The sequence below is a fragment of the Stegostoma tigrinum genome, chromosome 7 (genome assembly GCF_030684315.1).
Source record: "Stegostoma tigrinum isolate sSteTig4 chromosome 7, sSteTig4.hap1, whole genome shotgun sequence".
In the NCBI taxonomy this organism is placed as follows: Eukaryota; Metazoa; Chordata; class Chondrichthyes; order Orectolobiformes; family Stegostomatidae; genus Stegostoma; species Stegostoma tigrinum.
In genome coordinates this window covers 50,143,837-50,382,967 of record NC_081360.1, presented here as the reverse complement: position 1 = coordinate 50,382,967, position 239,131 = coordinate 50,143,837, and the positions used below count along the sequence as shown (strand labels likewise).

The window sequence follows — 239,131 nt, the reverse complement described above, 5'->3', positions numbered from 1 at the left end:
TGATCATTCACTCCCTCCACTACAGAGGCACCATCTACAGGATATATTACTTGTTGGAGTTTGACAAGATTTGTGAAATGTCTCCTGTTCATTGGAGCTTGGGATATCCACTCAGGGTTGGAAAGAAACTTTATAGGACGGGGCAGATTCAGTCAACATGGCCCATGTAATTACAATTCAAGAGGCTCTATATAGTCAAAAGGGAGGAGTTTGGCACCCAATTAAATAGTACCTTACCTCTGTTTTATTACCTGAGCCACATGCAAACTGGCCTAGGGCAAAAAATGTGTTATTCAATAAATTGTGCAGTTGTGGAACATTTTTGATTGTGGGGCATTGGCAACATTCCTAGGGAACATTGGATGTACCGTTGGGACAGTCTAACGTGAACTGTGTTGGGGGCCAGTGTTCTAGTAAACTTCAAAACCAAGGAAGAAAACTGACCAAATGTTTGGACTGCAGGCTGACAAATCCCTGATCAACTTCATCCCAGGGTCTTAAAATAAGTGGCTGTTGAGAGAGCTGATGCATTGGTTTTACTTTTTCAAAATTCCCCAGATTTAGGGAGGGTTCCATTAGATTAGAAAATAGTGAAAATACTTTGTTTATTCAAAAAGGGAGACAGTTAGAAACTACAGGCTTGTTAACATCTGTCATTGGGAAGATGTTAGAAACTATCATTAGAGATATTATAGCTGGGCAAATAAAGGAAATCAAACAACATCAAAATGATTTTGTGAAAGCAAGTCACGTTTAACCAATTTATTAGAATTCTTTGAAGTCAATGTTGCTGTACATAAAGGGAAATGGTAGATTACTGTACTGCAAGCTGTACTTGGTGCCACATTAAAAAGATCATTGTGAAAAATAAAAACTCATTGTATAAGGATAATATATTTACATGAATGGAAAATTGGCTGGCTAACAGGAAACAGCAGGCAAAAATGTACCATTTACTGGTTGTGTGGCATAGGGATCAATGTGGAAGCTTCAACTTTTTACGATTTATATGAATATCTTAGATGAAAGGACTGAAATTTTGGTAGCTAATTTGGCTTTTGATATGACGATAAGTAAATTCTGAAGAAGATGTAAGAAGGCTACAAGGGAATATAGCTGTGTTAAGTGACAAGACAAGGCAAGTATAATCTAGGAAAATATGAAATTGCCCATTTTGGTAGAAGAATAAAAAAGCAGTTTTTCTTAAAAAGGTGAGAGATTGTAGAGCTCCAAGTTGCATGGGATCCAGGTGTCCCAGTCCATGAATTTCAAAAAGTTAGTATAGAGCTACAGAAAGATAATAGAATTATTACTGTTCAGTGTGATCGGTATTGAATCCAGACGTAGGGAGGGTAGGCCTCAGTTAAAAGGACAGTGTTGAGAGCAGATGTGGAATACTGTGTACAGTATTGGTTCCTTTATTTGAGGACGGGTGTAAACGGAGTTAAAAGCAGCTCAGAGGTTTGTTACAAATAGGCAGGTTGACTTATGAGGAAAATCTGGATAGGCAGCACATGAATCTGCTGGAGTTTAAAGGAGCAAGAACCAACTTGATTGAAACATGTAGATCCCGAGAGGTTTTGACGGAGTAACTGTGAAAATGATACTCCCTTTGTGTGGGAGAACTTAGAACTAGAGGTTAAAGTTTTTGAGAACATTTGTGGCTCAGGTCGTGAATGAGGTTGTAGACATGCTTGCCGAGCTGGTGGGTTTGGTTGCCAACATTTTGTCACCCTACTAGGTAACATCGTCAGTGCACCTCCAGTGAAGCGTTGGCGTTCTGTCCCACTTGTTATTTATATGCCTTGGTTTGCTGGGGTGGTATTACTCCCGGTTTTGTTTCTCAGTGGTTTGTACACACGGTCTGATTCAAAGTGTTTGTTGATCGAGTTTCGGTTGGAATACGAGGCATCCAACAATTCCCTGGTGTATCTCCCATACTGACCAAATCCTCAATGACACTAGCAGCCACCCCATGGTCACAAATGGAGCTGCATCAGGACACTATTTCAATTGAGCCACAACACATTGCAGCAACCCGGAACTATGCAAAGCAGAACAGGAACGCATGTATTTAGTCTTCGAGAGAACTGGATATCAGAAAAGTACAATCTGCCATTACCTCCAAGACAGACCACAACAAGAAGACACAGCACGACCAAACTCACTAATCACCCTACCATACATCAAGGACATTTCAATGATGACAAGACTACTCAGATCCCTCAGTATCAGAGTAGCCTATAAATCAACTATGACAGCTACTGATGAACATAAAGGATCCCATACTCAAAATAAGCAGAACTTGGGTAATATACAAAATACCAAGCAAGGACCATGAGAAACACTACATAGGCCAAACTGGAAGAAAATCAACAATATGGATACATGAACACTAACTAGCCACAATCAATTCTCACTTGTATCACTATGCACAGACAATGAAGGACACAAATTTGACTGGGACAGTTCAGATAATCGCACAAGCTAAACAGAGACACACAGGAAATTCCTAAAGGCCTGGTATTCCTCCTGGAACTCCATCAGCGAACGTACTGTGTACAAATCACTGGGAAACAAAGCCAGAAGTAATACTAAACACACCAGCAAACCAAGACATATAAATAACAAGCCGGACAGAACACCAACAATTCATCGGATGGTGCACTGACGACGTTATCCAGCAGGGTGACAAAATGTTGGCAACCAAACCCACTGGCTCGGCAACAAAGTGTGGAGCTGGATGAACACGGCAGGCCAAGCAGCATCTCAGGATGTGTTCATCCAGCTCCACGCTTTGTTATCTTGGATTCTACAGCATCTGCAGTTCCCATTACCATTGGCTCGGCAAGTGTGTCTACAACCTAGAACTAGAGTTTCAGATTTTAAAAGTAAAGGGTTGTCCATTTAAGACGTGATTTCTTTTCTCACACTGTGTTGAGTGTCTTTTGAACTCTTCTTCAAAAGGTAGTGGAAGCAGAGTCTTTCAATATTTGTAATACAGAGGAGACAAGATTCTTAATACGCGATGTGGGGTGGAAGGTTTTTGGGGTCCGTTGGGAATTTTGATTGACAAACTGATCACTCAGGATACTGCCTCTACCAATAAGCCACAATAATATTACTGTTACCTGTAGAGTTAGAACTTGGTAGTTTGTGTCAATATCTCAAAACAGATGACCATCATTCTCTTAGTCCAATGACTTGACCAGAGTTAACTTTGTTTAAATTTAACTGTCATTCAACTAACAGGTATATTCTCCACAGCAGTACCTTCACCAGATTTTTCTTGTCAAATCAGCACTCACTTCACACACAGCACAGGAATGGGCCCCTCGGCCCATGACGTTGTGCTGAACGTGACATCAAACAAAACTAATCTCTTCTGCCTGACCTTGGTCCGTATCCCTCCATTTCATGCATTTTCAGGTGCAGTCCCATATAAAGGTTGTTTCTCTTTACATTATTATTTTTTTGCAGTGTCCTGAAAGGTGAAAGTTGAAAACTTTGTCAAAATGTGTAATTTCAGCAATCTTCAAATAACATCACCTTATTGATTTTCATTAATTGGAACTCACAGGTAGGTCTGTATTGCTAGGTAAGTAAAATGTGAGACATCCAAAGATGACATCAAGTAACAAATAAATCTGAGGAGTGAGTCCTGATTGTAAAACATAAAAGAACGAAGGACAGTCATCTTACATATACACTGTAAAGACAGTTTTTCAAAAGACTTGCTTTAGCCAATTCTACAACTATTGTCATGTGATCCTTGTGTCATATGTCACAATGGCAGTAGATGGCAATGCTGTCAGACATAGAATGAGAAATAACCATAAGTAGCATTTCAGCAGGAATGCAAATGACCTGTGTCAGGGTTTTCTTTAATAAATCTAAATTGTCAATGAACTGACACTGACCCATATTAGTGGCAGTAATTAAATTTTATTTAGTGCAAGACTTTAAAACATTAGAATCTGAGCAATAAATGTAATTTCATCACTTCTGTTTCATATTTGATCCCAAGCTAATTGTCCACCCTCATGTTTGCAGCATTACCAAAACCACCAATGTCCTCTTGCAACGTCACTTTTGCTCTGTCTCATTTATATGCTACTGCCACATTTATTCATGCCTTCGTTGTCTCTTAATTCAACTATCCCAGCACACTCCAGGCTGATCTTCTACCTTCTATAAATTTGAGGTTATTCATATCTGTGTTGTTTGTGTTTTAACTCTCAGCATGTACCAGTCACTTATCCCTGTGCTCAATGAACTACATATGCTCTCCATCGAAAAAACAAAAGATATAATCAGATTTTCATTCTTGTTTTCAAATCTCTCCATGGCTGGCCCCTCCCTATCTCCATATTCTCCTCCAGCCCCACAACCCAATCAGATATCTGTGCTCTTTTAGTTGTAACTGATAACATTTTTTGGGATGATAATAACATTCTTAAATGTTTGAAATTAGGGAAACATCAAATGAATCAATATATTTCAGATCCTTTGAGTTAGTTTATGGATGCAAAGTAAAAGAACCACAAACACAGGGATCAGGAAGAAGAAATTATTCTCTAGCACTGTATCCAAATTCTGAAACAGGTTGTCAAAAGCACATGCACATTAAGGTTTCTCAACAGGAAATAAAAAAAGGCAGAAATATAGTGGAATAACATACTTTCAAATCTGGGAATAAGGTACTGGTTGTGTTACCCCTGCAGAGTGAGCCACTCGAGTCTAGATCTAGTCGATCTTGCTTTATGAGAGTAAAATTCTTTTAAAATAGATATTTTATTAGTATGCCAGATAGAAGACAACTCAAGTATATCACTTAAATAATATAAAATGGTATTATGACAGGAAAGATGAGCGAGTATACTCCAGAAACTAAGTAAGTGATCTAAGTAAACCTGAAACTCACAATGAGACAAAGGCCAAAAATATTCAAATCAAACTACAGTAACAAGACTAGCTAGTACAGAGATGCAAAAGAATTTAGAGTATTACACCATCTTTCAGCAGAGTCTCAGGGTGATAAATGTAAACAGATAAAAAAAATGAGTCAGTGTGCAGAATGAATTTCTTTCCATGTACATGATGTGGATGAAGAGTTGTAGTGCAGTGGTAGCATTCCAACCTCTGAGCTGGAAGACCTTGGTTCAAGTCCCACATGCAAGTAGGTAACAACATTTATGAATGTGTTGATTAGAAAATACCTACATGATATGGATGGAGCAAGTACTCCATCCATTAACCAAAATCCTTTTAAACCTAGCCCTAAGAAGTTGCTTCAAGTCTAAGAATACTCACTTTCAAATTGTATTATTGTATAACTGGTCCAAGGTAGTCGCAATAAATATCAATAAGTGAACGTCATATAAGATTCCTGTCCTATCCCACAAACTGAAGTTTGCATTAATAAAATTGGAAGTTCAGAGTTTTCAGCAAGATTGACTTATTAAAAGAATACAGACATCTTCCACCTATAGAGCAAGCAAAGGAATTTCTGCTTCTTTTAATGACACAGCCTAAGTCAATGGAACATCATTTGTAATGATAAATATACCATCTAGCTTTCAAAGGCTGATAAATCAAGTCATGAATGGATTATCAAAACATGTTTCTATTGATAATTTATTGAACCACAATGATACTCGGAAAGACCATGCAAAACACCTCAATTTATGAGGCAGACTACAAAAAGTTTACTTTGAGAATGTCAAATTAACTAGCGAAGTCAATTTGCTAAGGCCAAGGCTTTTTTTTTAAGATATGTCACGAGGCAAGGCTCAACGGTGTTTGGAGAAATTCAAACAATGAAAAACATTCTTGCTTCTAAAACCAATAGGGATATACTGTAGTTCCTTGGAGAATATGGATTTTACAGGAGACTTACTCTAGACTTCAACATAGTAGCCACTCCATTCAAATTTGTTGAAGGAAGTCAAATATGACTGGACAAAATCTTGTCATTCTGCTTGGGAGGCTGGAGGCTCTTCATAAGTCAGTCAGTGATGGCTGCACCAAATGTCAGCTAACTGGTCAAGATAGTAAAAGATTGTCATGATTTAGTTATGGAAGCGAGATCACTTCATTCTTGACTCCACATTTAAAAAAAGGGCGTGTAAAGCTATTTCTCAGCTGTTCAATTTTAAAATTGTGCCAATGTCTGTTGACTGAAGGATTTCTAACAGGGAGTTATATTAATAGTAAAACTGGTGTGCGTGTACGTAGACAGACACAAAGTTGTAGATGCTGCACTCCAGCATTAAAAGAATATTAGAAGATGCCCGTACATAAATTGGAAAGGTCTGAAGAGATATGGCCAAACACAAGCAAATGGGACGTTTAGTTTCGGAAACTTGGTCAGCATGGGCCAGATGGACTGAAGGGTCTGTTTCCATGCTGGTTGACTCTATAAAGAACAAGAAGCTTTTAATGGTTGGATTGTTGGAGGACTTTGGAAGAATAATCTTGTCAAAAGTAAATGGAAAGCCCCAGAAATCCCTTAAACAGTAATCTATAAAGCAGCATTCAAATTAAGTAATTAAATTTCTAACTTTTTGATAACTATCATGCAAACTTATTTTAAGTATGAGTCTAATATTTGTGTAGAAGAAAATTTAATTTAATGAATTGGGTTTAGATTAGAAGAAACAAGTTAATGTACTTAATATCTGTAAGTAACTTTTTTTGTGTTCATGTTCTTTAATTCCCATGAATCTTGTTGCTTTATACTTTTTGTGAATGTATGGATTTTCAGATTTCACAAAAAAGCGCACAAATACGAATGCCTCCACGTATCGCGTAAAAGTATAATTAGACAAAACTAAAAACATTCCCACTTGGCTCCAGTTATTAACACCCTTGCTCAGTTTAGATTACACTTATTCTCAAAATAATCATTTAAAATTTATCCCAAATTCAAACAGCAGTACAACTGTGCACACAAGTTTCATCATTGTTCACTTTTACTTGGGAACCACAGACTGCATCCAACCAGTTCCTTATAAAGGAAAAGACGAATATTTCTTCTTGACTGAAATAAACCCACCAATTTTATTTTCAGTAATAAGGCATTTCCAGAAATATGTGGAGTTTTTAAAGACAGTCCTGATATTGCTGTTCCCAAAGTTGGGAATGCAGTGCCAGAAATATTCCCAATTGGGCAAACCTCACTTGGAAGACAACAGGAGACAGACATTCTTGATGCCCCTCAGAAACAATGCAAAAGCAGTCGGAAGGGTGGTAGCATGCTGAAGTGGGCTGTGAGAAAGGCTGGTTTCAGTGCTCTCGGACTTAAGAATAAATCAAAACTAACTCTCTAGCCCTCACTTGGAGGTAGCAAGAACTGCAGATGCTGGAGCCAGGAGACAACGCACATTCTGGAGCTAGAGGAACACAGAAGGCCAGGCAGCAGAGGAGCAAGAAATTTGACATTTCACATCGGCACCCTTCTGAAGAAACGTCAACTTTCCTGCTTCTCTGATGCTGCCTGGCCTGCTGTGTTCCTCCAGCTCCACACTGTATTGTCTCTATCGCCCTCATGCTCCATTTTTCAAGCATATTCATGTCCACATCTGGCAATATCAAAGGGCACTCGATTCTTCACAGGACACTTGATCTCTTCCAAAGGTGTCCCTCCAACTCACTAAAAGGTTATCCCAACTCTTTAAAATAACTCCCTTAAGTTTAGCTGCTCTCGACAAATGTGTAAAATTATGGTATTTTGGCCACCCCACTTAAAAAAAAACTTGCATCTCTTTGAACGCAGCTGCACTTTTACATGAACATTTGCCGCTGTAAGTCACCTACGTGCAAACTACAAATCACCACCACATTCCACCTTGGCAAAAATAATGGTTACCAGGTTCAGGGACAACACTTCTGGAATTAAGGGTCTGACACTGTTTCGGCTAGGGGAAAGACCATCTCCAACCCTGAAAACAATTCAGAGCTGAAATGCAAGTAATTAGTTTGGACGTAGCTCTCATATCTTTCCCTTTCGAACAATGTCTCAGGAGATAACAAATGGGTTGAATGAGTCAAGGCTATGCCTCTAAATGTCAAAACTTTTATTTCAAATTGTCACATTCTGTATAATTAGACAGTGAAAGATAAAAAAAAAATATCAATCTGTACCAGCTTAAATCATGAGTACAATGCATATTGTAGAATTAAATCATGCAAATCCCTGATCTGTTCTCGGTTACTACATTTCACACCACTGATTTCAGATTTGGGAATGGCTCCAACAGATGCTGGAGGAAGACGAACAGACTCAATGACATATCCCTCCCTGCACACTCCTCCCCTCCCACCTAAATACCAACATTTGTGGAGCCATACCATAATGAATTTGAAGTTTTTTTTTCCCCATGACAGAACAAGAGTATAGTGAGGACAAAGCATAAAAAGTTACTAATTTGGGAAGCAGGTAGAACACAAAATGGAAGTCTGCACTTAAAGCTATGACACAACAAAGTGCCTTTGGATATTTAAAGTACAGAAGTGTAAGTATAACATTGAAGTTTGGAGTCAGACTCAACAACACAGTAAAAATAAGCTAAGACCCTAATTCCAGCAGGCTGTCTCACAACCAAGATTAGGCATCAACTTGAATATATAACTTCATGCATAATTGCAGTATCTGCTGTGCAGTCTTTTTCTTTTCTTCATCAGTTAACATTTTGGTCCAGATTACGAGACTAATGGGAGCAATATCACAGATGAACTACAAATCAATACATGGGTAAATATCACTAATGTTTGCATTTCATAAAAATAGCTGTGAAATATTATAGGATTAGAATGGAGTACTGCTGCTTTAAATAATTATTAAATATACTAATAAATGATTCTCATTTATAAAATGCTGTTTGAAGAATGTAATACTTTTATTGTAAGGTAGAATTTGTTATATGCTTTACAAATAAAATGTGTGCAATATGATTTTATTGCATGATAGAACTTTGTAAAAAAAGAAACACAAGGGCCATACACTAATAACCATACATCTGTTGAAGGAACAACTTTCATAAAGTCACTACAGAATTTAATTGTGGAGAAACAAACCTGCTTCAAAAGTTCAGAAAAAGATTTCGATCTTTATCCTTTCATACCATTAAATTTAAATCAGAAACATTCAGATAATCCTTCAAGGCAGAATCTGAGAAAAGACAATTTTCAAACAATTTCAAGGAAAATAAAATAAAATAAAATGTTAGATGTTGCTTGCCCCAAACCACTAAGACTCCTAAAATAAAATGATGGAATCAAAGACTGGTTGCACAGTTGGTGCATACAACTAGAAACATTTGTTAAGTCATAGACAAAATATTTAATAAAGCTCTGTTAAGAAATTCCATTTTGCCAAAAAGATTAGAAGGGATGAGGACACTGGAACATCTGTTTCTCTAAATTATCAGGGTAAGAGAGTTTGTCCAAATGTACAAGTATAGGACACGTAGCATAGCATTTTACTTCATGAAGCATGTTTGTTTAGGACTGTGGTTGCAATGTACAGAGTATATAAACAAATCACAGCGTGAAACAAATTCCACAGGAGTTATTAGAAATTCTAGATGAAAACTCTGGAACATGCTGCAGTATTTTGGTGGGATACCTTTGTTTATACATCAAGATCCCATTGCTATTCTGCACTGTCACATGAACATGTGTAGCTCTTAGTCCAGCAAAATAATTTTTAAAAAAGGATTTAATATATTTTGTAGTGTCCAAGTTTACGCAAACGCAATTGAACAGAAAACATGAAATCAAACCTTTGAATAAGACATTACATTAAGTGAAAATTTTAAAGAGTGTATTTCAATTCCAAATTGAAAGCGTTTCTGTCTTGTGTACATTTGCAATATCATAGCTAAACAAAAAAAAGCAAATTTAAAAGATTCTGCAATACACTGTACTGAAAAATGAAAATCACATTTATAGAATCATGGAATCCCTACAGTGTGGAAGCAGGCCATTTGATCCAGCAAGTTCACAATGACTCTCCAAAGAGCATCCGACCCAGACTCAGCCCCTACCCTATCCATGTAACCCTGTACTTCCCATGGCTGATCCACCTAGCCTGCACATCCCTGGGTACAACGGGCAATTTAGCATGGCCAATCCATCTAACTTGCATCTCTTTGGACTGAGAGGAAACCCATGCAGATACAAGGGGAATGTGCACATTCCACACAGACAATCACCCGAAGCAGGAATCGAACCCAGGTGCTGTGAAGTAGCAGTGCTAACCACTAAGCTACCATATTGCTAAGTACTATACACAGTCATGCTGAAAATAAAAACATACAACATTAGTGAATTCTTACAATCACCAACGGGAGGAAAGTTCTATACTGTGTCATTTGACATTTTCCGGTAATGTGCACTGTAGGTATATTGCCAGAATATCAGTTTCAACATGCCTCAACATTATATCCTCACCTCCCAATAATGATCATCCCAAATGGTGTCTCTGAGCAACAATCCCATTTTAGCACGATGCTGCACTGTGTCCAAGCTATGCTGTGAATTTACTACATAAAGAACTAGGTCGAATCTGCTTAAACTCATCTCACGCAAGATCTCTGCTACCCACTGCTGTGAAAAAAGTAGCAGGATGGCAATTACCAGAAAGCTTTCAATCCATTCAGATACATTTCTCCCATTCAAACAGGAAATGCTGTTACGGAAAACACTAAAATCAAACTCCAATAAAAAGTTATTTATTGGTCTGTTTCAGAAACATCACAAAATAAAGCTAAAAACCAAAATGCTCCAAAATTAAAACATTAGATGAAATCATCTTTTGCAACACTTTACAAATTTATTAAAAGTCCAGTAGTACAAATAATCCAGGCTGCAGATTGTCAAAAAAAACCAAACCCAACTGAAATTCAGGTTTAAAAGACATGTCCCTAACATACCTCTGAAAAAAAAATCACAGAAACATTTATTGGCAATCGATCACTTGTCCATAAAGCACATTTATTCACTTCTATCTTCATCTGAACTAGGGGATGAATCACAGTTTGAGTGCTGCTCTTTTTCGTGGTTCCGATTTTTTGTTCTGCTGTTTGACTTCTTAATTTTGTCACCATGTTCACATAATCTGTTTCTAGATGCAGACCTTTCTTCAGATATCTTGTTTTTACTACTCCCCCTTTTTCTCTTCATACTTGGACTACTACTTTTTTCCTTTTTATTCCTATCCTCATCCTCTTTCAAACTCTCAGAGCTGCTGCTATGATCCCTTCCCTGATTTTTTGGTTTTTCATCCTCCTTGTTGTGTATTATTTTTCCATTTGAATTTTGATTTTCAGAAGTCTTTAAGTCTCTCTCTTTGTTTGGATTATCTCCTGAAATTTTAGTCTTTTGTTCCTTCTTTGAATTATCATACCTATCTTTTTCAGGGGTTCTTCTGTCTTTGCTGTTTGAATGTCCCCTCTTTTTCTGTTCTCTATCTCTGTTCTTGTTTGCTTCTTTGCTCTGACTTCTATCCCTTTCCTTACTTTTGGATTTTGCTCTTTTTTCTTGATCTTTACTCTTGCCCTGCTCATCATTACTGCTGGATTTAATCCAGTTTTCCTTGTGCTTTTGTTCCCTGCCTCTGCTTCTTGAGTTTGCATGCTTTTCTGTTTCTTTACTTTTGTCTTTTATTCTATCTTTACTCCTTGATTTGTCTCTGTGTTCTCTTTCCTTACTTTTACTTTTATGCCGATCTTTGCTTCTAGATTTGGCCCTTTTCCCTCTGTACTTATCTTTACTCTGTTCTCTATCTCGACTTCTGGATCTTGATTTGGCCCTTTTATCCCGCTCCCTGCTTTTACTTCTTTCTATACTTTTAGATTTTGATTTGGCCCGTTTTGCTCTCTCTCTGCTTTTACTATGTTTATGATCTCTACTTCTGGATTTCGATCTGGCTCGTTTTCTCCTCTCTCTATTTTTACTCCGTTCTCGATCTCTGCTTCGCGATTTGGCTTCTTTACCCCTCCCTTTGCTGTCACTTTGTTCTCGATCTCTACTCCTTGATTTGGTCTCTTCTCCCCTTCCCTTGCTGTTATTCTGCTCCCGATCCCTACTTCTGGACTGTGACTTGGCTCGTTTCTCCCACATTTTGTTGTTACTCTCTCCTGGATCACGTGTGCTGAGTTTTGACTTGGCTTGTTTCTCCCAATCTTTTCCGTTATTTTGCTCCCGTTCCTTACTACTGGATTTTGACTTGTCTTGTTTCTCTAACACTTTACCATTATTCTGTTCTCGGTCCCTACTTCTAGATTTGGACTTGGCTCGTTTCTCCAACTCTTTGCCATTGTTCTGTTCTCCTTCCTTACTTTCAGACTTGGGCCATTTCCTCCTCTCTTTACTGCTACTTTTTTCTCGATCATGAGTTCTGGATTTTGACTTTGCACATTTTCCTCTCTCTTTACTTCTACTCTGTTCTCTGCTTTGAGATTTTTCTGGCTTTCCCTGTTCTTTATTTGATTTAGCAGGTTTATCCCGCTCTTTGCCTTTTGCATGCTCCCTATCTTTGCTTCTTGAATTTGCTCTCTTTTCTTTGTTTGATCTGTGCTCTCTGTCCCTGCTTCTGGTTTTGTCATGTTTTTCCTTATCTTTGCTTCTGCTTTGATTTCTTTCTTTACTCCTTGATTTATTTCTCTTTTTAGGCTTGCTTTTTTCAGATTTGTCATCTCTATTCATTTTCTTCTGTTCCCTTTCTTTACTTTTAGATCGATGACTCCTCCCAGTCTCTCGTTCAGATTTTTTATCCCTTTCTCTGCTCCTTTTCGGACTATCCAATACGTCTGGTTTGTAGTCTGAAGATATTCGCTCTCTCCCTCTGTCTGGGCTTCTATTGTTGTGGTTTTCTTTCTTTTCATTCACTTCACCCCTTTAAACAACAGTTGGGGAAGAAAGGAAGGAAGGAATTAGCAACCACAAAACTTACAGAATTAAAGCAAAATACCACAGAACCTCTGAAATGTAAACAGAAAATGATGGAAATATTCATGTAAAGCAGCATCTGGGCAGTGAAAAACAAGTTAATCTTTCATCAGAACAGTTCTATCAAAAAGTCACTAACCTGACCCGTTAAGTATTTCACTCTGAACAGATGTTGCTAGATCTGAGTATTTCAGGCATTTTCTGTTTTTATTTAAATATACATGAATTTGGAGTTGATACATTTACTGTATATGGAAGTGCTTTTACTTCATTTTACCACCTGAATTGGCAATTAAGAAAAAACACATATGTGTAATAACATCATGGGTGAACCTCAGCCAGGAACAAAATAATGGCTTTGGTAGCACGTTACAACTAGCCTGAATGGATGCTGCTAATACATAGACCTACAAAATGTAGTTTCAAAAGGAACAAATAGCATTTAAATTTCCTATCACTTATGGCTAAGTACTATCAACTACTCAAATTGTTTCACTGAAACTGAAGATTTAGCAAATGCAAGCAATTCCTGAGATTTCAGGAGATAGAAAATAAATTGAAGACACAGAGTGGACCAAGTTACAACAAGGTCAGGAATCACACAACACCAACATTTGAGCGAGGAGTAAGACTCTGAAAGCTTGTGTTATCAAATAAACTGTTAGACTATAACCTGGTGTTGCGTGATTTCTGAGCTTGCCCACCCCAGTTCAACACCGGGACCTCCACAACAAGTTGCAGCCAGCTTACAAACTCAGTAGTACCACTTATATGAAAAAAAAATCAAAGTAAATTAATGCATGTCGAGAGGATAAAACAGACATAACAATATTGTCATACAACAAAATAAAGTTAATTATTTCTTCTTACAAGTTGAGTAATATAATCCTCATATAATACTCATCATTAAGCACTACAATTTATTTAGTAACCTCATTTAGATAGTTTCAAATAAAACTGTATAAAAATTTAGTTAAGTGAAAATCCATCAATACATCCAAGAAGGCTAAATCTAAGTTTGCTTTCAACCTAGTGCTTCAAATCCAGTTTAAAACATTGTAAAGATTTGCAACAGATCTGTATTTACTGGAATAATACAATAATAAACAACTTTAAAATGCCTTCAATAGTCCTTTTAAGTATTTCCTAATCAGCATAAAACTACACCAGATTAGCAGCAGTAAATTTCATTCCTCAAAAAAGCCTGGGGAATTAAAGACAACATAACTTAAGGGGAAAAATCTTGCCTGTCTAATTTCCTGTTTTACTTTATGAAGGACTGACAATTCAATTGGCTGTAGAAATCCTGCACAACTTTGTATCTCACCTTCCAAACCTAACTAGGTTTATTGTCCCTGGCAACACCTCCAGTAATGACAGTCAACTTGCCAACCATCAGTACTATTTGTTCTTTGACAGTATAAAATGTTATTTTTATTTTTGTGAATGCCTGGCAAGAGCAAGACATAAAGCTTCAACAAAATGTAACTTTTCTCAGCAATACTAAAATTGTGTACTACCAAATAACTCAATACTTAAGTGTTAAGAAAGTGTGTGGATTTGTGGGGCTGTTCAAAATGAATTAAGACAGACTGAATTGATTCCATTATCTATAATGATCTTGTGCAACATTAAATATTTCATAGAATAGTGAAGAATATACACGTTAGCTATCCTTTATCCGCATATGCAAAAACTGAAAAGTCCTAAAAGCTGAAGGTCTTTTCAAATGGATCCAAACTTAGCATGCCTACAGCTCTGTTTGAGCCAGTTCAAAAAAAAACTTCACTTTTAAGTCCAGTCCGGCCAAGTGTAGTTTTCTTTCAAACAGACCTAAATAGTAAGTGTAGCAACACGGCAGACAAAGATTAAGTGCAGAGATAATGAAAAAATAAGTTTACAGATTCCACCAGGTTTTTCGATAAAGATTTTCCAACAGACTAGGGTACAAGTTTAAGAGTTAAATTAAGATTTTGCTTTTGGTTGTGAGATGATTAGCAAAAGGTCTTGGAGGGTAAGGTAAGTGCATCCAAAACCTGAAGATACCCTTTATCAGAGAAGCAGCAGAACCCAAGGCTTTTGGACAATGGATTCTGGATCGGTGATTTGTTTTCATCTAAAAGTATTCAAAATCAAAAGCAATCAAGAATAAAAGTTAACAAAAAACAACGATATTCTGGGCAAGTAAATTCCAAAAATGTTCACTGGGAATATTCCTACATGCTCTAATTGGTGCCTCCCATTTGACAGTGACACATTTAAAACCCTATTTTAGTGTTACTCTTTATCTAATCTGATGGATCAAATACTTATTTTTGAACTGTTACACCAAAATGTGTGTTGTAAAGACAGGGCATCTTATTGAAGTTTTGATTCTAAAACAGTTACGGCGTATCCTGAAGATCAGGAGGAAGCAGAGCCTATTGCAGCAACACAGCAGTCGAAAGAAGGCTGGCTGAATACAACTGGTTGTTACAGATCATTTGCCTAGTACAAAGTAAAGTTTTCAAAAAGAAAAAAAAAACCACGGATGAGTCTTTGATACCCTTCTACATACGAAGAACCAAGCCTTCCATTAGTTGTATTTGAAGGAATGCTGAATTCAAACTAAATTCAGGTGAAGTGGAAATCAAATTCCTTCCAAAAATGGCTTGATAAGGAAATTAATATCACATTGTAAAGTCATAATAAACTGCCACTGCAAACGTGCCCAAGCCAGAAATTCAACAAACACTCCAAAGACATTCACCATCGAACTGTCTGAAGCAACTCTCAATAACAGCAAGCAGTTCAGGAAAAATATCACTGATCTGAAACTAAGGGAGGCTCGAATTGATTGTGGTGGCCGTGAGAAAGATCAAATTGCTATCTGGTAACAAGGAGTGGATTTTTGAAATTGTGGGAAGGAAAACAGCTCAATACAAGATATCTGGGTTTGGTGGAAAACTGGCTTATTGTAACGTGTACATTATGGTATAATTGGTAGAAGGGTTGTTTACAATGTGGATATGATTCCATTATGCAAACAGAGTATGGACAATGTGTTTAGATTAAATCATTGGGACATCTTATTTAAAGATGTGCATGACGCAAATGGAGTTTAATGCGGAAAAACTGAGATGATTCACTTTGGAAGGAGTAACAGGAATACACAGTACTGGGCTAATGGTAAGATTCTTGGTAGTGTGGATGAGCAGAGAGATCTGTGTCCATGTGCATAGATCCCTACAAGTTGCCACCCAGGTTGACAGGGTTGTAAAGAAGGCGCACAGTGTGTTAGATTTTATTGACAGAGGGATTGACCTTCGGAGCTATGGGGTCATGCTGCAGCTGTACAAAACTCTGGTGTGGGTGCACTTGGAGTATCGCGTACAGTTCTGGTCGTCGCATTACAGGAAAGATGTGGAAGCACTGGAAAGGGTGCAGAGGAGATTTTACCAGGTTGTTGCCTGGTATGGAGGGAAGGTCTTATGAGGAAAGGCTGAGGGACTTGAGGCTGTTTTCGTTAGAGAGAAGGTTAAGAGGTGATTTGACAGAGACATACAAGGTGATCAGAGGATTAGATAGGGTGGACAGTGAGAGCCTTTTTCCTTAGATGGTGATGGGTAGAACAAGGGGACATACCTTTAAATTGAGGGGTGATAGATAAAGGACAGATGTCAGAGGTAGGTTCTTTACTCAGGAGAGTAATAAGGGCATGGAATGCTTTGCCTACAACAGTAGTAGACTTGCAAACTTTAAGGGCATTTAAATGGTCACTGGATAAACATATGGATGAGAATGGAATAGTGTAGGTTAGATGGGCTTCAGATTGGTTTCACAGGTCGGTGCAACATCGAGGGCCAAAGAGTCTGTACTGTGTTGTAACATTCTATGTAACAGATCAGTAAGTGAATGGTGTAGAACAAATAAATAAAGCTAGAATGTCATCCATTCACAAAAGAATTCTATAAAGCAACCTGATTAATGTAAATAACCTCTTAATGTGCCTCCCAGCACAGTAATTTGGGATGGGAGGCAGGCAGGCAGAGACAAAAATGAGAAATAGGGATCTCCAGCCTTTGTACTACTAAAACAGCTATCAATGTACCGGAATAAAAAAAGCTTATGATCATTTAGGAAAGCAAATGCATTATAATCAATTCCACCATGCAAGAAGATGACAGTTCAAAAGCATAACTTAAAGGTATTTGATCAAGTTCATTTGTTTTTGAAACCTGCCTTACATATCAAAGTTTTCCCTCCCAAACAGCCATCTGGATTCTGTTACTTTCCATGCAACAAAAATGGAAAAACATAAACATGAATTTCTGATGCAATTAACATGAAAATAGATGCAGGGAACTCCCTCTAGAAAACTATTTATATCATCTAATTCCCAGAGAATTATAGGTATCCTTATATTTGAGCATATCTCCTTTTGCCACCAAGTTAATGGACCACATAACATCTACTCAGTCACCTTCTTAAATTCACAAAACTTTGGCATATCTAAACTTTTACATAAAAAGATACAAATGAATTTTGCAGCTAATAAGTACTCAGCAAACAACAAATACATATAAAAATTTCAAGAGATATTGAGCCTAAACTTAAGAGGTATTTAAAATACTCTTATCGGAGACGATAGAGTACACTTTGAGGAGTTTTGTAACACTTACTTGTCTCCTTTGATCCATCGTTCTCCACTTGAAACCCTCATTCTTTGTGCTCGTTGCATCTCCTGCCTCCAGTGTGGGGGAGTTTCACTACGCCTAAATCGATCTCTTGACCGAGACCTTGATCTTGAAGGTGTTCGATAGCGCTGTGCAAGATCATATTTAGAATACCAAATGTGAATTAAATATGAATACCAATTAACTTGTGTTTATGTAACGTAATTCACAATCTCAGCGCTCAAGTTACTCGACAACCAATGAATTAGTTTTCACATTAATTAAACACTTCAGTGATATAAGAAAACATGCCAGCAATTTGCATATCACAAGATCCCACAATTATTTGTTCAATTGGTCAATTTGTTTTAGTAGTTATGGCAGTTAAGTGTTAACCAGGACACCAATTGAACTCTGCTCTTTAAACATCACCATGGGAGCTTTCATATCCATTTCACCAAAGATTCAATTTAATGGTTGCTCCCAAGGAACTTCATTCTCTTTTGGGCTGTCAGTCCAGCTCTGAAGTATCAAACAGAACTTGATTAAAGAGTTGAGAATTTACTCACTTAGACAATCCTGCCACTTAAACTGAATCAAAATTCTAATTTGTTCCCATTAACAGCCTTAAGGGAAACAAACATTAGTTCTATAAAACATTTACTTACCCGGGGTCCTCTTCCTTTAATTTTTCGGCCTGACCTAGTTACTAGGAGTCTTCTTTGATATGTAGAAATTTGGGAATTTGACACATTGCTGTTCAAGATAAAAACCATTATTCTACAACAATATTTACTCACAAATTTAAAAAAAATGTTTGACTGAAAAAGAGTCTCTTTTAACATTTCTGTTGATGTAATGCTAGAGGGATTGTCGAGGTAGGGACCATTGACGCAGTGGAGTTAATTAAACACAAAAATTAGAATTATAAATTTGAAGGACTAGAAGCTAATATAGGTCAGCAAGGGTAATGATAAAGGGCAAGAAGAATTTTGTGCCAAAGTAAATAAAGTTATGGATGAGCTCAAGGTCACAGAAGGTGAAGAATATATAATCAGCCAGGAGAACAATGGAACTATGACCTGTTTAAAATGTTAAGTAGATACAATGCATTAACATTGCAATTTCAGTGATATTATCTACTTCTTGGGAAAACAAACACTTAGGTATTGAAACAGTATTGTCAATTTTTCTCACATAACCAAACGTTATCTTGGTCCTTTTTGCAAGATGGCTCTGTGGACCTCGATTGGAAAAGAACACAGATCGAAATAGCCAATGCTCCTCTCTTTGGGCACAATTGTTTCCTTTTAGAGCTTCTTAATTAGAAAATGCTTTGAGGTTCTCCAGAACATAAAATTGCTCTCCAGATACAAACCACACTGGGAACAATTTGATGAGGTGCTGATCAAATGGAAATTTCTGGGAAAACTCAGCAGGTCTGAAGAATGGTTACTGGACCCAAATGTTAACTCCGCCTTCTTTCCACGGATGCTGCCAGACCTGCTGAATGTTCCCAGAAATTTCTGTTTGTGTTTCTGATTTCCAGCATCTACAGTTTTTTAAAAAATTTATTTGTTGATCAAATGGTCAGCTTTGTAAGTTTCTGGAAGAACACTCATACAGGTAAGTGAAGAATTTAACGATCGACTCCCATCTTGCGCCTTGTAGATGATGGACAGATTCTGGGCAGGCGCATAGTTCCTTGCTTCTGATCTACTCTAGTCCAGCAGTAGCTCAGATCCACAGCAAGTGTTTAGAACCTAGCATACACTCTCTGAGGGTGTGGCAGAGGCAGACACAATCACTTTTCAAACTGGCATAAGATACGCACTTGGAGAGAAAAAAAATGCTGGATTACCGGGTAAGGGAAAAAGGGACGGATGAGCTGAGCTGTTCTTGCAGAGACCTGGCACCACTACAATGAGCCAAATAGCCTCCTTCTGTACTGTGAAAATTTTATTCAAGTATTGCTGAGAAAACACACATTGTGTCATAGCTTTTCATCTTGCACTCGGGACAAGTTGAAATAAATAACTATGTAACCATTTACACTGTCTAAGAGAAATGTATTGATTAGTTGGCAAATAGACAAGTGCCAAGCTTTGTTTCTGTCTGGTTTAACATTTATACAAAGTCTGCAGCTAACTGGTGCATTTTCAATGCCTCTATCCCTTGGCAACTATTCAGCACTCTCCTCTCATATGGTATAAATATTGATTTTCCCCTTAATTTGGTATTCTTGTAAACTGTTCTGAGCACAAGATGAAAAACTCAAACAAAAAATGTGTTTTCTTCAAGTTCTGTACTGCCAAAATGACTATATTGAAAAGTGTTCTGGGGCAATAAATGTACTAACCTCTCTTTCTTTTTCTCTTTCTCTTTTTCTTTTTCATCTGCTTTGTGAGGGCTCTTTCGCATTAAGAATCTGTTCTCTGGCACAGGGGGAATTTCCTCAGCACGAACAGTGGCAACTGTCTGGAGTGTACTACTTTCTGCACTTTCATCTGATGAACTTGGAAACAAAGTTAAGAAAATGAAACACTAATTACTAAAGACAACATATACATATCACTTATATGTATAAATAGCTCATTTTTATGGTGGTACAAAGTTGGACTTCCAACAAGGAGGCTGAGAAATAACAGATTAAAAATAGGGAAAGTTAAGAAATATCTCAAGAAAAGGACTGGACGACAATGGGATATACAAATCAATGCTGAGGAAGGGAAATTCAGATCACCAATGTTGATGAGACAATGAGGCATTAAACAGGTAACAGCTATTGAAGACAAAAAAAATAGACAAGTCAGTGGAGGCTGGAGCATATGCACATTCCAGATAGAAAATACAACTGTGTTTATGTGAGCTTTAATGTAAAAGTGGAATTTAGCCAAGGTGAAGTACTTATCAGGGTAAATAATGAGCAGGGAGGGCAAGGAATTGGTTGATTAGGGTTGAAATCTTGTTCAGTGAATGAAAGGGATGATTTTTGTGGGCTGGAGACTTGTTCACTATGATCAATGGTAGGCTGAAGAGTTGCTCTTGATACCCAATTTTCAAATTCCCAGTGAAATACACACACACCTGATAAAATGTGGCTGATGACCCAGCTAAGACTGTTATTTTAGCCTTGGGTATATTTTCATTTTCTCATCAACAGAATAACTAGAAGCATGAGGAATTATAAACCAGTTTAAAGTTGAGCCTGAGATCAAATTCCACAATAAGACTGTATTTTCAAGTAATTATTTGTTCTGCAGGCCTGTCCCACACGCTCTGAAAGGCACATCGTTAACATGTTGTAGCCTGAAAGTCACATTCACAGAAGCTCTTTATGAAAAAAATGTCCAAAAGCACTGACGATTTGACAAAATGCAATAACTTTTTCTGTAAGTCCAATCTTGTAGAAACATTCTGGAAGCTAAGAAATAACTAAAATTCCACCTCTCTTCTATTAGGCACCAGCTCAGGCTTTATTTTTTAAAAATTCATTTGTGGCTTCACTGGCATTTATTGCCTAGTTGCCTTTAGGTGGTGCTGGTGTGTGCTGCCTTTTTGAACTGCTGCAGGCAATATGTACTATGAGATGCACTGCAGAAATTCACCAAAGATCCTTATACAGCACCTTCCAAACCCACGACCATTTCCAGCTAGAAGGACAAAGATAGCAGATACATGGGAACACGGCCATGTGCAAGTTCCTTTCCAAACCACTGACCCTCCTGACTTAGAAATACATCACCATTTCTTCAGTTCGCTGGGACAAAATCCTGCAACTCCGGCCATAATGGCATTGTGGGTCTACCTACAGCACATGAATTTCAGCGGTTCAAAGCAGCTGCTCACTGTCACCTTCTCAAGGGCAACTAGGAATGGAGAACATGTGCTAGCCAGCCAGCAACGAAATCCGACGAGTGAATGTTTAAAAAAAAAGAAAGGCAACACATGGAATAAAAAGGGAGGCAGAGGAGGAGTATGAAGAAAGGAGGCAATGGAATTCTCTTCGCCTTGGGGTTGGAGATGGGAAGGATGAAATGATTGTGATATTGGGTTACAGGTTTTCAGGAAAACATCACTGAATTTCATAGAGCTAGTCTGTTAGGGTCTGGGAGAAAGAGTGTAAATCAAGGATGGAAGACTCAGTGGCTCACTTGAAGCGTTTATAGACACTTCAGCACAATTTATTATGTCCAAACAATGACAGTCAATAAATTGATTATAATTACCAAGTGTTTGGGATGTTCTCAGCACAAGAAAGCCAGACAAATATGAGCTCTTGAATACAGCTCACTTGGTATTAAGCAAACATGAGTGAAGCAGATGTTTAATTGCTTTCTTATGGCATATACCCGTTACACTACGTGTGATGGACTGTGAAGAAGCATTAGGATAATTATTGCATTAATGGTGAATTTTCCATTCCATCACTTACTTAGTCAAAAGAAACAAGAAAACAATTACATCACATCATAGACAATGTTATGCTTGTTATACTTTGTTAACCAATCTCTTTCATATTACAAAGTTTAACCAATATTAGTAAATACTCCATAGATTACTATTATTTCAATCTTGAGCCTAACATACATTTTGAAGCATTGGGAGAAAGATGCATGTGCCTGCAATTTGGCTTTCAAAATGCCAGACAAGTATGATTTGTGCTAAACATTTGGGGCCAACTAAGTGCAGAATTTAGGATTTGGGTCAGTCTTCTAAAACAAATGTTTAAATTTATCTTTTCACAATGTTTTTCTTACAAATGTACTGAACATTGCTTCAGTTTTAAATACTCCATAATTTCAAACTTTTACCAGAAGATATTTAAACACAAGTAATTTATTAGTTAAACTTTATCCAGTCATATTTTATATAGAAATATGAATTTAAATAAATATACTTAATGTTCACAGAAGTCTTCTTTATTAACAGCTGGATCATAGGTACTTTCATTGTTATATCCGTAATAAATCTTTGGCAATAAAATGCATTTTGGGTTTAGAGCAAGCCAGTGGGATTCCCATCCCATGACTAGACGAAGGTTTAGCCAACACAAGGTTTCCCAATATTTTGGTTTAAAATATGGGTCAAACTTAGAATAGGGACAACTCTTTAATAATTAATGCACATACAACAGCCAACATGACATCGTATCCAATGAATTACCAGAAAGAAAATATGCCAAAGAGAAGCTGAAAATCTTTAGGCAGATCAATGATGTTACCATAAAAGCATCCATTTTAATCATACGGTGATTGTTGTGTCAATGATTTGTGAGGGACCTAAAGATGACAGATGTCAGAGATAATGGGAACTGCAGATGCTGAAGAGTCCGAGATAACAAAGTGTGGAGCTGGATGAACTCAGCAGGCTAAACAGCATCTTAGTACCACAAAAGCTGACATTTTGGGCCTAGACCCTTCATCAGAAAAGGGGGTGGGGAAGAGGGTTCTTAAATAAATAGGGAGGCGGGGGCGGAAGGTGGATCAAAGGTGGATAGAGGAGACGAGACAGACAATTTAAACAGGCAGGGATGGAGCCAGTAGAGGTGAGTGTAGGTGGAGAGGTAGGGAGGTGATAGGTCAGTCCGGGGAGGACGGACAGGTCAAGGGGGCAGGATGAGGTTAGTAGGTAGGAAATGGGGGTGCAGCTTGAGGTGGGAGGAGGTGATAGGTGAGAGGAAGAACAGGTTAGGGAGGCGGGGACGAGCTGGGCTGGTTTTGGGATGCAGTAGCCGGAGGAGAGATTTTGAAGCTTGTGAAATCCACATTGATACCATTGGGCTGCAAAGTTCCCAAGCAGATGATGAGTTGCTGTTCCTGCAACCTTCGGGTGGCATTGTTGTGGCACTGCAGGAGGCCGAGGATGGACATGTCGTCTAAGGAATGGGAAGGGGAGTTGAAATGGTTCGCGACTGGGAGGTGCAGTTGTTTATTGCGAACCAAGTGTAGGTGTTAAATCAAGTTAGCAAAGAAAGTCTGAAATGCTCACAACACACTTCTTAACAAGGTTCTATTCAGCTGCTTCAGTCGACAAAGAGTCAAACGTATACTTTGATCGATTCAGATTATTCAAGCTCAGGCTAAGGTGTTTATTGAGCAAATGAATGAAAATACCAGGATTAAGGACAGTTTGAATCAACATGCAAAATGTATGAGGCGGCGGGCAAATTCAACCAAAAAGTTCGCAAAATGCCAAATAAAACTCAATAACGAGGGAAAGACCAACAACAGATAAGTTTCTGCATGCGAAAAATGAACAGAATCTTGGAGAAACAACAAGGCAAGAGACCAGGGGAGGCTGTAAAGTGGAGAGCCTGTACGGGCTGTAAAGTAGTCTGTGCAGTTCTAAACTTTTTAAACCCGTAAATATTGGAATACTCAGCAAGCGGGGAAATAGGAAGGCTTGAAATCACAGAGGTAATCAGAGCAGGAACATGTGGTGTTGAGGATAATATCTCATAATATAGTGATACATATGGGACTGTACTTTCAACATGGTCAGAAATTGTCAATCCTAGGTGTGCACAGTAGAGGAGACAATGAGCTGAGGATACTCACTCCTTCAGAAAGTGTCAGTGCTGACAGGGTGGGGAGTGAATAGCAAGTTACTGTGGACAAATGCCTCCTAGCAGCCAGTTTCAGAATAACAACGCAAACACGTTTCCATCATAGGTCTCGATGAACACAGCAGGCCAAGCAGCATCCGAGGAGCAGGAAAGCTGACGTTTCGGGCCTAGACCCTTCTTCAGCCTTCCTGCTTGGCCTGCTGTGTTCATCCAACTTTACACCTTGTTATCTCAGATTCTCCAGCATCTGCAGTTCCTACTATCTCTCTCCATCACAGGCCCTTTGTTTGGCCAAATGTGTGATTTGAGACTGAAGTGTGAAAAGGGAGAATATGATGGCAGAACTACCTTGCCAAGAAATAAATCAAAATTTGAGATAGGTGAAATATTTTGTTGGCACACTGGTTGATGCATAGAAGATGTCATCTTAAAATCACTAAAAATGAATCTTAAGCTTATATTCAGACTTGGTGCTGGCATAATGCCAAGTCCAGGACAATTTAAAGGACAGTTAACATTCTTTCCTATAACATCACCACCAACCTTTTCTTTTCTGATTTCTTTCTTCGTTTCCTGTCTTTCTTTCGTTTTTTGGACTCCTTCTTCCGTTGTTTCTTTTTCCTTTTCTTAGCATCTTCATCTGTTTCACTTTCTGATTCCGAGGAAGAGCTTGAGTCAGAAGAACTCCCAGATTCGCTCGAAGAGGATGAAGATTTCTTTCTTTTCTTCTCTTCTTTTTTTGCTTTAGTAAAATACATCTATTTATTAAAACGTATGCCACCTTGAAACATCACCTAAACCTATGATTTACAGACAAAGATTTCCCTCCTGAACAGCAATGAGTCTGCCTTCACCAAATAGACTGCAAAGATACAAGAAGGCAGTTCACCAACAATTTCTCAAGGGCAACTTGCAATTATCTAATTTATTTCACAGTTTCCAAGACCCTGGTGAACTGAAAAACTCTATTGCAATCAATGCCATTCCTTCAGCAGAGGCGAAGGAAACAAACCAATGCATTTTATTTGAAAAAAATTTCAGAAATTTTATTTGAAGGTTCAACAAAAGCAATTTATTGGCAACTTCCACTCTGTTCTAAAAGCATTTGAACTAATTTGGCATTATAAGCCAGAGTTACACTTGGCTATTACTTGAATGGGACACCATTTGTGAACATCAGCTGATCTTCCAGCTTACTGCATGGAGTCATTTTTATTGTAAAAATATGATTGACACATATCCATTTATAAAATTAATCATATAAATGTCCTATAGTGTCAATAAGAACTCTCAGCCAAATACAAGTTAAACATTAAAATGCTCTAAAACACCGAAACAGAAGATTCTTCCCCTTCACCGAAAACAAAGAAATGCTGTACATCACAGTGGGTCAAGCAGCATCCTTGGAGAGAGAGCAAGCTATCAGAGTTTGGATGAAGAGTCATCTAGACTGGAAATGTTAGCTTGGTCTCTCTCCACAGGTGCTGCCTGACCCGCTGTGATTTCCAGTATTTGTTTTCAGTACAGATTCCAGCATCTGCAATAATTTACTCCTAAATTCTTCCTCATTCTTTAGATACACACACATACCTTTGGATTTTGGAATTAATTCTCCACAGTTTAGGATGCGTACTTCTGCATATGGTTTGCTATTTGCATCAGTCTTCTGGTTTTCCACATCCCTTATTAATTCCTGTCCTGAAATAACTTGACCAAAGACCACATGTACACTGGCGAAATGAAAAAGGTGACTTTCAGTTACAGTTTCTGTGAAGTTATAAGCAACATTTAGATAATTATAGTATTTTATATATTATATATATATAAATATATACATTTATACATATATAAAAGAGAGTGTACTTACCTATCTAAATGAGGGGCAGGCTTAGTAGTTCTTTACGTTTTAATATTCATAAAATGAATATTTATAACATGAAATTAGAAAAACAAAGTTAGACAACTTATTAAAGCTACAATACAGCACTGAAATTCAAAAATTCAGCCATGAAATAACATGCATGCGTTGAAAGCAAATATAACCACAAGGCAATTACAGAGATAGGCATGAATCAAATGCTAAAAAAAATTTAGACACTTTTGATACTAATCTCTCATCATTTCACATATCTTAGGGTAAGTAGTGCAATAAATGCAGTTTGATAAAATATTCTGAAAGTCTAAATTAGCAGTGTTTTAATATTCAGAAAATGTTGTAATAGAAATGGGACTCCAGTTACATGTACACAAGTCATATGATAAAAAAAAACAGAACAAATGATTAAGGAGAAAGAAAGCACAAGTATTTTTATTAATTATTGATAGATCCTTGTCTGCCCGCTATTAGCAGTATGAGACCACAGCATAAGCATAAATAACTAGGTGAAAATGTAAACTTTTTTTAAAAAAGTGTCCAAATCAGGTATTTTCTACAGGATAACAAAAAATCTTACATGAAGAACTGTGAACCATTAGTATCCTTTCCTCTGTTAGCCATAGACAACAGGAACTCTTTGTTGTGTTTGACTGCAAAACTTTCATCTATTTCCAATAAAGAAATGAAACAATTTGAGAGAACTGAATAAAGCTTCAAGAATTTTTCACAATTTCTACGCCACTATGGGTGGATTTATCCAATAAAGTGTAGTGTAATCAGGAGTAAACACTGTAATCACAAAGCTAAGCACACTACTTTATTGTACAGGAACAGTGAAAATACAGGAACGAATAAACAAAAATCACTGTAGGTCATCCAGCCAATTGTGGCAAAAACAAGCACTCTACGAGACTCAGAGGTCAAGAGTAAAATTGTATCCTAAACAAAAAAGCTACATAGTTTGCAGTTATAATTTACTGGGGTACTTTGGACTAGAAGTCAGAAAACTATGCAATGTAGGAATGGACAGTTAAAAAAAAATCAATGATTCCCATTCACCAAACCCTTCCCAATCCTAATTCACCTCAGCCATTTCCTAAAACTACAGAAGACTCTTTAAAATTTAATTTAGTTTCAGGCATACACCAATACCCTTTTTTAAAGTTGCTACCTTTTCCATCACTGTTCATACAATGTATTGCACATCATAACAATTGTAACATAAAAAACATCTTATTTTCTCTCTGGTTCTTTTGCTATTAATATGAAATCAATGTTTTTGGTTACTTATTCATTGATTAGTGGGAATAGTTTAGTCTTAATTACTCCATTAACGATCCTTGTAAATGTTATCAAATAGCTCCTTCATCCTCTCTGCTTCAAGGAAAACAATTCTAGCTTCTCTAGTTTCTCCACATAATTAAGTGACTCAGCACTATTTACAAGTGACTTCAAGATGTATGCATGTTCGTTACAGTTCTCTGCCGTAGCAGCTTTCTTATCGAGCAGAATTCATCTACGGAAGTTGCACAAAAATCTACCTTTAGAATTTTGCAACATTCTCTCAACAGCAAGACTTTCAATCTTAAAAGTTGAAAAAACACATTAAATTGTAAATTAGATCCATGATACTGAAATGAATACTTTTGTTATTTGGGTACTCTCACAAATTTAGCAAAACTAAATACATCAAGTTATCATAAGTAGCACAAATACCAAACTTGTGACGTACTGCTCACTAGCACCATGCAATACTTAATTTGCACTTATCGGATATGGGATAGTACAAAAAGAGTTGGGATAACTCAATCATGGTCTTCTTATTCAATGGCAGTGCAAGCTTGAAGGGTTAAATGGCCTTCTCCTTTCCTTCTCAGGTCTTAACAGAGAAAAAAATTACCTTCAAAAAACCCTCCATAGATAGATTCACCTCCTCGGCCATTTCCTACAAGTACAGAAGATTCTTAATGAAGATACAACAAGCCCTTTTAGCATATGCATTATTTCAATTGCAAAAAGGTAATCACATTATGAAAAGCACACTCTTGTTGATGTAACATGAAAGAATGACGGAAAAAAAATGTAATCCTTCTTTATAACTTCTTCTTTATTTCAAAAGAAGCATTGCTGCATGCCATTGCAGGACCATCACAATTTCAAAGAAACAAAACTTCCTGTGAAGATATATTTCAGAAGCAGGGTGCAACAGAAAACTCATCGAGAGACTTATTTTCAGATGTGGGAAAAGCATAAAAGACAGTAATACATACTGGCATAGAAAACATGTTATAGACTAAGACAGTGGCCACATTTTTGAATGGGTCCTGGTTCTGACAACAGTTTGGTCACAAAAAAAAGTGGTTTTTAAAAAAGTGTCAGACAGAGAAGTTAATGAGCACTCATTTTATTACTAAATAGAATAGAGTTCAAACATATGGTTTATTTCCATTACTACCACTTTCATCTCCTCCCCAAGCATTTACAGAAGAATGAAATTTGAAAAGAAACAAATCCTGTTAAGTCAAGTAGTTAAGCTAATTTAAGTAAGAAATTACAAATTTAGACCTCATGGCTCATTAATATCAATTTGCATCCGCTTTTGCGTTAGCAACAAAGGAGGAAAAAAAGGTGAGTTAAGTCACAAGTTAACAGAATGTACAGAGAAGCATTTTGCCCCTTTGGTCAATGCCAGAGATTACACTCCATACAAGCCTCCACCCACGATGATGAAAAACCATACACAGCTATACAAAATCAGGCTGGAAAATTATATAACAAATAGCTGTGAGGAAGAGGCAGATTTGGAAGAAAATAATCAAGGACTTCAAATTTTAGGATGTGGACTACTAACTGCTGATTTCATACCTTCACTGAAGTCACCTCCTTGAATCATAAAATCCTTTACAACTCTGTGAAATAGGCAACCTTTATAATGTAAAGGTTTTTGAGTACTCTTTCCAACGCCCTTTTCACCTGTAATGAGATCAACAAAGTAGCAACACTGATAACGTGGGTACAAACTACCAATAATAGTTAAAATGCACCAAATGGTGGAGCGCTCTCCTGATGATGTACTTCTGTACGCATTAAGACAGACATCCTGCCAATATTGATCAGCAGACTGTTTCTACAAATTGTGCAAGATAGAGACAGAAAATAAATTAACATTAATCCATAGCATGACAAATGGGGATAAAATAAAGAACATGTATTCGCATCAGAACCTTAGGATATCCTAAAGTGATTTACACCAAATTCAGTATTTGAAAAACATCACGTTTAGAGCTCTCTTCCACAAACAGATGTTGGATCAGTTGTTAATTTTAACTTTGAGATAGATAATATCTTTGCACAACAAAAAGTTAAGGGATATGGGCCAAAGGCAGATACATGGAGTCAGACCACAGATCAACGATGTCATTGAATGGTGGAAGGAGGACTGAGGGGCTTAATGGCCTATACCTGTTCCTATGTTCCGATTTTCAAACACCCTTTCTTTTACAACATCCCTGAAAGCTTTGGCATGTTCCAAATGTGTAATCAGCTTGCCTGTAACTCCATGTTTTAACTTCCTATCATGTTTACATCCTCATCAATGCAATAGCCTATAACAAAAGTAATATCCAGTATGACTGTGATCATGGTAAATCAATTGTTCTAAATTCTTACTTTCCAGATGTAGATTTTGACAGTACACCACACCATCCTTTTTCAAATCCTGTTCTCCATTATCTGGTTGGTTATCCTTCAACTGTTCTATGTGATCTATCCAGTCATATGGGAATATGCCTGGAATGGCTTTTTTCCCTGTTCCACTCCACTACTATTGGATACTCCCAAGATCTACTCTGGGTCTATTGCTATTTCTCATTCATAAGCTTTGCCTTAATTACTATGCTAATGATAAACCTCTTGGCTTCACCGCTTATCATGACCACATCACAATATCTGACCTGTCATGTTACTTAGCTGATAGTTAATACAGGTTGATTAGAAACTTCCTCTCAATAATGAGTGTGAAAAGTGAAACCAATATCTTCAAGAACTCGCAAAACATCTGTTTCTTAACCACCAGGACCATCGATCTCCTGAGCCACAGACTGAGCTGAACCATACCATTTAAACAATGACATCCCATTTGACCCCATACTGAGCTTTCAAATCTAATATTATCTCCATCACTAAGATTATTTGTGTTCACCTCTAAGACTGCTTACATCTGCTGATGTCTTAAAGAAATTGCAAAAAAAATCTCTAGACTTATCTTTGTAACAATACTCTCCGGTTGGCCTCCCATCCTGTTCCTTCAATAAATTTAACCTCTTTGAAACTATGTTCACCATATTCTCTAACTCACTCCAAGGCCCATTTACTCATCACCCTTGCGCTTGCTGACTCCTATGTCGATTCTGAATCCAGTAACTCCATTAAAAAATTCCTACTGTTTTCAAATCTCACAATGTCGCACGTCTCCATTTCTCACCTGGTCAAGTGCTAAAGCCCTGAGATATGTGTACTCATTCAATTTTGGTCTCATACATCTGATTTTCACTCCCCATTGGCAGCATGCATTCTGTTAAAGGTCTGAAGTGCTGGAATTCCTCCCTCAAGCTTTCTCATCTCTTTTAAAGAATTCCTTAAATTCAACAAATTTTGGTGACTGTTTCTATGATCTCCTTTTGTGACTCAGTGTCAAATTTTGTTTGAGAATGCTTCTGTAAAAGGCATTGAGACGTTTTACTACATTAAAGGTACACTATAAATTAATGGTGTTGCTGGTGTAGGTTGAGGAGTAAACATTTTCAAGACTCTAGAAAGAACTCCCCGTTTTTGTTAAAAACACAACAGTAAGTTATTTTGTATCTGCTTGAAAGAAAGGTCAATATCCTATCCAAAAGATGAAACCCTTTCCAACAATGCTGAAAACACTTACTTGAATGTTACCCTGTCTTTTGTGCTCACTACCTTCTGACACAAGGACAGATTGCTAAAAAAAAACTGCAGCTTTCAGATGGTGAAGTTTCTCTGAAATACAGAGAAATAATAATGTTGAACTGGGAGAGATGCAACAGAAGTTGAAACCAAATAACCACTGGTATGAGGATATAATTATAGGATGACAAATTTACATGTCACTTTCCATAATAAATGTGGACATAGCAATATATATTGGTGAAAAAAGACAAAAGAATGGAAATTTGTGATATCATGAGATAGGCTTTTCCCAGTAGGAAATAAACATAGATAGATGATCCATATAGATATACCTTATTTCTAGTTGTTTAATGCTCTAATGCTTTAATTGTCACCCTGTAGTTGAACTAGAATGAAAGACTCTCCAATAAAATGTAGCAATTTTAAATTGCTGTTTTTCAAAAGTAAGAACATGCCATTCATGTTGCTTTAACGTGTTTAATATAATCAAAACAATGCCAAATATGTGAAAAAAAAGTCACAAGTAAAGAATCGCCCTTATCCTCCAAAAGGAAGATGGTTTTTGCTGACATACAGAAAGGCGTTCCATGTCAGGACAATGAAGAAGTGCTAACACAGGACAGTGTGAAATGTCTTCTGAATCACTCTAAATAGGACCCACCTGAGAGTTTTAATTGGAGGGTTAACTCTTGTCTTTACTTGGCTAATAGTTAGGCAGGAAAAGTTAGATGGATTAAAAGAACGACTAAATATAAAACCATCTCTTAACACACCACTAAACTAAGCTCTAAACACATACACTGGCATCGATTCAATCCATGCACAAACCCGATTCCCCAAACCTCCATATAAACCCAATGCATCACAGATCCAATATACTGTGAACTCTGTCCACTTCACTCCCAAATCCATCCCATTCATAGTCACCTCTGACATCTACCCCCACTACCTTCCTGAAATCATTTACCCACCCCCTTGCCACATGACTCTTACAGATGCCTGCTGAATGCCATGGCTCTCCTTGACCTCACCTAACTCCCATATCACTGAGCTGAACATCACTGATCTGCCAACTCCAACATGCCAAATTTCTCCTCTCTCCAACTCCTCCAGATGTTCCCCAATTCCCTTTGATACTCATGGTCACCCCTAAACATCACCCCCCACCCCCCACCAACTCCCACAGTTCCCCTAAACTCTCACCAACTTCCACAGCCGCCATGAACTGTCCCTACTGCCACAGTAGCCCTCAACTTCCAGACAAACTGAGCACCCCGATTCCCGTAACCACCCAACCATCTCTCAGCTCCCACAATTTTCACAACCTGTCCTGAAACAGAAAGGTGACACCTCCCAGCTTTAGTGTCCATCTGCCAACAATCTTGACCAACTCTCACATCCACTCCGGATCGTCACATATTGCCTCCCATACAGGACTCATTCCTCTCATCCCAGCCTCTCTTGAATCCCACAACCAGAACCCCATCGACACCCACACACTCCTCAAAAGGTTCCTGCACCCTTTCCCACCAGCACGGACTCTGTGCCTCACCCCAATCACCGACTCCCGCATGCTTTGGCCCCTGCCACCAACTTCCTTACGTTCCATACACTCTTTGCTCCCAGATATGCACACATGCAGACCCTCAATTTCCAAGCATTCCCCTAGCCTCCACAAAACAAACTCCATGTACCATCCCACTCTGTCATTCCTTAACACCCCAGCCACACCTCTTACCTCCTCCAAACCTCAGCAACCATCCCCAAGATTCCAAACAACACCCTAAAGTCTATACCCACAGACTTACCTTAAGCCTTTACCCAGTCACTTACGGTCACCTTCGCCAACTCCACCAGACATTCATTCCATAAGACCATAAGACATAGGAGTGGAAGTAAGGCCATTCGGCCCATCAAGTCCACTCCGCCATTTAAATCATGGCTGATGTGCATTTCAACAACACGTCCCTGCACTCTCCCCGTAGCCCTTGATTCCTTCTCAGATCAAGAATTTGTCGATCTCTGCCTTGAAGGCATCTGACGTCCCGGCCTCCACTGCACTCTGCGGCAACGAATTCCACAAGCCCACCACTCTCTGACTGAAGAAATGTCATCTCATTTCAGTTTTAAATTTACCCCCTCTAATTTTAAGGCTGTGCCCACGGGTCCTAGTCTCCCCGCCTAAAGAAACAACTTCCTAGCGTCCACCCCTTCTAAACCATACATTATCTTGTAAGTTTCTATTAGATCTCCCCTCAACCTTCTAAACTCTAATGAGTACAATCCCAGGATCCTTAGCCGTTCATCATACATTAAACCTACCATTCCAGGGATCAAGAGTGTGAATCTCCGCTGGACACGCTCCAGGGCTAGTATGTCCTTCCTGAGGTGTGGGGCCCAAAATTGGACACAGTATTCTAAATGGGACCTAACTAGAGCCTTATAAAGCCTCAGAAGCACATCGCTGCTTTTATATTCCAACCCTCTTGAGATAAACAACAACATTACATTCGCTTTCTTAATTACAGACTCTACCTGCAAGTTAACCTTTACAGAATCCTGGACCAACACTTCCAGATCCATTTGCACTTCTGATTTGCGAATTTTCTCACCGTTTAGAAAATAGTGCATGCCTGTATTCTTTTTTCCAAAGTGCAAAACCTCACATTTACGTTCCAATTACCTTTACCTTATTTCCCTCCTGCAGCCAACTTCCCCCTTCCAATTAGCCACTCTGTCCCCTCACTTACTTTTTCATAGCTGCTGTCAGAATAAGCTTAGGACTTCAAAACCTTGGAGTGGAGTAGATACAGCAGAAAAAGGAATTTTGTTTTAGCACCGATGCACTTCACTGCTACTTGCATGGATTCCCAGACTGGACTACGTTGCTTTGACAGGGAAGGCTCTTGCCTTAGATGTTCACCTGAAAACTCCTCCAAATGTAAGTGGTTACTTTTCATCCGAGTTGGGTCAGAAAGTAGGGATTCTACCCAGATTGGAAGATTCAATCCAATATCTAACAAAACCAAAACATCTTTCTTAGGTCTAGATCAAAGAACTCAGTACTATCCTGCAACTAACCTGTACAGAGGCAGCGAAAGTTCTCGCAAGTCTTTGGACACACATCTGAAAACAATTCAAAGACAACTCTCCCTACTGTAAAAAAAAACACAAAATGAATCAATTATATCTTAAAGTCTTAAAAAAGTATAATTAAAATTCTATTGCTACATACTTCATACTACATTCATTTAGTTACTAACTTTATCAACAATTTGCAAAACTATATCAAAACACTCGCAACTCTAAGTGACAACTTCATTCAAGGAAGGCAATTTGACAGAAGTGGAAATTTCATATTGAAGCAGGAAGAAAGATCTTTTACAGCTTCAGTTAATGCATCATGCTCATAATGTGTAAAGTGTGTTTTTGTTTGCATCTAACCTGTGCCGTACATAACACGAGATTGACTGATGCGGATTCAAAACACTATTCTTTTTTAAAATCAATCACATACCTCTGGAGCAGGTTGGATTCGATCCCAGGCCTGCTGGCTCAGAGTTAGGGACACTAACACTGCACCACAAGAACCCTTACAGTACATTTTGGACCAAAATTTTTTGTCCTATGTTTCTTGAAGAAGAGCATCCTCAACTTTAAACATTATAATTTATTCATTTATGTTTGTAACATTCTAAAAATGCCAACGCATTCTACTCTCATTCCCAATAAATGTACGTATTCCTTCAGCCGCAGAACTTGAAATGGCAACAAAGTTCCAAACCAATTGCAGATTCTTAAAGAACAACGTCAGTAAAATGTTTGCGATTATAATACAACAAAATGAATTCAAAAAGTTAAACCTGAGCCATGGTCATTTCAGTATATTGAAAGTTTGTGTTCATGCAAGTTACATAATTGCTTTAGTACATTTCCCTCACCAAGCAGATTATTGACAGTTATGTCAAAAAAACATCGAGGACGCTGTGTTTTCACCCCCATGCTTTGCACGAGCTGTAGTTACTGCAAAAGAAACAGATGCCATAATAAGTCAATAATTCAGCATAAGGGGTTTACTCACATTGCAATCTTATGAACAAAGTCACTCTTCTTTGCATGTTCACCCTTAGATCTCACTAAATGTGATCTAATTATTTTCGAAGCTTAAAGCTGGGCAGTCTACAATTTCTGTTTGCAGGCAAGCAAAATTTAATTTTGTAGCCACAGACAGCAGTTATACGAGGCAGAGAAAAGGCCTACGTACAAGCTGAATAACAAGCTGCTCCGCTAACAACAAATGATGAACATAAACCCCTTAGAGAATGAGGCTGGGGAAATAATAGTGGGGGAACTAGGAAATGGCAAAGGATTTGAATAAATACTTTACCTTAGTCTTCATTAGTGGTGTGCCACAGGGGTCAGTACTGGGGCTACAATTATTTATAACGTGTTATTGATTCGGGATGATGGAAGTGAATGTACCAGAGCCAAGTTTATGGATGACAAAAGTAGGTGGGAAGGCAAGTAATGAGTATCCCTGAAGAGGGATAGAGACAGCTTAAGTGAGTGAGCAAAAATATGAGGTTATGCTTTTTAGCAGGAAGAACAGAGGAGTTATATGTTACTTAAAAGGGAGAAAATCAGCAGAAAGCTACAGAACAAGAGAAATTGGGAATCCCCACCAAGAATCAAAGATAGCCAGCAAAAAGTCCAGTGGGTATTAGAAAAGGCAAATGCAATGTTGACCATTATTTCAAAGTGAATGTAATGCAGAAGTAAGGAGATCTTGCTAACATTTTACAGGCAGATCTTTGCTACAAAACTGTGAATAGTTTTGGGCCCCTTACCTAGAGGAAGATACGCTGGCATTGGAGGCAGTCCAAGGCTGATACCAGGTACTGAGGGACTGTCACACAAGGACAGATTTAAAAGATTGAGCCTGTGCTAGTTTGCATATCGAAGAATGAGAAGTGACCTTACTAGAGCATAAGAGCTAGGAGCAGGGGTAGACAATTCAGCCTCCTGAGCATGGTCTGCAATTTGATACCATCATGGCTTATCTTATCTCAGCCTCAACTCCACTTTTCTGCCTGCTTTCCATAACTCTTCAACCCCTTACTAGTTAAAAATCTAGCTCCTCCTCAAATTTAATTCAGTGCCCCAACATCCACCAGACTCTGGGGTACGAACTCCACAGATTCACAATCCTTTGAGAGAAGTAACATCTCATCTCCGATTTAAATCTGCCACTCCTTGTCCTGAAATTATGACCATTCTTTCCAAATTGCCCATGTGAGGAAAAATCGTTTATATGTCTAATTTTTCAGTCCCTTATGGCAAATTATGTACACAATTTGATCTACACCACTCTTCTAAACCCCAAAGAATATAGGCTTGAACTGCTCAATCTCTCTTCATAAGATAAACCCCACCCCAACCCCCCTCCGATGGAACATACCTAATGAACCTCTTCTGAACCGTCTCTGATGCAACCAAATCTCTCATCTAAGTAAAGGGATCAAAATTATGTGCAATACTCCAGGTGCTGTCTCACTAATGTTTTGTATACTTTATCAATTTAGCAATAAATGCCAAAATTCCATTTCCCTTTCTATTATCTGCTGTACCTGCATATTAGTTTACTGCAATTTATGCACAAGGATACCCATATCCCAGTGTACTGAAGCACTCTGAATTTCTCCCCATTTAGATAATAAATTGCTTGTTTATCTGACCAAAAGGGAGAACCTCGAACTTGTTCACATTAAATTTCATCTGCCAAGTTTTTGCCCATTCACTTAATATATCCATATTCATTTGTAAATTTCTCTCATTGTAATTTATTTATTGAAAACTTAAGGTTCTTAGAGGACAGGATAGATGTGGAAAGGTTGTTTCCTTTGTGGAGAGGTTAGGATGAGAGGGAATGATCTCAGAATTAGGATTACATATTAAAGACAGAGAGATGCGGAGGAGTCTCTTTGCTCTGATGGTTGTGAATTCTCAAAAAATCAATACTACACAGGGCGTCGGAGGGTGGGTTGAACATGGTCAAGATTGAGACAGATTTTTAATCAGCAGGGTAATCAAGGGGAAAGGGCAGTGAAGTGGATATGAGGATTATCAGATCAGCCACAATCTCGTTGAATGTTAGATCAGACTCAACGGGTGAATGGTCTATTTCTGCTCCTATGCTTACAATCTGACAGTCTAAATATCCACTCTCAAATCCTTGTATGACACAAAATACATTTTTGTGGGTAAAATATTTTGAAAATCAGTGTTGATACTAAAATGATAAAATTGGAAATTAACATGGCAACTAAGGTGAGGCAAACCATAATTTCCAGGTAATGACTAATATAATATTTTTGGCACCTTATGTTCTTTTAAAATCCAAAATACTGAAGTGTGCTTCTTCATAACTGCTAACTAGCCTGCTGTTTCCAGCTTTTGTTTCACATTTGTAGCAAGTGTAAATTTTGTATTCACTACTTAATTCATAAGTAGGCCACTAGCTCATTTGTTTGAACTCCTTCGACCATTTAGTGACATCATGGTTGACCTTGAAGTAAATAACCATTGTCCTGCACCGTCTTTGTATCGTTAGGTGTTTTTAATCTGTAGAAATCTATCAATGCCTTTCTTGAACGTAATCAAAAACTTAGCCTCCACAGGTCTTGAAGGCCAAGAATTCCAAAGTATCATCACCCTCCAAGTGAAGAACTACTCTTTATCCCATCCTACATGGCCTACCCCTTGTTTAGAAACTGTGTTGCCTGGTTCTAAATTTCCATCGAGCCCCCCCACCTCTCACCAGAGAAAACATGTTTCCTGCATCTACTCTGATAATTCCTAGAATAGATTTTTATGTTTGAACGAGCTCGCCTACAGTCGCTGGTCTTAGAATAAAAGATGGTCTGTTGAATCTTTTCTCATTTGGTTTTGTGAAACTTCTGCTGCACTCTCTCTTTCCACAGTTAAGGTGGCCAAAACTGCATTTAATCCTCCAAGTGCAATCTTACTATGCAGAGACAGCAGAGGATCAGGAAAGTTTACGTTTTGGGTTGGGACCTTCAGAAATTTGTGAAGAAGGGTCCCGAACCAAAACGTGACCTTTGCTGCTCTTCTGATGCTGTCTGGCCTGCTGCGTTCCTCCAGCTCCACGCTGCGTTGTTTCTTACACCAGCATGTGCAGTTCTCACTATCTCTGATGTAACTTAGTGAGGCACCTTTACTCTTATATTCAATTCTGCTTGTAATCATTAAGGTGCTTGCAATATTTGTATACAAAAACTTTCACTGACTCAAGAACAAGGACACTAAGTTACTGAAGTTCAACACGTCTCCCACCATTTCGTTTTTCCTACCAAAGTGGACATTTAGACATTTATCAGTTATATTACTTCTGCAAATTTTTTTGCCTACTATTAGTCTCTCCAAAACGTTGAGTGTCTTTGCATCATCCTCACAAAACAAGTTCAACTTGTTTTATATATTCTCCAAATGTGGAAAAATACATTTCATCCCCACATCCAAATTATTGATAATAGATTATGGAATATAATTTGCAATAAAATAGATGAATTTGTTGTAATTGCAACTGCGGTTGCAAATAGTTGTACCTAGGTATGTTATGATAGCTATTACAGAGATATGGCTGTGGGGTCACCAAGCCTAGGAAGTAAATATCCAAGGAGCTGCAATCTTTAGGAAAAAATGGCATAACAGTAAAGAAAATGGGTGGTGTTAATAAAAGATGAGATCAGTGCAACAATACAAAAGGATACTGGTGCAGAAAATCTAGATGCGGAGTCAGTCTGGGTGGAGCTAAGAAACACCAAGGAGCAGAAAATATTAGTGCAAGTTCTTGACAGGCCTCCAAACAGTATGTGAGGTAGGGGACAGCATTAAACAGGAAATTTGAGATCCATGCAACAAGGCACTACATTAATTATGAATTATTGTAATCTACATATAGATTGGGCAAAACCATAGTAGATGAATTCTAGTACACAAGATGAATGTTGAATATGATGTATGTTGAGAAACTAACTCAATGTGGGGATGTAATCCTGAATTTGGTTATATGCAGTAAGAACAGGCTAATTAATAATTTTGCAGTGAGAGGCCCTTTAGGAAAAATTACCAAAACGCGATTTCTTCATTGAGAATAAAATTGAAGTACTGCAATCCAAAGCTAGGGTCCTAAATCTTAAAAAAAAACTGCAAAAATTGTGAGGGGTATGTTGTGTTAGAGGGAGCAACTTCACAAAAGGCACGACAATGGACCCGCAATGGTCAAGATTTAAGAAATGAACGCGTGCTTCATAGCTTAGGGTAATTTTTACCAAAAGAACATAGGCACTCTGAAAAGCCTTAAGATGAAATACCCCGAGGCCTTGTTCATTGTAGCCGGTGACTTCAACCAGGGCAATTCAAGAGTATGCTACCAAGATACCATCAATATGTCTCCTGTCCTACCAGAGGCCCAAACACCCTTGACCCTTACTACATAACCAAAATTGCCTTCTGCTCCATCCCCCGCCTGCATTTTGGTAAATCAGACCACAAGGCTTGGCACCTTCTCCTAGTTTACAAGCAGAAACTGAAGCATGAAGATCCAGTACAGAAAGTCTTTCAGTGCTGATCTGAGATGACAGATTAGCTCTAATGTAACTGCTCAGAGTTGATGGACAGGCACATATTCAATAACTCAGCAGTCAACCTCAATGAGTATGTCACTACTGTCACAGACATCATCAGTAAGTGTGTAGAGGACTGCATGGCAAAGAAGTTAAACTGACTGTTTCCCTGTTTTGGTTTCCTCACTGTCAAATCTCTGTCATGAGGTGTTTCCTAAACTCTAAATCATGACCCCAATGCTTTGCCAGACAGAATTCTAGCTCAGGACAGCAATGGCTGCCAACAACCTCCAAATGATTGCTGACAGATGCATGGGTCCTTTAAATCATTGGAGCTTCCTTTGCTAAAATTGGGCAGAGCTGATTCAAATAGTTTAAGGTCCAATTATTGCTTTACAAAACTCACTCCCCAACCCTCCCACACCACCCACAAATCCCTCATTGCATCACCGATTCAAAATTAGTTTCGGAAGCGCACGTGCAATGATTATTTCGTACTGTAGAAATTCACCAAAGCTCCTTAGACAGCACCTTCAAAACCCTCAACAACTTCCACCTCAAAGAACATGGGCAGCAGACAGATGGGAACACCACTGCCAGCAAGTTCCCCTCCAACCCGGTCACCATCCTGACTTGGAAATACACTGCCTGTTTCTCAGCGCTATTGGGTCAAAATCCTGGAGCTCCTCCACCTCCCCCAACATCACTGTGGGTCAACCTACAGCATATGGACTGCAGCAGTTTAAGCAGACAGTTCACTACCACCTTAACAGCAATTAGGGGCAGGCAAACATGTTGGTCCAGGCACCGTTGCCCACATATCATGAGTGAATTAAAGAAAGTAATACATATGAATTTCTAGTTGTGCTGCCAATTCATCTGTACTATTAAAAATGCTACAGGCTTTCATGTACAGGCCCTCTAACTCCAAGTTTTAAAACTGTGTGTGAGCATAGACTTTTCTGTTGGCATAGTCTTAAATCTGTCATCACTGTCTCTTCCTGTCATATTATCATTACTTTTATTACTAAATTGATCTATTGCCTGGTCATTCCCTTTTAATTTATTCAATCTTTCCTTCTCCCTCCTATAGGTAGTGAGCAGGTCTGTGAAAAAGCTGGAAATTGATTTAATTTTGAAAAGATCTTTCAGAAAACACTTTTTAAAAATATGCATGTTCAGAACATGAATTCAATAAAAATTCTTTGCCCAGCACTGCTCTATGGTAAAAAGGGGTTGAAGATTGCCCCAGAAACCTTAAATAAGGTTGAAAGTTATTAATTGCCTTACTCTGCCTAAATCAATTCAGGTTGTTAGCAAGTGCTTAAAAGAGCATATACATAAAGCTGCTTCAAAGCTATTCTATTATCACTAAAAATCAATTATTGCTACACTTGCTGTTACCTATCAATTAATGTATCACTACATCAATCATACTCATGTTTTGGTAAACATCTTACTTGTACATTTACAAAAGTAGAAAAGATAATGTGCTAGAAAAGAATAATTGTTCCATCCAACCCGCTCACATTGTTATGATATGCATCACAGTACAAGCTTCCTCAACCAGAGTCACCTGTAGAAAGGGGCAAAATACCAGGAATACTGGTCAATTAAGTGGAGAAAGTCAAGAAAAATTCCCATTTGATTCCTTACAGCTACCAAAACTAGCTGAGAACAAAACTGCAAACGTTACAACAGAATGCCAACTTCTTGTACAAACCGATTGCCAGTCCATGTAGAAACAGATCTAGCTCTCTCTTAAAGGAATACATCAAATTAACCATGCAATGATTACTTGAATCAGCGATCTGTTCCATGATCTGCTTCTCTCTGGAGAAAGAACTTCCGAACATACAACATAATTCTGCCCTTCCCTATGTGTGGTTCTCCAAATTTATATGTTAAACTATTTGGCTCACAAAATTATATTTTGGTTTATTTCCTCTGAGTCTCTAGAATTTGAAGGGATGCTTTTCTAAAACATATTTAGCATTTTGTATCTACCAAACTAGGAATTTAAGCCTGTCCACCTGTCCATCTTTTCTACAGTTTCAATATCCTCCAAGATGAGAAAAACCAAAACAAAAAAAAAGTGCAGTTTCCTAACTGGCCTTTTGGACATCATGGGAAACAAGGAATATGGGAATAGAGATGGAAACTGGAGGTGACATAGACAGATCACGTTCATACTGAGTGCAGAGCTGGCTTTGGAGCAATGATCTTGCTTCTATTTTTTAGGTGCTTAATTGAGGCTTAATCAATGTCTTGTTCAAGGGTGATATGGTATACTTCACTTTACAGGGAATTGTCCTGTGAACACAATGAAGAACATGTTATTTTAGGTACAGTCTAACAGGATTTATCACAAATATTTCCAGAAGTTGTTCATTCTAACAGCGAAAATCCTTTACCACTTGCTTCAATTCCATTCCCTGCAGGATGTATATATGCATGAGGAATACACGGTGAGTTCTGGACTTGGGTTGGAAGGCTTGGGTCGTGGGTAATTCAGGTCAAGCTCATTTTTTTAAAGCCAAAGAAGGCTGTGTGATTACTTATCTGTAAAGTGAGGTTCTAAACATTCTGAGCATGTTAAATCTGATTAAAACATAACCCGAGCTTATCTATATGAAACATTATGAGGAATGTGACAAGCTTTTTTTCAGGGGTGTTGGATCAAGGATGATTTAGAGTGCAGGATATGTTGGCACACGAATCAGGTAGCTTGTCTAGAGTCACACTGTATCAATGTAGTGCCTAGCAAATTGTCCTAGTGAATTCTTCTACAAGTTGATGCAAGCAGTGTCCAACTTGCAAACAAATCCAGGTTTTAGATAGTTGTATTTGACATACTTTATCTGAATATGCAGCAATAGACCTGTGTGTGATAGAGATAAGAATTTTTTTCTGATTGCTAGACAACAGTGTTTTCCTTACTCAATGGAGGAGAGTACCACTTTTGTAGTGAATTTCAAGAAATTTAGAAAACTTTCCAGCTATGTGATGACCACAGAAAAAATTCAATCTAGCTAATTACTGATCTAACAGTTTACTTTTGATTATCAGCAAAGGTGATCTAAGAGGTAGTCAACATTGCTCAGCAAGTACCACTTGTTGGTCACAAACTGCTCAGTCACACTCAACTGGGGTTTGATCAGGGTCACCTCATTACAGCCTCAGTCTAAACATAAACAAAACAGTTGAATTCCACAGCTGGCCAGAGAATGCCCACCCTTGATGTTAATGGATTATAATGACAAAGTATAGCTTCAAGGAATCCTAACAAAACTGGAAATCAATGTGAACTGGAGGAAAGCTCTCCGCTTGTTAGAGATACACTTAATTGGAATTCAACAATCTCAGGCCCAGGCATCACGACAGGAGATACTTGGCGTTGTGAAGAAAGTCCAACCATCTGCAGCTGTTTCACCAACAACCATCCCTCCATCATAACATCAGATGACGGGATGATTGCTGATTACTGCAGAATGTTTTATACCATTCACCTTCTTCACATTCTTAAGCAATCCATGTTCACATGCAGCAAAACTTGGTAAACATTCAGACCTGAGACAATGAGTGGCAAATCACCTTTGTGTCAAACAAGTACCAGTAAATGACCATCTTCAACAAGAGAGAATCAACCATGACCTTGACATGCATGAATCCTCCGATGCCAACATCCTGGAGGTTACAGTGTGCCAGAAACTGAACTGGACTAACCATTTAAAATACTGTGCTACAAGACCAACTCAAAAGGTTGCAATTCTGTGATAAGTAAATCAATTCCAGTTTTCTAAATGCCAGTCCAACCATCTACAAAGCCCAAGTCAGGAGTCTGATGAAGTACTGTCCATTTGCCTGGATGGATGCAACTTCAATATTCAAGAAGCTCAACAGCATCCAGGACAAAACAATCCCTTGATTGGCACCCCACGCACCACCTTAAATATTCAGGTGCTCCAACACCAATGCACAGCTGCAGCAATAGATATCATCTACAAGACACACTGCAGCAACTTACCAAGACTCCTCGGACAGTACCTTTGAAACCCATGACCCTGTGACCTTGAAGGACATGGGCAGCAGAGGCACATGAGCATCATCATTTCTCAGGTTTCGGAGTAGATTTGTAGCTCGGGTTGTGGGTATCGTGGTTGGTTGGCTCACTTAGCTGGTTTGTTGTTCCACAGACATTTCATTACCCTGCTGGATAACGTCATCAGTGCAGCCTCCAATGAAGCGTCATGGTGTTTTCCTGCCTGGTTTTTAAACTCTGGCGTCAATTGAGCTGGATTACCTCACTTCTGGTTTTCCTTCATAGTGGAGTGTATATGCGGTTGTGTTTGATGTGTTTGTTGATGGCTTTCTTTGTGGAGGACCAGGTTTCTAGGAATTCCCGTGCCTGTCCCTGCTTTGCTTGTCCCAAGATCTTGGTGTTGTCCCAGTCGAAGTGATGGTTCTCCTGATCCATGTGGATAGAGATGAGTGAGCATTGGTCATTTTTTTTGTAGCTGCTGTTTTGCAGGCTTGTTGGAATATAGAAATTATAACATTATATATTTGACATGCTAGGTGATATTTTGGATATCATTGTGTGTGTACATATGTATCTGTATTAAGTTGTGTTTGTCTGCAAATAATTCTGTCACATTGGTGTCTGATTGGCTCACAATTTCAATATTTATAAAACAGCAACAAATCAAAACTTGGAACAGATGGGGGGGGAAATAAGCAAGAATGGAAACATGGGTTGCTGATGAGTGGTTTGTATCTCACACTGCATGATGATACCTAGTTCCTGAGGCATCCATGTAGGAAGTAGAGTTGTTCGCGGGTTGCGCTCTCTCGTTTGGTGAGGTTCTTCCATTTGGCTGCCAAAAGACATGACTAATACTTACTCATCTCAATCCACATAAATAAGGAGAATCACCACTTCAACTGGGACAAGCAAAGCAGAGACAGACACGGGAATTTCTATAAGTCTGGTACTCCACACAGAAAGCCATCAACAAACATCGAACTCGAATCCATAAAACTCCACTACGAAGGAAAACCACAAGCGAGGTAATCTAGCTCAAAGGACTCCACAGTTTAAAAACCAGGCGAGAAAACAACAGCGCTTCATCGGAGGCTGCATTGATGATCGTACCCAGAAGGGTAATGAAACGTCTGCGGAACAACGAACAGCTTGGCAAGCCAACCAACCACAAGTTTCTGCATTTGAAGGACAATGTTTTAAGAACCGGCAATGTGCTGTCAGATGAGATTTCGTAAAAGATTCCATCAGAATAAATTGTCACATACAATTTCTACAATGTAGAAAGTACTCTTGAGTAAACAGGAATAACTACTTTCCTCTGTTAACCCACCATTGTTATTTTTCCACCCTACCACCTACTAGGAGAGTCCACACCTTGTGCAGAATCTAAAACAGTTGAAAGGGTTTTCAAAAGAAGTGGATCAATTTGATGAGTTTGTTGTTTCTTTTCAGTATTCTGACATATTTTGTTAATTGTCCATCCTTGAAATTCAAGTTTAATGTTTCCATTCTTGCTTATTTCCCCCCCCATCTGTTCCAAGTTTTGATTTGTTGCTGTTTTATAAATATTGAAATTGTGAGCCAATCAGACACCAATGTGACAGAATTATTTGCAGACAAGCACAACTTAATACAGATCCATATGTACAAACACAATGATATCCAAAATATCACCTAGCATGTCAAATATATAATGTTATAATTTCTATATTCCAGAAAAATGTACATTATACTGCAAAATCGAGGAAAAGAACATTGTGTCTGTGCATGAAAACAACACTGAAATAAAATCAACCTATTTCTGACGATAACCTTCCAAAGTTACATGGGAAACAATATGCCAGGGGACTTGAGAGTGACAAACATACTCTTATTTTTGAGGAAAAACAAATAATCAACATGTAAAAGGTAGAGTAGTCATCAATTGTTAGCAAACTATTGAAATCCATAATATTAGTTGGAATGATTAAATGCTTGGGACAAAGTAATGAATCATGAATCAGGGTCAGTGAATCTGGTTTGCAGAGGACAACTAGGCTTGACCTACATGGTATTTGAAGAAACAACTGAATATGCAGCAGCTAAGACTTTTCATAAAGCACTTGATATGGTCTAACACAAGAGGCCGATGGCAAAGATAACGGTGACTGAAATCAGGATAATGTAGTCACATATGTAGAGAAATGGATGGAACAGAGGCAAAGAATAAGGACAGAAAACAAAGGATAAGGGAAAAATGAAGTATGCTTGATTAGACATCTGGGATGAGCGGCATTCCATTTGATATTTACTACATATGCAAACTTCCTGTTTTTGGTTAGAGAAGGAACAATAATTAAAGTTGCTGCTGGCTCCAAATTTGGTCATTTGGAACACAAGGACTGTGAATTTTGTAGGAGGATATAGACTTGACTAGCAGAATGGGCAGTTGTGATTTGCTGTAGAAAGCATTTTTTTTAAAGAATTGAAAAACAAAATAAATCTTAAAAGTTAAAATCTTAAACGGACTGACTCAGCAGAGGGACCTTAATGTGCATAACGTGGAGAGGACAGACACAGTCATAATATAGGCTAAAAAAACAGGATTTACATTCGTTTTTAATTACAAATGTAAGGTTTATAAAAAAACGGGCTTGCACAAAATGTTGTTTAGAACATAGTTATCTTATTGTTGTGGTTTAGGCACCCATTATATGGGGAATATAAAAGCAAAGGATGGTGCACTACTAAAATTTACTCGATGATTTGAATGAGGGGTTACAATTATGAAGTTTGATTTGGATTTGCATTCTTTTCAAGTAGAGCTGTAAAACAATAAGGAGTCAACTCGTAGAGGTCTTCAAGGTTAAGACAGATTATGATATGCAGACAGCAATAGCTGCAAAACTTACTCTACTGATTGACAGTGTGGACAGAAAGTTTAAAGAAAACATGTCAATTGAAATAAAAGTTAGAAAAGGTTTATTCAAAATAGTGATTGAAATGTGGAACTTAGTCCATTGATTCCATTAAGTGAATTGCGAGGAGAATGGTAAAACAATGAAATTGAACAAGATAATTCAACAAAAACCAAAGTCATTGCATACTGTTTACGTTAGAACATTTAAACTATTCTTAGAATAACGATGGCAAGTATTCACTTTTGATACCTATGCACCTCAAAAGTTTGGAATGTCTAAATATCGATAAATTCAAACCTTTAAGTGGCTTGTTTAAATTATATTGTCTCAACAATTTTATGTAATTTTAAGAATATTTATTGCTGAACTTAATTGACAACAATAAACAATATGGTCATAACAAATGCATCATCTCTCGACTCTTCCACTGTAATGTCAATACTGCTAGTGTAAAATCCAGTACTGGATAAACAAGTTTGTATCTGCTCCCTGGACACCAACTCCAGCCCTTTCCCTAACCACTGTCTACAACTGATCCACATTGCGCAAACACACAGCACTGTAAATGACCCAGAAATCAGCTTCCAATTGCCTAAACTGACATTTTCCCAGCCACTATCAGTTCTAAGGAAAGGTCACCAGATCCGAAATGTTAACTCTGCTTTCTCCTCCACAGATGCTGCCAGACTTGCTCAGCTTCTCCAGCAACTTTGTTTCTGATTTTGTTGCTTATGTTTGACATGATAGCTAAATGCCTTTTGTGCTGTAACTGTTTTATGGTTCTGCTCCTGCCCTCACCTAGTGCTGAAACCCATCACTTGGTTATCTTTAGACTTGAATATTTCAATGTTCCTGCGACTAGTTTTCCCCCTTTTACGTGCTATAAGTAAGATAATTCAAAGCTTTTCTGCCTTATTCTAACTCCCACTAAGTCTTGCTCACCAACATATTTGTTGACCTATATGAATGCAAGGACCAAAACTGACTCATTTAAAAATGTCATAGTAGGAACTGCAGATGCTGGAGAATCTGAGGTAACAAGGCATAGAGCTAGATGAACACAGCAGGCCAAGCAGCAGAGGAGCAGGAAAGCTGACGTTTTGGGCCTCGAAGGGTCTAGGCCCAAAATGTCTGTTCTCCCTGCTCCTCTGAAGCTGCTTCGCCTGCTGTGTTCATCCAGCTCTACATCTTGTTATCTCATTTAAAAATGTCATCCTGGTTTTTATATTCCTTCACAAATAGACCTTTCCTATAACTGAAACCTTCTACAGTCCTGCAACAAGGTCCCTTAATTTTCATCATTCCACAACCATGACCCATTAGTTCTGAAAGTCCATCCAAAAATATCTCCTCAACACCCTAGACCACAAGACTGAAATACAGGAGCAGAATCAGGCCATTCAGCCTATCAAGTCTGCTCCATCTCTCAATCAAGGTTGATATGTTTTGCAACCCCATCCTTCTGGCTTTGCCCCAACCCTCAATCCCCTTATTCAAGAGCCTATCTCTGTCTTAAATACATTCAAAGACTTGGTCTCCACAGCCTTCAAGGCCAATGTGTTCCACAGATTCACCAATCTCTTTAACCAAGTTTTTGGTCTTAACATCACATTATGTGACTTACATCAAAGTTCAGTTGTCTATGCTGAAGCATGACAAAAATGCAAGTCTGCTCTTAAAACAATTAAGAATACAACTCTCTCGTTTAAAATAATGAGAGAAGTTAATTCTTATTTGCTGGATTTGCATTGAAGAAAACACTTACGTAATTATTAAAGGTCAAACTTTTATAGAAGGAATTTTTAAAAAAGGATAAAAAAAATACTTTTGGAGTTTCAACATCGTTTAGGCCCCAAGGAGGCGTTTACCAACAAAACAGAATGCATCCAATGATACTCATTGGTAGGAATTATTTCAATCTTCAAGTTTTACCTAAATTTGAGTAAGAAGACGATTCGATTACAAAATACAACTACATGAGGAAACGGTATGGATTTTTTGTTTGTAAAACCAGGTCTTTGGATGGCTATCAACAACAACTTCTCCGCAATCCGCAAGCACACCTTCACCCTCAGGCCACCAAAAAAAACTCCACTGATTTCCAAGAAGCAGCTACCTTACGGTTTTTTACATTTTTACAAATGCCTGTAATAGACTCTGGGTGTTATCTCTTGGCCCAGTCTACATCAAAATTTAAGTACCATTTGGTATACCACTACTGGAATATTTTAGTTTGGTTGCCCGATCAATTTAAGTCGTTCATCATCCGAAGTTCAGAAATGGAAACGAAAGCAAACACACTGATGGAACAAGACGTTTTATTCGGGACCGCTCGAGATTTTTGCCGTCATCCGCACCCTATAAATTGAAGACGTTTCCCCATGAATTTTGAAAGATATTTTAAGCAAATGCAGACGCTGTACTAAAATACCAAACAAGACCGTTGCTAAACCAGCAAAAAAAAACTCACTTCGCCCAACAACGTCCACCCCACAGCTCCCTAAACCGGAGTAGGCTCCCGAAGGACGCAGTGGGCCGTTGTACCGGGTACCGATTCCGGGATTTTAACCCGATCACAATCGCACTCCAGGCCCAACAACGTTAAGCCTCATTCAGCAGGCTCCGAGCAGCGACAACCAAACATGCTTCACTCAGTCCCGCGCCCGCCACCCCCATTGGCCTATTCACATCACTCCGCAGCTTCGAACTGACCTAGGCCATCACTACTCGTCGATACGAACGTCAATCATGCATAGGTCCCACCCCATCCACTCGCCGTTAACAGGCTAGGTTGCGCGGCAGCCGCACTCTGACGGCTTTATGTTGGTGCGCACGCGTTATGCGGTGTTGGGCTGGTGGGATCCACCATCTAATCGAGTTCCCGGATTGTGGCCCAGACAATGGTGGCCGAGGTTTCAGGTAAAAATCAGCACAAAGATTGGGAGAGGAGTAATTGAGATTGAAGTCCCTAGAACTCAAAGGGGACGGAATGACTAACCGCTAGGCGGGGTATGGTGCCTGCTGGCGGGAGTTATAGCTGAAATAGTTCGCGGATCTTTCTCGGCCTCTTTAAAAAAAATGGCGCTCCCAGCACGTCAGTACCTTTGAGAAATCGGTGCGTTCTGGCGGCTCGAACTGGAGGCTGCGGTCACTGGACAGAGCATTCGCCTGTTGGGGGCAGAGCATCCCCCAGCACTGCACGCCGTAGCAACAAGCCACGCAGTCGGTGTCCCAGGTTAAATAAAGGTCCCGCTGTCTCCGTGTTCGTGCCCCCACTCCCCAACTCTTTCCATCTCGTTGCAGCCGAGCTGATGCCGGTGTGAAAGGACAGCTGCTAGTCCTGCCCTTGTAGTAGAAGCATTCGAAGTTTTGAAGATGAGTGCGGCTGGCTCCACGATTAAAATGTGTGATAACTGTGGTTACAGAGGGCCCGCAGCGAAAAGGGAACAGAAAACACAGCCACTTATTCGGGAGCGCCCGAGAGCCGACATCCCAGCCATTGAGATACATTTTGTTTCTGTTACCCGTTGAGTTGCCTATTTGTGCGAAGTGATGGGTAAACTCAATTAGTTTTTGCTTTGAAGGCCTATACTTCGGAATTAACATCGTGCGAGTATGACCCACTGAAAGGATGCAGAAGGAAAGGAAGCCACTTGGCCCATCGTGTCACTTGTTTTACGACTCTCCTGCCTTTTCCCCATAACCCTACCAATCTTCCATTTTCTGATCGCTTTATGCTATTACTGAATCTCCCACCACTGTATTACCATAGAAAATTTGGATAATAATACAACAGTAATTCAATTTGCATATAGGCTGGGTGACCCTGACTAGTACTAAAATTATGGAGGGATCATTCTTTGGAATGTATGCAAGACTTTTTTGTGTAGCAGTGTTTAGCAATCATTGTAAATGAACCTCTGTGAAACAAGCCATACAATTGTAGACTTTGAGGTTGTAGACATGCATGCCAAGCTGCTGGGTTTGATTGCAAACACGTTGTCACTCTACTCAGTAACATCATCAGTGCACTTCTGGTGATGTAGATTTTTATGTCAAGTTCGAACGTGATGTATTCAATCAGTTATTGAGAGCTTGCGGAGACAAGGGCTGAGTGGTTTGATCATTGAATTAGTAACCCAGAGACACACATAATGTTTTTGGGACCCAGGTTTGAATCTACCTAGGCAAATCAATGTTAATTCGGTTTTCAGAATCTGGATTTAGAGGCCATTGTCATAAAACCCATTTGGTTCACTTTAGGGAAAGAAAACTACCATCCTCCTTTAATCGGCTTACACATGACTCCAGACCCACAGCAATGTAGTTGACCTTTACCTGCCTTCGGAAATGGTTTAGCAAGCTTGAAAAAAAGAAGTAAAGTCCTCCTGACCAATGCATGAAATCACATCTTGTAAGCAATATTTCAAACTGCAACATCAGCAAATCAACAGGAAAGACTCAACAGAAGTAGTAGCACACCGGTACACAGTCAGAAGGAACTTATGCCGGGAGTCTTCAACAGTGACTCTACACTCCATGAGGTGTCATGGCTTCAGGTCAAATGTAGGCAATCCTGCTGATTTACTAGGAGCAGCATCAGGCAAACCTAAAACTGAAGTGCCCACCTGCTGAAGGCACAAAGTAGGACAACATGCATGGGAAATTCCATAAACAGGAAGTGATAAGCAGAGCTAAGCAGTTCCATAACCAGTGAATCAGATCTAACCACTGCAGTCCCGCAGCACCTGTTTGTGAATGGTGGTAGACAATTAAACAACTCACTGGAGGAAGTGCCTGCACAAACATCCTATTACCATCCACAATGATAGGGAAGCATTGCACATCAGTGCAAAAGATAAGCTGCAACATTTGCAACAATTTTCGGCCAGAAATGCCAAGTGGCTGAATCATCCTCGCCTCCTTCAGAGTTCCCTGACATCACAGATGCCAGTCTTCAGCCAATTTGATTCACTTCATTGATATCAGGAAACAGTTAGAGGCACAGGATACTCCCAAAAAACTGGACCTTGTCAACATTCTGGCAATAGAACTGAAGACTTGTGCTCTTGAGCTTGCTGCAATCATAGCCAAGCTGTTCTTGGTATAGCTACATCTACCCAGCAATGTGCAAAATTGTCCAGATATGTCCAGTGCACAAAAAGCATGATAAATCCAACCTGCCGAATACTACCTCGTCAGGAAAGTGATAGAATGTGCAATCACAAGTGCTATCAAGCAGTACGCCCTTAGTAAAAGCCTTTTCATTGACATTCAGTTTAGGTTCCAGCAGCCCCATTTAGCTCTTGACCTCTTTACAGCCTTGGTCCAAACATAGAGAAAGGAGCTGAATTCCAGAGGTGAAATGAGAGTGGTTGCATATGACCAAGTGTGGCATCAAATAGCCCTAGCAAAACGAGTCTGAGGGAATTTGGGGAAGGCTCTTTGGTTGGAGTCATACCTGGCACAAAGAAAGATGATTGTGGTAGTTCAAAATCCATCATTTCAGTTCCAGGACATCCTTTCAGGAGTTCCTTAATGTAGTGTCCTTGACTCAACCATCTTCAGTTGATTCATCAACGACCTTCCCTCCATCATCAGGTGAGAAGCAGGGGTGTTTGCTGATGACTGCACAATATATGGCACCATTTGCAATTTCTCTGAAATTGAAGCAGTTTGTGTCCAAATGCAGCAAGACTTGGACAATATCCAGGTTTGGGCTGATAAGTGGCAAGTAACATTTTGGGCTATGAAAAGCCAGGCAATGACCATCTCCAGCAAAAGAGAATCTACCCATTGCCACATGACTTGTAATGACATTGCCATCACTAAATTGACCATGGCTCCTTAGCGCCTTTGAAACCCATGACTAAGTCCACTCAAGTCCATGAGTGGCAAATGCATGGGAACACCACCACGTGCAAGTCCGTCCAAGCCACTTACCATTCTGACTTGGAAACATATTGCTGTTCCTTCACTTTGGATAGTCAAAATCCTGGAATTCCCTCCTTAAGGGCATTGTGGATCAACCGTCACATGGACTGCAGCAGCTCAGGAAGGCAGCTCACGGTCACCTTCTGGAGGGCACCTAGGGATGAGCAGTAAATGGTGGCCAGCCATCAATGCCCACATCCATGTGTGAATTTAAAAAAAATAAAAGCCCCTGCTATCAACAACCTGGGAATTGCCTTTGACCAGAACTGAACTAGCCATATAAGCACTGTGGCTACAAGCACAAGTCAGAGGCTATGAATCTTGCAGCATCTAACTCACCTGACTGTCAAAGCTGGTTCCCTGTCTGTAAAGCACAAGTCAGGAGTATGATGGAATACCCTACATTTGCCTGGATGTGTGCAGCTCCAAAAACACTTGAAGATTGATCTCAGTAAGGACAAAGCAGCCCACTTGTTCGCTAACAATCCACAAACATTCTCTCCCTTCACTAGCAAAGCTCAGTTGCGGTAGTGTTTGCCATCTACCTGGTGCACTGGCAAAAATTCTCCATTTGGATGGCACCTTCCAAATCCATTAGCCTATCGTCTAGAAGGTCAACAGCAGTGGATAATTAGAAACTCCAGCATGTAAGTTTCCTTGCAACCGACTCCCCACCCAGATTTGGAAATGTTTCACAGTTCCTTCAGCACTGCTGTATCAAAATCCTGGAACTGCTGCAGTTCAAGGAGGCAGCTCACCATCGCCTTCTCATGGGAAACTAGGGATGGTAATAAATGTTGGCCAAGCCAGTGATGTCCACATCTCGTGAATGAATTTAAAAAAAACTATATGAAACTATGAGGAGTAGGTTAGGAACTATGAGGAGTAGGTTAAAAGGAATAGCTAACACTTTTTTTTAAAGTGATACATAAATCACAACAAAAATGCACAAAAACCCAACAAATGAAGCCTTCCAAAATACACATAAATGGAAACTGCTGGAGAAACTCAATAGGTATAGCGACATCTATTTTGACTCAAAATATTGACTGTTTTCTCTGTACAAATTCTGCCAGATTTGCAGAGTTTCCAGCAATTTCCATTTTTGTTTGTTTCAGATCTCCAGCATCTATGGTTTTCTGTTTTTAATTTGAAGCAAAGTCTTCCAACTTCTGGCCATTAGATTCTATGACAGAGATGTGTAAAGTTGCCAAATATGGGGAGTGAGAGGATTTGTTGTATTTTGGAAGCCTACAATAGACAAGTAAGAATATGTTGAAAGAAAGATAAAATTGAATGAGGAAACTAATTAGAAACATGAAAAAGAACTAAAATTTTCTGCGAACATTTAAAAAGGAAAAGCTAAGAAAGGTAGACTGCAAGAATGTCAGGAGACTTTATAATGGATCAGAAAATGGCAGAGAAACTGAACAACTGTCTGTTGTCATAGAGAAAAATATGAAAGACCTCCCAGAAGTAGCAGAGGATCTATGGAGCCGTATAAATGAGAAACTTCAAGGTATTGATGTTAGTGTTGAAGAGAAAGTACTGGATAAATTAATTGGATTTAAATAGCTTTGTCCCCTAGAATCTGCATCCCAGAGTGTTATGACATGTGGCTGGAGCAGTAGTGGATGTGTGGTGGTCTTACGATATTTTACGGACTCTGAAATGATTTGAAAAGATTTGAAGGCGGCCCATTATTTAAGAGAGAAGGCAGATAGTAAAAACTGAGAAGCAAAGAACTGTTTGCCTAACATCAGTCAGAGGAAAAATTCTGGAATTCATATACAGGCTGTGTTAACAGGGCACTTAGAAAATAAAGGGATAACAAGTTGTAGAGTTGGATGAATACAGCAGGCCATGCAGCATCAGAGGAGCAGGAAAGCTGACGTTTCGAGTCGGACCTTAGGGTCCAGACCTGAAACGTCAGCTTTCCTGCTCCTCTGATGCTGCTTGGCCTGTTGTGTTCATCCACCTCTACACCTTGTTATCTCAGATTCTCCAATAGCATTGGCAGTTCCTGTTATCACTTAGAAAATAAAGTTAGGATTGGACAGAGTCAACGTTGTGACATGTTATATTTATATTTTCGGAAAGCTTTTAATATTGTCTAATATAAGAGGTGAAACAAAATTTGACCATTCGGGATAGTGGGAAATATGTCACTGTAGTTTGGGAACAGGTTAATGGATAGAAACCAGAGAGTAGGAATGGATTGGTTATTTTCAGCTTAGCCGTCTGATACTAGTGGGACACCACAAATATCACTGTGTGGCTTCAGCTATTTAAAATTTATAGCAATGAATTGTATGTCAGAAATATATTTCCAAGTTTGCACATGATGCAAAACTACATGGTATGGAGAGTTATGGCAAAGACAGAAAGATGTTTCGAGGGGATTTGGAGAGGCTCACAGATTGTAATCCATCTGCCACATTTTTCTTCATTGTGGAGAAATATGAAACATTATTGGACTTGTGTGGCTGGAAAATGTCAAGGCTATAAAATTATTTGAATTATAGGAGTAAAATTTTAAAATGAAGACTTTGCTGAAGGAAAAAAGATGAAGAAAATTGGCCTGAATCAGTGTACAGACAGCAGAACTTTAACAGGGCTGGTATTTGAGATACCTTCGTACTCTCCTCTTAGACAATTGTGTAGACTGTTTGAAGGATTTTGCAGTTGACTGTTGAGCCATGTGAATAGTCCTTCATGACTGACAAAATGTGGACTGGGTCTTGAACCTTGGGCTTTTAGGTTCAGAAGCATAAGCAGTATCAACTGAACCATTCAGGCTCCTTTTACTCAGTTTTAAATAAAAAAAGGATTGAAACATTTGGTCAGCTTCGAGTGTTGATAATTGGACTCTTGTGGCAGAATAAGATTGGAAGATTTTCATTAATATACTTATTCATGGTATTGGAGTGTCACTGGTTAAATCAGCATATTATTGTCCATTTTTGAGGGCTTTAAGACTCAGCCACATTTACTGTCGGTCTGGAGTCACACGTAGTCCAGACCAGGGGTGAGGATGGCTGTTCCCTCCCTCAAGGGGATTATAGAACAGATGTGATTTTGTGACAACTGCAATGGATTCACGGTCTTCATTAGACTCTTCATTCCAGATTGTTATTGAATTCAAATTCCCCTATCTGCCATGGTGGGATTCGATCCCAGGTCACCAGAACATCACTGTTTTAATAGTTTGGCAATAAAACCACAAATTTAGGAACAGAATTCCATTACCACTTCTCCAGCCTCATTTTCCATTTGGCCCATCAAGTCTGCTCGTAAATCAGTCGTGGCTCTTAATGTTTCTCAGTCATTCTCTTGCTTTCTCCACATAACCTTTGATCCCCTTACTAGTCAAGAAACTATCTATCTCTGTCTTAAAGACACTCAGTGACTTGGCCTTAATACGTTTCTGCAGAAATGAGTTCCATAGATTCACCATCCTCTGGCTGGAAAAATTTCTCCTCATCTCACTTCTAAAGGGCAGCTTCATTTTGAGACTGTCCTGTTGGGTCCTAGTCTCTCCTACTGGTAGAAATGTCTTCTTCATATCCATTCTGTGGGCCTCTCAGTGTTCTGTAAGCCTCAATGCACTCCCCCTTCATCCTTCTGAACTCCATTGAATGCAGGTCTAGAGTGCTGAACTCCTCATATGACAGGCCTTTTGTCTTTGGGATCATTCTTGTGAACTTCCTCTGGATCCCTTCCAAGGCCAACACATCTTTCCTTAGATATAGAACCCAACATTCTATATGCAGTCTGACCAGATCCTTATACAGCCACATCAGTATATCTCAACTCTTGTATTCTAGCCCTCTCAAAGTGAATGCTAACATTGCCATGACCTACCTAACTGCTAACCCCTGTGGAACTAGTCACTGGCTGCCATACTGACCCCTTTATCCTCACTCTTTGCCCTATGCCAGTTAGTGAATCCTCTGACCATGCCAGTATCATCCTCCTAACACCATGGGCTCTTATTCTATTTAGCATCCTCCTGTGCACCTCTTTGTTCACGGCCTTTTAGAAATCCAAATAGATCAAGTCCACAGGCTCTACTTTGTCTAACTTGCTTGTTATCTCCTCAAAGAATTCTAACAGTTTGTTAGCGGCGACCTTACCTTGATGAAGGTGTGCTTCCTCAGTCCTATTTTACCGTGCACTTACTTAATAATTGACTCTACAACTTAACAATGACTGCAATCAGACTAATTGGCCTATCACTTCCTGTCTTCTGCCTCCATTTCTTCTTAAACAGGAGTGTTGCATGAGCCATTTTCTAGTCCTTTGGGGTTCTCCTGAACGCCAGTGATTCCTGAAAGATCACCACCAATGCCATCATAATCTCCTCAGCCATCTCCGTTAAAACGCTTGTGCACAGTCCATCTGGTCTGGGTCATTTATGCACTTTCAGGACTTTCAGCTTACCCAGCTTCTGAAGAAGGGTCTAGCCGGAAACATCAGCCTTCCTGCTCCTCTGATGCTGCTTGGCCTGCTGTGTTCATCCAGATGTATGCCTTGTTATCTCAGGCTCTCCAGCATCTGCAATTCCTACTATCTCTGAAACAACCTCTCCCTTAGTGATGGCCACTGCATTCACCTCTGCCCCATAACACTCTGAAGTTCTGGTTTGCTATTGAAGTCATTTGCAATAAAAACTGATGCAAAGTACCCATTCAGTTCCTCTGCTATTTCTTTGTATCCCAGTATTACTTCTCTGACCTCATTTTCCAATGGTCTAATGTCCATCCTTTACTCTCTCTTACCTTTTAGATATCTCACAAAAACTCTTAAAATATCCTTTTATGTTACTAACTAGCTTACCCTTGTGTTTCATCTTCTTCCCTTTATTGATTTCTTTTTAGTTGTCCTCTGCTAGTCTTTGAAGGCCTTCTAATGGTCATCCTTGTGAACCTCCTTTGTACCCCCTCCAAGGCCAGCACATCCATCCTTGGTTACAGGATCCAATATTCCTGACTTCCTTTGTGAGCCATAGTTACCTTGTCCTCTCTCTAGTATGTTTCTTCCTCCTTAGCATGAATTTTTGCTGTGCCTCCTGAATTATTCCCAGAAGTTCCTGTCATTGCTGCTCCACTATCTTCTTGCTAGGTTACCCTTCCAATTAACTTTTGTCCACACATTGCTCACGTATTTGTCGTTACCTTTATTCAATTGTAATACCATTACATCCTCTCAAACTGCAGGGTGAATTTTATCGTATTATAGTTACTACCCCCTAGGGGTTATTTCACCTTGAGTCCCCTAATCAAGACTGCCTGCGTACACATTACCAAACCCAAAATTACCTTTTCCGAGTAGGCTGTATCTCAAGCTGCTCCAAAAGAGATCATCTCCATGATTTCATTTACTTGGGCTCCTCGAGCAACCAAATTTTCCCAATCTACTTGCGTATTGGAGTCACCACGACTACTATAATAGTACCTTTCTTACATGCTTTTCTGTCTGCTGATTTATTTTCTGCCCCACATACTGACTGCTGCTAGGAGGCCTGTCTGTTATTCCCATCAGGGTTTTGTTTTCTTTTTCATTTCCTCAACTCTACCTACACAGATTCTATGCATTCCGACCCTGTATGGCTTGCTATTGATTTTAATTTACTTTCTTTCTAATAAGGAAACCCTTCCCTGTTGCCCAGCTCCCTGTCCTCTCGACAGGAAGCATATCCTTGGATATTTAGTTCCCAGCCAAGAGACCATGGTAGTGCCCTTACTGCTGGGAGACACGACCCTGGTACAAAGTGTTAGGGGTTGTTGCAGAGGTTTGTAATAACTTCTCTAAACAAATTTTAAAAGTGTCTAAAACTATGTAATATTGATAGTGACTTCAATAGTATGTTAAATGTTATTTGTCCAAAATCACAAATATTTGTTTAATGTCATGTAATTGGGTTTCTTCTATTTTTACAGATAATTAATACATCCTAAATGTCCTCTGGAATTGTCTTTTCTTGGAGAAAACAGATGTGTCTTTTTGATACACGACAGAAACATTTTGTGGTTATTTTTGACATTGATGACAAGATCTGAAAATATACTTTAAGCTTTGAAAAAAAACATGCTCCTAATAAAAATGCTTCATTTGAAGCGAACATGCTGCCCTTTGATGAACTTCTGTCGCCCACGGGCAATGGGCTGTGATTCCTTACTGGATCAGTTAGGCAACTGCGCCAATGAGGACCAAATATTTGATGTTGTAGCGAAGAATAAAGCCAAGCTTTCAGTGGAACATGTCAAGCATGCAATACATCTGCTCTGGCAATTTCAAAAAGAAAGGCCACAAATGCTGAGGACAATAGATATCATTAGAAAACATCCACAGTTCATGGTTCTTCATGCAGTAGCTGAAAACAAGATCGACCTGATGGATGATGATACATTGGTGGACATGTTATACAATGCACTGAGGTAACTAAAGGTACTGAAACCAGTTAAATTCTTGAAAGAGGATAAAGTGCAATTATTTTACACCATTGTTAACCCCTCATAGCATTGTTTTAGTTAATTCAGAGGATGATGGTTTTGCTGGCTCAGCTAGCATTTATTGCCCTAGTTGTCCTTGAGAAGTGTGAATGTGTAAAAGAATCTAAGTGTCTTTGTACATCAGTCAATGAAAATAGATTGGCAGGTGCAGCAAGCAGTCAGGAAGGCAAGTGGAATATTGACTTCATTACAAGAGGAGTTGAGTTCAGAATTAGGGATGTCTTACTGCAGTTATATTGGGCCTTTGTGAGACAAACCCTGAAGTACTGCAGGCAGTTTTGGTCTCCTTGCATACAAAGTGACATAACGGGAGTGCAGTGGAGGTTCATGAAGCTGATATTTTGGATGGCCGGACTGCCCTGTGAAGAGACATAGGTTTGATTGAGTCTGCATTTAGTACAGTTTAGAAGAATAAGACAGGATCCAATTGGAACATGTAAAAATCTATCAAGATAGACAGGCTAAATACAAAAAGGATATTTTCCCTGGTTGGACAGTCTAGAACCAGGCAGAGGTCTCTGTATCAGGGTAGATCATTTATGACTGAGATGAGGAAAAATTGTTCTTAATAGGTAGCAAATCTGGAATTCTCTATCACAGGAAACAGCAAGTACCACTGGAATGACTGGGAGTCAGTGAACAGCACCAGCATGGAATGTCTATCTAAAAACCTACGTAACTTCGGAAAACCATTAGAATCTATAATCTAGCCCTAAACTACCCCTAAGCCATGTCAACTTTTTGTGAAATTAGATGTTTAAAAACATCAAAATATTTTAGAAAGTGGATAACGCATCCATTAAAAGGTCTTGCACACAAGTTGATCATTCCAGACCTGATTCTTAATTTTAGAGACAGCCTTAATACATACAAACCTGATCTATTCATGTTCACTATCATAGCTTTGAACATAATTTAACAGTACAATTTGTCATTTCACTTGAAGGTTGAATGTTGAACCTCATGATTCAATGATACAACAATTTATGGTTGAGGCATCAAGACGGATTGAAAGGTAAACGTAGCTGCTTTTATTCTCTTCATTTATATGTTTAATAATTTTGACAACTGATACCTTTGTTTTTAACTCTTTTTATTCTATTACATTGTGAAATGCTACAGTATTAACAGACCAGATACACTGGGAAGTAATGGCTTAAAATGCAAGTGTGCAACAAAGTACTTCTTAAATGCCTAAAACTTCATCTTTTACTTTAATTAGATGTGACTAAAAATAGAAAGTATTGTGCAGTTTTCTCTTGTTTGATACAGTGTTTACTTTCAGATAATACTTTGTATATTAGTACACCATGTGCCGAATAAGTTAACTGAATACCACCGACAAAGCTTTTGAATTATCCTATTTAAGTGGCATGCCTATTGTAGTAGTGACCATAAACTCCTCACTTTAGTCCCCTGTATAATGTTTCACTTTAAAGTAAATTATTATTTAAAGTCTCTTTCTGCAATTTAAGTCACAGTTCCTGTTTATACACTTTGTCCATTGTCATCACTGTTGGTGGTGACACTGTGGTGTCGGGAGGTTTTCTATAAACCTCAGGACTTGGTTTGAGAGATCGGTTGATTAACTGTGCTCACTACGTCACTCTTACCCTACCTTTGTTGTTGCTGTTCGTTGGCTTGTTTAAGTGCTTATTGCCTCACTCAAATGGCCAAAAGTACTGTTGACATCTACGACTTGAAGGGCAAGAGCAGCAGATACATGAGTACCACTTCCTGCCGGTTCTTTCACTATCATTAGGTCATTCCAGGATTTTGATCCAATAGCCCTGTGAATGTACTTATTCCCCAGGGTTTGTTCTGAAAGCAAGTTTGACACTGCCTTCTTTAGGGAAATTAGGAATGTAGAATTAATGCTGGGCTTGCCTGTGATATCCACATCACAATTTAAAGTATGGTATGTGATATAATTGTAAAGGAGAATATTGATATCATTTCTGTGCCGTGTTCAACAACTCCTCCAAGGCATTTCCCCCCAATAGCATCATCAAAAGGAAGAATAATGTGTAAAATACTGGAGAGAGTGAGGAAAGGAGTTTGATAATAAAGGTAAAGAAAATTTTTTAATTTTCTTTCAATAAGGAAGGTTGATGATAAGCTTCCCCATATTCATCAGGAATGCATCGTTTTACAGTTTAGTAGTATTTTATTAGTGAGTCTAGACCTGCCACAGACCTGATAAAATGTACTTTTTTATTTCTAAGAAAATAAGATTATCATTAAGGCAACATTAAAATCCACCTTAAGGTATCAATGTCGGTCTGTGTTTTCAAGAGATGTGGATAAGCATGTGAAAAATGAAATTTTAGAGTGTTTAAAAAAGTTCAAGGCATTAGATGCCAGTGGATGGCACTTTCAAATGCGATGGGCTTAACTGTTTCTACACTTTGAAATCTGAGGATATTTTCTATCTTTCCTTCAGGATTCAGGAATCTTTATATGTGCTTGGGAGAATGGAAAGTAACCAGTGTTAAAGTCAGCAAATGCCATTTAGAAATCATCAAAATTTCACATGTCAAGAAAGGAAAGGCTATGTTAATGCTGATTGAGAGGGTAGGTGACATGAAGGAGGTCATTCCACACAGCCTGTCCTCTGTAAATAAGGAAATTTGCCCAGTGTGTTGGATTATTCTCAATGAAACCTATATTTTAAGGCTAAGTTAAAAAAGCTAACCAAATCTGATTAGAAAACAAGGGCTGAATCTTATTTTCGGCGATCAGTTCTGTAAGGTTTCATGAAGGGCTGCTAGGCCTGTTGAAATTGCTCATTGAACCTTAAAAAATACGCACCTGATTAATTTTCTACTCATGCCTTTGGTGCCTCACTTGTCTGATTTCTAAGCTAGAGAGGCTTGCAGGAATAAGCAAGCTGACCATGGTATTGTACTGCTTGCCATTTCTGGAAGAACATTCCACTTAATGGATAACCACTGTCAGACTGGCATCCCTGACATCTCCACCACCTTTAAAAAAATCACTTTGCACTCGAACAAGCGCCAGCATTCTGAAGCTGCACTGTTTGTTGAAGGACAGTCTTTCTGAAAGTGTCTGCAGTTCTCTGACAGAGGCCTCCAGGAGGCGCACTCACACTTCAGATTAGGCAGATCAAACTTGGTCTATAATCAAGGGCAAGCGGGTATGACTGTAAGAGAAGAAGGTGTGGGGGCTCAAGGGGCACCTCCTGAGGAGCTTCTGTCCCTGCAATTGTCCAACAATTATGAGATTCTGCAGGCTGTATGGATGAGAGAGGCTTCCAGGAATGATAAGGAGGCTGACCATGGCATTGTACTATTTGATGCCATTCAAGTAGGAGAGGAAATAGTAGTTATAGGGGATAGTATAATTATGCAGCTGGATACTGCTCTCTGCAGTCGTGAGCATGACCCCTGACGGCTGTGTTACCTGCCTGCTGTCAGGTTTAAGGACATTTCCTTGGGGCTGGAGAGAAATTTGGAGTGGGAGAGGAATGATTTAGTTGTCACCACCCATGTCAGTGCGTGCAACATTGGTAGGAGTGGAACGGTGCCTCTGCTAAAAGATTTTGAATAAATCTGAGCTAAACTAAAAAGCAGAACTTCGAAGGTAATAATCTCAGGATTACTACCTAAATCATGAGTAAACTGGCATAGGGTAAATAAATTCAAGGAGTTAATCAGTGCTGTAGTGGGAATGAGTTTCAGTTCATCGGGCATTAGTACCAGTACTAGGATAGAAAGGAGCATTTCCAGTGGGATAGGCTTCACTTGAACTGTGATGAGGTCAATGTCCTAGTAAATCGAATAACTAGGGCTATAGCAAGGGGATAAACTAAAGAGATGGGAGGAGAGGGTTCAGGAAGGGAAATAAGCAGGCATAAAAATCAGAGGATATGCTAGTATTGCTGCACAGGTATTTTGATATTGATATCCACAGTGTACTAGATTAGATTCCCAACAGTGTGGAAACTGGCTCTTCGGCCCAACAAGTCCACACCGCCTCTTGAAACGTCCCACTCCCCTATAACCCACACACCCCTGAACACTACGGGCAATTTAGCATGGTTGATCCACCTAGCCTGCACACCTTTGGATTGTGGGAGGAAACCGGAGCACCCGGAGAAAACCCACGTGGACACGGGGAGAATGTGCAAACTCCATACAGACAGTCGCCCAAGGCTGGAATTGAACCTGGGTCCCTGGTGCTGTGAGGCTGCAGTGCTAACCACTGAGCCACTGTGCCGCCCAGTATTAAAGGAAAAGTAGCAATTAAGGTCATAAGGGAAACCATGATAAAAAGACAAAATTAATCACATTTTACTTAAATGCAAGCAGTATTCAGATCAAAGTAGGTGAATTAATAGCATGAGAAAAGGTTAATGTATATACTCTTTTAGCCAGTATGAAGACATGGTTTCTAGGACATCAAAACAAGGAGCTAAATATTTTGAGGTATGTGACTTCCAAAAGGACAGATGAGAAGGGTAGGATAGCTTTCTTTGTACAAGATGGAATAAATACTGTAGCAAGAAATGATCTAGGATAATCTGATGCTAGAATTCAAATAGGTGGAGGGAAGAAATATCAAGGGAAGAAGACTCTGGTAAGAGTAGTCTGTAGGCCTCCCTAACAGTAGCAGTTTTATGGGTTAAAGAATAAATCAAGAGATTATGAGGACATATAACAAAGACAGTACATCAATCATGAGTGACTTTAATTTTGTAGATTTTCGCAATTTGATTTTCACAGATAACCATGAGGAAGAACTTGGTATATTTGGGACATTTCCCAGAACAAAATGTTGTGGATCCAACCGGAGATTTAGCTGTGGTAATGCATAATGAAGCAAGTTTAATAAACTATGTCACAGTAGAATTTATGCTAGAAAACAGCAACGATAACATGGTAGAATTTAGCATTCAATTTGAGAGAGAGAAATTTGGGACAGAAATAACTATAGTAAACCTAAATGATGTTAATTACATAAGGAGGAGGGCAGAGTTGACTAGAGTGAACGTGGAAAGAGATTTAGCAGAAAACACAGTTGAAATACAATGTTTAAGAAAATAGATAATGACTCACAGCAAAGATATATCCAAGTAAGGAAGAAGAATTCTTGCAAGAGGTTAAACCAATCATAGTTAATTAAGGAAATTAAGAAGAGTGTCAAATTGAAAGGGAGCAAATATAATGCCTCAAATATTAGAATAAATCAGAGGATTGCAAAGTTTTGAAAGCCAATAAAAGATGACCAAAATAATAGAGAGGGAGAAAATGACTGATGAGGGCAAATTAACAAGGAACGTAACAACAGCTTGTAAGAGCTTCTTAAAGTATATTAAAAGGAGAAGATGGGCCAAAGTGAACATAGACCCTTGAAAAATAAACCTGGGGAAATAATAATGGGGAACCAGAAAATGGCAGAAGAGTTGATTAAATTTGAATATTTTGTAATACTTCTTAAAAATTGAATACCTTGCATCAGTCTTTACAGTAGAAAACAATAATAACATTCCATAATACTAAAGGGTCAAGGGGTGAAAGGAAATACATGTAATAACTAATGCTAGAAACAAAATACCAGGACTTTAAATGTGCCGAAGGCTGAAAAACCTCCAGGATCTGATAGTTTGCAGTCTAGGATTTGAAAAGAAGTAGGTGTGGATAAACTAGCAGTAATTTTCTGGAAGAGTTTGAGGATTGGAAAACTGCCAACATTACACACGTATCCAAAAAGGAAGCGAGACAAAAATCTGTTAACTGTACACATGTTGGCTTAACACCTGTCATTTTGGCAAAATGTTAGAGTATTATAAAGGATGTAAATGCAGAGAATTTAGAAATAGATAATATCGTCAAGCAGAGTCAACTTGGTTTCTTGAACGGGATATTGTGCTTAACACATTTATTAGCGTTCTTTCAGCAGGTAACAAACTGGATCGAAAATGAAACTAGAATACATTTGGATGTCTAAAAATCATGTAGAGATAGTGCACATAAGGCCATTTAATCAGAGCCCACTGAGTTAGGGGTGGTAAATTAGCATGTGTGGAGGATCGGCTACCTAACTGAAGACTGGGTTGGGTTAAAAGGCATTTTCAGGATGGCAACCTGTAACTAGTGGCATGCCACAAGGATCCCTACTAGTAATCATTTGATGCGGAAATGAACCTACAATAGACAAGTTTGCAGATGACAAACAAACAAAGGTGGGAAGACAAGTAGTAAGGATGACAGAGTCTACAAAGGGGTATAGACAAGTTGAGTAAATGGGTGACAGCTAGACAGATGGATTATAAAGTGGGAAAATGTGAGGTTATGCACTTTGCAGAAAGAACACAATAGATAATAGTGAGTATTATTTAAGAGGAGAATGATTGCAGAAAGTTGCAGCACTGAAGGATTTGGGGAGTTCATCTATGAATCTTGAAAAGCTAGCATACAAATTCAGGTAAATAGGGAAGGCGACTGGACTGTTGGCCTTTACTTCAAAGTTAATGGTGTATGAAAATAAGAAAGTCTTGCTGAAACTGTACAAGGCTCTAGTCAGACCAGAGCTGGAATATTTTGTCCCTTTTCTTTAGATTAAGTACCCTGGACTTGGACTACCCAACTCATAGAAATAGTTTTTCTACTTGTTACTTATAATACTTAGAGAACTTTGATCAAATCACCCATTAATCTTCTAACTTGCATGGAATACGACCAATCTGTCCTCCGTTAACCAGGTGGCATTACCAGGTGTTATTTATTAAATTTGTTACACTGCACTCCCACCATGACCAGTAAATCCTTCCCAAGATGTGATGTCCAGAACTGAATGCTGCATAGTAGGTACGGTGTAACCAGAGCTCTTTAGTTTCTGTGTCATAACTTCTAATTCCTTGCACGCTGGTCATCCAATATAAAGGTCAGCATTCCCTTACCTTCACAATTATTTAAAAAAAACTATTACTGATACTATTTAACATTCTTGCCTTGCTTGTTCATAAAGCTGTCTTCCCCCCAAAAAAGATAATTTAAATATGTAGAGTTCTGCTGAATAAAATATTTACGTTGTTCCAGTATTATTTTCTAAGCTGTAAATGTTGAAATTGTTTTTATTTTGATAGGTTTAATATGGCTATATTATCCAAGTTTGCTGTGTGTCTGACTGATCAACATATGTACCACAGTCCACTGATGGGAGAAATCACTGATATTGTTCACAGGAAGTTGGAATATATACAAGATGCAAGGTAATGTTACTAGGCAAGTGCTCTCTGATGAAGGGTCTAGGTCCGAAACGTCAGCTTTTGTGCTCCTGAGATGCTGCTGGGCCTGCTGTGTTCATCCAGCCTCACATTTTATTATCTGGGACTATTTTGTTGACTTCTGGCTGCAGTATTTTGTGTCACTAATTTTGCATTGGTTTCAGGTTTGCTTACCTGAGTTTCAAAATGATTAATCATATGCGAAGTGCATTCAAATGGCTTTGATAAACTTCACATGCTGTATAAATGCAGATTTTATTTTGAGGTGCAATGTAAAGAAACTAGAATTTTGGGGGTTGCTTTTCTTCAATTTGATCAAAAGAACTTTTCTTGAATTTGATCAGTTGGTATTCTTTTGCACAAGTATTATTGTCAGCAGTAGTTTTTTTTAAAACTTCCAATTAATACTTTTTTAGATATAGAATCATACAGTTTTTATCACATGGAGAGAAGGCCTTTGACATCATGTCTCATCAGTCATCAAGCTTCCATCTATTTTAATCAATTTTCCAGTCTTGTATGTTATAGTGTTTCAAACGTTCATCTAAATAATTCAGAAATGCTTTAAGGCTTCCCATGCTTAGCACCTTTTAGGCAGTGAGTTTCAGATACCCATAATCCTCTAGGCTATCTTTTTGATTCTACATTCCCCTTTAAAACTCATGCTTCCAACCTTTAAAAGGGTGCCCCCCCCTCCCCAATTGTTATTGACCCATCTACCAAAGGTGGGAAGTTCCTCCCTGTCTTCTCTGTCTATGCCGCTCAGAACTTAAACCTCAAGCAGATTTCCCCCTCAGCCTTCTCTGCTTTTAAGGAAAACAACCCAAGCCTCTCTAGTCTCTCTTCATAACCGAATCATTGCAGCCCAGGCAATATCCTGATGAACCTCTCCTGCACCCTGTCTGGTACATAGAACACCACAGTGCAGTACAGGGCCCTTCGGCCCTTGATATTACGCCGACCTGTGAAACCAAACTGAAAAGCCCATCTAACCTACACTATTCCATTATTCTCCATATGTTATTCCAATGACCATTTAAATGCCCTTAAACTTGGGGAGTCTACTACTGTTGCAGGCAGGGCATTCCACGCCCTTACTACTCTCTGAGTAAAGAACCTACCTCTGACATCTGTCCTATATCTATCACCCCTCAATTTAAAGCTATGTCCCCTCATGCTAGCCATCTCCATCTGAGGAAAAAGGCTCTCACTGTCCACCCTGTCTAATTCTCTGATCATCTTATATGTCTCTATTAGGTCACCTCTTGACCACCTTCTCTCTACAATCATATCATTCCTATGTGCTGGTGACTAAACTGCACACAGTATTCCAGCTGTGGCCTAACTAATGTTTTATCCAGCTCTATCATAACCTCATTTCTCTTTTATTGAATGCCTCAACTAATAAAGATAAGTATCTCAAATGCATTGTGAACCACTTTATCTATCTGTCCTCTTGCCTTGAAGAAAGTTTGGACGTGCGCACCAAGGGCCGTCTGTTCCTCTGTACCTCCTAGAATCGTACTCTTCAACATGTACTCCCTTGCCTTGTTGCTTCTGATTATTGTCCTTTTGAATTGATAAATGTATCATGACTAAACAGCAAAACAAAAAGATCTTTTAAAAATATTACTGTTGCGCAGCACTACTCATACTAATATTTATCAGTACTGATCTCTCATTGCTATCTATTCAGTTGGGGTGGCTCAGTGGTTAGCACTGCAGCCTCACAGCGCCAGGAATCCGGGTTCGATTCCAGCCACGGGTAACTGTCTGCGCGGAGTTTGCACATTCTCCCTGTGTCTGCATGGGTTTTCTCCGAGTACTGTGGTTTCCTCCAACAGTCCAAAGATGTGCAGGTTAGGTGGATTGGCCATGCTAAATTGCCCATAGTGTTCAGGGGTGCGTGGGTTATAGGGGGATGGGTCTGGGTGAGATGCTTCAAGGGGCGGTGTGGACTTGCTGGGCCAAAGGGCCTGTTTCCACACTGTATTGAATCTAATCTAATATAATCTGAAATCAACTGTAAATTAAGTGCTATGGCATAGGGAAAATAGTTGTAGCCTTTATTGCAGTATAGAACATAGCGTCATGCAAAGCAATGAATGATTGATTTTGAAAATATTAATTGTCATTGTTAATTATTTCCGTCTGTTGAACAGGATACTTTCATCTTTAATGTTGAGCATTTCTGGAATGATCTCCACAAATCTTCGGAATTGTCTAATAGAAAAGGCAGAATTTCTGTTGGATACCAGGGATCCTTCGCAATTGAACAATTCACGCCGAATAGTACAATTTCTGCGCAACATCAAGTTCAGTTATCGTCCTCTGTTGGAAAAATGCAACAAGATTTTTCTCCAGAACATAAAAAATCTAGATGCTGATAACATAAGTATAATCCTTGGGGTGTACCAGTCTTTACATTTTAACAATTGTGACTTTCGATTAGCAGCTAAGTGGAGACTTACTGAACTTGTGAATGCCCACAGTGACCCTGCCAGTTTTCTCAGGCTATTTGCAGCATTAGGACCTTTATCTGGACCAGTGGTTAGAGAAAGGTATGTTCCTAACTTAGAGAGCCACGGCATCTAAAAATAACTTCTGAACACATTCTTCACTCATTGCATAAGAAAAACGTAGAGCATTGTTTTGTTTGTTGGAGTTCTATTGTTGCATGGTATAAAAATTGTTCTTACAAAATATATCAATGTCATTTATTTGAGATTTTAATTTAATGATCTTCTTCCATTTGAGATAACTAAAACTCCTGTAAAAATTATCAGAAGTAACGTTTAGTATTTAATATTGTTAAATCAAACATGTTTTTAAAACCATCTCATTTAAACTAATTGTAATTTTATAAACTGAATTTCAGTCAGTAGTGTATTTGTGGGTGTTTTGTAAGTCAAAATTCATTAGAATATAATTAACAAAATAATTTGCAACAAACATTCCTTCCTGCCTCATTATCACTCCGCCCTGTCAAATAGGCTTGAATCTGCCACCTTGTTAATGGTTGATGATTTCAGCCCTTTGCAAACATTAGCAGTTATAGAGACCATGGAAGAGATGGAATCCAGGAATCCACAACTAATTCAAAAGTAAGTATACATACTATTGCTCACAAGTTTAAGTATTATATTGATTGCATTTGTTTTGTGTTATGACATCATTTTGAGGGAGAGGCATGTAGGAAGTGATAGTGTCATTGCGCTACAAATCTAGAGGCCCGAACTGATACTCTGGTGATACAATTTTGATTCCTAACCCAGTAGTTGGTAAAATGATTTTTTAGTTGATAAAATATACAATTGAAAGCTACACTCATTGTCAAAAACCAGAGTTATTGCAGAACTGAGGCTTATGTTAGGTTTAAAAAATAGTGGAGCAACTGATTGTAACATAATATTTCAACAATAGGTATTTATCGTTCTGAACTTTTAATATCCTTTTGGATCATGAAGAAAGTGTCCATGGAGTCATCATCTGTTAATGAGCCACAGTTCCATGAATTTCCTGATGTCCTGTAGCAGAGGAAATCTGCCATTCTTATCCAGCCTGACCTACTAGTAACTCCAGATCCATGGCAAAGCAGTTAGCCCAAACTGCCCCTCTAAATTGGCTGAGTAAACTATTTAGATCAAGGGCAATTAGAGATGTGGAACAAATGGCCATGCTAGCAATGTCTACACCCCATAAGGGGATAATGAAAACATTTCTCATTGATATTTGACCAGAAAATGCTTATTTTATCATTCTCCCTGCTTAGAGTTGTAACAATTTTGTACACACAACTGGATCAATACAAGCCAGTGGATGTTGCAAGAATAACAAAGGCACTGCTGTCACTGCGTTGTCAAAATCCAGAGTTATATGCAAAATTGAGGCAAATGTTAATAAGGTAAAATGAACTGAATTTACCATAATAATTGTGTCAAAATTTTTTTTGTTCTGAACTTTAACATGGATGCACTAGTAGTGTTCAAGTCCCAACTGCTTTAGAGATATGTCATAACATGCCTGAATAGGTTGATTAGAAAATACCAGAATGTAGACGCGGGAGGGTTCTTGTGGTGCAGTGGATGTTTGGATAACTAAACAATTCGAATAGTAATTTTAAATTCTTGCTTAATTTTTCTTTTGGAATGCATGCAAAGTTAAATTTCTGTAAATTTGCTAATATTACCGTAATATAGAAATTAAGTTTATTGAAATTCAGAACACTGCAGCTTATGAATAAACTTGAAATGTTACTAGAATGTTCAACTATTGAGGGGTGTTGCCTCTTTACTATTATGCATTAATCAACAATAGTATGGAATTGTTAATGTCACGTTCTGCTAAAACAGCATGCAGCTTTGGAAACTAAGATTTTATACAGTGGGCAGCAGCGAATGTTGAATTTGTTTTCAAAGTGCCCCATGCAAATTATGTCGCAGTCAGGAAAAACAAAATTGGGTCCCTTAAAAAGAATTGCCTAACAAGGATGTTGTTGATAAGTTTAGTCTAAACTGCTGTTTCATCTTAACCCGTCTTTACATTGTTAGGATATATGCTCAGAAGCTGATTATTGAAGCTGGTTAGGACTGATAGTTTTTTAAATAGTGAGTGAGTTGAATAGGTTTCTGAATAGATTAGTGAAAACTCAGGAGGGTTCTTGTGACGCATTGGTACTGTTCCTACTTCTGGGCCAGAAAGTCTGGGCTCAAGTTTCACCTGCTCCAGAAATGTGTCATAACATGCCTGAACAGATTGATTAGAAAATATCATAAATTAGATTCAGGAGGTAGTGGCTCAGTGGTAGTGCCCCTGCCTCTGAGCCAGGAGACCCAGGTTCAGGTCGCACTGGCTCCCAAGAAGATATAGCACCTCTTTTACATTCACAGTTACATTGAGTTGGGTGGAGCACAAGCACCAGCAGAGGCTGATTGAGCCAAATAGTCTTTTTGTGCTTGAAGATGAATCTTGATGAATATTTTATGTTGAAAGATAAGTAAAACTAAAGCAAGACATCTCCAGTGCAAATTCAAATATACCGCTATACACCTAATGTTTTCTTCACTTCGGAATTACAAGGATTAAGTTTCATTGCTTAATTATCGAATAAGTCACCAGGAAATACGGTAATTATAGGTTGATGATCACTTCACTTCATATGCATCATATTAGGTATTTTGTATGTTACTTGCGCAGTGGTCCTTATATACCAAGCACACTGTCCTGCTTCTCATTTTATTATAAATGCTTTGTGGAGTCCTCTGTAAACATGTGTTAACTATTTTGAACTTGCATACCTGAGTTACAACTTTCAGATCCAATTAAGGGGAGATCTAAATCTTATTTCTGTCAGATGTAAATACGTTTGGAAAGTTCCCAGCAAATATGGCCCTTCAGATTACTCATTTTGGATTTTTTCTCTCTCTTCCCTTATTTACAACCGCTTCATTACCCTCCCCCTATTTCAGTTATCTTCATCGCAGTGTCATCCCTTATGAAGTGTCCATGTTAACTCGAGTTCTGTCCCTCCTTCCCTCTCCGCGAATTGATAACCTGATCTCTGCACGTATCAATGCTGTCTTGCCACAGTGTAATTTAAGTGACTTGAATGCATTCGCCATTGCTATCACCAAGTGGGTACGGAATGGCTCCTTATACCAACCTGGCATAGCAGCAGTGTACGTGAAGCTACTACAGAAGCTGAATAAATGTGGTTTGGAACGATTGCGGAAGGCAGACTGTATGGATCTACTGATGGAAGAGCTAAAATTCATCTCTGGAGAATGGTTTGAAGAAGTCCTTGCTGAAGAAACTATGACAACCTTCGAACGATTGATTGATCAGGTGACTGAGTCCAATGTTGCAGAATTCGCCCTGTTTCTAACTAAAACAAATTGTCTACATACTGATCTGCTGGACCAAATAGCATCTGTCACGCTTAAACATATCAACAAGGTATGTAACAATAGTATATTACATAACAAAAAACACTGCTGTTTTCTTCCTTTTGACTACCTTTTAACTTAACTTGTAACCTATAATGCTACCGTAGAGGAAACTTCCAACTTGTCTAAGGGCTTAATACAGATAGTGGTGAATCAGCACTTGTTTTATAACTTGTCTGTTTTTTGGCTCCACTGGTTTAAGTTGAAAACAGAATTACAGTTGGACTGCATCAACAGTTGGCCTGTGTATGCTTCTGTGAAATTGCAAATTCTGCCAGAGTTTTTCTAATATTGCTGTGTGTTCTATCTCATTTCTGTTCCACTTCTATCCTCAAATTCCATGTGTGGTGTCTTCCTGGCTATTTCTTGCTATTCTGGCTCAGCTGTCAGATTTCATTAGAGAGTTCCATAATTTTCTACTTTAATCACCAATCTTAATGTCCAATTTGTTTCATGTATAATTTACTATGTGTTTTGGTTGAAATTCTCTGAACCTTTATCACCAATTGCTTTGCAACTCCAGGTTTTTTTTTGTTCTTTATTACTACATATTGTTTTGTCTTTTAACCAATTTGCCTTACTTGTTATCTAATTGCATGTGATTTATTGCTCTCTGAAGCTTCCAATTATTTTTCTTGCCATTTTAGTTTAAATTTGGGTATCCCAAACCCTTCTGTTGTGGCCTTTTTTGAATTGTAATTTTATGTTGATATTTTATATTTAAAAAATCAGTGAGTTGCTGTGATCTATGAATATGTCTTTCAAAGCAAAGTTGTATATAGATGTGGAAATATTGCACGGGCCTAAAGCACAATTGGTCAAATGTTCCCTTTGTGTGTAATCTATGGAACACTTTGTGTACGCAGATAGCATAGTTCACTGTCTGACAACAATTAGTATACATCATAGAATCGTAGAATCCCTACAGCGTGGAAACAGGCGTTCCAGCCCACCAAGTCCACATTGACTCTCAGAGCATCTCACCCAGACCCGTCCACCTAATCTACACATCACTGAACATTACTGGCAATTTAGCGTGCCACTCCACCGAGTCTGTACATCTTTGGACTGTGGGAGGAAACCGGAGCACCCAGAGGAAACCCATGCAGACACTGGGAGCATGTGTAATCTCCACACAGACAGTTGCCCGAGGGTAGAATCAAACCCTGGCACTGTGAAGCAGCTGAGCTAACCATTGAGCCACCATGCCACCAGTATGCATCAGGTACTATGCTACATAGAAGTCCTAATTGCAGTATAAGCCCAACCTTGTGTCTTCACTTCAAATGACCCTGCAGTACTAAATCCATACTTGCCCAAAGCCTTATCGAGAGCAGACATCTTATTTCATTTTGATGAGTGTTTAAGAGAACTACATTGAAGTACTGCAGAAAATACAAAGAAGAATCATTTGTTTGCTTTTGCCTTCGGTTCAGAATGAATCCGTAGCTCATCTGTAAATAGTTTCTAATCAACCTGTTCAGAGATGTTGGTTCACATCTCTGAAGCAAGTGGGACTTGATCCCAGATCTCTTGACTCAGAGGTAAGGACAGTGCCACTGCACTAAAGAGCCCTGTATCCCAGTTAGACAAATTGATCCTTGCGTGCTGGAAAGAATTAAATTGCAGAAGAGGGGATTTAAATTTCTTTTTGACACTTCAGGGCCACCGCAAGTAGCAAATGAGGAGGCATCAATGTTATATAGTTTAAGGTGATTGGATAATAATTTAAAATAAATATCATGAAATAAAGAATGGGAATCAAAGTGGTTGACAAGAACTGAGGATGATGGTTAAAAAAGCCTTTTCCTATGCTGTAGTTTCTCAGATGTTATTCTGTACTTCTAAACTTTTATGATTGTGGTGCAGTATTCCTGAATTTTTGTTCATTTTACACACACATTATTTAAATACTTCACGAAGCAAATAGTTTCTAGATCTGTGTATGAAGAATAGCTAAAGGACATCACTCGTAATCTGCAGCCATTAAATAAGAAATGTCACACCCAAAAATGATAGAAAAGGAAAGTGGATCAAATACTCCTAAAATTTGATTTTGACTTCATCTGTATTTTTATTTTGATGATTTCTTAGACAATGGAATGCTGCAGAATATGTTATTTAAAAGGGCATGGATTGCTTTTTGTAAAAGAGTATGAAATAAGATATGGAAAGGGGGAAGGAAGATGAGAAGCAAATTATCAACAAGTTTTGGATTATTTGCTGCTGTTGAAATATTCTATGAACTATTAGGAATCTGAATTTCTTAGTCCTCCATGGACAGATCCAGATCACTTCTTGTTGAATAATGATTCCTAAGAAATTTATGAACTGTTAACGAACTTTTGACATGACAATATGATGGCAATTTTATCTTTGTTCAATAATTCAGATCCATTATTCAGCCATATATGCCACTCTGCTTCCATTCACCATCCTGAATTATGATCCTCCACAAGCTGAAGAATTTTTTGAATCCAGTATACAGCATATTAGGCCTCATTTGAGTGAGTATTGCACCATGCATCATGATAATGCAGAATATTAATTTTTGCAAGTCAATAAATAATGTCAACAGACATTCACTCAGTAAGACCATGTGTTGCTTGATTTCTTATTTTCAACCGATAAATGATTTAAATGGATCGCAAGATTAGAAAACTGTTTAAAACACTGGTTCTAAGAAAGGGTCACTGGACCCAAGACGTTAGCTCTGATTTCTTTCCACAGATGTGCCAGACCTGCTGAGCTTTTCCAGAAATTTCTGTTGTTTGTTTAAACATTGAGCTTACCTATATTAAACTAGTTAAACAGAACGCTGCTGTATTGATTGCATGCCTTAATATTGGATTTCTGGATTACAATATTTAATTGAAAGCCAAGCCTCTTCCCTGCACTGTTTCTTTTCTTGTCCAAGGTCTTAAATAATGCACGGGAAATTGGTGATTTAAGCACTCTGCCATTTCATAAATTGGTAGTAAATTTCTGAGCACCTTTAAGCCACTTTACCATGTGCTGTAATTGAAGATGATGCAAACTTTGGTCTGGATTGGGAAAGCTGGATAGAAGCTTATTGGGGCAATAAATCAGTAGGTGAATTTTGAAACTGAGTTGGTATCTTTTTGAACGTAGAGATTGGTAACACAAAACTACATGGGTTTGAGCAACCAAACATAAACTTTACTTTCCAGCAAGGTAAAATAACTTAAAATATTGATCTTGTATGCAAATTTCCAAAATCAGTATGAAGCAAACTGTTGTCAAATAGAATATCCTGCACATTAAATGACTAATGCAACCTCAACCAATCCCGAGCATTTATTTACAACCAATCCCAGTTGCTAGAAATCACTGAATCACAACAATCCCATTAGCACATAATCTTCCTTCAAAGGGGTTTCCACTTTTCAATCTCAAAAGATATGCTTCTGACCTCCCTCCAGTACAGTTGCAACTTGGACTACCTTAATATCTGTTTATTTTCCAGAGATTTAATCTTGTTTTCCAAGACTGCATTGCACTCTAATTCACGATTGACCCACTGGCTCCCTGAGATTTCTGTTAGCACTACATACATACAGCCAGCACAGAACGTTACTTTGCTACCTGAAGCCTCTTCCTATACTCTTCTGGTGGTCTTCTCCCTGTTCTTCTGGGTCACTATGCTCTTCTTATGGGTTCCTGGTTTTCTTTCTTCCTTGGGACTCCTGAATGCTATCTTGTGTCTTTGCCTACTGTCCTTTTAATGGACCCTTTGGGTCCTTTGACTGCTGGTTTCTAATAAGAAAGAGATAAGAATAGAGATTGGATATAGAGTTTGAGTTTTTAACTTAATTATGCTGGTGTGGATTGTTTAGTCAAATTTCAGCCACCACTTTAAAGGATGAGGGATTTTGTAGAATTATTCTTGCATTACAATCTCTAGGTAGTATTGGTATCACCTTGTGAATGTCCACCCTATACGCAGGAAGATGAGGGAATCTGGGACAAAATTAGATTTTTCATAATCTTTTAAACAAAAAGGCATGCCAGAATTTTCAATTTCTATCTGCTTTACTACTACGTTACAACAATGAGTGTGTTTCAAAAGTTCAAATGTCCTGAACTCATGAAGGGAAGTACATCAACATAAACCCTTCAGTTTGTTTCTTTCCATTGTCCAGAAATACATAACATGTTAAATGAGAAGGTAAATTACAGATGCTTCTGGATCACTAATATTTTCAAAGACAAGGGCTGAGTTCATATTTACAATATAAATTACATTTCATTTTAACTAAATCAATGACAAATGACAACTTACTTTTGAAGTCGATATAGTTGGTTCTAGTTCACCCCTTCTCATTGAATAACTTTGAAATTTACTGCCACAGGTGCCAGTAGGTAGGTGAATGTTACTTTTTGGGGAATGAGCTAAGGTATAATATTATTTCTTCCATAAATTCATGATAATAATTTGAAATTTTTTTTATCCAATCCTCTAGAAGTACTGTGACTACATTTCAATTGCATTATGCTGTTTATTGTATTTGTATACTGTACCTTTATCATATGAATGAGTATTGTAAGACAAAAATATCCATATTTCTCAAGGATTAAAATATTAATCTTTGATATTGACAGTATTAATAGGACTAAGGTTAAAAATGCAAAATCAATTCTCTAAAATGAATTTTGCAAGCTTGGCAAGTTTCTGACCATTATTGTGCTGCTTAGATTGTTTAATGATACATTATGACAGTGATTACACTTTGTAAGTATTGAATTACTGTAAAGCTGTATGGGATACTGAGATCTTGAAAAATGCCACATAAATGCAAGTTTGTTCTTTTTTTCCGTAGATTTATGTGACCCTCATCTGCTAGTCCTATTTGGTTACTCACTAGCCCTAGCAGGCTACTTTCCTGACGATCTAATTAAGACTATTTTTAGTGTGGATTTTCTAGCGAAGTTGGACTCTCAACTGGATAGTAAGTTTCATTTGTTATTTAAACGTGAGTACTTCTAAATTATTAGAGGCATCATACGACCTTAAAACAATTCTGAAATCTCAGATACATTAGGCTTGCACTTTTTTGATGAACCCGCCCTCCACAATATAATTCCAAAAAAAAAGCATAACTACCTTTGAACAAAGCATGTTGACATTTTGGTTAGTATTTTCCAGATGTGATCTAAAGCATTAATTACCACCTTGGAACTTCCCTTATTTCTGGATGCCAAATTCCACAGCTTTTTAGACATGTAAGGTGTTCAGACCTGAGACTGGATAAGTTACTGTTGGTGAAGAGTGAAATTTTAATATTTCAAAATTCAAATGTTTTGAGAGACAATTTTTGGATAGATTATCACTTTATAATTTAGGAATGACTGAAGACAACAAAACCAACTTTGCAGAATGAAACCTCATCTTTAATCAGTCTGCCCTGTAGTCGACTTAAGCAAAATATGATTCTTAATTGCTTTTGAGCAAAACACTAGGCTGTATGTGAAGGTTTACCAGCACTCCCTTGGGATAATTAGGCATGGGTGATAAATGCTGACTGTTCCTAGACTATCTACATACTGGAAATGAGCAGAAAAATGTCAGACGCATCTGAATATCAGAATATCGAGAAAGTAGAACCAATCTGTAATGAGGGATTAAGAGTGCTAAAAGGGATCATGAAGTATCTTTATCAAACAGAGTTAAGGAAAATCCCAAAGCCTTTTATTGGTACATAGGAGCAAGAGGATAACTAGAGAAAAGATTGGTCCACTCAAGGACAAAGGAGGGAAGTTATGCGAGGAGTCAGAGAAAATATGTGAGATTCTTGATAAGTATTTTGCGTCGGTATTCACCAAGGAGAGGGACATGACGGATGTTGAGGTTAGGGATAGAGATTTGATTACTCTGGGTCAAATCGGCATAAAGAGGGGGGAAGTGTTGAGTATTCTAAAAGGCATTAGGGTGGACAAGTGTCCCAGGTCCGGATGGGATCTATCCCAGGTTACTGAGGGAAGGAAGAGAGGAAGTAGCTGGGGCCTTAACAGATATCTTTGCAGCATCCTTGAGCACGGTTGAGGTCCCGGAGGACTGGAGAATTGCTAATGTTGTCCCCTTGTTTAAGAAGAGTAGCAAGGATAATCCAGGTAGTTATAGACCGGTGATCCTGACAGCAGTGGCGGGGAGGCTGCTGGAGCAGATACTGAGGGATAGTATCTGTTTACATTTGGAAGAAAGTGGGCTTATTAGTGATAAGCAGCATGGTTTTGTGCAGGGAAGGCCATATCTTACCAACTTGATATAATTCTTTGAGGAAGTGACAAAGTTGATAGATGAGGGAAAGGCTGTGGATGTCATATACATGGACTTCAGTAAGGCGTTTGATAAGGTTCCCCATGGTAGGCTGATGGAGAAAGTGAAGTGGCATGGGGTCCAGAGTGTACTAACTAGGTGGATAGAGAACTAGCTAGGCAACAGGAGACAGAGAGTTGTAGTGGAAGGGAGTTTCTCAAAATGGAGAACTGTGACCAGTGGTGTTCCACAGGGATCTGTGTTGGGACCACTGTTGTTTGTGATTTACATAAATGATCTGGAGGAAGGTATAGATGGTCTGATTAGCAAGTTTGCAGATGACACTAAGATTGATGGAGTAGCAGATAATGAAGGGGACTGTTGAAGAATGCAGCAGAAGATAGATAGATTGAAGAGTTGGGCAGAGAAATGGTAGATGGAGTTCAATTCAGGCAAATGTGAGGTGATGCATTTTGGAAGATACAATTCAAGAGGGAGCTATACAGTAAATGGAAAAGCCCTGGGGAAAATTGATGAACAAAGCGACCTGGGTGTCAGAGATAATGGGAACTGCAGATGCTGGAGATTCCAAGATAATAAAATGTGAGGCTGGACGAACACAGCAGGCCAAGCAGCATCTCAGGAGCACAAAAGCTGACGTTTCGGGCCTAGACCCTTCATCAGAGAGGGGGATGGGGGGAGGGAACTGGAATAAATAGGGAGAGAGGGGGAGGCGGACCGAAGATGGAGAGTAAAGAAGATAGGTGGAGAGAGTGTAGGTGGGGAGGTAGGGAGGGGATAGGTCAGTCCAGGGAAGACGGACAGGTCAAGGAGGTGGGATGAGGTTAGTAGGTAGCGGGGAGTGCGGCTTGGGGTGGGAGGAAGGGATGGGTGAGAGGAAGAACCGGTTAGGGAGGCAGAGACAGGTTGGACTGGTTTTGGGATGCAGTGGGTGGGGGGGAAGAGCTGGGCTGGTTGTGTGGTGCAGTGGGGGGAGGGGACCTGGGTGTCAGGTCTGTTGTACTGTGAAGTGGCAACGCTGGTCAATAGAGTGGTCAGGAAGGCATATAGCATGCTTTCTTTCGTTGTATGGGGTATTGAGTACAAGAGTTGGCAGGTCATGTCGCAGTTGTATAAGACTTTGGTTCGATCACATTTGGAATACTGCATACAGTTCTGGTCGCCACATTACCAAAAGGATGTGGATGCTTTGGAGATGGTGCAGAGGAGGTTCACCAGGATGTTGCTTGGTATGGAGGGTGCTAGCTATGAAGAGAGGTTGAGTGAATTAGGATTATTTACATTAGAAAGATGGAGGTTGAGGGGGGACTTGGTTGAGGTTTACAAAATCATGAGAGGTATAGACAGGGTGGATAGCAAGAAGCTTTTGCCCAGTATTGGGGACTCAATTACTAGGGGTCACGATTTCAAGGTAAGAGGGGAGAAGTTTAAGGGAGATATGCGTGGAAGTTCTTTACGCAGAGGGTGGTGGGTGCCTGGAACGTGTTGCCAGCGGAGGTGGTAGAGGCGGGCACGATAGCATCATGTTAAGATGTATCTAGACAGATACATGAATGGGCAGGGAAGAGGGATACGGATCCTTGGAAAATAGGTGACAGGTTTAGATAGAGGATCTGGATTGGCGCAGGCTTGGAGGGCCGAAGGGCCTGTTCCTGTTCTGCAATTTTCTTTGTTCTCTGTTTGTTCTTTGAATTACTCGTTGAGTTAAATTTAATTTTTACCTGGCAGCAAAAACTCTTTGGCTTATCATTTTGTTTGTGAGTCAATTGGACTGCTCATTTTAAAAATATCCAGCGTTGGGAAGTGATTAGTTTTCATTCCCTCAGATGCATATTGTGTACGTCCGTATGCTTGCATTTAAATCTTCAAGTTACTGTTTTACAGGTAACTTACAAAATTATGTAGCTCATGGTGTGCTTCTGGATCAACTAATTAATCCACTTAACAGCTGATGAAGGTTGCCCGTGATACTGTTGTCTGATCTGGATTATAATGATACAACATTGCCTTGATGCTTCCAAGAAAGAGAGCCAAAAAATCCCTGCACCTATTGTGATCAGTCATCTGCATCCGAGCCTGCATGTGACTGTTTGGTTGAAGACAGGGTCAAAATTATCATTTAAATAAAATGCCAAGCGGCCTTTTACAAAGAGGAAACTTGGTGAAAATTAAAAAAATACAGAAATTTATTGTAATAATTTGGTTTCTAATGCTAGCATTGCCTGATGTTCTGAACATGCGAATCCGGTTACGTTTAATGGAGTTGAACAGAGCTGTCTGTTTAGAGTGCCCGGAATTCCAGACGCCTTGGTTTCATGACCGTTATTGCCAGCAATTACTAAATAAAGGTCAGTGATTGCATCAATAAATTGAAATATATTTTTGATCCCCTTTTGCTGAGTTTTTTCCCCTGTATTTCTCATTTAATACTTATTCAATTCAGATTTTTGTTGGAAGGAATAGAAGAACATAAGAAATAGGAGTAGGAGTAATTATTCAGCCCCTCGTTCCTGATCCACCATTCAATAAATTGTAGCTGATCTCAACTCCTGTTGCATGCCAATTCACTGGGAAATTGAGAGCTATGATTCAAAAATCTATCTACTTTCTAACATGACTAGGCAGAGTAAAGAGCAGGAAGGATGCTCCCAACGATCAGGTGGGGACTTTTGATCTTACATGTTCAATGTGTGTTGAAACTCATTTAGTATGTTAAAACTTATGTAATTAATACTTAGCATTCAAGTATGTCAATTTCTGACTGCAAACATGCTATTTTGTAATTTTAATTTGTTTTATTTTATAGGTAATCCTTCTGTCAGTTCTACCCAGCAGCAGATTCAAGAAATATTGGAGCACGTTTTGGGAGGAAGTATCTATTCCAAAACCTCTGTGTTTACCCCATATTATTATTTAATAGGTACGTTATTTGATCTTCTACAGCTTCCTCCGGACATAGTCTTCTGCGTTTTGGAGGAAGGGTAATTTTAATTTTTTTTGTATTATTTTCTGTTCTTCATGACTCCAGAGATCTGTCACTGATTCTGAAATCCAAATGTTCTTTAATTTTGATGTGAGAATTCATTGCTTTTTGAGTACATTGTCTTTAAAAACCTTTAAGACTGCAACTGGTCTTTTTTAATAACATTGCACATACTTCCTTTTCATTTCACAAATAAGGCTTTAAAAAGCAAACAGACTTAAAAAAGGACATACATTATTTAATTAATTTATTTATTACAGTCTTCCCAATTCTTTGAAATAAGTCACCTTCCATGTTTAAAATTGTCACCTAGTTAGTTCTAGGACAGTTTAGTGAAATAATGTAAGAAGATAAGATTATGAGTAAGCTATTCAGCCTAGAATCCGTTAAATCATTTTATTCAATCATCGTTGATCTGTACCTTGACTGTATTTACTCACATTAACTCTTTGCGGCTGAAAATAATCAATCTTAAATTTCAGTTGACCTGGTATCTACAACCTTTTGAGGCATGTTTCCAAATTTCAACTGTCCATTTTATTAGGAATAATGATCTCACTTCTAAATAATCTAGTTCTAATTTCTTTTTTATCCCTCTTGTCTGGATTCTCCCACAAGAAAAAATAATTTCTTGGAATATAACCAATCAAATCCCTTAATTGTTATCCCTAAATTGAATCATGTCTCACCCTTCTAAATTCAGGTTATATAAACTTGACTTGTATTCTGTTGTTGTCAGCCTTTAATCCTTTCAGTTATTCGGTATCCTTGGTCGGTCTTCACTGTATCCTGAACATACAAACACTGAAAACTGAATTCACTGCTCCAAATGGTGCCTTGCCAAGGCTTTGTACATTGAAGCATCATTTCCTTTCTTCTGAATTCCATCTCCTTTGAGATAAATATCAACATTTAATTTGTTGTTCAAGGTGTTGATTGTTTCATTTGGATGACCATTGCAAATCTGTGTTTTGGCGTCTTTACCCACTCAAGATAAAAACTGTTGTCAGTGGTGATTTTCCCTCATTAAATATTTTGAGATTGAAATTGATTACTCATTTCTTACAGACTTTGAATGTGTCCTTGACAAACATCAAAAGCCTCTCCCTTATGTGGATCAGAGTATTAAGCTACTTTCTGAGAAAGGAAAACTAAGTTGGGAGCCAGACAACAAACAGCTAGTACCTGGAGCACAAAGGTTCGTGCACAGCTGATTTGCGTTTTCTCTTAAATGTTATCATGGAGGATGTACGAATTCTGAAGCAGTACTTTTTGAAAAATCTTCAGAAACAGGTCACTCTTCCAAGATAAAACCTGTATTTTTTGATGTAGCTCATAACTAGTTTTTAACTGCTTAATAATTTAGATTTTTGAATGTTATTCACTTTCTTTGTGCTCCAATAAAACCAACCAAACTAGTACTTTAGTCACAATTGTGTGGCATTATGTATGGTTATTTCTTTATAAGATACCTGCAATACTACTTTACATCGGATGTAGTAAGGTTAGTTCTCTAGGGAATTGACAGTGTTGGGTTTTTTACATTCTTTGCTTTGAAAAATTATATGTAGCAGAGATCTGATGGGAGATCTCATCTACAATTTGCCATACCTGAACCAGCAAGAAAGGTTCAAATTTCTAGTGTCAGAAATATTCAATTTATTTCATCATCTTTGCTTTAGAGATGATTCAAACTTCATAGAGTACATCGTATATGTTGATGTAGTTTAGCACTTTTAATGTGAATTTAAACATTGGACTTATTGCATTTTTTTAATAAACTTGTAGTTAACTAACTAAAACACTATTGGAGTAAAGTAGTTCTGTGTGGTTTAACTAGAGTGGTATAGAACATAGAACAATACAGCGCAGAACAGGCCCTTCAGCCCTCGATGTTGTGCCGACCTGTGAACTAATCTAAGCCGCTCCCCCTACACTATCCCATCATTATCCATATGCTTATCCAAGGACTGTTTAAATGCCCCTAATGGCTGAGTTAACTACATTGGCAGAAAGGGCGTTCCATGCCCTTACCACTCTGTGAGTAAAGAACCTGCTTCTGACATCTGTCTTAAATCTATCACCCCCAATTTGTAGCTATGCCCCCTTGTACAATCTGAAGTTATCATCCTCTGAAAAAGACTCTCACTGTCCACCCTATCTAATCCTCTGATCATCTTGTGTGTCTCTATTAAATCCCCTCTTAGCCTCCTTCTCTCCAATGAGAACAGACCCAAATCCCTCAGCCTTTCTTCATAGGGGCAGTGCTCCAGACCAGGCAACATCCTGGTAAATCTCCTCTGCACCTTTTCAATGCTTCCACATCCTTCCTGTAATGGAGCGACCAGAACTGCCCGCGATATTCCAAATGAGGCCGCACTAGCGTTTTGTACCATTGCAACATGACATCATGGCTCCAGAACTCAATCCCTCTACCAATAAAACCTAACACACCGTAAGCCGCCTTAACAGCACTATCAACCTGGGTGGCAACTTTCAGGGATCTATGTACGTGGACACCAAGATCCCTCTGCACATCCACACTACCAAGAATCTTTCCATTGACCCGGTATTCTGTCTTCCTATTATTCCTCCCAAAGTGAATCACCTCACATTTATCTGTACTAAACTCCATTTGGCCCAATTCTGCAGTTTATCCAAGTCTCCCTGTAACATTCTTCCGCACTGTCCACCACTCCACCGACTTTAGTGTCATCTGCAAACTTACCCATCCACCTATGCCTGTGTCCAAGTTATTTATAAAAGTGACAAATAGCAGTGGTCCCAAAACAAATCCTTGAGGCACACCACTAGTGACCTGACTCCAGGCTGAATACTTTTCATCAACCACCACTCGTTACCTTCTTACGGAAAGCCTGTTTCTGATCCAAACTGCTAAATCTCCTTCTATCCTGTGCCTCTGTATTTTCGCTAATAGCCTACCATGTGGAAATACTGTGTTATTGACATTTTTTCAAGTATGAATTATCATTAATAACAGTAAATAAGGTTGTCAACAGTTTTTCATTTTGTAGTGACTTACTCACAAACTGCTGGTATTTTATAGCATTAACCTTGGTAACCAAGCTACACAAAGTACGGGTGTTGCAGCAGCCTGGGTCCTGCCACATATTTATTTCATGAGCTTTTTACTCCAGATTAGCACTAGCCCTACACTTCTTGCTGGTTGACTGTTTCAAAGTTTGAAGTCCAAGTTATCAGTTACCTTGGACATACCTTTCATAGACAATCTTGTCATTTTTTGTACCATCTGTCACATTAGACCAAATCTACCCAGAGCTGATTTCCTTGCCTTTGGCATGCATCATTTTAGATTTAAGTGTTAGGGTTGATGTCTGCCTTCTTTCTTACTCCCTCATTTCAGTCCTTTTAGCAGTGTGCCTTCATTTTATCTTATATGGTCCATGCATGTATTCTCACAAATATGCTTTATGCTTTATGCTTTATGCTGCCTCCATCATGGCTGTTCCAGGACTTTCTTGGATGGCCTTGTGTCCACCTTAAGCCTTTCATGCATTTACTCATTTAAAACCTCATCTCCCTGTATTGCCACTCAGACTGTTGTATTTGCCATTATTCCTGTGTTTCGGACCTACATGGTTCCGAGTTTAATTAAAGCTTGATTTTTAAACTTTTCATGTTCGCACGTATCTATGACTTTGGAATTGTCTTCCTCCTGTTCTAACTTCTTTCGTGCAGCTATCTCTTCGACTTTCTAGACCTTTCACTCTAGAACTTCTTCCTTCAATTTATCCATCTCTCTGTCTCTCTTCCTTTTAAGGTGCGCTTTAAAGCTTACTGTACTGACCAAGTTTTTGGCCAGCTGTCCTAGTGTTGCAATATTTTCGAATGTATATATTTTTGGCTAATTACAGTCCGTGAATTGCGTTGGGATGCTTTACTGCGTTTAATACTGATGTAAAGAAGCACATTGTTACACCTCCTATACACATTAACCTGGTTCCTTATCTTGCTTTCATGTAAAAACTGAATGTCAAGTTGCCACAATTTTTTTAAAAACTGTCTCTACCTGAATATTTATGTAGTATGTATAATAATACAGAAAAGAGGTTCCAGAATGTGTTCTCTGTTGACATGCCTTTTTTCAAAAATCTTATTTCGTATTTTTAAAAGAACAAGAAATAGAAATCCACTGATTACTGTGTGTGCCCTTGAGACACTTGTTAAAAGTTCAATGAATACAGATGATCTTTTTAGGAAGTTTAAGTCATTTGATGTTTATGTTTGAGTTCTCAAAGTTTGTGCAGCAAGCAATTAAGAAGGCAAATGGTATGTTGACCTTTATCACAAAGATTTTCATACAGGAGTGAAGATATCTTCCTTCAGTTCCAGAGATAACTTAAAGGCAAAAACTAAGGCATGCTATGTTCAGTTTTGAGCACCTTATTTAAGGAAGAATGTGAAAGCCCTGGAGAAACTTCAAAGGGGTAGTGTTAGAATGATACCAAGAATGAAGGATTTTAGACACAAAGAAAGATTAAAGAGTTTGGGTTTATTCTTCTTGGAGCAGAGAAAATTTAAGAGGTGATGTTATTGAGTTGTTCAAAGTTATAAACAATTTTGACAGGGTAAAAAAGGATATTCAGTTTTCACTTGTTGGTACGTCGGTAACTACAGTTCACAATTTCAAGATTGTCAGCATGAAAGCTGGGAGTGAAATGAAAAGAAATTTCCTCAGTCCAGAGAGTTATTAGGATTTGGAATGTGTTAGCTGGGAGAGTGGTGGAGGTGGATTCCATGGGAGGTTTCTAAAGAGAGTTGTGTATATATGTTTGAAAATGAAGTTAAAGGGCTATGGAGATAGGTTGGAGAGTGGGACAAGCTGGGTAGCTCTACCAGGAGCCAACATGATGGTTTGAATGGCCTCCTCCTCCTGTACTGTAAAATTTTATGATTCTGTGATATTGCAAAAATACGTGACAAGCTGGAAGATTAGGAAACTTAAAATCAACAAAGGCTTGTTTAAAAAGTAATTTTAAGAAAGGTAAATCATGAAAGAAAACAAGCGCATGATATAAAAATGGATAGAAAAAGCTGCTTTACGTATATAAAGGGAAAGAGAGTATCTAAAGTAAATCTTGGTCCCTTGGAGGATGAGAAGGGCGAGTTAATAGTGGAGATCACAGAAATGACAGAGATACTAAATAAATATTTTGCCTCTTTTCACAGTGGTCAAAACTAGTACCATCTTGATAGTAGCAGGTAATGCAGAGGTAATATGAAAGGAAGGAATTAAAACAATTGGCACTGGAAGAAATAGGGAGAGAGGGGGAGGCGGACCGAAGATGGAGAGTAAAGAAGATAGGTGGAGAGAGTATAGGTGGGGAGGTAGGGAGGGGATAGGTCAGTCCAGGGAAGACGGACAGGTCAAGGAGGTGGGATGAGGTTAGTAGGTAGATGGGAGTGCGGCTTGGGGTGGGAGGAAGGGATGGGTGAGAGGAAGAACCGGTTAGGGAGGCAGAGACAGGTTGGACTGGTTTTGGGATGCAGTGGGTGGGGGGGGAAGAGCTGGGCTGGTTGTGTGGTGCAGTGGGGGGAGGGGACGAACTGGGCTGGTTTAGGGATGCAGTAGGGGAAGGGGAGATTTTGAAACTGGTGAAGTCCACATTGATACCATATGGCTGCAGGGTTCCCAGGCGGAATATGAGTTGCTGTTCCTGCAACCTTCGGGTGGCATCATTGTGGCAGTGCAGGAGGCCCATGATGGACATGTCATCTAGAGAATGGGAGGGGGAGTGGAAATGGTTTGCGACTGGGAGGTGCAGTTGTTTGTTGCGAACTGAGCGGAGGTGTTCTGCAAGGCGGTCCCCAAGCCTCCGCTTGGTTTCCCCAATGTAGAGGAAGCCGCACCGGGTACAGTGGATGCAGTATACCACATTGGCAGATGTGCAGGTGAACCTCTGCTTAGTGTGGAATGTCATCTTGGGGCCTGGGATAGGGGTGAGGGAGGAGGTGTGGGGACAAGTGTAGCATTTCCTGCGGTTGCAGGGGAAGGTGCCGGGTGTGGTGGGGTTGGAGGGCAGTGTGGAGCGAACAAGGGAGTCACGGAGAGAGTGGTCTCTCCGGAAAGCAGACAGGGGTGGGGATGGAAAAATGTCTTGGGTGGTGGGGTCGGATTGTAAATGGCGGAAGTGTCGGAGGATGATGTGTTGTATCCGGAGGTTGGTAGGGTGGTGTGTGAGAACGAGGGGGATCCTCTTAGGGCGGTTGTGGCGGGGGCGGGGTGTGAGGGATGTGTTGCGGGAAATGCGGGAGACGCGGTCAAGGGCGTTCTCGATCACTGTGGGGGGAAAGTTGCGGTCCTTAAAGAACTTGGACATCTGGGATGTGCAGGAGTGGAATGTCTGATCGTGGGAGCAGATGCGGCAGAGGCGGAGGAATTGGGAATAGGGGATGGAATTTTTGCAGGAGGGTGGGTGGGAGGAGGTGTATTCTAGGTAGCTGTGGGAGTCGGTGGGCTTGAAATGGATGTCAGTTACAAGCTGGTTGCCTGAGATGGAGACTGAGAGGTCCAGGAAGGTGAGGGATGTGCTGGAGATGGTCCAGGTGAACTGAAGGTTGGGGTGGAAGGTGTTGGTGAAGTGGATGAACTGTTCGAGCTCCTCTGGGGAGCAAGAGGCGGCGCCGATACAGTCATCAATGTACCGGAGGAAGAGGTGGGGTTTGGGGCCTGTGTAGGTGCGGAAGAGGGACTGTTCCACGTAACCTACAAAGAGGCAGGCATAGCTGGGGCCCATGCGGGTGCCCATGGCCATCCCCTTAGTCTATAGGAAGTGGGAGGAGTCAAAAGAGAAGTTGTTGAGTGTGAGGACGAGTTCAGCTAGGCGGATGAGAGTGTCGGTGGAGGGGGACTGGTCGGGCCTGCGGGACAGGAAGAAGCGGAGGGCCTTGAGGCCATCTCCATGCGGAATGCAGGTGTACAGGGACTGACGTCCATGGTGAATATGAGGTGTTGGGGGCCAGGGAATTGGAAGTCCTGGAGGAGGTGGAGGGCGTGGGTGGTGTTCACCATGGACGTCCAGTCCCTGTACACCTGCATTCCGCATGGAGATGGCCTCAAGGCCCTCCGCTTCGTACTGTCCCGCAGGCCCGACCAGTCCCCCTCCACCGACACTCTCATCTGCCTAGCTGAACTCGTCCTCACACTCAACAACTTCTCTTTTGACTCCTCCCACTTCCTACAGACTAAGGGGGTGGCCATGGGCACCCGCATGGGCCCCAGCTATGCCTGCCTCTTTGTAGGTTACGTGGAACAGTCCCTCTTCCGCACCTACACAGGCCCCAAACCCCACCTCTTCCTCCGGTACATTGATGACTGTATCGGCGCCGCCTCTTGCTCCCCAGAGGAGCTCGAACAGTTCATCCACTTCACCAACACCTTCCACCCCAACCTTCAGTTCACCTGGGCCATCTCCAGCACATCCCTCACCTTCCTGGACCTCTCAGTCTCCATCTCAGGCAACCAGCTTGTAACTGATGTCCATTTCAAGCCCACCGACTCCCACAGCTACCTAGAATACACCTCCTCCCACCCACCCTCCTGCAAAAATTCCATCCCCTATTCCCAATTCCTCCGCCTCCGCCGCATCTGCTCCCACGATCAGACATTCCACTCCCGCACATCCCAGATGTCCAAGTTCTTTAAGGACTGCAACTTTCCCCCCACAGTGATCGAGAACGCCCTTGACCGCGTCTCCCGTATTTCCCGCAACACATCCCTCACACCCCGCCCCCGCCACAACCGCCCTAAGAGGATCCCCCTCGTTCTCACACACCACCCTACCAACCTCCGGATACAACACATCATCCTCCGACACTTCCGCCATTTACAATCCGACCCCACCACCCAAGACATTTTTCCATCCCCACCCCTGTCTGCTTTCCGGAGAGACCACTCTCTCCGTGACTCCCTTGTTCGCTCCACACTGCCCTCCAACCCCACCACACCCGGCACCTTCCCCTGCAACCGCAGGAAATGCTACACTTGTCCCCACACCTCCTCCCTCACCCCTATCCCAGGCCCCAAGATGACATTCCACATTAAGCAGAGGTTCACCTGCACATCTGCCAATGTGGTATACTGCATCCACTGTACCCGGTGCGGCTTCCTCTACATTGGGGAAACCAAGCGGAGGCTTGGGGACCGCTTTGCAGAACACCTCCGCTCAGTTCGCAACAAACAATTGCACCTCCCAGTCGCAAACCATTTCCACTACCCCTCCCATTCTCCAGATGACATGTCCATCATGGGCCTCCTGCACTGCCACAATGATGCCACCCGAAGGTTGCAGGAACAGCAACTCATATTCCGCCTGGGAACCCTGCAGCCATATGGTATCAATGTGGACTTCACCAGTTTCAAAATCTCCCCTTCCCCTACTGCATCCCTAAACCAGCCCAGTTCGTCCCCTCCCCCCACTGTACCACACAACCAGCCCAGCTCTTGCCCCCCCCCACCCACTGCATCCCAAAACCAGTCCAACCTGTCTCTGCCTCCCTAACCGGTTCTTCCTCTCACCCATCCCTTCCTCCCACCCCAAGCCGCACCCCCATCTACCTACTAACCTCATCCCACCTCCTTGACCTGTCCGTCTTCCCTGGACTGACCTATCCCCTCCCTACCTCCCCACCTATACTCTCTCCACCTATCTTCTTTACTCTCCATCTTCGGTCCGCCTCCCCCTCTCTCCCTATTTCTTCCAGTTCCCTCTCCCCATCCCCCTCTCTGATGAAGGGTCTAGGCCCGAAACATCAGCTTTTGTGCTCCTGAGATGCTGCTTGGCCTGCTGTGTGCATCCAGCCTCACATTTTATTATCTTGGAATTCTCCAGCATCTGCAGTTCCCATTATCTCTGAATTAAAACAATTGTTGGATTTGAAGGCAGTTAGGTCCCATGGGCATAATGGCCTACACCCTAGGATGTTAAAGGAAGTGGCAGCAGAGATAGTGGATCCATATTTCAAAATTTCCAGAATGCAGGAAAAGTTCCAGTGGATTGGAAGAATGCTAACATAATACCCTTATTCACAAAAGGGAGGGAGGCAGAGAGTAGGAAATTATAGACCTGTTAGTTTAACATTTGTCGTAGGCTCACATAACATGAAAACTGATCCTTCAATACAACCATTCCATGCCAAACATAATCCCAAACTAAACTAGTCCCATCTGCCTGCTTTTGGCCTATATCCTTTAAAACGTTTCCTATTTCATGTCCTTATCCGAAGGTCTTTTAAAAATTGTCATTATCCACATCCACCACTTTGTCAGGAAGTTCATACCACATGCCAACCAGCCTCTTTGTAAAAAAAAAATGCTCATCATATTTTTTAAATCTCTCTCCTCTCATCTTAAACATCTGCCCCCTTGTCTTGAAATTCCCCATTCTGAAAAAGAGAATTACTGTTAACTCTATCCATACCCCTCATTAATTTATCGACTTCTTTGAGGGTGCATCTCAACTTCCTACACTCTAGTGAAAAATGACCCAACCTACCCAGCCTTTCTTTGTAACTCAAACGTTCCATAGCCAGCAACATCCCAAAATCTCTTACGAACCTTCTCCACCTAAATAATATAACTGGGTGATCAAAACTGGACACAGTATTCCAGAAGAGGCCTTACCAATGTCCTGTGCAACCTCAACATGATTCCCAACTCCTATCCAAATGCCTTTTTAACCACCCTGTCTATATGTGACACACACTTCCTCTGTTCTACAACACTACCCAAGGCCTACCATTAATTATATAAGCCCTACCCTTTTTGGTGTACCAAAGTGTAATACCTTGCATTTATCTAGATTGATCTCCATCTGCTATTTTTCAACCCATTGACCTTTTTAATCAAGATCCCTTTATAATTTTGGAAAACCTTCTTCACTGTTTACTATGCCACCAATTTTGGCCTTGTCCACAAACTAACTAACCATGCCTTCTGTGCTCTCACCCAATTATTTATATTAGTGACAAACAAAAGGGGACCCAGAACCGATTCTTGTGGAACACTGCTGGTGACAGCCCTTCAGTCCAAAAAGCAACCCTCCACCATTATTCTCTGTCTCTTGCCATTAAGCCAATTATGTATCCAATTGACAATCTCACCCTGAATCCCACACAACCTCACTTTACTAATTAATTTACCATACAGAACCTTGTTGAAGGCTTTACAGATGTCCATGTAAAAATGTCTACTGCTCTGCCCTCATCAATCTTTTTGATAACTTCTTCAAAAAAATCAATCAAGTTTGTGAAACACAATTTTTCTAGCACAAAACCATGCTGCCTGTTTAAATGCCCATGGAAAATAGTTAGAATTCATTATTAAGGAAGTAATCACAAAATATTTGGAAAGACAAAACGCAATCTGTCAGTCAGCATGGTTATTTGAAGCATAACTCTTCAAAGATGTAATTAGCAAAGTGGATAATGGGGATCCTATAGATGTAATATATATAGATTTTTGAGAAGGCATTTGATAAGGTGTGACACAAAAGATTAATACACCAAGTAAGATTACATGGAGTTAGGTGGCACTTAGCTTGGACAGAGGATTGGCTAACTGAGATTCAAGATAAATGGGCCTTTTTCTGGTTGGCAAGATGTACCTAGTTAGGTGCCACAGTGCTGATTACAGTCTATATTAATGTCTATGCCGGGATAGAAGATTTTTTAGCCAAATTTGCAGATGACACTAAAATATGTGGGAAAGTAAGCTGTAATGCACAAATAAAAAATTTATAGATGGATATATAATGTTAATGTCCCCTAGTCACTGGGTCCAATTCCCACACCGACTGAGGCTTCCATGAGGGACTCTCCTCCTCAATCTCTCCCACCATGTAAGGCGTGGTGCCTCTCAGGTAATGAGGGAGTAGGTGTTTGATCTGATTGCATTAAGCATAGCTTAGATGAATTGGCCACAATTTGGCTGATGGAGTTTAATGTAGGTAAGTGTGATGTTATCTGTTTTATCAGAAGAACACAAAGGTAACATTATCTAAATGAAGAGAAACTTCAGGGTGTTTTAAGTGCAGAAGAATCTGGGATTCCTTGTGTGTGTATCACAAAACTGGTATGCAAGTACAGCAGGTAATAGGGAAGCCAAATGAAATTTTGGCATTTGTTGCTTAAGAAATGAATAAAAGCAACAGTACAAGGTGTTGTGACACCATACATGGTGTATTGCATACAGTTTCATTCCCCTTTCTTAAGAAAGGATGTAGTTACAATGGACGCAGTTCTGAGGAGCTTCAATAGATTGATTCCAGAGTTGAGGGGTTTGTCTTATGAAGAAAAATTGAGCAGTTTACGCTGCTACTTTCCAGGGTTAACAGAATGAGAACAGGTCTAATTGAGGTATATTAGATACTAAAGGGGATTGACAAAGTTGCAGAGCAAATGTTTCCCGTTGTGGAGCAGCCTAGAGGTCAGTGGTTTTAGGATAAGGGTTTGAGTGAAGGTTTGTAGCTCGGGTGCTGGTTGTAGATGTTGGTGAGTTCGCCAACCTGGGAGGTTGATACCGGACATTTCATCCCCTTACCATGTGACATCCTCAGTGCTGTGGAGCCTCCTGTGAAGCATTGTTGTCTTGTGCTGATTGAATTGATATGGTCTGGTTTTTGCTGCTTCCAGTAGGTGCCATTTTCCGTCTGTGCATTGTAATGGTCGGTTTTTCTGGTCTAATTCAATGTGTTTGTTGATGGAGTCCGCGGATAAATTCCAAGCCTCCTAAAATTCCCTGGCAGTCCTCTGTTTGGCTTGTCCAATGACAGTAGTGTTGTCCCAATTGAAAGTATGGTTTTTCTTGTCTGTATATTGAAACCAAGGACATCTGGTCATGTCCGTAACCACGTCTACTGGAAGCAGCAAAAACTAAACCATATAAATTCAAACTGGCACAAGACAACAGCGCTTCACAGGAGGCTCCGCAGCGCCAAGGATATCACCTAGCATGGGGACGAAACGTCTGCTATCAAACCTCCCAGCTTGGTGAACACACCAACATGTACAGTTTTAGGACAAGGAGTAGCAGGTTTAAAATAGAGATGATGAGAAATTACTTCTCTGAAAAGGTAATGAATCCGTAGAAGTCGCTACCCCAGAGTGTGGTGGATGCAGAGATATTTATTACATTTAAGGAGGAGATGGACAGATTTTAACTAGTAATGGGCTGAAGTGTTACGGAGAGCAGGCAGGAAAGTGGAGTTGAGGTAAAGATGGGATCAGCCTTGACCATATTGAAAGGTGGAGCAGGCTTAAGGGGGTGAATTGCCTGCACGTCCTAGTTCTTACCAGACTTGATGAAACAACACCTAGAATGTAGCGTGCATTTGTGATCCTCACCTGAGGAAGGATGTACTTTCCACATTTAGATTATGCAGAGATTCACTAGATTAATTCCTTGGATTATGGAAATTCCAAATGAGGAGATTTTGAGGAAACTGGGCCTTTAGTGTCTACAGTTCAGATGAAAGTCAAGTGATCTCACTGAAACTGTTTTCAAGTGCTGATGCAGAATGAATGTTTTCCTTTCACTGTGGTGTCTAGAACCAGAGGATGCCATCTCAAAACAAAGGCAAGTAATTTAGGACTGAGATGAAGAGAAATTTCTTCTCTCTCCATAGCGAATCTTTAGTATTGTCTACCTTGTAGGGCTGTGAAAGTTCAGTCACCGACTGTGTTCAAGAACGAATTTGATATCTTTTTGCGTATTCGTGATGCGGGATATGATGATAGTACTGGAAAATGGTGTTAAGGTAGATGATCAGTTATAATCTCAAATGGCAGAGCAGGAACAGGTGCAAGGAGCTAAATGGCCTTCTACCCCTATGTTCCTACAAACCTGTGCTGCCATCCCATTCCAAATTCCATATTACATCAAATAAAAACAAAATATTGCAGTTGCTGCAAATCTCAACTAAAACCAAAAAATACTGGACAAACTCAGGTCTGGCAGCGTCAGTGGAGAGAGAAACAGATGTAATATTTTGACTCCCATCTGATTGTGTGTTCTTCAAACTGAAGAAGAACTGCTATGGCGGTACATTATGAATTAAAATAATCAAAAATGTTGTCTTTCCTACAGGGTTGCTATAGATTTTCTTGACTCCAAAGCCTTCTGCAAGAACTCTCCTCACATGAAAGGAGAAACTATTATGAAAAGGAGACACTTGGAGATTTTGGGATACCATGTAGTACAGGTACATTGTTATTTCTGATTGCTATCAAAATATATACATCTCTCTTGACTCAATAGAATAGCATTTAATATTGCAATTTAATGGCTTAGATTAGCCATGCATTTTCAAACAGTTTGGAATGAATAGAAACTTGAAATGGGGCAGGGATCTGCTCAATTTTCTCTCAGGTTTTATCCACTTTTTCCCTAATTTCATATGAGAATGACTGGATTTGAAATATACCTTTCTAAGTGAGATTGATGAAGATAAATTATACATGGTATGGTTTTGTTTATCTGTAATACACGAAATGGTTGGCAGCAATGTGCTGCATGTGTTTACTAAAGTGATGAAGTGGTCCTTAAATTTTAAAATATGACCATGGATGCTACATGCGAGTGACTGCATCATGCATATTTACATGTAAGTGGAGAAGTAAACTTCATTTCTTTAGCTAACATTGCTGGCATTGGCACTCTGGCAAGATCAGAGTCTACCAAAAACAAAGTAGCAGTTATGGTGCTCAGACACAGGTGTATATCCATCAGCTGTAATGTCAGGATTTCTGCTAGATTGGGAAAAATCCAGACCATTGTGCATTAACCATTTTGTTTCCCATTCGCTTTTTTTAATTAGCCATGTGAGATCCTGTGCTATGACCAGTTATGTTTCTAAGGACTTTAAAATTTTCTTCTACTGTAATGAAGTTATCATAACTCTCAAATATTTAATTTTCATTTACTAAATGTAATAAATGCTATCACTCATGTTATGCATTGATAACTGGCGACGCAGTAATATCACTCATTGCTTTTTGTTTTGAAATGTATTGCTTTTTATTTAAAATCTGAAACAAAGCTTCACCAATAAATGATAAAAACAAAGTTGTCCTCTAACTTCTCAATTTCAAATGATCCTTTTTTTTTAAATATTGCTGTAGTTTGTACTTTTATTTCTTGCAGTGCAACCTCACAAATTTTGCCTTTTTTGAATCTCTTTATAGATCCCCCATTTTCAATGGAATTCCATGGAATTATCCACAAAGGATGCATGGGTAGAATATCTCAAACAAAAGATATTTACAAAAGAATCTTGAAGTCATGAACTAAATTTTAACAAAAATGGTTATTGAAAGATCAGCTGTGGAAATGTATTGAATATTGTAATAAAGCAGATTTGTTCTTGTGTTGTTAATTTTTACTATTTCTAAATCCCAATTCAACTGTCAAAAAATTAGAAATTCAAAACCAGTATTTTAAAAAAGTACCACAAGTAAGGATAATATTTAAGGAATGTATCCTACATTAGTGCAAAGCACCAAGATTAGAGGTTTACCATACTGAATATGAAATATCTCATGTGAAATTTCTGTAAAGTGTTAGAATAATGTACTGGAGGGTAATTATTTTTTTAAAGAACATAGACTTTAATCAAGGGAATTCTCAAATAATAGGAGAAAATGTAGTAATTTTTTTTTAAGAGAAACCTTTTGAATCTCTGAATTTTATATTTTAAGCAATGTCAAGGCTGATGAAACTAATAAGCAAAATGAGAGAATGGGTTGAATTTTCTATTTTTAAGTTAATACTAATAGTTAATTACTCAGCTCATTGTATTGCATTGCAAAAAATCTTAGCATTTTATGTGCTTTCAGCTTCTACAGCATGCATATGTTCTGTACCTCTTCAGTGTATATCTGATATCATCTTGACCACCGAGTACAAAGCAGTATTGTATAAACTCATTATAATGAACTCTGACTGACTCATTTAATAGTAATAATTCCAGTTGGTACCACATACCAGTTATATTTGTCTTTTGTTTAGCAGCAATATTAATTACGCTAGAACTAATTACAATTTGGTAAGCCTGAACATGTTGAGGGTTACAGCAAGACATGTGGCTCCTGTTGCATAATTAATTTCCTTCACCAGACCACTCCATTCCTTTTTGTCATCTTCATATCTAAAGGAAAAGTACGAAATGTATCTTAGTACTTCCAAAAACTTAGTTTTTGCATAATGTTAATGTAAAATTTAGGTAAGTATTTAGCTAAGTGTACAAGATCTATAAATATGCAAATATTTAGTTCGTTTTGACTGAAAAACAACAAAGGCTGGTGATCACAGCCGGTCAGACAACATCCATGGAGATGGAGTAAGCTAATATTTTGAGTCTGGATGACTCTTCTTAAGAGCTGAAGTGAAATGTGGGGTGCTTTAACTCAATGGGCAGTAATAATAGGAATGGATTAATGAATTACATTTGGCATGTAATTTGAACAGATAATTGTGGAGATTTGTAAACTATCATTCCTGAACAGTTTTTCCCAGTAATTGCAATTATTTTCCAAAGTTAACAGGTACTCCGAGCATTCAGACTTACTTCCACACATCAGCAAATTCTGAGGGAGCAAATTCTTTGTTTTCTAACTGAATCATAGCAAAACCTCCAATGGCGTAAAGTGATCCAGCCATATTGATGACGTTTATGGAGCTTCTCTCTTGTGGGAATTCAGGCATTACTTCCCATCTGTGACAGTCAAACAAGAATAGCATAATACATTTCAACAGTAAATAAACATATATTCATTTTCCACAAATGACTTTTAGCTAGTCTATGAATACAAGTTGTGAAGTTTTTTTAGGTACATATGAAAATTGCATTAATTTGTGAAGACTATTTATATTTTGCTATTTATTCAAATAATCTACCAATAGAAGTGCACAGGTTGTAAAGTTGCACCACTGCATTGTTTTGTAAACAAACATTATTTGTGATGAAATATCAAACTTCCTGTGTTTAGTATGTAAGAATTATTCTGCATTCAGATTGTTACACAGTTTTATCAACATTTTATTAGCAATTTTGGTACAAGTCAGGAGTGTGATGAATAATTCTCAGTTACCTGAATGGGTATAATCTGACAAGATTCTCTCCAACACTGATGCTGGGTAGCAGCAGTGTATACCATCTACAAGATGGGCTGCTGAAATTCAGCACCTTCCAAACCCATGCCTACCACCATCCAGTAGACAACCGCAGCAGATACATGGGAACACCCACTGTCTGCAAGTTGTCCTCCAAGCCACTCACCATCTTGACTTGGAATATTTGCCATTTCTTCACTGTTGCTGAATTAAATGCTGGAACTCCCTCCCTAAAGGCATTTTGGGTCTACCAACATCAGGTGGACTGTAGTAGTTCAAGAAGGCAGCTCATTACCACCACCTCAAGAGCAATAGAGATTAAGCAATAATTGCTATGAATGTTTTTTTTAAACACACTTACTTAGGTTTCTGAAATAATACATGCAGACGTATATTTCTCTGAACCTTTGCCTATGGAGATGGCAGCAACAGTAATGCCAATAACAATTTTCATTGATAACACATTAGAAAGGTTAATGATAGATTTGAAATGGAGCCTTATGAATAGGTATCCTGATAGGTGACCAAAAGCTTGATCGTATAGATAGCTTTTAAGGAGGAGAAAGACAGTGAGGTTCAGGATGAGCATCCCAGAGCTTAGCAGCAGGACAAGTGATGACACTAAATAACAGGAGTAATTTAAAAGATGGAATATGCAAGAGATCAGAATTGAAAGATTGCAAAAGGTTTTAGAGCTAGAGGTGGTCCGGGATTGGGAGAGGTGAGAATATGGAGAGATTCTAAATAAGTGGCAATTTGTTTTAAAGTAGAGGCATTATCCAACTGAGTGCCAGTGCTGATTAGTGCGCACAGGAGTGATGCCAACAGGATTTGGTGGAATCAGGACAAGCACAGCATTGAATGTTGTTGGCATAAATGTGGTATCTAACAAAGGCCCAAAAGTTGTGATCAAAGGTGTAAAGATGGTGCTCACCATTGGCATTGAAGAATGCTGCCCACTGAAAGACAGCACTCTTTGGCATAGATTTTACTACTGCTGACATTAATTTGATTCTGACACAAACTAGTTTTTGTTGTAATACAAGTATCCATGTTGATGTTGACACACAATTAAGTGAGTTCTGAGGCAAGTGTAAAGAGACTGCTGAGGGCTTATAGACATGAGTGATGGACAAGAACCTGGTAGATTGAATACACTGTGGTGAAGTGTGAAATCAAATATTTTTGGTAAGAAAATGTTTTGAATGGATAAGTTAAGAAGGCATATGGGCCACTTGCCTTTGTTAGTCATGGCATAGACTATAAGAGCAGGGAAGTTATGTTTGATTTTGTTTTATTTTTATCACATGCATTTTGTTACAAAATAGTGAAAAATGTTGTATGGTGTCACCACTCTCTGGTGCCATCTCAAAACACCAGAAGAAAACAAAACATAGAATATAAAGGCAGAGTAATTAAGAAATAAAGAAAAAGTCTTCACCACTGGAATGAAAGTCACCACTCTTCAGTGCTGTCTCACCTCCACCCCCAATGTCCTAACCATTATGAGGCCTCGATGAACCATGTCAATGTGACTGCACTAGAGAGATGCAGAGCAGATCCACTAAAATGTTGCCTGGGATGGAACAGTTTGGCTCTGAAGAAAAGCTGGATAAGTTTGGGTTGTTGTCTTTAGAGCAGAGTAGGCTGAGAGAGAACTAGTGTGAAGTGTATGAGGGGTATGGACAGGGGGGACAGAAAACAGCTGTTCTCCTTGGTTGAAGGGCAAATAACAAGGGAGGTTAATTTTTATGTTGAAAGATGGGAGATTTGGAGGGTTTTGCAAAAATCCATTTTCATTCAGAGGGTGGTTAGAATCAAATGCTCTGCCTGGGAGGGGAGTTGAGACAGAAAACCTCATTAAACTTTAAAGAAGTACTTGGATGCGCACTTGGAATATCATTCAAGACTATGGGCCAAGCATTGGAATGGAAGACTAATGTGAATTTAAAGTAGTTTTGACACTACAAATTTGTTGGGCCAAAGTGTCTCTTCTTTTACTCTATGATTCAACGAGACTTGGATGCTCTTCTACATAAATCACAAAGTTAACACTCAGGTACAACAAGCTATAAGGAAGGCAAATGTAATGTTGGTTTTATTACAAAGGAATTGGAGTCTCAGGATAGGGATACATATCACTAGTCAAACCACACCAGGAGTACTGTATATGGAGTTTTAGTTTCCAAATCCAAGTAAAAGCGTACTTATTGTAGAAGAAATGCAACACAGATTTGCTGGCATGATTTCTGGGATGAGTGAATAATACGATGAATAGAGATTGAGTAAACTAGGCCTTATATTCTCTTGAATTTAGAAAGAGAGGTAGTCTATCTGGAACATGTAGAATTCTAAAGCGTCTTAACAGGGTGGATACTTTGAAAATGTTTTCCTAAATGAGTAATCTAGAACACAGTTTCTGTATCAGAATGATTTGGCCATTTAGGATTGAGATGGGAATTTTCTTACTTGTAGGGTTGTGAATCTTTGGAATTCTGTATCCTGGAGTGTTTTGAGTGCTTAGTCATTGAGTATATTCAGTATGGTGTTAGCTGGACTTTTGGGTCATATGGAAATTAAGAGACAAGGAAATAGTGAGGGAATGTCAAATTGGGGTAGAGGATCAGCAAAGATTTTATTGAATGGCACAACAGATGCAAAGGGCCAATGGCCAATTCCAGCTCCTTTTCTAGAGAAACCTACCATTCCACAAATACAAAATGTATAAAATTTTGCAAGGCCGGAGGTTTATGAATTATGACTTTTAGCCTATTGTCAAATACTCAGTTCCACCTGATTTAACAAAGCCCACCTCCTTCAAGGGTCTTTATCGCAAGTAACAAAAATAAATGCAAGTTCATGAATTCGAGTGATTCTGAAAGATTGCCATCTTTCAGGTCCTCCCTGTAGAGGAGTGGGAAATCCTTCTACTGCAATTTCTGGATTTTTATTGATGAAATGTTGCTCCTCATGGCTAAGATGCCTTTAAGTGATTTTAATTTATTTGCTCTTGAGTTGTGGCAATGCCAGCATTTATTGCCCATCCTTGATTGCCCTTTAAAGATACTATGGAACCATCTTTTGAACAGCATCTGTCCATATGGTGTAGCTACCTCCACAGTGCTGTTATAAAGGGAATTTCAGGTTTTTGACCCAGCAACAATGAAGGAATGGCATTTTAGTCCCAAGTCTGGATAGTTTGAAGCTTAAAGGGGGACACTTGGATGTTCCCCTGCATATGCGGCCCTTGAATTTCTAGGTAGTAGAGGTCACAAAGGTGTTGTCATTGAAGTCTTGGTGAGGTGGTGCAGTGTAGATGCTGCACCTTGTAGATGGTACATACTGCTGCTGCTGTGCAGTGGTGATGGAAGTAGGGAATGCTTAAAATGGTAAATTGAGTGCCAATCCCCTGGACTGGTTTGTCTTCAATGTCATAAGTTTCGTGAATGTTGTTGGAGTTATACTCATCCCAGCAAGTGGAAAGCATTCCATCACATATTCTGTAACACATCTGATTTGTGCTTTACACATGATGAACAGACATTAGGAAGTAAGGAGGTGAGTTACCTGCCACAAAATTCACAGACTCTGATCTGCCTTTTTGATCCCAGTATTTATATCACTGGTTTGCTGAAGATTTTAGTCAATGCTTATCTGGATGTTGAAAGTGGGCGGTTTAACAATGGCATGTCATTAAACATAAAAGGTGAAAAAAATTAAAGTCCCTCTTGTTGGAGACATTCATTGCTTGGCATTTGTGTGACACCAATATTAATTGCCAACTATCAGCCCCTACCACTCTGTTATCGAGGTCTTCATATTTTAATTATTGTATCCAAGACTGTAATGTCAGTTGTGAAGGATTCTTGTGACATTACATGGCAAGATCAAGACAAATTTAAGTGTATATGATCCTATTTATGCCTTTCTGTTCCTCTATTTGCTAAGCTTAGTATTTCAATCTCATCTATTTGACCTCAACAAATGGAAAATCTTTCTCAGTGCTATGTCATAATCCTAGTCTCTGGTACAAAAATTCATAATGAAGTTAACAACCTCTGTGGAATGATCCTACAGTCCCACCATTGCAGCATCCAAATATTTCTGAAAATATTGTACAATTACTTTGCCTCCACTACTCTTCCTGGGAATCAACTGATGTATTGATCACTCTATGTGAAGAAATATATGGACATCAACAATTTTTTTTTTATCAATTTAATACTGTGCTTCTCGTCTTTCACTCATAATTGCAGATTCCAGCAACTTAACTTTCTTAAATGTTAACAAAATCACATTTCCAGTATGTTTGATATTCTGTTTGATTATACTCACTTATTATTCATTATGTCATATGCTTCAACTGCAGCTGCCAGGCCGTCATCAGTGACTCCTCCAACAACCCAGATTCTGTTTTGATGGAGAGCAGCTCCAAACATGGCACGTGCTGTCTTCATAGCTCGCAGTTCCCTCCACTCAGATTTTTTGGGATTGTAGACAAACAATTTGTTGATGCATTTGCTGTGGTTAAATTAAAAATGATTGAGTAAATCAGTCATGACAGTCTAGAACTAATGCATAATATAGGAAATGTATGAATTACTTACGCGTCATCAGTCTTCCCGCCAATAACATAGATTAATCCATTATGTGAAACCACAGAGTGGCCATAAATCTTAAACGGGAATGCTTTGGATTCATTCCATTTTAGTTTGCTGAAAAAAAATGCATTTTTTTAAATTGTATTCATCATTCTTCAATGTTTACCTGTTTTAAAAATTACGTTTTTGTTCATGAATATGCTGAAAATTGCAGAAGGTGATTGCCTCAAATAATAGTGGAACGACACCTTTAAGTTTTAAAATAGCCTAAACAAGCCATTTCACAGTGCCATAAATACAAGGGCCGTACAAGTGTCATTTATCACTGACAATAATATTGCTGTCAATTGAAAAGACATTCTGCATACAATTGAGCAACGTGTATACATAAAATCAGATTTTTTTTTGGAAATGCACAGCAGGTTCTTGCAGCATTTGTGGAGAGGAAGCATTCATACAATTGTCCTGAGTGGTGGAAAATGAAAACTTGGAGCAACTTGTCTCTGGCTTTCCCAATATTGGAATTGAAATTAAATAACGTGAAATCTTTCGACACTACATTCGTTGAAAACTCACCTGAACTCAAAGCTAAACTCTAATGTGCAAGTCTAATAAAACAATGAACATTGGACACAGGGGATCTAAGTGTCTTGTTCAAAAACTGAACAACAGAGATGATATTGGGTCATCATTATCTGACGAATTTTCCTATTCTGATTCTAATCATGCTTTGTGAATGTCACATGACATACAAGTTACAATACTGAGATAACACGGTGTAGAGCTGGATGAACGCAGCAGGCCAAGCAGCATCAGAGGAGCAGGAAAGCGGAGACCTTAGGGTCTCGACCCGAAACGTTAGCTTTCCTGCTGCGATGCTGCTTGGCCTGCTGTGTTCATCCAGCTCTACATCTTGTTATCTCAGATTCTCCAGCATCGGCAGTTCCTACTATCCTTGCAACAAGTTACCATTGCAGTCTGTTCCCAGAACTGACTCAACCAATATGACGGTAGGTCTATTTAAATGAGCTAATGGAGGGTAAACTATTTTAGACGGGACCTATAATCTCATTGACAGTCCTTGTATTCTGACTGAATTTGATATGCTCACTGTTGGTATTAAATTATAACTGTAATGGCACTGAGTGGTATACTGTACAATATTTCTGTGAAAGCATGGTTCTGATTAACTATACTGGTTTGGAGCAGCATTTTGTTAGAAGTTGCTACAAAATAATTTAAAAATAACATTTTGTTAACATGCAAATAATCTGGATTTACTTACTTCATATCGTAGCAAAATACTGAATCCAATGACTGCTCGTTTGGAAGATCCTTGCCACCAATCACATAAAGAAAGTTTTCTGTTTCTCCCAGACCGAAGAGGCATCTAGCTGAAGGCAGCGGTGGCAAGCCATTCCATTCACTAGCGATACTGTCAAACTAAAGCGTCGGAAAAGCCAGTTTAATTGTGACCGATTCTCGATATATTTATATCAAACGTATTCAGAAATCCGATGAGATTTGATAGGAATTTGAGGTGGAGCACGCAATTCATAAAATTATCATATTTTGCACAATATCTATTTTTAAACAGCAGGGAAGAGACTACATTGAAATGGAAGTAGTTGCTTACATTTTTTAAATAAGTAAACTTGGAATGATTTTGAAAATTGGTGAACTAAATTAACAATTACAATCACGTTTTCTGAAACAAAGCTGAACATATTATATGATTTCACAGTTCGATAGATCTACGAGTACCTGATAGAAATAGCAGTGGTAGGGCTGTTCTTTAACTTCTTCATCCACGTACAACCCACCGACAACAAAAATTTGGTTTCCCTTTGTAACCAAACTAACATGGTTTTTGGGGATCTGATCACCCACTGCAACCAGAAAGCATTGATTTAGGTTTGGATCATATGCCACCGCCACTGTGTCATTAATTAACATGATCATTTCCTTGACGAACATGCCATGCCTGGGAATGTCATTCAGAAAACCAGGGAGCAGATCTTCGTCTCCTACATCGCCGTTAGCTAGATCTTCACCGCCTTCTCCTTTCTTTGCGCTCTTGTTACTACCTGCCTCAGGCTTGGGAAGTTTTCCTCCAAAAGCATCTTTAATCACCTGCACCTTCTTCAATAGATCTGGATTAGACTTAATAATGTCATTTTTTTCGACCTGGTCTTTGATATATTTCTCAGTCATGAGACGAAAACGAATGCAATCAAAGATTTCTCCTAAACTTTTGACCCTGGTCTCTTTGTCCTTCCGGACCCATCTTACTACAGCTTCAAATACAGTTTCTTCTTTCACCACGTTTAAAGCGTCATTCGCAATGATGCTGATAAGCTCATGAGAAGCCAGTTGCATAAAATCTTCATCATTACAGATTTGTTCAAAACGAGCGGACGCATATTCACGGGCAGCAACAGCAAGCCGGGGACAGTCCAGAAGGAGTCCTAGCCTGAATATCGCCAAACAGTTGCTAGTAGATAACTTTTCTTGAAGATAGGTGACACAGAGTGTGAAAACAGAGGGGATCTGAAAGCGGCTGGACGCAGCAAAAATATTTTGCACGTTCTCATCGGTCAGTTCTATCTCAGAGGAATACAGATACTTCAAGATCATATCCACGACACTTTCATCGACATCTTCCAAAACCACCTCACGTTTCTTTTCCTCACTTACATCTGAAAAGAAATACTCACGGAAGTAAGGGCTGCAAGCTGCCAGGATTAGTCGGTGGCAGGGAAATAATTTATTTCCCACCTTCAGGGAACAATCCACAAATTTGTTTTCATCCAGTAAATTTTTCAGTCCGTCCTGCAGCAGCGTGGTTTGGTACAGCCGAGATTCTTCCCTTGATTCTTTCCGAGGGTCCATGGTGAGGAAACTGCGAAGGCAGAGGGAGCGGGTAGCGTTCACTTTACTCGGGTTCGCCTGAAAAGGCAGAACGCAGTGGCTTGCCGCACTTGAAGAGTTTGTAATTTAACTCCACAGGCTAAATATAGAGACACCGTACATGCTGGAATCCAGGTTAACCAGTGTGGAATGTGGACCGCAATTTGGCAGCTGCTGCAGACGGAAAGAAACAACTGTGAAGGAAAAAAAAATTAACGTTTTGGGTCGGGTGACCCTTCCTCAGAACGGCAACTTAGTTTTTGTTCCTGATTTACAGCATCCACAGTTCTTTCGGATTTTATTTTTATGAAACAACCGTGACCAGCTTAGGAGTTAAACGGGATAGGCAATCACTATCGGGAGCGATTACTAAGGAAATTACATTTAGTTATTTTTATCATATTGAGACAGCGTCATGGCTAGTGTGTCTCACAGCTATGAATATCACAAATTACGGAATCAACCCTTCCACTAAATTCTCAAAGAGATTCTTCAAATCGCAACTCACTCATTCAGCTTCCACCATTTAATCACGTGTTTTTTTTGGGTTCTGATTCTATTTTTAAGAATTCCAAGGATCGATGTCAAAATTTTCAAAATAAATTTAATGGCACAATGTTATAGTCAAATTATGACTGCATTACAAGTTAGTACAACAGTATATAATCTCTCATACTGCCATTTTAAATCACACGTCTTCATATTATTTGCACATTTGAAGGGTATGATTTCGTTTTTATTATGGGTAGAATGGATTTCTTTGTCAAATATATCTATACTTCACAAATATTTCTTAAAAACAAAAGGTAATTGACGAATTTACATGAAATGGAAACAAAATCATTTCCCACAACCTATTTTGGAACTAAGAACTCACCTTGGGAATATTTTAAACTTTTATAAATCCCAAACCCACCTAAGAGACGTGATTAATTGCTCGAAAACTGTGCTTATGATTACCCTGTTTTTCCTCAAGTAACTTTCACAGTGGAGTCTTTTACAAACAAGGTCAACTGCTGAACAGGTGGTCATCATTTTGGCTCACGGCCGTTTTTAGATTTAACATTTGATCAACCTTATTCATAAACTGAACATTTGTCTCAATGTGACTCATTTCCCCCGCATACCATTATCTTAGTATCCTTAAAATTTAGCAACTGTATGATATAACTGTTATGAGAGTAAATATTTTATAATTTGGTGGTCAAGGGTATAGTTAGAAGATTGTTAATAATGGAAATGAATAATTTATTAAGTGCTATTAACTCAGTAGTTCAAATGGAATATGTCGTCTTTGGATCTTCCATATCATAGGAAAATACTGCAGATGCTGGAGAAACTCAGCAGGTCTGGTAGCATCTGTGAAAAGTGAATCAGACTTAACGTTTCAGGTCCGATGACTTCTTCGGAATCGAGTTCGGAATTGGTCTCTAAACCGTTCCTCTCTCCACGGATGCCGCCAGACATGCGGCTGTACTCTGTACTGAACAATGAGCTTCAAAGATTAATTTTCTTTTCCAAGTCATTGACCATCAATGATTCCCCTTCCATTAATGGTTCAGCCTAGTCTTGTTCTTCTGTACACTCTTCCAACCGACTCTTCATCTAATGTATCAGATCTGTCATGTTGTCAAGACAGCTTTTGCTACTCTCGTTTATTGCGTGACAGGAGTTTGGGTTATAGTCAGCAAAATGCAGAAATTTTTCACGTAACATTATCGTTGTATTCTTGAAACGTGCAATTTTTACATGAAACTAATACAAGTGAATCAGACTTTCTCGTTAAAGCCAAAGTAAAAGTTGCAGCTAATTTCTTAGGACCTTCACAATCATTAAAAAAAATTATACCCCTTTTGTTAAAATATTTTTCATTACTACGATCCTGCGTTGGTAAAAGAAATGTGGCACATTCTATTTACTTCCAGCTCATCACCAGTCTTGCTTCATGAACCTCAGACTTGCTAAACATCCCACTCACGTTCTGCTGCTCCCTTAGCCGGCCCTCTCACTCCAACCCACCAGACTGTTGGCCTCTGCCACTCTCTGATCCGCCTCACTTCCTCTTTGATCTTTATCATGGAAAATCCTATTCACCCGTTCTTTTTCGTGGATCCTTGCTACGAACGAGCGCTCTGGACGTGACCAGCGAGTGAGAGGAACAGCAGCTTCAACTGCATAAGTACCTTGGATATCTGCATTCCTCTGATTTTGACTCTACACTTAGCAATTTTCTTTGCTCCACTATTTACCGTACCTGCAATTGCATCGTCGGCATGCTTTTGAGATTCCACCTCCGCCAATTTTAAACCTCTTTATTCCCTCAAGGCGTTTATCACCTACCTCTTTTATCTATCCTAATATCTCTTAAGGTGCCCCAGTGACCTCAAACAACAAATTCTGTTTGAAAATCGAACTCTAAGGTGTCTTAGGGCGTCTTGCTACTAAGGAATTGAACTAAAAAATACTGTTTTTTCTCACTATTATTGAACGATGCTACATTTGATAATTGAACACCTAAAGATAACCTGGTTGTGATAAATCACATCATAGTCATATTAAAAAAATGCCTGACGTATGTCTCAGCAGATATGAAATTAATAAATACAAAAAGTGTGCAGATACATAAGATGTAAATAAACCAGTGGCATTTATTAGGATAGGGTGGATTTAGAAATCTTAAGTGCGCAGGAGGTAATTCATGGAGGAAGACTGACACTTACAAATACCACCTATAATCTGAAATTTTAATTTATATGTTGTTTTTTGCTTCTCAACAGAGGGTACATCAGTGCTCAGGAAAATAAAGTATTTCCAACTTTTCATATCAATAGCAACATTCCATATCCCTAATCAGGATTAACACGAGAAGCTTCATATTGAACATCTCTCTATTCCATTCCAATTCTGTGCCAGGAAAAGCATTTTTGGTTATGATATTTTGTCTAATTTCCACACTAGTTATTCCTCTTGCCTCAGAACATTTCCACTTGAAAATCTTTCAGGATTCAAATTCTTAACAAAAGGTCCACAATGCAAATGATCTTAATATAATATTGTGGGGGGGAGGGGTGACAGCCTCACGATATTATCGTGAGATTATTAATCCAGAAACTCAGCTAATGTTCTGGAGACCCAGGTTCAAATCCTCTCATGGCAGATGGTGGAATCTGGATTCAAAATAAAAAATGTGCAATTAAGAATCAACTGATGACCATGAAATCATTGTCAATTGTCGGAAAAACCCACATGATTCACTAATGTCCTTCAGGGAAGGAAATCTGCCATCCTCAACCAGCCTGGACTTCATAGGACTCCAAATCCACAACAATGTGGTTGACTTTCAACCACCCTCTGAAATGGCCTCGCAAGCCACTCCTTTCAAGAGCAGCAAGGGCCGGGCAATAAATGCTGGCCAATCAGCAACATTCACATCCCACGAGTGAATTAAAAACAAACTTCCCTTGCAGTTTCATCTCAAAAGGCCACACAAAAATTGTATTATCAAATCATTAGGCCTGAAATTATTCATTTATTTAAAAATGGGGAAAAATACGCTTTGTTATCTACTAATTCCAGAGAATCACGTGGCTTTGATGTGCCTATTTTAAGAATGCAATTTAATTGCCATGTTGTTAATATTGAAAAGAAAATCCTGATGCCATATCACTGGAACAGTGCAAAGGTGCATGAACCTTTTCAAAGGACAATCCTGCCAAAATATATTTGAGACATTAACACATGCTTTTTATACAAGGAACTTTTTTTTAGCAACAATGACATACTGATAGATGCAATATTGGCGTGGATACGTAAACAGTTTTTATGAACTTAGCATTCTCATAAAAGCCCAGTCACATCTCATCCAACAATATTTAATGTTTCTAAGATTTTATTTTACAGAATATGGAAGGTTTCTTCAATTAATTGATTGCTTAGGGTATGCACTCTTAAGTGGAGAGGGGATAGAGTATGGTGGTAAACAGCACATGCTCTGGAAAAATACAGAGCAACTTCTGAATTTCTCCATTATTCTGCGCATTTGCAGGCTCCCAAAGTTGCGGTACGTTTCACAGGAGTAATGATGGCAAATGCATGCAATTTAACCATGACCGCCACTACAAAATTCAAACTGATAAAAGGACTGTGCGGCAAGTTAGTGTCCCTTGGTTGAGGTTACTGAACTATCATTTAGTAAGAGAGCGAAATGTCATTATAGCTCTATTGCAGTGTATTTGTTTTTAAATTCAAATTTCATGTTAATGTTCAGAATGCAAATCTATAATTCAAATGATCAGATTTTTAAAAAAAAGTCTTGCATTGGTCCGTCCAATTATTGCCTGAATCAGATAAGGATTTCCTTCTATTAGTACTCCATTTCCAGTAAAATCTTTGGGCAGAGCACTTTTAGTATTAATCAGGGTTCTTTCGCATTAGCTAAAATCTAAATGAGTTTAAGCTTTAAAAGACAGCAGATATTGTGGTGTTGGCCTTAAAATATGGCATCTCCAAACTGGGTTGTTAAAGGTTGACTGTTAAGGGTTATTTGGACATGGCAATGAGCAATTGAAGAGTGGAATGTTACATGGAAAGCAAACCTAATGCAAAAACAGCCTGACCTAGACTGGGGCTTGGCCAACGCTCTTTTGTGTAGTTAACGCAGACACATTGAAATTGTTTCTCTACAGCAGAAAGCCTGGAAAGAATTAAGAAATGGCAATACAGCACATTACATTAGATTCAGAAAGGCATTAATATCGGAGCTTCAGCCACTCATTGGACTTTCACTAACTGACTGGGGTTCATGAGACCAGAACTATGGACCTTCACCGTTGGACTGTGGTTCATCAGCCCAGTGCCATGGAAACTGAGGTAGAGCTCCCAGTGCTACTGTTGCCTGTCCCTGATAAGCCAAAAGGCAGTGAATCTCATTAATCTGCAAATATACAAAGCAGTTTAAGCTAATACATTCACCTAGTAATTTGTACATAAAGGAGGTTAAGCTAATTGATTTGCTTATTAGTTTATATACATCTTAAGTAGATTAAACAAATAAATGTGCAATGTATTAAAGTGCATGTGTCTTCTTGTATTTATTTTGATCAGACCTTAAAGAACTCATTACGGCACTTTCAACCTAACAATGCAGGCACCAATAACTTTCAAATAAGGTAACATGGGGAAAAACATTTAGCTTCATGTGTAATAATTATGAAATTAAGATTCGAAGACATTTTTAAAATTGTTTGGTTTTATTTTTAAACAGCAATGATTACTGGAAATTGCATCTCATAGTCACCGTATAATAACTTAAGACGAACTAGCACTAAAGTAAACGTGAAGTTCAACTCATCACTTCCCAAAGTCCTTGAAGAGTGAAGCCCTCTTTCAATTTTTCAATTGCAATCCCCAGTTCCTCTGAAAAAACTGGCTCACGGTCCTGTTGCTAAAGAAAAATTAAATTTAGTTCCACAAAATGTAACAGAAGCCATAGGCAAAGATGTAATCAGAATTTGCAACTGGCTGATCAGAAGTTAAACATACCTTATTAGTATCTGCGAAGTAAGCCTGGAAAGGAGCATCAAAAATAAATTCACACCAGAAAAGCTTATCTTCTTAAAATGAAAAATAACCTGCAATTGTGACGTTGTATTCTGAAAAACAGTCTGAAACAACAACCCTTGCTCTGTTTTGCTTTGTACAGATGTTGCAAGATCAGCTGAGTACTTCTATTTTTCTAAGATAATAAAATGTGAGGCTGGATGAACACAGCAGGCCCAGCAGCATCTCAGGAGCATAAAAGCTGACGTTTCGGGCTAGACCCTTCATCAGAGAGGGGGATGGGGTGAGGGTTCTGGAATAAATAGGGAGAGAGGGGGAGGCGGACCGAAGATGGAGAGAAAAGAAGATAGGTGGAGAGGAGAGTATAGGTGGGGAGGTAGGGAGGGGATAGGTCAGTCCAGGGAAGATGGGCAGGTCAAGGAGGTGGGATGAGGTTAGTAGGTAGGAGATGGAGGTGCGGCTTGGGGTGGGAGGAAGGGATGGGTGAGAGGAAGAACAGGTTAGGGAGGCAGAGACAGGCTGGGCTGGTTTTGGGATGCAGTGGGTGGAGGGGAAGAGCTGGGCTGGTTGTGTGGTGCAGTGGGGGGAGGGGACGAACTGGGCTGGTTTTGGGATGCGGTGGGAGAAGGGGAGATTGTGAAGCTGGTGAAGTCCACATTGATACCATTGGGCTGCAGGGTTCCCAAGCGGAATATGAGTTGCTGCTCCTGCAACCTTCGGGTGGCATCATTGTGGCACTGCAGGAGGCCCATGATGGACATGTCATCTAAAGAATGGGAGGGTGAGTGGAAATGGTTTGCGACTGGGAGGTGCAGTTGTTTATTGCGAACCGAGCGGAGGTGTTCTGGAAAGCTGTCCCCAAGCCTCCGCTTGGTTTCCCCAATGTAGAGGAGGCCACACTGGGTACAGTGGATGCAGTAAACCATAGTGGCAGATGTGCAGGTGAACCTCTGCTTAATGTGGAAAGTCATCTTGGGGCCTGGGATAGGGGTGAGGGAGGAGGTGTGGGGGCAAGTGTAGCATTTCCTGCGGTTGCAGGAAGGTGCCGGGTGTGGTGGGGTTGGAGGGCAGTGTGGAGCGAACAAGGGAGTCACGGAGAGAGTGGTCTCTTGGGAAAGCAGACAAGGGTGGGGATGGAAAAATGTCTTGGGTGGTGGGGTCGGATTGTAGATGGCGGAAGTGTCGGAGGATGATGCGTTGTATCCGGAGGTTGGTGGGGTGGTGTGTGAGAACGAGGGGGATCCTCTTTGGGCGGTTGTGGCGGGGGTGGGGTGTGAGGGATGTGTTGCGGGAAATGCGGGAGACACGGTCAAGGGTGTTCTCGACCACTGTGGGGCCAAAGTTGCGGTGCGGGAAATGCGAGAGGCACGGTCAAGGTGCAGGAAATACTTCTATTTTTCTGCCTTCTTACAGGATGACACCAGAATATTTTCATAAAAGAAAGACAAGGTGAAGAAATATAATAGAACATTGGACATTTCAAACTAAAGTAAACCTATTTTAGAATTTTTTGTTGAAATTGGTATTTGTGTACACACAAGTGACTGAATTACCTGCTGCTTTGTACCTGCTGCTTTGTATGTATATATACAACTCTGATTATGAAACAAATTACGGCTATAAATTAGTAAAGAACACAAGACTGTAGATCACCGGGAACATCCACTATTTTAAATATAAAATGAAGGAAACCATTCTGATGGAAAATAAATACTTATAGTTTTGTGAGCCTGCTTTGACTCATTTGCAGGTGATCTTAATACAGCTATCACGTCACACATTTTATGGGATTACAAACTGAAATACACTTTACTGTAGTAGAAGAGATTCTTTAAAACAAAATCAATAGTATCTAATGTAATTTCCACTCAATACTTTTTCCTTCCATGAAAACAGAACTTTTATTTCAAAAGCAGACATTTTAAATTGAATAATAACTTTTCACATACTCTCTGGACTTGTTTGTGTATTAATATCTACATTTGTTTTTTAATAAACGCTTACCACAAAAGCATCAGTCTGTTCCTCTGGTTCAATTTCAACATCATCTTGAACTTGCTCAACTGTTAGGTCCTCAAGTGGCTGAGGCTATAACAAAATCATTGATACAGTACATTCAGATCCATGATTGTACCTGCACCACTTAGGCCTCGAGATATTTACAAATGAATTAGTTAAGTTTTGATTAGCTTTATTTGTAATAAATAGATGAAACTAAACCCAACGTTCATAGAAGTAACAATAAGCAATACTATGGCAAACACAGCATTTTTAAAAATGTTATTATTACAAGTTTACTAAGCAGCAGATTAAATCCACCTTAAGCTATTTTGTCACAGTCCGTATGTGGAATGGCCAACAATATGATCTCTGACATCTGTATCTTTACTGCATATTGGGTGTTGGCTCCCTACTTTATAATGAACTTAGATCCTACAACAAGTCAGCTGCAGAGCACAACACAATGCAGTGCAGAAGCACTTGCTCTTACAGTCTGAACACTTAATTAGTGCTCCATTTATGTAAATTAGATTTAAGCATAGAAATATTGGTGCATCAAGAGAGTGTTCCAAAAAGCCAAGCACTTTTGTAGAACAGACACTGGATGGTTGCTTCTCTGTTCAGCTATCTGTACGTGTTTTACAGATTTCCTTTTGGTTGTCTGGCATCTATTATCCTGTGCCATATCAATGATGTGAGAAAAAGGGAAAAGGAAAGTTACTGGAACTTAACCGTCAGCTTTTGAAACTGCAACACAACTGTTCTGTGTGTTTATTTCTCCAGGGACTGGTTATTGTGCCATGTTTTGCAAGAAACAATGGGTATTTTCTAAGAGTTCCTAGAAATGGCCACGGGTTTGCAAACAGCTTTGAGATAAGCAGTAATCAAGAAATTCATCCCAAATGCAATCGCTCAGGTAGATGTTTCTTCTTAAAAATCACAACTTATTAATTCAAAATGATACCATTATACGGTTATAATGGGCAAGTCAATGGCCTAGTGGTTTAATGCTGGACTGTTAATCCAGAGGCCCAGGTAATGTTCTGGGGACAAAATTCTGAATCTTGCACAGCAGATAGTGAAATCTGAATTCAATTAAAAGCTGAAATTAAGATTCTGATAAAAGCCATGAATCCATTGTCCATTGTCAAGAAAAACCCATCTGGGTCAATATTGTCCTTCAATGAGGGAAATCTGTCATCCTTACCATCCGGCATATATGTGACTCCAGACTCACAGCGATGCAGGTGACGCTTACCCATTGTCCAAGCAATTAGGGATGGGAAACAAATGCTGGCCTAGCCAGTGACACCGTCATCCCATCAATGAATGAAATAAACAAAAAAGAATTGTTTTGTTAGTATGTAACAAATAATCACCTTTTCCTCCATTTCGTATTGAACTCCAAAGATTGGGCAGGCAGAGTAAACTTTATGCAAAGAATTTATCTCCTTTACTGCCTCTTGAAGTTTCTCCACAGGATCAATTTTAAAACCAAGAACATACCCTCCACTCTAAACATAATGAAAAGGACATCACATCAACAATTTTGGTTGTCTACATAACTATATCTAAGCATAACTTTCTTGAAATCTATTATCAAAAATAAATTTACAGTCACATAGGTGAGGCTGTATTAGCAGTTTGTATATTGTTAAAGCACAATGACAAAATAAATATTTTAAAAGGTTTACCTGTTGTGAACTTTCAATTACCAGTGCAAGCCCAAATTTTGAGTCCCTGATTTTTATTGATCGCTGGAATGAAAGCAAATCAACTTTGTTAGGCATACTCCAGGAGATAAAATCAGTTAAGAACCCTGCAGACTTTGAACATATTGATCTAATGTTCCACTGATTATCCAAAGAAATGGTGGTATAAATATTACTTAGGATATGGAATACTCTCCACCTAATGCAGAAAACAATATATCTTGACAGGTTTGTTATAATTATTAACCATTTGCATAAATATCAAATAGAGTTTAAAATGTAGAACACATTGATAATCAAGATATCATGGAATTAGTTTGACAGCATGGAAAGAAGCCCTTCAGCCCATCGAGTCTGCATTGGTCATCAAGCACCTATCCACTCAAGTCGTGTTACAAAGCCGAAGCCTTGTAAACTTTGGCTCTTCAAGTGATCATCTACATACTTCTTAAAAATCGCAATGGTTCTTCCTTCATCACTCTTTTAGGCAGTGAGTTCCTGAACCGCTTGGTGAAGTTTACTTCTCTAAAATTCCTGTAAGCTTACTTGACCTTAAATCTATGCCTCCTAGTTACTAATCTCTTCTCTAAGGGGGGAAAAAATTCCTTATTGACTGTCTATGTCCCTCAGAACTTTGAAACAGATTCCCCCTCAGTCTTCTGTGCTTTAAAGAAACCAACCCAGCCCATCTGATCTCTCTTCGAAGATGAAACACTCCAGCCCAGGAAACATCTCCTCTGTATCTTCTCGACAGCAATCACATCCTCTCTATGGTGTGGAAACCAGAACTGCATGCAATGAATTGGGTAAATCGGTTAAAAAGAAATAAAGTAGAGAAGCAGTCTCAGATATTTTGGGAGAAACTTCATGAACATGACTCAAGAAATATATATTCCGTTCAGGAATAAAGACTATCAGATGTATGTTTTGACTAAGGAACTTAAGGAAAGCATCAAATTGAAAGAAAAAGCACAAAATGTTGTCAAGATTGGCGATAGGCTAGAAGATTAGGAACATTTTAGAACAATAAAGGATAACTTAAGGAAAGTGTGGAGGATTAAGATAACGAGAGAAATATAGCAAATTATATAAAAACAGACAGGAAAAGCATAAATATGTAAACAGGAAAAGAATGACTAAAGTAAACAACAATCCCTTAGAGATGGGGAGCAATGAAATAACCATTTTGAATAATTACAACATATTTTATATCCGATTTTACAGTACAAAACATAAAAATATCGTGAGAATAGTTGAAAAATCAAAAGTGCAAAAGGGAGAACAAGTCTACTAACAGTTATTAAAAGAGTGACAGAAGGAAGAACCATCGCGACTATTTATCAGACATTTTGAGAAAGCTTAGACTGCATACAATTATTAGAAAGGAAATCAAAAACTTACAATTTGTAAGTAAGGAATGCTAACATTGAAACTATCATTCATATTGGCATGCCATACTATTCGAACGTTCGTGATGAAAAATGTTCCCAAATTGCCCTAAAGAAGAAGAACAAATTGGATTATTATTCAGGCAATAAGGCAACAAAGAACCAAATGCAAAACATGCAGATATAAACTACCTATATCCAATGTAGGCACTCTTTACTTTACAAAAGTGAAAAAATATAACATACAGTACCTGATCACTTGAAAGATTCCAGACACCATTAATTTTATCATACACCTGTTCCTGGGGGAGGAGTCGTAACTGCTTGTTTTGAATGAGAGCCCCTCTTAATTTAAGATCTCTGTAAATTTTTGATGTTTCATATGCCCTACAAAAAATTGAAGTTGTTGAAAATTCTTAGAAAGAAGGTTTTTAGTGAAGCCGACATTGATTTCTCACTTGTAAGAACTCTCCCAATGTAAACACATTCCTATTTGCCTCTAAGAACTATAATTCTCACACCATTTTTTGTAATTAATTGCTAAGGCTTTCAGCAGCCATTATCATTAAACTCCTTCACAGACACAGACAAAAACCCACATGCAACTAGTTCAATATCCAATCTCTGTAATAAAATTAGTATAAATAACGCATCTTACATTCTAATATTCATAGATAAACAAGATAAACACATGAAAAATTGAATGTAAACTGGATTCAGAAGTTATGTACTGAAATATTCTACTTAATTCCATCAAAATTTCATAACTGGTACTGCGATTCTACCTGTGCACTGCAATAACTGTGGTGAATAGCCGAGGGCTTCCTGGAACCACACTGGTAAAGATGAACTCAAATCGTGTGTTGTTGCATTTTGTCAGAATGTAAAGAGCTTCAGTTTGGCCCCTAAGTTTCTGTAAAGTTAAATTTTAAAAGTTAGCGTACTTAAAAATGTTTTCTGATTGCTTATTGAGCAATTGTATTGTCTGGTGTGGTACTGTGTCAGCAAGACCTAGGATGTCTGAAATCGAAACCAAGATCTGTGATGAGTTCATTGATCTTAGATTCAAACAGGAACTACACTCTGGCCAAGTCTCAAATGTCCTTACCTGATATTTACACACTATTACTTTCTAAATGTCATTGAACACTGATCAGGAGGAGTAGCCACTTTGTATTGCTGATTTCTCGGGCAAAGATCATTGTGACTAAATGCAAGGTGTACATCGCCATTCTAGTTGAGAAGATTTCACTCAGTACCATACAAAGCAAAGTCAAACTATTTTGTAAACCTGCCATGATTAAGTAGTTAATCACAATTTATTGTGCAAAATAAGCATGTACAGCATTTATTTAAAAACATGTTGCAACCTGACTAATGCATTTAATTTTCCAAATCAAATAAGTAGATCAAGTGATTCATGACATTTATGCATGCTTAACATGAGCCACCAACAATAATCTGAGTTATTTTTCAGCACAGATGCTGAAAGCTTCAAAAAATGAGTAAATGACTTAATGAGTTCAAATCTAAGCTTAGCGTAACATGAACTCTGAACAAATTACAGTCAAATCAACTTCATGAATTCAAACACTGAACAATGATTTCTAAATGAACTGAAGACAAAGGGATCTCCAGCAATATTCACTGTTCAAGGAGAATCAATGATCTAACTTTCTATTTGTTCATAGGATGTGGGCATTAATGCTAGGCCAGCATTTATTGCTCATCCCTAATTTGTCTGGTGTAGGTTGGAGTCAGTTGCCTTTGTGAAGCATTGCAGAACTTCAGGAACTTCACAGTACTGAAATCATCAAAAGTTACTTTGCCAAGAAATAAAAACAGCCAGAGCTGGAGAAAGAGTTAATGGTTCAGGTTGATGATTCTCATGAGGAGTTTTTCATCTGAAATGTAGGCTTGGTTTCTCTCCACATGCACGGACTGATCGGATGAGCATTTCAAACATTTTGTGCTGAAATTTTAGGGTTCCAACATCTGCTGCAATAGTTTGCTTTGTAACTTTAAAAAGCGATCATGCAGACTGGTAAGCAAGATAGGCACTTCACCATAAAACTCTTCACCTTGATCTTACTGAGTTTTATCCAACTGTCAGAGGAGGTATGGGTTTGCAACTTAATCAGACAAAATCAGAAGTGACGATCAAGGGTCTTGGGAAGCCAGAACAATCATGGCCATACAGACAATGAATTGGTGAACGGGAGAAATGAGGATGTGAGAAGTAACAGACTGGAACTCATGTTTGGGCAAGACACATCTCCGACATAGTGACATCACAAAATATTTTAAACACTGGCTGGTGTTCCACTCCAGTGATATGTAGAGGGTACACTTTTCAGAAAAGATTATATTTTTCCCTTTATGTAACTTAAACTTTACTTGCTTAAAGAAGCAAATTTTTAAACTTTACCGAATTGGCAGTTCGAGTTGTAATGTTTATAATGCAGTTGTAGCCAACAGCTAAAAGAGAAAAGGGCAAAATTAGTAATTTGGATATTTTACACAGGAATCTACAAAACTTGCACAGTATGATGAATAACAGATTCTGACACTTAGAGCTTTAACACATTTCTAAGCCATAATTCTAAGCCCAACAAGTAACAAACTGTAGACAAACCAAGGAAAGGACTTTTAATAATAGTTTGAATCTCTCTAGTATGTATTTTCCATTTGATTCCTCCAACAAGTCTAAATTCTCCACCTTCTGTAATTCTCGAGTCCCATACATCACAAGATTCAAATATCTTATCTGTTCTTGATTTTCCTGAAAGTTAAAGAAGATTCCAGGTTGATATAAAATAATACATTTTTCAGGTTACAGATCACCAAATAAATCTTAAGGAAAATAAAACAGCATACCTGTACAAATTATCCACTGAAGGCGACTGCCAACATTTTAAATATGTTCTGTTACTGTTATATTTCCTTGCTCATCAGTTTTTTTTTAAATTTTACTTTCCCTACTTTTGGTCTTATCCCAATAAAGTTACATTTTTTTCAGTTTATGCAGTTTAATCTTTATCATAAGCCTTAAAATGTTGTCATTGCTATGGATGTGTGTTTTAGTTCACAGGAGATTTGGTCTTCTTATGGAATTCATTTCTAGAAACAGAAAGGTAACAAAAACGTTCAACAGAAGTCTGAACCAAAACCATTCCTATGACTGTTGCAGCTCAGTACTGTGAAAAATTTCTATTATGAACTCATAACACAAACAAAAAATGAAAGTTCCAGTATTATCTGTGAAAATGGAGTATTAAACGTGTGACTCAATTTTAATATGATCTGTCATGTAATTAGGATGCACAATTTGTTTGGAGTTATGAAATCTTCACCTATTAATCTTCATAGCATCACAGAATTCCAAATTTCTGGATTCAGTGATTAGTAATTCTGATTTCTTCCAACTATTATTCCTTCTTTCATTCCAATTTCTTTGATATTATAAAGTTTGTTCGATTCCATATGTTTCTGACCTCATTTTTGAAATATTAGTAATTTGTAAAACAGTATTGAGGTCAATGCTCTTCATTTTCGTAAATCCTATCTCACTAATTCTGCATTATTAATTCAGCTTTTTGAAATTTCATTCATGTGAGAAAGGTGTCATCGGTCAGGCCAGCATTTATAATTCATCCCTAATGCTCTTGAAAAAGGAGTGGTGAGCTGTCTTCTTGAGCTGCTGCAGTTCATTTAGTGCAAATAATCCCATCCTACTGGTAAGGAGGGAGTTTCAGGATTTTGACCTAGTGACAGTGAAAAGAACAGTGGTAAAGTTCCAGATCAGGAAGGCTTTTCGAAGGCTTTGAGGAGGAGTTTACGGGCCACAGTATGCGCTGTCCTTGACCTTCTACTTGGTCGTGCTAGTGCATTTGGAAAGCTTGGGCTAAGGAGACTTGATTAGTTGTTGCAGAGCATTGTGAAAATGATACACATTGCTGCCACTGTGAGTCAGTGGTGGAGTGAGGGAATTTTGAAATTGTTAAATGGGCTGTCAATCAAGCAGGCTGATTCTTCTGGTTGGTCTCTAGCTTCTTGAGTGTTGTTAGAGCTGAACTCATCCAAGCAAGTATTCTATCCACTCTATACTTGAGTCTTGTAGATGATGAACAAGCTTAGGAGGAGACACGAGCTGGGATACCCAAAATTCTACAAAATTCCCAGCTTCCAATATGCTTAGTCAAATTCTGTTTCTGGTGAAAGCTAACATTAAATGTGTTGATAGTGGTGGATTCAGTGATGGTAATGCCACTGAACGTCATGAGGCAATGACTGGATTCTCCCTTGTTATAGATAATCAGTGCCTAACACTTGTGTGGCATGATCATTACTTGTCACTTAACAACCCAAGTCTGAATATTGTCTAGGTCTTGCTACCTTTGGACTTGGACTGCTTCAGTATCTAATCATAAATGATGCTGAACATTGCGCAGTTATTAGCGAACGTTCCCAGCTCTGACATTATGATGGCAGGATGATCATTGCTGAAGCAGCTGAAGATGTTTGGGCTTAGGACACCACCTTGAGGAACTCCTGTAGTGATGTCCTGTGATTGACCTCCAATAACAATATTTTGGCATTCGTAGATTGATTTTAACACAAGCATGAGAAATAGAAACATTAAGAAATTTTGTCTGGTTAAGTAATCGACTGATACTCTCACAGATAAATCAACATTTAAGAAAACAGCAATGCAGACAGTAAGAAAATTTTAACAAAGAATATTGACATCAATTCCTAATTTGTGGCATGAGAAAATATTTGCTTCCTGATAAAAAGTTTACTTAAATAATAAAGAGCAAATTCTTGTTCAGTGTAGTGGGAAAACTGCATATATCATTACAGTGAAACAATACGAAATTCCTTGATGATGTACAAGGAAGACAGTGGAATTGGTATAATCCAATTACAGTGAACTTTCACTGTTCAAGAATACCGTCACAATTCACAGGAGAATTTTTAAAAAATGACAGAATGGAAGACTTTAAAAACAAATTTGAACTGGATAATTGTATTTCCTTGCACTTTAAATTATTGCAAGTCATGCAACTAATTCTACGACTTAAATGCTTCACCAGTGTTTGAAAACTCAAATTATTTGAGGAGTCACAGAGAAATGTTTGTACCCTTTGAGACAGCTGTGGGTTAATCCAGATTAATTCCACAACACTTTTAATACTTAAATCCATTAATATAACTTTACTTACATAAATTAACCCGCGGAAGAGCCAGTGAATGCCAGATAATTCGCAAATTAGTCACAAGCAATCTACCTAGAAAATAAACAGAATTATGAAAACAAACTTTGTTTAAAAAAACCAAAACTATAATAAAACACTCACACTAATTGCATCTTGCGAATTTTCAATTGTTGGAATATCATCAGTTATTTTGTCAAAAACAATGAGTTATTCCCATTAATAGCAATTAATACATTCAGTAGTTAACGTCTAAAAATAGCATTCTGATTAAATGGCTGGGTGTCTTGACGTAACAGGATAATTTAATGAAAGCTTGCGCCTGATGTCATTATCAGTTTGCACTGTAACTGTTCTTTTGTCCTCTGAGGGATAAAATAAACTCATTTCTAGAAGATAGGACGTCTCTAGAGAAAAATTCTTGTACTGACACAGCATCTTTCATATTTCCAGGTTATGCTAATTTGCATCATCGCCAATAAATTATTTTTAGGTATTTCTTAAAACAAGTACAGCAACCAATTTGCACATGAACAGCAATGAGATGATTCAACAGTTTATCTTTCAATTGGCATCAATGACTTATACATCAACCTTAGAGTGACAGATGTACAGCATAGAAACAGGCCCTTCAGTCCAATTTGTCCAAGCTGACCAGATGTCCTAAATCAATCTAGTCCTGATTGCCACCATTTGGCCCATATCTCTCAATTGTTCCTATCCATCCTGGTGTCTTTTAAATGTTGTAATTGTACCAGCCTCTACCACTTCTTCTGGCAGCTTGTTCCTTACATGCACCACAATTCAAGTTTCATACAGGAGCAAGTGTCACTGTCCTATCAGATCAAATACCATCGCTGAAGGATCAGATGTTACAGATCTGTTCTTACAACTACGGCAGCGTTACTGCTATCCTTAGATCTCTTCCTATATCATACATACATGTCCCCAGTGACATCATTCATAAACATAATGTTACTTTACACATGTGATGATGTGATCCAGTTATGCCTCAAATCCACATTTCTGTCGAGCCCTCCATTGTCTCTAAATGATCAGACTGGTTATCTGACATCCAGTAGCAAATAAAGAAAATTTCTTCTGATTAAAGACTGAGAAGGCAGTCTCTGTTGTCAATCCCCTCTCTCTGGTAGCTATCTGAAGCTGAACCAGGCTGCTTGCAACCTGGATGTTGTATTTGATTGAGATGAGTCTTCAACCACATATCTCATTTTAATTCATTATGAGCCCAAACTTCACAATTCCTCCTAGTCATCTTTTGAGGTGATTACAACCAGCTGGGATGTTTGCTGGGTTCCAGTGCTACATGGTTTACTGCAAAGGCTGAGCAGGGCTGAAGACGCTACTGAAGATCGAACTGGGCACTGCACACAATTGAAATTTTGGTCATGATTCTGGATTTTCAGGCTCAGGATTTTCTTTCCATCTGATATATGCTTGCTTTGAAGGTGGCTTCACCATTTCTTATTTGATTACAATATGTACATCAATTCTGGTTGATATTCTCCCAGAACTTGAAGTCAATGCCAAAGCTCCTAAATGAATCCTTTAGAATGTTCTTGTAGCATTTCCTTTGACCAGAATGACAGTGTAACCCACACTCAATCTCTCCATAGAAGATTCGCTTTGGTAAGTGAATGTAAGGTATTATGGTTTCTTGGGCAGCCCAATTCAAATGTGGTTGTCGCAATATGGTATGAATACTTGGCTTGCCAGGTCAGGGGAGCAACTCAGTATCTGGCATTTTGTCCTGCCATCTGATCTCCAGAAGCTTCCAAAGGCAGCTCAAGTGAAATTAATTGATCTTCTTGGTATGAAACGGGTACACAATCCAAATCTCTCATTCATACAGCAGGTCTAAAGCTCCATACACCGGACCAGTCTCCAAGATTTTGACACTGGTTTTGACACTTAATTGAAGGGCCTCAACATCAGCGGAAACCAGTCCCAAAACTGGTTCAGAAATAATAGTCAATGATTGGGTGTTGAGATCACAAAAGCTCGAGGAGTGATGTGCTTGACAGTATGTATTAAATTTGATGCTAACGAGGAAATCATTTGCTGATCAAAGCAAAACCACAGGACACGAGTTAGGAAAGGCCTATGCCTGTGACTGGGGCCAACTAAATAAAATTTACTTTCATCTAATCTTTATATTTAATAAAATCTGCCACTTCAACTGAAACAAAACAATGAAGATAACTTTGAAATATATATAGCCCTTGATTTCATAAATCTGCCAGACTTGCTGAGATTTTCCAGCAATTTCTGTTTTTGTTTTTGTTTCTGATTTCCAGCATCTGCAGTTCTTTCTGTGTTTTCCCTCTTTATTTCATGTTTGCTTTAATTTAACATGGAAAATGCTAAGACGTCTGTCTAAACATTGAATTAGAAATGTCTTAAGAGTCCAAATAAAGGCACATTTTCATTTCCCACTAAGTTATATTTAACGCAATTTTGTGGTAAGTGGGGAAACTTTGGGTCGTCATTTTTGCATACTGCACAGTAACACAAGCAAGCCTGTTAAAAGATGGCCATCATTTTCCACAGGGTAATCCAAGATGGAGGATGGGATAAATTGTGGTCATAGGAACTGCTCCTTTTTTGAGGTATTTTCAGTGTTGGAGCTGATTTCCTTGAATTCTAGAAGCAGTAATTACTGTTTTATAAGCTGTTGTATTGTTTTGGAACTTCAGGAAAAAAAGATCAAAACAATGGCACTTTAAAAAAGAGGAAGACAGACAAAGGTAGTAGTAGTGACCATATGGGAAGTGATTCAAAGGGAGAAAGAAACCTACACTGCTGTGTGATCCAGCACTGAATCCACACAGTTACTGCCTCTTCTGTTTGATTTCAAGTATCTCTGGGCATCAGCTGATGTCAGAGAAACCTATGCGGGAAAGCTCACAGCCGAGGAGAAGCTAAGTAGCTTTTTAAAATGTAACCTTGCTGTTTATTTAATAAAGCGACAACAGTAGATAGAGGGGGTTCTCTTTTAATTATGTTTTAATGAGATCTGTCTCTTGATTAAATTTAAAAATATAAAACATAGGTACTAAATTAGCCTGGAGCAGTGTTTTTAGAGTGGTAAGACTGCTATTTTTGAGTCTATAGATAGTTAAGATGCAAAAATAGCCTTTAGTAGAGTGATATGCTCTTCCTGTCGAATGCAGAAGATTAGGGAGAGTTTCCACGAGGTTGTTGACTTGCTCGTCGAGCTGGTAAGTTTGTTTGCAAACGTTTCATCATCATACTAGATAACATCATCAGTGCGTCCAGGAAGGGAAGTCTGTTGTTCTTCTCTTCCCTGGTGAATTTTATACTGGTGAAGATGTTGTTTATGATTAGATGGGTTTCCTCCAGTTTAGAGCATTTGACAATCACAAAGATGTCATCCACATTGCAGATCCATTGTTTTGGTTGGACGGTGGGAAGGACTGTCTGTTCCATTACAGCTGTTCCATAGCATAACAGCTTCCACTATTAATCCTGATATTGGTGATCCCACATGTGTTCTATTGATTTGTCTATATACCTTGCCGTTGAAGATGAAGTGGATTGTAAGGCACAGATCCAGTAGTTTGAGGATGCCGTCTTTGCTGATGGTGTTGGTGTTGTCGGGTGTCCATACGGATCAGGTACACAAATATAATGCCAATCATCTCAATACCCACAAACGGAGCTGCAACAAAACACTATTCGAGCTAGCTGCAACTTACTGCAGTATCCCGGAGCTACACAAAGCCAAGGAAGAACACCTATGATTGGAAACAACGGTTGCCCAATAAAACGTAATCCACCGACTCCCACACAACAGACCACAACAGGAAGACACAACACATCCAAAGACACTAGTCACCCTACCATATACTAAGGACATAAGTGAAATGACAACCAAATTACTCTGCATCCCACCTTCAGGAATTATAGTAGCCCGCAAATTAACAGCTTCACAACAACAGCCCCTGATAAGAATAAAGGATCCACATCTAACAGAACCAACATTATTTACAAGGCACCATGCAATGACTGCCAAAAACATTACATAGGGCAAACCGGAAGGAAACTAGCCATCAGGATTCAACACACATGGACAAAAAGGAACACCAATCCAACTGGGTCAACATAGCCATCCTAGGTCCAGCAAAGCAAAGACACGCACGAGAATTCCTGGAGGCCTGGCACTCAAACCAGAACTCCATTAACAAACATGTAGAACTGGTCCCCGTATACCAACCATTAAGAAACAAATCCAGAAGTGATGCCACCCATCCCAGCAAACCAAGACACATAAATAGCAAGTGGGACAGAACACCAATACTTCACCAAAGGTGCCCTGATGATGTTACCTAGTACAGACATGAAACATTTGCGTACAGACTTAACAGCTTGGTGAGCAAGTCAATAAATGCATCAACAACCCGAGCTACAAATCTTCCCAAAAACCTTGAGAGTTTCCATATTGTTGATGACTGTGTCAACAGGAAGTGTGCTTGGTTGAGAATCCTTTCGGATTGCATGGATCAGTCGGAGGGATAGTTAGAGGCAATGAGGAATTTACAGAAGCTAGGGGATTTGACGGATGGAAGCTATAGGAAGGGAGAAAAACCACAGATACAGCCAGGTAGATAGGGTACCGTCAGGGGGAAGCTGGTAGTACAGGAGTCTTCTGTGGCTATCCCCATGACAAACAAATATGCTATTTTGGAAAATGTAGTGGGTGATGGACTTTCAGGGAAATGTAGCATGGATAGCCAGGTTTCTGGTACTAAGACTAGCTCTAATGTAATGAGGGATATGCCAGGTTCCATGCAATTAATTGTGATGGGGTCTCACTCATCAGGGGCACAGACAGATGCTTCTGCAGCTGACAGCCAGACATCAGAATGGTGTGTTGCCTCCCTGAAGCCAGGATCAAAAATAAATATTTTGGAGAGGGTGCAGTCCATTCTCAAGGGAAGAGGGACCAGCAAGTGGTTGTTGTACACATTGGAACTAACGACAGGATGAGAAAAGGATGACATTCTGAGGAAAGAAAATAGGAAGTTAGGCAGGATTTTGAAAAAGAGGTCCTTGAGGGTAGTAATGTCAGGATTATTCCCCGGTGCCACGAGCTAGTGAGGGTAGGAATAGGAAGATGGAGCAGACGAATGCATGGCTGAGGATCTGGTGCACAGAAGAAGGATTCATATTTTTGAATCACTGGAATATATTCTGAGGTACAAGTGGCATTATAAGAAGGATGGATTGCATCTGAATTGGAAGGGGACTAATATGACAGGGAGATTTGTTAGAAGTGCTCAGGAATTTAAACTAGTAAGGGGGACCCAAGGAGATAGTGTGGAAAGAGATCAGTCTGAGACTGGTACAGTTGGGAAAGGGAGTAAATCAAATAGTCAGTGCAAGCAGGAACAAAACAGAGAACAAGGTGGGATTGACAAATTAAACTGCATGTATTTCAATTCAAGAGGCCTAATAGGCAAGGCACTTGAATTCAGATCATGGTTGGGAACATGGGACTGAGATATTATAGCAATTCCAGTGTCTCAAGGATGGATAGGACCGGCAGCTTAATGTTCCAGGGTATAGATGCTACAGGAAGGATAGAAAAGGGGGCAACAAAGGAGTGAGAGTGGCATTTTTTGATTAGGGATAACATTACAGCAGTGCTCAGGAAGGATATTCCTGGGCATACATTCAGAAAAGTTATTTGGGTGGAACTGAGAAATAAGAAAGGGATGATCGCCTTACTGGCATTGTACTATAGACACCCCCAACAGTCAGCAGGAAATTGAGAAACAAATTTGTAAGCAGATCGCAGTTATCTGTAAGAATAATAGGGTGGTTGTAGTAGGGGATTTTAACTTTTCAAATAAGACTAGGACTGCCATAGTGTTAAAGACTTGGATGGAGAGGAATTTGTTAAGTGTGTACAAGAAAATGTTCTGACTCAGTATGTGGATGTACCTACGAGAGAAGGTACAAAACTTGACCTACTCCTTGGAAATAAGGCAGGACAGGTGACCGAGGTGTCATTGGGGGAGCACTTTGGGGCCACTGACCATTATTCTATTAGTTTCAAAATAGTGATGGAAAAAAATAGACTGGATTTAAAAGTTAAAGTTCTAAATTGGAAGAAGGGTAATTTTGACGGTATTAGGCAAAAGCTTTCAAAAGTTGATTGGGGCAGAAACTTACAGGTAAATGGGCAGTTGGAAAAGGGAAAGCCTTCAAAATGAGTTATCAGAGTCCAGGGACAGCATGAGATAACAAAGTATGGAGCTGGATGAACACAGCAGGCCAAGCAGCATCTTAGGAGCACAAAAGCTGACGTTTCGGGCCTAGACCCTTCATCAGAGGTGCTGCTTGGCCTGCTGTGTTCATCCAGCTCCTTTGTTATCTCGGATTTTCCAGCATCTACAGTTCTAATTATCCCAGGGGCTGTATGTTCCTGTTAGGGTGAAGGGTAAGGGTAGTAGGTGCAAGGAATGCTGGATGACTACAGAAATTGAGGTTCTGGTCAAGAAAAAGAAGGAAACATATGTCAGGTATAGATGGCAGATATGGAGTGAATCCTTAGAAGACCACAAAGTCAGTAGGAGTACACTTAAAAGGGAAATCAGGAGGGCAAAAAAGGGGCATGAGATAGTCTTAGCAAATAGGGTTAAGGAGAATCCAAAGGATTTTTATAAACACATTAAGAACAAAAGGGTAACTAGTGACAGGATAGTGCTCCTTAAACATCAGCAGGGTCACATGTGTGGAACTGCAGGAGATGGAGGAGATGGAGGAGATACTGAACAAATATTTTGCATCAGTGTACTGCTGCGGAGAAGGATATGGAAGATAGAGACTGTGGAGAAATAGATAGCTATATCTTGAAAAATGTCCATAATACACAGGAGATGGTGCTGGACATTTTAAAACACTTAAAGATGGAAAGATCCCCAGGACCTGATCAAGTGTACCCTAGAACTCTGTGGGAAGCAAGGGATTCTGAGCCCCTTGCGGAAATATTTGTATCATCGATAGCCACAGGTGAGGTGCCAGAAGATGGGAGGTTGGCTAACGTGGTGCTACTATTTAAGAAAGGTGGTAAGGAAAAGCCAGAGAACTAGTGAGCCTGATATCAGTGGTGGGCCAGTTGTTGGAGGGAATCCAGACAGATAAGATTTACATGTATTTGGAAAGTGAGCATGGCTTTGTACATGGGAAATCATGTCTCACTGAATTGATGAGTTTTTTGAAGAAGTGGCAAAGCGGATTGATGAGGACAGAGCAGTGGACATGATCTAAATGAACATTAGTCAAGGTGATCAACAAGGTTTTTCATGGTAGACTAGTTAGCAAGGTTAGATCGCATGGGATACAGGAGAACTGGCCATTTGGATCCAGAACTGATTTGAAGGTATCAGACACAGGGTGGTGATGGAGGGTTGCTTTTCACACTGGTGGCCTGTGACCAATAGTGTGCCACAAGGATCAGCGCAGGGTCCACTGCTTTCCGTCATAGTTATAAATGATTTGGATGTGAACATATGGTTAGTAAGTTTGCAGATGACACCAAAATTGGAGGTGTAGTGGACAGTGAGCAAGGTTACCTCAGAGTAAAATGGGACCTTGATCAGATGGGCCATTGGGCTGAGGATTTGCAGACAGAGTTTGATTTAGATAAGCGTGAGGTTCTGCATTTTGGAAAAGCAAATCAGGGCAGGTCTTGTACACTTCACGGTAAGGTCCTAGGCAGTGTTGCTGAACAAAGAGACTTCGGAGCACAGGCTCTTGTTCCTTCAAAGTAGAGTAGCAGGTAGATAGAACAATGAAGAAGGCATTTGGTACGTTTGGCTATAATGGATAGTGCATTGAGTATAGGAATTGGAAGGTCACGTTGCAGCTGTACAGGGCATTGGTTAGGCTACTTTTGGGACACTGAGTACAATTATGGTCACCCTGCCATAGCAACAATGATGTAAAACTTGAAAGGTTCAGAAAAGATTTACAAGAACATTGCCAGGGTTGGAGGGTTTGACCTATAGGGACAGGCTGAATAGGCTAGGGCTATTTTCCCTGGAGTGTCAAAGGCTGAGGGGTGACCTTATAGAGGTTTACAAAATCATGAGGGACATGGACAGGATAAATAGACCAGATCTTTTCCCAGGACAGGGGAGTCCAATACTACAGGGCATAGGTTCAAGATGAATCAGGAAAGATTTTAAAGGAACCTAAGGGCAACTTTTTCATGCAGAGGGTTGAGCGTGTATGAAATAAGTTGCCAGAGGAGTTGGAGGAGGCTGGTACAATTACAACATTTCAAAGGAATCTGGATGGGTATATGAATAGGAAGGGTATAAAGGGATATGGGCAAAATACTGGCAAATGGGACTAGATTGATCTAGGATATCTGGTCGGCATGGACAAGTTGGATGAAAGGGTCTGTTTCCATGCTGTACATCTTAAATGACTTCTCAACTGGGAGCATATTAAAGCTGTTTTTGCAAAAAGACTATTTTAATGACATTTCATATGGTTATGCTCTTAACCAAAGAATTTTTAAAGTATTTTATGACGATTATGTAGTCACAACTACAGGACCAAAATTCCAAGTAGATGGGCAAATATTTTTTGCTTCATTAGCTAGGAAGACATAGGTCCAGTGCGCCAAAAGATTTCCTTCTCCTGTTTTATACTTTAAATGATCTTAAAGTCAATATCTCCTACCAACGACAGAATTGTGGTAATTTGCACAATGTAATTCAGTACCGGACTAGTTTCTACCTTTATCCCCGTTATTCCCTTTAGTATCTTCGATGGAGTCCAAGCAGTCAATTAGGACCTCTCCAGGTCTCATTTTCATTTGTCTAAAAACAAACACAACATCACCACCCAATACATGCAATTCAGCCAATCTACAGACACATTACCTTTCCAAAATGACAGTCCCGATTTACCGCAAACGGCAAAGGGTAAACAATTTGGTTCTCTGGTAAATTCTTCGAGCTGAAATTTTCATTTGTCTTCTTTCTCTCCACTGATAATGCCAGAGGTGTTGAGAATTTCTCAGTGTTTATTATTATCTGAAACATACTCAGAAAAAAAAAATGTTGGGAGAAATTCAGCAAATCTGGCAGCATCTGTGCAGGGAAACCAGAGTTAAAGTTTCCAGTCCAATAAACGGTCTTCAGAATTTGATCACCGGACGGTTGAGTTTGGGTTGGCTGAGATTGATCTCCTCGATTTTATTGTGGGTGCCGCATTTGATGTGACTTTCTGCAGTCAGTGTTAGTTTCATCGACATTTAACATAGCGCCGGGGTTTAGACACCAGGGAATGTGAACAGAGCGGCCTCCATTTTATGTCTCACTCTCATACCGGTCAACACCAAGGAACGCTAAAGATACTCACTGAGGCGAAATGTCAAACCTAACATCCCTATCCTCCCAAAGCGCGTCCAAAACGGGAACCATCACTTCAGCGACCCGCGGCCCAGATCGACCTCGCTCGCCAGGTACTGCCTCAGACCTCACTCAGCCCGGGTCAGTCACCTCGGCAACCGGGCAACAATGTCAACTCCGCCAGCAGCGCCGCCACTGATCGAAAGCGGGACTGCAGCATAGCGCCGCCACTGACCGAAGGCGGGACTGCAGGGCAGCGTAAAAACTGGAGCAACGCCTCGACTTCCCAGAATCTGAGATACCAAGGTTAAGAGCTGGATCAACTCAGCAGACCATGCAGCATCAGAGGAGCAGGAAAGCGAACGTTCCGGGCCTAGACCCTTCTTGCTCACAATGTGGTCCCTACATTGGGGAAACGCAGAGTAGACTGGGTGACCACTTCGCAGAACATCTACGTTCTGGTCACAAAAAAGACCCTGAACTACCTGTTGCCTGCCACTTTAACGCACCAGCTTGTTCCCCAGCCAGCATCTCTGTCCCTGGTTTGCCGCTGTGTCCCAGGGAATCTCAATGCAAGATGGAAGAAAAATACCTCATTTTCCACTTGGGGACCTGGCAACCCTCCGGGCTCAATATCGAGGTTTAGGGCCTAAACTCTCCCACGTGCCAGCCCCGTACTCCACAAAATCAGGTCTTGTTATCATATAGCCTGCCATTACACACAATCAATTGTTAGTCACTAACCGTCCCCATTGACGACCATTCCTAGCCAGATTGTTATCAACTCCTTTGTCTATCCAACTGCTTTTCTCTCTTTTTGGGCTCTAGCTTTAATTAGTGCCTACCCCATCCCTCCCTTCTGCAGGTAAAGCAATGTTTTCCCAGCTACAAGATATTAAGAACTGCAGATACTGGAGTCAGAGATAACAGTGTGGAGCTGGGGGAACACAGCAGGCCAAGCAGCATCAGAGGAGCAGGAAAGTTGACCTGAAATATCACCTGACCCGAAATGTTAACTGATTTTTTTCTTCACAGATGCTGTCAGACCAGCTGAGCTTCCAACAACTTCTGTTTTGTTACTATAGCACAACAATTGTTTATCCCAGCACTGTACTCAATTTAGAGGTGGTAGTAAGAGGAGGTGGCATAGAGGAAGACTGAATCCATCAACGGGTCTTTTGGACTGAAAATATTAACTCTTTCTCTCTTTCCCCAGATGCTGACAGGCCAGCATTTTCTGTTGGTTTCAGATTTCTAACATTCAGGATACTTTGCTTTTCTTACACCTATCAATTCTGGCGGTGTTCACAGCATAACCAGCCAACTTTAATCCAATTTTCCTGATCACTCTACATGATTTTAATTTGTATTAAATTTTCCCTTAAGAGTTTTGATGTCAAATGTTGCTAATGTTTCACCTGATGAAGGAGCAGTGTTTTGAAAACTTGTGATTTAAAAAAAACCTGTTGGATTATAACCTAGTGTCATGTGACTTCAGATCCAGTCTCACACTGGCATCTCCACATCATGGCTAATGCTTCTGATCAACTTCTGCTTTCCATTAAGCAGCTTTACGGGCCTTATTTGCATGTGTTACCCCTTTGTTCTGGTATTACTAAAAGCAGACACAGATTTTTAAGGAGTGAAGTATCTCTGGCAGCAGGAAAAAAAAACTTGGAAATGACTGGTACTAGTCCAAACTAGAGTTCCATTTATCACAATAATAAAAGCATAAATGCTGGAGAAATCTAACAGTCTGGTAGCATGGGGAGAGAGAAACTGTTAATGTTTCAAGCCCAATGACTTCCATGGAACTGAAGAGAGCTGGAAAATGGTAGTTTTCATTGCTATTGGCGAAGGTGAGATGGATCGGGGAGGAGAACAGTGAGTGGAACATTTGGTGAAGGCTCCCAGAGTAAAAACAAAGGGAGTTCAAAGTGCGGCGAAGGAGAGAGAGATGTTAAATAGGTCTTAATGAGAAATTTAAATAGGAGAAAATAGGTTTGCAATGTGGTGGGGGGGGGGGGATGTGGTGTGAAAATTGAAATGGAGGACAGTGTTCATGCTTGAATTTGTTGAATGCAATGTTGGATCATGAATGCTGTAAAGTGTTTGGATGAAAATGTGGTGCTGAGGTGAGTTCCAAGGATGAGTCTTGGGACTCAAAGTATTGACACTTTCTCTTTCCGTAGCTACTGTCAGATATTCTGAGGTGAACCAATTTTTTTTGTTCCAGCATCTGCAGTATTTTGTTTTTATTTGCAGTTTCTTCAGCTTGTGTTGAGCTTTGGTGGAACATCATAGCAGGCCTAGGATGGAAGTTATTTTCCCATCCGAGGATGGGAAGATGTTTTTTTAAAATGGCAAGCAACTGGAAGATCAGAATCATTGTTATGGATAGAGTGGAGGTGTTCTGCAAAGAGGTCACTGAGCCTGTATTTGATCTCCCCAACATAAAGGAGTCAGCATTGTGGTAGCAAAAAAAGCCATGCATGTAGATATTGGTCAGTGAATTGAGTACAAGAATCAGGATGTCATGTTGTAGCTTCATAAGACTTTGGTCAGGTCACACATAGAGTATTGTATTCAATTCTGGCTGCCACATTTCAGGAAGAATATGGAGGCTTTGAACAGGGTGCAGAAGAGGTTTACCAGGATGCTGCCTGGATTAGAGCGTATGAGCTATAAGGAGAGGCTAGAACAACTCAGGTTGTTTTCTCTGGAGTGGCAGAGGCCAAAGGGAAACCTGATAGAAACTTATAAAATTATGAGATGCACAGATAGAGGCAAGTTTTTTACACAGAGAGTGGTAGGAGTCTGGAACTGGAAGCCCAGGGTGATGTTGAAGGAGGCAGATACGATAGGGGCATTTAAGGGATTTTTAGATAAGCACATGAATATGCAAGGAATGGAGGGACATTGAGCAAGGGCAGGCAGAAGGGATTAGTTTAATTTGGCATCATGTTCAACACAACATTGTGAACTGAAGGGCCCATTCCTATGCTATACTGTTCTATGTTCTATGATTGAAAAAAAAATACAAGTAAACTGTTTACTCTGCAAGGTAATTTAAGATCTTGGACTGTAAGGAGGTAGGAAATAAAAGGGCAAGTATTACAGCTGCTACCAGGTAATGTGGGATAGGAAAGGGGTAGTGAGGTAATGGTGGAGTATATGTGTTCAGTCCAACAAAATAAAAAAGAGCTGGTTCTTGGAAATGAGGTTGACCAAGTGGGTAAAGTGTCGGAGGGGGATCATTTAGGAGAAAGTGAGAATTGTATCGTAAGGCTCAGGATGATGGAGAAGAATGACAAACTTCAATCCAAAGTGAAAAAAGAATTTAATTGAAAGAGAGCAGTATTTAATGGGACAAAGATGGAGCAAGTCAGGTTCAACTGGATTGGGAGGTTGGTGGGCAAACTGTAACTGAATAGTGGAGAGGAAATGGTTTGGGCACAGTGGAGGTATGTTTCTTCAAATGGGAATGGTGGGGCAAACAAATCCAGAGGTCCATGGATTTCTAAGGGTGTAGAAATTAAGGCAAGGAAGAAAATGTTTCCATAACAGGAGTCAGGTAGAAAATACAAATGAGAATCAAGAGGAAAATAGAAGGCTGAGGATAAGTGAAAAGGCAAACAAGAGAAGGTTAGGAACTATGAGAAAAAAATTGGCACCCTGTATAAAAGGGGTGTCCCAAAGTCTCCTATTGACATAACTAGTAAAATAGTGGTATAAAAGGACTTGACCAATTAGAGATCAGATAGGGGATTGACCTATAGAGACAGTGAGCAATACGGAGATTTAAAATGAATACTTTGTATCTGCCTTAACCAGAGAGGGAGATGTTACCTAGATTATGATAACTGAGGAGGAGGTTCGGTTCACTAGAAGGATTCAAAATTAACCAGAAAAAGATATTGGTGGTATTAAAATGATGACAAGGCAATGGAATCTGATGAGATGCATCAAAGGATGTTGAAGGAAGAGAGAGTGGAGGTTGCAGAGGCACTGGCCATAACCTTTCAATCTTCCCCAGATGTGTGAGAGGTGCCAGAAAACAGGAAAGTTACAAAAATTATGGCCTTGTTCAAGAAAAGTTGTAAGGATGAGCTCACCAATTACCAACCAGTCACATTAACTTCAGTAGTGGGAAGCTTCTGGAAACAATTATTTGGGTTGGAATTGGTAGTAACTGAATAAAAGAGTGGGCTGATTCGGAAAAGCCAGCATGGATTTCTAAAGGGAAAATCATATTTAACTAATCTGTTTTTTTTTGAAGAGATAACTGAAATAATCAATGAGATTAACACAATCAATGTGGTATACATGAACTTCCAGAAACCATTTGATACAGCACTGCACAACAGATTTGTGAGGAAAGTTATAGGTCATAGAATGAACAGGTCAGTTGTAACATGAATATAAACTTGGCTGAGTGATAAGAAACTGTCAATGGATATTTTTCAGGGTGGAAGAGTGGTTGTAATGGAATATCGCTGGGGTCGCTATTAGATCCATGTTTTTCCTGACTTATGTTAATGCTCTGGATCTTGGAATGCAGGAGAAAATTTCAAGGTTTTGAGATGACATGAAACTCAGAAAAATTATAAACCGAGAACGACAGTGTAGAACCTCAAAAGGACGTTGACATGTTGGTGAAGTGGATGGATAGATGGCAGGTGGGGTTCAATACGGAGAAGTGAGAGATTATGTATTTTGGTAGAATAAACATTGAAAGACAATGTAAATGAAGGGTTACAATTCTAAAGGGGGCACAGGAGCAGAGGGAATACAATGTGGAAGTGGAGGAACACCGCAGGCCAGGCAGCATCTGAGGATCAGGAAAATTGATGTTTTGGGTTGGGACCCTTCTTCAGAAGGCAGGATGAAAGGGACCTCGGTGCATATATGAACAGATCAATGAATGTGGCAAGTCAGGTGGAGAAAGCTGCTAATAAAGCATACAGTTTCCTCAGCTTTATTAACAGCAGCATAGAGCAAAAGAGCAAGGAGATGAGGTTGAACTTATTAGGCACTTGCTGGACTTCGGCTGGAGTATTGTGTACAGTTGTGAGTGGCACATTATAGGAAAAATATGAATGCATTGAAAAGTGTTCAGAAGCAACTTACAAGAATGGTTTCAGGAATGAGAAATCTCAATAATGAGGACGGATTGAAGAATTTGGGACTGTTCTCATTGGACAGAAGCAAAGAGCAGTTCAGACAAAAGTTTTCAAAATGATGTGTGAGCTAGATAGAGTTGATACGGAAAACTACTGCTGCTTCTAAAGGGATCAAGAATCAGAGGGCACAGACCTCAAGTGATTTGCAAAAGGATCAAATGTGATGTGGAGAAAATAAACCTTTTCACTCAGCAAGTAGTTTGGGTATGGAATGTCTACAAGTATGGTGGAGGTAGTTCAATTGAGACATTCAAAAGGATATTGGATGATAATTCAGATAGACATAATGTGCAATGGCATAAGGAAAGAGCAGAAGATTGGCAGCAGAAAATGATACTCATTTCAAGAGCTGGATGGCGCAGCTACAATGTGATGAAAGGCCTCCCTCACTATAGTGCTTCAGTGATTCTGTGGTGGTCATTAATTGACCACTTAGAAACATTAATTCGGGACAGGTTGGCAAGAAGAAACTCTGTTTCTCTCTCTACAGATGCTGCCAGAGTTTTGTTTAGAATTCCTACAGTGTGGAAACAGGCCCTTTGGCCCAACAAATCCACACCGACTCTTGGAGCATCCCACCCAGACCTATCCCCCAATAAACCACCTAAACCACACATCCCTGATCACTACGGGCAATTTAGCATTGCCAATCCACCTGAGTTGCTGAGTTTTTAGCAATTTCTGTTTTTATGTCAAATTTCAAGTATCGCTATGTCTGTTTTAAACTTCTGATCCTCTATCTCAACTCATCATATTCTCCTGAGTTCACTTCAGAATCTCTAATTGCATGCAAACACCTCAATCCATATCCATGGTCATCTACTTGATCTTGCCATCTCACTTGGTCTTGCCACTCCCATCCTAACAATCATAGATAAAGCTAACTCTCACTACTCCCTTGTATCACAATTTGCATTATTTTTCCATGCCCCAACTCTGATTTTTAAAAAAAATCCAAATTCAATTATAACTGCACTTTCAAAATTCCAGGTGTTGAGTCTTCGGCCTTTCAGTTGCCGTAAAGTTCCACACCTGCTGCCAACTGCACCCTCACTTTCATCTTTGATGCCCTCGTTTCCACAAAATCATTAATGCCTTTCATCATCGACATTCTCCTGGTATGTCTGCCATCCTCATGCCCTTAACTTCAAAGAGTCACATCATTGAAGAGATTTAGTGGACAAATGGTTTAGCCATTCACTGCCATATCTGGGTGAACCACATAAAACACACCAGGTCCTGCTCTCATTTGCTAAAGCTGATTCCATGATTGTCCAGTAGCAGATGATTAAAAAGTGGGAGAAAATTGATTACATAAATAAACTGGCAAAAAATATGAAAACAAGCAGCAACATGGGTAAACGAAAAGAGAGCGGCTAAAGTCGGCTTGGAACACTTGGAGAATGCAACTGGGAACAGTAAAGAGAATTTGAGGCCTGGAGCAAATCATCCATGATCTTATTGAATGATGGGGCAGACTTGTGAGGCTAATGGTCTATTTCTGCTCTTATTTCTTATGTTCTTAGGTAATCAGCTAAGTAGTCAGCAGATAGCACTTGTCGTCATGCAGTTACCATCTGCTGGTTTTCCACAGCAGATCAGATACAGCTACGTAGCAATCATCCACGGAATTAAGGCAATGTAAATGCTACCAGGATGTCAGGGTTTGACCTGCATGGCACTCCAGCTATTGTCACAAATAGACACTGAAAATGCAGAATCCCTTTTGATTGTGGTACGCAGCAAGGTTGAAAATATGATACCTTAAAATAAGTCAATGCATCTGTACCATAGGAACACTGCAATTCTAGTAAAGCCACGTGTTCACTTTGCCTTCTTCTCTCTAGTAAAAGAGAATAAAACTTAGTTATGTCTGAATGAATCGAGAGATCAGTGATCTGCCTCACACAATGGCAGATGTCACATTACTCGAAGTTGGAAGGAACCAGACTCAAACATTCAACACCACAGCCGCTGTCACCTTCACAGTCACTGACATGGCTATCCTTGCCCTCCTCTGAGGTTCCAGTTGTGGCTGCACATTTGCTGGATTTGAGGATGTCCAGACAGTGAGGGGTTCTTTCTGCGGCTGAACGTATGTTAAGCAGTATGCAATCATGAGAAACCATTGTTTAGAGCAGTGAACTCCAAAATCACTCAGCAGGTACCAGATAAGCATTGCATGTTAATTCCAATGCAAGGTAATGTCTTTACCAACATGTGCAATTTGCTGAAAAATCATGCACACACCACTGCAGATGCCGTTTTGAATGCCAAAGCTCATTCATAGCACCTGCAGACACTGCTCTAAATTTTGCGCTAGCAATATATTATAATTCCTTGTTTAATAGTTGTAGTGCTTTTCGTCTTACCATAATCCCAGATAAGAGTCCAAAGACTTTTTTGGAAACAAAAACAGATTGAGTGAAATATACCATATGTCAAGAATCTGTTTTGTTGTTTTTAGTGACAATCCTTTGACAGAGGTACATCATTCTGTCCCATGCACTGGCCAATGAAATTCACCCTTTTTTTAATGTGATCTAAACAAGACAAAGATGATGGCATACTGATAATGTCGCTGAACTAGTTTACTAGAGACCCACGCAAAATGCTGTGGGGACACAGGTTCACATCCCACCGGCTGGAATTTCAATTAATAAAAATGGAATTTAAACCTACATGAAGCTATCATTAATTATTGTCAAGATCTTTAGTGATGGAAATCTACTGTCCTTACCTGGTGTGATCTACATGTGAATCCACAGCAATGTCTTGGCTCGTATCTGCCCTCTGAAATGACCTAACAGATTTCTCTGTTCAAGCACAATTAGGGACAATCAAATACCAGCCAGGGTCATGGGGAGCAAGATGTTCTACTGCAAGGTGCAGTGACAGATGTTAGCATCATTGCCTGCAGCAAGTCATGTGAACAACATTTATCACACATTGTATGTACTCCATTGTATCCTTCCATTCCAGATGATTCCTGGAAAGATTATGTTCCTTTTTCATATATGTTCCAGTCACATATCATATTCATGCAGCTTGGATAGCAGAATGGAAGACCATAAGTATAATGGTCAGCTCTGAAATTTAACAGGATCCAGCTCAGAGTTTGCTGGACTAACACAATGAAAAAAAATCAAAAAAAACTTCTCCGAAAATGTGCAGGCCAGTACAAGTCTCACATTTACCGGTGTTTCTTCAGTCAGAAACAGTTCTCCCATATAACAAAATTGTTGCTGGAGTACATTAGAATATGTCAATCATCAAAGAGAACTAATGGAACTAGAGAAATACAAAAGCAGCATGGAGTTCATCCTTGGATGTTCACTCAGCAGAAATACCAGTATGTACTGCATAGCAAGTTGCTCATTGGGTGGGAAGGCAATGACATAAACACCAATATTCAAAGTTTCACACTTTCTATTCCGAAGTGTAAATAATTTGCTGAAACCAAAATAAAAAGAAATTATTTCAAACCTTTGTCCAGCATTATTCCCAGCATCAGCAGCCATATAGCAACATATTTCAATGTATCAGCGCAGTCCTCTAATGAGCACTATGCAATTGAGATGGATTGTCACTTGATAAAATCTATACGTACAATACATTTTTGAAGTATCCCTTAATGATAAAAAATGTAACTGTAACTTGGCTCATGCACGTGTAGGACCACAAGACATATTCATACCTTTCTTTTAACAAATTATAATACAATATTATTGGATAAATTTTCATTAATCCCAATATCTTTTGCAAAATATGAACTGTGTCAGCTCCCATTTATCTGTATGTTTTTATTGCTTTTAGTTACGTTGACCAGCTTTTGTTATTAATCTTCAACTATTGTACTTGCAGCCATCCTAACAAAGCTCTAACACATGAAATGGACTGATTTCATTAACTGTGTAATTTACTGTGGTGCATTTGAAAGAAAAGTAATCCAGTTTTTCTATCAGACAACAGCCCAAAAAGTAACAATTCCTAGTTTAAACTTCATCGTCCACACCTCTTTATATAAAGTTCTGAAGAGAAATGAATCTGAAATGATAAGGCACAATAATTCAAGCACAAAACTTCATCTTCTCAGCTGTAACTACTTAAGTTTTCATTCTTTGCAAGTTGTCAAATTAATGTTCTCAGCATTATACAGATCAAAAAATGAAATGAAAACAAAACACTTTTCCTCATCTTTTCTATCATTTTGATCTATAATTATTGCAAAGACGGTCTTCTGAACATATTGTAACATATTTCTATTTTTCATTTTCAGCCCTGAGAATTGCATTTATACAGAAAAAATAACAAAAAAGTAGCATTTGTATTAACATCTTTATATAATTTGAATCTAATGCATAACTACCAAAATATAATATTGTTCATAATGTATCAAATGCACAATGGTCATTTTCTGTCTTCTTCCTCTGCCTCATTAAGTCTTGCTGAATTACAATTTTTCTGGTACTCACATCAGGATTCTGTTATTAAAAGAAAAAGGACAGACTTGCATTATACAGCATTTCTCGTGGTCATTGGATGTCTCAAAACATTTTAATAATGTTAAATAATTTTCGACGTGTAGTCACATCATAATATAAAGATGAAGCAGGCAATGTGTTCAGCAAGCTTTCACAAACAGTTGTGATAATGACTGGATAATCTGTTTCTGTGATGTTGACTGAAACATTAATCCTGGCCAGGACACCATGGGCAACGCCGCTTAGCTTTATGTGGCCATGGGATCTTTGACACCCTTCTAAGCATTGAGCTTGAACCTGCATTTAATTGTTTCATCCAAAAAGTAGCACCTCTAAAAATGCTCCCTCAGTACTACACTGGAGCGTCAGCCTTGAATTTCGTGCTCAACTCCTAACCGAACTTGAGCTCAAAACTTTGTGAATCGGACCCTAACATGCCACCAAATGAAATATGGCTGTTCCTCCAAAGGGAAGCAAAGTATTAAAGTGCAAGGCTATTTAATATATGGTACTGTTACCATTAGGTCAAAATATTAGTACTTCTTTCTGGCATCAAATCAGGCCATAATCCTTGTTGATCATTGAACTAGAAAGAGGATGCCAATACTCTCACTAAGCTGAGCACATGTGGAGCTACACAGCAACCTGGAAGTACCATGCAAGACTTGTTCAAAGTGTAACACCATGCATCTACAAGTAGATGCACAAAAAGATGCAAGGTCAAATAATATTCAAAACATGGTTTGGCACAACAGCAACATTAAAGAGAAGCAATAGAGGTTACCCACTAACAAGTCTTATCTACAATCTTTCTAAACAACATTTACATAAGAAAGCTTGAAAAGAGGCAAATCCATTTGGTCTAATCAAGTCTATTCCTTTCAAGGATTATGTACACATGTATTGGAGTTGAATCATTGGTATAATGCCTTGCAGAAAACATTGTTGTGTCCCATTGCGTCCAAGTCCATTTTGAGTTTGATCTGTATGTGGACATTATATTTATGAGGAGGACCGATACTAAGCCATGCATCAACTTTAAGATGCATCACCCTAGAAGTTGTCAATGGCTCAAACTGATCTGGATGTAGATTGAGAGATCATGTATGGACTTAATTCATTTGTCTGATTTATGCAAATCAAAAATGGCTATTCGAGCAATGTAGAAAGTATCTGCCGTCTATTCAGAAGAGCCATGTTGGCATTATTCCTCTCAAATGTCAATGTAAAGAATTTTAAACCCATGAAAGGCAATGAGCTTGTTGTGTGTGGACTTCACCACATTGTGACATTTGCATGCATAATCTCATTGAGGATGTTAATGAGGTAGTTTAGTGGTTAGACATGCATTGACTTTGGCATGAAGTTTGTGTTGGTCATTCTTCTTGGGATGCATAAACTAGATCATAATATATGCTTCAGTTCTTCAGTGGTATGTGAAATTGACCACATGTACAGTTAGTTAGGATCCCTAAGCTGGCTACACACAATTATTTCCTGAACTTCATCCACATGATTGTACTTTAAGGGTGCTACCTTGGCAAAATACTTCATATTGACTTTGGCTGAACCCTCTTCATGTGTGTTGAGCTTTTTGCTACATCTTGTTCTGCTCCCAATAATTAGACTCCCTGCACATTTTTATTCAGTGCTTCCTTGCGAGCTACAGCTTGCATGTTTCATAGAATGCTGGACACTGTTTTAGTAAATGGGATAAACCATAGCTCGTTTATGATTTGGGTTGTATATTGATTTTGTCTACCATTGCTATTGTTGTGCAGTCAAGGGCCTGATGGCTTTGCAGTCCTGTAACAATAACTCAAAGTAAGTTAATACTAGACAATCAAAATGGCTTTGACAAGGAGGTCATGTCTGACAAATTTAATGAGGATGATAATCCACAGGCAGTGGAATACGATTGTTCTGTGGATGTTGTACATTTGGACTTTCAGAAAGCATTGGATACAGTGCCAAATGGCAGGTCGATTAGCAAATAAGAAATGTTTGGGATTGATGGGTCCTTGACAACATTGATTAGAAGTTGGTTAAAAGATAGGAAACATAGGCAGGTGTAGATGGGCATTTCTCAGAGTGGAGAGGAGTTGATTGTAGTGTTCCCCAGGGATCAGTATTGGGGCCCTTGCTTTTTAAGATTTATTTAAACTACTTGGATGGATGTTGAGGGCAAAAGATCTATGATTGTACAAAGCTAGGGTGAATAATGAAGCATGAGGATGATGCTGAGCAACTTCAGAGGGACATTGATAATTTGTCCAAAAAGGCAGACGCCTGGCAGGTGAACTTCAATGTCAAGGAAATGTGAGGTAATGCATTTTGACGGAAATATGGAGAGACAATACAGGGTCAATGAGGGACCTCAGGGTTCATATGTGTAATTCTGAAATGGCCAGGCAAGTTGAAACAATTCTTAAGATGGCTTATAAAATACTCAGGATTATACATTGAGGCATAGAGTATAAAAGCAAAGAAATGATGCTACACCTCGAAGAATCATTGGTCAGACCACGCGAGTATTGTGTTCATTTCTGGGCACTTATTTAAAGAAGGATGTTAACACCCTGGACACAGTGCAAAGGACGTTTACTGAAATGATACCAGGAATGAAGGATTTTAGACAAGATTAAAAGGTAACCTTATTGAAATGTTCAGAATTATGACTTTTAACATGGTTAAAAAGAATATTCTGTTTCTACTAGTTGATATGTCAGTGATTAAGGGCTACACTTTCAAGATTGTGCGCAAGATAGCTTAGAGTGAGACGAGAAGAAACTCCTTACCCTGAAAGTTGTTAGGGCTTGGAATGCACTGTCTGGGAGAGTGGTGGAGGTATATTCAAATGATGTTTCAAAAGATAGCTGGATATATATTTTAAAGTGATGTATTTAGCCAGCTACAGAGATAGGACTAGAGATTGGGACCAGCTTGGTGGCTCCCTCAGGATCCGGTAGAGAGACACACAGAATCATAGAATCCTTACAAAGTGAAACAGACCATTTGGTTCATTGAGTCTATACCAACCCTCTAAAGAACATCCCACCCAGACATGCTCCACCACCCTATCGCTGTCACCTTGCATTTCCCACAGCTAACCCACTTAGCCTGCACATCCCTGGATACTATGGGCAGTTTAGTATGGCCAATCCATCTAGCCTGTACGTCTTTGGACTATGGGGAGAAATCAGAGCACCCAAAGGAAACCCACACAAACACTGGAGAATGTACAAATTCCACACAAGGATGGGTTCAAACCCTTGTTGCCGTGAGACCACTGAGACACTGTGCCAAATTGTGCTATGAAGTATTCCATAAGTCGAATAACCTTCTTCTGTACTGTACAATTCTATGACTCTATGAATGGAATACATTCACAGATCATTCTACTGATAAGTTGTTGTGGTGCAAATGAGTGCAAGCACTTTAAATTAATTACTGCTTGCTTGTATACTTCTGTCCTGGACTCAACAATGTAGCGGTGTTTAGTAAAAAGCCCACTTTCTCACGTTTCAGAGAAGGATTCAACAGTGATGTGGAGCTTCTGAGTGAGTATACACACACGCTTCTTTTCTTCCTATTTCTTTACAATTTCTATCACAATCCTCCTCACAGAACACAATGTTCCCAAGTTTGAGTCGTCTGCAAATTTTGGAATTGTGCGCTTTGTACCCAAGTCTAAATCGAGCATGTAAGTAAAGAAATGTCATGGCCTTAGTATTGGTCCCTATAGTACACCCCTGTATACCTTCTACCAGTCCAAGAAAAAACTGTTTGCCACTACTCCTCATTCCCTGTCATTTAGCCAACTTCAAACCTTTTATGTGACACCTTTCAAACCATTTTTGGAAGCCCATATACCACCGCATCAAACATATCACCCACATAAGACTTCCCGTTACTTTATCAAACATGTAGTCACTATAATTGTACACAATCTGCTTCTAATAAATCTATGTTGTTTTTCCTTAATGGATTGACATTTGTCCAAGTCAAATTAATTTTGTCTTGGATTAACACTTGCTAAAGCTTTCTCACCAAAGTTAAACCAACCGACAATTGCTGGGTTATTTTTACACCAGCTTTTGAACAAAGAACACCTTTGTTCTCTGGTTCTCTGGCATGAATCACTTATCTGAAAAACATTGCAAAATTATGGCCAGAGCCTTTGCAATTACCACTCTTAGTTTCCTCTGCATGTTTAAATACATCCTATCTGGTCCTGTTGATCTTTATTAAATTTTTAAACCAATTTTATCCCTGCCTTCATTACAATTTCGGTAGCACTGTTTTCATCAGTCTTTAGCAAGAAAAAGGTATTTATTTAGTATCTCAGTCATGCCCTCTGCCTCCAAGTGCATAATCCCTTTCTGGGACCTGGGTTCAATTCTAGCCTTGGGTGACTGTCTATGTGGAGTTTGCATATTCTCCTACCAAAGTCCAAAGACATGTAGGTTAGTTGGATTGACTGTGCTAAATTGTCCACAGTGTCTCGGGTGGCAAATGCAGGGATAGAGTAAGGCGTGGGTCTGGATGGGATGCTCATCGGAGGGTCGATGTGGACTCAATGGGCCAAATGACCTGCTTCCACACTGTAGGGTTGCTATGATTCGATGATTCTGTGCTCCCTGATTCGCCCCAAACTTCCTCAGACTACTTTTTTACAATTTATATACATACGTAGGATTTTTGGATTCCCTATTACGTTAGTTGTCAGTTTCTTCTCATACATCCTTTTGCCTCTCTTATTTCCTCTCCCACTTACTCTCCGAATTTTCTTTAGGCACCATGGTTCTCACTTGTACTATCAACCTGACATCTGCATATATGTCCTTTTCCTGTTTCTTTCTATTTTCTATTTATTCATCATTCAGGGAGCTCAGGCTTGTCTAAACTTTCCTCCTTGTAGGAATGTATTTAGACTGTGCTTGAAGCTACTCCTCTTTCAAAGCAGCCCTAGGTTCTGTTACAGTCTTGCCTGTCAACCTTACGTTTCATAGGTCCTCCACCTACATGAATTGGTTCTCCTCAAACTATGTATTTTTACTGTAGACTATTCCCATTTTATTTGTAGCTAATCTAAGTCTAATGATACAATAATGATGAAGTGAATTGTTCTTTTATCTTGTTGTAATATTTTCATCATCCTATACCCTATAAACGTCATACCTGCACTGGAAACTACACAGGTCTTCCTGCATTTGTCTTCAGTATCAAAACGATTAGCATTTCCATTGCAGCCACCGTACCAAAACTGTGCACAAGCATTGGCCTGTTTGTCATAATACCATTTAATTACATAGTCACGACATGTTCCTTGGTCCAAGTGGAGTTGACAGAGAGGGTCTAGAAAAAGAAGTAATTAGCATATTGGAACTCAAACTGCAACTGTTAGTCCAGCTACTAAAGCAATTAAGGCATGTTTGAAAAACAATTGTTTATCAATGCAAGTTTATTATAGATTTTATACTTGGAATCATAATGTTTTGTAAAATTCAAATAGAATTCATACCAGCAAGTGCAGTATATAACTTTCCCATGTAATGTCAAAGAAGTATCTATACATTAAAGGCCTTCTCACAACTTTTGGAAATATATGAAATGCAGAGACTTTTCTCGATACACATTTGGCAAGCATTTTGTTAACATCCCCAAAAAAAACAATGAGGTGAACCTGCTTTTTTGTTGCTTTGAGTTAAAGATAAATATTACCCAGGATTTTATATATTTCAAACAAGTATTTTCTATACTGGAAAACTTCTTTGGGCTAATAATGCCAAATGTCAAATAGATCATAATGCAACACTCAATTCAACTCTCTTTGTACAATTTAAGCTTGCTAAGCCAAGCTTTCAGTTTAGTGCTGAACAACTGCATTTATTTCACTGCCTTCCTTTGAGATTATTCCAAATCAACGAAAGCAGTATCCTTCCATTATCCTAGCCACCAATGCTAAAATTCAAACCCGTCTCAGATAAATGTACTACATTTTAATCTACCATGGCACTTAATCAGTCCAGTCATCAGGCTTTGATCATAACTTATGCCGCAGATATAAAATCACAATTTTACCTGAAACTGTTATTTTTACTGTTGGGGATATTGACAATGTGGATTCTTTCACTGGTTTAACCAGTTGAGAGTGTAGACCTGGAACTTGTTGACTGGTTGAGATGTAGCTACCACCCTTTGAAGTAGTTGACAGAACCCGAAACTTGTAGTCCTCTTTCTCCTTATCATGTGCTTCTGGATTTTGATTCAGCTATATGATATAAGACATCAATCACTCCTTGTGTGTGCGAAGAAGATATTTTAATTGCAATCAAAATTATCGTCCGCAATAGTTGTGTTATTTAGTTTGGACTTTTGAAAATGTTTCATTCTGTATCTCTGTTGCTTTACTGAAGTTTTCACATGTGGCTTGATACATCAAAAATATTTGCCAACAGTTCCACGTTATGAAGAAGCATCTTGGTGAATACATTTTTTGTTAAATTGTAAAACATTAATGCAGAATAGATAAGATGAATTGATACCTGTTTAGAGACCTTTGAAGACTTTCCTATTGAGATGGATCCAGATAGAGATGGCTTGACTTGCACAGTTATTTTCATCTTCCCAGATGCAATTGTTTGTGTAGGTTTTGGAGAACTTAACTCAAATTCATTTCTGCTATGTGTAGGACTAGGAACGTAATATAATGGACTTCTGTTTGTTATTACTCCATTTCTGACACGATTGTAAATCAATGCACCATTTTCATCTTCACAGAACTGTCTGACCAATTTTGATTCCAGAGCTAAAAATGGGAGAAAGGATAAATATTTTTTATTCTTGCAATTCCCATCACAGACTTGGTAAAATCCTTTCTTCATGAATACCACCCAAGTCTTTAAGATCCCCTTTCAGCCAGCACAGCCCACTGATATAAACACAGCAATAGTCACACTACAATATGACTGGACAATTGGAAGATACACGATTAGTTGGAAAAATATTTCTTTGAAGAAGCATTATATTGGAGTCAAATTATTAACTGTGTTCTTCCCTCTCCACAAATGCTGCCAGTCCTGCTGAGTTTCTCCAGAATTTGCGTTTTTGTTGCAGATTTCAAACATCCACAGTTCTTCCTTTTATAGTATTCTTATTGTTGAAAGTCAAGCTCATGAATTTTTTTGACCTTACTGCAGGTGCGACTCCATGGGCGACCACTGGGAAATGTGTTTCAATGAGCTAAGATGGTCTCTACTAAATTTTGCAAATGCATATTCCTGCTTTGTTAAAGATGAAACAATAATGTCTTATAATAACTGCAATACAACCAAGATTAAGTTTCAAGCTTAATCTATAGTTTGGACAACTGTAATACGATCACTGCTGATTTCTTAGCAAAACAGTAATTGTTCCATTTACCACCTTAAGTGTGAACATGGGAAAATATTATTGGAAAAAATATCAAGTTTTGATATGGCAAAACAATGGCACAAACCTGCAAGGGTATTGAAATCATCAATGAGGTACATATGCTCAGTATCAGGATCTGAAGCAATCAGGTTCAGCTCACGTAAGAATTCAGCTTGAGTTGGGTCTGTGGTATTTACAATACCAATTGCAAACATCTCTATGTTTGCAGCATGAGCCTCACGTACAGCAACATCCAGTTTAACAGTCTCCCTTCTGTCTGCCTGTCCATCTGTTAATACTATAGCAACTTTCTTCACACCAGGCCGAGCTCCATAGAATCCCTCCTGTGTTGCTTTGCGAATGGCAGTTCCAGTATGTGTGCCTTCTCCCATGTATAGCATTTTCCTGATTGCCTGTTTGACATCTTGCTGTGTAAGGTGTCGACTTAGACCAAATTCTAATCGTACTTCCAAGCTGTAGAGCACAAGACCAATTCGGGTGGCATTTCTACCAACCGTGACTTTGTCAACGAGTGCAGTGACGAAATCTTTTACGATTTCAAAATTATCTGGACCCACACTCTCTGAACTATCAATCACAAAGACAAGTTCCATTGGTCTTTCTTTACATTTAATTCCACAACCTGTTAAGTAAAATAATTGAAATAATGCATTCATTACAAGTAGATACTATTTAAGAAGTGTCAGCATATTAAAGTTATCTTTAAAACAGATAAATAAGCTTAAATTATTAATAACTAATGTAGTACTGTTAGAAATAACAGATTAATGCTTTGGTGAACAGGTCCCATATAAACTTCCTGTCATTGCTAAAAAGCCAGGCGACAATTTGGATAGTAATATAGATAGAACTACAATACATTGAGTACATTTGGCGATAGAACAATTCAGAAATGTTGACAGGCATACAAATATATGAAACATGAGCAGATGTATGCCTTTTGGCCCCTTGAGCTCGGTCTCCCATTCAACAGATCCTGATTAATCTGTTTTGAATTCCACATTTCCATCTTCCCCTGATGACTCTCAATTCTGCCTAACAAAAAACTATCCACCCCCATGTCAAAAGTACTTCATGACCCCAGCCTCCACCATCTTCTGAGACAGAGTTCCAAAGTTGCGCAATTCTCAGAGAGAAAATAAACTCATTTCTGTCCGTAAGGACAACTCCTAATTATTAAACAGCACCCTTTAGTCTTGAACTGATCCACAAGCAAAAACATCATTTAAGTATCACCATGTCAAAACCAACTAGGATCTTCCACACTTCAATCAAGTCTCCCCTCACTCTTCCAAATTGCAATGGAAATAGGTCCACCCTGTTCAACCAATCTTTATAAAAGAACCCACTCATTCCAGGCATCAATCTAGTAAACCTTCTTTGAACTGCCTCTATGCATTTACCTCCTTCCTTAAAATGCAACAAAACAGAATACAGTGTTCAAGCTGCGCTCTCACTGTATAACTGAAACAAAACACCCTTACTTTTATGATCAATCCCTTTCATAATAAAAAAAGCATTATGTTAGTCTTCTTCATTATGTGATATACCTGCATAAATACTTTGTGTGATTCATTCAGTTGAATGCCAGAATTCCTCTGCACTTGCGAATTTTACAGTTAATCTCCATCGAAGTAATAATCTGCTTTTCATTCTTACTGCGAAGTGAACGAATTCATATCTTCCCATGTTTACTCTATCTGCTAGACTTTTGCCTACTCACTTGACCGAGCTAGATGTGTTTGTAAACTCCTTATATCCACTACACAACATGCTTTCCTGCCTATCTTTGTATTGTCGGTGAAGTTAGCGATCATGTCTTTGCTGCCTCATCCTTATAAGCGATGTAAATTGCAAAATGTGTGGATCCAGTGCAGATGACTGTAGAACTCTACTTGTCACACCCAGCCAGTCAGACAAAGATCAATTTATGCGTTCTGTTTATTTTCTGTGTGTCAGCTAGCCAGTCTTCTATCGATGTTAATATGTTATCCTCAATACTATGAGATTTTATTTTCAGCAATAACTACATCAAAGGTGACTTCTTAAAAAATGCTTTCTGGAAATCCAAGTACTGTACATCTGCAGGCTCCCCTTTATCCATTATGCATGTTAGTCCTTCAAAGAACTCCAATGAATTGGTTGCACGTAATTTTCCTTTCATTCCCAGGCACAAAAAATGATTTAAAAAATGATTCTACCCATGAGTTTGAATAATATCTAGAAGAAAATCTTATTTTTTTCTTTTCTAAAGTGATAATCACCATCATTGGTCTTACCAATTATAACTGCTCAGAATAGATGGTACCATGAAAACATAAAAAGAAATAGACCAAAAGATGACAGATAACTTACCACAGATTTCCTTTATCATTCTGATGATGTCCTCTCTCTAATTATATTTTTTAGAAATCAAATATGAAAATAATTAATTAATTGTTACAATAAAACCTCTGTACCAATAAGAAACAAGACACAAAAATACTCATAAGCCTGTACTGGAATAATTTATTTTAAGAAGTGCAGTTTGTGAATTTGTTCATGAATTGTGATCATGAAAATGGAGAAAGAAAATGCTGGGAACTGAATATTTTCCATATGTCTACACATTTGTAATGTTACATATAGAGGTGGGATACAGGAGGGATTGATATTTTATGCAATACATGTCATTGTTTAGCTAGAAAATGGAGGCAGAGCAGAGTGTATTTTGATCAGCTGGTTAATGCTGGACCTCACTTGCGAATACATAATGCTCATTACAATTATGGGAAGCAGAAAGTGATTTAACTTGTCATTCCAGCATTTCTCCATTTGATAGGCAAGTCATCTAAAATAGATGAAAACATGAATATGTGATGTCATTGTCATGTTCAATGATTTTCTTTTGATCATTTTGGCAGGGACCCCTGAAGGGTCTAGGCCCGAAACGTCAGCTTTTGTGCTCCTGAGATGCTGCTTGGCCTGCTGTGTTCATCCAGCCTCACATTTTGTTATCTTGGAATTCTCCAGCATCTGCAGTTCCCATTATCTCTGTCTCAGACACAGTAAAGGTGACAAAGGCAGTCATGTCAAACAAAGACTGTAACAAAGATGGATTGCAGCGGTCTAGGTAAAAATGAACTTGAAGTCAAACACATCCTGCGATAGGGGAAAGAGTGCAATTGTTATTTTTGTTATTATGTAAATGCAATTATGCTACGAACTGATGATGAACCAAGTTAATCTTAATTGAATCTGAATTGTGTTTTATGTTCATTTGCTGTGAAATAAAGCAGCTCAACTAATTTATATCTGGACTTATCTTACCAATTGTTTACTCAGTTTGCTGCCGGGGAGATTGAGAAAAAATATGAATGCAAATGACACACATATTGACCATATATAAATACTAAAACTGCTCAGAAAGTGTAAAATGAAGTCTGACCAAGGCAATAATGAAAATCATGCATTCTCAATTTAAACTAATTTGTTTTCAAATATCATTTCTTGTGCACTGTTCTGGGGGTAAAAGTAGCAAAAGAAGCATTATTAATTGTCCTTCAATGTATTCAATATGAATCATATCATAGTCACTTAAAGGTGGTAGGTTACCTTCGGTGAGGTACATTAACAAAGTGTCAGAATTTACAAACAATTCAGTATTTCTAATATTACCCCACAAATAAATAATTTCATAACTTGCTGTGATTAGATTTGAATTTGAAACCTGTGGGTTAGTGGTCCAGCTGCTTAACAGTAGACCAGAACATTCAGAACAGATATTCAGTTGACTGAATATGCAGAATCCAAGTACAGCACTAGTTCTGAACAAATAATTTTACCCAGCATACTGTTATATAGCAAAACTACTATGAGGAAAAAGGAATTTCCTTTGAGATTCTGCTGTCATTTAAAATAGTGCCTTGTGCCACCTATTAGAAAATGGCAATGATTTGGTTAGAGTTAATAGGAACTGCAGGTGTTGGATAATCTGAGATAACAAGGTGTAGATCTGGATGAACACAGCAGGTCAAGCAGCATCAGAGGAGCAGGAAAGCTGACGTTTCGGGCCTAGACCCTTCTTCAGAAATTTCTGAAGAGCGCTGCTGAAGAAGGGTCTAGGCCCGAAACGTCAGCCTTCCTGCTTCAACGATCTGGTTACACCATTCGTAGAGTTTTCCAACCAGCCCTATTATAAGGTAAACAGCCTAAACTCCTGAAATATTGTATTAAAAACATTTGGTTTTGGACTCCTTATATTGACTTGGAGTAGCCCCTGCCAGCCTCAAAAGGGAGCTGTTTTCAGGATTTTCTGAATGCATGGGTCATCTGGATCCTTTTTGTGGCCATAGGAAGTAGGAGCCCTACTACTAACTGCTGAAATGTCAGTGAATACAGTGAAGGAGAATACCACTGGATGCGGTCCCTGATAGCTGCTTGGATTGTTGTCTGCAGATTTTTGGGGCTCACAGCTTCCTCACAAGTTACAAATGTATTTGTAATTCACTATTCCTGGAAATGGCGATTAATTTACATCAATAGATGTAGCACTTTGTCACAGAAAAATACAAAATAGCTATATGCCCACCAGGATTGGTCAGTCTCTGGTTGGACCTTCCAAATTGTCCAACTGACAACCACCTGTACCATAGCTCTGCAATATTTTCTCTTCCAGTAATAATCTGATTTACTATGAGGATATTACTGGATCGCTTTTGTGTTCCTGGTCATAAGAACTCACAGTGTAAAAGAATATGTTCTCAAGCACCGCTCCCCCCAACTTTCTGTCAGTCATTTTCAATCTGTTGACGAACTCTTCCACCATTGGAAGTAACTTTTTTCATATTTATTCTAACAAAATCATTCAAGATTTTAAACATTTCCATCAAATCTCCTCTTAACCTTCTCTGCTATAAGGGAAGTAGGATCTCCATGTTCTCGTAAATCTCTTCTGCACTCTAAGCCATGACAATCTACCTTTCGATTGAAAGCAATGCTTTAGCTGAGCATATTTTCCTTGCTTTTTTTTTTAAAACGCAAAGCTGCCACTAATAAGGCCTAGAATCGCATACACTTTTTAACAGACCTCTCCGTTTTTAGTGTGACCTTCAAAAGATTTGCATGCATGCATTCACTTTAAAATTGTATCATTTTGTTAATATTACCTCTCCTCATTCTTCCTTTCAAAATTCATCTCTTCATTCTCCCATTTCACATATCCATTTGGGTCCACTTGAAGTCTCTTATTATCATCCACACTTAACTATATTTCAGAATTTTGTGTTGTCCTTAACCTTTGAAACTGTATTCCGAAGTCCAAGTCCAGGCCATTAAGCCATTAATATACATCTAAACATGTGGTGGAACGAACTCAAACCCATGAAAAACACACCTTCCTTCAATTATGAGAAATATATTTTCATTAAAAATCTCTGATTTCTGCGCCTTAATCAATTTTGTATTCACAGTGGCATTGTCTCTTTTAGCATATAATACATGACACATTGTAGAATGCCTTTGATAGATGCATTATTAAGTGTAAATTGTTACTCACTGTTAATCCAGGATCACCCTTTGCTCCAGGTCTACCCTAAGCAATCAGAAATCATTGTAAAAGTAATTAGAATAAAAAGAAATAATTCTAGAAAAAAAGTACTTTTAATACATTACCCATCAATACATTTGTAACTAAATACTGGCAAATCATTGAAGATAATTTTAATTCAGAGAATGGTCATTGCATGAAGTGAGTTAATGGATCTGGAATAAAGAAATCAGAGTGAGATGATTTGCCTCACCACTCTGTAACAGTGCAGACTTTTGCAGGTATGACAAAGCGATTGGTGGACAGGAGCAGGATTTCACATGGCTAGAGAACATCAGTGGGAACTGGAGGGAATGGTCTCTAGCACAAGGGAACAGATGAGGGGTTCAGGGGCCAAAGTTTATCATAATCAAGGGAGGGAAAAGCAGATCGATGGTTTCCGTTTGAGGCTTGGAGGAATATTCCGACATCTCCCAACCAAATGAAGACACCAGTGGGCCTCACCTGCACGTTCACATGTTCATAAGTGGTTTCAGCTTGGTATCACTGTTGTAGTTAGCAGTTAAAATTATATTGGTGTCTAAATTGCATCGTCTGACCTCATCTTGTAAAAAGATGATAACACCTCTGCCATCTGTCAGGTGAGCCCTTCTGCTGCCATTAGCCTGACTATCTAAATGTCGCTAGGCAGGAATACTGTAGCAAGCACACTCAGAAGATTTTAACCCCCGCACATTCTGTTTCTGTTTGGCTGGGTGGTGTAAAATTGCGTGGATTCTGTGGATCTTCAAAGAAAGGCTTTTGTATGCATATATATCAAAGCACTTCACAATGTTTAACAGAAGTAATGACCAAATCACAAGAAGACTTGAACATATAATAACATCTCAAAAATCAGAACAGAATAACCAGTTAACCTTGATTTGATTGAGTGAAAAATGTTTGCAAGGCACAGAAAGTTTTTTCTCATTAATGCTATACGATCTTTAATCTTTGCTTCAACTAGTAGAAGAATCAATTTTGACATCTTACTCGTAAACATTCCCTCAACACTGACGAATTAGATTACATCAGTGTAGTGCTGGCACTCCATAATTCTTCATGGTTATTGCCATGTGTATACCAAAGTCTAAAATATTTTCATTTTCACTGGATGTGCGGTAATCTGTGAGACATAATCCAGACTTTATTGCCCAGAAACCAGAATGAAAATCAGATAGATTTTTGAAGAAGCAGATGCCATTTTGTTGGTTTGCTATTAATGTGGTGAAGATGAAAATTTACCTCATTGTGTCTTGTCCACATATCTCCCATGGGACTTTGCAGCTTGCATCTAGATGCTTTCCTGTTTCCTGATTTCCCGATTTCCCATGAAAGTTGCAATAGGAAAACCAAATTGTCATGTACACACTTTCCTTAGTGGCTCTTGATCTACTGACATTCTGCAAATGTGTCATTTGCAGCCTGATATCAAATTACTGACATCAAAATTACTTAACTACTTCTGTGATATTTAAAAATAAACCTTATGAAGCAAATGAAAATTGTCTCCCAAAAATGTTTGTCCCAAAAAGACATTAAACAAAGCAACATGTTATACTTAAAGTATGGCAACAAAAGAATTCTACAGAGCCTGATGCTATTTAAGAACTTTACTGCACCTGATGCTTCCTTTTATTCCACTTCAGGTGAGGGAAAAGAAATGCTCAAATATGTCACACCAGGCAGGAAATTCTGCCCAAAAATATATGCCAGAATTTTTTAATTCCCTTTTTTGAGTGAGGCTTCAACCATGTGCTCTGAAACCACTCTGTGACTACTAGGTCCAAACAGGAGAGGAAATGGAACAAGTTAGTCACTGTTAGCAGTTAGAGATGGAAAGGAACTATCAGTTAATATCTACTTAATTTGAAGCAGTTCATTTGCAGAGAATGTGACGCTATGATTTTTCAATAGAATGTTACAATTAAATAACAAGATGACACATTAACACAGGAACAATTATACACTTACAGGCAAACCAGGAGAGCCAGAATCACCCACATCTCCTTTCCCTCCCTTTTGTCCTCTTTCTCCCAAAAGACCACGGTCACCCTGCAAGATAAACAAATGACAAAGTTGACTTCAAGATCTTCTGCCTTTGATTCTGCACAATGTTCAGCAACTTTTGCGATGCCTCAGACATTGAAGTAGCATAAGTCCATATGCAGCAAAACCTTGACAATATCAAGGATTGGGCTGATAAATAGCACGTAATATCTATGCCACACAAGTGCCAAACAATGGCTATCATAAACATGAATCTAGTCATCTGTCCTTGAGGTTCAATGGAAATTCTATTATTATCACTGAATCCCCCACTGTCAACATTCTAGGAGTTACCACTGACCAGAACTTGAACTGGACTAGCCACAGAAATACTGTGGCTCAACAATAGATCAGAGGCTTGGAATTCCATGTCAAGTAACTCACCGCCTGTCTCCTCAGATGCTTGTCCACTATCTACAATGAACAAGTCAGGAGCTTGATGAAATACTCATCACTTTCTTGGATGAGTGATGAGTGAGTAAAGCTGTCGCAACACTGAAGCTCACTACAGTCCAGGATAAAACCACTCACTTGACTGGATCCCATCCACTAACTTGAAAATTCATTCTTTTACCACTAATGCTCAGTAGCTTAGTCTGTGCTATCCACCAGATGCAAAAACTCACCCAAGCTCATTTGACAACACTTTCCAACAGCACCACGAACATTGGCAGCTGATACGTGGGAACACCACCACCTGTAGGTTCTGGTCTAAGACACACCATCTTGACTTTTAAATATAATCACTAGTTCTTCATTGTTGCTGGGTCACATCCTGGAACTCCCTTCCTAAAGGCACTGTGGATGTATACTCCACGGACTGCAGTAGTTTGAGAAAGCAGCTTGTCATTACCTTCTTTGGGGCATTTAAGAATGGGCAATAAACATTGGCTGAGCCAGTGACACTCAATCTCATGAATGAAGAAAAAAAGGTCAGTATCCAGGTAGGAAGTTGTCATAAGAGAGTGAGAAGTGGGAAGGGTGAAGGCCCTCACCTATATCTTTGCTGGAGGGGGTGGGGGTTGTGCAGAGAAGTATTAAATTCTACCTACATTGTCATCTTTCCTGTTTAATCATCTATTGTTTGTCCACTTTAAGAAAAACGTTTTGTCTTCTAACTTCTCTGAAAAAAGAATCCATCAATCCATCCAAGCATCTCTCTGACCTAATTTCCCTTGCTCAACAAGGGTTTGATTCAGTTCCTTTTTAAAACTGCCCATTGGCCTTGAATCAATTTGCTTCACTTTGTTATACATACCTGCTACCTACAGCAAAACCTTTCAAAATTAATTTTGTAATGTTTATCGTCACGTCTATCATTGCCAAATTTTTGCCCAGTCGGGATGATTGGAGAGACCTCTATAAATGGTGGCTGGGCCTAGATGCATAATTCCTGGTAGATCCATTTTTGCTGCAGGAGAAGGGGCAGCTGTGAATCATATACGAGAAACTTGAACTCTGCAAGGCCATTTGGTTAGACTGCTGAGTACATCCAGCTTTCACATCCAGTTGTTCAACCAGCAATGTGGAACTTGTGATTTTATAGAGGAGGCATAAATGCTTGTGATGGTTAGATGTAAGGTGGGTTTAAGTAACGTAACGTAATTTAAATCCCCAACCTCTTAAAATTAAATAAAAGGTCTGCAGCTTACACTATAAGTAAAATAGAACAGACACTTGTTGTTGGAATGCATTAGTTGACAGATCATCTGGGTGTAAATTAGAAAAAAAAAGCTACTAGTTTATCTAATTTCAGATGACTCCAATCTTCAGATTTACCGAATTTGCTATTATTGTTAAGACAATTAAGAATACTTGTACAAATTTAAAATGGTCCATAAACACTTATTCAGCAAAAGTCTGTTTGATTAACAGATGCAAGAGGTTATTAAAAGTATTAAATGTCTTTTATTTATTTAGTAAAATAAGTGTTCATTTGTTTTTAAACCAAGTGACCACTTGAGCAGATTCACATTTTTGAATGGGGGTCACAAATGAACATTTTTCAATATATTTGTGTTAGCACACTATTGGATTGTCACAGGGTTTTTTCTCATCTCCACATAGCTCTCACGGTTTTCTCATAACCAATTTTGGGTAAGTAGCCAAATGTTGGGGAGGGAATGGTATAGGTATGGAGGATATGACTGAGCATAGGGAATAGGAGGGTGAATGGAGGAGACATGGCGGAACAATGATGGGATGTGGATAATGCGGCAGTATGAGGGGGGCATAGATGTAGTAAGATAATATTGAGACATGCAGCAATCATGGATGTGGAGTGGCTTGGGGGAGTATAATGAGGATAACAGACTAAATATGAAGTGGACTTGGGGATATAAGTAGACATGGGCAGTTGATGGGTCAGTGAGGAAGGCATAAGAAGCTGTGAGGGGTGAGAGCTAGACTGCCTAATAACCTTTAATACAACAGGGCTAACAGACTAAATAATAAATTTTAACCAGCCTGTGTTGGTACTTATTGTTGTTGACAAGAAGTTAAATGATATTCAACAAAGTCCAGGTACAAACATTATAGTTAGAGTTTCAATTCAGCCAATCACAAACCATAAAACTCAACCACCTGTGCTTTCTATATGTTTGAATACAATTAACTAATTAGTTCTCAACACCGGTTTGCTTCTTACTTTTAACTCCTAGATATTTAACAACCTATTTACTGAATTAGATACTATTGCTCCCATACCTCCATTTTCACCTCAGGTCTGCCTCCAGAGACAATGGTGCTGAATCCATCTCATCCTCCTTCCATAGATCAAAAATATGGACAGGCACGGCCCTTGTAAAGCTTTACAACTCAGCTTCCTGCATCCTCCATGAAACTCCAGCCCCGCACCTTATTTCTACATCTTGCTGTTTTAAAGATCCATATGATCTTCACCCTCAGTTCTGAGGTATTGGCCATGTCCAAGCTGATGCCAAATGCAATTGGATTGAGGAAACATCTCAAAAATACCCAGGCAATCTACATGATTTATAACACTGCCGTAAGAAAGGGAGGTCACATCAGATTTTATCACTCTAACATTACCAGTCTTTCCTCTGTTTTTTGTATCATGTTCCAGTGGTTGATAACCATGACCTAGCTTTGCTTTAATGTTAACCTGCTCGGTGTGGAGTAAGATCCCACACCAGACCCTACAGCACCTTACTGCCAGAGGGTGAGCATATTTAAATTTCATTTGATTGCATCTGAAAAGACCAACAGCATTTTCTCTTTCTGGCACAATTGCAGGGACAGGGGCAGAATCCTATGGCTTTCTTGAAGATTCTCCACCGCCTGGAACGTTACAAGATGCAGATGGTGTCTGTACATCTTACATTTTGCCTGGTATATGTCCCACAGATACTTCATTTACCATTCACTCATAAATTTGCTCTGGGAGAGATTGGACTCTATTGTCGTGGGGTAGATTTGCATCATCTCGTAATTAACAGCAACAGTATCTCTAACTGGCACTGAAGTGGTGGAAAGAAACAGCTTTGCCTGTCAATATTGAGGTGTCAATTTGGATGTTGGTCAATAAAGATTTAACATAAACCCACAAATTGGCTACTTACCTTAGGTCCCATGAACCCTTCACCTGGTGGTCCACGAGGCCCTGGCAAACCTTGAACACCAATGTCCCCCTGGTAGACAAGGATCATGTTAATGGTAATAATAGTTTCAATTCTATGTTCGACAATGATAAATGTAAGAAACCACTCTAAAAGATAAATGACAATCTCTACTGTGATCATAGATTCTACAAAATATTTAATTTTGTTTACTGCATTTATTATAGATACCTTAGGTCCCTGAATGCCTTCACCTGGAGGCCCTTGAGGACCAGGTGGTCCTGGTCTCCCGGATATTCCCTACATCATAACAGAAGAGACCAATTAATATTTTTCAAGCGAGAAAAACAAAGTATGTGTAAAATTAATTCATACGCATTTAATTGTAATCGTACTTGTGTGCAGGTAATCTTAGAGATGCGAACAGGTTCCGTTTTTGAATTCACTTCCAAGCTCATTTGTATGCATGTCAGAATAGAAGGCAGAAAAATATAAACACGGGAACTGTTTTTATGCCAGATATTTAAAATTATACCTCTGTATGGGATCATGTTCATAAGTATGAGCATTTATAATTCAGACATTTCTAAATTTCTCCTGTAATGTGTTTATTTTCTTGATACTTTAACCTCCTCTAAATGCCGTGTTTTCCAAATTGAGTTTGTTGGATGAGCTTTGTAGTGCAACACAGTGAGGCTATGTTGCAAATTGGAGAAGAGGGTGAAATGAGGGGAAGAGCAAAACAAATGGGGAGACCACAAACTTGACGCATAAAACCTTAGGTTCTCTTCTTATTCTGCATTAAGTGTAACTACTTAAATCATCAGGCTTTGAGACCACTAAAAAGTTCATCGGCATGTTGCAGTAATATCCTAGAAAGCGGGCCTGATAATGTAAGAAATTTTAGTGATGAAAGAAAGCATAAAATGTAATCACAACTGATGGTACCTTTTGACCTTGAATCCCTTCTCCTGGTGGTCCAGGTAGACCACTTGGGCCTCTTGCTCCTGGATCACCCTAAAACATAAGATATATCATCAAGAATTATTATTATGTTTTTCAACAAAAATACAGCAGAAGGAATATCACATATACTTGGTGGTTATTACAAAGAAATGTGAACAAAGATAAAAATTTGTAAATGTAGTTAGTTTGTGCATCAGAAGTATAAGAAATGAACTAAACAAGGCAGAAATAGGACACCTTCTGGTGAGATCATATCATATGACCCTGCCAATCCATTTAGTGAAGAAGTGTCACTCGACATCAAATGTTAACTGGGCTTCCTCTCCATAGACACTGTTAGACCTGTTGGGTTTTCCAGCAACGTCTGCTTTTGTTTCCCTTTAGTTTAATATTGGCATCTGGTGGCAGAAATGCCAGCTAGAGAAAATCTGCAATAGACCAGTCTTGGATAATGAGCCAGTGACTTTCCTTGAAGCGCCCAGTAAAGTGCCACCGAGTGCTATAACAGAAAATTTACCATTTACCTGAAACAGTTGTGAGTGGTATCCATTGGAGAGGGATTCATTGACTGCAGATTTTTTTATTTATTTGTGGGATGTGGGCATCGCTAGCTACCCAACATTTATTGCTTATCCCTAGCTGCCTTTGAGAAGGATTTGATTAGAATGAGCCAGATTGTTAATGGATAGCTCAAATTCTGAAGATCTTTAATCTCAGGGTTTATACTGGTCAATTGACTTGCTGAGGTGGAACTCACTAGCTTTCTAGTCCAGTGTATTAATGGTCATTTGCTTCTGTTGGGTTGAACTGCCTGTTTTTTTGTTCTGCATATTATCCAAATCCTATGAAAATACGTGTATATTTCATTTGTGCAATTCTGTTAAGTATGTGCACATTGTATGGAATTACAAATATATTGTATGGATTTGTACACATATTATACAGAATTGTATGTGCATTAGATATTGTATAAAATTGCATGTATATTGCATGGAATTCTAACACAATTTGAATGCAGTTCTGTGCACTGGCCTAACCAGATGCTGGGGAGGGAAGTGTAGTATCTCCACAAGTGAACCAGTGAGTGATGTCAGTTTAGGCTCTGTCTGCACCTTATTGCCTTCACTTGTGGCTAGCTTGCTTGCATCTGGGTTATAATGCAATCAAGGTCTCAATGTTGGAATTGGAAGCTGATCCTGAAGTTTCCATGTGCCTCTGGTGCCAGTTTCAGATAACTGGTGGCCAGTGGAATTCCAGCAGAACTGGGACAGTAAGGTGATTTAAAGCTACCACTTTGACCTCTTGCTGCCAGGTGAGATGGATTAAAATCAGCTGATGAAGTTTTCTCATTATTGCTTTAACATGGCACAAAATTTACGACATTTGATCAGATTCATGAAATAAAAACATGTTGGTTTTTTTTGGAAATAAAATCAAAGAACTGTGGATGCTGGAAATCAGAAGCGAAAATCAGAAATTGTTGGAAAATCTGGAAAAAGATTTTCCAGTAATTTTGATTTTGTTTCCACTCTCCTTAACATCAACTGCAGGGAGGCAAGAGGCATATCACACAAAATACTGGAAACATGTTAATGAAAGTCCCATAGTGATATTCAATTAAAATGCTTTTTGTGTTGAAACTACTTACTCTGGTTAGTCATGCTTGAACTAGGACACTTGAACTTGAACTTTAATGGCAAATAAAAGTAAATATTTTTAATTACATGTAAACTTTTGATTCTGTAAATAGATGTAGCTGCTTAGACTTACATTTCATCTCTGTAAAATGCTGAAAAAAAAATTTCAATATAACTTATCAAGTACATTTGCATACCTTAGTCCCTGGGAATCCAATTCCGATAGGCCCCTGTTCACCTGCAGGCCCTGGGAGGCCTGGCAACCCCTTTTAATTAGAACATAAATTATCTTCAGGTTTTCTCCACCAATAGCCATTGCGTTTTCATGAAGGGCTTTTATTAAGGACATACAACACTGTATATACCCAGAAAAATGATTGTATACAAAGTACATTGTAAAATAAGAACTAGAAGTAGGAGTTGATCACATTGCCCCCGATCCTGTCTACAATCTTTGCTGATCTTCTGCATTAACTCTACTGTTTCGCCCAATCCCATATCCCTTGATTGCCCAAAAGATCAAAGCTCTGGGCTGAATTTATTTGGCTAATGGTTATGGCTAGTTGAGTCGAGGTTTCTGAGAGAGAATTTTGCTGCAAGACCTGGCATGCTTTGACACAGTGTCTAACAAAACTCACTACTAACTACCTGCACTACTCAAAATGGTGTCCCTTTCATCCAGTTCTATCCGTATCTTAACATTTGCGGTTGCCAGAACAACTAGCCACAGCAGGGTTATCCAGGAGTGGACCAGTACCCCCTAGTGCTGGCGCCATCTTTAAAACACTGTTGTGCACCAGGCAAATACTTTCAGTTGAGAACTGCCCTACACGTTTATTTGCCCTGGATGATGGCAGATGGGGGGAAATTGGTACCCCACTGTGTGGATAGGGACCTGGAGTTGGGATACTGCACACATATGAAGTCTCCTTCTCCCAAGATAGCAGAAGAGGCCACATCAGCAGACCATGCCAGCTGGTCCAAGGTTGCCTGCTGGGTCATTCTAGTCTCAGCCTTCTGGAGAAAGACCCAGCACTGCAGGAAGAGTATCAACGGTGCTCTCCATTGCACCAGCATAAGTGCTAACTATCTTCTCTCCAACATCTCACATTCACTCTATCTCTTCTACTGCACCCACCTCCTGCCAAGGCTCATGCTCTGCCACTCTCACGACTATCTGCAACACCTTCCCTCACTTGCTCCAATCCTCAATGCCACTAACCCTGCACACATTCTGAGCTGCCAACTCACTTGCTCGGGACACCTTCCCAACTGCACCAAAAGTTACAGCTGTGCCACCCACTTTCATCTCCCTTAATAGTTGCCTCTGTCTCATTCCAGGACAAAAGCAGTCTTGTTTGAATGGTAAGAGTGAAGAAGTGTGAAGGAAAGCCCAGCATTCAGTTTCTCATTCCTTATGCGGGAAGTACCCTGACTCTGACTGCCTGAGTGGCCGACTGTACTCCCTTTGCAGAACGTCATCTCTCGCCCTGCCTCTGCTCTTAGTAGCAAGATGGACCACAACCTCTGGCTGTTCCTTGACCTGGCCCTAGGGAGCCAACACACCGTCCTGGAGTCTCACTTGTGGCCACAGAAATGCCTCTCTGCACTCCTGACTATAGAGTCCCTTGTCATTACCACTTGCCTACACTTTGCCCCTCTCTGCTGCACAATAGAGCCAATCTTGGTATCATTGATTTGACTGCCCTAGTTGCTTTCACTTGAGATGCCATTTCCTCCAAATAGTATCCAAAATGGTATCTCTGTTTGAAGGGGGAATGGCCACTGGAGACTCCCGCACGGCCTGCCCATATTTACTAGTCTGCCTAGTGGTCACCCAATGCTTTTCTGTCTGCGTAGTCCTTACTTGTCGTAAGGATGCCATTCTGACATAATTTATGTTTAAATTATGGCATTGTATAAACCATGGCATCGGTTCACATGCAACAAAACTTTGGTTTGCAATGTTAGGTTTACAAATACTTACAGGTGCTCCTGGGTATCCATCTCCTTTTTGTCCAAATGGCCCTGGTGGTCCTGGGAGGCCACGATCACCCTAACATTGAACGTCAATAACTAAGTGAAATTACTTCACATATTGCATGGCAATAGGTTGCACAGAATTTTTTTGTAAAATTGACAAATCTTCCAAACTGGTGATCTTCCATGATCCAAGCATAATTAGAAAATTTTTTATAGGTGTTTCTGTAGGTCAGATTCAGTTTGTCCCTGCATGGATTCTATTCAGTCTCCTGAGGATGGTCACCAACCTTACATAAACATTTTACAGAGGTAAAACTCAGAGAAATATGATCTTCAAACAGACTGTCTTTACAAATCTAACAGACAAAGTTTTACTGGTCTCTACCAGTAGGTTTGCAAACAATGAGGCTCGTCAAATTAGCTGGGTAGCCTTGCTGTTTCCTGCCAAATCCACTATTTTACAGAGGGATCGCAAAGCTTGAAGCAACTTTCCTGTCCTTGCCCCAGCTGAAGTCCTTTAAGCAGCCAATGAAATCCCCTCAACCCCCTTTGTGAAAATTACCCTCGCTTCCCTATCACTGCATCCCTCCATAGCACTGCCATCCAACTCCCAGGATCTATTGCTGTTAGTGACATGGTGGACCAAATTGAAATTCACTTTGCCAATGAGCTACGTGGAGACATTTTCAAGTTGTTTGCAGCTCATGATTCTCCTGGAAAGAAGTGAGGGTATCTAGCATCAGCTGGAATCCCATTCCAGACAATTGCTAGGCTTGTGTCTCACATAGATTTTAGGTTGTAATCTTGATTTCGAAAAAAAAATTCTCAAACTAAATATTTATCCTAGCTTCTTTTTCAGGACACAAACTTAGTTAAGCACTTTTGTCCGAGAGTGAAATCCATGTACATAGTATTGTACAGTGACTTTCTCCAATCTAAAGTTTATCCTGAGATTTGTTTATTTTGCACTTGTGCAACATTTTGTTCTCAGTTTAAGTTAAATATATCTGATGTTTACGATATATGCTTTGCAGCTCTGAGACCTGGAATATGGCCCCCTCAAAAGACTTTGAACCATACGGCTTTAGAATCATTCTTGCAAATAATCCAACAGAAATCACACTAGATTAACAAGAACATGAATTGGAAAGGTTTACAGGGACATAGGCTGAGTGCAGGCAAATGGGATCAGTTTAGTTTGGGAAACTTGGTTGGCATGGACAATTTGGACTGAAGGGTCTGCTTCTGTGCTGTAAACTCTATGACTTTATGATTTTTCTTCAACTTCTTCCTCAGCGTAGTGTCCTAGGCCCCACCTTCTTCAGTTGCTTCATCAATGACACTCCTTTCATCATGAGGTCAGAAATGGGGATGTTCTCCGATGATTGCACAATGTTCAGCACCATTCACAACTCCAACTACTGAAGCAGTCCACGTTCAAATGCAACAAGATCTGAATAATATCCAGGCTTGGACTGATAAGCGACATGTAACATCCGTGTCACACGTGAGAGAATCTAACTATCGTTCCTTGACACTCAATGATCCTACCATCACTGAATCCCTCACTATCAACATCCTGGGGATTGCCATTGACCAGAAGCTTAACTGGATTCACCACATAAACAGAGAGGCTACAAGGTTAGAGACTAGGAATACCACAGCAAGTAGCTCACCTCCTGATTCCCTGAAGCCTATCCATGATTTACAAGGCACAAGTCAGGACTGTGATGGAAAACTCTCTACTTGCCTGGATGGGTGCAGCTCCAAAAAATGGCTTAATTGGCACCAAATCCACAAGCATCCACTCCCTCCACCACTGATGCTCAGTCATAGCTCAGTGTGCACTACCTACAAGGTGGACTGCAGAAATTCACCAATGATCCTTAGACACCACCATCCAAATCCAGAACCACTTCCATATATAAGGACAAGCGTAACAGATACATGAGAACACCATCAGCAGCAAGTTCCCCTCCAAGCCACTCGCCATTCTGACTTGGAAATATATTGCCTTTTGTTCAATGTCACTGGGTCAAATTCCTGATATTCCCTCCCTAATGGCATTGTGGGTCAACCCACATCAGGTGACTGCAGCACTTCAAGGTAGCAGTTCACCACCACCTTCTCAAGGGTAACAAGGAATGGGAAACAAATGCTGGCCAGCCAGCGATGCCGACATCCTACGAGTGAACAAAAACTAAGGTAGATTTTTAATACGTGTGACAAAGTTAAATCAGTGATAGTAAGTCAATGGAATGAAAAATTGACAGTTTTGTGTTGTCTGACAAACATCCATTTTACACTACCACAAAGTCAAAATCCTTTTATTCCTGTGTATTAAAGGAATGTACATTGTTCTGGACACCATTATTTGTCAAACACATGGAACATGGTGTTATAGCGCTGCAGAGAAATAGCACATTCTTAACTTTTAAAAGATCCAATGTGGACTCATTGAAACTGACTTTTCCTTTACAAAGTAGGCAATATGCAGCAAAGGTGGCTTCTGAAGGTCAGATGATTGAACTTGTGTATTTATAAAGAGACAGAATAGCAAATGCCAGACAAAACTATGTTTATATACATATCCTGAGACCATTTCAAGACATGTGTCTTTTTGAGAGGACTGAGCATATTGTCTTAATCCCATCGAGACAAATGTCTTCAAATAATACACCAGGACATGGCTAATAAACCCAAGACAACCACTGTATTTGCAAAGGAACTACACATGTCAGATGTCACATTGTGAGGCAGCCATGTTTGTCCCTTTCTAATCTTATAATAGTCACTGCAGAAAGTTAGGCGGCTGCAGAAAAATCAATAAAATCTATGCCATAAAAAGAACACCAAGCTAATAGAAATATTATATGTCTGTACAATGGCAAGATCACCAAGCTTGTTCCCTTTTGGGTTCACTAATATTATAAAGTGATAGCCCTCTATGGTAAGGAATTTCATAGATTTACTACTCCCAGAGAAAAATAGTTCTCTTCATCTGTCTTAAATAGAGGTCCCATTACTCTGAGATTATGCCCTGTGGTCCTAAAGTCTCCCACAAGGGAAAACTATCTCTCCACATCTACATTGATTTCTTTTCAATTCATTTGTGAGATGTCAACGTCACAGGTTGGGCCAGCATTTATTGCCCATCCCAAGTGCCCTTTAGAAAGTGGTGCTAAGCTGTCTTCTGGAACTGCTGCAGTCCATGTTCTTTAGTCTCTGAGAAACTTTTATGCTTTAATAAAGTCTTCTCTCATTCTTCTAAACTCCAATGAGTACCAGCCCGATCTGCTCAATCCCTCCAAACCTGGAATCAGCCTGGTGAACTATTTCTGGACTGACTCCAATGCCAATGTATTTCTCCTTGTACAGGTTTAGCAAGATCTTTCTTTTTTTTGTACTTCATTCCTGTGGAACAAAGGATAACAGTCCATTTGCTGTTCTCATCACCTGCTGAACTTGAACACAAGTTTTTAATGACTCATGCGCAAGGACCCTCAAATCCCTTTCTTCAGTCTTTCTTCATTTAAATAATATTCAGCTCCTCTATTCTTTCTGCCATGCTTCCAGTGCCTTAGTCATTCGTCCAATATCTGTCAGCACCTAGTACAGACTATTCCATCCAAGATAAAATGATACAGCCTACTATTTGCCATTCTTGGCGCAGTGTTGTTTGATATTATCTTTTAAAGCAGTTTCCCCCATTGAAAGTTAGCATCCTTCTAGCAGCTTTGTTGCAGCCACTGGAGTAGCTTTGACTAGGAGGCTGAAGAGAGACAAAGGTAAATAAAAGCCAAGCTCTAAAGGGAATGTACAAGAATGGTAAATTAATCTTTATGTGTATCATGTAATCATTCCTTTATAAAATTTCATTTGGAATAAACATTTTCCATTGGCATTTACTTTTGCGTTATGGCTAGTAGGTGTTGTGATGATGAGTGAGAGGGAAGGTAAAGTGTGGGACAGTTGGTAAATGAGGAATTGGGATTGCAGTTGTTTACATTATTCCAGTTTGAGTTCTTCATGGGCAGTCTGGTTAGAAACGGTGGCTTAGGTAGCTCCTCATTTCCTTTTGTGCTCTTCTTCCTTATCCTTCTTCCATTCTCCAGTTTTCAAAGCCCTGGACAGCTGGTGGCAAGGGCCGGCCTTTATAATTCAAGCACGAAACTGACCTCCAAAAAATTACTGATTGCTGCTGTGACAAACACAGCAGGGCTCCTCCAGAGTGGTCCACACAGCAGAAGCATTGCTTTAACATGCCAATGGTTTATGTTTCAAGTGATGTGTGTTTAATAGCTGCCATGGACTGCACATAAAGGCAATTAGAACAGAGGCAGAGGTCTCATGATTACAACAATGCAGCTAGTATATTAACTACTTTCCATTTCCTTAAACATCATTTCTACATAAAGGAAGTAAAAAACAATTGCATATGCCATCATTTGCAGGCAGAAGTTACCAAAAGTACCTGGTCAAAAGACAGCAATATTCTTTAACAAAAAGTGGGTTGACTCCAGTCAGTTCTGCTTGTGAAAGGCTTTACACATACATCATACATACATTAGATTCGTAGCCTTGACTGCGCACGTGTACCATTAGGAAACCTGTACAATTGTTTACTGCCTATTCCTCTGGTAACTGCTCATTCATAATCTTATCTGGGATGTGTCATTCCTATGGTGAGTGCTGTTATCTTGGTTAACATTGTTGCTGATCTATTTCTGTTGCTGAGAAACAGTGGACCTCTGGGACTGAGGTTATTCTGTACTCTATGGAGGTGGTGTGATTACATTTCATGTCCAGCTGTCTGCAGCAAAACCACAGCTTGCCTAATTGTACATTGATGTCTGAGGTTGTAGATACATCTGGCTATTCACATTCACCACTTATTAGCAAGGTATCAACCGTTCAGCCCAAGTTGCCGTATGGGCTTGCTCTTGTTGACAGCATTTAACATTAGCACTTTGCTAAAAATGTCAAGTCACTGCAAGAGCTGAGTATTGAAGTTATAATTAAAGTGAAATTTGACTTTCTATTGTTCCTCTTGATTTTGTCATTCATGCCGATTGTTACTTCTGGCTTCAGTAGCTTTTCTACTTCTGGTAGATTGGTTGCAGTGTGACATCCGTCTTTGGACTAGATTGCTTTCCATGTCTTTGGTAGGTATTTTTCTGCACTCAGCGGATTGTTTGTATAAAATCTGTGCTAGATTTATTTAGGATTATTTAGCAAATTTTCACTGCTGCCTCAGTCTTTCCCTATGACTTGGGACATTGTGGAGATGGTGTCTGGTGTTGAATTTTCCAATCCATTATGCAGTGCTGAATTCTTCACTTGTGAATTGAGAATTATTCATTCATCACTACTACCTGCAGCACTTGGAAATTTACATTTGTTCAGTACTTTGTTTGATTTGAGCAAGATACCTGCCTTTCAGATTCTGCACTGGGTTGATGAATTCCAGAATATGTTGATGTGTTGCTTCTCATTGAATATGGAAGATTTCACAAACTGTCTTAGGATCCTTAGCTTTCTTCAGTAGGAGTGCTGCCCATGATAGCATCAAAAATGTACATCTGTTTCCCTTGCCTGTTTGTCACACCCAGATGATATCTCAACAAGTAAAGTAAAATTCCTCACAGACACTTTACAGCAGATAGAGGCAGTTTGAGGAAGATATTTTGAAGTGGCTTGTGTTTGGGCTCCACTGTCACTTAGTCTCTTCCAACCAGGTGCTGATTAAAATGCTTACAACAAAGACAACAGCCACACATGGATAACAAAGTGTGAAGGTGGATGAACACAGCAGGCCAAGCAGCATCTCAGGAGGTTTTGTGCTCTTGAGATGCTGCTTGGCCTGCTGTGTTCATCCAGCTTCACACTTTGTTATCTTGGATTCTCCAGCATCTGCAGTTCCCATTGTCTCCGATCACAACAGCCACACACTCTCCCTCAAATCTGAGCGTAGTGTCATTTAGTTCACATTAACACCATGGATATAAATGTAACTGATTATCCTTGCCGTATGAAAAATTTGTCCAAGTCCTGTATTTCTTGCATTATACAGCAAGATCTTTTCACCATCAACATCACAGTACTTCAGCACTGGAGCTGTCATCACTAGTTTTTCAATTCTAGAGAAAGCTGCTTTTTGTTGGTCCCACTTCCACTGCACATCCTTTGCAATGATCTTACATAGAGGTTCACACACTGGTAACAAATTATGCATGAACTTTGCTAGATAGTTCTTAAATCCAACAAAGTTGCTTTCCCATCTGTTGATAATTGCACTTCTGCTACAACTTTCAACTTGTCAACATCCAGGTGAAATTTTTCTGCTGTCAATACATGACCTATGTACTGCAACTGCATCTTTTCTTGCTTAGCTTCAGGTTCATCTGGCAAGCTGTCTCTAGGAGTTGCACTCGATTCTGATTGTGGTCTGCAGTAGTTTCTTCCATTATGTCTCCATTGACACGGACAAGCAGATCATCCACAATATCTTCCACTTCAGGAAGATCATTGTTTGTCTTGTACTGTTTCCATTGATACACTTCTGAAGCAGTGAAAATGCTAAAAAGCATTAAGATGCTGTATCTATATCTCCTAAATGTCATCAAAAGTGTATTTAGAAAACTGCTGCTTTCATTCGTTAGAGGTTTAACATAATTTATTCAGTGATCAGTGGGGTAGTGAGATCTCTTTAAAGCTTGAGATCATTTGCATCTATCCACTCTTTCAGTTTTCCAGGTTCTTTCACTGCTATTATACTACTGATCCAGTCTATAGAAGTCATCACTTTTTTGATTACTCCCTTCTTCTCTGACCATGTCTTGTCTTTCAGGGTGGACGTAAGGGTCTCTGGAGCACTCTTCAGCAGATGCTGGGTTGCTCTCACACTCTCATCCACTTAGAGGTGGTATCTTTGTAATTCTTTGGGTTCTGTTCAACTTGCAATGGCTTATTGACTTGAGAAATGCTGCAAATATCTCCTGACCTGCTCAGGGTTACTAGTCCAAGCTCTAGATGTTCTTCAGTCAGAATGAATTGATTTTGCTTAATGCCTACTATCTGAAACTCCAGATCTTCTTTCTTTCCAAAGCAAAGCTGTTCGTGAGTAAATTGATTCAGCTTCTTCAAATTAAAGGAGTGCATTCCCTACATTGGGAAAGCTTTGTTTCTTTTTGCATGGTGTCTCCACCATATTTATACCTTGCCCATTTGTCTAGACCTTCTGTTTACTTTTCTGCAAATATTTTTTCCTTTTTTCCAACATGTTGTTAATGTTAAGCCTGGACTGTCTCACAGTATGATGCAAAGCCTCATCTGTTCTCCTATTAATAGACTCTAGCCAATGATTATGTCCATAGCTTTCTTCAGAACACATTTCTTGTCTCTCAGCAGATTTCTTAAGTCGAAGTCAATCCCATCTCTAAAGAGGAACAAAAACAAAGTTGCTGGAAAAGCTCAGCAGGTCTGGCAGCATCTGTGGAGGAGAAAACAGAGTTAACGTTTCGGGTCCGGTGACCCTTCCTCAGAACTTCCCCATCTCATGTGAGATCATTTTCCAGTTGTCCAAAGTGTCGGCATTGAGCTAGAAGTATCAGTGTTACACTATATGATCAATAGTTTTCCTCTGTCTCCAAGTTCTGATGTCAAGCACATACCATTTATAAATAGCATTAATTCAGGTGTCTTCAACACCTTCAAAATTTCTGCAGCCTGACTTTTCTCATCTCAGTGACATCTAAACTGTGACACAGCTTGGAGTACTTTTCACCCCAGCTCTAATTGCATGATTGATGCTCTTATTTGTGGAAAGTTTTGAAAACCAATGCTGTCACAATGTCATTTTTTGACACTGAGCGTGCAAAACACTCACAATTTGTCTCAGAGTCAACTGAAGAAGGGTCTAGGCCCGAAACGTCGACTTTCCTGCTCCTCTGATGCTGCTTGGCCTGCTGTATTCATCCAGCTCTACAATTTGTCTCACTTCTCCTCTCATTTCCACAGCAGAAGGGAATGGAAAAACCTATAGCTGCTTTGACTCAACCAGAAATTCCAGGTTGCCATAGTATTAAAAAAATACTGTGGATGATGCTGATCTAAATTAAAAACAGAAATTGCTGGAGAAACTCAACAGGTCTGGAAGCAGCTGTGGACAGAGAAACCATTAAATGCTTCAAGTCCGATATGATTCTTGTTTGGAATTGTGTTTCTGCCCAATGCAGTGCTGGACCATTGACTTAATATAAAAAGGCCATGAAGAGGATTGTTCAATGGAACCATTACCTCTGGTGTGCAAAACCTGTGGATTTTCATTGCCTGCCTCTATCCAAAGGAGTACAATACATTCAGCCCCAATAGCCTGTTCTTCCAATGAGTTGGCTTGTCTCTGATCTATGCTCTAACTCCATATACTCACTCTTGCCTTTGGAACTTTTGTAAATTGGCAGGTGGCTCAGTGGTTAGCACTGCTGCCTCACAGCACCAGGAACTCGGGTTTGATTCCACCCTCGGGTGACTGTCTCTGTGCAGTTTGCGTATTGTCCCCACGTCCGTGTGGGTTTCCTCCTGGTGTTCTGCTTTTCTCCCACAATCCCAAGATATGAAGGATAGGTGGACTGGCCATGCTAAATTGCCTGCAGTATTCAGGGACGTGTGGATTAGGTGGGTTACAGGGGGATGGGTCTGGGTAGGATGCTCTGAGGTCTGGTGTGGACTTGTTAGGCTGAAGGCCCTGTTTCCACACTGTAGGGATTCAATGAATTTCAATGAAAAATCCACCCATATCAGTATAAAATTAACTAATGTTCTTGAACAAACAATTCCAAGTGAAAACGTAAAGATCCATCATGTTATTTAATCATGTGTACATTCCTAGTTTCAGTGAAAATGACCATACATGAATTGATAGTTCACTGAAGTAATGTCACTTTTCCACTGACACCAAAAAACCATGAGAATTTTTTTCTCATTTTTGAAAAAATATAAAGTAACTCTCACCTTTGGGCCAAGAATTCCAACTCCAGTTTCACCCACAGGGCCAACAGGGCCAGGGGGACCTGGATCACCCTATAAAAAATAGATTTAAGAACAATCTATTAATTTAATATAAAGTGCACATTCTGCTGTATTTTGTGTCAAGCTAATGGAAATATGATAAACTGTTTCCAGGACTTTTTTTGCAAGACCAATTGATCCATTTAGATAAGAACAGGAGGCATCCATGTGATTTGGCACCTTAATGTGTACTTTGGACAAAAAATAACTGATAAAGTAACTCTCGTCTAAATGTTACAAAATGCCCAATTTCAGTTTGTAGACCCATTATGTTATACTTCACGCAAAATCTGATCAACTGATGATAAAACTAATTAATTTGTTTTTGTTTTGATTTTATGCTCATACTATTTTAAATATTTGCAATAGTTTAAATATTTTGTTTGTTGCTTGGAATTCAATTTAGTGAGTTGTTAAAATAGAATTCTTAATTTTTACATTCAAACAAATGCCTTCTTCTAATGCAGATCCTCAAGACCAAGGGTGACTTTCATCCAATCCAGAGTTGTAGGTGACTAAACAGTCCACAGCTGGAATTGCACAAACTGCCACAGACCGGGTAGGCAATGTTTGAAAACGCAGATGGATGGGATGCTCTGGTTTTAATACACCTTTTTCACAGTTTGTGTCTGACTTCCATTTGAGTTTGTCAAAGATGCCCAAGAAGGTTGGCACTTTCACAAATGCGTCTTCTCCAGTTTGGTAGTCTTGGGCAAGAGATTCCCATGAGTAGGTGGGGATGTAGTATTTTTTCAAGGAGGAACTCAGTTTAAAATGTTAACTGAAATGGACATCTCAATTTGTGTATTCAAATAAATGTAAATAATGTTGAATAGATGAAACCACATTATTAAACAATTCAAAATTGCTATAATGTTCAATTTGCAGAATACAGCTTTTTCTGCTATAATGCGTGTTTTGTTAACGAAAATTGGCTGTAACACAATTGATGAATAGTGGATGCTGTATGGATAATGTGAACTTCCTACTATACAGTGTAACAATTTTCTATAGTGTTTTCCCTCCCAGGCAATTTTTTATAGCAATTTTCTGTAGTGAAAGATCATACAGGAATGCAACTATTGTGTTATAGGAGAAATATCTGTATTTGTGAATCATTAATCACACTGATGTCAGAAATTACATAAGTTAATGTTAAAACTATTTTGTCTGTTCCCTGTTGTGGCATTTAGTTCAGAATTTTACCTCATGATAACGGTGTATAAAGATCATTCCGGCAGTCGCACTGATATCTGCGTGCTGTAGTCTGGAATTTGGAATCGTGACGGTAAAAATTCCAATTTCTTTTTCTCACATGGTTGACCAGGAATCTCTCCCGCTCTTACCACCTGCCATTGATATATGTTACAAAAATTTCCACACTGATACCCAACTTGTTTGGCTACATTATGAATGCACCATCCTTTGCCATTAAGCTCACGGAGAGAACTCAAATCCTGAGCTCCCGATGCTGAGTCAAAGGCATCCCCCACTGTGCCACAAGACCAATTCTTCCATGTATGATACACAGAACTTTAAAGCCGACTAATGTAGTGTTAGAAAACAACTGATTTTTTTTGCGGGAGGGGGATACACTGAGGTCATATTTTGTATTGTTCAACTCTTATTTTGCAATGAAGAATTTTAAGACTACCAGAATCATGTTACATGTTTATTTCTACCTTAAGTCCCATAATGCCACGTCCTGGAAGGCCTGGCATTCCTGGGCGCCCCAGAACACCAGGTTCACCCTGCAATGTGAATTAAAACAAAACAGATTATTAACAATCTGATGGAAAATGTGAGTAAAATTCTGAATCAGTAATCATTGCAGTGTGTTGGCGATTGACAATCATGACATTCTCCACCACAGGAATGTGATTGCTAATGACAATTATGTTTACTTCTACACTCTTCCCTAACATGCTCCATAATATTTTCTAACCCCTTACTCCATTGTGCACATACTATTTCTGACAAAAGACTGTCGTGTCTCACCCAGTCTTATCACAATATAAATAGCAATGTTCTTATTGTCTTTCTCTACTTTGACACATCCTTCCCAAACACTTCCACATCTCCATTTCTTTTTCAAATTGTCTTTTCAATCAAGCCATCTATTACCTATGCTAAGTTCTCTCTTCTCATATCAGTTAGTATTTGGCTTTATATTTGTTTCCAGCTTGTGAAGCACGTGGAACATTGGTTACAGTAACAGCCATTGATTGTATGAATGAAATTCAACACTGTTGTTTTATCCCAGAATGAAAGGTTTGAAGATGGTAAACAAAAACATGAAATTACCAGACGGCAGAACTTGATGAAATTTACCAGTGCTGCGAAGCATTATGATTTAGTAAAGAGTTTACCTTTGGTCCCATTGGTCCTGCTACTCCAGGTGGACCAACCAAACCTTGTAGTCCCCTCTGACCTATATCACCCTACAGAAAATGAAGGGACACATTTTTGAGAAAGAGCAGTTTCCTTTTTGTACTACTGAACCACAAAGAAATGTTTATCTTCAACTTCTTGGTATAATCTAATGCAGTTGATCTCCAGTTTTTAGGAGTTCTAAAACTGATGGACTGGGGTAGTGCCATTTTGCTGCATCATTGTATAAGTGGCAACTTATAATAACTTAGGCCATATCTCAGTACAAATGCGGTGTCCTGTTTGTTTCAGATTTAAGGGATTTTACCTTCTCTCCTTGAATTCCAATGCCCGCAGCACCTTCAGCCCCTCGTGGACCTGGCGCTCCTGGTTCACCCTAGGATGCAACAAAAGGAAAGTCTGAATGTTTAGCGCTTCCTGTAATAATTTTTAAATCACTTGCTATACAGAGAGCGCAGCTGCTTGTTTAGGATTCTGTAGGATTTTCTGTAAGCAGAAAATGCAAAAATTAACTAAGTTGGCCTGATCATACAAATGACAACCAAAACATCAGTGTTTACATGTAAAGCTGGAGATGCTATAATAAGAATGTTAGTATAGGAAATGAAAGTATTATTTTTATCTGCACGTATCTGTTTCTCAGGCTCATTGAACTGGACAATACAAAGCACATGCCTGATCCATGGGTCAAGCATCATCCCGATGATTGGCCTTGTGACAATCATTTAATGCTGGAAGTTAAGTTAATTGCTTTAAAGTGAGACTTCTGCCCCTTTCTCAGGGGTATGTCCTGCCCTAGTAATAATGTACCAGTGAATAAAACACATGGCTCAGTGGTTAGCACTGCTGCCTTACTGTCAGGACCCTGGTTTGATTCCAACCTTGGGCAGCTGTCTGTATGGAGTTTGCACATTCTCGCTGTGTCTGTGTGGGTTTCCTCTGGGTGCTCCGGTTTGCTCCCACAGTCCAAAGATGTACAGGTTAGGTGGATTGGCCATGCTAAATTGCGCATAGTGTTCAAGGATGTGGAAGTTCGGTAGGTTATCGGAAAGGGTAGGGGATGGATTGGGGTGGGATGTTTTGAGAGTCGGTGTGGACTTGTTGGGCCAAAGGGCCCGTTTCCACACTGTAGGGAGTCTATCATTTTAAAACACATTTGAGAGTTAAAATATTGAGTTGACTACTCACGTAACAAAAGTATGTCACAGCTGGAAAAGGCTCATCTTAGACATGGACAAGTACGAAAATAAGACTTTGGGAGTCATTAAATAAACCTGGGGTTGTCTTAAACTATCAGATTGACTAAGATGTTGCAATAAATGGTATTTCAACTTGATGATCGAGGATTGCTTTCCTAGTTAAGGCATTGTTTGATAAGAATATCTGGAGGCAAGCAAATGGAATTTCAAACCACCTCCCCCCCCCCCACCCCCCCGCCCCCGCGACAAGCCTACCTCTCCAAGTAGCCAAGCTGACTGGTTAAACATTATCACCTTGAATAATCTAGTTCTGCTTGATCGAATGTCAAATTATTAACTGTTTATTAACAGAGGAGATGCCCTGTAGTCTTCCTGTCACTGCCCAATAATACTGGATAATAGCATTCCAAGAAGCCAAAGGACAGTATATAGCTGAAAAGGTGAAAAAAATGGGATGGCCCCATAAAATATGGGAGAGTTGGTCACCCACATTTTGTCCCACAGTAATCCTCTTCTTGTGACCAGGAATTGTGGAAGGTAAGGAAAGAGTGCAAGTATTTGCTTATTCCCATTTTCACCTGTAACAGTTTTCATACTAAGTTTTAAACTTACATTTTCTACATTCAGTTACTGTTTTCATTTTTATTTTACGTTGCCATTATTCTGACCACCATTGCTGGCACCATCTGAAGCTATCACAAGCAAAGTAAGTGTAATCTTAGGATTACCTTTTGTCCTGGAGCACCATCTTCTCCTGGAAGACCGGGGAGACCCGCCAATCCAGAGAAGCCAGGTTCACCCTAACAAACACAAAAGATCAAAACCTTAGCAGAGAAACATCAGAATATGCTGGGTGATGATTCTATCATTTCACTTATTAACTGCTTATTAACAGAGGAGATGCCCAGTAGTCTTCCTGTCACTGCCCAATAAGCCCCGGAAAATAGCATTCCAAGAATCCAAAGAACAGTATACAGCTGAAAAAGTGAATAAAAATGGCATGGCCCATAAAATATGGGAGAGTTTCGTTTCAAGCAAAAATCATTCACCACAGTGGACAAATGAGGTCAGCCAATTGATAACTTATGGCAGCTCTGGATATCTCTCAGCACTGAAGACTTGGCGACTCAGCACCCATGTGAAAATCAAGGCCATGTCACTGCGCTGTGTACTAGGTACTTTTCCAGTGGCTAGGGAATGGTACACCAACAGAGGAAGGGTCACTCGACCTGAAACATTAACTCTGACTTCTCTCCACAGATGCTGTTAGATCTGCTGAGTTTTTCCAGCAATTTCTGTTATTGTTTCTGATTTACAGCATCCGCAGTTCTGTCAGTTTTTATAGGAGAGTGAATGGTACCAGTGTGCATGGACAAAAGACAATCAAGATCTTGTGTGAGATAGTAAGAATTCTGATGCTGGAGTCTGAGGTATCATCAAAGCATAGATGAGTTGAGGGCAGGAGGGTTTTTGCAGAAGAAAGGAGAGCAGGAGATTGGAAATCAGTGGTGAGTGGAGTTCCACAGGGCTCTGTCCTTGGGCCTCTACTGTTTGTAATTTTTATTAATGACTTGGACGAGGGAATTGAAGGATGGGTCAGCAAGTTTGCAGACGACACAAAGGTCGGAGGTGTCGTTGACAGTGTAGAGGGCTGTTGTAGGCTGCAGCGGGACATTGACAGGATGCAGAGATGGGCTGAGAGGTGGCAGATGGAGTTCAACCTGGATAAATGCGAGGTGATGCATTTTGGAAGGTCGAATTTGAAAGCTGAGTACAGGATTAAGGATAGGATTCTTGGCAGCGTGGAGGAACAGAGGGATCTTGGTGTGCAGATACATAGATCCCTTAAAATGGCCACCCAAGTGGACAGGGTTGTTAAGAAAGCATATGGTGTTTTGGCTTTCATTAACAGGGGGATTGAGTTTAAGAGTCGTGAGATCTTGTTGCAGCTCTATAAAACTTTGGTTAGACCGCACTTGGAATACTGCGTCCAGTTCTGGGCGCCCTATTATAGGAAAGATGTGGATGCTTTGGAGAGGGTTCAGAGGAGGTTTACCAGGATGCTGCCTGGACTGGAGGGCTTATCTTATGAAGAGAGGTTGACTGAGCTCGGTCTCTTTTCATTGGAGAAAAGGAGGAGGAGAGGGGACCTAATTGAGGTATACAAGATAATGAGAGGCATAGATAGAGTTGATAGCCAGAGACTATTTCCCAGGGCAGAAATGGCTAGCACGAGGGGTCATAGTTTTAAGCTGGTTGGTGGAAAGTATAGAGGGGATGTCAGAGGCAGGTTCTTTACACAGAGAGTTGTGAGAGCATGGAATGCGTTGCCAGCAGCAGTTGTGGAAGCAAGGTCATTGGGGTCATTTAAGAGACTGCTGGACATGTATATGGTCACAGAAATTTGAGGGTGCATACATGAGGATCAATGGTCGGCACAACATTGTGGGCTGAAGGGCCTGTTCTGTGCTGTACTGTTCTATGTTCTATGTTCTAAATGGCTTTGAGAGCTTCTCCCCACTTTCCCAAGGCTGGGTCTCTTGATGAGCACCCCGGGAGGTTGACAACAGGGTTTGCTGGGTGACCTTTACGAGGCAGGGGAGAGGCACGTGGCTCCTTGTTGATTATCAGCCAGCTCTAAATTGCAGTTTCAGGGACAAGTGGCATGAAATGGCTCGGTAATGAGCCTAATCGACATCTCAACAGTGACAGGCAGGATTCCAGCTTCGGGCTGTCCCACCCACAATCTAATCAGGAGTAGTTTTTCTGATGCTAGGAATCTGAGACGAGTAGCTCCACCCAATTCTCCTGCCTCCAGCCATCATTCCAGTTCAAGCATGCTGAACTAAATTTCACCCTATGTAAGGGAGGAAAAGAGAAAATTCTTAAACTGTGCATTATTTATCAGGAGAAGAAATTAACTTCTTTTGTTTTACATCCAGAAGTTCTATCATGCACAAGCAAATCATGTGATTTTTCTTTTGTATTTAACTATTAACCACCACGACTAAATCACTTGTGTATCTGATTGGATGTTGTCGTGCAAAGCCCATTGTTGGCAATGTGAATCATCAAAAGTGAGGAAGGGATAGGGAGAGATGGAAGGGGCTAAATCAAAATGGAGTTTGAGAGGGAGATAAAGCACTGTATACCCTGTGGTGCCCACCTCTCTCTAAAAGAATCAAAGGCATTGATGGACACCATGTGCTTCCTCTCCAAGGACAGCCGGGCATAAATGTAGCCATAGGACTGGGATAGACAGTCAGCAGAGATGAGCCCCTCGACATCCAGTTCCTGGATATGTTTATAGACAGCCTGGCCAAGCCCAGGAGCTTAATGGCTGATGTGCAACCAAAAACACAAGAGTTTTCAATTTACCAAAAAGGGGGTGCAATCACCCACAACCAATATATACATGATCCGCGGACTTCATGGTGGTGCAAAATAAACAGTTGGGCTGGGAGTCTATGAAACACCACAATCTATGGTTATGCGGGACTGCTGCATTCTACACTGTCCGCTCAGATCCCCGAAGGAAAACAGGCATTCTCCCATACAGACAGCTGGGGATCCCCACTGCCCGGTGGCAAATGAATACGCCAAGGCGTGTGGTGGTGATGGATGAAAGTGTTAAAGTAGATGGTGTGCCGCAGTGGCCTATACAAAAAATGCTTCTTTATGAGGTGAAGGCAGGGACAGCAGGGTCGATGCGAAATTTTGTCCGAGCAGGGGTATGCACAGATGGGATTCCACCACACAGCTGAGTGTCCTCCAACATCAACTTTGTAGTCTCCTTTGACTATTACACTGTGAATCCGACAAATTTACAGGTGGTCTTTTTTTCAGGTGGTACATTAATGCAAATATACATCTGTTAAAATGCCCTGAAGTCTTTCAGTTTTCAATGGATTATTGCTAGCCCTTGCAACCATACTTTTAGAATGTAGTTTTCACATTATTTTCAAAATCATTTACTCAAGACGTAACTAAAACACATTTTAAATGTGAAAGTGTGATGCAGAAATATTTGTTGCTCTCAATTAGGATTCAGAAAAAAGTCAGAGGTGAAGTTCCTATAAATGGCCAATAGATGGAACAATGTGTAAACAGAATTCAAGGGCTGGTTTTAATACTTCTGTATGAGCAGTTAGAAGGTGTCTAAGTTGGCCTTATCAAGCTGGCCCTCTCACCCTTGCAACCCTTTCTCCATCTTGTCGCTAACCTTGGTGAACAGTACACTGAAACATCAGTTTAATACATATTATCGCAGCATGTGCCAGCTGTCTTCATGGCAAACTGCACATGTATTCAACCAAATGGTTATGTTAGAAACTGGAAGGGGACTAGTCCTTGGTCCAGTCAAGGAATGAATGCTGTCAGTCAGGAGCACAGTCCACACCCTGTACAGGGGTTTGGCCACAGATAGTCAGTCATTAGCTTGGAGCCCTTGTATCGGGGAATTTGTCCATCTGCATCCAGCGAGTGGGCAGCGGTCAGTCCTGTAGGGCATGAAGCAGCAGTTAAGGGAATTGCATGTTATCAGTCAGGGAGCTACAATGACCAGGGTCAGGGCCTGGTCAGTTGTGTCCAGGGACTGGTTGTCAAAGTCACATGTCTGGGGTGAATACTGTCTTTGGATAGCATCTGCCAATGGTTAAGGAGGGTGCAAGGAAGACCTCTAGAGCCAGCAAAGGCTATATTGCTAAAAGGGAATTAGAGATGGGGCAAGAGCAGAGATACCTGTGGAGGTGAGAACAAGGACAGTGATGAGGATGGGGGGAGGCGTGGGTCCTCAAAGTTTATAAGGGTATGTGAACAGCATTGGAGGGTATGATAGGCTGCAGGAATAGGGTTCATTGACAGTGATCACTGTCATGTCCTTCACAGGGAATGTAAAGGAACACTGTGGGCATCATGAAGATAAGGATTCAGGGTCAGGGAGGACAGTTAGAGATAGATAGTGGTGGGTCTCCACATTGGGGGAAATACGTGGAGATGGGCCATCAGGGTAGTGTGAGGTAAATGGGAATGTGGAGGCTCTGATAATGTACCTGCTGACCAGGTACAGCCCAGTGCTGACAATATCCATGGGAGCTTCATTCCCTGCTGTCATTTGCCATTCTCTACTGGGTGGAGACAGATTGAGCTTGGTAGAATAAAAACACAGGATCCAGGTCAGTTGGACATTAGGACAGTGAAGGAGCAAATACATGAAACATGTGGTTACAAACTCCAACGAAATTTCATTTGCAAATATTTCCTCACACATGTGCAATTCGTGCAGACTGGATGTGTTGATGCATCAAATGTTGGCCAAAGGCAGATTGCACTGATGTTATTGGTGCTTCCAAATCTAACATTGAAATCTCAGTGTTGCAGGACTTAGCTGCAAGAACTTCAAAGGAGACAACTGATGGCTAAAAGCAATGTGGAATTTCCAAAGGTATTGTGGGATGAAGGGAACACTGCTGGATCATATCACTAATCAGTATGACAATTGAGCTAATGGATGTAATAGAAGATGGAATGTTTGGCGTGGGTCTGCGATATCAAGGGGGTTGCAGCACACAGTGTTACAGTGTGTTGATCAGTCAGTTAATGTATACCTTCACCAAGCTGGTGCACAAGCTGCAACCAAGGCCAAGGCTGGGTAGCTGATAGGTCTTCTGAAGGTCTGGTTTCTCAGCTTTCAGAGCGATCTGAGGAGGACCTCCAAAATATGCCATACAGAGAGTGTGCTGCACCATCCTCGCATGCTGGGTTCTGTGCAACTGCAGCAGGACATTGGGGTGGAGGATAGAGCTCAGCTACATTGGGCTGAACATAGGCTGACAGGGCCTGACTAACATCTGGGTCCAGTGGATGCAAGCTGGGTGCAGAGAACACTGGTGGACTGTCGAGGGCAAGATGCCAGCATTTGTTCACATTGTGGAGCAAATTGGAGCCTGTACTCATTTCTTTTGTGCTTGCCTTTGCTGGTGGTTAGTAAAATCTCACGTTTGAACTTGTCTGATGGTTTCTTGAATTTGATATTCTCCTACTGGCCAACAACTAGATGCAGGTGGCCACTGGGGGTTGAGAAAAGAATAGTGGAGACTCAGAGTAGGTCTTCAGATAGGTTGTGTATAAAAACAGATAAACTGTGTGCCGTGGTGTTTAGATAGCGATTAGGGTTAGAGAATGGAGTTTTGTGGGGTGGAGTGTTATCCGTGAGCATGTGACATGTACAGTGTGGCTTTGTGGTTGATGTATCATTGAGGGGCAATGACAGATTGGAGTTTGCACATCCTCCCTGTACCTGCATGGGTTTCCTCCCACAGTCCGAGGATGTGCAAGTTAGGCGGACTGGTTATGCTAAATTGCCCATAGTGTTCAGGGATGTATAGATTAGGTGGGTTATAGGGGGATGGATCTGGGTGGGATGCTCTGAGGGTCAGTGTGGACTTGTTGGGCTGAAGGGCCTGTTTTCACACTGTAAGATACCAGTCCAGATGAAGAGAATCCTCTCAAAGATTGCACTGACACGCATATTATCTTGCAGCAGATATCCACTGAGTGGTCAGTTGTTCTGAGGATGGTGTGTGGTGAGATTGGGGTAGAATTGGGTGTGAGGGATGTGTTAGGAGTGGGGTAAGTAGTTAGTGAGGCATGTTCGGTAAGAGATGGTGAGAAATCTCACTGACCCTTGCAGTAAGAATCCCTCAAGAAAAAAATTCCATGCAACTTGCACTTAGGCAAAGAAATGTAAGATTCAGCCCCTTGTGTCTGTAATGACTGAGGAGGACATGAAAAATGATCCAAAAGCAGATATCTAAGGGACTAGCAAAGATGTGGAATTGAAGGAAATTAGTATTAGTAAGAAATTAATGTGACTGAAGGTTGAGAAAACTGTGACTGCATCCCTTATTCTGCATTTCTGACTAGTGAAAGCTATGAAACTATGGTGATCATCTTCCAAAATTCTGTAGATTCTGCAATGGCTCCTGAAGCTTTCTAGCAAATGCTACCCAATTGTTTAAGAAGAGAGCAAGACAGCATGGGAAATCACTGACTGATTAGCCTAACATCAGTGGTAGTGAAAATGCTAGTATCTACTACCAATGTGTGATAAATGAGCATTTGGAAAATAATGAAGTGAATAGGCAGAATCAGCGTAGATTTAGAAATGGGAAACAATGTTTGGTTAACCTGTTGTAGACTTTGAAGATGTTACTAGCATAATTGATAAGGGGAAGCTGCTGAACATGGTTTATTTGGCTTCTCAGAAGGCTTTTGATCAAACCCACAAAATTAGCAAAATTAAAACACATGGGATAGGGTTAGGGTTAACCCTAATCTAGTGTCATGGATTAAGAATTGGCTAACAGGCAGAAAACAGAGTTGGAATACGACACATCATTCTTGTGTTGGCAGGCTTTGACTAATAGCGTACCACAAGGATCAGTACTTGGACCACAACTTTCCATAACATATATCAATGATTTAGATGTGGAGGCCAAATGTAATATTTCAAACTCATAGTATCCACCAAAGCAGGGTGGAAATGTCTATTGTGGTGAAGATACAAAAGTGGATTCAAAACAATTTGGAGAGACTTGGTGAGTGGCCAAGAACATGGCAGATGAAATATAAATATGGAAAAATAATAAGTAAAAAAATGGTTGTCAATTTGGCTGGAGAAACAGTTATGCAGAAATTTCTTTAATGGAAAGAAATTAGAATGCGTAAATGTACAAAGGGACCCGGGTGTCCTTGTCAATGAGTCACTGAGGGTAACATTCAAAAACAGCAACAATTCAGAAAGGTAATGGAATGTTGGCCTTTTTTTGCAAGAGGATTTGAGTATGTGAGGAGTGAAGCTTTGCTTCAATTGTATCCTTGGTGAGACCACAGCTGGAGTACTGTGCACAGTTTTGGTCCCCTTCTATTAGGAAGGATATTACTACCATAGATGGAGCACAAAGGTTCACTAGGCTTGTTACTGGGATGGCAAGACAGTTCTATGATGGCAGATTGAGCGAATTAGGTCTGTATTCTCTAGAGTTTGAAGAATGAGAAGTGATCTAATTGAAACGAAAGAAAAACTTAAATGGAATAGCAAGGGTAGAGAGGGGTAAGATGTTTATCCTGCCGGGGCACAAACTAAAAATGAGGAAAATACCTTTTACAGTGAGATGAGGAGAATATTTTTTAAAACACCAAATCTGTGAATCTTTGGAATTATCTACATCACAGCTCAGACATTGAGTATGTTTAAAGTAGAGACTGACAGATTTCTAAATACCAGTGATGCAAAGGGATATGGGATACTGTAGGGAAACTCGATGGTCAGCCATGATCATGCTGACTGGTGGAGCATGCTTCATTGTCTGAATGGCCTAATCTGGCTCCTATGTTCCTATGTGACTCCAACCATATTTCTTACAGGTATTACAAATTTCCCATTAATCAGACATTTAATATCCACTGATGTCTCCATTATTATTTCTTACATACTTTTGGTCCTGGTTCTCCAATTCCCCTTTCTCCTGGAGCTCCAACTTCTCCTGGCAAACCTTGGTCCCCCTGCAGAGGTCAACTCAAATGAATATCCATGTTTTTTTCAAATAAACTAAACACAAAGTGATGCAAGATAGATATGCACTAAATGCAATTCAAAACGCAATTCACTCAATTTTCCAAAACAAGGGGTTTGGATTTCTTGATGTCAGCTTGCATTGATTTCAATTGCTCGACACTGGGGTTGTGGGGTGGTGATGGAAACTGGAAGCTGCCATAGACTTAAATGCTGCAAATATCATCATTGGCTAGGAAGTCAATGCAGCCAGAAGAGCTGTAGGAAAGACAGCATCTTAATTAATTATATTAGGATCAGGTATATAGGATAACTTACATCAATCAAGTTGAGCATCCTTATCTCGTGCAGCAGAACTGAGATGCTAACCTCATGGAAACTATATACCTGAGAGCACTGACACGCTACTCCAAGAGATAGAAGTCCACGTTTAGATTAGGTTGCAAGCATTAGCCAACAACCTGAGCATTTTTTAATGGGCCCACAACAGTGATGATTAATCTTTGTGACAACGATTGCCTATCCAGTTTCAGGACCACCTTAGGTCCACAACGAGGCCTACAGACAGTGTCAACATCCGAAGCTCACATTGGGCTTGCCAGGCACTTTTGATGAATTTGTGATGAAGATAGGAGTGCAACTGGAACTGCTCAAATCTATAGGTGTTATATACAGGAACAAGAGCAAAGAAGAATGTGTCCTTTTGGAATATAATTTCCCTCCCATTTATCCTTGGGCACAAACCTGGTGTATCTGGGTTCCACAGAAATTACAGCTCCTTTGTGTCTTAAGGAACAATGATATTTTCACGAGCTGATCTAATATTAGATCAGCCACAGCACACTTACAGATTAACTTTACATCATGTGAAATAATTGCACTTCCAATTAGACTAACAGACTCAAGGTCAAGCTTAACTAGAAACTTGGTAAGCTGAACAAACATTGACATCACTCAGAATTCAATAAATGTACATACTCCCCAAATTCAATTAAAGGTGATCTGCTTTTCTACTGTGAAGAAATTCAACAGGACTGCCTCTTAAGGGACAGTGCTCACATATGTTCAGAGAATTCCGCCATTGAAAATAGTTGATACACTGAAAATTTTGACTATATATTAATAAGTAGCAGTAAAGTTTCAGAATTTTATTAGAACACTAAAAGTCTTGGGAGCCTGGACCAACAGCACAAGTGCAGTAAAATAGAAACCCTACAGATCCTAGTCCTGAGTGAGAAACAGAGTTCACAATCCCTGGGGCCAGACTATTTAAGTGATCAGTGTGGCACAGTGCATTTACAACTGCTTTTCAGTAGTGACCTCCCCAGTCCTCTGGATAGCAGGTGGAGTGGCTCAGACTGATTCTGCTGGAGACAAACCTGAGGTCAATCCTTGGGTCAAAACAAAAATGAAAAGAATGTCTTCAATTTTGAGATCAAAATGAATATGTTTGCTGTTGATCACCATTTTCTTGGCTGTTTAGGTGCTAACATTAGGCCCTCAGTGATATTCTCACCATCAATAATCTGGATTCGGTTCCACTGATGTGTACAATGATGTTGAATTCAAGTTCTGCTTCAAATACCTGATTTTCCCAGATTCTTGAGAGACCAGAAAGCTTAATTCTTCTCTGGGATAAAGTGTTAAAAGTGCTTAGAAGCAGTGAAATATTAACATCTATTGGTTGCAAAAGAAATATTTATATATTAAAAATAAAGAAAGTGGATTAAAATTTTAAAAATTGATTGGAAAAAGATTGGCTTATCAGATAAAAACCTATGCTTTAGAAATAATGTGAATCACAGAATGGTTACAGCTCAGGAGGAGGCTAGTCATCATGTTATAGGGGTAACATAATGGCTCAGTGGTTAGCACTAGTGCCTCACAGTGCTAGGGACCCCAGGTTTGATACCCCCTTGCATGACTGTCTATGTGGAGTTTGCTCATTCTCTCCTTGGGTTTCCTCTGGGTATTACCTTTTCCTCCCAGAGTCCAAAGATGTACAGGTTAGGTGGATTGGCAATGTTAAATTGCCCATAATGCCCAGGTGTGTGCAGGCTAGATGGATTAGCCATGGGAAATGCAGGGTTACAGGGCTAGGGCAGGGAGGGTGGGTCTGGTTAGATGGTCTTCTGAGGGTCCGTGTGGACTTCTTGGGCCAAACAACCCGCTTCCACACCGTACGCATTCTATGTTATGCCTTTTGGCTTTCTAGAAAAGGAACTCAGCTCGTCCCACACCCTAGCCTTTTCCTGGAGTCTTGCCATGACTGGATTTTCCTTCGCCACATTCTCAGACAGTGCATTCGAGATCCTAGCCACTCACTGTATGAAAAAGGGTTCCCTTCATGCCATCTTTGGTTCTTTTTCTACTCACTTTAATTCAGTATCGGCTGGTCTCAATCCTTACTGTAACAGGAGGAATTTCTCTCTCAGTCTGTTCAGATCGCTCAAGACTTTAAACACTCCAATAACAAATTTACATTTAAATCATGGCATCAGATTTGATATTTTGATGTGAATAGAGAACTGGTTGTCAGGCAGGAAGCAGAGTGTTGGAATAAATGGGTCCTTTTCAGAGTAGCACGCAATGACAAGTGGGCTGCCAAAGGGTTCAGTGCTGGGGACCTCAGACATTCACAATATACATCAACAATTTGGAAGAAGAAATTGAATGCCATATCTCCAAATTTGCAGATGACACTAAGCTGGGTGGCTGTGTGTGCTGTGAGGAGGATGCTAAGAGGCTGCAGGATGACTTAGGACTGGCTGGGTGGGTAAATACTTGGCGAATGCAATATAATGTGGATAAATGTGAGGTTATCCACTTTGGTCACAAAAACACGAAGACAGATTATTATCTGAATGATGGCAGTTAAGGAAAGAGTGAGATGCAACGAGACCTGGGTGTCATGGTAGAGCGGTTGCTGAAGGTTGGCATGCAGATGCAGCTGGCAGTGAGGAAAGCTAATGGCATGCCCTTTTTCATAGCAAGAGGATTTTGTTATGGAGTAAGGGTGTCTTGTAGAAGTTATACAGGGCCTTGGTGAGATCACAGCTTAATTATTTTGTGGGGGATAATTATTAAGGGGGGGATCTCATCAAAACAGATAACATCCTGATGAGGCCTGACAAGCTAGATGCAGGAAGCATGATCCCAATTTTGGGGAAGTCTAGAACAAGGGGTCACAGTCTAAGAATAAGGGGTAAGCCATCCAGGACTGAAATGAGGAAGAATTTCTTCACAGAGAAAGTTCTGAACCTATGGAATTCTGTCCCACAGGAAGTTGTTAGAGCTAGTTCATTCGAAATATTCAAGAGGGAGCTGGATGTGGCCCTTTTGGCTATAGGGATCAAGGGGTATGGCAAGAGGGTTGGAATGGGGTACTGAGATTGTATGATTAGCCATGGTCATAATGCACGGTGGTGCAGGCTTGAAGGGCCAAACGGATTACTGCTGCATCTATTTTCTACATTTCTATCTCTCTTCTGTCAGGAAAACAGCCCCAGTGTCTCCAACCTATCCACAGAACTGAAGTTTACCCTCCCTGGAACTATTCCAATAAATGTTTTTATACACTTTGTGATGTTTTCACATCTTTCCTAAAGTTACGTGGTCAGAATTGGATAACCCTCCAGCTGAGGTCAACCTAATATTTTATGCAGATTTATCATGACTTCCTTGCATTTGGAGCTCTGTGGTTATTCTTAAAAAGCCCAGGATCCTCAATGCTTTATTAGATGTTATAACAACCTGCTCTGCCAATTCCAACAATCTGTGCACATAAATCTTTGGGTAACTGCTGTTTAACTGATGTTAGAACTGAGAATTTATTTTATCGGTCCTCATTTTTCTATCCAAAACATACCACTTCATTCTCCTCTACATTAACTTTCATCTGCTACATATCTGTTACATATCTGTTCATTCACTTAGCTTCTTGAAGTCTATCAGGTTCCTCACAGTTCACAAAATTTCCAAGCTGTGTATTGCATGCAGATTTTCAGTACCAGACACTAGGTTATGAATATGAAGAAAGGAAATGGCAGGGCATCCCACTATACATATTTTTCATGACCAAAATACATGTGCTCACAACCACTTAGCTGTTTGAGATGTTGGGATGGCAATGTCATCGCAAGGAAGGCAGCATCCTGAAATCCGATGAAGTGAAATTTTTGGACTTTCATGTTAGTATTACTGGCAACAGTGAGAAATTCTTATTCAGGAGAGCAAGTGGATGAAGCAAGTTGCATTGGCCTGATTTTAGCCAATTCAAACCGCACCCTCTTGCACAGAGTAATGAACTTGCTTGTTGAAGGACATGATAGACTGTCAATTTAATTAGACTTTTGTCACTTTTTTGTTTTCTTGGGCTATAGTGGCTTTTTGCATTGCCGGATAAGATGAAGACGCATTGAATTGTTCTCCAAATACCGGCTAAAATGAACATAGAACATAGAACATTACAGCACAGTACAGGTCCTTTGGCTCTCGATGTTGTGCTGACCTGTCATACCGATCTCAAGCCCATCTAACCTACACTATTCCATATACGTCCATATGCTTATCCAATGACGACCTAAATGTACCTAAAGGTGGCGAATCTACTACCGTTGCAGGCAAAGCGTTCCATTCCCTTACTACTCTGAGTAAAGAAACTACCTCTGACATCTGTCCTATATCTTTCACCCCTCAATTTAAAGCTATGCCCCCTCATGCTCGCCGTCACCATCGGAAAAAGGGTCTCCCTATCCACCCTATCTAACCCTCTGATTATTTTATATGTTTCAATTAAGTCACCTCTCAACCTTCTTCTCTCTAATGAAAACAGCCTCAAGTCCCTCAGCCTTTCCGCATAAGACCTTCCCTCCATACCAGGCAACATCCTAGTAAATCTCCTCTGAACCCTTTCCAAAGCTTCCACATCCTTCTTATAATGCGGTGACCAGAACTGTACACAATACTCCAAGTGCGGCCGCACCAGAGTTTTGTACAGCTTCACCATAACCTCTTGGTTCCGGAACTCGATCCCTCTATTAATAAAAGCTAAAACACTGTATGCCTTCTTAGCAGCCCTGTCAACCTGGGTGGCAACTTTCAAGGATCTGTCTACATGGACACCGAGATCTCTCTGCTCATCTACACTACTAAGAATCTTACCATTAGCCCTGTACTTTGCCGTCTGGTTACTCCTACCAAAGTGCATCACCTCACACTTGTCTGCATTTACAGTTGAACTAAAATCTTGTTTGTAGGTTTTTAGAAACAAAAAACTTTCCTTAACATATTTTGGATTTTCTTACCTTTGATCCAGGCAGTCCTTCACCTGGAGGTCCTTTAGGGCCTGGTGGACCTCGTGGACCCTGTTCTCCCTGTGGATTTATGAAAACAAAATGCCATCATTCAAAGCAGTTCCACTTGTGCAGTTCTATAATGGGGTAATGTAGATCTGAGGCTTGACAGGGTGAAATAGGTGGACAAGCCAAGGCTTTAAAAACTTTAGGAAATCAAACTTTGAATTGATGAGAAATAACTTTGTCAATTCAAACTGAGTTGAGCTGTTAGTGGGTGAACAAATCTACTTGAATCAGTGGAAATTATTCCAAAAGCTTTTGACGCAACACATAATTAGTGCAGAAGACATACAAGTGAGTAAATTTAAAAATTTCATTTCAGGTTTCTCTGTCAATCAGGAGGAGACAGGGCTTTCAGCCTCTCTTAGCCTGTCTCCCCTTGCCTACTTAATCACTTCAGAATCCATCTTGTCAACTGACTGCTTTGGACAGTTTCTACGAGCTTCCATATGCAGCTGCTGGCACCGAATTTTTACACTGACTTGTAGTAGTAGCTTTGTTTGCGGAAGATGCGGGAAAGTCTATGGAATGAGGAGCAGCTATTAAAATTGAAAGAGCTTGCAGAACTCAGTAAATCCACCCTCACCCTCCCTACCAAAAATCACCACAACCAACACCACAAAGATTGCCATTGCTTCAGGGCTTACATGGGCCTTATTGCTTAACGCCCACCCTTAAAATTGGGGCCAAAGAACTAGCTTGTTGGTGGGAATGTTAAGAATACTGCACAATCTTAAAATTAGAGTCAAGGCCCGTCTGGAGTGAAATTAGGAAACACTTTTTCACACAGAACAGTGAACATCCAGAACTTTTTTATTCATTAATAGGATGAAGGCATTTTTTTTGCCATCCCTAACTGCCCAGAGGGCAGCTAAGAGTCATGTCTGCTGTGGGTCTGGAGTCACATGTAGGCCAGACCAGGTTGGGATGGCAATTTCCTTCCCTAAAGGACATTAGTGAACCAGATGGGTTTTTCCCCCGACAATGGATTCATGGTCATCATTAGACTCTTAATTCCAGATATTTATTGGATTCAAATTCCACATCTGCTGCGGCAGGGTTTGAACCCAGGTCCCCAGAATGTTAACTGAGTCTCTGGATTAACAATCCAGCAATAATATCATTTTGGCCCTCGCCCTCCTCTCTTTTAAAAGGCTGTGATTGTTGGGTCAATACAAATATCTAAGAATGAGATTAACATATTATTATTAGATTAGGTATCAAGAGACAAGGATTGAAGATACACAAGTAGAGTTGAGCTTCAGTCAGCAATGATCAATTAACAGTAGAACAAATTTATGGAGCCGAATGGCTTAATCATATTCTGGTGTTTCTAAAATACATGTACACTTAAATCATGATAAAGAGTTGGGGCAGAATTTTATGATTTCCTACTGGCAGGTATGCATGAAGTGGGGCATCCATAAAATTCCTGAGACAGTCTTCCCATTGACTCAGTTTCCCCACAATTCAGGATGTGACTCATCCTCTCTTTCACCAGTTGAGATCCTTAAGTGGTCAATTAATAAACCCTTGAGAGTTATTTCTTTCCCAGTGCAATTTTCAAGCTGGTGAGAGACAAGCCCAGAAAGCAACCCTGCTCAGATGTAGGCAGTAAATGGGGGGAAGGGGGCACCTTTATAAGTCGTTTCGTTTAGACTTAAGGCCACTGACCTCAAGGTCTGCCTCAAGTGGCTACTCCCTGCTCTTTACAGTCTCCATCAACTCTGCAATCTCCCATCTGCCAACACCCCTGGGGCTCACCTCCTACAACTACAACGCTCACATCTACCAATCCTGATTTTCTGCTACTAGGATTCTGAAGATCACCTGTGGTCCCACCACAGTTTTTGGTGCTTATAGGACTAGAGCGACGTTGGCCAAACAGATTTGGCAGGAAGCTTGCTGAGGTGTGATTTTCTTCTGAGTGAGAGGCAGAAGTCTCATGTCAAAGAGTGTTAAATGGCTGTGGTTCAGCCAGATATATTCCCTGCAGTCTCTTCAGGTAGTGCGGTGAGAAATCCTGGCCATCAGCATCTTTGAAATAAAAATGAATCCTGCATAATGTCAGTGCATGCATGCACTGATAGGAGAGGATAATTTAAGTTCAAACAGTTTGGTCAGTAAAAGAAAATCGGACAGTGTTTGGAAGTCACAAGAAGTTAATTTTCACCTAAATTGAAGCCCAGCAGGAATTAATAGGTTTAAACCAGCTTTTACCTTTTCACCTTGGAATCCAATTCCGGATGGTCCAATAGGCCCAGGTAATCCAGGAAAACCAATTTCACCCTAATGAAGTACAAGACACAATAAAACTAAAAAAAACACATTAACACAATATAATAAAAGGTACAGATTCTAAATAAGTGAAATTAGTTTTGCATGACAAATAAATTTCATGTTCTATTTCTGTCTTTGGCTTTTCATTTTTATTCTTGTATAACTTTAAACTATCCTAAAGCCTTAATGATGCTTCTGCACACAGACATGTCATATATAGTAATTGCTGTTCCTTTGACTGGTTGAATATTATTAGGTGATAATATCTGGATCTGCAATCTTATTCTCAGATTCATGTTGAAAATTATTTAGATAGTTTTATTGATGTCATGTTTGTAATTAACTGGCAAGACTTAATTAGCCTTTTACAAAAAATAAAATGCACTCTCAGATTGTTCAGGTGTATGAGCAGCCAAGGCTATTAACTTTGCTGAAATCTTGAAGCTTGAACTTTCGAAGCTTGAACTTTCCCCGCTCAAGCCCATTTGGATTGCCCATCACTCCCGAAAGCTAGAAAATGAACACACCATCAGGCCAATGCACACATGCCAAGATTCCTGAATTTTACTCAGGTTAAATAATATGCAGAAGTGAAAAGAGAGCATGAAGTACAATACCTAAGAACAGTAAAGCTAGAATAAATCCACAAGGCATTAATAAGCCTTTTAAAATCGTGCTTATTATGAAGTTTGATTAAATGTAGAATGTTTGAAATGAGTATGATATGCATTGCACTGATCTTCAAGAACTTATGCTATTTCAAATGGTTAGTTATTGTTCATAAAAGCTGGGTTGATAGACTGGATTGAAACCTAATGCAAGCAGGGTTTTAATTTCTATGCTAGGATTTATTATCTATAGCGCTGGAATAAAGGAAGAATCTGAGAGGCTAACAGTTTTGCATCTTGTATGGTGATGTGTTAGTATCTGAAACCTACCTTTAATTTCAAATTTCAAATGGCTTGGCATGCAGAAAATAATTTACAAGACTGAATATTTCAATATATTAACAGGTAAAACAAATTCTTCTTGACCACAAAGTAATTTTTAACTTTAATTGAACCAAGTTATTTATTGTTTTTATAGAGGTAGCATCTGCATTCCACTTTGTTGAATTTTGAGAGAAACTTCGATCTCAGCACTTTGATGAATGAATCTAAACCTGTGTACATTCTAAATCAGATCATCAGCATAGTGCTAATGTGCCCCAGTTCAGGAATAACCATGATGAAAATATGCACAAAGCTGAAGGAGGAAGATAGATCTCTGTTTTTCTGTATGGCCCTTTCGACTAATAATTGATTGAGATTTAAAATGGATAATTTTAATTCTTTAAACATAGAACAAAGTGTTTCTTTTCAGGTCACGCTAAGCCAAGACGAAACACTGAAGCACTTTATATTCAAATACTGAGGTGGGCACATCAGCAATGATGTAGATGGCACTGGGATCCATCCTAAATTCCCAGGGAATCAATGCTGACATGATGAATTTCTGCTGGGAACCTGCCACCTACCACATATCCAATGGCATGGAGGTTCAAAAACAAAGGAAATGTCCCTTTGTGTCTTCAGTGTTTCTGGATCCTTGAAACCATTAACAAAGTTCAGCTGACCGCAGCCAAGTTTGCCTCTGTGGGATTTTATCACAGGGGTGATCTCAGGAGTTTTGACAGTCACTTAGTGATTGTAGATTCGCAGCACAATCAATAAAACTCAATATTCCTTAGGTATGCACCTTTTAAATAATTATTCTGGCCAAACCTTATCACATTTTAAATTTCTTCCTAAATCAAAGCACGAGCATTCTGCATCCTACAGAGAATTATTTCACAGATACACAAGCTCCATTATATCAACTTGGAAGATATAAACTACCAAGTCTAACTGTAGTCAAAGTTTTTTGGTTTTTACAAGCTGAGCATAAGTTCATTGAATCAACTGCTGCAGTCTCAAATAAAGTTGCATTATGAATCTGACAAACTGAAGCCTTACCTTATCACCTTTAACACCAATACCTGGAGCTCCACGAGGTCCTTTTGGCCCTTCATATCCACGATCACCCTAAGCACAATTTAAAACATGGAGGTGTTTGTGCTATTTTCCAATGTCAAAAAGAAATTCAATAAAACTTGTTTTGAGAAATATGAGGTCACCTTTTGAAGGTTAAAGGAGTTGTAAGCACAGGAAGGTCATCCAGATAGTGGAAGGAAATCAGAAAAATCAGATTAGAAATTATATTATTTCTTGTGTTGCTGTAGAAACATTTCAATTGTGCAGCTGCACAGTGCCTGAGGCTTGCAAGATTCCATGCAGTGCAAATTGAGTATTGTTTCAGTTTTGTTCAAGGCTGAAGACAGAGATTGGCTTGTTGTCAGAAAGTTTTGCATAAAGACCTGGGGCAGCTACTGTAAATTTAGTGCTTATCAGATTGTATTCAAAGAAGTGCTATTTCTTTGGGGAAATTTTGTATCCGTAGGACACTGTTATTGACAAGTATATTTATTACGCAGCTAATGTAGCACTGTCAGTATTTACGAGACACAAACTATACTTCCAGACCAGTCACAGCTTTTCAACTGTTTGCAGAAAAAGAAGTGGAAGTTGCTCAGTGGTTACCACTGCTGCCTCATAATGCCTGGGACACAGGTTCGATTTCACCATTGGGCGACTGTCTGTGTGGAGCTTGCATGTTCTCCCCACGCCTGCCTGGGTTTCCTCCTGGTATTCTGGATTCCACCCCCCCGCAGTTCAAAGATGTGCAGGTCAGGTGAATGGCCGTGCTCAATTGCCCACAGTGTCCAGGGATGTGCAGGCTAAGTGAATTAGCCATGGGAAATGCAGGGTTACAGGGTAGGGGGTAGAGTCTGGGTGGGATGCTCTTCAGAGGGTCAGTGTGGATTTGATGGGCTGAATAGTCTACTCCTACAATGTACGGATTCCATGAGAAATAGCAGATCACCAACGCGGATTTGGGCAACTTGAGGCATAGCATTCATAAACAAGTACTTTCTGACACATCTAGTATGTTGCTTAAATCTAAACCTTTCTGATGAAACAGAATTCAACTGGGAAATATTTTGCCATGCTAACAGATGTCTATTTCTATACTTTGACTGAACTAACAATATTTCTCCACAAATGCTTTTCTGAGCCACGTAACTTCCTTGACTGGCACCTTGTCTCTAAATTTTTGTTACTGCCCCTTCAAATGGTAAAAAGACTTGGAATGATGCAGCACAGAAGATAACATACGTTTGAAGGCAGATCTGCCACTGAGACATCAAAAGATGACAGCTAGTGACTGATGACCCCTTTGAATCATTCCTCCTTTCTCACATGGTTTTTTTTTCTTGTTTTCGAACAATTACTCAACTGTCAGTACAAGTTCCCTGAGGTTGGTGTACTTCCCCATTGTGCTGTACAGTCAATAGATAGGCAGAGTTCAGTTTGGTTGTTTGCTATAATCAGGACAGCGCAGCGATTGAGAATGACAATGCCTACCCTGTGTCATATTGCATCACAATTGGCAGCAGCCTGGTATAATAATTTTGCATTCCTCTGACAAAGTTATTGGAATACATTCAAATTAATTTCTTAATAGATTTATCATTTATTAGCACTAATTTTTGCTTCATACTACAGAATGGAATAGATGACTGAAACTGAAATTAAAACAGACTCTGAAGGTCAAATTGGGGATTGAATGAAATGCCACTTTTTTGGCTATATTTCTGATTTCTCCCTAAATCACTGAGTCAGGAGTATTTGCATAATGCATCTGCCACTGAAACCATACAAATTACTGGCTGCAGATTTTAAAAGATTATTCAGCTGTTGCAGCTCACGTTGTCTGAAAGCAGTTTCCACACATTCAACCTCCTTTGGGAATTGAAATGTACACAAAGTGGCAGATCTACTTTCAGGTTTTTGTCAACACTGAATGTCCCTCATGTCCAGCATTACTGGTGCAAAAATGGTAGAACTGAGTTAGTTCATACATTTCTCTCTTCTATCAGAAATGGGGAGGTGTATTAAATGCCTGCCCCCATGATCATATGAACAAGGAACAAGAGTAGGCCATGTGGCTCTTTAAGCCTGCTTCTGCCATTCGACAAGAACAGGCTCGATTTTAACTTCAACTCTGCATTCCTGCATATCACTGAAAATCTTCCATCCATTCCAAATTATAGTTATTCTATTATAGCCCATTCCAAGTTCTAGGCAAAAAGAAAGGGGACAGTGTAGGACATAGAGGCAGAAAAGAAGATGAATTAATTTTAACTGAAAGAACTGTGGACACTGAAAATCTGGAACAAAAACAGAAGTTGCTGGGAAAGCTCAGCAGATCTGGCAGCATCTGAAAAATCAGGCTTAATGTTTCAAGGCCAGTGACCCTCCCTCAGAATCCCAGAAGAGGCAAAACTGGCTGTCAATTCTCTCAGCTTTAGGACTAATGACCAGTGCCACAACAAGTTCAATATTCGGACCAATAGAGCATCGGGTAGGGGGCATTCATTAATGACTCGTTCTTTTCTTCTTTAGAAAATAGCATATTCCTCTTCTTCTTCCGAAAGCCACAGCTGTAGAACTAACCCTTTACAATATACTCTAAAATGTGGGATATACTGACAGAGAGACTTATGTCTCCACTAAAAGGCATTACTTGCCAGTACAAGCTTAATATCAGTTTCTCCACTTTAACAGGCTGAAATCGCCACATCTTTTATTTAACTTCTTGCAAGTTCCTGTAACAATCTCTTCAATACTAGTGTTTATTCTATGTATTCTATTGTGCTACGGGAAAAAATGACGCACAATGCCTTTGAGGGGTGTACCAAAGGAGGTACGTATCCAAGCTGTCCCATGCCCTGTGAGGAGCAGGTCCTGGAGTTAATGGGATGTTTTTAGCTGTTTGTATTAGAGATGTCATGGTTCAAGTATAAACCCAGCATCAGGCGATAGCAAGAACTACAGATGCTGGAGTCAGAGTTAATACAGTGTGGAACTGGAGGAACACAGCAGGTCAGACAGCATCAGAGGAATAGGAAAGGCAATATTTTGGGTTTACACCTTCATCAGGACTTCATCAGACCCAGCATCAGGTCAGTGACTGAATGCTTGCAGTGTCATTGTGGTATCCCTGGAAGATTGAAACAGTCAAACTTCCACTCCTCATTTCTGAATCTTTATCCACAGTAACTGGTAGTGGAGCAGGGAATGCAAGAGGATGCTGATGAGAAGGAAAAGGATCAGAAGCACAATTTTCTCATTTTGACTTAATACATGAGGTATTGAGGATGATGACCTTGAAGAAGTCAGACTCTCAGCTTCCCCTCTACTTCATTTACCTCTGTCCCAATTTACTTGAACCCACCCCTTGAATTATTTGCTTCTTTACTTTCACATACCAGCTTAGACATTTCACCTGATTTTGGGATCAGACAGTATTGGTGAGGATGTTTTGGTGGAGCCTGGAGGAGCATGTTTATGCTTACACACCACACAAAAATACTGCAAACCACTAGTGGTTTGGACTTGCCACCGACTCCATGAGCTTCACCTTCACCATCTTCCACAGGACAAATGTGCGGCACCCCTACTAATCAATATTCTGGAGTGCCAACACCAATGAGTTGCCTTGTAAAGCCTATTTAGCACCCAGTGTTCTCTGGGCTGATTCAAATGAAGTCTTGGCCTCAAAACTGTGAGGGCTCTGTGGCAGGTACAGGAAAGGATATGTGGTTAATGGACTCCTTCAATCAGCCAACGTCAAAATCACACCCAGTATATCTCCTGCACATCATTCAATCCATGCCCTGAGCATTTGGAAATTACGGAACTGAGTCAATACTGCAAAATAGGGCAAGGTCAGCAGTTCCAGTTGCTGAAGGTCATCCATGCCAATGCAGAAACACATAATCTCCTACTGGAGTGTGATGATGCAATCAATTTCACTAAGAGTACCGAAGTGAACAAGGGAAAAGTTAAGAGCAAACAACACAGGAGAAATTCTCAGTATGTCAGTTTAAGACAATAGGTCAATGTGAATTGTTTGGCTATTCATTAGTAATAGAGTCCAACAGCACAGAAACAGGCCTTTCAGTCAAACTCGTTCATGCCAACGAGGTATCCTAAACTGAACTAGTCACATTTGCCTGAATTTGGTCCATATCCCTCCTAACCTTTCCCCATCCAAGTGGCTTTTAAATAGTGTAATTGTCCCCCCCTCTATCATTTCCTATGACAGCTCATTCCATACATGCTACACCTTCTGTGTGAAAATGTTGCCTCTTAGATCCCTTTTAAATCTTTCCCCTCTCACCTTTAACTAAATTTAAAGATAATCCCAAGAGGCTTTATAGCTATATTAAGAGTAAAAGGGTGGCTGAGGAGAGAATACATCCCCTTAAAGATCAGCATGGCTGTTTATGTGTGAAGGCACAGGAGATGGGGGAGATTTTTAATGAATATTTTTCCTCACTGTTTACTGAGGAGAGAATCATAGATGCTAAGAAAATAAAGGAAACAAAGGAAACAAGTGGGAATGTTTAAGGCTGCATACACACGAACAAAGGGTGTGTGTTTTCAGCCTTAAAGTGCATTAAGGTGGATAAATCCCCTGGGCATGATCAAGTCCATCCTCGGACATTGTGGGAGGCTAGGAGAGGAATTGCAGAGGCCCTTGCAGTGATTTTAGTTTCATTTTTAGCCACTGAGACTAGAAGGAGGCTAATGTTGTTCCATTGTTTAAGAAAGGTAGCAAAGACAAGTTAGGGAACTACACACCAGTCGGCCTGACGTCACTGGTAGACATATTGTTGGACAGCATACGGAAGGGCAGGATCAACCAACATTTGGATAGTCAAAGTCTGATTAGGGGTAGTCAGCATGGTTTTGTACATGGGAATTCATGTCTGACAAATCTTTTAGACTTTTTCAAAGAAGTCACCAAGAGAATGGGTGGGGGGAGGGCAGTGGATGTTGTCTATATGGATTTTATTAAGGCCTTTGACAAGGTCCCACGCAGCAGGCTAGTCATGGCAGTTAGGTCGCATGGGATCCGGGGAGACCTAGCTAATTGGATTCAAAACTAGCTCCTTGGTAGGATGCAGAGGGTAACGGTTGAGGTTGTTTTTCGGACTGGAGGCCTGTGACCAGTGGTGCTGGGCCCTTTGTTATTTGTTAATTACATAAATGATTTGTATGTGAATGTACAAGTCATAATGAATAAGTTTGCAGATGACACAAAATTAGGAGGTATCATTGATAGTAAAGGAGGTTATCAAAAATTACAGAGGGATCTAGATCAGATGGGGAAATGGGCTGATGATTGGCGAATGCAATTCAATACAGGTAAGTATGAGGTGTTGCAATTTGGAAAGTCAAACCAAGATAGGCCTGATACAGTAAATGGTAAGATCCTGAGGAGTGTTGTGGAACAGAGGGACCTAGGGTTACAAGCACATAGCTCATTGAAAGCAGCGTCACAGGTGGGCAGGATGGTGAAGAAGCCTTTAGCATGCTGGCTTTCATCGGATGAGGCATTGAGTATAGGAGTTGGGACATTATGTTACAGTTGTATAAGTCATTGGTGAGGCTGCACTTGGAGTGTTGTGTGCAGTTTCACTTACCCTGTTATAGGAAAAACATAGTCAGACTGGAATGTGTGCAAAGAAGATTTAAGAGGCTGATGCCAGGACTAGTAGGTCTGAGTTATAGGGAGAGGTTGGCCAGGGTAGGACTTTATTCCTTGAAATGTATGTGAATGAGGGAAGACCTTATTGAGGTGTATTAAATCATGAGGGGCATAGATGGGATGAATGCACATAGTCTTTTTCCCAGGATGGGGAATTGAACACTAGAGGGCACAGGTTTAAGGTGAGAGGGGATAGATTTAAGAAGGCCCTGAGGGACAACTTCTTCATGCTGACAGTGATGCGTGTATGGAATGGGCTGCCAGACAAAGTGGTTGAGACAGATACAATAGCAGCATTTAAAAAATATTTGGATAGGTGCATAGATGGGAAGGGTTTAGAGGGATATGGACAAAATGCAGGCAATCAGAACTAGCTGAGTGGGTACAATGGCCAGCATGGACCAGTTTAGGCCAAAGGGCCTGTTTCCATGCTGTATTATCTATGACTCTATGACTAATACCCCATAGTTTTGGACTCCTGCACCCTTGGGAAAAAGACCTTCGCTATTCATCATACCTATGCCCCTCACGATTTTTTGAATCTCTGAGGTCATCCTCAACCTCCTACGCTCCAGGGAGCAAAGTCCCAGCCTATCCAATCTCTTCCCAGTAACATTCTTGTTGATTTTTTTGTGCACCCTTTCTAGTTTAACAATATCCTACCTATAACAGGGGGACAAGAATTGTACTCAATATTCCCAAAGTAGCCTCACTAATGTCTTGTACAAACACAACATGACATCTCAACTCCTACACTCAATACTCTGACCAACGAAGGCAAGTATGTTTCTCCAATTATTTTAAGATGTATAGGTTGTCATTTCACAGTAGTGAATGATCTATTGGTACATTAGAATTGACCAAATTTTCATGTTGTCACTCTTCAGAATATATACCTTTACTTATACAAAATATCTATTTTAAACTTACCAGAAATAGGAAGACTGAGTGCATTGTGCACGGTGGATCTAATTGAATACTATGTGTTTGACTGCGTGTAATTTAACAGATTCTTAACATTGTAGCTCGTATCAAGCCACATTGTAATAAAGTATATTTTCTTAGCTGCATTTGATTTTTCTTAAAAGCATTGCACAAAGTATGTTTAATGCTTTGTTCAACAACTCTTGCATTAATGTTACACTGGCAACATGCCCTGAACAAAAACATATCATGTTTGGTGTACCCTGCTGATGGGGAATTCCTTTCCTACATGTTGAAACAATGTTCAAACAATCTTGGGTGAATCTGTTACAGGGAAAGACAGATACTGTGTCTAAAATGTATTTAGAATTATGCATACCTTCACTCCTGGCCAACCTTCTCCAGGTAAACCTCTATCTCCTTGAAGACCTTGAGGCCCTGGAGGACCCTGTACAAAAGAACATAACATTAATATTATTAGCTATGTCATAATAAAGCAATAACAATCTTTACTTGCTGCTGAATGGTAATGGAACATGTATTAAACTTGAATTAAACTTGCAAACAACCAAACTGCCTAACACTTGTGACACACAAAATTTGTTTTTCTGAGAATAAAAGTGACCCACATATTCTCCCATTATCTCCACGGAAAATTTGTTCTGGAAAATCAAAAGATCCTCAAAAAAAATGCATTTGACTTTCTTTCCTGCTCATAACCCCGAGATGGGGAGAACAGCCGCTGACAATCCATCTTCCCCAATTCAGCAGGTGACCAAAAATAAGATTTAAACAGGAGAACGTCCTGTCATCCTGAATATTCCTGTAAGGTCAGCTGGAGAGCTTGCCACAGGCAGATCTTAATACTTTCACCAGGATCAAAGGATGCTCAGGATCTTTGATTTTAGTAAATGTGGAAAACACATTAACAGAGGCTGCGCTAAACTTGAAGATTACAAAATGCACTGCCATGGTCATTAAGTGTGTTAAATGATAGTAGTCTTTCACAAAACCATTAGTGGGTTACATTTACAATCTACAGTCTTGCTAATTGCAAATAAAATGTGCAGAAAAGATGGACTTTTCAGTGCCAGTGAAGCTTTAATTTCTGCTATATGGAATGAAGCCGCAATATAAAAATATGAAGGATAACTATTTCATTTATTCAACTTGGGTGATTTCTGTTAATCTCTCAATATTGCACTGGAACATCAGTTTCGATTTTTGTACTCAAGTTCTGGAATGAGACATGAACTCATAATCTTATGTCTCAAATGAGCCACAACTGACACGCTGTAGGGTACTGTAATGTTTTAGATGCTGCAGTGAATTAAAGGGTGCACAAGCAATGATAGCGAGATGGCTGTGTGAGAGGGCTAGGTAGAGGAAGGGCTCCCAGGTTTATCAATGCTTCAGTAGATAGTTGGCGTTGATGGAAAAAAAACCCAGTGGCGTGTAAAGCAGGCTGTTGATCTGTTAGTCTGCATTCTCTCTTTGTAAAAATTTGTCAGTGAAATAAACCTCCTCAAGTCTTCATATGTTGATGCCGACTATATCTATCCTTTTCTTTCAAGCATTAACAAAAGGTCACACATTAGGTTTTTTAAAGTTTGTCAGTCATGCCTTCTGCAGACAGCAATGCTTGACATTTACCACTCAGCACATTTAACAGGAACAAAGCACATACACTGACATCAGCAATACTAACATAACCTGTCTGTACAGTCGGAAAGGAATCTGCTTTGAGGACGCTGCACCCAAAAATAGGTGAGAACAAGGGGAAAACACCAAATGACTTCCAACTTATTTTCATCCCAATTTAATCAGCTGAAAGAAAAACATGTACATAAAACATTATACAGTCAGGTGGTACAGGAAAGATGATTACCCTACTTTTGTTCATATCTAGTATCTTTGCAGTTTGGACCAGTTGAGAATATTTTTATCTTTTTTATTCCAATGTCTAATTTGATTCTTGGCACTGGATTCAAGTACAATTTGACACAACTTACTGGTAGTCCAGGTTCACCAATCCCAGGTGGGCCAATAGGCCCTGGTCTTCCTACAAAACCAATATTACCCTAAAGAAAGAAAAATGAATTAGGTAGAGTAAAATAGTGTATTGCATTTAAGTTTTGACAAAACCCTTGCACCATTCTTAAAAGTAGAATTGCCTCTTATTGAAGTGACTGAATAGAGAATTGATCTATTTTTATTTGTAATAAATAATGCAAAAAGAAATTCAGTATTTTAAATTAATACTTTATAAAGCTTTCATTACCATGCATCCTCCAAAGAACAAGCTGTCAGTACAAGTTTAAAAAAGTTCTGTTCTAATAATGTGAATAAAACTCAGTATCTATCTCTGTCTTCATGAATGGTACAGAACAACAATGCACACCTGTTTGGCAATATGGATGTGTGGATATTGAATTGTATCAAATGATTAAGGGAGACAATACGTCTGGCATGTAACCAAATGTTTTAACCTTAGGAATGCCTACAGGTAGATTTTACACTTCCAATAGAGAATAACTCCAGCTGCAGCACTTGAAATGACTGTTCAAACTCTCAGTAAGATTTGAGTCATCTGGAAAAAGTCAAATTTGAATTGTTCGCTCTTAAAATGAATATTAATTGTGTTAAAAGAGCTTGAAACAATGGCCATCTTTATTGTAGGTTTTACATGTTTTTGTATTTAAGCTTTGGTTAGCCTCCTTTCCAGTGTCTGTGTTTTCAATCTACAGCAAAATAAAGGAAAATTGAGAAGCTTCTCTATTAGACAACCAGCAACTCTAAGGGAATCCTTTACTTCTCAGACAAAGAAATATTACAACTGTTTCATTTCACATATCATGAGTTTAAATAGTCACATAACATTGCACTGCAGGGTTACTCAAATGTTAAGTGTAGCTTTGTTATTGTAACTGAAGTAGAGTTGTCTATTAAGGTAATACTAAAACAATGAATGAATACCAAAGGAGACGTTTTACAAATGTGTGCCTCTGGTGGTGTTCTATGAATTCAAAGATCACAGGAAATCAGGTGCACCAGCTTCAAAGTCTCCCCTTCCCCCACTGCATCCCAAAACCAGCCCAGTTCGTCCCCTCCCCCCACTGGACCACACAACCAGCCCAGCTCTTCCCCTCCACCCACTGCATCCCAAAACCAGTCCAACCTCTCTCTGCCTCCCTAACCGGTTCTTCCTCTCACCCATCCCTTCCTCCCACCCCAAGCCGCACCTCCATCTCCTACCTACTAACCTTATCCCACCTCCTTGACCTGTCCGTCTTCCCTGGACTGACCTATCCCCTCCCTACCTCCCCACCTATACTCTCCTCTCCACCTATCTTCTTTTCTCTCCATCTTCGGTCCGCCTCCCCCTCTCTTCCTATTTATTCCAGAACCCTCACCCCATCCCCCTCTCTGATGGAGGGTCTAGGCCCGAAACATCAGCTTTTGTGCTCCTGAGATGCTGCTGGCCTGCTGTGTTCATCCAGCCTCACATTTTATTATCTAGGTGTACAGGTCAATGGCTTTGATGTATTTTGCACCATTCATTTTAATTAATGGAAAATCCTTTGGGTCCACTAAACTCTTCACTAAATTCCCAATATTTACTTTTCAGGCACTAAACACAAAACTCTTTACTGGAAACTGATGTTCGGAAAACCTACTTGCAAAGCATTCACAACTTTTAAAAAACTACTACCTACCATAGATATTGCCTTCCTTATTCTCTGAATGCAGTTCAGTATTCACTTTGGCAAATGGAATAAACACTATCAATTGCGGTTGGGGGCATGCAATCTCCTTCCATGGGCTGAAACAGGATTATGTGGGCCTGCTGTCCCTGCACCTCTCACAGAATTGAGGTCAGGGCGGAAAGTGGCCCTATGGGTCGCAACCAGAACCAGGGATATGCCCTTGGCCACGCTCGCTCTCATAACAACTGCAGATTGATTGTTTGGAGGGCAACAGAAAGGCTACCGCCAGGATCATACCGTCCCTCCTACCTGCAAAACTATTGATTGGGGCCTGCATATACCTCTGCTTACTTTAAAGAAGTTGATATAACCGTGATTAGATGCACATGGTGTAAATATTGATGGAAACTGAAATCAATGAAGGATGAGTTACAAGAGGCTGCTGGTTGATCAACATCATTTCTTCCGACTGGTAGAAAAGGTAAAATTTAGGATAATTTTTTCAAAAGCGTAGTTCTCTTGAGACTTACCATCTAAAGGCCACTCAGCCTGTCGTCTATACTGGTTCCCTGAAACATGCCTTTACCACCATCTCAGCAATTCATTTTCTCTTCAGGAGCTTATATAATTCCACTTTGAAAGCCACAATGAAATATGCCCCCATCACACATTCTGCTTGTTCATTCTACTTTCAAGATTTTACCACAAAGAAAAATCATCTTAAATCGGTCCTTGACCCTTTGAGCAATGGGGCCAATCAGCTTATGTGCTTTGTTTTTCCATATCTTCTTTGCCTAGATCCCTCACTGTTTTGATCATCTCCAATAAATCTCATTTCTTATATTTTAAACCGTGCTTGTAAACGTATGTGCATTCCTCCCTCTCCCTTCGCACAATGCAGTATATGGACTGACACTGGATATTCCAGTTAAGACTGAGCTAGTTAACCTTTATTATCACAAAAGTTCATCATGTATTTTGTACTCCATGAAGTGTGGAGGTATAAACATTTCTCCAGACTTAAAAAAATGCTAAGTGTAAAAAAAGTTGATATTTCTCTCTTTTTATAAATGATCATTTCCAATGGGTGCATAATGTTTGTTTCCGTGGCTTGTAAAAGGTATTTTAAAAACATATTTCTTCACCTTTGGGCCAGGAAAGCCTATTCCAGTTTCACCAGTTAGTCCAGGTGGTCCAGGAAGTCCACGTTCACCCTAACAAAACAGAATACTTGAATCATTCTCTTAAGCAAAGAAATCATGATTTATATTTATTAAGGTGGTAAAGTAGCATGGAAAGAGTATTGGCTAGCCATATAAAACAGAGTTGGGAATAAGGGGGGCATTTTCAGCATGCCTAAACGGGTGCTACACAGATCAGTGCTGGGGCAGAAATTATTTACTGTAAATTAATGAATTGATGAAGAAACTGAATATGCCATAGCCAAGTTTGCAGATGACACAACAATAAATGGGAAGGCAAATGGTAAGGTTGATTCAAAGAGTCTGCAGACAGACATAGGCGAGATGAGCGGGCAAAAACCTGGTAGATGTATTAGAAGGTCATGTCAGTAGAATGCAAACTACAACCTCTCCAAACACAATTTAATGGAAGGAAATTTTTACTTGCAGATGCAGATTCAAATATAGCAAACACACCATCTACATAACAGGGTGCAATTTATCTGCAATCAAATTCACATTTGAAATGGAACAGTCAAATTAGCTCTCTTTCTTCGATGCCTCTATTGAGAAATCAGCCAGTAGTTTCTCTATTACTGTTTATCCAAAGCCTAGCTTCAGGAGTCAGTGTGCAAGTTGGGATTCTTGCAGTTCTGTGTAACATAAGATTAGCCTTATTTGTAAAGATTCTAGTGATTTAATTGTTACTTTAAAAAAAAAGACCCAACGTGCCAGGTCCTACAATCTTCATAGTGTAAATAACTGAATAAGTGATAATGCAATACCGCAATGCCATGCAACAGGGCTATCCCACAAGAGCTTGATAGGCAGTCATTTTTCTGAAAATGACATGTGGAACTGATTCATGGATACATTCTGAGGTGTGCAGGTGAATGGGGGTGGGGGGGATGTGGCAGTTGTTGCTTGGCGTTGCCAATTGGGATTAGCAATACCAACATTAAAAAAAAGTCACTCTGCATCTGAATGAAAAATTCTATCATATTATGGTCACTCTTCCCCAAGGGGTCTCACACAGCTAGAATGCCAATTATTCCTTTCTCATCACAATATACCCAATCTAAAATAACTTGTTTTTTAGTTGTTTCCTCAATGTATTGATCTGCAAAAATCATCCCAAATGCACTCCAGAAATTCCACCTCTGTGGCATGGTTAATGATTTAATTTGACCAATGTATAGATTCATAGAAAAGTACAGCACAGTACAGGCCCTTTGGCCCATGATGTTGTGCCGTGGAATAATCCTAATCCAAAAATAAAATAACCTAAACCTACACTCCCCTCAATTCACTGCTGTCCGTGTGCATGTCCAGCAGTCGCTTAAATGTCACTAATGACTCTGCTTCCACGACTACCACTGGCAAAGCATTCCATGCGCTCACAACTCTCTGGGTGAAGAACCTCCCTCTGACGTCTCCTCTATACCTTCCTCCTAACACCTTAAAACTATGACCCCTCGTGGCAGTCAATCCTGCCCTGGGGAAAAGTCTCCGGCTATCGACTCTATCCATGCCTCACTCGTGGTGTGCCTCAAGGATCTGTTTTGAGACCACTGCTGTTTGTCATTTGTATAAATGACTTGGACGCAGGCATTGGTGGATGGGTCAGTAAGTTTGCAGATGACACTAAAGTCGGTGGAGTGGTGGACAGTGTGGAAGAATGTTGCAGGTTGCAGGGAGACTTGGATAAACTGCAGAATTGGTCCGAAAGATGGCAAATGGAGATTAATACAGAAAGGCTGAGGGACTTGGGTCTGTTCTCATTGGAGAGAAGGAGGCTAAGAAGGGATTTAATAGAGACATACAAAGGTTATTCGAGGATTAGATCGGGTGGACAGTGAGAGTCTTTTTCCGACGATGATGACTCCAGCTTGTACAAGGGGGTGCAGCTACACATTGAGGGGTGTTGGATTTAAGACAAATGTCAGAGGCAGGTTCTTTACTCAGAGTGGTAACGGCCTGGATTGCTCTGCCTGCCAATGTAGTTAACTCGGCCACATGAGGGGCATTTAAACAGCCCTTGGATAAGCATATGGTTGATGATGGGATAGTGTAGGGGAATGGGCTTAGATTAGTTCACAGGTCGGCGCAACATGGAGGGCCGAAGGGCCTGTTCTGCGCTGTGTTGTTCTATGTTCTATGTTCTATTACCTGGTACACCTCGATCAGGTCACCTCTCTTCCTCCTTCTCTCCAGAGAGAAAAGTCTGAGCTCAGTCAACCTCTCCTTGTAAGACAAGCCCTCCAGTCCAGCAGCATCCTGGTAAACCTCCTTTGCACCCTCCCAAAGCCTCCACATCTTGGGTAGGATGTGCAGATTAAAGTCACACATAATTATATTTGTATTGTTGCTTGTCCTAAACCATGGCACTGAGGACAATTATAGTCGTGCTTTCAATAATCCAGGCAACATCAACTATGAGTAGACCTGCAAATTAATTTGGGTTGTTTATAATCTGTGAGTTTATGAATTGAGCCCTGGGGAGTGTGCTGGGATCTTTACATTCAGATAGTGGCTCAGTTTCTACATCATTGGTGAAACTGTATAATATAAAAAATGTTACATTTTCCTTCAATTCCGGGAATCTCATAGGTGGATGTGATTTGATTAATATTGATATTTTAATTGATAGTTTTGTCATGCTCAGAAATTTCCTTAGTGATTCTACTCAACATTGATGAATCTGCATCGAATGAGGTGAGGGTAAAGTGTTAAAAATTGTGTTAGCAGAGTTAAGGAATTCCAAAAACTTTCTCCTGATAAATTTCAATGTCCATTCCAGCGTCTATTACCAGCAACATGCAAAAGCCAAGCAGAGTCTGAGAAAACAGAACCAGATAACTGAACATAATCATACTGAAAGAATTGCCAGATTCTGTGGTGCACTAAAGTATTTGGAAGTTTGCAAGGTCCCACTGTTGGATTCCAATGCATACATTCTGGACAAAGATTGCAAACAATACACAGAAAAATATTAACACAATTATGAATTATTCTTTGGTATCACAGGATATGGATTTGAATGGCAAATATAAACTTCTAAAAACTATGCAAACACTTGCTCAAGTTTTGGAATTTTTGATCAAATTTTCCTGTCACCAATAACTAAACAGTGAACAAATAATACAGCTACAGTCCTGATTTGATTCTTCCTTAAAATTGTAAAACAACAATAATAAACAGGATATTCCAAAGACAATAATGAAATTATTTATCTTACTATAAATTCAGACATTGGCAGACATAGGATGCAGCATTTTGCTGGTAACATGAATTGATTTTTACTTCTATACCTGCTTTAAAGTAACAAAATCCAAGAACAAAATTAATTACCTTCCTTCCTTGGAAGCCTGCTGGTCCTTGGTCCCCAGGGGATCCAGGGTAACCCTAAAATGTAGCAAAATTGAAATACAGGCCTCAATCTCAACAAAAATCAGCCAAGTGTCAGTGGCATGCAATGAATGTTAGTGCAACATATTGCAAAGCTTAGTAAGCAAGCATTTTTAACTTAGAAAATAGAACACTATGTAATAAACCATGTAAAGCAAACTGATTTTTCCATTAAAATAGATGAGGAAATGTCTTTATGAAAATGTCTTGATTGCCTGTAGATTATAACGAGCCATAAAATTACGCACTTCGAAAGAGGCCCTTCGGCCAATCGAATCTGCACCAACAAAATAAAACCATAATCTTTCCGTAACAATCCCGCTTTCCAGCACTTGGCCCACAGTCTTGAATTTTTTATATTTCAAATGGTCATCCAGGTATTTTTTAAAAGTAATGTGGCTTCCTGCCTCTACTACGCTAGGTAGAGCATCTCTGAGAATATCGCAGAATAATCAGGATTTGTTGTATTCATACTGCTCAGGTGGGGATTTCATTCATTCAATCTTGTAACTGTTTTCATCCAGTACTATAACGTTACTGCAAGCTCTGACTGATTATGAAAAATTTATGAGGCAAATTTTGATTTTGGCATCTAACAGTTGGGGGAATTGGGCCAGCTGTCTGATCACTGGAGCATAAAGTCTGAACAGTTTAAAAATAAAGAACACTCCATTTCTGGCAAGGATAAGGAAAAATATTCTCTCTCAGAGGGGTGAAAATCTATGGAATTTTTCCCCAGAGAACTGTGGAGGCAAGTTCATTGAATATTTCTAAGGCTGAGTTAAATTGATTTTTGATTGACAGGGGAATCAAAGTGTAGGGGGTAAAAAGGAACCTGGAACTGAGACCACAATCAGACCCAGCCATTAGCTTATCATCTGGCAGAGCAGGCTTGAGGGCAGAATGGCCTCCTCCTAGCTTTACCTTGAATGTTCATATGAACAATTTTGATGACTGAACCTAATTTGCATCTTGTTGGTAGATTCCTCACATGTTTGCAGCTGTGATGGACAGTGCCCCAGACTGGGAGCCGAGATTACTTTGTGCCAGAACCAAAGGTAAAGAATTTACATATATCTTAAACGAAGATGTCATTTCATCCATTTCAAGTAGCAGCTGGTTCAAGGGTTTACAGCTATATTTGTGAGAGAATGGAGGAAGAATAGGAGGCCACATGTTGCATGGGTGACAAGAGTCTGATGGGAAAGAGTATATAAGGGATCTTGGTGTACAGATACATGAAATCAATGCAAGCAGCAGTGCAGGTAAAAAGGTCACAAATGAAAAAGCAGATGTGCTGGTTCCAGTGTATCATGCCTGTTTTACATGCAGAAGGTGCTGGGTTCAAGCCCCAACGGAACCACTAATCTTCTGTGCAAATTCACTTAAATGAGTTGAGAAATTGTGATTACTTGCATGTTGCAGTCTCAAGAATCCAACTTCCTGTGTTGAAAGAAAAATTTACTTTGGAGTGTAATATCTTCCAGAGTGTGGTTTTCTCTTCAGATTTTTGGGTGTCATGGTGGCTCAGTGATTGGCACTGCTGCCTCGCAGAGCCAGGGATGAGAGATCAAATCCACTCTCAGGTGACTGCGTGGAGTTGCACATTCTCCCTGTGACTGCATGGGTTTCATTTGGGTGCTCCGGCTTCCTCCCACATTCCAAAGATCTACAGGTTAGGTGGATTAGCCATGCTAAATTGCTCATAGTGTCCAGAGATGTGTAGACTAGGTGGATTAGCCATGGGAAATGCAGGGTTGTAGGGGTGTGGGTCTGGAAGGGATGCCCTTTGGAGGGGTCTTTATGAACTTGACAGGCCGAATGGCCTGCTCCCACACTACAGGGATTCAATAAAAGCACTGGGGCTCTTCTCAAGGAGGATAATTAAGATTAAAGGGAAGTCATGTCAAGTTTATGTAAAACCTTGGTTGGAGCAGACTAGGTTTCCTGCCATTATTAATATTACTATTAAATAAAAGAAAGCACAAAAAAATCGTCCAAGTGGCAAATGCTAGTATTCATACTCTACACAAACTGCCTCGAGCTCTATTTTACCTAATCCAATTAACATAATTTCTGTATTTTCTTGCTCATTTTATATTAAAAAATCAGCTTCCTTTAAAGATAGCTATGCTATTTTTCTCAATTCTTTATCGTGGTCACAAATTCTGAATTTTAACCACTGCCTACTAAAGTGGTCTTTCCTGAATTTCTTAATATGGACATGCTTAAGAATGCCTCCCTTCTAGTAGTGCAAAAGATGACATTTTGAGGGGCCACAGGCAGAGGATTGAGCCATGCAGAATGATGCCTTCGGCCACTTCTGGTCCTCTCTAAGCACTACAGCCTTCGGCAGCCATGTTACTGGGGTTTTCATTGTGAGCATGTAAATATTTAGAATAGAACCTATGATATATTAACTTCTGTTTACCTGTACGCCTCTCAGTCCCCTTGGACCCACTGGGCCTTCTGGTCCCTGTGAAAATAGGATGAATATTGTGATTGTAGCACAGGCAGAATACCAAAATATACTCCACAGTTATTTACAAGGGAATCATGTGTTTTTTTAGGTGATAAAATGACATTAGAATTATCAAATAATATTCAAGCTTTTTCCAGAGCATTTATGTTGTGTTGTAATCGCTTTTAAGAAACAAACTTTAAACAGAAGGTTAAAAGCCGATACATACCCTGTCACCTTTTGTCCCTGGAAGCCCACATTCACCTCTTTCACCCTTACAATAAAAAAGGTTAGAATTTTAAATATTTGTTACTTTAGGCAATATAGGATAATTTAACTATCTAGACCTTGCTGAATTTTTCTTTACAAATTGTTGGGCTGTCTTCTAATCAATATGAAATCACAAATAGCCAGAGATTCAGAAAGCTATCAATTCTATTTCAATTCATTTATCCAAAAAGATTCTAAAATTCTTCACATCATGCCATCTAGTTGTTTCTAAAAATGATTCCAAGGTCTTTGCCTCCACTAGTCCACCTAGAAGCCCATTTGGAGCACTGATTCTTTGGCAAAGAAGAATTTCCCAATATTAGTGGTAAGGATACTTTTTGTGAAGTTGAATTCATGTCCAATTATTCTAATTGGCACACTATGGAGTGTAAAGTAGTTTTCTGAATTTGCTATTACCTTTCCAATATCTATCCTATTTGCCATTTTCAAGACTGAAGCTCCCAGTATTATAGAATCCCTATAGCATGGAAGCAGGTCATTCAGCCCATTGAGACCACACCTACCCTCCAAAAAGATTGCCACCCAGACACATCCCATCACCCTATATTCCCATGGCTTATCTACCTAACCTGCATATCCCTGGACACTACGGTAATTTAGCATGGCCAATCCACCTAGCCTGCACATCTTTGGACTATGGGAGGAAATCAGAGCACCTGGAGGAAACCCACACAGACATGGGGAGAATGTGCAAACTCCACTCAGACAGTCACCCAAGGATGGAATCGAACCTGGATCCCTAGTGCAAACCACTGAGCCACATGCCTTCTTGATTCTCAGTTCTTTGATAGCCCTGTGCCCATTCTCTGGATGGCCTCCAGAATGTTGTTTTTGGTTACCAAGTTTAGTAACCAAGGAATGGTTTAATCAGACAATTTCCTCTGATCACTACAGGAAGGATGTTTTCGATGAGTGGGGAGTCCAGAACTAAGGGTCACAGTCTAAGGATATAGGGAAGACAATTTAGGACTGAAATAAGGAGAAATTTCTTCACCCAGAGTGGTGAGCCTGTGGAATTCTCTGCCACAGAAAGTGGCTGCTGCCAAAACATTGAATATGTTCAAGAACAAGTTATAGTTCTTAGGGTGAAAAGGGGTCAAAGGTTGTGGGGAGAAAACAGCAGCAAGGTACTGAGTTAGATAATGATCCATGACATATTGAGTCTGGAGGAGGCTCAAAGGGCCAAATGGCTAACTGTGCTCCTATTTTCTGTACTTTTATGTTTTTTATGACTATTCAACCTGATGCCCCCCCATACTGCTTAAACTATGTCCCAACTGACCCACCACCCTCCACCACTCCCCAGAATACTGCCCCGCTGGCAGGTCTCAAGGAAGCCCTCAATCACCTCACTAACCCTGACCCAAGTGCTCACCGATCAACATCACCTACTTGTCTCCCACGGTCACCCAAACTCCCACCCGCTCATTCACCAAAATTCAAAGACAGGACATTTAAACTTACCGCGCAATAGCTTTTGCTGTGAATGGGGGCGTGCCCTGCCTTCTCAAACACTGCTCTGCTTCAACTGAGTTCTGCAATTGACACTGTTCTCCACATTTCAAGGAAATCTAGGCTCAGAAGAAATGTGCAGCATGCCTAAGTCTGGAGAAGTTTTGCAGTGACAATCCAACGATGATTGCTGCTCGTAGGAAGATTTGGGCCAAAGTGGGTAACCACTACAATACTGTCTGCTTAATTCATGTCTGATTTCATCTCCAAATTGTTGAGAGTGAAAACATTTGTCACTTAAAATCACTATAATACGTATAATCCCTCTAATCAAGAAGTGAGGGGGCAGAAAACAGGTAATTGTAGGCCCATTAGCTTGTTGTCTGTCATGGGACAAGTCCTACAACTGATCACCGTGAAAAACTCTACATAATTGGAATAGCCAGCATAATTTTGCCAAAGAGAAATCACGTTTAACTAATTTATTGGAGCTTTTTGTACGAGTAACAAGCACCATGCATAAAAAGGAGCCGTTAGACCTGCTACACTTGGATTTCCAGAAGATAAAGGATAAGGAGTTACTTCTAAAGATCAGTGCTGAAGATAAAAGCTCATGGTGTAGGAATGTCATATTAGCAATGCTGGTTGGCAGAAAGCAAAACAGTATGCATAAATGGACCTTTGATTAGCAGGATGTAACATATGGAGACTGGCAGGCATTTACCTCAATTTTTCACAATTTACATCAATGATTTGGGTGAATGAAAGCATGGTAGTTAAATTCACAGATGACGCAAAGATGGGTAGGAAAGTATGTTGTGAAGACGAGATAACACAATTGCTGATGCATACAGATAGTTTGAGTCAGTGGTCAAAAATCCCACAGATGAAATATAATGTGGGAAAATCTGAAGTTGTTCACTTTGACAGGAAGAATGAAAGAATATTACTTAAAAGGAGAACTATTGTGGAACTCTGAGGTTGGTTTCTGCTACTATTTTGCATCTTCATATATTACGGTTTATTTTACGATGATTCATTGAATCTTCAGACTTCTGAAGCTCAATTTTGTTGTGACTAAACTGCTGTTATCTTGATTAGGATGTACTTTGATCTCTTGTGCTTTTAAAATCTATTAATATTCTCAAGGAAAGGTCATTCAATCATACAACATACCTGTTCACCTTTGTATCCAGCTCTTCCCTATAATTGAAAATAAGGTAAAAGCATCTGCAATCTAGAAGTTTACCAGTGAAAACATTGTTATTTTAAAAGTTAAATAAATAGCAATGATATTGAACAAAATACATAAATTCAACATTTGGGGCAGATTTGTGTCCACCCTTGACACAGGTTTGGTGGTGAGTCATTTCATTGGGTAGGAGGGTGTAGGTGGGAACCCCCAGCCTTCCAGTCTCCAACCCAATGTGGGTCTGTGGTGGGAAACCTGGTGGACGGCCTTCCCACCCCATCACCAACTGGTGCCCTTAGGGATAGTTAGTGCCCACTTATGAGTCTCATCTTGCCATCAGTTGTATTCAACAAGAAGCGGGCAGGGGACTTAACATCTGTGAAAGTCCAAAATAGCCCTGTGGGCTCTGGAGGGATTTTTTTTTGTTCAAAGACACTATGCCTGTTCAAGGTGCCCAGAATCAGGAAGGGGGCAGCCTACTGCTCTTGCTGCTGACTCTCTCTCCTGCAATCTCCCAACCCATGAGTCGTCTCCTTCCATCACTTGTCTGTGAGCTTTCGTATTTCTGGGCCTTGAATGGATGTATATAGGCACTTTGTCCATGATGCTGGCAAGATCTGCTAACCTCTGCTTGGCCAGGAGCTCTCAGTGAGCAAGACCCTCACTTGGGGTCCTTGATCCTCAGGAAGGTCTGCTGCTGCCCAGTTAATAATTTACATTGAATGTGTGGCCCTTCCTAAAAAGAGACAATACAGGACTTTTGACAGCTATTGACACCCTGAGACCATTGTCACTTACCTTCAATTCCATTTTGTTTTCCAGAATACTTCACTGTATCAGAATGTTTGAATTTGCCAGTATGAAGTACAAACAATGACAATTTTAACAAAAATCATAAATTTGGTGCAATTCAAACTCAAAATTGAAAAATCTGTTTCTTTGGTACTGTAAATCCAGGTAAATATAATCCCTAATTAATGCCATTCAACTACAACTTTTCATAGTTATTTACGAGCATGTCTTAGAAGAGAGGATCCAATACAATATGATTTTGAACAAAGTGAGGTGTGTTATGTCTCTGATGTGTTCACTTAGATTTCAACTTTAAACAGGAAAGAAAGGAACTGACATAAAATGCAACCGGTATTTCAAGACTGAGATAAGGAGATTTTTGTTAGGAAAGGTTTGAAGGAATACGTACCATAAATAAAGATCTTGTGTCACTAATAGGCTAACAATTACAGCTGATGTGCAAATCAACCATGAACAAAAATGAATGGTCAAGAATGATGGTGTTGCAATGAGCAGACAAAAAAAAAATCTCAGGCCATTTTCTCTTAAAATGGATGAAAAGATATAGCTAACAAGGGTAAGCAAGTGTTTGGTATTGGGTTGTCTTATGTTGATAGTTCTGGACATATTGTAATAAAGTCCAGCAATGTCACACTTCAACATGCACTTATTAGGCATGGGATTTAGAAAAATTCAAAATTTAGAAAGATAGATAATGCAACCTGCGGCTGAAAGCATGAGTCTAAAGACTCAGTCGTCTGCCTGGTGCCAGAGTTAAGGACAATTTCTCAGGGCTGGATTGTATGTAATGTTATGGTGTCTAACAGCATGTTTAAACGGTCAGTAGGGAACCCACAGGAAGAACAGCTAGCACTGAGTAGGCTGGAGGCAGGATCTTCGTTCCTCAGGACCAGGAATCAATAATAGAATAAAAAGGAAACAATGGATGCATTGAACAGATATTTCACTTTGACATGTGAAAACCATTGTAGAAAATACAAATAACATTCCAGGTATCATCTGCCAAGAGGTGAAATGGACCAAGAAACTTAAAACAATTAAAATCACCAGACAGATCTTTGAGAAAATCTGCCGCATCCCCAGAACCTGACAACTTTTGCTCAGATTTCAAAAGTAGTGGCTGCTAAAAAATGTCAGTCAGAAGCCCTGAGAGAATATTTCATTTCAGCCTTTCCCTGAGATTCCTAGATCACAGATGCCAGTCTTTAGCCAATTTATTTGGAAGTACAAGATAAAAGAACAGCTGAAGACTGTGATGCTGCAAAGGCTATGGGGCATGACAATATTCTGGCAATTGTACTTAACACTTATGCTCCTGAACATGCCACACTCTCTAGCCAAGCTGATCCAGTATAGTCACAACACTGGCACCTACCCAATAATGCATGAAATCGCACAGGTATGTCCTGCCCACAAAAGGAATGACGAATTCAACCTGGCAATTACTAGCCTATAAGTCCACTGTAAATCATCAATGTAATGGAAAGTTTGTCAATGGTGCTGTTAATCATCGACTGAAAAGGAGTAGGTTGCTCACTAACACTCAGTTTTGCTTCTACAGGGAGACCTGGATGCTGACCTCAGTATAAAATTAATTCAAAGCCTGGAGCAAAGCAATGGACTTCTTAGGTTTGGTGACAAAGACTGCCCTTGACATCAAGGCAGCATTTGACTAACTGTAGAATCAAAGAGTTCAGCAAAACTGAAGTCAATAGTAATTGGGGGAAAGCTCTCCACTGTTTAGAGTCATAGCTGGCTGATGATTATAGATCAATCATCTCAGCCCTAGGAAATCATGGCAGGAGTTTTTCAGAAGTGGGAATTTTCACTGGTGTTTTGACAATGTTCAGCACTGTTTGCAACTCCTCAGAAATTAGTTAGGGGACACCCATTTGAGGGTAAATCCACATCTGACATGTGGCAATCTTTCAAAAACAAAAACTTAGCAATATGGTTTAGGAAACTGAAATCAAAGCATTTGAGAAATCTAAACGAAGCAGAAGAGAAGTTAAACAAGAAATTAGGGGGCTAGAAGCAGCCATGACAAATCTTGGCCAAGTAGGATTAAGGAGAATCCCAATGCATTTTATATGGATTTTAGAGGCAAGAGGGCAGCTGGGGACAGGGTTGGTCTACACAAGGACACAGGAGCGAACTTATGTATAGAGCCAGAGAAAATGGGTGAGGTCTTTAATGAATACTTTGCATCAGTATTCACAAAGGAGAATGACATGGATGATGGTAAGCTTAGAGAGGGGTATGATGAAATTCTGGGGCATGTCCGGTGGAACGGTGGCTCAGTGGTTAGCACTGCTGCGTCACAGTGCCTGGAACCATGATTCAATTCCAGTCTGTGTGGAATTTGCATATTCTCTCCATGTCTGCATGGGTTTCTTTTGGGTGCTCCAGTTTCCTCCCACGGTCCAAAGATGTACAGGTTAGGTGTTTGGCCATGCTAAATTGCCCATAGTGTCCAGGGATGTGTAGGCTAGGTGGATTAGCCATGGGGAATGCAGGGTACAAGGACAGGGGAGGGGATGGATCTAGGTGAGATGTTCTTCAGAGAATCAGAATTGATTTGACCAGCTGAGTGGCCTGCTTCCACACTATAGGGATTCTGTGATATTAAGAAGGTGGCGGTGTTGGGTGACTTGAAAAACATTTAGATATTTAAGTCCCCAGGATACAATGGGATCTATTCCAGAATATTGAAGGAAGAAGGAAGGAGATTACTGGGCTTGACAGAAATGTTTCCATCTTCTTTAGTCATGGTGGGGTCACAGAAGATTGGAGAACAGCCAATGTTTAAGACTTTGTTTAAGAAGGGCAACAGGGATAATCCAGGAAACGACAGACTGGTGAGCCTTATATTAGTGAGTCAGTAATTGTTAGAGAATATTCTTAGGGACAGCATTTGTTCAAATTTAAAAAACACAGTGATCTTATTAGGAATAGTCAGCATGGCTTTTTGGAAGGGAGTTATTGATTCACAAACTTAATTGAGTTTTTTGAGGAAATGATGAAGATGCTTGTTGAGGAAGGGCAGTGAATGTTGTTTATATGGACTTTACTAAGCATTGATAAGGTCCGTCATGGTAGGCTGGTTTGGAAGGTTAAGTCACATCGCATCCAAGAAGAGTTGGCAAGTTGCGTACAAAATTGGCTTGGTCATGGAAGACATTGGGTAGTTGTAAAAGGGTGTTTTCCTGACTGAAGGAACGTGACCACTGGTGATCCATGAAGGAGCATGGAGTGCTGGGAGACAAAGGTGCTGATGGTTCAGATTAAGTGAACGGAATGTGAGAAAAGCAGAAAAATGGTACTAAGTGCCAGACTAGGAAGAACAGATAGTCTCACGGGGGTGGGGAGGGAGAGAAGATATGGTGACAGAGAATATAACAGGCAAAGCTAGAAGAACGGGAAGGAATGGTAGTGGGTTCACAATTTGAAGGTGTTTACTATGATATTGCCTGAATTAGAATATATTAGCTATTAGGAGAGTCTGGACAAATTTGAATTGTTTTTGCTAAAGCATTGGAGGCTGATAGGCAACCTGATAGTAGTAGATAAAATTGAGAGGCGTGGACAAGGCGGATAACTGGAGCCTTTTTCTCAGAGTGGAAGTGTCAAATACTAGGGGCTGTAGGTTTAAGGTGAGAAGGGAAATGTTTAAAAGAGATTTATGGAGAAAGTCTTTTTTTAAACTGCAGGAATAGGTGACTGGAATGAGATATTAGGGGAGGTGGTAGAAACAGACATTATAGCCATGTTTAAGAGGCATTTAGACAGACATGTGAACAGGCAGAGAATAGAGGGATACAGGCCACATGCAGACGCATGGGATTAGTTTACAATGGCATCATGGCTGACACCAACATGGTGGGCTGACGGGCCCATTCCAGTGAAGTAATTTCTCTGTTCTATGTTGTATGAAGCAGATTATATCCAGTGCCTGGTGAGTGGCAAGTGACATTCATGATACACATGCCAGACACTGACCCTCTCAAACAATGTTCAATGACATGGCCATTGTTGAATTCCTCACAGCCTGGAGTTACCATTGAATATAAACTGAATTGGACCACCATTTAATACTATGGCTATAGTACCACTTACCTGGATGTGTGCAGCTCCCACAACACACAAGAACCTGACACCATGAAGTCCTCTTAATTGGCACCTAATCACAACCTTCAACATGTATTCTCTTCATCATTGATCCACAGTGACAACAGCATGTTCCATCTGCAAGATGCGCTGCAGTAACGCAGCAAGCCACTTTCAAACTACCTTCCAAACACCTGATCTCTACCATATAGAGGACAAGGAAATCAAACACATGGGAGTACCTCTACCTCCAAATTCCCACCCAGATCACACCATCCAGTCTTGGAACTGATTTCTTCATCGGCTCAATATCCCTGGAATTTCTTTCCAAACAGCACTGAGTGCTGCTACAGCTTGCACATTGCAGTAAATCAGAAAAGCAGCTTACCACCACCTTGTCCAGGCCAATTAGTGATGGGAATGAATGTTGGTCTAACCAGTGATGTTGACATTTGTCAATGAATAAAAGCACAAAACTTCCTCAATTCTGGAAAGATTCAATCAAATTGGAAAACAGTGAATGTGACTCCACTACTTAAGAAAGGAGGGAGATGGAAAGCAGGAAACTACAGGCCAGTTAGCTTAATATCTGTAATAGGGAAAATGCTGGAATCTATTATTAAGAAAGCTATAGCAGAGCATTTAGGAAATTTGGATGCAAATCAGGATGTGAAATAAAATTCATTGTTCAAAGAAGAGCCCATTAGACTCAAAATATTATTCCTCTCTATTTCTCTTAGATGCTGCCAGATCTGCGGGGTTTCTCTAACCCTCTGTTTTTATTTTAGATCTCAATATTTTGTTTTATTGTTGTGATAGCATTCTATATGACAAGATTATGATTTTGCAAAATTTGCCTCGTAATTAACAATTGTACTTTATTCCACATGTACTTCCAAACTTTCTCCAAGTAATAAATATACTGAGATTCTGGATGTCAGATTGCTCGCTGAGCTGGAAAGTTAGTTTTCAGACGTTTCGTCACCATTCTAGGTAACATCATCAGTGAGCCTCCAACGAAGCGCTGGTGTTATGTCCCGCTTTCTATTTATCTGTTTAGGTTTCCTTGGGTTGGTGATGTCATTTCCTGTGTTGGTGATGTCATTTCCTGTTCTTTTTCTCAGGGGATGGTAGATTGGCTCCAAATCAATGTGTTTGTTGATGGAAGTCCGGTTGAAATGCCATGCTTCTAGGAATTCTCGTGGATTCTCCAGGGATATTGAATACGCTGTATAGGTGATTTTCTTCTGCTCTTCGTAGTTCCTCACCACACATTGCAGCACAGAGGAGCTATGAAGAGCAGAAGAAAATCACCTATACAGCGTATTCAAAAGAATGGGTACGCTATGAACACAGTCCGCCGATTCCTCAGCAACAAACCCAAACAAACAGACAAAACGGGCTCAGAAACCATAACCACTCTCCCGTACATCAAAGACATTTCCGAAATGACTGCCAGACTACTCGGACCTCTTGGCATCAGGGTAGCCCACAAACCCACCAACACACTAAAACAGCAGCTAATGAACTTAAAAGGCCCTATACAGACAACAAACAAAACAAATGTCATCTACAAAACACCTTGCAAGAACTGTGACAAACACTACATTGGACAAACAGGCAGAAAGCTAGCCACCAGGATACATGAACATCAACTAGCCACAAAATGACATGACCCACTATCACTCGTATCCTTACATACAGATGAGGATGGACACCACTTTGATTGGGACAACACATCCATCCCAGGACAAGCCAAACAGAAACATGCACGAGAATTCCTAGAAGCATGGCATTCCAACCGGAACTCCATCAACAAACACATTGGCTCCAAATCAATCTACCATCCCCTGAGAAAAAGAACAGGAAATGACATCACCAACGCAAGGAAATCTAACCAGATAAATAGAAAGCGGGACATAACACCAGCGCTTCGTCGGAGGCTCACTGATGATGTTCCCTAGAATGGTGACGAAACGTCTGAAAACTAACCTTCCAGCTCAGCGAGCAATCTCACATCCAGAACCTCAATCTGAGCTACAAATCTTCTCAAAACTCGATAATACTGAGATTGAAATAAGATAAAACCACTCTACCCTGCTGGTTGACAGCTTTACTGTGACAGTATCTTTCTCTCTCATTTTCTTCATTCAAGAAGGTTGTACAATTTCTGAAGCATCTTTTGCAGCATTTGGAAAAGAAGCTAATTACAGATGAAAGGGTTCTGAGGAAGGGTCACCGGATCTGAAACATTAACCCTGATTTTTTCTTCACAAATCCTGCAGACCTGCTGAGCTTTTCCAGCAACTTCTGTTTTTGTTCTTGAAGCTAATTACGGAGTTGTTTATGTTCATTTTCACAAGCTTGACAGAATGTGACACAGTGACAAGATTACATTTTTGAACATCATAACTTATACCTCCACTCCGTCCCTTCCTGGGATTCCACTCAGACCTGCTTCCCCCTGTTAAATGCAATTTAAAGACATCTGTTAAAAGGTTACTACAATCATGCTATAAAGATGCAGGACAAAATGCAGGATACCAACTTAATTCATTAGATGTAATCTACCTTTTGTCCTTTTAGTCCTGGAGCACCATCATCACCAGGGCGTCCTTTCTTCCCCTACAGATTTAATGTAAATGTTAAAAAAGTAGAAAATGATCAACCTGACTAATTTTCACAATTCCATGTTCAAGTTGCTTGAATGATAAATGATTACACTCATAACTATTGGGTTTGTGTGTCACTGACTGGGCCAGCATTCATCACTCGTCCCTAGTTGCCCTTGAGAAGATGGTGGTGAACTATCTTTTTGAACTGATTCAGTCAACGTATTGTAGGTTGACCCAAAATGCCCTTACAGATGGAATTCCAGGATTTTGACCCAGTGACAGTGAAGGCATGAGGCCTAATTAATGGCGCATATGAATGAACAAGACCTAGAGGCATTTTACATCATTGTTATTATTGATAAATCTCAAATCCTTTACCATTGAGAAAGATATAACAGCATCAAGCAAACATGGGCTGAAGTTTACCACAGGGAGGAAGCTTGGGCAGAATGCCTGTGCCAAGCCTGCACTCACTGGCAAGGGAATCAGCAGACCACATGTTACTACAGCCAATCTTCGGTTGGCCTCCTGTCACGCTGCTATCTAACCCAGGATGGTGGGCAGACCCATGATGCTGTCAGCCCCAACTGTGAATACTGAACAGTACCTTGAAGAGAGAGAGAGATAGCTGCTGCTCAGGTATGCATTAAACTGAAAATAGTCTCAGTCAGGTGAAAAAAAAAGTGGAAAATTCAGGAAGCCAATGACTGAATGGGAAACCCTTACAGGACAATCATTAGGACCCTGAGGACTGCCTTCTCTGCCCCAAACCCCTCTTCATGTCTTGGAGCCTCTGGGTCTGATGGCCAGCCAGGAAGATGCAGGGAGGGTGCCTCCATTAAGAAATCGCCCGCCTCCATATGTGGCCAGGAGTTACCACCCTGTTGGCAAATTGCTGTTGGGTCCATAAAATGGCTCTTAATATGGCACATAATTTGGCAATGCAGCTGCCAGTGTCCAAATAGCTGGCAACCAAATCAACACCAACAGTGGGAACATGCCACAGTAGCCATGCTGCAACACACAACTGCCTTGAATAGCTTCCACTATTTTGCTGCAATTCTCCTCGACCCACTGTGCCTGCCACTTGGAGACTGGTAATGTTCTGCTCTATATGTCAGCAAAACATGTACATTTGTAAAGCAGGAAAAAATACATTTTGTATACAGTTGTAATCAGCTTATAGTTGCTTTATTCTATGACTCAAAGTTCATTAGCAGGCAAGAGCCTGAAAACAAACGATAACAGTTTACTACTCTGTTATTAACTGATGCTTATCTCTTCTTATCTCAAAAATCTGAAATTCAACTTGCATTAACTTGGGTGGGAAATGTTCTTAAGCAAATCTGGGTCTTATTTTTATGTTGGTTGATGGGGTAAAAGGACCACAGTCATTCAAAATAGTGTCTGGTGGGATCCTACAATATACATCAGTTCATTACTCTGGTGTGATGTATTTCTCTAGCAACACCATTGAAGTTCTCAAGCTGAAGTAGTAATTAATGAGAAAATAATTGAGAAACACCTGGGCTAAGTTGTAAATATAGCTTTACAACAGTTAATAGTTTTGTTTTCTGACCATTAAACAGATGACATTCTAATTGTATGACTTCAAAATATGTGAGACAGAATTTCAGGAATCTCACTTTTGAACACCTGTTTCATAGCATTGCAGCTGTCTAGTCCCACAAACACCAGTTAATGTGATACCGCCGAATGATTTCTAACAATATCATTGGAATTTACAACTGAAAGCAAATTCAAGTCTCAACCTGAGTCCTACGGATTTACTGCCAGGAAGCAGCTCTCACACAGATTATTAAAATAGATTTTAAACTGGGTGAAGTGGCACTTGCTTATGATTGGGTTTTTGAAACAGGTTAGAGAAAGTTTCCCAGCGTTACATTAACACCACTTCTTAGCTAAAATTTGTGAACAGTGGAAATTTATATTTTTAATGTGTTAAAATAATGCACACAGGTAAAAAAGGTAAAGTTGCCATAGATTACTAGACCATGGGCTGGTCTCTCAGATACAAAGAGAGAAGACTAGTGGTGGTTTAACCCAAGGGCCACTACACTTCAGGCAAGGAGAGTGTTTGAGAAGGACAATCCTTCATGGTAACTTCAGATGGTGTAGGAATTAAACCCACACTGTCGGCATTGTAATGCAACACAAACCAACAGTCCAGCTAACTGCCCCTCTACAATCAGGAATATCACTATCAACAGTAAATATTTATGGCATCTTTTAATTTTCATAGGTTACTGAAGGAAGGAAAGGGTATAAATTACAGAAATGCTGACGATAAGTTTCAAATTTTTCTCAGATACAGGTGAAGTCCCAAAGTATTAAATGACAGCGGACTGAACAAAAATTTCACTGAGCTATTTAAAGAAAGGGGAGAAATATGAACTAGGAATTTACAAGTTATGCTTTTAAAAGTCAGTTGTAGGCAAGTTGTTCGGAACAATGGTATAGGAGAAAATTAATAGTAACATAGGAAAACATTGCTTAATAAGGTACAGTGCTCATGATTGGTTAAGGGAAAGTCATATTTTACAAATCTGATTTTTTTGATGAGGTGACAGAATGAATGGCTGAACAAAATTGATGCTTTCAAAGGGTGTAAACATCTCACATATTAAACTTGTTAGCAAAAGTGAGGTCCATGAGATAAAAGGAGAAAAATCAAAGAAAAATTAAAAATAACAAGACACATAGCATCACAAGCAGTGCTGATGGAAATATAAATTACAAAGCGATATTTATCATGCAGGGCAAAAATACAGCAAATGGATTTCAATGTAGAAACATGTAACATCGTCCACTTTGAGCCTGAAACGAACAGAAAAAGTACTTTTAAAATGGTGGAAATCTGGAAAAAGCGGAAGTCTAAAGATTCTCAGGGGAGCAGATAAATAATTATTCAAATATGTTACGAACAGATACAGAAACAATTAAAAAGGTTAATGGAATGCTAGTCATTTTATCTACAGGACTAGAGCTCAGTGAGTGCAGTTACGTGAAGCACTACCTAGACCACATTATGGTATTGTGTGCAGATGTTGGCACCACATCTTAGGAAGGATGTATAGGCCTTACAAGGAGAACAGCATTTATTTATCAGAATAACACTTGGCCTCCAAGGGTTAAATTAGAAGGTGTGATTACATGAAGTAGGGTTGTATCCTCTGGAATGTTAAAGGTTAAGCATGATTTGGTCAATAACTGAAGATTTTAAGGGGGAATAGACAGGTTAGATTGAGAGAAATTATTCCTGATGGAAGGGGCATTCATGACTAAGACCAAAAATTAGAGCCAGGCTTTTCAGGAGTGAAGCTGGGAATTATTTCCACAGACAAAAATTTGGAACACACTTCTGCAAACGGCTATTGATATGAGATTAACTGTTCATTTCAAATCCAAATTTGATAGATTAGTGTTAACCAAAGGTATTAAGAGGTATTTCAAAACAACAATAATATAGAATTAGTTTGCATATGAGACACAATCTCATCAAATAGTAAAACGAGTTCAAGGGGCTAGATGTCCTAGTTCTTGTATTATAGCAGGAGTCCAAAATTTGGATAAGAGACAATGAATGGCTGTTTTTTAGGTCTGGAATGAATATACACAGTGCAAGTTCCAAGGTTTGGTATCAGGACTGCTGTGTGTTTTGCTAACATTGATGATGGAGTCTCAGGAGGTGCAGGGTACAATTCCACGACGTGAAGATGTCATGGATCTTGTAAGCACAGTAAACAGTCCAGATGTAACAAGACTTCAAGTTAGGCTGATGAAATGGATAGACATAATAAATGAAATTTAACATAGGAATATACAAGGAGCTATGTATTGTTAACAGTAACATTGAGAGGCGATACAAGCTAAATTGTATATTTTAAATCAACAGTAGAAAGAAAAGAGAGTAATGTGGGTATGCCTGTGCGTGAATCTCTGAAAAGGGACAGCAGTTGATATAGAGTATGGATTCTGCACTTACAAAAAGAGACATAAATGGAAATCTTAACCTGAAAGAAAGATTTAAGTGTGGGATAAGTAGAAGTATAAAGTGTTAAAAATCTGAATCTCAACACCAATTTGCCTTCAACTTGCACATTTCTAGTTTTAGCAGAACGTGTTTGGGTAGCAACCTGTCAACCAGCTCCCAGAAGGCAGACTGCAAACTTGAATATAAGGAGGCTGAATGCTTCATATTTATCTATTGTTTCGAACACAGTTGTGGTCTGAGGATGAGATAGTAGGAACTGCCAATGCTGGAGAATCTGAGCTAACAAGGTGTAGAGCTGGATGAACACAACAGATCAAACAGCATCAAAACAGGAGCAGGAAAGCTGACGTTTCCGGTCTTCTTTCAGAAAAAGAAAGGTCTCGACCTGAAACATCAGCTTTCCTGCTCCTCTGATGCTGCTTGGCCTGCTGTGTTCATCCAGCTCTACACTTTGTTATCTGTGCTCTGAGGATACCTGGCAGCCATAGAAATTTGAAAACCAAGAATTCAGGAGGGAAGTGCCTCATAAAGCCCCTTAAATTGGACATAGCCTTGCCAACACCAATGTCTCCAAACTGTTCTTCTGCCTTCAACAGTGATAAGATGTTGAATTTTTTGGCATCCTTCAGAATGGAGTTGGGTAATTATTAAAGAAAGCATAGCTGCATGGATATGAAGCCAAAGCAGGAGAAGTGGGGGAGGTGATTGATTAGATTGTTCTTTGCTAGAGCTGGTGCAGATCTGATGGACCAAATGGCCTCCTTCTGTCCTGTACTATTCTAGCATTCTATAAAGCACCATCAGAGCTCAAGGCATTTTACTGTTCCTGCAGGGTACAATGTGATTTCTCACAGGCTGGTATAATGCACAAAACTATTGGTGATAGACCTGTGATTATTCATTTAGTCAATTCCATAGATCAGTCTGGCTATCATTTTGGAGAAAAAGATGTAGCTGAGGGGATACAAATGACCTTCTCTTAATAATCCTCACAATTGTGGCTGTGCTAACTGAGTGACGAACTGACCTTTTATGTCATAACTATAATCTAATGATCCAAAAGGTGAACACGATTTGATCATGGCCCTGAAGTATCAGAACGATTCTGTGTTGCCCCAAAAACACAACTGTATGCACTGCCTGTATGGAAGAATGCAAACACATTTGGAAGAAGTTTCCTTTTAAGATGGCAAGGAACAAGTGGTGGAAATCTTCACCCAAATAAAAACAAACTATAAAAACAAATTATGAAAATGTAATATTGGGGAATACATAGGAATAACAGGTGATGTCATAACATCAGAAGTCCAATGTTAAAGCCATTTTTTAAACTGCCTTCACTCATATGCTTTCCTGCAAAGAAATTGAAAATATTTTCAGTATGACTAGGGTTCACACTATCAAGCTACATTTGATCATGAAACATCCCAACACATACAGCATCTCATGACCAATACCTTTGTGCTATCAATGCTTCAAGTGCTCACAACCCTATAAAGAACCTCAGATTGAGTGAGCAAAGCTAGTAAATAGTATTCAGAATAACATAACTTACAGGAGAACCTGGTGGACCTCTTTCTCCTTTTTCACAGATGCATTTTGGTATTTTGGGACACTAAAATAAATGGAAAAAAGTTGAAAACATGTATGTTATATTTGTATCACAGCTATTTCAATAGACTGATGAATGTCTGGGTTCCCAGCCATTGAGCTCAAAGGAAAATGTCACTTGCCTGATAGCTTGTACATTCAATCTATTTTGTCAATTGCACAAGCTTATTTACACAGGATAAACAGGTGTCAAGTGTTTGTTGTCTCTGACATTGATGTTTTAAAGGTCTGGAATTACTGATGCCTTTTTCATACCTTGTCTATACCTTCCATGTAACTAAATGGTTAATTGGTAATTGGTTCTGTCCAGGTGGACCTGGAAGTACCATAGTTTGGCATGGAGGGTATAAGTCGCACAGGTTAGCATGAGGATAATGAGGGGCTAGTGGGGGTGGGTGAATGACATAGAGGGGCATGAGTAGAGTGTGAGGGATATGGGCAAGATGCCTGGCATTTAATTAAAACAGCTGGGGCAAAGTTCCCTAGACACTGTTTCTGGTGTGGCTCACCTCAATTTAACACCTGCCTCCAAACACCAGTACAAACAGGTTGTTACCTTTGTAGGCATTTTTGCCCAAGACAAGTAACTCCTTGACTCCCACTACCTGCTGCGAGGATGAAAATCTAGCCCATAAAAAGGTTTGAGTGGGAAAAGTCCTTTCAAAATGAAAGATGACCATAACATGCATGAACAAGGTTTGAGGTCTTAATCAGTACATTTCAGTAACCATGATAAGAGACATATTTAAAGATTTGGAAATATGAAGTAATATGGAAAAGTACGAGAGGTGGAATTTGGTTTGGGCATTTAACATGGACATCAATACCAAACAAGTATTTGAGGTGATGGCAACAAAAAGAACTTGAAGTCTTATTTAAATTGAGAAAATAAGATTGGTCAGTACACATTTTCTTTGGTGATCAAACACAGAACAGGAAGTGACGGTGAGTTTTGATTCTTACACACTTTCAATAAAGAAACTAGACACAATTTTGGAGAATGACAGGATCATTGGAAAAAGGTAAGATTTCAGACAATAACCAAGAGTTGTGGCTCACCTGGCTTACCTAGATGGCTCTTGAGAGGTCAGAGAAAGTCTTTGATGGGGTGTGGGTATAAGGAAGATGGAACTGATGAGATAATATTCCATACGAGGTGGGATTAGCCTTATGGCCACTTCTCATTCAGAGAAAATCTGCCTTGCTATAAACAAGTTCATTCTACAGTCTTGTCTCAATTATTTGAAAACTTGCTAATAATTCAATCATTAACATTTCATATATCCACAATGTTATATGTCACAAGATTTTTCCATGACAGCTATAAAATTTATACGTTAGTTTGAGAAACAAAACACACTTACCCCTTCATCAGCCAATTCTGCCTGCAAAGATAAATCACTAAAATTAGTTTTCTTAAATGCAACTGTAATATAAATCACTACTACCGGATCCCACACTCACAAGACATAATTCTGCTTGAGTGGAATCTTGACGGGAATTGCTGTGTGGTTGTAGGCTGCATTCATGAATTTGTGTTCAAGACAGGCTGCTTGACAATAAAGCAAGGTAGACAATTGTCCTCAGGTATGGACTTCTTCATAACACTGTTTATTACTTGTTAAGAATAAATATCACAATACATGATATTCTGCAATATCCCAGATTTTAATCTGACTGTTACCTTATTGAAAGACTATTCCATGAATTCTACTGCTTAATGCTAATCACTATCTCACAAGCTTCTCTGTCTCTCCCCTTAACTTCCCCTGCACTGCTGTTTTTGTCTAGTGAGGTGCGGCTCTGTGACATCATTGCCAGATTGTTGCAAAATTCTAAAGCCTTTACACAACAGGGAACCCAGGTCAAAAAATCAAGACTACGGCATCTCTGCTGAGAGTGCAAGATTGGGAAGTTACATTTGCTGTTTTATTATTTTTTTCTGTATTGTCCTGAGTAATGCATTTAATTGAATAATTGAAAGCAGAGTGACAAACAGGTACTGTTTGTGGACAGTAAAGCCAATACACAGCTCCATAAAATTTGACGCTGCAGGTTTAATTCAATAACATTGCTTCATTTTCAGTACAGCTGTAGCCTGAGAGCAGCTTATCTAAACAAACCTACAAAAAGACATTGGGAAAAAAAGAATGCTTGCCTTCAATTTGGTGCAGTTAGGGACATTTTTGACTTTGGGAGAAGTGTAAAACAGGAAATATGAAATCAAAAGCCCTTTATACAGTTTTCCCAATTTCCATTTTATTTCCAACAGCAAGTAAGAGGTGCTTGTCAGCATTATGCTCATTTTTTTCCTGATAATCCTGTGTAATTTGAACAGCAAGAGAATGTTTTTTGAAGAGCGGTAGACGCTTACAAGTAAAGTTGCAGCAAATACTATACAATATATTTACTTAAAAGATATATATAAGAATCGAGTGTGAAAAACCTTTGCTAAAATGTAACCATTTTCCAGCAGTATTCCTGTGAAGTCACAAGCAATGCAAACACCAAGTGTGTTGTACACAATAGTTCAAGTGAGGTCTCACCAAGGCCCTATATAATTGAAAAGACATCTTTCCTCTTAAAAAGCAGAATACTGTGGCTGTTGGATGTTCCCCTTGTTCATCAACTCTGCAGACTTTGTCCTCATGCAGATAGGTTGCAAGAACCTCTCATCAATGAGATGCATATTGCTCTTAGACAAGGGAACCAAACTGTTCACAATACTCCCACTTTATACCAAAAGTCCAAACAACTGCAGCAAAATATCTTTACTCTTGTACTCAAATCACCATATGATGTGGACCAATGTATAATCTTCCTTCCTGCAAATTAATGCTCATGTGCAAAGGCTCACGAACAAGGAAAACCCGTTTCCTTTGGACACATGCACTTCTCAACCTCAGAGTCATGGAGTCATAGAGGTGTATAGCATAGACACAGACCCTTTGGTCCAACGGTTCAATGTCTAGGTTCATTTGCCAGCAATATGGCCCATACCCCTCTAAATCCTTCCTATTCATATACCCATCCAGATGCCTCTTAAATGTTGTAATTGTACCACCTTTCACCACTTCATTTGTCAGCTCAGTCCATACATGCATCACTGTCTGAGTGAAAAATTTGCCTCTTCGGTCCTTTTAAATCTTTCCCCTCTCACCTTAAAACTATGCCCTCTAGCTTTGGACTCCACTACTCCAGGGAAAAGTTTTTGTTTATTTACCCTATCCATACCCCTCAGCCTGCGACACTCCAGGGAAAATAGCCCAGCCTATTCAGCCTCTCCCTATAGCTCAAACCCTCCAACCCTCCAACCCTGGCAACATTCTTGTATGTCTTTTCGGAACCTCTTCAAATTTCACATCCTTCCTATAATAGGGAAACCAGAACTGCATGCCCCATTCCTTAAATGGCCTGACAAATCTCCTGTACAGTTGCAACATGACTTCCAAACTCCGATACTCAATGCCCTGACCAATGAAGGCAAGTATACCAAACACCTTTTTCACTATCCTATCTACTGATGACTCCACTTTCAACAAACCTGTACTCCAAGGTCTCTTCGTTCAGCAACATTCCCAAAGACTTTACCATTAAGTGTATAAGTCCTGCCCTGATTTGCCTTTCCAAAGTGCTGCACCTCACAATTATCTAAATTAAACTCCATCTCTGAAGGTAGCCTTCTTCGCAGTCCACTACTAACCTTCCCTCCTATGTTCACATCCAAATCATTTATATAAATGACAAACAACAGTGAACCCAGCAATATTCTGTCTTTATGTCCTTTCTACTAAAATGTATAACTTCACATTTATTTGTTACGTTCTAATCCATTCATTTAGCTCAAAGTTCACTTGAAGCCTACTTGCAAGTTTCTCATCATCTACTTTCTCAACTAGTCTGCAGCAATCAGCAAATTCAAAAACATTATAATTGGCCTTCACATCCAAATAATTTGCATAAATTGTGAACAGTTGTGAACCAAGCACTGATCCTTGCAGTTTCCCTCTAATAAAACCCTGCTACGCTGAGAATAACCTGTCTAATCCTATTCTATGCTTTCAGTCTGTTAATCTATTCTCAACCCATTCTAATATATTTACCCCAGTTTCACGTGCTCTAATTGTATTTACTAACCGCTTTTGTGGAACATTATCAAAAACTTTCTGAAAATCCAAATGCATCACATCCATGTGCTCTCCTTTACCAAAACAGTTAGTAACATCATCAAAGAACTCCAGTAAGTATGTTAAACATGAAACAGAAACTCAGCAGGTCTGGCTGCATCTGTGGAAGGAAATCAGCATCAATGTTTTGGATAATGGGAACTGCAGATGCTGGAGAATCCAAGAGAACAAAAGTGTGGAGCTAGATGAACACAGCAGGCCAAGCAGCATCTCAGGAGCACAAAAGCTGACGTTTCGGGCCCAGACCCTTCATCAGAGAGGGGGATGGGAGAGGGTTCTGGAATAAGTAGGGAGAGAGGGGGAGGCGGACCGAAGATGGAGAGAAAAGAAGATAGGTGGAGAGTATAGGTGGGGAGGTAGGGAGGGGATAGGTCAGCCCAAGGAAGACGGACAGGTCAAGGAGGTGGGATGAGGTTAGGAGGTAGGAAATGGAGGTGCAGCTTGAGGTGGGAGGAGGGGGTGGGTGAGAGGAAGAACAGGTTAGAGAGGCAGAGAGAGGCTGGGCTGGTTTTGGGATGCAGTGGGAGGAGGGGATGAGCTGGGCTGGTTGTGTGATGCAGTGGGGGGAGGGGACGAACTGGGCTGGTTTAGGGATGCAGTGGGGGAAGGGGAGATTTTGAAGCTGGTGAAGTCCACATTGATACCATTGGGCTGCAGGGTTCCCAGGCGGAATATGAGTTGCTGTTCCTGTAACCTTCGGGTGGCATCCTTGTGGCACTGCAGGAGGCCCATGATGGACATGTCATCTGAAGAATGGGAGGGGGAGTGGAAATGGTTCACGACTGGGAGGTGCAGCTGTTTATTGCGAACCGAGCGGAGGTGTTCTGCAAAGCGGTCCCCAAGCCTCCGCTTGGTTTCCCCAATGTAGAGGAAGCCACACCGGGTACAATGGATGCAGTATACCACATTGGCAGATGTGCAGGTGAACCTCTGCTTAATGTGGAAAGTCATCTTGGGGCCTGGGATGGGGGTGAGGGAGGAGGTGTGGGGACAAGAGTAGCACTTCCTGCGGTTGCAGGGGAAGGTGCCAGGTGTGGTCGGGTTGGAGGGCAGTGTGGAGCGAACAAGGGTGTCACGGAGAGAGTGGTCTCTCCAGAAGGCAGATAAGGGTGGGGATGGAAAAATGTCTTAGATGGTGGGGTCGGATTGTAGATGGCGGAAGTGTCGGAGGATGATGCGCTGTATCTGGAGGTTGGTAGGGTGGTGTGTGAGAATGAGGGGGATCCTCTTTGGGCGGTTGTGGCGGGGGCGGGGTGTGAGGGATGTGTTGTGGAAAATGCAGGAGACGCGGTCAAGGGCGTTCTCGACCACTGCGGGGGGAAAGTTGCGGTCCTTGAAGAACTTGGACATCTGGGATGTGCGGGAGTGGAATGCCTCATCCTGGGAGCAGATGCGGCGGAGGCGGAGGAATTGGGAATAGGGGATGGAATTTTTGCAGGAGGGTGGGTGGGAGGAGGTGTATTCTAGGTAGCTGTGGGAGTCGGTGAGCTTGAAATGGACATCAGTTACTAGCTGGTTGCCTGAGATGGAGACTGAGAGGTCCAGGAAGGTGAGGGATGTGTGGGAGATGGCCCAGGTGAACTTGAGATTGGGGTGGAAGGTGTTGGTGAAGTGGATGAACTGTTCGAGCTCCTCTGGGGAGCAAGAGGCGGCGCCGATACAGTCATCAATGTAACGGAGGAAGAGGTGGGGTTTGGGGCCTGTGTAGGTGAGGAAGAGGGACTGTTCCATGTAACCTACAAAGAGGCAGGCATAGCTGAGGCCCATGTGGGTGCCCATGGCCACCCACTTTGTCTGTAGGAAGTGGGAGGAATCGAAAGAGAAGTTGTTGAGGGTGAGGACGAGTTCGGCTAGGCGGATGAGGGTGTTGGTGGAGGGGGACTGGTCGGGCCTGTGGGACAGGAAGAAGCGGAGGGCCTTGAGGCCATCTGCATGAGGAATACAGGTGTATAGGGACTGGACGTCCATGGTGAAAATGAGGTGTTGGGGGCCAGGGAGTTGGAAGTTCTGGAGGAGGTGGAGGGCGTGGGTGGTGTCACGGATGTAGGTAGGGAGTTCCTGGACCAAAGGGGAGAAAATGGAGTCCAGATAGGTGGAGGTGAGTTCGGTGGGGCAGGAACCGGCTGAAACCAACCCCAACCTCACCATCAAACCCACAGATAAGGGTGGCGCAGTGGTAGTATGGCGCACTGACCTCTACATCGCCGAGGCCAAACGCCAACCCTCCAACACCTCCTCCTACTGCCCCCTTGATCATGACCCCACCCCCTAGCACCAAACCATTATCTCCAACACCATCCATGAGCTCATCACCTCAGGGGACTTCCCACCCACAGCCTCCAACCTCATTGTTCCCCAACCCCACACAGCCCGTTTCTATCTCCTTCCCAAAATCCACAAACCTGCCTGCCCTGGTCGACCCATTGTCTCAGCCTGTTCCTGGGAGCCTATCAATGTGGACTTCACCAGCTTCAAAATCTCCCCTTCCCCCGCCGCATCCCAAAACCAGCCCAGCGCGTCCCCTCCCCGCACTGCATCACACAACCAGCCCAGCTCATCCCCTCCCCCCTACTGCATCCCAAAACCAGCCCAGCTTCTCTCTGCCTCCCTAACCTGTTCTTCCTCTCACCCATCCCTTCCTCCCACCTCAAGCCGCACCTCCATTTCCTTCCTCCTAACCTCATCCCACCTCCTTGACCTGTCCGTCTTCCTTGGACTGACCTATCCCCTCCCTACCTCCCCACCTATACTCTCCTCTCCACCTATCTTCTTTTCTCTCCATCTTCGGTCCACCTCCCCCTCTCTCCCTATTTATTCCAGAACCCTCTCCCCATCCCCCTCTCTGATGAAGGGTCTAGGCCCGGCTCCACACTTTGTTATCGATGTTTTGGATCCTTTCGTGAATCCGTCATCATTCTAATTAAGGTCACTGGACCCAAAATCTTAACTCTGCTTTCTCTCCACAGATGCAGCCAGGCCTACTAAGTTTCTCCAGCAATTTCTGTTCCAGATTTCCAGCACCTGCAGTTCTTGGTTTTATGTCAAACATGATTTCCCTTTTTAAATCCATGCTGACTGGCCAAATTGTATTGATTCTTTTCTCATTGTCTGGTTACCACAGCCCTTATAATAGGTTCTTACATTTTCCCTACTATAGAGGTCAATCTAATAGGTCTGTAGTTCTCCACTCTCCTCCTTCCACCTTCTAAAATAGGTAAGATATGTTACTTTTCAGTCTGTGAGAATGTTTCCAGAATCTACAGAATTGTGAGAGTTAATCACCAATGCATTAACTGTCTCTCTGGCCACTTTCTTTGACACTCTTCGGGTGAAGCTCATTTGGCCTAGGAAAAACACTCTTTACTAATAATAGTTTAATTTAGATTCTCTGTAAACAAGTCCTTTCGCTGTGCCATTGAGATTTTCTGTATCTTCTTCCATGAAGACAGATGCAAAGTTACGCTAACTACCCTTTTCCTGTTACCTACAATGAATTCTCCTGCCCTCACATTTTGTTGCTCATCTTTTCATTTATCTAAAGGAGCTTTTCTGGTCTATCTTTATGTTTATCACTAGTTTGCATTCATGTCTTCTTTTCCCTTTCTTGGTCTTCCTCTGTTGGATTCTAAAATGCTCCCATTCCTCAGTAAGTCTGTCCATAGTGTTCAAGTGTTTGTATGTATTTTAATGTGAGCAATCACATCACACGTGACACGCCCACCCAGATGCTGAGCAATTGGTCTCCTTGATGAACACACATCTGGCAAAGTGAATGAACAATCCATCAATGTAACTAGACATGTGAATCGGTGGTGCTTTTATATCACAACTGCATTTTGGATGTAAAATGGTTTCCTTTCATATCAGCTGATACATCTTGTGGAGCTTTAAAACACTGACAGGGCCTTGCATACAGTCAGTGTATATTAAAAATCTTTGCATGACAACACTGAGTGCATGAGAAGTCTAACAGTATGATTGTGCATTTGAGTGAAGAAATGAGTGACAGTTTATGCATTTCCAGAAGAGTGAGGGTTTGTTCCTATAGGTATGAAAGTGTGGGTATGCATGTTGTAAATATGTGCTGGTGTCAAAACAAGTGAGGAGGAGAATCCATTTCAATAGGTGTGTGTTGATAATGTGTGAATATGTAGGTGTAAAGGTATGGGTATTGTGGTGTGTTCTTGTGTGGGGGTGTACGTACTTATCTGAGTAGGAATTATGAAAGTTTGCATTAAAGCAGAGAAATGAAAATGAGGAACTATCTTATGCATAGGAATCTGTGGATGTGCAAGTGTATTTAAGTGGTTCCTGTGATGACGTACACATACTGATGTATAAACATGTATGTATCAGGGGCTGTTCCTCTGTGTGCTGATCTGGAGGTGTGACTGTTTGTTGCTGTGAATGTACTTTATTTTGTGAATGTATGTTCATGTGAATGTGAATATGTTGTTGTCTGAGTGTTTGCTGGCATAAGCTTTGCCACTTACCACCTCCAGGAGGAGTTTGCCCAGGGCACTGCTGTCTTGAAGGTTGTGCACAAAGCGGGAAGCAGGCGGACTGGCTAGAAGGCGCAGTTTGGCTGCATTGGGTGGCTCGTTGGCCACAGGTGACATGCCCACCGTGAAGAACTTGATGCCTTGGTTCTTGGCCTCAGTCGTAGCCGCGTAGATATCTGGGTTTCTTGGGTGGTCCACACCATCGGTCATGAGCACAGCTACTCGGACACTGCCAGGGACTGCCTCGTTCAGGTAGAGCTGTGTCAGGTTGGTGATGGCATATGTGGTGTAGGTGCCATGCCCAATGTAGCCAATCGGAGCGACACGGGTCCTGAAGGCTGCCGGGCCACTCCAGTCACGGAAGGTTTGCTCAATGAGCACCGTGCTGCTGTACTGCAGGAGTGCCACTCTGGGCACCAGCTGACGACCACTTGACACCCTCAGCTGCTGCAGCCTATCCACAAAATCCAGCACAAAGCTCTTCTCCCGGTTGTGGTTGAAATCCTTAGCACTTTCCGAACTGTCCAACAGGAAGGCAATCTCCAAATTGCAATCCTCCTCTGAAAAGTGAGAAAGAGAGATTGACTTTTGGCACCGTTACATTGTTCTGTGACCTGTCCAATTGCAAATTTGGGATAAAGGGAAACAAGAACAATCTAATTCTTCAATAACTTCATTTGATTTAATTTTGCATTTCCTCCACAAAAAGATGAGCAGCTTGTGAGCCGAAGTTGGTGGGTTTAAAGAGCAACAGAAGCAAGAGGAAAAAAAATATCTTTTTTCGGTGGCTCAGTGGTTAGCGCTGCAGCCTCACAGCGCCGGGGACCCGGGTTCAATTCCAGCTCCGGTTTCCTTCCACAGTCCAAAGATGTGCAGGCTAAGTGGATTGGCCATGCTAAATTGCCAGTAGTGTTCAGGGGGATAGGTCTGGGTGGGATGCTTCAACGAGCGGTGTGGACTTGTTGGGCCGAAGGGCCTGTTTCTACACTGTAGGGAATCTAATCTAATTTTACATAGTGAGTGGCTAAGATATGGAATGCACTGCCTGGAAGTGTGGCGGGTGCAGGTTAATTGATGCATTCAGGAGGCAATTGGATGGTTATTTGGATAGAAAGAGTATGCAAGGGCATGGGGGAGAAGCAGGAGACTAAAATTCAGTAATGATACTTATTTAAAGAGCTGGTGCAGGCATGAGGGGTCAAATGGTCTCCTTCTGCCCCATAACAATACTGTGATTCTCTGAAATTTTACATTTATAAGTTTCATTTATAAGTGGCTTTGATAATGAGGTCAATGTGTGTGCTCATAGTTCAGGTTTCAATTCGAGGTGAGTTGTATAAGGCTGGATGAGCTCAGCTCATTTTCAGAGGAACATAGAAGGTTGAGGTGGAGCCTGTTTGAGGTGTATAAGATGATGAGGGGCACAGCAGGATGAGTAGAAAGCTGACATCCTCCTTCGTTAAAGGTTCAAGAACAAGGGCACACTTATGAATGAAAGGCAGGAGATTTAAGAGGGGACTTTACAAACTTTTTTCACCCCGGGGGATGGAGAAGGTATGGAATGGACTGTGAGGATAGTTGAGGCAGGTAACCTGACAACCTTTAAAAAATACTCAATGTCCACTTGAAAGGTCATAACATTCAAGGCTTTGGCCCAGTGTGGTAAAATAGGACTAGTGTGGGTAGTAATGTAGCTTTTGGCATTACAGACTCGATGGCAGGAAGAGCCTCTTCTGTACTTTTATGAGTCTGTGATTCTCAATGGCGTTCTCCTAGACTCTATGCATAGTTCAACTTAAAGTACATGTCACGAATAAAAAAAAGGCAATAAAAACTACGAAAGCAAACAGTGGAGAAAATGTCAAACGAACAAATAAGTTAAGTAAAAGTTTGACACCACCTTGTTCGTTTTCTCCTGGTGCGTTCGATGAGAGATACTTAATTTTTTGTCTTCTAACCAAATGTCCGTCCCCACGTTCCTCATAGTCTTGTGATAAAACGAGCTGGTATCTCGCCCATAGCAGAAGCCCCCAGAATTGGAAGAAAGCTCTCATTCTCCCTATAAGAATCATATCTGCATTGAACAGAGAGTTTACGCAGATTTATCACGTTCGCGAACCCGTATGTTAGTTTTGAAACATAAATGATATAGTTATATCGCAAACCATGGTTTGCCCAGTTCAATGAACAGATGAAGCACAACCTGATAATCGAAAGTGGGTTCTAACTGTTCTATTTTTCGTACCGTTGGGGATGAAGTTAACTTTAGAAATCGCGCAGAAGAAACCCGCCGTCAATCTTACAAGCTATTGAAACCCGCGACTAAAACAGAAGTGTTGTAAGCTGCAATCACTTTTTGTTTAACAAATGTTAGAAATGTTGTAAATCAGACGAGGTGGGACATTGAGCTTTTTAACGTTTACCTGCGGGGAAGTTCTCAACTGCCTTTTCCCGGAGTAGAAAACTAAAAAGAAAGCAAGCACTAGCGAAGAACTCTTGTCGAGTGTCAATTCATTCCCTGGTGAGTTAATTTAAATGGACAAGTTAAACTTCTCCTGCCTTTTAAATAAAGGAGGGACCGCCCAGGTTACTACTGGAATGTGGATGGCAATTGGCTGCTACATGGAGCTGCAGCTTAATGTGAAAATAAGCGAAAAAGCGGAGAGAAAACAAAACAGGTACTGCGAAATGGAATTGCAACGATTATTCACTTAATGAAGAAGAATGGCACCGGGTGGTGAACTTGCGCAACACAATGTAT

General features: G+C 39.8%; 5 protein-coding genes across 15 annotated transcripts; 1 reads left to right on the top strand and 4 right to left on the bottom strand.

The window, feature by feature from the left end:
- Positions 1 to 8,905: 8,905 nt before the first annotated feature.
- Positions 8,906 to 49,736, bottom strand: ppig (peptidylprolyl isomerase G (cyclophilin G)). 4 transcript variants are annotated; one of them, XM_059647241.1, is made up of 14 exons: positions 49,049 to 49,223; positions 43,661 to 44,101; positions 34,930 to 35,011; positions 34,070 to 34,144; positions 28,919 to 29,026; positions 27,954 to 27,998; positions 26,631 to 26,718; positions 26,045 to 26,074; positions 25,768 to 25,907; positions 24,721 to 24,919; positions 19,969 to 20,124; positions 18,278 to 18,365; positions 17,616 to 17,758; positions 8,906 to 12,901 (listed from the first exon to the last, which is right to left on the bottom strand). In XM_059647241.1, the coding sequence occupies exons 3-14, from the start codon at positions 34,988 to 34,990 to the stop codon at positions 10,999 to 11,001; spliced, it is 3,036 nt and encodes a 1,011-aa protein (XP_059503224.1). In that variant the 5' UTR covers positions 34,991 to 35,011; positions 43,661 to 44,101; positions 49,049 to 49,223; the 3' UTR covers positions 8,906 to 10,998. The 4 variants fall into 4 exon arrangements, with proteins under 4 accessions (XP_059503224.1, XP_048391138.1, XP_048391139.1 ...); XM_048535181.2 differs by lacking the exons at positions 43,661 to 44,101; positions 49,049 to 49,223 and adding an exon at positions 49,681 to 49,736; XM_048535182.2 differs by lacking the exons at positions 43,661 to 44,101; positions 49,049 to 49,223 and adding an exon at positions 49,577 to 49,677.
- Positions 49,361 to 95,909, top strand: fastkd1 (FAST kinase domains 1). Of its 6 annotated transcripts, XM_059647242.1 has the most exons (16): positions 49,361 to 49,497; positions 50,842 to 53,159; positions 58,455 to 58,952; positions 59,974 to 60,042; positions 66,136 to 66,261; positions 68,439 to 68,837; positions 69,270 to 69,380; positions 70,049 to 70,180; positions 71,745 to 72,231; positions 74,614 to 74,728; positions 77,063 to 77,191; positions 80,736 to 80,867; positions 81,326 to 81,439; positions 82,571 to 82,700; positions 94,629 to 94,743; positions 95,726 to 95,909. In XM_059647242.1, the coding sequence occupies exons 3-16, from the start codon at positions 58,603 to 58,605 to the stop codon at positions 95,816 to 95,818; spliced, it is 2,502 nt and encodes an 833-aa protein (XP_059503225.1). In that variant the 5' UTR covers positions 49,361 to 49,497; positions 50,842 to 53,159; positions 58,455 to 58,602; the 3' UTR covers positions 95,819 to 95,909. The 6 variants fall into 6 exon arrangements, with proteins under 6 accessions (XP_059503225.1, XP_048391143.1, XP_048391144.1 ...); XM_048535186.2 differs by lacking the exon at positions 50,842 to 53,159; XM_048535187.2 differs by lacking the exon at positions 50,842 to 53,159 and having other exon boundaries at positions 49,361 to 50,134.
- klhl41a (kelch-like family member 41a) lies at positions 95,534 to 105,275 on the bottom strand. Its single transcript, XM_048535192.2, has 6 exons — positions 104,018 to 105,275; positions 103,539 to 103,696; positions 102,260 to 102,367; positions 101,988 to 102,173; positions 97,108 to 97,254; positions 95,534 to 96,687 (listed from the first exon to the last, which is right to left on the bottom strand). Exons 1-6 carry the CDS (start codon positions 105,143 to 105,145, stop codon positions 96,576 to 96,578), a joined length of 1,839 nt encoding a protein of 612 aa, XP_048391149.1. The 5' UTR covers positions 105,146 to 105,275; the 3' UTR covers positions 95,534 to 96,575.
- Positions 105,276 to 110,393: 5,118 nt separating this feature from the next.
- bbs5 (Bardet-Biedl syndrome 5) lies at positions 110,394 to 130,634 on the bottom strand. 2 transcript variants are annotated; one of them, XM_048534937.2, is made up of 12 exons: positions 130,463 to 130,634; positions 129,836 to 129,918; positions 121,049 to 121,114; positions 118,252 to 118,301; positions 116,609 to 116,736; positions 116,075 to 116,210; positions 115,837 to 115,932; positions 114,418 to 114,480; positions 114,103 to 114,237; positions 112,727 to 112,810; positions 110,705 to 110,728; positions 110,394 to 110,606 (listed from the first exon to the last, which is right to left on the bottom strand). In XM_048534937.2, exons 1-12 carry the CDS (start codon positions 130,522 to 130,524, stop codon positions 110,505 to 110,507), a joined length of 1,029 nt encoding a protein of 342 aa, XP_048390894.1. In that variant the 5' UTR covers positions 130,525 to 130,634; the 3' UTR covers positions 110,394 to 110,504. The 2 variants fall into 2 exon arrangements, with proteins under 2 accessions (XP_048390894.1, XP_048390895.1); XM_048534938.2 differs by lacking the exon at positions 129,836 to 129,918 and having other exon boundaries at positions 130,463 to 130,627.
- A 9,325-nt stretch (positions 130,635 to 139,959) lies between these two features.
- col28a2a (collagen, type XXVIII, alpha 2a) lies at positions 139,960 to 238,893 on the bottom strand. Of its 2 annotated transcripts, none has more exons than XM_048535338.2 (36): positions 238,794 to 238,893; positions 238,271 to 238,429; positions 236,362 to 236,930; positions 229,046 to 229,066; positions 227,626 to 227,685; positions 222,012 to 222,065; positions 221,860 to 221,904; positions 214,505 to 214,531; positions 211,815 to 211,859; positions 211,556 to 211,600; positions 209,068 to 209,121; positions 205,681 to 205,749; positions 202,841 to 202,909; positions 201,208 to 201,276; positions 194,201 to 194,269; positions 192,147 to 192,215; positions 189,876 to 189,944; positions 184,491 to 184,559; positions 176,723 to 176,794; positions 175,103 to 175,171; positions 174,774 to 174,845; positions 174,087 to 174,155; positions 172,348 to 172,416; positions 163,340 to 163,408; positions 161,550 to 161,618; positions 159,698 to 159,766; positions 158,981 to 159,049; positions 158,753 to 158,821; positions 155,097 to 155,177; positions 153,093 to 153,128; positions 149,912 to 149,948; positions 147,621 to 148,178; positions 146,668 to 146,930; positions 146,204 to 146,393; positions 145,301 to 145,477; positions 139,960 to 140,119 (listed from the first exon to the last, which is right to left on the bottom strand). In XM_048535338.2, exons 2-36 carry the CDS (start codon positions 238,422 to 238,424, stop codon positions 140,112 to 140,114), a joined length of 3,603 nt encoding a protein of 1,200 aa, XP_048391295.2. In that variant the 5' UTR covers positions 238,425 to 238,429; positions 238,794 to 238,893; the 3' UTR covers positions 139,960 to 140,111. The 2 variants fall into 2 exon arrangements, with proteins under 2 accessions (XP_048391295.2, XP_048391294.2); XM_048535337.2 differs by having other exon boundaries at positions 238,271 to 238,444; positions 238,794 to 238,891.
- Between the last annotated feature and the right edge of the window lie 238 nt (positions 238,894 to 239,131).

What these genes read in the sequence shown, in the direction of transcription:
- bbs5 (XM_048534937.2), bottom strand. Translation starts at nt 130,524, where the DNA reads ATGGTTCCCGTTTTGGACGCGCTTTGGGAGGATAGGGATGTTAGGTTT. An exon ending in AGGTTTGACATTTCGCCTCA is followed by an intron (nt 129,919 to 130,462) that starts GTGAGTATCTTT and finishes GTTTGTTTTTAG; the next exon opens with ACAAATGAAAATGAGACCTG. An exon ending in AGGGAATAACGGGGATAAAG is followed by an intron (nt 121,115 to 129,835) that starts GTAGAAACTAGT and finishes TTTATTTTCTAG; the next exon opens with GTAGATTGCTTGTGACTAAT.
- fastkd1 (XM_048535186.2), top strand. Translation starts at nt 58,603, where the DNA reads ATGCTCCTAATAAAAATGCTTCATTTGAAGCGAACATGCTGCCCTTTG. An exon ending in GCATATTAGGCCTCATTTGA is followed by an intron (nt 74,729 to 77,062) that starts GTGAGTATTGCA and finishes TTTTTTCCGTAG; the next exon opens with ATTTATGTGACCCTCATCTG. An exon ending in CCAGCAATTACTAAATAAAG is followed by an intron (nt 80,868 to 81,325) that starts GTCAGTGATTGC and finishes TTTATTTTATAG; the next exon opens with GTAATCCTTCTGTCAGTTCT.
- klhl41a (XM_048535192.2), bottom strand. Translation starts at nt 105,145, where the DNA reads ATGGACCCTCGGAAAGAATCAAGGGAAGAATCTCGGCTGTACCAAACC. An exon ending in ACCACTGCTATTTCTATCAG is followed by an intron (nt 103,697 to 104,017) that starts GTACTCGTAGAT and finishes CCGACGCTTTAG; the next exon opens with TTTGACAGTATCGCTAGTGA. An exon ending in GAATTTGCTGATGTGTGGAA is followed by an intron (nt 96,688 to 97,107) that starts GTAAGTCTGAAT and finishes CTTTTCCTTTAG; the next exon opens with ATATGAAGATGACAAAAAGG.
- ppig (XM_048535181.2), bottom strand. Translation starts at nt 34,990, where the DNA reads ATGGGGGTGAAAACACAGCGTCCTCGATGTTTTTTTGACATAACTGTC. An exon ending in AGGAGGTGACTTCAGTGAAG is followed by an intron (nt 27,999 to 28,918) that starts GTATGAAATCAG and finishes CTGTACTTGTAG; the next exon opens with GAAATGGCCGAGGAGGTGAA. An exon ending in CTATGGAGGGTTTTTTGAAG is followed by an intron (nt 26,719 to 27,953) that starts GTAATTTTTTTC and finishes TATTGGAAATAG; the next exon opens with ATGAAAGTTTTGCAGTCAAA.
- col28a2a (XM_048535337.2), bottom strand. Translation starts at nt 238,442, where the DNA reads ATGATTCTTATAGGGAGAATGAGAGCTTTCTTCCAATTCTGGGGGCTT. An exon ending in CAGGCTTCCAAGGAAGGAAG is followed by an intron (nt 205,750 to 209,067) that starts GTAATTAATTTT and finishes CTGTTTTGTTAG; the next exon opens with GGTGAACGTGGACTTCCTGG. An exon ending in TTGGTGTTAAAGGTGATAAG is followed by an intron (nt 192,216 to 194,200) that starts GTAAGGCTTCAG and finishes GTACTTCATTAG; the next exon opens with GGTGAAATTGGTTTTCCTGG.